Raw genomic sequence first — 288,358 nt, 5'->3', positions numbered from 1 at the left:
AATATCATCGCCAATTACCAATGTTAGCCAAGGGAGCAGGAGAGGGAAATGGCAGCACACAAACCTAGCATTTGTCGAGCCTCAAAAAACTTCCTCGGTGGCTTAAAGAAAAAAGAAATGCCGAAAAAGGGAGTGACATGCCCACTAGCCAGTTAATAAATCAATAAGTTTGCTTGAAAAGCTCAGTCCGTGTCTAATGCTGTTGACCCTTGTTACTCAAAATGCGGTCCCGAGACCATCATGATGAGGATCAGCTGGGACCCTGTTAGACATGCAAAACCTCGGGCTCCATGGGACATGTATCGGATCCAAATCAGCACGTGAACCAAGTTCCCCAGGTGATTCGACTTCACAAAGAATTTTGAAAAGTACTGCTAGAGGTAGACAAAAGATGGGGATAGCTGGGCTCTGCCATAGTCCAGATGAGGAACATAAGAAAAAACTCAAGCAAAGAGCAATGCTGCAGGGTAAGAGCAGAAATGCTGTCTGAGCCCGGAAAGGGGAGAGAGCCGGTGAGTGCAAAAGCCCAGAAGACTTCAGAGAGGAGGAGGTCTTTAGGAAGGGTCTTGAAGTTTAAAATGAGCAGGAAGGGCCCCTGCCCCTCTCCAATGGCTGCCCTTTCACTTCTGGGAGCTTCCTGCCACCTTTTCCCCTGCCTTAGCTCTGGACTTAGATCAGTTGTTTCTGGTGGGAGCCTTCTCTCCCCAAAAGGCTTGGGAGCTCCTCATGAAGCAACAGGAGAGGACAGGAAGCCTCCAGAAGGAACTTCAAGGCAGATGTGTGGTGTGCTTGGTTCACTGTTCCTGAACTTGGAGCTCTTCTTCTTTGGGTGAGAGCATGAAGGGGCATCTCTGCCTGGGCCATCCCCCCAGCAAGCAGGCCTCCTACAGCTATAGGTGTGGGGGCCACCTCTACCGCTAAGGTCAAAGTCCCCATTGGGATAGCAAGCCCCCTGAGCTGAGGCTTCCTGAGCACTCTTCAAGCCTAACCCAGCAGAAATCCCCACCCCTTTCTCACCTCTCTCCAAGGAAAACAACCTCCCTCCGTGTGCAGGGCATGTGACATTAACCGCAGGAAAGCCCTTCTGCTTTCTCTAGGGCAGACCTGGAGTTCATGAGGCTGTCTGAGGACTGGGGGGCTCCCAGAGTTACTCCTCACTGCCCTGCCTGCTCAAAGAAGGCCCGCATGGCAGGAGCAAATTGAATATGAAATCCTTCCCTCAGCGCTGCCAAGTGTAGGGGGCAGGGAGTGTTTGGAAGTAAAGCTGTAATATGCCTGCCATAAAAGTTTACCAGCTTTATATAGGTTCCCAATAATGAGGGGAGATATTTCAGCAGCCCAGCGCCGTGAGAGGAAAAGCCATTCCCAGCACCTCCTCTTTAAGACTAGAATCTGCCTCCCCCACATGCTTCATAACTGGGAGTTTTTCCTCTTTAGAGGGCATTGCGTTCAGTTCTGCCCCTTTCGTTCCTCATCAGGGTTTGTAACGATTGCTCAAGTCTTCCGAACAAAGAGCCTATAAAGTATAACTTTGCACTGGAGATCCGTGGTGAATTTTTATGGCCCCAAACCTTGGAAGAGCCAAGAGTTACAGCAACAGATAGGTAAAGGAGTGAGGAATTCTGGGTGTTCTAGGAGTTCAGAGCTGGGGGTGGGGGTGTGAAGAGGAAGTGTGCCCTTAATGTGTAGACCTGGGGAAATAAGTTGAGGCTGGATCAAAGGTTGTTGGCCTAGACAGGGACTTTAAGAAATGGTGTCCCCATGAGGCGGTCAGAAACTTGCATATGTAGAAGCATCTCCAGAGCACCTGGGAAGGGGGAGCAAGAGGGGGGCCAGAGAGAATGACTGGCCACGTAGAAGCAGAGGAAATGTCTTCAAGAGATACTGGTGAGGGGGCCAAGGTAAGGGGACAGAACAAGGGAGGCCAGGACTAAGGCAGGGGAACCCGCTGTGTGGCCAGGAGAGCAGCCTGCTCTTCCAAGCTGCTCTCTCACTGCCCAGAGACAGGGACTCTCCTCCCTACGCAGGGAGCTGACTGCAGCCGGTGCTGAGATGCCCTTGTGAGTCAGTACAGATCTGTGGGGCCCAGAGGTCTTCACTATCCAGTGCGCATCATGTCAAAGCTCATTAGCAGAAACATGCCTGACTTCAAACTCGTGATCATTTAGACACAGACAAGACACGAGTTGACATATGAGCTCTCCAGGAAAATAGAGTTTGTTACACAAATCAGGAGTGTGAAAGAATTATGAGCCAGAGGGATAATTAAACTACTTGAGGAAAACCAACTGATTTCAAGAACTTGCAACGACATTAGCTCCTCTCTGTGTGTATCCAAACCATGTCACTTGCAAAGGGCTCCCATCTCACCTCACTGTGGCCCTAGAAGACCCTCTGCCTCATAACACCTCGTTAATCACTAATCGGTGTTGCACATGCTTAAAATAGCAATAGTAACTCTCCCTTCAAGGTCAACTCAAATCACCACCCCACCCCACCCCCTGTGGGAGGCCTTCTAGGACTCCTCAGTCACAGGCTTTTCCTGAAGCATCTGGTGTCTGCACCACCTATGTGCCTTCTACAGGGTCCCTGGAACAGTGAGTTCTCCATTCCCACGCCCACGTCTCATAGCCCTGACTGAACTAAAGGTACTTGGAGTCCAAAAGTGAGTCTGATTTATGGTAATTTGACCCATTAGGTCACCAAGCACTCTGTGTTGGCTAATTGAAAGAGAAGTGCATTTTTCCAGCAAAGTATTTATATATGGATACTATGAAATGCAGTTATTAGGAAGTGATTAAAAAGGATGAGTTGGAGCTCTATGTATTGATTGACCTAAAAAGATATCCATTTCACTTTTAGTGGAAAAAATTGATGATGGAGTTATGCACATTGTGTGATCCCATTTTTTAAGAAAAAAAATATTGGTTGGGATATTTTAGAAGCATTTAAATGTTTGAGTGAGCACAGAGGAGAGGGAGGAAGGCTATACACAAACCATGAATGCTTGTCTTCTAGGGTTGGGGGCTGGGGTAGGGATGGAGGAAGGAGTGAGTTTTCTCTACCAGGGTCTGGTGTTGTTTGGCTTGCTGAAATGGGCATGCATTACTTTTTACTTTGAGGGGATGTCCGTAGGCATTACAAATGGTGCAAAGTCCAGCTGCAGACTTTGCACAGGCCCAGATACCATCGCCTATTCCCCCTGAGACTAAAGGCGGAGCCAGGGATGGGGAGGGCCCTGGCAGATCAGCTGTTCCTCCTGCCACCCACGTAGCATCCACACAGTCTCCCTGGGGAGCTTTATAGGGGATCTTCATAAACTCCACATCCCCCTGCATTCCTACCTCTGAGGTCCCAGTCCCATCACCTGCTTCTCCTTGAAGTAACCATGAGTGGATCTGCTTTTTGCACACCAGACAGCCCAGTCTGAAATCAGGAGATAGAATAGAGAGCTGGGTATTGTCTGTTTTTCCTCCCAGGTCCACTCTCCAACCCTCCAGATGGCTTTGTGCCCCCAGGAAGCTTGCACCCATGACCCACGTCAATAAAACTCCCGTACAGGTTGGGTTCAGCCAACAGGAGGATCCAACAGGAGACCACAGGGTGGCAGAACAGAGCAGTCAGGGTCTTCATTCCCCCAACTCTCCCACAGCCCAGCCCCAGGCTGGCAATAGCTGTGTTCCTCTCATGAACCCCAGAGCTGCTGTGGGGCAGCCCTTTCAGCTGCTATCACTCTCTTGGGGTGTGGTGAGTGCTTCAGGTCTCAGGTAGGGGGCGAGTGTGGTAACAGTTTCTTGTTGTTACTAATCCCGAGGTGCTGCACATTCCTTGCTGGTTCCCGCAGACTTGCCTGCTCCCTTATGAATTGCCTGTCCCTTATAAACTCCCTTCAATCTGCCTGAATCTTGAGTTGCTTCTGTGCTCTCTGCCACAGCAAAGGGCTCTGGGGCTCCAACAGAGATCAAGGGCTGTCTTCACATGCTGCTTGTGCTGTGAGAAGCCTCCCCACGGCAGAGACGTGTGCACCCTGGAAACACTGGTGTGCGGCAGACTGTGCGGCCTGAACCCAGGGAGAGTTCTTTCTACTAGTAATGCCTCTTGTTTCTCTCACCCACTGGCCGTGGAGAGGTGGTGAACCAGCCCAGCTTACCTCCTCGTAGTCCATCTGAACGGAGTCACCTAGGCGAGCTAAAAGAGGTGGAAATCTCCATGCCCCTCACCAGGGAGAAATGATCAGCGGGGTGCTGTGGCACCGGCCACCGTAGCCAAATCTCCCCCACAGCAAAGTTATGCTCCTGTGCCTCTCACCCAGCGGGTGTCAATCAGGCGAGGGAGGAATGGGGAGAGAACAGATGCAAACAAGCCAACTAAAAATACACCCATTGCAGGCTTCGTTAAAATGTGCGCGAACATTCTCAGTCCCTGGGGCAATGATGGGACCTCAGGATCTCAAGGGGCAGAAGAGGTATGACAACCAAAATAAAACCCAATATAAAAACAAAAGCAGGAATGACAAAAATATATATCCCATACCAAAAAAGAAACTGTTCATGTTCCAATCCTGGGGGATACTAACACCTAATTATTAATCAAACTGAGCAAGAATGAGCTGTGGCCTTAGAATCAGCTTCATTCCACCATCCAGAGGCCATCATTCGATCTCTATGTGCTATTAAGCCCATGAACTCCAGGGGATGTGAAAGGGGACCCACCTCAGGCCTGCTCCTAGATAAAGCAGGAGGCTCCCACCAAGTGGGGCCTGAAGGCCAGGCACAGAGGTTCTCAGATAGGCAAACAACCTCTCCTCCACTGCCCACCACCTCCTGGCAGCAAGAGAGTGAAGGATGTTCTAGACCCAGGTTTACAACAACCCAGAGGACAAAAGACTGGTTTTCACATTCATATAGACCCATGTTTTATTTTATGTTATGGAAGTCCAGCTTAAACTGGCTCAAGCAGAAAAGGGAACTGATTGGTTCATATCACTGAAAAGTGCATGGATAGTTCAGGCATGGCTGGATCAAGGTGCTGCTCAATGGATATCACCAGGAATCTCTAGCTCTCTGACTCTCAGATCTGCTTTCCTTGGTGGGACGTGATTATCACTCCTAAAGGGTGGCCCCCAGAAGCTCCACGCTGATATCTGTTATTAAACAACTCCAGAGGGAAGTGTGTGTTGCTTCCCAAAGAATTCCCACAGAAGTCTTAGATTTGAGTTTCAATGGTGCAACTTGTGTCACCTGCCAATCTATAATCTCTGTGGCTAGGAGGATGGAATGTTCTGAACGGCCAGATTCTGGGTCATGTGCTCAGCCCTGGGTCTTGGATGTGGAGTAGTCTGGCATATAACAGGCACTCAAAAAATATGTGTTTAATGCATTCATGAATAAATGCATGAATGACCCAGAAGTTGGAAAGGTCACAGCACATTGGGAGACAGTGAGTTGGCCACTGTAGCTGGAAGGATGTGATGGGAAAACCAACAATGAGCAGACAGTCTCTGATCTGGTTGCCATGGGCAAGGTACTTGCAAACTGGACCAGAGGAAACCTACAGGGCATGTGGAGAAGGCCGGATGCATATCTACTGTCTGGAGCTTTCATCCTAGTAAGAGTCACACTACCAGCACCCACCGGTTATAATACAAGGAAAAGGCGATGGGCCCTGCAGGAGCAGAGAGGATGTCTTCCCTCCAATGACTTGCAGGGGAAGTGGGACACCTGAGACCTTTTAGTGCAGGAGTTTGAATTCCATTTGGAGTTGGTGAGAGGGAATAGTTTGGACAGGTGGAAACAAGGATGAGCGCTTTAGGCAGAAACTCTGCTCCGGGTGATGGGGGTGCCAGTGAGCTGGTCCATGGAGACAGGCCTGTGAGGGGAGGGCCTAGGACGTGGGGCTATAAATGGTCTCAGGAGAACCTGAGGGAAGGCTGGGGCTCCTGGGCCAAGGAGTTAGAGCTTTCCTCTGCCGGCTGAGCGGCATGGCAGATGCGTCTGAGCCAGCTCCTCTCAGTCACTGTCCTGGAAACCGCGTCTACCTTTTCTTGGGGCCTATCAATTCCAACTCATGGTTTTAAGAAATGGACGGGATCTGTCCTCCCGACAGGCTGCCTCCCAGCCTGCTGCTGTAGGAGGGGGTGATTCCTCCCCGAGGGGAAGCACCCCAGGCCGCAGATGGCCCTCCCTGACTTTCAGCCGTGGGCAGCAGCAGTGGCATAGCTCATCTTAAAGAGGCAGGGTTCTCAGCATGCGTGATAAACTCAGCTCTAAACTGATTATTGAAATCCACAAGCTGTTAATCCAGGGGCTGCCAGCAAAGCCTCATTCCCTCCGCAGTTTAATCTTCACCTACAGTGACGGGATTCATATGTTCTCTCAGCGGCTCTCCGCCTCCCCCGCCAGGCCTCCTTCCCGAGGCCTCTCCCCAGCCACTCCACGCAGGGGACCCATTCACGTCACCTCTCTCTCTCCCCTCCCTCTCCCTCTCTCTCCCGTACTTTCTCTATCTCTAATTAAGGCATACCTGAAAGTTATTGGTCAAAGCAAAAAAAGAAATCACTTGACAGGAAGAAGAAGTGAGAATAGGGCTGGAGAACCTAACAATGAGCTTATCCCATGCAGTGGAGTGGGGCAGAGGAAAGGAAGCTGATCCCCAGGGGTAGAGCTCCTTCTGGGAGTGGGCCGAGGATGGGCCCCCTGCTTATCTGTCTTTGTCGCATTTTATCCATTTGCTCCCCTCAGCCCTGTGCTCTCTTTACTCAGATGGTCCCCAGGATGAGTTCCTAGCCAGGTTCCAAACATGTCACTGGTGGTATCTGCTGACATCAATCAGTTGATCAGTGGCCTGTGGGTATTGCAGACTAAGACATCCAGAGCTCTGTGCTTGACCGTGGGTGGGAGATGGGAGGCGCAACACAAAAGAGGTGTTCCTTTCCCTGAGCTCTTCTAACTCATTAGACAGACAGAAGTAATCCTCCCTACCCTCCAGATGACAATTAAATTACAACCAAAGGCATGTGCCAGCTGTCTCGAGAAAGGTTCCCAGAAACCAACATGTGACACCTCTGCTTAAATCTCATCTGCCAGATATGAATGCATCTGCCTTGAGCTGGATCAGCTGTGCTGGAGCAGGGGGGTAGGACGAGTGGTCCAAGAGGCTTTATAAAACACTGGGCAAATGCATTGGGTGCTTGGGCATGCGGGCATGCATGTGCATGGGTGCATGCATGGGTGCATGGGTGTGCATGGGTTCATGTGTGTGCATGGGTGCATGGGTGTGCATGGGGTGCATGTGTGCATGTGCATGCCTTTGTGTGTGTGTGCATCTTCAGACTGACCTTTGCTAAAACTTCAAGCTGCAGGTTTGTCTCTGCCTCCATTTTAAATGTCTTTCTCCCTTTTCTTCAGCACCCCCTCCCTCCCTGTCTGGCTTCCTCTACTCCCCATTGACAATAAACAAAAGGACCAGTGTCCCCCTTCAGCCCCAGAGATAACCAATTGATTGTGATTAAAGGGGTGACTCTTTACCAGGAGCATCTGCCTCTGCGTTAGGAAAGGGGGCAATGCTTAACCCTAGGACTGGATTGCTAAGGAGGAGCACCAATGGGGAGACAGGTTCTCTAACAACTTTAAGAGTCTCCTTTAAGTCATGCACAATGCTGAGCAAAGCATGTCCACTGTCTCATTCAGCCCTCATAACAAGTCTGTAAAAGACACATTCTCAGCCTCATTTCTCAGAAAGGGAAACTGAGGCACGGAGACAGGAACAGGGCTTGCCCAAGGTAAGCCAGTGGTGGAGCAGAGCCTGCCCTTTTTCAATACCCTATGCCTCAGTGGGGAGAAAATGGCAGAGTGGGGACAGGGACAGGTGGGGAGACGCTCCTCAGAGCCCCTCCAGTCACAAACACACAGGACTCCTCTGACAGGCTGACCCCACATCCATCAGCCAGAGGCACTCCTAGAGCTCTCCCCACAATCCCCCCCTTCCCCTTTCCCTCCCCCATTGCCCCCACCCCCCCACCCTCCCTCCCTCTCTCTTGCCCTTTGGAAAACAGTTAACAAGGTGGGATTATTTGCCTTTGCACTCACACCTCCCGAAAGCCAGAGCTGGTTCGGGGCCATCCCTGAGCAGTTTTTTAAGGAAGCAACTTCAGCTGGATCGAGTGTCCTTCCCCATCTCAGATTTTAGCAACAGAGACATTTCTCTGGGGAACATGATAATGAAAAATGGCCTCCAATTATTCAAAGCCTGTTTCCATTAATAACTTGGGAGCAAAGATGCTGTGGCTCCTAACTTGCTTGCCACAGCACCCCTCCTCCACCCCCCTCACTCCTGGGGTGTTTCTTAACCTCCCCCCCAACAAACTGTAACTCTCCATACACTGATATACCCAGAAACTCGCTCATCTGGAAATGGAGTTAAGATAACCAGCAGCATTTGTAGAACCCACGCCATGTGCCCAACACTGGGCTAAGCACGCTGTGTGCATTCCCTCAGGTAATACCCTCAGGATAAGGTATTACCCACCTTTTACAGATGAGGAAGCAGAGGCTCAGAAAATGAAATTATCCTAAGGTCATATAACTAGAAAGTGATAGAGCAAGGATTCAACCCCAGGAGATGGGCTCTCCACCTGCACACCACTGCTGATGTTCACTTACCCAGAGGGGACGGGCCATTTCCTGGGCTGCATTTCCGACTGCCCCCCTTCAGTCCCCCACTCTCAACTCAGAGGCAGGAGAGCTCTGGCAGCTCATTCCAGGGCTTTAGGATTTGCACAGAATCATTTCTCCTCCTGGGATGTTTCTGGACTCCCCCAGGGTACAGCATTGGCTTCTTGCAATACCTGTTTGGTGGACTGAAACCTGGGCAACTTTTTTGAGCCCTCTGGCATCAGGAGGGGCAGGCTTTGCCTTATCTCAAGTCCAGATCCTTGGAGGAAACTCATACAAAGTTTTATGTGTAGGTGAAAGCAGCCTCAGCACCCACAATCCCCTCCCTCATATTCCTGGCACAGCAACCACACCCCCTCACAACTAAGAGGAGAGACAGGAGAAGCAAGCTTGCCTACAGGATTCTAGCTCCTGACCTAAGATGCTTGTGCCGAGGCCTGTTCTGGTTCTTTGCCTTCTCCCTGTGAGCACCTGGTCCCCAAGTCAGCCAAGAGCCCAACAGGAGATCAAAACGTAGACACCCACTAATTGGGGAAGAAAGTAGGCAAGTTGACTCTGTCCACCCCAATCAGGCAGGGCTTTAATCAGCTCCATGGCAAGCCAGCCAGTGGACTCTGGCACCCATGCTCCCTCCTTCCTTAGGAAGAGAACCCCAAGATTTATTCTGAACCACTGTCTCTAAGAAGAAAGACTACGTCTCCTGGCCTCCCTAGGCAGTGGGTTCTGACCACATGAAATGTAGCAAAAATGTGGAGGGAAACTTCCAGTAAGTCTTCCTGTTTCTTCCCTTCTCCCCATGTGGTGCCCAGCACTCAGATGTGGTGGCAGAAGGGGACCAGAGTCACTGCCAAACTGGCAGGAAGAGAGCCCCTGACCTCATTCACCTCTTGCCCCCCTACCACCTGCTGGCCCTGCCCACTGGCCAGACCCCCCTGGACGACAAGGACTTGAGCCAAGGTCCTTAGCGGTCAGCTTCTGGGACTCAGGTAGGGAACCTCCAGCGAAGGCAGGCATGAGTCCAGGAGACCCCACAGCCGCTTCCTTAAACACTCATTCGAATTGGGAATGAAAGGTGAGGTGTCTACAGATGTCTACACCGGAGGAAGGGAACTCCAGGCGCAGGAAACAGGGAGCGCAAAGGCCCCGCAGTATGAGAGCTCCCGGTGCGTTTGGGGAATAGCAGCAGCTCGGGGAGGCCAGCACCCAGAATGCAGGGGCAGGGAACCGAGAGGCAAAGGTGATGGGGTAAGTTGGGAATGAAGGAATGACTTGGTAGCTGCCATGATGAAGAGTTTGGGCTTAACTGAGGGGCACTGGGGAGCCACTGAAAGTTCTCGAGCAGGAGATGTCATAGAGCTTTTTTTAAGATAAGGAAGGCAACAGCAGCCAGGAGATGGATCGGGAGGGGGGAGATTAGGAACAGGATGCCAAGCCAAGAGGCCACTGCCAGTTGGGCATGTACTATATTATGAACCTGGAAAGCAATGCTACGGATGGAGTGGGTCTGTGTTTGGGACTCTGGGAAGACAGCAGAGTGCAGGGCGCCCTGTCGAATGCAGACTCATCCTCTCCAAGGTGAGGGAACTCACTCTGTGGTGCCTTCCCAAGCCTCTCTCAGTTTATGTGGTACAGGCTCCAAGTCAAGAATCACTTGGCCTGCCCTGGCTGGTGTGGCTCAGTTGGTTGAGGGTTGTCCCATGCACTGAGAGGTCTCTGGTTCATTCCTGGTCCTGGCCATATGCCCTAGGTGGAAGATCGATCCCCGGGGTCCAGGGGGGGCAGTCGATTGATGTTTCTCTCTCACTGATGCTTCTCTCTCTCTCTCCCCCTTCTTCTCGTTAAAATCAATAAAAACATATTTTAAAAAAAGAATCACTTGGCCTTTTGTGCAGCCCCCTGAGGCAGGGGTGAAACGACCCATTGCAAAGGCTGGGGATAGGCCAGCTGGGCCATGGCAAAACACGGGGTGCCCCTGGCAGGAAGAGCTAAGGAAAGGCCAGAATCTCTATTGAGAACTCTACCAGCCTCTGCCCTCCTCCCCTTGAGCACCAGCAAGATGAGCCGTAATCAGGTAGGCACTGATGTTACTGTGGAAACCACCCACGCAGATCTGAAAACTCCTCACCTTGATGCTTTGAAAAACACCCTATCCTTCCCAACATCAATTTGGGCAGGGCAGAAATATGAGAAACCAAGCCATAGGCCAGATCAGACAACATAAAGAATGTTTTCCACTCATCAGAATGCCAGCTATATTATGGTTAGAATGGAAAAGTGACAAGCTCTGTACCAGAGGAGATGTTCTCACAACTTCATCTTTTATCCCTTCTCTTGAAACAGAATTCCACCCTAGGTGCCTAACGCCTGTGGCCAACCCTCCCTGGCCACGTGGTCAGGGAGGCAGGTCAAGACCCACATCTCAAAGCTTTTTTGAGAACATGGGAATTAAGAAAAAACAGAAGGATGGGGGACTGAGGAGCGGGGCCACTGTGTACGCTCCTGCAGGTCGCTCACCACACAACGGCTCCTCGTAGGTGGAGTATCTTTTTCTGATTTGCACAAAGACTCCATATGGAGCAGCTATGGCCCTGATAAGACAGACTCTTTAAGTGGCTTCAGACATCATCTCCCACTCTGATGCCCCAAAGTCAAATACCTCTGTTATTAGCTATCATAGCCCATGTAGGTCCCTGTCACAGTTACACATTGACATTTATTTATGTGAATATTTATCAATGTCTGTCTTCCCCCTGGATCATAAGCTCCATGAGAGCAGGGGGCAGGGGGTTGCTTTGATGCCTAGCAGTGCCTGGCATGTAGCAGATGGTCCATAGAGGTTTCATAAGTGAAAACTACTGTCCCAGCTGTGGGTCACCACCAAGCTCTCCAGGTGACTTTTGTGCCCCAATCCCTTCTCCAGCAGTGGGCTCCAGTTCCTTGGAAAACAGCTGTGGATTGGAAGGCGGTGAGAAGTTTGGCCATCAGTATGCTCTGGCACCTCCAGGTTTTGAAGAGAGTGTATTATGCAAAAACCCGCAAGCCACAGGCAAGGGCGGAACAGAATTAAGCTCCCTCACCTCTGGTGTCCCATCCCTCACGCCACCAGCAATGCAGTGAGCCGGCTAGGGAACCTCATGACAGAATGATGGAAAACCCCAATTTTCTAAAAGGCGTCCATGTCAGGCTTTTCGGAGATCCGCACACCCTCGCGTGTGCACAGATGTTATTTCGGGCTGCAGAGTTACTCGCAGAAGTCAGCAACCGGAAACAGCACCTTCTGGAACTCCAAGGGAAATGGGCCGCTTTGCAAAGAAACCCGATTTTTTTCCCCTCCCCCAAAAGCCGTCACCATTGAGGTTTTCACAGTCACGGGCTTGGCTTAGAGAGGAAGACGTCTGGGGAAAGTCTGCACCTCCTCCGCCTCCCTCGAGTCTTTCATTTGGGAAATAACCAACCATTTCTTCAAGTCACTCCCCCATGTCCCATTCTTCCTAAAATGTCCAAGCTATCCCTTAAAAACAGCTCACACCTCCATCCAGCCTTCTGTGTTTTTCGGCCGACGTTTGAGGTTAACAACTGCGCTCAGCAATTGCTGCTACATTGCAAACAACGTCCCAGTCGCAGTGGCTCCAGCAGGAGGCCTGGGTTTTCTCATTAGTTTGCAGGCTGCCCGGGCGGCTTTTGCTCCATGTGTTTCTTACCCTCTTGCTGGGGCCAAGGGTGAGTCAGGGGACAGCAAAAGGTACAGGGGGGAGTCAACTGCACCAGCTCATCCCAAGCCTCTGCTTGCGTCAGGTCCACTAGCATCCCGCTGGCCAAACCCAAGGTCAAAGGGCAAGAACACATAATCTGCCCTTGTGAACTGCAGACTGATACGGCCTGGGGCATGGACAGAGAGAGGGGTAAGCCCACCCCACATAATAAGAAAACTATCTGCTATTCGCCAAGTCCCACAGTTGCTGAGTCTCCACTACATGCAAGGTGCCAGGGGATACCAAGTTGAAGTGGATCCAGTCTCTGCCCTCCAGGAATTTACAACCCAATAAAGGAAACAAGTGAGTCCATAAAGAGGTGATATTTGGATGTGAAGCAAAGAGCTTGGGAACAGGGGAGGAAGTGATACATTCTGACTGTGAAAGTCAAGGAATACTTTGCAAGGGAGGGAACATCTTAGGTGCAGGAATGATTTAGATGGGTAAAAAAGGAAAGGACCCTTAGGTCTCTAGTCAAGAGCAAGATATCCAAGATCAGTGACGACGTCCAATGTCGTGTTCATTTATGTTATAAACTGCTTTCATAATACTGGACAGGGATACTGAGGACGCTGAGGGTGCTGGATTCCCAGCATGATAGTGCTGCAGGGGATTCCAGAGGTCCACCAATCAAAGCCTGTACCTGGACCCCCAAACTCTGCTGAGCCTGGAAATGTAAAGACAATGAGACATAGGTGTCTGCTTCAGATTGGTCAGTCCTTAAGACTGTCAGAATAGATGAGAAACTTGCACATGTCGACAGGTGCATGGCTTGTGATGGTGAGAAATCAGCAGGACCAGTTTTAGCACCAAAAGTGCATGATACAAGGAGAGCCCTAATGTGACAGCCTCAAGAACAACAGATACGCTGAGGGGCTTCGGGTCAGGGTCCACACTCTAGGCCTTTTCGTGGAAGAGGGTCTGAATTCTTTCTCACTGTGCAGGTGTCTGGAATAGAATTTCTCTTGAAGCCCCCGGGGCTCCAAAGGGTTTTGGTGAACCCTGACTATCTTCCCAGCACTTGGAAATTAGAAGTAAAATTGCCTCCTCAGATCCACCTGTTCTCAGTTACCTTGGGGAAACCAAGGTAGCACAGTAGACCCTTCTCTCACTGATAATCCTGCCTAACAAATGCACAGGGGCACCTAGAGATTAATGCAGCCAGGAATTCTCACAGTGGAGTCAAGGGGTGACCACCAGTGAGTCTGGTGACATATAAAATGTGTTTTCATGAGTCCAATTTTGGAGTAAGAATTCATAGGTTTTGCTATATTTATGTTCTCGATACAATTAGGACCACCCCCGAGAAGTCAGAAAATTAGACCCACTCACCCCTTCATTTCTCCAACAACCGCTCATCGACGCTGACTATTCAGAGCCCACAGACCTGGCACTAGGATCCAAGGACGAAAAGACGCCACCCGAGCCTTCAGCAAGGACCCTCCATGCACCATCTCGCTCTCCCAAGGAGGCTGTTATTAGGTCACAGAACTTGAAACCTTTTCATAATGTGGGTCCATATGGCCATCTAACATTATTCCTCATGATTCCCCAAATCCTCTGCCCTCCACACCACTCTCTCCCTCCCTCCCTCCCGTCTTCCCTGCCTTCAACGATTATTTAAGGAGCGCCCCTGGCCGTATCTTGTTTCACTTCTGGACTGAGCCAATCTTGAGACAATTCATCTCCATAGAAAAACAAAAGAAAAACTAAGGTCTCTGCTTCTCTCCTCTCCTCCCCTCTTCCCACCACACTGCCCTGCCCCAGTCAGGAAAAGCTTTGTTTCCTTCTTGAAGAAGCCATAATGAAGACTCCCCCTATGTGTATGGTTTATGGCAGAAGAACATTAGAGAATTGCCATGGTTACAGGCCCCATTCTGCCTCCTCTCGAGGGCCAGAGGGAGCTGGAGGAAAGCACCGAACAGCAGCTCCTGATGCCGCTCAGCCCAGAATCATCATAAAAAAAAATGTTTACATCACAGGAGAAATTGCTTCTCAAATAGCAAAGGGAAAACACCAGGTTTGATGAGACTGTTACACAGAATCTTGGCTGGGTTGTTTCTCCCACCCCCCTTCCCCCTGACCCATTATTATTTAAGGTCGTATTACATCAGGCAAAGGGAGCAGACGACAAAACACAGCTTGGTACTGGAGGCTCTGGCGGGAAGCCCGGGCTCAGGTGGCCCCGCGTGGAACCCTCGTCACCTCCAGCCGCAGGATTAGCATCTCCCTGCAGCCCTGCTTGAGGACCAGCCAACCCAAGTGGCCCCACTCCAGCTCCCCAAGGGCTCGCAGGCTGGAGGAGACGTCTCTGATTCTGGAACGGAACCCGGGCAGGCCAGAACCCGGCAACCAGGCCCGAATCCGGCTCTGTTCCTTATTCGCTGTGTGTCCCTGGGCAGATGCCTTTGCCTCTCTGAACTATTATTTCCCTTCCTTTAAAACAAGGGCACAGGTAACCATCCTGAGAGCGGAACAACAGAATGCTGTTGTTGAGGGCCAGGTCCTCTCTGGGCCTCGGTTTCCTCTGAAAAACAGGAAGGATGGAGGCACTTACTGCGTGGAGTTGTGAGAATAAACACAACGTCACTCGGAAGCGGGCGTGGTTATACCACTCCGGCCTCGCAATTACCTGATGAGGTAAATACTATAGCTATTCCCTTTATATGGGTGGAAAAGGAGCCTTGGGACGTTAAGTGCCCTCTTCAAGTTCCCAAAGTAGAAAGTGACAAAAGCAGAATTTAAAGTCAGAGCTGCCTGACTCTGGGATCTGAAGCCCTCTCTCTGTGCCCACCGGGCCCCTCCTCAGGGCAGAAAGTGAGGACTTTCATGAAAGCACAAAGCAAGTCTGTTGTACCCCAGAGCCCATGTTCTTAGCCATTAAGATAAGTCCCCTCGCCTCAAGGAAATCCAACCTGCTTAAAAGGTAGGGCGGCCACCAAAGCCAGCTAAGCAGAACTCTGAGAATGCCCCTCAGTGAGGGATGAAGGCAGGAGGCATAGACACTTACAGAAGGTGACATCCCTGAGGGTTTCCAGGAGGAGATAAGTTTAAAGGAGGTGAGCTGGCAGGATGCACCCGTCAGGGCACAGGGAGAACCAGCCCAAGCAAAGGCCTAGAGGTAGGGACACAGGGGAGGGGAGGGGGGAAGTCTACCCTGAGAAACCAGTTAGAGGAAGCCCCTCCAGGGGGCCTCGAGGACTGGCAGGAGGTCTCTGGGTTGGGTGTGTGATGGACTTAAGGTTCGAGAGCAGCTGTGGGCACTGGGCACTCGACTCCCTGCTTGTCCCACAGAGGGGCTCTGGGAAAGAGAACAACACAGCTCAGAGCAGGAGGGGATCCCTCGCACACACACACCCCCGCCGCCCCTAAGCTCCCTGCTCAGAAGGAAAAGCAATTTTCCATATTAATGTATCTGAGTCCCAAACCTGCTGACCTGTGAAAAGCCCTTCCTGGTGATTTATTTGTCTCCTCTTGCTAAGACAACTGCCTCATTATTTTAAGTCATGCACACAACAGAGACACTCACTCCCTTCTGCTTGCAGGCAGGCTTGCCATAGGGGTCAGAGAAAGCCTGGAAGGGGTAGCAAGGGTATCTGGCCCCAGGAAAGCATCACCAGGCAGGGTCACAATGAACTCCTAGAGGTCCCAGTTGGCAAGGGATTTGGCTGGGAGGAGCCAGACCAAGAGAAAGGCTGAGCTCATGCCAAAAGCCAATAAAACAACCTCTGGGAGCTTCAGTTCCACTACCTATGAAACCTATGTCAAGGCAGACATCCTAGAAGAGCTTTCATGGATTCCGCAGTGGACTCAGCTGTGATCAGGAAGAGTCTTGTGCTTCAAAAACTTCATTCTCAGATAGCAGTAGAAATAAAAATATCCCACCCAGCCCATTTCTTCCTGTGCTGGAAACGGATGGATGTTAGACAATGGATGCTAGAGACTGGTCAGTTCGAAACAACTCAGAAATGGAAACTTGGTTTATAGTGGAACAAACATTGACTCAGCACCTGGTGCGTGGCTGGCAGGCTTTCCAATGTGCATGGGAAAGGAAAGAATTAATTGCATAGGGCTAATGGCAGTGCCTTCCCAGCCACCCTCGGCCAGAGAGGCAGAGTAGTGGAAAGGGCAGGAGCTTCAGAGTCTGAAAGTATCTGGGCTCAAGCAAGCTCCCTGTGGCACTAGGCATGTTATCAACCTCTTGAGGTGTCTCCATTTCCTCATCTGTAAAATGGGGATATTAGGAGCCACAGCAGATACTCAATTCACATTGCATTTCCCCCTTTATATGTCTCATTTATTCCACTTTGTGAAATCTTTCAAAGCTCACCTCTCCATTGAAATGTGAGCTATCTACCCCTCTACCTCCTGTGGCCTCTTAGTATTGCTTACTGTCTACAAACCTTTAAGTATGTCATCAAATATTTAGAGGCAGTGCAGCAAACTTTTGTCGGAGTGGATGTGCTGTCCCTCAGTTACAAGAACAGTTCCTTGAGGACAGGGCCATCTTTATATTTATTGTGGATCCCCTCTGGGATCGGGCACAGGACTGGTGCAAGGTGGGAACTCAACAAGAGGTGTTTAACTATCTGATCATGGAGGCAGAAAGGAGCTGTGGGTCATAAAGCTCAGTCTGCTGGACTGCCCAGTTAAGAACTGGCAGTGTGTACGGAGGATGGCCGGCCCATTGCCTACACATACAGGGGATGATGGATGGATGGATGGGTGGGTGGATGGATGGATGGATGGATGGATGGATGGATGGATGGATGGAGGATGGATGGATGGAGGATGGATGGATGGAGGATGGATACACGGATGCATAGAGGCATGGGTAGCATGACCTTATCCTGGGGAGATTTTTCTGGGCTCTTGGTCCCTTCAATTTTACCCTAAATCTTGACCTTCTTTACTCCTCCACAGGCTATTCTAGCCATGCTGCACCTAGAGGCTTGTGGGGCAGGCTGATTAGTTTTCTCACTTGCTTATGTTATATAAATAAATAATATAAAAGCAACTCAGTGTCTTCTCCCAAACATTTCTGCCAGTGCTGTCAGCCTTCTAATTAATGCCATTGCCTGCCAGGCACTCAGCAGCCTGACCCCCTGAGCTCCTTCTGAGCCCCCAACAGGTCATGCCGGGCCTGGTGCAGCCTGCATGGAGGCCATCAGTGACCTCCTCTCCTATCACCCTGGAGACATAAACACTTCGCATCTCTGACTTTCCCAATCTCTGACCTAGATGCAGATTTAAGGGGCTTGTGTGATGAGGTAAGGCCCACCCAGGTCATCTCTCTATCTTACCCTCAGCTGATGTGGGACCTTCATAACATTTGGTAAATTACTTCACAGTTGTACCTAGATTAGTGTTTAACTCATTGGAAGAAGGTGCGTGTATATTAGGGGCCAGAATCTTGAGAGTAGCTTAGAATTCTCCCTACCCCAAAGTTCTTGGCTATTACAAATAAAGCTGCTATAAAACTGGAAAAAAACAAAGCATTTTATATACATTCAAATCAGGTCGACTTGTATGTCCTAAATCTCAATCATGGGCCCATTAAATGGTGACTGAGTCATTCTAGGCTCTTCATGCCTCTGAACCAAGAGGCAGAAAAGGGAATCAGAGCCCTGGCTGGGCTGACTGAGCCAGGAAGGTGATTGATCCAAAGGACAATCGGGCTGCTGCTCCCCAGTGAGGCAAAAGAAATTATGGCTGAAACTGCGGGGACTCACTGGGTAACTGGTATTTTTTTGTCCAATAATCTTGGCCAAGGCAAAAGGCAGCAATCTAATAGGTCCCACAAGAATGAATGCTTGGGACACCCGCCGGGTGAAGAACCCCACCCAGTAGGAGCACACCTACTGGGAATTTCTTTCCTTCCATTTCTGAAGGGAAAAATCCAGCCACAGCAATCGCACACGAAAGCTCTTTCTGTTGCGTTTTAAATCACAGAGACAATCTACTACTCAGACTTTTAAGATTGAATCATGGACTGTCCAGATTGGCAGTCACTTCAAAACTAATTCAGTTCCCAGGTATCCAGAGCAGGCAGACTCAGAGACAGAAAGCAGAACTCTGGTTGCCAAGGGTGGGGAGGGGGAATGGGTTCTGCAAGAAGAGAGAGCTGGAGATTGGTTGCACAATAGTGTGAATGTACTTAATGCCCCCAAACTTAAAAATGGTTAAAATGGTAAATTGTATGTTATGCGCTTTTTTAAAGTGTGGTAAAATTTTTAATTAATTAAAAAATTTTAAAAACAATTTACAATTAAAAAACCATTTAGTTAAACCATGACCACCACCAAAGTTTAACTCCGCTCTACAGCACCCTCTCTGAGAGGTCTGGTCCATCAACACTGCGGGCACCCTCTCCGTGGGCTCTGCACCGGGTACACTGGGAGGGGCCCTGGAGGAAGGGAAGCCTGGCAGGAAGGAGGGGAAACAAGATGTGGTTCTTGCCTCTGTAACTGTGTGCTGGGAAAACAGTAGAGGCTCACATTTAAACACGCACACACACACCCCCCACACACACAGACTCTGGGCCAGTCCTTGGCCCTACCCTGCTCTGGCCTTGCAGGAGCTTCCTATGTCCCCTGGCTTCTGTGGCCTGGCCCAAAGGGAAGCATTCATTGGAGACTGGAGGGTGGGAGAAAGGGAGAAGCCAGGGTACCCCCACCTTCCTTGTCTCTCTGAGAAAATGTCTATGGCAGCAGAGGCTTCCCTAACTAGCTCCCACTCCCATTGAAAATGCTGCCCCATGGCCCCAGTTTCCACCAGATGACACCCTTGCACCCCTTGCAGGGCTCTGGTGACACCACGTCTTCCCCTTGACTGTCCAGCCTAGGAAGGACAGCCACTTCCACTGTTGCTAACCTCTGGGTTGCCTTGCCATCCCCTCCAGCTTGAGGCTTTTCATCACATTGCATTGAATGTCCAGCATTGTAAAAATATCAGTGGTGCCTGTTTTTCTTGAAGGACCCTGTCTTTTGATACCAGCTCCCTGGTTATGTCAGAATCTCAGGCCTGGAAGCCAAAGCACCTTCGGTCCATTGCTCTCCATGCAGTTCATCAATGGGGCTGTGCTCCAGAGAAGGAACCCCTAGACCCCAAGCAGCTAAGGAAGGAGCTGGAACATCTTGCAATCCCAGGGACTGGAACTGCTAGTCAGGAGCTCCCCACCTGTGGCTCAGGCCCTCCCACCGCTGTGGAACCTACTCTCCTCTCCAGATGTGTTTGAGAACCCAGGGGCCAGGTGCACCCAGAGACCATGGGGAGCTGGACGAGCCTGCCAATGACCTGAGAGCAGCGGGTGCCCTTGGTGGGAGAGGAGGGAGTCAGCAGGTCTGGGCGGCTTTGAGGGGAGCCGACCAACTCCGCACTCCCCCATGGAGACACAAAAACTCTTGCCAGGTGTCCAGGGTTCTGCAGGAAAGCATCTGAGGGTCATCCCCTTCTAATCAGGGGTGATCTTGTTAAGACCTGCATTGTCCACGCCAGGAGCCAATAGCCGCATATGGCTTTTTCTCATTTAAATTTAAGTTAATTAAATTAAGTAAAGTTTAAAGTTCAGTTCTTGCATTGCACGAGCCATATTTGAAGTGCTCATGGCTCGTGGCTGCCGTATTAGCACAGATATAGAACATTTTTATCTATTGGGCAGCACTGTTGATAGACAAAGCCATCTTTGTCAACAGAAAGAGAAATGAAAACCGCATGATACCAATTAACCAATTACATTCAACAACTAAACATTGTCGGGGCCATGTGTAACCAAAGGATGATTGCCTTTTTATGCAGAAGTGGCTTTTAGCTGGACTAGCTGGGGGTTCGGGCGGAATGGAAGAGGCAGGGAGATTATTTCCTAATGCCTTTTCCAAAGATGCATAAATTGAGAGTTGATGGGATTAATGTGAGAACACAAGCCCACCGGAGCAAGGAGCTTTCAGAAATGAAAGAAAGACATTTACTTAAGTGGAAAAGAGAAAAACAACATGTTTACTCTTTACTTGGTTCTCTAAAAAAGAAAAGAAACAAAAGAGCAACAGCTAAAATGTGTTTAATCTTAGCGCCAGCTGACTCTGAAGGCAGCGCTGGCAGCGGCGAATGAGAGGATATTTAACCTGTCTGCTCTGACAAGAAAATTAAAGACAATTGAGCATGGCATTAAGCCTGGAGACACAGGCGTTCCTTTGCACGATGCCCTCTCTCACTGCAGCTCTTAGCTGGAAGGAAACAGCTCTATTTCCAGTTCATTCAAACACTAACTGGGGTGGGAGTGGAAAGAGGTGTCCAGCGTGCCAGAAAGATAAAAGGGAGTCATTTCCTAACCCTCTTAGAAAGTTGATCTTTTTATTACAGACCAAAAGGGTCAGAAGGCTACAGGGATAGTGTTCTGACCTGGAGAGAGAAGCCAGTATCTCAATGAACAGAATGGGAGGCATTAATTTTGATTTTTTTAAATGTTACATTAAAATATTATTTCTCTTGATTACTGAGGTTTTGGTGGCTCCCTGCTTAAATTTTACACCCGAGGTGAGTGCCTGACTGTCCTTACCCTAGTCCTGGCCCTGGTTGCACGACTGCCATAAGGATCCACGTTTTCTCCCTTCTTAGGCTCAGAGATGTGGAGTGACTTGCCCAGGGTCACACAGTAAATGAGGAGCCACGACTTTGGACTTTGGAATCCCAAAGCCAGGACTCTTTCCACTAGACCCCAGTTCCCCAAATTAACACTCCCTGGGATGCCTGTTTTCCCACTGCTCATGTGATTCCTTTGGGCAGGATGGCAGAGGCTGGCCCCTCCATCAGAGCCACCCTTATGCATCCAATGAACCGCTGCGATCCTCTGTCTGTCAACACCCCCAGTCCACACCAGACAGCCTTTCTTATGTGTCTTACAGGTGTCCAGCTGGGAACTGACAATTCACCTATTGAATTACAAAAAACAACTTCTCCGAACCAAGAAAAGGTAATTGCTAACATTAATTTAACATTTACCACATGCTGGACACTCTACCCACATCATCTCATTCCATCTTTATATCAGGTGGTGGGGGAGGTGACAGGTAGATACTGCTAGCCCTTCCATCTCACCATGAGAAACACCAGGTACAGAAAAACATGTGACTTGCCTCCAGGGGCTGAGCCCGCCACCTCTCCACCACACACAAGAGGAGAAAGGAAGATCCCAGACTCAGCAGAAGCCCACCACAACTGTATTAATTGCATATACCGTGCAAGGACATTTCCAATTTCTTCTTTCAGTCAAAGGCTGATTGCATACCTACTATGTGTGGGCACCCAATAAGATTTAAAGATTCTTAGGTCCCAGTTCCAGCCCTCCAGGCTTTTACTATTTACCTCTTCGGGCACACAGAGAGGGCTGGTCCTTCATGGATAATGCCCAGATCATTTTCCTTTCAAAAAAAAAGCACAGAAAAAAGAAGTAACACCTTTTTAGCAAGTAAGAAGATGCCAGAAGGTAATTGCTTTGCAAACTACTGTAAGTTATAAATGGATCAATGACTTTCTCCAAAGTTAGAATCAACTGTAATTAGCAATATGCAAATCCCACCCTGAACCCTTCATTGGCCACAATGAAGAAGGAGGCACCCTAAGCATCATTTATATCCCTTCGGAGAAGGCCCTGGTGGATGCCCACCAAATGGGGTTTGCAGGCTGTGAACCGAAGGAAGGTGGAGAGGAGAAGAGAAACCTTGTGTCTTGCTGAAGTCGGAGGGTGCTCCTCAGAGCTCTTTTAGCAGAAGTCCTGCCCCTGCCCCTGCCCCTGCCCCTGCCCCTGCCCCTGCCCCTGCCCCTGCCCCTGCCCCTGCCCCTGCCTGAGGGGGGTAGCGAAGGAAGACCTGAATAGGATGTGACTTCCTTCCACACCACACAGTGAGGTTGGGAGAAGGGTGGGAAAGCTGCCAGGATTAAATTTCTAAATGAGACTGCTCTGTTTGTCACCTGAAGGAAGAAGTTGGCCTGGGTGAGAGGAACGAGCACTGGACTAGGAGTCTGGAAGCCTGGTACTAGTCCCAGCTTTGCATTATTAGCCTTGAGGCCTTGAGCCAGGCACCTTGCCTCTTGGGTACTCAATTCTTCATTTGTACAAGGAGTGGATTGGATGAGGTGCTCCTTAGGGTTCCCTCCATTTATTTATTCATTCACTATAAGTACTTCCTCTACAGTGCCAGGCACTGTGCTAAGTACTAGAGACAGAAACCCAAATAAAACTTGTTCCCACCATCAGGAGCTCTCAGTTTGCCAAGAGCAAAGGTTGTATAACCAGATCATCTTAAGGATGTACCCTAAGGACCTCAGTACATATGTGAACAGGTTCATCCCAAGGGAATCAGGAAGGCTTCTTGGAGGAGGTGACATTTCAGCTGGACCTCAGAGAATGATTCTATACTTCATTTCCAAGCAATTCACTCGTAACTCCATCTGAGGTCACAAAAGGTTTAAGGCAGTGCTTTGAGCTTTTATGAGCATGTGAATCTTTGGGGAGCATTTTAAAATGTCCATTCCTAGAGCCCATCTCACTTAGATACCGATCAATGTGACTGAGACTGGTACTGAGAGTCTTCATTTTAACAAGCTCACTAGTGATTCTGGAGTAGTTGTTCTGTGGACCACATTCTAAGAAAAAATTGGTTCAGTCCTTCTTGATTCTATCTGTATTATTACAAAAATAAAAACCCAAAGGCTATTTTCAGACACTTGAGAAGATACTTGACATTTGAAAATAATTCTCTAAATTTGCACAAAGGTGACCCCTCCCCCCCTCCCCCCAAACATACACCAAGAAGCAAACCAACAGGTGCTGCCACTCCAGTGGTGCCACCAAGAGGCTATAAAGAGCTTCTTCAGAAATGACGCCAACTCCATCCATTCCCCTCGAAGGACCTGTGGCTTTGTCTATTCTTCAACAGCACCCAGGAAGCAACCTGGGAAGATGCCCCCAGGCTGTTCCTTCAGTCCCCAGCAGCCCACCTAATGCCTCATCTAGTCCAGCATGCCTGGGATAGCCCCATAAATGATGGTCCCCATCCATCATGCCTCCGGTAATTACGCCCTACGTAGTCTCACCCCATTGACTCTGGGCTGGGCTGGTGACTTGTAACCATAGAATGTGGCAGAGGCAATGCTGTGCCTTAAGAAGTCCTGGCAGCTTCCACTTTTGTGCTTGTGGAAGCCTGGAGTCCCCCTCCTGACAGACCACATGGAGAAGCCCCACGGAGAGGGAGAGGCCCTGAGATGACATGAAGAGAGAGAGGGGCCCAGCTGACCTAGCTGATCCCAGACACCTCCAACCTGCCAGCCAAATGCAGCCACACAGGTGACCACCAGCAAGGTTAGCAAAAGAACCACCCTGCAGAGTTCAGCCCTGATTGTAGAATTGTGAGCAAATTGGACAGGTGTTGTGTTAAACCACTGAGTTTAGGAATGGTTGTACGATACAGCGATCGATGCCTGATACCGTATCACTCCGTTTCATTTTGCACCACCTGTCACCAATAAACAAAAAGTCTCTGTCCATCTCCTCTAGAAGGCAAGCTCCCTGAGGGCAAGGGCTGTTCACTCACTGCGGTATCCCCACCTAGAGCCTTGCCTGGCACCGGCAACAATGACCCTAATATCGAATGAATTCCCCACCACACATGTGAACCCCAGGCTGGACCAGGAGGAAAATGTAAGACGACACTCTAAGGCCCGGTAGCCTCTCTGCCAGAGCCAGAGTCAGGAAGATACTTTGATTTTCCATTAACAAACTTCACACTCATCAAAGCAAACTTTAAAGGATAAATAAAAGCAGCTATTGAGGGATTTTATGCTTGTTCCGAGATGCCATGAACAGCTGGCTTACAAGCAGCAGGCACTGCTGTTCCCTGGGGTCATGGACGCAGCAGCCGAGATCAAATGGCACTAATGCCAATCTTTGCGCTGTCCCAGGGCCAACAGCTGGCCTTCTGCGCTCCCACTCCCCTTACCCTGCCTGCACGGAGCACGCCCACCCTGAGTGACGGCACTTCCCAGACAGAGCCTCGGCTGCCCCCTCCTGCAGAGCACAGACAGCTCCTGATGTCCAAGGACGCGCAAGGGTCTCCTCTGGGATGGGCAAGCTGGCTACATATGGGACACAGGGAAACAGTGTGAAAAGATGCTCCCTGGCTGCTTTTTTTTGGGTTCTTTTGCACAACTGCCCCCCAGACACCAAGCACTTTACTCCCATTTGCATGCTCGTCGGGCCACTCTGTCCTTCCCCTGCAGCTGCGTTTGCAAAGGCCAGCTGGACCTTTCTCTATACGTGGCAACTGGCTGCAAGGAAGTCTGCACAAGCGCTATCCGCCAGGATCCCAGAGTCCCTAGATGAGCTGGCACTGGAATTTCTGAGAAGACCTAGTCAATTCCCTTATCTTTAACCTCTCCCTCCAAGTTTCCTTGTTTTCACGTTACTGGGGATTCTCTCAGCACTTTTGTGAGAATTAAATTAGGCAATGTATTTAAGGCAGTGGTTCTCACACATTGTTATGCATAAGAATCGTTCAGAGGCCTTGTTAAAACACAGGTTGCTGAGCCTCACCCCAGAGTTTCAGTAGGTCAGGCACGAGGCCCAAGAATTTGCACTTCTCACAAGTTCCTCATTGATCCTGATGCTGCTGGTCCAGGGACCACACTTTGGGAACAACCAACTTAACATAGTAGAAATGTAAATGTGAGCATCTATATTCACACACAGAGTCCAGGTTTTTCTGGAATTGTCTCCATTTTTAGTCAATGGAAATCTATAAATCATTTTCAACTGCCCTTACTACAGCCCTCACTCAAGAAGCTGTCAAGAAAAGCACTGAGCGGCAGAGCGGCTGTAGAGGAGGCAGAGAGGGAAGGACAAACATGTCACAGGCTCAGAACTTGGTGTTCCTCATCGGTCCAGAAAGAAATCAGGGAGTGTCTGAGGCGAAGAGAAAGGAATCTTGCATCTTCTAAACCCACTGGCAGGGGAGCATTCATTACTTTATTACTCATCAATCAAGGAGGACTTTTAGGTGGAGGTGGGCTTTTAGGGCTGTGGGAGCTTTGGTGTACTAAGATCAAGGGAACACCTTCCTCAAGCTCTAAGATCCATAGACCTGCTGTATCAGCATCACAGAAACCCAGGCTCCCAGACTTCACTCCAGATGTGCAGAATGAGTATCTATGAAGGGCAGGGCTAGTACCTCTCATTTAAACATCATCCCAGGTCAGACTTCCACACACTTGAAGAATTCTTTCCTAGGGTGTCTCATGTCCCACCCAGTATGCAAGGGGCTGGGAGAGGGGGAAATGGGCAGAACCTCAGTGCCAGGCCAACTGAAAAAGCCAAAGTCCTAAACCTGCAAAGCCCAGAATGCAAACGACCCCCTAGAGGATCACAAATTCCAAGAGGCCCAGCCTGAATTGTGAACTGTCAACCCCATCCACCTTCCTTCTCCCAACACATACCTGTTTATAATGAAACTATAAGTCAAACCCGGGAAATGCTCTCATTTTGCCCAGCCATGAAGGAAGCGCTGTCTGTTCATGCTCTCCAAGCTCATCACAGGGATCTGTCACGTCTCCCTTTAATCTCACCTCCACAGCAAAATCATGGCTGAATTCTCCAATCTCATCCTCCCCCTCTCTCTCTTCTAAACGCCTACTGAACCTGAACTGGGTTTCTGGCATTTAATTATACACAGCCTTGTGTCTGTTCCTGGCATACATAGCTTGAGAGGGTGCAAAGGGTGTGGGTTTTATAGCCAAAGATTTAGGTTCAAGGCCAGCCCTGCCACTCCCTGTATCACTTTGATTCTGAGCTTCAAAATCAAATGTATCTATGCTTAGAATTTAGGAAATTCAGTGAAAGTGGGAAAGAGCTAAGGCTGTAAGATAATGGTTGTAAGAGTGCCCAGGGCTGTGCAGACACCCAACAGCTGCTCTCTGAGCTCACAGTGAGGAACGCCAGTCTTCTCCCTTCCTCCCAGAGCCGTGGTACCCAGCCTTGGCTGCATATTAGTCTGGCAAATAGCTCTACAGGCCCAGAGCTCCCAAGGTAGGGCTTGAACCGCATCTATCCCTTTAAAGCTCCTGCAGCCAGTTCCCTAGAGCAAACAGCGCAGTGCTGAGTTCAACAGATGTTCCAGAAGGACTTAATGAATTGATTGAGATGCAGGGTTCTGTGATCAATATAATTGACAAGAGGAGATTATTCCTTGCAGGCATCATCATTGTTAGGCTCCATTTTCATAGCGGAAATAAACCCCGCAGAATATTAGATAACTACAGATGAGCATTAACTGAGCTGCCAAACACTTGGTCCTAAGGCCAAGGATCCCAACAATGTTTTTATTAATTATTCACATTGGACATCAGTGTATCTTCACATACTGAGGCTCCTTATTAGGAAAATAACTATCTTCTCTAAGACACACTTTGTTGCAGCGGTAAAAAATAAAGGGTCACAGAAAAACTTTGGGAGGGAGAGCTGAAAAGCCCAGTGGTGTATAAATAGATAGCTGGATGGTTACTAAATTTGACCTCAGAGTCATATAATTAGAGAACAGGGTGGGGGAAACCTCATTAACTACAAAAATCATTAGTAGAGAAAGAAAGGAAAGGGGGGCCTGAAGGTAGAGGTATTAAGCTGCCCAGGGAAGGCGGCTCTGAAGGAGGCCGGGATTGCAGCTGGAGCGAACTCTGTGGGTCAGAGCGGGAGTCTGAGAGACACAAGGGAGAACCGTAGAGCTGGTCAGCCCTGCATCCACCTGGGGGTTTCCATCGACTAAGACAAGAGGTTGGAAATGCCCAGGGCATGGAATTCAGTGAGGCCTCCGTCTTCCAATGCCCAGGCCCAGGGTAGTGTGGCAGCACCCCTGCCGGCTCAGAGGTCTGCAGAGGTGGCCCTGACTCTCTCCACTACATACATGGACGTGAGGGGTGCTCTGCGACCTGGAGAGTAGTCAAGGTGGGACTCAGAATGAAGCCAAGGACGCAGACAAGCCGTCCCCCGCCAGCTAGCTGTACCTGACGCCTGCTCCCCAATTCCCTCTTGGACTCTCCAAGCCCGATCCTGCCTTTGGCCCAAGCAGAGGGAGCCCTGCCCCCTGCCCCACGACCTAAGGAGGAATTTGTCCCCTGGGGTTTGACTCATTCAGCCACTCTCTGCCCGACGCCTCTTTAAGGCAGCAGCTCCGGGCAGGATTGCACTGGGGGGCACAAGGTGGAGCCCTGCCCTCCAGCCGCACCACAGATGGCCAGGCTTTAGCGCCTGAGCTGGAGGGCGGGTGTTCGGATATGGAGAGGGTGGTGCGCTGCAGAGAAGGCGGGGGGCAGGGAGAAGGGGCAGTGCCCTGTGGACATGGCCGTGGCCAGCAGAGAGACAATCCAGTCGGCCGCAGACACCTGTACCACTGGCCGGGCTGCTGAGAGCTCTCACAGGATACGCCCTGGGGATGCCCAGGGACACGGGAGGGGCTTTTTGCAAAGACGGGGTCCTGCATTAGCAGGAGAGGGGGCAGCTGGGAAAGCACAGGAGATGACTGATGACATGACCTGAGGAAACTTACAGTAAATGCAAGAGGGAGAACTGTCTGATCCCAGGCTGACCTTTTCATTTTTCTTTGACTGACCCTGATTTCTTTCAAACCAAAAGGCCAAGTTAAATGTTAAAAACAACAATAACAACAGTAATAATAAATAGATAAATAAATAAAATTTAAGGGTAAAATGAGAGTAAATAGTTATAGTTACCCAACATCACTCTGCCCCTAAAGTATCCTCAGTATTGATGAAAAATTTTGGTTTACGTCTTTCCAAGTCTTCGAATCGGCCCTAAGCATCCTGGGAAAAATCTCCCGGCTCCATGAGCAGAACACACCTTGCGTCCCTTAAGCCCATGGGGTTAACACACCCACCTACGTGTGAGCCCCTATGTGCCCATATGACAGAGAGCGCAGCGTTGACAAGCCAGGGTCGAGGGCTCAGCCTTCTCCTCAGCAGATGCCACGTGAAAAAATGCTAGCCTGGCAGTGCCCTGTGGCTTCCAGTCAGGCAGGGAAGGCTAATTAGCCAGTGAGGTCCAAGGGGGAAATGCTGACAAACCCAATAGGCAGCAAGTGCCTGGGCCCCAGGGGGGCTGGAACGGCACAAAAACATGTGGGGGCAGCGGAAGGGCAAACAGGTGTTTTCCAAAGAGCCCTTTACCTGCTGAGCTCTCCAGCCCTGATTCCAGAGATTATTTTCGAGCAACATTAGTGTGGCCTTGCCCAGTGCCAGGCACTGCGAGCCCTTGCTCAGACGCTCTACCTGTGAAACGGAAGAGGAGCGGCGGTGGTAACAGACAGCGGGGGCTGGAAGTCACAGGCTCGGCAGGGTGCGCATAATACACCGTCATCCTGGAATGTCAGTCCTCTAGCCAGAGATGGGGGCGGAGAGCATCGCTGGATATCAAAACAAACATGGGTACATTGTGGCATATAATGCATGCTCTGCAGAAATGTTTAAAATAGAGCCGAAAGCTTTGGGGCTAGCACTGCCCTCCCAGAGCTCCCAGGGCACATGGTCAGTGGCATCTGGAATTAGGATGCATTGGTTGAAAAGCAGAATATGTATTTTATATACCCCAATACCAACTGTAAGGGTTAGATTTCAGTGTCTCTTTCTCAAATTAAAATAATAATAATAATAATAATAGTGGCTTAATGACTAACTAAAGCTTATCCAGCTTATGACTAAGCTAAACTAAGTGTGTCTGATCCACCACCTCACTCAAGAAGACAGCTGGGAGGACCTAAATCCCTGTTCAGACTATAAGAGCACTTAAGCTCCTCATATTTCCCCCGGTTTCCCACAGAGTGCTGAGGATACCCCGACAGGCAGAGAGAGATGGCTGTCCAGAAAAAGATACTGGACAGGCCCAGAGAGGAACAGACCAGGCCACCCTTAATGTCCACACAGCCACCAACAGAGAATAAGAAAATCCTGAAACAAACAAAAATTGTCCCTTTTCTTAGAGATCGGATGTGATGGACATTGGATTCTACAGAGAAGAAAATATTTCTTTCATCTCGTATAAGGGACCTTTCTTTTGATGTGTCGTGACTCGGGACATCACAGAAGCCGGCCAGGTGTGAAAAACTGGTTTTGATTTAATAAATGTATTTGCATAATTTCTGGACCTTGGTGGAAACATTCAATTATAGTGATTTCCAAATATTTCTAAAGATTAAAATTCATAAAGCTCGGGTGAGTTTTTAACTTCATTGGCATATCTTTATTTCACTTTTTTCCTTGCATAGCTTCCAAATTGAAAGATATAATGTAGGCAGTGAAAGTTAGGTATGGAAAAGCAGAATATATATTTTAATACCCCTAATACCAACTGTAAGGGTTAGATTTCAATATTTTTATCAAATTAAAGGCTGCCCTGTGTTGGGGCAAGAACCAGGGCGCAGATTGCTTTCTGGAGGCCTCAAAGCCTTCCTGCCCAGACAGCCCTGCCTAGCGGGGCACAGACTAGTCTAGTAGAGGTTATAGTCTAGCAGAGGAACAGACTTAGGAATTCACCCATTCAACAGTTAGTTACCATGCAGGCATGCAATAGTGAACATAACAGTAGGACAGCTTCTCTCAAGGAGTGACAGAATTGAGGCAAATTCAGCCGCTTGTGTGAATAATTGATATATCTCTAGTAAGGGCAGGAGCCCAAAGGTGCTATTATTCTTAATCCACTACCAGCCAATACGTGAAGATGGTTTAACAGCCATCATAAGAGGATTTAAAATAGATCAAATAGGAAACACAATGTGAGGATGACAGGGGCTTGGGGTCAGAGACCTGAGTTTGAGGATGTGACACTTAGGACAATGCCTGGGACCTATCAGCACTCCATAAATATTAGCTTTTCTAATGGGTAGTGACTCAAATAAGGAGATCTAGAACTGATTGCTCACCGAATGGTATTTCATAAGTGTTCAGTATACCTATGACAGTTCCCAGTTCTGCCTCTCCTCTTTCTGTCCCCAGCTGGGTGACAGAGGGGGCTGGGAACACCCTGAATATTAGTGAATGTGTGTGTCCAATCTATGGGCTTCACTACAAACCAAAGAAACAAGTGATTTTGAACTTCCTCTGGGTTTTGTATCAGTTGTCCCTGAGAAGAGCTGGTGTTGCATCTCAGTTACCCAGGCACAAGGCCAAGCAGAGGAGTTTTGTCAGCATTTTGTTGTTTCTCAGCCTCAACAATCCAGATCATGGCCTTGATTCCCCCTTGGATGGGGCAGTGGAAGCAGCCCTCCTTACATGATAAAAATAAACAAATAAGTGAAGCAGGGGGAGGGTTGCAGCAAATTGCGCCCACAGGTTAAAAAAAAAAATCAGATCTGCGCTCTATTTCCAAATAGAAATGGGACTGGCTCCACCGAGGGTAGTGGTAAGTAAAAAGCCAACCCTGAGAGCACACCTGGGTGGGGGGGTTCAGTGGCTCGCAATCCTGCTAACTGCCCTCCCTCTGACCCCCACGCTGGCCTTCGGCTGGGAGGAGAGGGACCCATTCTCACAGAGCAGAGTAGGAAGCCAGTTGAGGATCTGCAGAGCAGATGTCTGATTTCCTCCCTGGCTCCTTAATGCTGCTTTCAGCTGAATTAGCCAACTGTGCTCCTTTCACACCTGCATGGGATTCTGCAGGGCTGAGCAAACACCCACTCGGCCCCCCAAGGGGTGGCCCGCACCTCCAGGCTTTGTCCGAGCCACTGGAGCCTGCCTCCCGATTAGGCCTCTCCTAGGAGTTTGGGCTGCAGCAGGCACCTTGACTAACCACAGGGGCAGGGTCTGAAGGGACTCAGGGTCCCAAGAAAGGCCCTTGCTAAGCTCCTTTGCAGGGGAGGGAGCAGGATCTGAAAGACCAGGTGCCCTCTACAGCTTCTGTGTGTGGATTCCTTTACCCCTGATAGGAACCCTAAAAGGAAAGGAGTTGCTTCTTTTTTTTTTACCTTGAGGGAACTGAGGTGAAAAGGAATTAAATAATATGCTTAAAGTTGCTCAGCTAAAGAGTAGTTTAATGGTGTTAACATCCCAGCATGCCAGCTCTAGAATCGGGTTCTCATCCGTCACACCGGGATGCCTGATGGATGAGCTCACCAGGGAGTAGGAACAGAGTAACATGTTTTAGGTTTGAAGACAAAAATATGAAAGTCGTTCAGTCCATCAAGTCCAGGAAGCCAGTGTAGCCACCCAGCTGCCCAAGAGAGATCAACAGAGGAAGGAAACTTGGCTTCTGTTCTGACATTGGTCAAGCATTTACCCATCCCCCAACCCTATGTTATTATTTTCACTTTACAGGTGATGCAAACTGACCCCCAGAGAGGAACATGCTTGAGGTCATATAGATAATACAAAGTGGAGCTGGGATTTGAGTGTAGCTATCTCCAGAGCAAGTGGGCTGATCCCTGAGCCAGGTGAAAAGGCAGCTTTTATTCAGGCATAGGGGCCAATCAGGAATGGGAGCACCTCTCCCGTCATCCCTGCTCCAAGCTACAGAAACCCCTGGGCCAGAGCTAGACTCAGCCCCTGTTCCCATTAGACCCACCTTTGGTCCCCTTGGCTACTCCTGGAAATAAATTAGAATTGTGGACTTTAGCCCCTGCCTCCTGCCCAGGCAGCCCTCTCAGCCAGGGAACCAAGGTTCCCAGCAGCATGTCTTTGGGCAGGAATCCTTCTCCAAGCTCCCAGAAGAGTGCGCAGATGCCCGGAGAAATCTGATCCTCCAAGCCTGGAACTGCACCGGAGCCTGCTGGGAGCCCTGTCCAGCCTGCTCAGTCCCCACACCCACCTGTCCCATTTCCCCAGGGTACTGAAAAGTACAGCCGGACAGCCTCAGGAAGAGCTCTGTGTGGCTTCAACATTTTGTTAAAAAGGCTACTTTGGACTCTGAGAAGGCCTCCTGAAGCTCTGAGTTTGGCTCTTTAGGTGTCCTCTCTTCCATTTCTGAGATTAATCATTGTGTCCTCTCTCTGTTTTTCTTAGTTAGTTTGGCTAGAGGTGTATTAATTTTATTAACCTTTCAAAGAACCAGCTTTTGGCTTCATTGATTTTTACTATTAATTTCCTGTTTTCAATTTCATTGATTTTTGCTCTAATTCTTATTCTTCTGCTTACTTTGGATTTAATTTATTTGTTCTTCTTTTCCTAGCTCCCTAAGGTGAAAACTTAGATGATTGATTTCAGATTTTCTCTTCGAACATATGAATTCATTACTATAAATTTTCCTCTAAGTACTGCTTTTGCTGCATCTCATACATTTTAATAAGTTGTGTTTTCATTTTCATTTAGTTCAAAATATTTTTTATTTTCTCCTAAAATTTCTTCTTTGACCCATGTGTTTAGAAGTGTTATTTAATCTCTATGTATTTTGGGATTTTTTCCAGTTATCTTTGTTATTGATTTCTAGTTTAATGCCATTGTGGTGTGACAGCAGACACTGTGTGGTTTCTATTCTTTTAAATTTGTTAAGGTGTTTTTATGGCCCAAACTGTGGTCTGTCTTGGTGAATGTTCCAGGTGAGCTTGAGAAGAATGTGTATTCTGCTATTGTTGGATGAAGCTGTCTATAGATTTCAATTATATCTCATTTATTGAAGTTGTTGAATTCAACGAGGTCCTTACTGATTTTCTGTTGGTTAGATCTTTCTATTTCTGATTGAAGGGTGTTGAAGCCTCCAACAATGATAGTGCATTCATCTATTTCTTTTTGCAATTCTAATAGTTTTGCCTCATGGAGTTTTATGTTCTATTATTAAACTATAGAGCAATTGTTAAGGATTGTTATGTCTTCTTGGAGAATTGGCTTCTTTATCACTATGTAATGCCTTCCTTTATCCCTAATGTTTCCTTAGTTTGAAAGCTGTTCTGAGATTAGTATAACTACTACTGCTTTCTTTTGATTAGTGTTAGCACAGTATATTTTCCTCCATCCATTTATTTTTAATCTAGATGTGCCTTTATATTAAAAGTGGGTTTCTTGTAGACAACATAAATTTGGATTTTGTTTTATGGTCCACTCTGACAATCTCTGTCTTTTCATTGGTGTATCTAGACCATTGGCATTCAAAGTGATTATTGATATAGTTGGATTAATATCTATCACATTTGTTACTATTTTCTATTTGTTGTCCTTATTCTTTGTTCCTATTTTTGTCTTCCACTTTTTTTCTGTCTTTTGTGGTTTTAGTTGAGCATTTATGATTCCATGTTTTCTTCTTTCTTAGCGTATCAGTTTTACTCACTAGTATGTTTGAAAAGTTGCCCTGGTCATTCCTTTTCAGCTTTTTTCCCCTGCCTATCCAGGCTGTTTCTCTGTTCTTCTTTCACCAAGTCCACTCCATACAAGCCACTAACCACTTATTCAGTTAAACAACTTTATTTTGCACTTAGTTCTAGGTACATGGCGATCCCTGCCTTCAGGAGTTAATGGTCAGAATTACCATTTACTGAGCATCTATTATGTGCCAGTCACTGCCCTGGGTGTTCTTACCTACTTCAATATAGGGACATTATTATTCCAGTTCCCGAGCTTTGCTGCAAAAATATTCTTCATTCTACATTGTTATCATCATTTTTTCAAAAAGAAATCAGAACAATCCAGGGTCTGAGTTGAGATCCAAACCCTGATATCTCCTCTTCTCAACAGAGTAGAATCCTCACTTTCTGCCCTCTGATTTCCTCTCAAGATTATGTTTTTGTCCAGGGAAGGGGGACTCGCTTGACTTCAGCACCAGCAAGTGTATATTGTGACTTTTAAAAGTTAAATTACATTTCTTTATTTTAAAAATATGGAGCAGAGGCATTTGGGGACAAGCAATTGAAAAGAATGAAGTCACTCCTTCTGTGCACTGTGATCTAATCTTAGCTGTATTATTAGCGTATAATCTTAGCTGTATTATTAATATTGTAGTAAAATGATAGGGAATACCAATATTTAAAAATCAGATATTATATTTTTAAAAGCCCAGATTTCTGGTCCCTCTTGAAAAGTCGAAGACAGGCCCCCCTAGGCCCTCCTTCCTTAGTGTCCCCAGGAGGCTGGAACCCATAGCAGCTGCTCTGTCAGTTGAGGTAGGCAGTCTTCTGTTTGCCACAGTCCCCACCATTCCCTACTGCTTTCTCTTTGTGTGCATTGTTTGCCTGGCCCTGTGGGCACCTGCAACATCTAGTCTAGAGACACATACTTAGCTTCTTTCTGAGCCAAATCTTTACCCTCCTTCAGCCCCTTATTCTATAAGAAGAAGAAAACAATTGTCCTGTGGGGTTCTGTGAGTCCTTAGAATGGTGCCACAAGAAGCCAGGACAGTTTTGCCCTCCAGACTCAGTTTCTTCCCCAATAGGAAAAGAGCACTGGGTTGGGAGTCTAGCACCTGGGGTGCTTAAATTCATTCTCCTCCATGTCACCTGTCTGTGCTTCAGTTCCCCCTGTGACTTGGGAGGACTGGAGAAGAGGGACACAGAGGCTCTGTTTGGCTCTAACTTGTCCTAACTGCAGAGTCAGTAACTGTCTGGTTCAGTTGGGAACAGAGCTGCATGATGACCCCAGGGGCCTCGGTCACTGTGCAGAGCTAGTCATGCCCTGGGTTTCCTATTAGAGGTATGCTGAGCTGGAACTCCCAGCCACCAGAGCCCCAGCTTTAAGAGGAAGAAAGCCAGAAACCTTTGTTTCTTGCTGTGATGGTTCATTTGCAACCCAAAGATGCATGGTGGTGGGTGTAAGAGAAAGTGGAGCTCCTGACTGGGGCCAGGAAAGCAGTACAAACTTAAGTAGAGAAAAAAACATTAAGAGCAGGAGAGATGGGGTGGGAGGGATAAGAGGATTTGAAGAAAGAGGCCCTGGTTAAAGGGCTGCACAGTTCTGGACTTAAAAAAAGAAAATTAAATCTAGGGGCGTGAAAACACTTAAAAGGGTCATCAATTCATGTTGCGGCTTACGCTGGTGCCACCCCAGCTCCTTGAGGCATTTACAAGCTTGGCTCCTCTGTCCCCTCCCTGCCTAGGATGTGCTCTGTCTGCTCCCTCTCCCTCTCCCTCTCCCTCTCCTCCTTCTCTCCCCTCCAAGCCCTGGCTGCTTCCAAATGAGCCCTGGGTTCTGTAAGCCATTTTCTTAGAGTGCATCTAACGTAAAGTGTTCCACTAGAATAATTTTGTTTTCATTTCACCAAGCAAGAGAAAGACTTGAGATGCTTTTACAAAGCAGCCAAACCCAGGCAATTTTAATAGGCTAGAGGGTGGGGTAATAAGAGTACTTTAACACAGATTTAAAATAAAGTAAACACTCCAGAGAGAGAAAATGACAAAGGGGGGGGGGGGGGGGGAGAGCACTCAGCCACAGAGGAGTGGGTTTTGGATCATCCCTCACAAACTCCAATACCTCACTTGAAATCCAAGACAGGCTCTAGGAAATGAGTGTCCACGTCCAGAATGTCAACAATCTCCATCAGGAGGCCTTGACATGACACTGTCCCCACAGCTGGAACTTAGGCCATGGCCCCCAGGAGGAGCCCTCAGCCATGTGCTAGCTGGTCTATGAGTGACATTTAAGGAGACATATGTAAATTTTTTCCAGAACAGTATGAAGTCCTTGGCCTTCCAGGAAACCACCCAAGGGGTCCCGCTCACCCCGAGGCTGTATGCCACAAGGTCCCCTGGTGAGGAGACACCAGGGAGCTCTAAACCCAGCCAACTCATGCGTGGAGAGTGGTCCTCCTTTAAACCCGAGTTCTGGAACTTTTCAGGTTTGGGAGGAAGGGAGTCATGAAAAACAACTTCTCCTTCATCACTGCAGCAACTGTCTCCTAACTGGCTTGCTGCCTGCCTGCTGGACCCCGGTCCACAGTGCATTCTCCTCACTGCAGCCAGAGGCATGCCCGAGAAACTGGAATCTGATGGTCAAGGGAGGGCCTTAGCTGCTGAAAACCCTGGAGTGACTTCCCATGTTTTATTTTTTATTTTTTCCATGTTTTAGAATAAGAATGAAATCCTTAACAAGGCCAAAGAGGGTGACTGTATGTTCTGCTATCCAAAACAAGACAGTGTTGGGAGTAAAAGGGGCCATTACTCTTAATTTGCCAGGAAAACAGAAGCAAACCAGGACCATCCCCAGCAAAGTGAGGTGTCTGGTCACCATTATTTAGGCCCTGCATGTTCTGGCTCCCATTCTCTCTCTCTAGTTCAGTCTGAGATGTTTTGCTCTGCATTCCAGCCTTGCTGGCCTTCTTTCACTCTCCAGAATTCCTCATGCCCCTTCCTACCACAGGGCCTTGGCATGTGCTGCATCCTCTCCCTGGAATCCTTTGGCATCCCCTTTAACCAAGTAATTCTAACTCATCACACATATCTCAGCTTAAGTGACACTTTGAAGAGAGGCGTTTCCTCCCCACCCACAGCCAGCTCTGGCCAGATCTCATTGTTACGTGCTCCCAAAGAAACATGTTCCTTTCCTTTAGATAATTTCTCTCCCTTTGTGGTTATTTGCTCATTTCTTTAATAATCTGATTGCTGTCTATTTCCCACATCAGACTCCATGAGGGTGGGAACTGGATGTGTTCACTCACATTGTGCACTTAGCACCCAGCACAGTGCCTAGAACACAGTAGGTGCTCATTAGCTCCATGACAAATCGATAATGATTGGCTGAAGTCCTTTCTAGAACATGCAGAAAAACTCTTTGTGCCCAGCTCTCAAGTTCTAGACCAACTCTACCCTGGTCTTCATGCCCATCACCCTACCTGCCCTGATCACTCACCCCTCCTTGTGCACCCATCCCACCTGGTCTCACACAGAGCCTGGGCCACCAAGCACAGCATTGGCCTGCACCCTGCTCTGAAACATTCTTAAGTGGTTTCATGGGTAACTATCGTGTCTCCCAACTAAGTTCAAGAGCAAGAGTCTCTCAGGTGGAGGGGAACTCCAAGTTCTCAGCCAACTTCTCAACATGAGTAGTTCTTAAATCTTTTTTTTTTTTTTCCTGCCCTAACCCACCCGAGGCATGCAGCATCCTCTCATCAGGCTTTAGCGCAGTGATTAAGAGGATAGGCGAAGGGAACGGCATTGTGAGGGCTCACTGGCAAGAAGAAATAGGATATACAAGGAACAGGAAAAGATCTGGGACAACTAGATGGTTAGAGACAAGAAAAAGAGTATTTGAAGGGGACTTGGTAATGGAGACCAGGCTGCTCTATGCAGAACCTGAGAAACCAAGCCAAGGCCTGTGGACTTCATCCTAAAGCAGGGGAAAGTGTTCAATAGATATTTATTAAGCAACTTCTATGTGTCAAGATTGGACTAGACATTGGGTGTACAGAGGAAAGCAAATCAGATCCTTATCCTAATGTACTTTATAATTTACTGCCAGAAACAGACATGTTTCCAAAAATAACTGAACAAATCAATGTATAATCATAAAGGGAGATAAGCGATCCAGAACAGCCCTGCCAGGACCTTTCTGTGATGATGGATATATGTGGATATGGCATAATTTTTCTATCTCCAATTCAAATTTAAATAGCCATAGGTAGCTAGTAGCTACTGTATGGGGCAGCAGAGAAAATAATAAACTCAATTCTGAGAGTTCATAACAATGAGACTGGTCTCAACCAGGGGATCAGGGTAGGTATTCCTGGGGAGGTGACATGAGTTAGGATCGCAATTATGAGGTGGCAGATACTGTTAACTGGCTTGTCTCAAAACTCCCTAATATGCGGGGGGGGGCATTAAAACCAAAACACACGAGATTTGGCTCTAGCCCTGGCTCAGTGACTTAAAAGCCAGACAATGTATTATTCAAGTCTCTGGTTTGCTCTCAGCCTCAGTTTCCTCATCTGTGAAATGGAATAATTGTTGTACCTAACTCACAGAACTGTTATTCGGATCAAACAAAAGTATGTATGTAAAAAACATTGGAAACTGTAAATACTATATGAATGTAAGTAAGGTATGATTTTAATATCTCTTTTGCTCATTACAAAAGAAATACATGCCCATTGTAGGAAAATTGGAAAACAGAAAGATTGGAAATAGGGGGAAAAAATTTAAATAACATTTTAGCTGTCTCTTCATTTTCTCTTTGCACATGTGTGCATAGATGTCATTTTTATACAAGATCCGGGAGCACACTTGCGTGCTGTTTTGTAGATTTCTTTTTCCCTTAGAGATTTATCATGAAACGTCCCCCAAGTCATTAGATCATTTTCTACAATATGGTTTTCAGTGGCGGCGAAGTGTTCCATAAGATGTTGTCATTTTACCTTCAGAGCCCATTACCTCCTTCATTATCGGGTAAAGAGTGAACCTGGGGAAGTCCCCAACTGCCTCCCGAACCGCAGGGCTGACAGCTGACGCACATTCAAACTCCACAGCGCAAGGCTCCTCGAGCCCGCTGCCTCAGTGTCCCCAAACAAACCTAATTATGATCGAGGAAATCTCCCGGGGGCCTCAGCTGATCCCACCCGTATCTGTGCCATCGCTTCCTGGCCCCTGGAGCCACGCCAGGCCCAGATGGCAGCTCTGCCAGGTTCACCAGTAATCACACTTGGCACGCGGCACCAGGGCTGTGCGGATTCCCCAGGGGGTAACCATCAGGCTCCCCTCCCAGCCCACCCCTGCACCCGCTATTTGTGGGATAGCTTCCTTTCTTTGTCACCCGTGAGCCTCGCCGGGCTTTAGTATTTTCAAAGTTCAAGTGGCCCCGGACCCTCTGCGAGGCACTCCTGCTGAATTGGTTTTCAGACTGTGCCACTTTAAAACATGATTCAAGAAAAATCACCGGAGCCTCCACTCCATCTGTCTCTAGAAATGGGCCTTGTGCTCAGATCATTTGCCAGCAACACTCCATCTCCACAATTACCTCGGCTATTTTATCTTTATCTGTCTGGAACACTGAAGGGGAGCAGCAGATAACACCATTATTTAAGTGACTTGTTCAGCTTAAATACTTTTGCACCTCAGAGCATGAAATACCCCACGGCTGCCCTGGCCTTTCCCCGGGGGCCCAGGCCCTGCGCTGTCTTTAGGTCTTAAGTGTGATAAAGAGAGGCCACCAAGGGAATGGTTTCCTTATAACAGGGCTGCATCCTTAGGAAGGCGGGACGGGCGGCCCATGGCCTAGGAGGGTATTTGAGCCATCCTGAAGCAGTGTGGCTCCTATGCGGCTGGAATCCTCTGCAGCAGACAAGCTACAGCAATGCCTGAAAGCCTTGGGAAAGAGCAAGGGTCACGCCGCTAGGATGTGACCCTACGTGGTCCCTACACGTGGGATTTTTTATGCACTTACTAGACAGACGCCAAGATGAAGAGAGATGCCACCACACGCCTCCTGCCTCCGGGGAGATAAAATAGCAAAAGATAATGAAAACCAGGCAGAACATGCCAGGCTAATAACAACAGCTGGCAACGACTGAGCTTTTATTACGTGCCGGGCTTTCCGCTAAGTGCCATCCCATTTTCTTATTTACTGCTCGCAACTGTATCCTGTGAGGTGTACTCAGACTAGGACACTGAACAAACAGTAACATTAAGCAACTTGCCCAGCGTCACATAAGCAGAAGTTACAACCAGAGCTGTCTGCTTTGCAACTGCTTCCAAAGGGAGCAGCTGGGAGAAGGAAAGACGGAGCCCAGCCCACTTCCCAACAAAGCCGATCCACTGGCCACGCCAAGTGTTAGGACTGGACCCGCGTAAAAGAACGCAGGGCGGCCCCGGTGGGGGGCGAACACAGCTCTCCACTGGCCCCGGTACCTCTCGAGGGACACATCCCTCCATTTCACGCCCGAGGTGTGGTCCTTTCAGGCCTCCTTCCTTTCTTTCTACTCCTTCCTCCCTTCAAAATGAGGTCCCATTCTTTCCAGTCAAGGGCTGGGCCAATACCAGCAGAAACACCAGCCACACAGGCCAGGGAGGGTCCTGGGTGACAAGCCAGGTCATTGCTCAGAGGAGCCCGAGACAGATATGACCTGAGAAGTCCTACGACTTCTAGGTAAGGATGGAGCAAGAAGAGCCTGTGACGGTGCCTGACAAGCCGACAGTCAGGTCTTAAACCCAAGGTGAGGGAGTCAGGGCCGGGACAGGAAACTGGAGTGAGGTCTGGCTTAGGTTGCGAGCCCCAGAAGCCACCTGAGACAAGGCCGGGTGTGAATGGTTTATTTGGGAGGTGACTGAGAAGTAGTAACAGGGAAATGGGGAACTGAGACAAGGAGAGGAAGGAAGTGAACACAGGGTGTGTTAATAAGAGTACTATTTGGGGTGATTGGAGCTCAGTTGCACCAGGGGACTCTGGGAGATGATGTGTTCATGCCTCAGAGTTGTTACCCCCGAGGGACTAGGGAGCTGGGGTATTTATCCACCGATGCCTTCCCATGAATAGTGGAGGGGTGCTCCTGCCTAAGTCCCAGCATCTCAGCCCAGCCCACATACTCAGGCTAAGGGAGCTCCCCCTGCAGCCAGAGGAAGCCCACAAGCAGACAGTCTCAGGTGCTTGCGGAAAAAAGCCCTGACTGGGTGTGCCTGGGGAATCTGACAAGGTCAGAGCCAGAGCAAACACTACCTAGGAGGGAAAGAATGTAAGGACACGGTGGAAGTCCTCAAGCTACAAAGGGAACAGAAGCACTGTGAGCTCCCTGGTGCAACCTGGTTACTGACCACAGGACCCAGGGACAGGCAGGCCTGGGGGTTTCAAGGGTCAGGGCTAGGCTGATGGGGAAGCAGCTCCCACTGGTAAGCCACTGAGGCCCTCTGTCCCTTGTGCACCTGCTCCTCCATCCCTTCCCTGTCCTAGGGGTGAGCTGGCCAACCAACCTGGGAAATGGAAGGGTGCCCTGCAAGTCCTTGGTCCTCTTGTCACCTTCAAGCTTCTCTCCTTACCCCCACTCTGCTCTGCAGGGCCCCCATGAACTTGACCCTTGGGGCCAGGCAGGGTGATTTGATTGAGATGGTACCTCCTCTCTTTCAGCCCAAACCTGTGACAATGGCCCCAGAACGGTCACTCTGAAAATAATTGTGGCCAGGGTGAGAGGTGCAGAAGTCAGCGTGAGGATCTAAGGGAGGCACCTGTAGCCTCACATTTGGAAAAACCCAGACTTTTAAACAGAAGCTTCATTTCCATTCTCTCACTCCCGGTCTTCTTCGACCTCAGACTGAGGGGAGTAAACCCTCTGCTTTGTAGGCCAAATTCTTTAAAGAGCCACCCTGTGCTTTTTAAATTTATTTTTTCCTCTTGCTTGGGGCAGACATCAGGGGCCCAAGATGGGAATTTGGTACCTTGTTCAGATGGCTCTAAATGCCCAAAGTTACCACAGGGGATAGCGTGCTACCAATCATCTTTCCTGCTAATCCAGACGTCAAATAAGTCCATGGAAGGCTTTTTTTCCTCTAGAATTTCAGGCTCCCTGAGGACTAATTTCTCTGAAAGCTGCATTAAACTAATAGCACCATAAAAGGCCCATTGTGAGATATAATGGGTTTGCAGGACTTTCCTATAAAAATAATAAAAAGACTGCCAAAGGCAGTTTCCAAAGGTCAATTATCTTTGTGTTGCCTGAGTTGAGTGGAGGTCAGTCCCAGAATTCCATTTTATAGGCATATTAATCAAAGCGGGGGCTGCCCTACCCATCTGACCCCATCCGCTGTCAGAGAAGTCACAGGTTCCTCCTGAAGCTGATCTCCAGGAGGGGACTCAGGGCTCCTTTTATCCCAGGAAGAGACTGGCCCATTACCACAGTGAATGCAGAGCTGGAGGCTAAAGTTTCCAGGGCATAATGCAAAGGGGAAAAAGCTACACCCTGAGCACAGGAAGGAAGAGATGACTCTCAGCAAGTCAGGTAGGTATGTGCCTGGCCGGGTGCGGAGAGGCTGGGCCCCTGTCCCCAAGGAGCTCGGGAAGTAGCTATGACCAGGTTATATTTGACCGAACTTCAACTAGCTTAAGCAGTAATGAAGAGTTTACTCATAGATAGCAGACAGATTGGCAGTTACCAGCAGGAGAGGGAGATGGACAGAGGGCGAAATGGGCAAAGTGGGTCTATTATATGGTGATGGATGGAAACTAGACTTTTGGTGGTGAGCAAGCTATGGTGCATGCAGATATAGAACTGCAATGTCAGGCACCTGAATCTTCTAGGATGCTATTAACCAATGTCACCTCAATAAAAAATAATTAATTAAAAGAAAAGTTGTCCAGCGTAACTGGGAATTTTAAGGATGGCCGGATCTAAGGGCTCAGACAATGTCAACTCATTGATGAGAGAAGTTCTCACTTCCTCGCTTCCTCTCTTCCTCCCTCATGTCTTCCCTCCATCCCTCGCCCTCACGCCCTATGTCTGTGTCTGCACTGCTGCTTCCTGCTCTCGGACAAGCTCCACATGGCAGGCGAGGAGGCATCAGGCTGACCTTGATGGCCATTTCCCCCACTGAGCTACCTCAATGTAGAGAGACTTTTTCGTATATCAATTCCAGGCAAAACCTCTGGGAGTCTTGTTTGGATCAAGTGCCCACCCCTGGACCAATCATTGTATCCAAGGGGTTGCAAGAATATGAGTTGCTCAGCCTGGGTCACATGCTCATCCCTGTGGCTAGGAGGTCCGGAGAGAGAGGACACACAGCATATTTGACAATTAACCAGATCACATTGAGCAGGGAGACAGGAGGTTCTCCCAAGGACAAGGTGCCAGCAGACAAAACCCTGCCCACCCAAAGAAAGCTATCCAACTTCAGGATGCACTCTACTGGCTAAGTTAAGGTGTTTTCATTCCAAATATTCCATTAATTTATCCATATCTCCTTTCTTCCATCCATTCATCCAGCCAGCCGGCCAGCCAGCCATTTATCTAGCAAAAGTGATGGTTTAACAGAAACAAGTTTTTCTCAATCTTGTCCCCTCTCAAAATAAAATCTAAAGAACAATTGCTCTTTCAGGACCCTAAGATTCTGAAAGAATGAATTATTCTTGAGCCCTGGAGTCTGGAAGACTCAGTAAAGATGTATTAAAAAGTAAGTAAGGGTCTATACCAAAATGTTAACAATGGCTATCTCTACATGATATATATGGCCCTTTTTTTCTTTATTGCATATCATGGTTTCTAATCATTCTACAATGAAAAAGTAGTACATGTGTAATTTTTAAAAGGAAAAATAATGCTAAAAGCCTTTTAATCTCATTACTCTGACTCTATATGCACCAAGCAACCCTTTTGGGGACTTTAACTGGTTCCCCAAGTCCACTTTGCTACTAAAGAGAGGGCAGGCTGAGCATCGTAAGCATTCAGTAGCTGTGTCTTTCCATAAGAATAATACTCGGCCAGCTAGTTTCTTTTCTGAGTCCTGGACATGGAGCTCTCCTGCTCCCAAGGTGCTGGCCCAACAGCCAGCCTCCTCCGCAAAAGGATGAAAGCTCCTGCCTTCTCACAATAGCCCCGTGGCAGCCGCACAGAGCCCTTACTCATTAGCAGCCCAGAAAAAGCCAGGGCATGTCTATCATCTGCAGGAGGGGGTAGTGTCTTGATGCGATCAGTGACCCTTCACACTGGACATGAAAGGAGGTGCCCTTCCTGGGAACAGCAGCAGAAATGTTCCAGCTGGGGTCAGGAGCTCAATAAAGAGTCATTTCTGTGGCAATAAAAGTAGAAATTATCAGACCTTTAAAATAGCTTAACCTTAGACCTTAATATTTTGAGTAGGATCAAAGTGCATTGGTATATAGTACAGTACTTTCCACGGAGTCTTTTGTCACACAAGTATGGAAACAGACGTATATGGTGGTCAAAAGTATTTTAAACTTTTATGCCCTGACTCCTCCTGGAAGAGGTAGGATTGCTGATCCAGTGAGGAATACAACTTTTAAAGGATGTTGGTGCTTCTCAGAGTGAAACTGTCAAATGATTAAATACCCAGCTACATATGTGATAGTCACATGGACTCTGGATCCATTTACCAAGGACGCAGCTATTAACCAAAAATAAACTAACCTTTGCTATTTATTACACGTATTACTATTCCTCTTTTATGATTTCAAGGAGTCCCTTACAACAACCCTACAAGTTTTTAAAGGTGGGGAATTAATAAATCGAGCAATGGCAGGAGCCAGAGCTTACCCTCGTCCGTTTTGCGTCCACCCCACCCCCACGCCCGCGACCCCGCGCCCTCAGCGCCACCCCACCTGTGCACACAGCGGCACGTCCGCAGGCGCCACAGCCCGACGGGTTGTGCGACGCTCAGCGCCTCCTCCTCTGCACTGACTGCGTATTCACACGCAGGCAGTGGGACGGGATGGCAAGTGAGACAAAACTCCAACAGAAGGGAAAATGGAAGGGAGTCAGCTCCGAAAGAGTAAAGTCATTTAACTGAAACAGCCCCTTCCCACTGCGCAGAAAGGAGCCCGGGCGGGCCTGGCCGTTTCTGGCTTAAATACAACCCCTTCAGAGGAAATTTCCGGAACTGTCAGGCGGCCACAATTCCAAATGAACACTGAACACCAGCCGGGAAATAAACCCCGTGGTTATAAATCCCCGGAGGAAAGAGCCGAAGTGTCTCTGACTAGATAACGGGGCAACACACTGATATTCCAGAAAGACAAACACGACCAGAAGCTGTAAAGCAGAGGTGGCGACAACCGGCCAAGCCCTGCGCCTTAGCGCCTGGGAAGCCACAGGCCCCGGGCCTGCTCTCAGGTGCTGTCCCTGGGAGCCGCCTGGCCACACTGGGTTTATTTCTCCTAACGCTCACACTGGGGAAAACACAAATCTCTCTTTAGAGGTTTATAGAAAACAAGACCGGCTTCCTGGGAGCCCGGCTTTTCTGTTGCTCTCCTTACAGTAACAAGAGGATTTGGAAGCACGCTTGGGCTTATGCAGTAGAAACCCTGCTCAAAGCTACAGAACTTAAGAGGACGTGCCATGGCTCTTCGGGGGAGGAAGCAGAGCCTGTGTCGGGCTGCACCGAGCGACCTTCTTTGTCGTTGGAGACGCTGACAGATCTCCAGGCCTTCGACAAGGGCAGTCGAGGACAGGAAACTCGTATGAACTCATATCTCGGGTAGGCGTCTGAGCCAAACTACGACGGAAGGCATTAATTTCTCTCTCTGTTAAGCCACCAGGCACAAGTGGAAGAGTTCTCTCCTTCTCTGTTTTCAGTCTGGAATCTGCTAAGAACAAAAGCCAAGATTCCTGCTCGAAATTTTCAGGGAGCTGCTCAAAATTGTTCTTCTCCCTTCTCCTTAACCAAAACAACTAGGTATGAACAAAACTATCGCTTAACATGGTAATAAATACGGGGGGAAATGTAATTAATTGCCGCATTTCTTTCTCATCTCAAACATCGCTGATGCCAAAGAAGTCAACGTCGGTATCACAGTTGTGATAAGAAGCCCACCTGATGAGTGGGATGCTTTACCTGTCTTGATTTGGTACCACAATGTCCCAAATTAATTTCCAAATGGCTTTTCCAAGGCCCCTTCATAGATGAAAAAGTGACAGAGGCAAAATGCTTCCACAGGTCATCTTCACATCGGTAAACATGAACAGCCTTATAACAAGACACTTAACTTTTTGTAACAACATAAATATGGGTAACAGCAGTACGGCTCCCAAAAGCTGACCCCGAAATTCAGGGCAAAGCCAGAGCAATCTCTCATGGTCACAAACTAGACAGCTAGCACTCAAGCATTTAACCACCTAAACCAAAAACCACACTGCCATCAGTCGGCATAAAACCCTATAACAAAAAAGATTAAAATACCATCTTTAGCAGGCTATGTTCAGATGAGGTTGTTCAAATTTATACTACACCTGGCTTTCCTTTTATTATAAGCAAAGGCTGTTTGATCAGAAAATAAAATCCAGGCATGCACTTTGCTTCATGGTAAGCATGCTGCTCATTTAACTGGATCATTTCATCATCACTCCCAACCCTGTCTCTCCATGTCTAAAACAGAACACAAGTTACTGGTGGTCCCACTACCTTCTCTCAGGGCCCACCTTCTTCCCTACATCTGCCTACTTCTCACCATTCCTTATAGCTTACATGCTTGAGTCAGTTCACTGCCATTTTTGCTTCCTGTATTTTTTTTGAGAGCTTTAATGTGGTCTTTCCTGTATAGTCAGTTATAAGGCACAATTACTTCTTTACAAGTAGAATCACCATGCCTTCAAGTTTATTAATTTCTTCAGGAAAAATGGGGTTGCATAATATTTGAGTTGGGAGTACTTCGTCCAATGTAGTCAACTCCGGGCTCTCTCTAGGACACAAATCCTGTCTTTAAAAGCCTCGTTCATGATCTTCTCCCTCTGCTAAAATACTTCAGGCGGAAAGAAGGTCACCATATTTGAGGCAGCCTGTTGCATTTCCAGGTTGCAAACAGCTGTAGACTTAACATTTGCTGGAGACTGTCTCCTACAACATGAGTTGTTGATACTGGTTCCACTCTCAAGGGCTCCAGAGATTACATCAACTCCCCTTCTAACTAGGTAACCATTCAACCAACTGGAGAAAGGAATTTCATCAGACAGCTGCAAAAGCCAAAAATCACACCAGGTAGGCTCGTGGAACCGTGGGGAACCAGAGTATGGCTCGCCCAAGGGTGTCTGCAGTGACCTGGCACCACGTGACTGTGTTGTCATAAATAAATAAAGATCCAACGCTGCCAGATCTTTCAAATTTCTACTAGAAGAGTAAAATCTGGATTTGTATATAAAATGGCCCAGTTTTTGAAAGTTGACAAGCAAGTCAGAAAATAATTTTAAACACCATGTAGCCCAAATGAAACTCATCTGGAAGCCAGGTCCAAACCACAGAACACAAGTTGGAAACTACTTCTCTAAAGCCTTCTTCTTGGAACTAGAGGTATGTGATTTTGTTGACAATAACATATGTTGTTTGGGATCCCTTTTGATTTTTATTGTCCTACACATTAGCCTACAGAAAATGTCAAGTGTCTTCTTGCTGAGAACATATATTTGTATTTACCTGGAAGTTTTCTTTTTTAAGCCATTCAAACCAAAGTAATTCCTCATGCAAGTCATGTCAAGTCGCACATGAATACAAGTTAGATGGCTCTAAGTTACTTAGCTAATTAGCCAACATCATTAGTCATACAGCTATGTGTGGCCTTAGAAAATTCACTTAACCTCTCTGAGCCTCAATTTATCTGAAAAGTGGGATAAAAATACGTTCCTTGGTGGAACTTAATTACTACCATTCCTCTCCAGGTTGAGGTTGCACTAGAATTAGTGACTTGCTTCCAAAGAAGAGAGCATGGAAAGGAAAAAATTATAGTTTTATAGAGGAGAAGCCTGGCAAACACTAACCTAACCAAATGATAAAGGTGAACATCACCTGTGAGGCCATGTGGCAATTGTGTACCTCCTAATATGAAGAGATTGAAGGGGGAATCCCCTCCGTAGTATTCTTCCCCCCTGAAAATGACTCTAATCTAATCATGGGGAAAAATCAGACAGTTTCATACTGGAGGACAGCCACAGGATAGTGTTTCAAGGAGGAGGAAGTAGTCAGTTGGGTCAAATGTTGTTGAATGTGTAAGATTAGGACTGGAAAGATTCGGCAGACTTGAGTCTTTCCAGAGATGTGGCTAGAGACTGAAACTAGATTGGAGAAGATTGAAGAGCAAGTGGGACCAGGGATAGATAATGAGTTCAAGAAGATTTCTGGGGGAGAAAAGGGGGAAATACGGCTTTCCTCAATTAAGTAAAATAAGCCATGAGTGAAAAGTCAGAAGGGTGAGGAAGGGTGGTAAAAGTATGACAGCGGGAGCACACTCTCACTAGGAGCCTTGACCAAGGTTATAGCAGAGCGGGAGGGTCAAGGACGCTGAACGTGTTTTCAAGGAAGCAACAGTAATTGTGGCCATAAAATCTAAGCCGTCTCAGGAGAAAAAGGAAGGAGAGAGATGAAGCGTGGCAAGGTAGTAGAGTCTAAGCTTTGACGGGCTTGATGTTGTAAAACTGTTGAATTGGTCATTCTAGGGCTTCCCAGGTGGAAAAATAGAAAGAAGAAGATTTAAAAATCTAGGTTTCAAGACTGGTGGAATACTTGGATGACAACCTGAGGTGGGAGGGAAGAAAAGTGTTAGAAGCGAGGCACTCAAGGAACCGAGAGCCCAGGGCATTGATGGGTCATCTACCTAGTTGCTGAAGTCAACAGAAGCAATCAAAGGAGTAGGCATGAAAGGACACATGGTGACCCCACCACCACCACCACCACCACCGGCGCTAAGGACCTTGGGGCACTAAGAGAGGCCTAGGAGGTGGGTGTGTAAATTAACGAGGGCTTGGTGGCTGATACTGCAGGATGGCCCAACTTCAAACATACTAATATTTTGGAGAACAGGATAGGAATTAAAATAGAAATACAGAGGAAGGATGGCACCTACTCCCTAAAGAGCACCTAGTGTGTAACATTTAACAGAAAAGGGTCTTCACTCAAGAGGGCTACGAGGGAGTGAGCCAAGTCTCCATTAGAGGAGGAAGGCAGCTTCCCTTCAGAACAAAACGCTGATGATGTAGGAAGTTCGTGGATCACAGGTCAGAGCCCAGAGGGCACAATGAGGGACAGAAGGGGTAGGGCACTGGGTCAGCTTGAGGAAATGAGCATAAGAGAGCAGGAGCTTGTGTTCCCTCAGAGACTGAGCAAAATCTCAATGTCATGGTCAGGGGCATGATAGGATTAGGCAAAGAGGTGTATCAGTTCAAGTCTTGCCTCTGAAAATGAAGCTCCACCACCCAGGAAGCTGCTCTCTCCCTTGCTAGAGAGGCTACGTGGGTCTGAAGAGGGGTTTCTTTCAAGGAGGAACTACTGTACGTAAAAGCAGCCATTCCCAGCCTGGCTGCCACCTGGGAGCTTTAAAAATTCCCTTTGCTCACATCACACCTGGGCCAATGAAATCAGAGACTCTGGGGAGAAGACCCAGACATCAGTACTTTTGAAAGTTCCCCAAGTGATTCCCAGGTGCAACCGAGTTTGAGAACATGTTTCTCTCCCAGAGATTCTGGGGTACGGCCTGGGCATTAGGGTTTTTTAAAGTCTTTGTTGGTGGCTATTACTGTTATTGTCACAAGTATGAAGTTCCCTTGCATCACCACAATGGGAAGGAAGAAAAGGAATTGTCTTTGTTTAAACAGAAGAAAGCAATGTTATTTTGAAACTAGAGCAAAGAGTTCCTGGCATTGTCTCAAATTAAGTGTAAGAAAGGCTCATCACTTATGTGAAAGAGACAGAATTGGCACTATATACTTTAACAGCCGTTCAATCTTCTAATACCTATTTAAAGAACGTAATAGAAGGATCCACAGTCCAGGGAGGATTCTTCATCATGTCCATTCAGACAGCAGTTAAGCAGCTTTAATAATGTTTATTATCCATTCACCTGACCACTTAGAAAAATATTTTAAAACTTTCCTGGCTATTATTAGGAGCAAGGAGATGATTATCAGATAATAATAATGAAAGCTGAAATTTGGGGGGCACTTACTTCGTGCCAGGTACTGTGCAAATAATCACATGTGGTCTCCTGTAATCCTCATAACAATTCTATGAGATGGGTATGTTATTACGCCCTTTTTATAAATGAGAGACCGAAGGCTGGAGATGTTACTTAACTTTCCTGAGGTCAAACATCTATAATTGAAAGGATATAGATTTGAATTTAAATGTCTGTCTAGTCCCAAAACCTGTGAGCTCTTAACCACTAAGCCATCCGGTCTATTTGCAAGATTCCACTAGACACGAAAGGGCTGTGGGCAAGGGTGGAGAAATCAGCCTTAGAGAAAAAGCAGAGACACGCTCTCTGGCTTGATAGAATAAAAGAGAAAGTGGGGAGCTGGGGAAACGAATGTGAAGGACTGTGGATGTGAAGAGGGGAAGCATTCAAAACTTCTAAAATTCATAAGGACACCTTTACATTTCCTAAAGTGCTAAAGTACATAGTAAGTTATATACAGTAGAAACTCAAAGCACATTGACTAAATGTTCTTTTGATTGTGACTGTATTATTAAATGAGAAATCTTAATGAAAACAGTTGATTTGTCAAAGGGCTCAGGTTCTAGAAGCTTTTTTTTTTTTTTTCAGTTCCCAGACTTATTACAGCTACATTGTTTGTGCAAATATATTAGAAAATATAAATATTAGAAAGAAAAAGGTGGAAGGCAGGAAGGCAGGAAGGCAGGAAGGCAGGAAGGCAGGAAGGCAGGAAGGCAGGAAGGCAGGAAGGCAGGAAGGAAGGAAGGAAGGAAGGAAGGAAGGAAGGAAGGAAGGAAGGAAGGAAGGAAGGAAGGAAGGAGGAAGGGGGGGAACACTCTTTCTACCAGTAAAAGAGCCAGCTAATAAATGGAGAAGAAATGGTAGAATAAGAAAATCACTATTTGACAAAATATTATAATTGTTGATTCAGGAAAGAATCATCAATGGTACTAAAACTAGTGCGTGAAGTTTGAGGAAAGAATATTGACATAGTCTCAAATTATTTATCTACTAGATATTTATTAGTTACAATGGGTTGAAAGTAAATTTGCAATGGAGAAACATGAAAGACATCACCTTAATCAAACTATCAAACAATGTTTCTCTCTCGCATAGATGTTTCTCTCTCTCCCTCTCTTGCTAAAATCAATAAAAACATATTTAAAAAATGAAGTAAATAAAAAGAAAACCACACACCAAAGGACAAATTTTATAAAGCAAAAGACATTCAGGGGAACTAAGATAAGAATACTGCAGACTTATAATCAGAAATAATACAAATCAGAAAACAAAATAGCAAACAATGGAGAGGTTGGTAAAACAGGACGAATTTTCAGTTGTAAGGCGAATGAGGTCTAAGGATTTAATATGTACCATGGTGACTGTAGTTGGTGACACTGTATTGTATAATTGAAAGCTGTTGGGAATAGAACTTAAGTTCTACTCACCCACCTCAAAAAAAAGTTAAATAAGTGAGGTGCTAATTAACTCAGTGGGGGAATCCTTTCCCAATGTACACATATATCAAATCATTACATTGCATACCTATAAATACCTTACAATTTTATTTGTCAATTATACCTCAATAAAGCTTTAAAAACTCAATATAAAAGCAGACTGGAAAAGAACAGTGAATAGATGAGACAAATAGAAAACAAACAGCAGAGTGGTAGACCTAAACTAAATAATATTGATAACAACATTTAATGTAATTGATCTAATCCCTCCAATTGAAAGGGCAAGATTATGACACTGAACCTTAAAAAAGAAAAAAGCAATATCCAACTATATCTACAATGGATGAATTTTAATATAAAGATACCAATAGCTTAAAAGTTAAAGGATGTGAAAAGATATGATATGAAAACACTAATAACAATAAAGCTAGAGTGATTATATGAATATAAGACAAAGTAGACTTTCAGACAAGCAATATTACCAGGAATCAAGAGAGAGATTTCATAGCAATAAAAGGGTCAATTTATCAAGAAGACAAAATCCTTAATGTCTATGCACTAACTTCAAAGCTTTAAAATACAGGCAGCAAAAACTGATGACAGTAAAATGATAAATAGACAAAGCTACACTCATACTTGGAGACCTAACACTCCATGCTCAGTAATTAGTAGAACAAGTGGACAGAAAATCAGTAAAAATGTAGAAGACTTGAATAACACTAGCAACTAACTGACCTAATGGACATTTATACTACACTCCACCCAACAAAAGCAAAATACACCTTCTTTTCAAGTGAACATAGAACAAGCACCACCAAGACAGTCCACATTGTAGCATATAAAACAATAAAACAAGCCTCAATAAATTTGGAATAGTTCGATGTATACAGGGACGTGTTCTCTGATGACAACAAAATTAAATTAAAAATCAGTAACAAAAGATACTGGAAAAGCACCTAAATGTTTGAAAATTTAAAAACATGATTCTAAGCAGTGTATGGGCCAAAGAAACAGTCATAAAGGAAAAGTAGAAAGTAGTTAAACTGAACCATAATGAAAGCACCACATATTAAAATGTGTGGGATGCATTTAAAGTAGAGCTTAGAGGGAAACTTATAGCTTTAAAGGCTATATTAAAAATAAAGGAAAAGACTAAAATCAACTGACTACCTTAAGAAGCTATAAGTAGAAGAGAAAATAAAAGAAAATTTAATCCAAAGTAAGTAGCAGAAAAAAAATACTATTAAGGCAGAAATCAATGAAAAACAAAAACCTGGCAATAGAGAAAAATTAATGAAACAAAAATGTGCTTCTTTGGAAATATCAATAAGGTCTTATTGATAAACTCCTACCTAGACTTTCAAAAGAAAAAAGGAGAGACAATTCAAATTACTAATATCCAGGATGAAATAGGGAACATCTGTCCATATCCTAGCAATGTTAAGGGTACTTAAAGGATATTTTAAACAACTTTATGTCAATAAAATCAACACATATGAAATACACAAATTCCTTGATAGACCCAAATTTTCAAAAGCAATACAAGATGAAACAGAGAATCTGAATAATCCTATATCTATTTAAACCATCCCATAAAAAGAAAATGTAATTTCAGATGACTTTACTATTAAATGATATCAAACATTTAAAGAAGTAATTCCAATTATATGCAAAGTATTTCAGGAAATAGTGGAGGAGCATTACCAAATTCAGTTTTGAGGCCAGAAAAGTTGATATCAAAACCAGACCAAGACATTATAAGAAAAGTACAGACCAATAATCCTCATGAACATAGTTGTAAAAGTCCTTAACAAAATATTGACAAATCGAACTCAACCATATATAAAAATGATAATATGTTGTGACCAAGTGGGGTTTACCCAAGGACTACAAGATTGGTTCCATATTTAAAAATCAAAGTAATTCAACATGTCAATAAAATAAGAGAAAAAAACAACACATGATTATATCAATATGTGCAGAAAAAACATTGACAAAATTCCATATCTGTACCTGATTAAAATCTATAGCAAATAATGAATAAAAGCAAGTTTCCTCAACCTAACTAAAGGCACCTATGAAAATCCTGTAGCTAACTTCATACCTCATGACGGAAGACTCAAACTCCTCCTTCCCCCTCCACCCAAGACCAGGAAAAAGGTAGAGATGTAGCTCTCAGCACTTCAACCTAACATCATGCTAGAAGTCCTGGTGGTTAAGAACTAGAAGTATGGGGATTATGAACAAACACAGAAACAAATAATAGAAAACATACTGATTGGAAACAAAGGAAAAACTGCCTTTATTTGTGGAAAACATGATTACAGTCATAGAAAATCCTGAGTAATTCCAAAAACCTGCAAAACAAATGAATTTAGCAATGTCATAAGATACAAAATTGACATATAAAAATCAATTGTCTCTCTACATACTAATAACAAATGGAAAATGATATTTTAAGTACCATTTATAATAACATCAGAAAATGCAAAATACTTAGGCACAAATTTAACAAAATATGCGCAGTATCTGTACACTGAAAATTATAAGAGGTAGCTGAGAGAAATTTTAAAAGATCTAAGTAGGTGGAGACATATATACCATGTTCATGGATTAAAAGGCTCAGTATTTTTAAAATGACGAAGTACCCCAAATTGATTTATAGATTCAATGCAATTCTAACCAAATTCCCAGAAGGTTTTTCTGTAGATGTTGACAAGCTGACTCTAAGCTGTATACAGATATTCAGAGTACCTAAATAACAAAAATAATTTTAAAGAGGAGAAAAAAGTTGAGGGTTTTATGCCATCCAATATCAAGACTTACTATATAGCTATTGTTATCAAGATAGATAAATATAAAACTACATAGCAGCCTTGCCGGTGTGGCTCAGTAGTTGAACATTAACCCATGTACCTAGACATCGAATCCCTGTCAGGGCATATGCCTGGGTTGAGGGCTCGATCCCTGGTAGGGAACATGCAGGAGGTAGCCGATCAATGTTTCTCTATCATCAACATTTCTCTCTCTCCTTCTCCCTTCCTCTCATATATATATAATAAAACTACAGAATAGGATAGAGACTACTTGAATACATTCAATTGATTTTCTACAAATGTGCCAAGGTAATTCAAAAGGAAAACGGCTGTTTTCAGCAAATGAGGCTGAACTACTGGATATCCATATGGAACAAAAATGAACCTGTACACTAACTTCATACCACACATAAAATTAACTCTAAATGGGTCATATATCTAAACATAAAAACTAAAACTGTATTAAAACTTCTAGGAAAAAAACACAGATAAAAAAAGTAGTACTGTCTTGGAGTAGGCAAAAATTACTTAGGGCAAGGGAAATGTCTGCTCTTCAAAATACACTGCTAAGAAAATGAAAAAGTAAGCCACAGACTGAGTGAAAATATTTGTTTTATATATATAAATATGACAAAGGTTTTATATCTAGAATATACAAAGAACTTTTACAACCTAATAAGATTTTTTTTAATGGGCAAAAGATTTAAAGACACTTCACAAATAAGACATATAAATGTCCAAAGTACCTGAAAAAAAAGCTTAACATTGTTAGTTATCAGGAAACACAAATTTAAATCACAATGAGATATCACTATATATTCAATAAAATGGCTTTAAAAAATACTGACAATAGCTAATATTAACAAATATTGGAGTAAGTAGAGCTCATACACATTGTTGGTAGGAATGTAAAATGGTCCAATCAATTAGGAAAACACTTTGGCAGTTTTTTATCAAGTTAAATGTACACTTACCCTTTGATTCAGCAATTCCACAGCTCAGTATTTACTCAAGAGAAATGATAATACCTGTCCACATAAAGACTTGTACATGAACATTCATGCCAACTTGATTCTTAATAGCTAAACACTGGAAACTACCTGAATCCCCATCAGCAGGTAAGTCAATGAACAAATTATATTATGTCAATATAATGGATTATTATTCAGCAATAAAAATGAATGAATTACCGGTATATGAAACAACATAGGTATATTTCAAAAACCATTATAGTGTACATGAAAAAAAAAAAAAGCCAGGCACAAAATAGTACATAGTGTATGATTCCATTTATCTGAAGTTCTAAGAAAGATGAAATTAATATATAATGATGAAAAACAGATCTGTCATTGCTTAGGCTAGATGGGGGCTGCAGATATGGACTGCCAAGAGGCATGAGGGTGTTTGGGTGGGGGGTGAGGGAGTGATCATTGTGGCTGCTTGGGTATATGCATTTGTCAAAACTTACCAAAATGTACACTTAAAATACTTTTATTATATGTAAATTATGTCCCAATTATATCTTTGATTTTTAAAAACAAAATATATATATACTTATTTTAAATGTCCATAAAGATACACTCAAAATTATAAAACAGTAATATTTCATAGGCGATATTCAAAATATTTAACAATTGGGGATTATAAGCACCAATCAATTAGAACAAATGGTGGGCAGGAACAATTGGTGTAGCCAACCCACGTGAATGAGACAAGTGTTAGCCCAGAAAAACAACAGTTATCAACAGGTGGTGGGATTACTGATGTCCTCTCTCTTCTTTATGCTTATCTGTATTTTCTAATTATCTATCCATATTTTCAATCAGGTACTTTAAAATAAGGAGGTGAATCCATTTTTAATTATAAAAAAGAAAAATGGGGCCCTGTTGATATCACTTCTTATACTGTAATAAAATTTTAATGGCTCTCAAAACCCTAATGGAACTTTTAAATAATAGATATGAGAAATGGTATACCAAAACAGCATTGAATTAGAAGTTAAAAATGGATGATACCATAAAAATATTTTCCATCTACTATAAAGAAAATAGTGAGATGTATTTTTAAACTATTTTACCATTTTAATATTTTAAAATGCCCTCCCTCTGCTCCTATTCCACATAGATCTCCATATAATTGATTATGTTTAAGAGAAAGAATATCTTTCCTCCAATTGTTCAGACTCTGGAATACCATACTGCTCAAAAGCCATACTGCTCAAAATTCGTTATAGAGTATTTTCCAAAGGGTATCATAGGCTAGGTCAAACTTCAGAATCTAGCTGAGCAAACCAGGAAATCAAATGATAATTATCAACCCTGGATAAATTTTTTGTGTGAAAATTACAGCCCATGACAAGGAAAGTGGCTGCCATCTCCTCCTAGCATGACTACTTCTGTCCCCGTGGCTTACCACAGCAACAAACCTTTGCTCTGAACGGTTTCTTCAGAGGTAAGCACAGTAAAAGCCTGGCTATACAGCAGTCACTGAGAAGCTGTGATCAGCAAATAATGACCAGGCAGGCCCCTTTATCATGTCTCTCTCTATCAACAGAGAACCCATACCGGCTCCCCGGCAGCCCAGTAGAGAGTCAATGGCTGGTCTAGCAGCATGACTCCTTTCCGAAACTTTGAAAACCCCAGGGTAAAATGATGCTACTGTACAATCTCCTAATGTTGCTGTACGGTGCAGCTCAAATTTGTAATTTTAAAAGCACCTCATCCCACTGTGAGATCACGGTTATCCTTAATGATTTGCAAATCTCAGTGTTTTTAACAGCTCATTTTTGTACTGTGGCCATGGTGGTAACACCTGCACCTAAATCGTTATTGCTTATAATACCCTGGGCTCTCAGGATGTGCAGTAAACGAGAGGCAGCCGCATATCTTCCACCTTTTCTAGCCTTAATTTACTTCTGCATTTGAACATAAGTATATTGAGCCCATAGAGCTAACATGTCAGCTCCCAGAGCCCATGTGACCTTGGATTACGGGACCCGTCACTGGCAGAGGCTGACCACTCTGCTCCATGACATGGAGAGAAACAAGAAGATGGCAGCTCAAGGCCACTAGTGTCTTTCCCTCTGGAAGCTTTGACTTCTGAAGGGGAAGGATCTGTCCCCCGGTCACAATTACAAAAAATGTATACAGACGTTTTCATGACGCACCCAGTGTGGCATTCTTACAAGATAGTCAACTATAAGTTATATGATCAAGTCCTCCTTCATCCAGACGTGTTAGTGTCATCCACCTTCTAAATAAGCATTAGAGTCACCTCTATAGTTGATATAATAAAGCATTACATAAAAACTTTGCTTCTCTCCTTTGAAAACATTAGGTATCTCTTATGTAATAGTAACAATGCCAGATACGTATTCAACAGCTACTATGTGCCTGACATAAGCTCACATGCAACTCATCATTTTGAAGTCAGGATTTGAACCCAGCATCCATCCCCAGAGTCTTTGCCATACTGGGATAGATCAAGAACCATGGGCCCATTTCCCTAGAGAAGTGACCCTCTTATAAAGTCACCCAAGGGCTCAGAAGGAATGGCTATACTTCAAAAGTGCCTGAACAGACTGGAAAATCTCGGGTGTTGCACATTTATCAGAGCTGCCTTACCTTAACCTGCAAAAGCCTTTTGTCTAAACAGAATAAGGTTGGCTCTGAGGGAAAATAGCACCAGTGGTTTTCAAAACTGGAACTGGCCCCACTGTGACTCTTTAGGTTTAAAGTACTCTCAGCAAATTCTCTAGGGAACATACCCATTCTCCACAGCTGATGGTCGCACCTCACCACAGAGAGGTGAGCTACATGGAGGTTGATTTCCATCTGTAGTTCTCCCTCTGGGACCATTTGGGAGAAATAAAAGACCCATTTTCCCAAGCCCTTAACTACTTTCACTTCCAGTGGTCTACACTGTGGTCTCTTTGTCCATCTGAGGGCCACCCCTTTGCTGCCAGACCCTACTTTGCCCACAGACAGGGAGAAGCAGAAGGATCCCTTCAGAGCAGACCTTAGTCAATGACTAACAGCATGAGGGACATAAATACCCCTGTTCCCTCACCCCTGATGGGGACAACTGTGAGATTTGATTGCACTGTCTCCGGAGTCCCCTGTAAGATCCAGGTAGTCTCCAAACATGAGACTTGACTTGATATTGCACCCTAACTGGGTTCTCTTTCCTTTCCCAGTCCCACTTCTCCCCTCCTACTGGGCTTTCTGAGATCACATCATAATAAATCACGTTCATGGCCATCATTGCCTTGGGTCTGCTCCTGGTGGTGAACTGAGTGGGACAGCAGAACATGCAGAAGATCCCTCTGAAATCCCAACCCTGTATAAACTGAACAAGCATCTTGGGTCATTACTCTCCTGCTCCTCTCAGTGGAAACCTTGGTCCTTTAAAACAAATGAAATGACCCACTTGTACTGTCCTTGCTCATCCCTGAGCTGCTTACTCCTCAATAACTTAAAAGAATTACAGAATCCAAGTTATCGTGAGAGATGGCCAGTGTCCTCGCATAATGTTACTGAATGAGCACGCTTAACGAGGGAACGTTGAATGATGTCCATCTAATTGTGGCTTCAACAAAAAGAAAATGCAATGGATTCAACAGCTCAAAATGCTGACAGCAGCTTGGGAAGCCAGCCCCCCGCTCTGTGTAACTCCACCCTCTAAGAGTGAGGCCTGGGAGGAGAGCCCTTCCAACATTACCAGCCAATTCCCCATTTCACAGTCTTGGGTCCTCTGAGTCAAATCCTTAACTTAAACATTTCTCACAGTGGTTCTAAACCTTAATTACTTTATCAAAGTAAAGATCAAAATCTCTACAAAGGTTCTTTTTTATATATATATATGATGAAGTATTTATTAGTATGTCTCTTTGGAATAGATTTTCATTCCCCAGACCTAAAAAGAAATTCCACCTAGGAATCATTCTGAAAATAATTTTATGCTGAAAACAATTATTTTCAGAGTGATAATTAAAGTAGATTTAATAATTTTAATTATTAAATTAAAATTATTTAATTGTAAGTAGGAATAATTAAAATAGATTCTTATTAATAGGAATGCACTGCATTTTAAAAATATTTTTTACATATGAAACCTCTTCAAATGCACCAATGTCTATGATAGAGAAATAAAGATCCACAGCGTCGTCCATACAGAGTGTCTAGATGTGACGCATTTCAAATCAATCAACGTGGTAGTAACAAAAGATCTGCTTCATGCAATGGGACAGCCTAATTGAACAGATATAATTACAATCTGTTAATATCCATGTGGACCGAGTAGAATGTCATCACTCTTATAAATACACAACTATGAGAGTTCTGCATTTCTTTCCATCCTGTAATCTGAGCACTGATTTCCATAAATATCTAAGGAGTTGGAAAGAGATTCTCCAAAATGTTCCAGAGCAAATTTCATGAGTAGTTCAACTGGACCCAGCCAGCAGCTTCGAGTTAGGATTTCACTTGGGATGAGTTGTGGAGGGGAAATCCACCCCCTGTAAAGCGAGGGCCAGTTGGCTTGGCCAGTGAGTAGGTGAGATCCATGGGTGATCTGTTCTTGTTTCTGTAAGAGAGGAGGTGAAAGTTAACCTCCTGGACATATTTTTTCTATTTTAAGTTTGGTGTTCTTTAAGTTCAGAGGGTGAGTGAGCCACTGAAAACGGCTTTATTAAAGTTTTCAGTTTCAGACAAAGTGGTTTCTTAAAATCCAACTGGGTGTTTGCTGATAACACATAGAATTAGGGAAAGACACAGTGAAATGTGCCAGCCTGATGTTGATCTAAAGATGGATAGGAGACCTCGTTATAACTCAAGCACTACGGGCTTAAGGCTTCTGATTTGTAGTCATCCTGTTTTATAAAACCCTGGCTTAGTTCCAAAGATCAGTCAGAAGAATCTTTTTCTTGGCTCAGTTATAATGACTAATTCATCATTTATCAACTTTTATATTCCAAAGTACCAATACAAACATAAATGTTTCCACACCCACACACAAAGATATCTTCATCAAACTTGGACATTTATAAAAGCAAATTTTCCTGTAATTTTATACAAGCAGCAGTTATTAGTAAAAAGAGTTTAAGATACAAGAAAACCTGGGAAAGATAAATAAGACAGTACATTTGGCAATAAAGAGAGTTCTACCCTAAAATCTACAATGTATCTTCTATATAGAGCTCCTTTAAATAGACACACATACACATTCAGGTTTCCTACAGAGGTAACTTAAATTTACGCAAATTACCTATTGTGTAATTAAGGGTCTTATGGAAATCAACTTTGGAATCCTGTTTTAAAATAAAAATTAAGCAAACTACTAAGACCAAAACCAATTAGATTTAACAACTAGGAATGATTTGCCTTAAGGGAATGAATCTACATTTTGGGGGAAAATCTGACTGGTACTTCAGACCCTAGACCAGCCTGGGGGGTCCAGGGTAGGGGAGTCAGGGGCAGGTGGGTGAGGTACAGGCTGGGACAGAAGCATGATAAAAGGAGTGTTTGGGGGGGGGGGGGGGAAAGGCAAAAAGGTAAAAATGATATGAGTTATTTTATAAAGTGCATGTGTGGGGAGAACATCCACAGAGATTATTCTAAATTATTCCATTTGGAAAGAACCTGTAAAGGATTGGTTAATCAATCCATCTGTCTCTTAATAGAATTGATATTATCATTTTAAAAATCCTCCATAAGTAGAACAAAAGCTTTAGCCTTGAGTGGATCCAGCAAAGCAGATTCCTTCAAGTACCCTGGCAACTTGTCTTCCTCCCAACGCTGTTACACGTAGGCAGCGCTCCCCTCCCTTGCCCCCTCTTGCCTTAAATAACCCCATTTTCCTCTCTGAAGGAACTTATGCTGCTTAGGCTTCTGGCTTGGCCTAAGCTGACTAATGGGAATAATGCCTCCTTTATAGTCTCTTTTTCATGTATTTATAGACCATCATAATGACTCCCTTCAGCCTTTCTCTTTCCAATCTAAACCATCTCAGCACTTTTGTTTTTGCCTTGGCTTATTTTCCTTCAGTCCCTTTAATACTTTTTTGCACTTCTCCTCTGAACTCATCTCTCTACCTCCAGTTTATGGATCCCCGACTAAATGGAACCACCAGTGACATTCTAACCAGGTCAGAGCGGCTACAAGTAATGAGGGGACAGGTAAAGGCAAAGGTTCTTCGAGAGCAGCGCTATCTGGTGATGGAAAAGCTCTGCATCGAGGCGGTGTCCACTAGCCAAGGGCGGCTATTAAGCAGTGGAAACATAACTAATGCAACTAAGGAACTGGATTTTTAATTTGACTTCATTGTAATTAATCTAAATTTAAATAGCTACAGGTGGCACGTGGCTGGGGCCCTGCAGTTCTAGTGGATGGGAAGTTGGGAAGAGCTGAGCTCACAGAGGGGCGCCCTCTATTGGCTCAGCATGCTCCCTGTGTCCAAAATACTGTGGCAGAGGGGGATCATTGCCGTCAAAGGAGACTAGGCCAAACCCCAGCGCCAACGCAGAGAAGTTAATCAGCTCTAAAAAGATAATTAACAGTTCAGCCAAGCTAGCTGTTTGTAGCTGTGTGCATTATACTGCTGGTCTCCAAAATGTAGTCCATGACATCTAGAAGATGGGTGAGATGACCCACTGGGGAGTGAAAAGAAGATAATAGAGTTTCTATTTATATTGTATCCTTAAATATTCAAAATATCACTTTAATAATAATTACTCACAAAGTGACAATAATATTTGCATGTAGTTTATAAATTAAAATATATTGGAGGTAAAAAAAATCATTCTAAAATAAAAATGTATTTTAAAAACTATATGCATGCATATATATTGGGGGCTGCAAGTTCAAAAGTATTTTACTGATAAGGGTGTGCAACCCAAAAGTTTGGAGGCCACTGAGCTAGACACCTGCCTCATGTGGAAACTAGCCATGTTGATACTTCATAAGCATGACTTTTAGCTTCCTAAAAGAAAACCACAATATTTCTACTCCGACACTCATTTAATTCACAGCATTAATATCTGTGGTTCTCAAACCTCAGTATGCATGAAAATCACCCATGGGGTGATTAAATCACAGATTTCTGAGGCTCCTCCAGAGCCTGCTGAATCCAAATACCTGGAAATGGGGGCTGGGGACCTGCTGTTTAATAAGTCTCCCCAGAGATTCTGATAGTTCTAGACCCACACATTAAGACAGACTCACCTAAATTAGCTATAATTCTTAGCTTATTTTATTCTACCAAGAAACTGACACTGAAATGTAGAATAGGGAACATTCTGATTTATAAGAAGGGTTGATTTTTACTGGCGAATGAATTTGCATCCAGTTTCTTTAAATAGCTGTTTGCCACTAATGAATCCTAGGCAGGTGCACTCAAACCCGCTTTCGCCGTGTCCCTGAAATGCCCATGTGGAAGAAATACCAAGCTTGACTTTCAGCCCATAACGCGAGCCACACTAGAACGAACTGGGTCATTTGGACAGTCACACAGCCAAACCAAGGTCCAAACCTACTGATGTGGGCCTGCTGTCTCTCACCTTCAGGTCAGGCAAATAATAACAGATGAAGAGAACATTTACTCATTGACATGTGGGCATCCTGAAAAGCAAAATGTAAACCTGGCACCAGCATTATCATCTCCTAGAGGAAGGAGAGCTCCCATCAATACCCCAGTGCAGATACTTAAGTCAGTCACTAGACTCAGAGCTGGTTCAGAGACAGTTTATCTAAATCGTAGGTGAAAATTACTCACGAACTCCTCGTAAGTACAGTGGTACAGCTATATTATAGAAAGAACAGCTTTACCAAGCCCAGATCCCAGACCCACTGGCAAAATTACCTGTGGTTTAAATGTGAATATACTTCAGCCAGCACAAGACTGACTGTGAACCTCATTTGCAAACGTAATTATGGCGTGATTATCTCCAAACTGTGAGACAGTGTGGAGGAGGGAAAAAATCACACTATGTTTCCTCTGTTCCACATTAAGTGCACCAGTGAACAGATATTAATGGATCCCTGTTAGGGTCCTAAGGACAGGCCTCAGTATCGGCTGAGATACTGCTCTTGCTCTGATACATGCCCAGTGAGTAACCTGTAAAATGCCAATTGCTCACCCTGTGACCTAGTTTACCCCAGTGAAATCTGTCACTCTGCAACTGTATACCAAATACTTTCTCATCAGCAGGTAAGAGGCACAACAAAATTAGAACATGTGTCTGAGTCTTACTTCTGAAGGTGTTCTTTACGTTTCTGAGCGAGGTATTTCTTCTTTAAATTCATTAGTTCGTTGCTAAGTTTTCCCAGCTCAAACTTATATTCTTCACTCTGTGATTCATACATATTCAGTTCTGAAGACATAACCTGACATGGCAAGTAAAACAGCATTAACAGAAGATACGCAGTTAGACAGTATGTTTTTTCTGAAAAATCTCTTTAACCTGCTGCCCATTTCCCTCAGTGGGGCTAGAGATACAAAACCAAGCCCAGCTTAACAGTTAATCTGCATGCTTCTACCAGGCCAAGGCCTGCGTCTGGGTAAAAATCTGACTGAGGGCTGAAGACTCATAATCCGGGGACAAATTTATTTTTTATTATTATTATTTTTTTAATCCTCACTGGAGGATATTTTTCCCCATTGCTTTCCAGAAGTGGGAGAGAGAAACATCAATGTGAGAGAGACACATGGATTGGTTGCCTCCCGTGGCATACTCCCCTCCGGAGCCCAGTTGGGGATCGAGCCCTTGACCGGAATCAAACCTGAGACCCTTCAGTCCATGGGCCAACCCTCTAACCATTGAACCAAACCACCTAGGGGCCAAGGACAAATTTATTTTTTTTTTAATTTATCTTTATTGTTGAAAGTATTACAGATGTCCCCCTTTTTCCCCATTAACCCCTTCCACCCCGCACCCGCTCCCTGCCCCAGGCCTTCACCACACTGCTGTGTCCACGGGTTATGCATATATGCATATAAATTCTTTGGATTTAAATGAAACCTCATTCGCCTGCTTAAAAGGAGAACTCTCAGGGAAAATTCAACAGGCTCGCATATAAGTGGTGTAATGCGTTTCGAGGAATACTGTTAGGACAGACAGAAAAAAATCCCAGACAAACAGTATAAAATGGTCCTTTAAAGCCTTTTTTAGGAAACATTCAAGAACGGCAACACTAGGGAGTGTGATTCCTCTCAAAAGTATGGTGAAAAAAAAAAGATGTTTTGAAATCATCCTGCCACCACCCCACTGAGTAGGAATTCAATGTATGTGTTTTCTGCTGAATGCCTGTCACCTCTTTATTGTATTCACTGGGACTATGCACAGGCCCTTGCTTTATCCCAGCACTGGGACACTTTCCTCTAGGAATCGGGGAGCTATACATGTGCATGGAGAGTCGAAGCCACGTGAGGGGCTGTGAGAGAAGCCTGTCTGCTTCTTCCATTGTGGGGTTCAGCAGATGCTACTGATCTCAGCCTGGGCAAGAAGAGTGGAAATTTACTCATCGGAACGAAACGTGGAAAGCATGCCAAAGCTAGGGGTGCTCCCTGCAACAACCGAGGGGAGAAAAGACAGGCTATTGTTCCAAGGGGCACGCAATAGACCTGGATTTGTTTTTCCTCTTGCTCGCTATTCTAAAAATTGGTTCAAAGGAGGGCTCTTTGTCTTTTGAGTGTTCATCTGCTTCTGAACCCCTTCCTCTTAATTGCTGGGGAAATGATCCTGAATATGTTACCATGAGCTAAAGAGTATGGTTTTCATGTTGGAATAAAACCTGTCTTCATAGTTAATCTCTTGGGACCCAAGACCTTGTTTGCAAACAGTGAACATGGAATTTCCTAAGAAAGAGTCCAGATAATGAGAACAAACTGGCTGAGAGGTTCAGCACCATCCCCTCTGAGCCTCTTCCGCCAATGGTCACATCTCATTCAGAGCAAAAATCTGGATCTCCTGAAATAAAGGGTTAAAGTGGCAAAGGGCTCCTGTGAGCCACTGAATGCAACTGAGTGCTACGTGTGGCTGTCTGACAGCAGTGTAAAGACAGACATGTGCTTTTCTAATCTGTACCCATCCCTGAGAAAACAAGCTTGTACTTTGTTACGCCTCATGCCAAACTCAAATTATGTCTCAGGATGATGATGTGAGATGAATACTTAAGAGTGGTAAGCTGCAAATTAATGTTCTCACTAGACTGCTGTTTCACCTGCCTCTATTAACTAAATGGATGCACCTCTGCACTGTCCTCTTTGTGACGGGATTAGCACTACATTGGTAGGCTGGCATCTATTTTACCGCAGGCAGAAAGGCAATAATTGTTACCCTCGGCGCGCAGGTAAGTGCCAGAATTCAGCTGGCGTGTGCTGCATTCTGTGCACATGAGTGTATGAGACTTCCCTGACATGCCAAGAATATCGAAGTACTCACGCAGGAGGTAAAGCTCAAAATATAATGGGAATTCACAGGTTTTTTAGAAAACATTTAAAAGGGCCCGTGTGATAGTAAAATATTCCATCCCTCCAATTGAGCTTATGTCACTTAGAAGGGAATTTATGCTAAGAGGACCGCTCACGGTTTTATTTCCCTTTCGTGGTGATTTGTTGGATAGGTGGTCACGGTGCAAGGCCTGGGGCTGGAGCGTGGCTGGGGCCTTGCGTTATTTCAAGGGAAACAGAAGCGCAGAAACCTGCTTTGGCACAACGGTCTCCCTCAGCGGGCAATGGTGTTAGCGTGTTTCCTCGGCTCTTCCCCGCCACCCAGGTCCTCTAAACCATCGAGAACATCCATCCAGACCCCGCCCCCAAATTTCCATCCCACTGCCATCATCCTCTCCCCTGCTTTTCCCGCACTTGCTCGCCTCCCGCTCCGGAGATGGAGAATCGTGGGGTGTATTAGTCCAGGAGCAGAGAGGTGGCTCTGACTTGCTGCGCCGCTCCTGGGAGCGGGGGGATAAAAGGCTGACCCGGGGGGAGCATGGCATTGGGGAGCCCGGCTCCTCGAGCAGCGCAGCGGCCTTGCCCAGGTGTGCGCCCAGGGGTTTGGCCGGGAAAGGGCAGTGGCTGCTCACCTTCAGCTGCTTGCTCTTCTCACGCAGCGTTTTGCGGTAGATCTGCAGCTGCTCTGCAGCCTCGGGGCCCGGCTGCCGGGCCAGGATGTGCTTTAGTTCCACGTACAGTTTCTCCTTTTCCTGGTGGACAGACCGAAAGCGGACGTTAGCGGCGGAGATTAACAGCCCAGCAAGACAAGGGAAGCGCCTTTAGCAGCGTGGCCTCCATGGTTCGGGACCATCCTAAGCTACTTCACGGCTCCGTGCTGATTCCACTCACCCACAGGTTCACTCAATCATGCGTCAGACTGACCTGATCCAAGGGCTACGGTGTGCCCGGCATTTAGGTATAAATAATGTGGCAGGTAAGGATGAGAAACTCCCTTTCTACCTAAATTTACGGTCACAGGACTGAGAGACAAGGGCGGTGATTGGAGATCTCGACGAAGCGTGTATAAAGGCAAGGAGTGGCTAATTCTGGCTGCAAGAGTTGGGGGTGGATTTCACAGAAAAGGTGCCTAAATTGTCCCTTGGAGAATGAGGAGTTTCCCCAAGCAGAGAGAGAAAAGAAGAGCTTTGAGGGCCAAGGTTTAGTGACAGGGCAGCTCGTGGTGAGTCCAGGCAGCAGGCGCTCAGGGCAGGAGGAGGGAGGAGCGGCGTGAAGAGAGCTCGCTGGCTGCAGCTGGACTGCGTGTGTCACACAGGATGTAGTTTGGGACCCCATGGAGCCAACGCTGAGCCACGCCTGGGTTTGTCTTCAGAGGAGTACAGCGCTGCCTCGGTTTTCAAACATCTCTGTGGACGAACATTTCGGATTACGAACGCCATAAACCCGGGAGGAAATGCCTCGGTTTTCGAACACGCCTCGGAAGTCGAACATGCCCCACGGCTTCTGCTGAGGCCAAGATCCTGAGGCCCAGCTGTCGGCTGTGGATCCCTCAGTTTTCCAACGTTTCCAAAGTCGGACGGTCTCCCGGAGCAGATCACCGAGGGACGGCCGTAACTCCAGCAGCAAAGCAGAGAGAAGTGTGAGGGGACTGCCCAGGGCACCAGCACAAGCTCCACGAAGAAAAGCTGGGCCCAAGGCAACTGGTTGGGGTGGAAGGGAGGCAGATGTGAAGGCATTTCTGAGGCAGGATCAGCGGGGCTTGCTACATGGTGGGACAAGTGAAGTCGGGGGGAGCAAGAGCCAAGACGACTCTCACGTGGACATGTGGGGGCTGGAGCGCGATGGTAATGGGGACAGAGAGGCCAGGCGAGGGGACGGTACCGGGGGAAGGGGAAAGGGAAGGGAACTGCTACTGTATTCTCCCCTGATAATCGGCGGGTTTGGGGCATGTTGAGCTTGGGGCCCTCTAAGATATGTACAGGAGGAGTTGAAAATACCCCTGAGCTGAGAACTGAGGAGCAAGTTGGAGCGAGGGGTAGGGCCCCGCTAGAGCCCTGAGAGTGGGTTCATCAGCCAGGATGGCTTACAGGGTGAGCCGGGACATCCAGGTTTGGGGAAGAGCCAGCATATGTGGGGTGGGAAAGGAAGAAAGATCCAGAGAAAGAAAATAAAGCAGAGTAACTGAATGTCCCCCAAACCAAGAAAAGATAGACGTTTAAAAAGGGAAGAATGAGAAGTGGTCAGTGACATCAAATGGGGTACAGAGAAGAAAGAGACGAGGGACTGAAGTGGCCTTGGGGTGGGCAGTTCGGACAGCACCACCGACCTTTTTGAGAAAGTCGCAGTAGCATTTGGGGTGCAAAAGTCACGGAGGTTGAGGAGCAACTTAAAAGCAGAAAGTAAAGAAAATGAGTCCTTTAGGAAATATGACATGAGAAGAAGAGAGATGTGGAAATGGTTTGAGGGAATAGGTTAAAAAAATCCAGGAAAACTAGGATATGCAAATTTGGAGACTTAAAAGGAAGGACTTCCTAGGAACCCAAAGCAAATCACGGTTCAGTAACTTAATTTAACCGATAAACAATATAGAATTCCCATTTGTACCCTAAAGTTGAATTGCTTGTAATGTGTTTTCAGATCCTTGAACTAAAGATACTACATACAAGCAAAGATTTTTTTTCTAAGACATTTCAATTCTAGATTCTCTTTCCTTGAAACTGCACTAATTTGAACACTGATAAAGACTAGTGTCTAGTCTCTACTCATTTGTCTCTGTACATATTATTTTCTTAAGATAATTATGCTAAAAGAGCAAGATATAAATAAAAGCCTTCTCATTAAATGAACCATCCAGTCAAATGGAAATGATTTTTTTACCTAGAGTTAAGTATTCTTAGCATTGTCATCAAATAATCTGTTTTTGCCTAAGAACAGAAAAGTCATTTTAAAAAATAGTAAGAGAAAATTCATTAATAGTCATGGTTACCATTTGTCTTAGTTGTTTTTTTCTTTTATTTTCTCTGGCCAAATTATAGAAACTTTATTATAAATAACATGGCTTTATTGTCAAGAATGTATGTAACTTAAAAATTAGTTGGATGGAATAAGCTTCTGGAGAAATACACTTAGCAACACAATACCCACCATTTAAGAAATAATTCCAGCCCTGGTCACTGTGGCTCAGTTCATTAGAGCATCCACCGTCCCATGCACCGCAGGGTCGTGGGTTCAATTCCCAGTCAGGCCACATGCCCAGTTTGCAGGTTTGATCCCCAGTCGAGATGCATGTGGGAGGCAACCAACTGATGTTTTTCACATCAATGTTTCTCTCCTCCCCCCCCCCGCCCTTACTCTCCCTCTAGAATCAATGAAAATCATATCCTTGGGTGAGGGTTAATAATAATAATAATAATTCCAGAAATGACAAGGAAATCCAAAAGCCCACGCATGCAAAAGAGGAAAACATCAACAGATCGAATTACGAAGCGGCGCTTTTCCTTTGTTGTATGCCTTATAATAAATACAATCTTCCCGGTAAGTAGGTGTAGCAAGCAATGAGAAAGATATCAGAGGTGAGTTTACTTTCTGTAGCCACTTAATGCCTGCTCTGTTGGGAAAATAACACTTCTGGCAAGGCTTCAAGATTCAGTTTGGAAAGGGCGATAGGTGTGTGGAGAAGTCCATGAGGCTGTTTTGTCCATTTCTTCCGCTCACCTTTCTCTAGGCCAGAATACAGGCAGATGTGAAAAGCAAAGAACCCCACAATCGGCTTGGGAGAGGACAATGTCTTAAACGGGAAAGACAGTCTCACTCCAAAAACCTTCACATGTTTCACAGGCGTAATTCTTTTCAATGGTTCCAGGGAGGGAGGGAGGAAAGAGACACGGAAGAAAAGCTGGAAGCAGCAAATATTGTTACCTCACCCCCTAGGCGAGAGAATCCCAAGGTCAACAGGAATGAATGGTGCATTCAAAGTCCCGTGACAAGTCAAAGACCTCATCGTGAGATACTGGATGTCGCTTTTCCGTGCAACACCCCCTCTGGGGCTTGAAAGCATGTTATAACCCTAACACAACCTAGATCAAACTGAGCTCCATAAGTCCTAAAGGCTACAGGATCATATCACTAGAAGCACAGCGCCAGGTTCGAAGCCAGGTTAGAGGGCTTTAGCAGGAAGAGCATGACTCAGCTGCCACCTCCCCTGACCTACACCATCTGAGTGAGTCTTGCCCATGTCCTCTCACAGGACGTGCAATCTTCACACAGAGAGTAACGAGTGGTGCCACTTATCCTGTCGCTTTCTTATAGCTTCCTGGGGTTTTAGAGGCTGTGAGTTGAAATGGATTTATTCTAGCAGATAATTCAGCGACTGAACAGTGAGGACCCACAGGTGTGGAGAAGAGTGAAGACACTGAGTAAATTAGCACGAGACCTGCCTGAGTATCCAAAGTCAAAAAGTTCCGAGAGTTAAATAAGCCGGGGTGAGTGGCGTGCGAGTGGTGACAGCGGAGTGTGTGAAGAGCAGAGGGAGGGGAAGGGGGGCAGGGCTGAAATACACCGCCAGGCTCCCGCGGGCATCATGCTGGTCTACGCTTACAGTGGAAAGCCTGGCCTAACCGAAGGGAAGGCTGGTCAGCATTAACATTCTAGCTGTGTGTATCATACAGATTTGTATTTTGGGAGAACGTGCGAGTAATTTAGATAAATATGAAGTGTTTGATGGATTGAAGGTCTTAAGTACGATTGTTTTCCAATTTATTTCTCTCCTAACCCTCTTTAAGGGCCAACCAAGCTCTTCAAACATTGTGCAATGGTGTGTATAATAACCCCATTTAGAGACAAAGCATGCAATTCTATTATAAAGAGAATCTATCTTATGCAACAGAGACTCATTTGCTGCCCCATGTATATTGTCTCCATACGCCGGCAGTGGCAGAACCAGCTGCCTTGTGATACATATACTGTCCTCCTTCATTTGGCCACCTCCAGTTCTTTTGAAACCAAGTCAATTAATTTGTCGCTGGTTTAGAAGCACCATATGTCAGTGAAACATCATAAGAAAAATCATAACTAGTTTATTATTTCCCCACCAGTGAAAGATTGCATCTTCAGGTTGGCATTTCTTTATTCAGAGTTTGTTCATAACATACATCAATATGGTCTTGTAGCATGCCTCCCTCCTTAAGTTACTTTATGAACAGCTATACCAGAAAAAAGGCTAGACTACTAACACCAAGAGACTAGCTTTCTCTTTGGCTGAGTATGTCTTACGCACATTAACAGTGCGATGCCCATTCTTAAAATTATGTTCTCTTCTAGATATCCCAGTCTCTCAGTTGGACAGACTGTCAGACATGGTCACGGATTCTTCTGTTACAAGGGTCTCCACCAAGTTATACCGGATAACACTACGGTTTGTTGTCAATATTGGCTGAGTAGAGCAGTAAGAAATTAATTACAGTATTAGCTTCAAATAATGCTGTCATTACATGGTGATAGTCTCTGACCCCATACTGGAAACTCACAGAATCACTCAGGCTTCAGGTATTTCTATTTTATCTGACAATAAATTAAAGTCTACATTCTGAACAGTCTATGCAAATAAGAGTCAGGGCTATTCCGGGTACAATTCCGAGGAAGAAACTGAATTGCTCACAGAACTCCTTTGCCCACCGAGCTATAATTTTATAGTCACTGTCTGTTTGCAGTCCCTGCCTTTTGCTTTGCACCTTCAGCTGAAAACAGCAGGCAGTTCACATTCACTGTGCACTTAGCCCCTCTTCTTCCTCAGCTCGCCTACTCGAGGCAGTAACTAAGAGGAACTAATTAATTCTGCTTTAATCCGAATCTGTTCAGCAAATGCCAGTGCATTGATTCTGCTCACCTTGGAGTCATCGGTTCGCTTGGGTGAGCTGTGGGGATAATCGCCTCCCCGGGGACCTAGCTAACCCGTGTGAAACAGGCCGCTTTCCTCCCGAGCCAAAGACGCGCGCTTATCGACACCCACCGTGGTGAAAGCCGCCCACGCAGATGCTTGGCTATCAGGTACTCCCAGGAAAGAGACACAGTCTGTCTTCACTCTAGCTCAGCCAGTGGGTTCAAGATGAAGGTCGTTTTTTTAAAATCCCAGAACCAATGCATACACAGAAAATCTCTTTACCAAAATGTCAACAGATGCCGTTTATGTTGCTTCAGTATTTAATCTTTATGAATCCATTCTTTCTCTCCAATTGCACTATGAGCCTTTAGGTTCAGAACCACAGTGATTTTTCCATATATCTCTCATATCTACTGTTATGTTCTACTCATTCTAGGGGCTCAGTAATTCTGTTGCTTCCAATTATATTGTCAGCACACTGCCCATTTACTGTCTTTTAGTAGGTAAGATATGTTTATGTTGAGAACTTCTACTTGAGTTAGGCCATTGGGTAACATCTTCCAGTTAGCAGAATTTGTATAATTCACCGGTACTGTAAGTTTCAAAACTTTGAGCTAAATATTTTCATTTTCTATATTATATATAACTCAGAAAATCACTTGATGCACAATCTTGATCTCTTAGTTAAATATTAGTAGTGGTTTTCTAGTAGTGTGAGTGGTTTCAAATGCTTTTTTAATTCATAAATCTTGCAGATGTATTCAATTAATTGGCTCTGAAAACTGGCGTATGTGCATGTGCATGTTGATACATGGAAGTAAAAAAGTCCTATCATAACTCAAACTACAGTCCTAAACTAAATAATGTGTTGATTTTTTTCCCAACAGCCTCCTTAAACACAGAAATTATAATTGCACACATAACTCTTTTCCACACCTAAAAAAAAAAAAGCAATACATTTTTGCCTCTTTGTTTGGTTTCAGTCTTTTTTCCACACTCCCATCCCTTTCCGTAATTCTTTACAAAAGACTAAAGCCAGATTTCAAATCTTAAGCAAAATTGCTTTCCTCTCTATATAAAGGCAACTCCAGAACACTGCCTAATTTATCTAAAAATGCCTGTTTTCATTAGTAGGAAAATAAATTAGAAACTCTGTACACATATTACATGTCTATCTAACTTTAGAAAAGCAAAAAATAATGGCTCATACCTTGGGACTTTATTGTTTATTAGCTTTATAACAAAAATGTCAGCTAAACTGAACTCCGGACCTATTTTGTTTATGATGTCATGAAGTAGTAAAGCCCCCTGGAGAGGAGAGGAGATGCTGAATTTGGGGATGAAACAGAATTACACAGCTGAGTTCCTTATGAGCAGGGAACTACTTGGTTACACAGTGATTCTTGGCTTCGGATGTAGATGATTAAGTGTTTTATGAGGCATATGAGAAATTTACATGCACTAACCTTCACCATTTTTGCAACAATAGGAAAAATGCTGCTGGTGCATTCTGATAGACGCAGCACAAGCTTTCTTCAGAGATCATTTTGCAAGGGCTTTTATTTCCAAATGCAAATATATGTTTGTGAAGTCCTATACAAAGTATATAATCATCTAGATTAGCCTGAACTTCATTACCAAAACAGTTGACTTATTTCACCTTTGCATCTTACCTAGCAATTTAATATCTGTGAAGAGTGTGCATATTTTAAGTAGTGATAGTGTTGATTTTTTTAAAGCCTGTAATAAAACAGGTCTTAGAAAATTCAAGTCAACTAAGTTTCTATTTAGTACCAGCACTATGCATATTATTGTGCTATTTCACACAAAGGCCAAAAACTTGAAGGAGCTTACTATTGAGTTGAGAAAAAGCAAATAGCTAAGTCATAAAAGAAGACAAGACTAATGCCAGGCCCCCAAAGAGGTGCCAGAAATAGTGTGTGGTGTATGGGTATATTCATAGTTAGAGATGAAACCCATTTGGTGGAACATAGGAAGGGAAATAGTTTAGGTGGATCTTGGTGAGAATAATAGTAGAAATAATAGCACTTGTATTAATACATTAGAGAAGAGCCTCACGATCAAAAGGCAGATTTAATAGAGAAGGTCAATACACTTAACATGTGACCAATTTCCATAAGACGTAGTAAAGAAAAAAATTTGAATGAGATTTTTTTCCTTGGAAAACTGATCTAATACTCATAAAAAGAAGCTTATGTGTCTTATAATTTAAAATTTTACATTTTAATTTTAATGTACTACTTACTGGAAAAAAATAATCTATTAAAATTACTGGGTTTTTGACATAACAGCACTGTATACTACAATTTTACTTCCTTCATATATCTGACTTCTGTAGTACAACTTTTTCTTAAATTTTTATTATGTAACAACCATACAAAAGAATATATAGCATATATAACTATAAAGCATAATAATAAAATGAAATAGAACATCATCAAATACCTGGAATCTGTGCACTTCCTTCTCCATCCCATCCCTGTACCTACGCATCAACCAAGGTAAGCACCATTCTGAATCCCATTATCACTCCCCAGATTTTTTCATATAGTTTCAGCAAATATCTATTATTTAACTTTGTTTTGCTTTGAGCTTTATAAAAATATATCCAAATGTAGCTAGTTTTCTTTGGCTTGTTTTACTCAACATGGTGTTTCTAAGATTTATTGATGGTGTGTGTTTCTGTTCATGTCATTCATTCTATTGGGTGAGAATTCCACAATTTATTCATTTTCCTATTGGTGGGTATTTGGGTTGTTTCCAGGGTTTTGTGTTTATCAACAATATTACTATGAACATTCTTGCGCATGTTCCCTAGTTTACAAGTGTTCCTGGCAAAATAATACAATAATTAATAAATAATAATACAAGAATAAATTGTTTTGCATACTCACAACTGTAAACCTACTTTTTCCCACCCCTGTATATATAAAATTGTGCTTTGCTTTCTTTATAACTTCTTTTGAGAAGCAGACATTCTTAATTTTAATGTAGGAAGGTTTATCCATAATTTCTTTTATAATGAATGCTTTTTGTATCTTAGTTAAGTACTCAGACCAATTATTTTTAAAAGACTTCTTTTATCAGAAATATTCAAAGGCTTCATTAATTTTCCCAAATCCCCGCTTAATCCTTGAGAGTTAAAACATTTTGAGGTACCTACAATTATACTTGTCCAATTTTCTCTTTTTCCACTAGATGCTGATGCCATTGCCTTTGTATATGATGCCAGCAATTTTTTTTATCACTTGCATTGACTTTATGATGTCCAACATCTTTCGCAAAGTTTACAATTTTACTTTACAATTGCTTTGCATTGAATCTGCATTCCCTGTTGAGTATTAATACTATTGGACAATCCAACTGAGAAAGAGAGACCAATAATATCACAATGGGCAGGAGCTAGTCACATGATGCAGGGACGCATGTCTGAGTAGGCAACAGTGATATAAATGACAGGTTCATCAGCAAATATATTTATGTTGTGACAGTAGTCACTTTCCTGCACAATCTCACAATCTGGCAGAACTGGACAAAGAATATTGGAAAGAGCAGCAGAAGCAAAAACAGCAGCTCTCATTATAGAACAGGTATTGTGGATGTGCCAAGGATGGTACTAAGCTCAACACATGTCATTTCAATCACTCATCATGACAAATCTGAAAACTGATTGTTTACTCATCTATTTAAACACACAGTCATCTGACCATTCATTCACCCAACCATTCATCCATCCCTCCTGGTGCTGATGGGTGCACCAGGCACCGTGCTGCTCTGGCATCATCATCACTGTCGTTGTGGTTGTTCTCATCATCACCAGCTACCATTTACTAAGAAACTACTATGTGCCAGTTACCTTTCATAAATTATACCCAATTCTGACAATCCATAAATCAGTGGGTATCTTCATTTTACACATGGGGAAACAGGTTAAATGATTGACTAAGGGCATTAGCGCTAGAGCTATGAAGCAAATCTAATTCCAAAAGACCAAAATCTTTCTTTTATACTGTGTGTTGTAAAGGAATTTAGAGTCTAATGTGAGAGGCACACAAGTCAACCAACAATATGTTGTGATAAGATCAATTCTAAATAGGCACAAAGGATACCACAAGAATCAGAGAAGGAACAACCCTAAAAAGAAAGGCCCCTGAGAGTCCATCAATAATGGTTCTTCACTTGCCAAGCTCAAGGTGTTCATCAAGCTCAAGGCTGCCTAGCTGGGTCCATAGGTTTTTTTCCCCTGGCTCTCTCTCTCTCTCTCATCTTGCTTCTTGGTGATTTTTTTCAGGTGTGAGAGTGAACTAGCCTTCATGAATGTTGGGGTTCTAGAAATAGAAATAGCCTAGGGGCATGCTTCAGTAAAGTACATTACATATTCCTTGGCCCTAAAGGGGGCTCCTTCCTCAGGCCCCGTCTAATTTGTCTAACTTAGAGGACCTCAAGGCCTCCTATACTTCTCTCCTTAAAGCCTGAGGTCAAAAGTCAAGCCAGAAAGTGAACTCCCAGCTTCCTCTCACCAAGGGGTCACTGAGGCAGCAAACATAAGGGAAATTCTAGAGCCATAAATAATTAATTGGGCCCATAATATGAATGAACTTCTGAAGACTAATAGGATAAGGCTAAATGATTCCAATTATTCATAAAATAATAATTATAATAATTATAATAATAGCTAACATTTATTGAACACATATCACAAGTTCTGAAAACCACTTTACACATTATCCATGTAATCCTCATACATCGGTTCCATTTCACAGATCAGGAAACTGAGGCTCAGCAAGGCTAAGTAATCTGCCCAAGATCACACATCTACAAATTACACTCAGAATTCAAATTCAGGTCAGTGTGACCCCAAGCCTGGACCAGCACAACCTGAACTCCTTTTGGTCCATTGCCAAACAACCTCCCTCCACCACTCTTCATCACCAGCCAAACCAGAGTGAGTGACAACCCCAGGAGAGAACACAGCAGCTATGTAATTGTTACATTGACAATGATAGCTGCCTAAAGAAAGGACCTTACACAACCAAGTTATGAAATCATGCCATGGGGCCAATGAAAGGCAGCTCAGGGAAATCTGGCTAACTTGGAAAATTCTTTGGAATAGTACATAGTTTTGAGTAAGCCAAATTAAATTTTAAAACAAGTAATACTCTGATGGAATTACATACTCAAGTTGAAATAACTCCAATATTGTGATTAAATCCTAAAAAGCTTCCAAGCAGTAATAGGACCATGACATCACAAGGATGGGCCTGAGCCCTCCGCCCTCTCTCCATTGCCAGTCATGTTCCCCGTATGACCATCGCAATATGTCATTGTCACTCCCTGGCCACTTATTTATCCAGAATGCCCTTCTCCTACTACCACCCCCACCCCTTGTCAAACCTCATCCATCAAGACCCTACTCAAAGCCACTTCCATTGGGAGACCTTTCCCATTTCAATTTAACTGCATCTTTGGTGTTATCACGGTATTGTTGGGTATTTTAACCTTGGATTCATTCAGTCATATTCTTCAGTTCACAGTACATTATCATCACTGATCCATCTTTAATTTTATACATAGCACAAATAACACTACAAGAAGCATCTTCGGTATGACATATTTTTACACAACTGATTTATTTTCTCTGGATTAATTCCTAATGTGGAATTTCTGAGTCAGAGTTTGTTCATTATAAGGCTTGTGGTATGTGCTCAATAAATGTTAGCTATTATGATAATTATTATTTTATGAATAATTGGAATCATTTTGCCTTTTCCTATTAGTCCCCAAGGAATCATTCACATTATAGGCCCAAGTAATTATGTGTGGCTCTAGAATTTCCCTTATGTTTGCTGCCTCAGTGGTCCCTTGGCGAGAGGAAGCTGGGAGTTCACTGTCTGGCTTGACTCTTGACCCCAGGTTTTAAGGAGAAAAGTGTAAGAGGCCTTGAGGCCCTCTAAGTTAGACAAATTAGACAGGGGGTGAGGAAGGAGCCCCTTTTAGGACCAAGGAATATGTACTTGACTGAAGCATGCCCCTACCAAACTCTCTTTTTAGAGAAAATTTAAACTCTCAATTTAAACTTTGTTCACTGTATATAAAACTGCCTATTACCCCCACATTCTCACTAGTACTAGGTACCATTATTCTCATTTTCATGGCCAATCTGATAGGCAGTAAAGAATATTCTTTTAATTCTCATTCCTTTGATTCCTAAAGTCAGTCATATTTTAAATGTTTATTAGCCATGCATATTTCTTCCTTTGTGAATTGTTTGCTTGTATCTCTACCAATTTAACGGCTGAAGTAATAATCTTTTGCAATTGATTTACAAAAGTTCTTTAAATATTAAGGATATTAAGCAATTTTATGCAAAAGTAGGCAACTTCCAGGTGGCCACATCCTTCCCTTAGTTCTACTTCCCTTGGTAGATGCCAACAGTGGTGACCTACCCCCCTCCTGAAAGTCTCTCCTGCCTTGGCCCCTGTGAGACTACCCTCTGAGTTCCATTGTAAAACAGAACACCTTTCACTGAAGGACCCTGAAGACAGCTAAATGAGCTTTCCTCTCTCCTCTCCTAAAACCAAGGGAAGGGAGAGGAGCTACAGAATGCAGAGCATGTGCTTGCACACGCAATGTCACCCTCCACCTACCCTTACACAACCACCTTCTCCACTGTCTCCACTTGGGGGAAAAGCCAACAATGATAAAGCCACACCAAAGTTTCCAGAACCCTCAGTGTTGCCAAGGGGACTTCTGGTCAACCATCCTCTATGTACACGCCCCCAGGGGCCACAGGGCTGGGTCCCCCTCTTCACCTAGCTTGCTAGCTTCTCTCCACTCTACCTCTGTGCATCACCTCTCTCTTGTGACAAAGGGGCAAAAATAATATCCTAAATGCACAAGATTCTGAAAAACAAAGACAGGATCAGTGCCTGGACAAGGCAAGGATGAACATTTTTTATGTGGAGAATTTCATTGTAAAAAATAGAAAAGAAAACCTGTATTTAGAGAACCACAATTGGCTAAACCTTTTGAGTGTATGTTAAAATCAATGAGTTGTGAGCATGAAATGAGGTAGTGTAGGTGGCAGTGCTTTGCAAAATGTAACTTGCTAGATAAATGTTAGATACTTCCATCATCATCTATTTCACAAAGTTGTTGAAGACCAAATCAGACAATATATGTAAAATTGCTTTGTCAACTGGAAAGAACATTTATAAATTGTAATTATTACGTGATATTTTGCCTCTAGCTAAATTAAGAGTCAGACCATGCCAATATTGAAGAAAATTAAGATAACTGCTAATTTCTTTTAAATTTACATCCTGGAACTGTTTATAAACTGAGAATTCTAATTCATTTCTTTCTCACCTCTTTTCAGATGAACTGGTTGCAATAAACCTCAAAGTCTATTAACAACAGAGTCAATTTCCTGGTAACTATCAACTAGACTACTGGACTTTAGACTTAAGGCCTGAAAGTCATCTTTTGTGCCAGTCCCACAATAACTAGGCCAGTCCATTTTCTCTTGTGACTATTTCCATTTCCCTCAGCATCATAACATCACAATTCTACTGCAGTACCTTCCTGGACATTCACTCTATCTTTAGTCTCTCTGAATTCCAACCCAACCTCCCTCCAGGTGCTGAAAAAACCAACATCATTTCCATTATTCCAACTAATTTTTTTAAATAACTGATTTTATAAACAAAACGATGAGTCAAGAGATAAAAACAAATTGAATTATTATTGGAAAGAAAGAAGAAAACCATCACTTCTTTGAGAAGTTATGAGTACATACCTAGAAGCCCCAGAAAATCAACTGAGAAGCTATTTAATATGATAGGCTGGACACAAATAACTATGTAAAAATTAACAGCTTTCTAATATGCCAGCAGGAACCAACAGGAACACATAATGGGGGGAAAATTTCTTTGACCATAACTGCCAATCCCCACCAGAGGCACAATCGGGAAGACAGAGAGTAGAACCAAAAAATTACTTAAATCTCTGGCTTTTCTGTTATAGTAACTGTTTGCTGCTTTTGTGTGGCATGGGTTTTCTTTCCTGTTTTGTTTTCTTTTTGTGTTCTGTTCAAGGTTTAAAGAGTCTCATGGTCCAAGTCTCAGCCTGGACAGCTGTGGGGGAGACAGGGAAAAGGGGAGTGATATCAGGTGAGGAGGAGCAGGAGGAGGCCGTGGGGTGGGCAGTGGGCCCTGGCACAGTGGAGCAGCTGCATCGACCTGGGAGTTATCACTGACCCGGATGAAAGACTGAAAGCCACCTTTGGCTCTTTACCCTTGACCTTCATAGGTATTTAACTGTCAAGCCCAACAAGTTAGTCTTTCTAAAGGTCTCACAGATTTACTCCTTTCTCATCCCCACTACCTGTCCCTTACCAAATATCCTCAGTAACTTGGACCCAAATTATAACTGTCTCTCAACTGCTGCTTCATCCCCAGACCGTGACCCCACCCCTGTGTCCCTTTCAGTCATTCCTCCTCATCAGTTTTACTGTGTCATACCCCTGACTGGTTAAAATTCTGCGGAACATAGACCTGGAAGGTCAACCACCCTGGGCTATGTATAATACGGGATTCACCTCTCAGCACAGACTGCGTGGGTTTGAGCCCCAAGTCAGTCACTAGTTAGCTCTGTGAACTTGACCATATTACTTAACCACTCTGAGCCTCCGTTTCTTCATTTGTAAAACTGGCCTAATACATAAGTAATAAAAATTATTGTGAGGACTAAAAATAATGCATAAAAGGAAGGACCCACCACAGGATTGGACACCCAGTCACACCACAAGCAGTCAAAGGTCATGACTACTGCCACGGGAGTGTGGTCTTTATCACAATTACAGCCCATAACTGTCCACTGGAGCGAGTTTGAAGCCTATGCTGGTCTCATGGAAGACTATATAATTGGTCCCCATCTAACATATCCAAAAGCACACCTCAACATAAAGTAGCCACTCGGCCCCATCTCCACATCCCAAGTGCGCACCCCATCTCAGGACTTTTACTCATTTCCTTCAGCCCGAAATACCCTTTTCACTTGTTTCCACATATACCTCTTTCAAGAAAGCTTTCCATTACCCCGCCCACATGCCTCCACGGTGCCTTCCCTACACCAATACCACCACCTTCGTATGCAGCTGGCTCTGTCCTGGCAGTTTGACCGAGTTATCTCACTTGATCCTCACAAGGCGCCTCGGAACCAGGTAGTGCTACTCCTGCCACTGCTTGCAGCTGGAGTCGCTGGGGCTCTGAGAGGGTGAGTTGCTTGCCCAAGGTCACAAAGTTGCCCAAGGGCTCAAAACTAGATCTGAGCTCTCTACTGCTATCCCACCCTTCTTCAACACATATTTTTAGGCAATGGCTGAATAAGTCAACCCAATCACATCTTCTTTGTCCTCGAGAAACCAGTTCTCATTCACCTCCCCTGTTCCTACCCCTTTGGCTCTTCCAGCTGTTTTAAACAAATAGCATATTATATACTGCCCTAGACAGTGTCTCTACTGCATAAATGGGCACTCACTATTGTCAGTACCCAGTATAATGTGATTATGCATAATTGGGTATTGTTCATAAGTGGAACCATAAAGTAATGGTCTGGATTTTCACATGCTGCTCATAGAGACCAGTCTCATTTCTTCCCAGATACACATCAGGAATCTTCTCAAATAGAATATAAAACTATTACAGGTAAGGACCATATTGTTTATTCATTTGTGTCTCACAAACTTCTGCAGACATTAGAGATACCCCAAAATACCTTTTGGTTCATAATTGGCCTTCCAAGCAGGCTTTCTTAACTGGGGGGACAGCAGGTTCCCGGAGATATGCAGGACCAAAGGATATAAATGGGAATGGTCTATTACTTCAGAACAGGCAGCACACCGGGTCCCTTATACACACTGGGGAAAATGCTTCCAACTGTAAGAAGCCAAAAGCAAACTGGGTTTGATGGCATCAATATAATGCTTAATATGCTGCATATCTGGCATCTGTTCCAGAGGAGACTGCATGTCAGGAACTCAGAAAAGGTCTCCCGGGCATATAGGCAGCTCTCAGTCTGTCTCCTACAGATTAAATACACTCAGAGTAGGGAATATACATTTTTAAATGCATGATTCATGAGCCAGACTTGACACCCATCTATCAGTGCTGCTTTAAGGGTAATAAAATCAGTGGTGCCATTATAAGGAGAGGGAACTTGATGACCCACTGGAGAGTTCTTCCAATCTAAACGATTCTATAAATTCCCCTAAAATCATAAAAAAGCAGATTAAGGATTCCTGTAGGTGTTTGGACTATAAATACAAATTAATTTCTGCTCCAGCTGCAATTTTTCTCATCCTTGTAAGAAGCACCTCCATCTCTGAGATATTTCTGGGTGAAACTCCAACAGAGCAGCTAAAGATAGATAGGACTCCCTCTGGTTCTTGTTGGCAACTATTTTCTTCTAATTTCACAAATAAATCTGCATCTTGAAATGAACTGAATTGAATCCTGCTGCTGTCCAAAAACATTTATCACTGAAAATCTGTTTTGTTTGGGGAGTAAGATGTAATTGTGCACAGATTCAATAAGAACCTAAATGTTCCACTGAGAAATTCTTTATTGAAAATGTTTTGTTCGGACTCTAAGTAATCTATTTATTTCCATTCTCAGTTACTAGTCATATAATTCAATTTGTTTTTACTTTAAAAAATATGCTTAAACACTGCTCTTATTTTTAAAAATGGAATTGTTTGTGACATCAGAAACTCACAGTATTCTTCTCACTCGGTTTTGTGAAACTTAGTTCAAACTGATCCTTATAAAAGAAAGAAAGTTAATCCTTCTTAACATTCCCTCACCTATTAGAGCTCAATAGAAATCAAAGGAAAATAGTAAATAATGTTTTTAAAGATTAATTTATCAACTAATACATGTTTGGTCCACCTATTGGCTCTGATTCAATATGAAGTCAGAGACCAAAATAGAAATGAACAAATGGATTGTGGATCATGTCTCCAAATGCATGGGGATAAATGCCTATCCCTAAGGAACTGTGCTCAATTATGACATCACAGATGTTTCTCCTATAAAAAGAACTATGTCCTGCAGCAAACTATAATTTCCCAAATAAGGGGAATAAAAGATTAAAGAAAAGAAACACATGTCAGCAATAAAATCCAAGGATGGGGACCAGATGCCAGGAATATTAAAATACCATATACGACAAAGGATTATAAAAAAGAAACCTTATACCACTTGAATGCTTAAATGCAAAGTATTTCCATTCAAACTCACCAAAGAAAGGAGATTGTTGCAATACTACCACATGTATCCATGACCTTGGGCAGTCCTCTCCCACATTTACTCTGGGCTTAGCCACATGACCTGCTTTGGCCAATGGATATTAGCAAGCATGACACAAATGGAGGCTCAACAAGTGCTTGCATGGGGCTTGTCCTTTCTTCCTGCTCTGAGACATCCTGACACTGTCATAAGAATAAACTGGGCGAGCCTAGTGGAGACATATATGTAGTTCAGTCACTCCCCTTGCCCCAGCCAGCTGCCAGCACCAACCACTGTACATATGAAAGATGCCACCTAGATCAACCAGCTCCTAGCAACCTACCAGCTGCCTACAGAAACATGAGTGAGTCCAGGCATGCCCAACAGAAGAACTGGCTGGCTGGCTGAACCCAGCCTAAATTGCCAACTAATAGAACCCATGATCTAATAAATGATTATAGTTTTAAGCCACCAAGTTTTGGACTGGCTTGTTATACAGCAAAAACTAACTGATACTGAGGTCACCACAGAACTTATTTCATGAGGACCCCAATGAATAGACCAGTTACGATAGAGGGAAAGAGAGAGGCTGCCTTAAGGATGAGTGGGTCTAGTAATTATTCCCAAAAGTGAATTTACATATGAAATGCTGAGTTGTTACACTAAGCCATTTATAAGCTACTATTTTGGAGATCTTTCTAAAATCTACATCCAAAGTACAACACCATGAAAACAGCAGCTAACACTTATTAAGTGCAAGCATTGGGCTATGTGCTTGATAAATCTATACAAAAACCTCATATGAAAGGCATTACAATGATCTATATTTTACAAATCAGGAACTAAGGCTTCAGAAAGTTAAGTAACTTGCTCAGAGTCACACAGTGTTATGAGTGAGCTGGAACTCAAATCTCATTTGCTCAAGAGTCAAAGTTCTTTAATCACTATGCTTTTTTCTACCTGATACCACCACCACCACCACTCATGAAAAGCTTCTCTAGTCCATTGGGCTGGGGAAGTCTGAAGCAAGAGACCTACTCTCTCTTTCTTGAATCTTAGATGGCCAGGCAGAGTAGGCCCAATGGCGCTTACCCACCTAACTGAAGATATAGAGGCAATGGGATAGACAGTGGACGGGCTCTTGCCCTGGCCTGCTGACCTCTGACACAGAGACCGGAGCAGGAGAGCTTCAGCGCACAGGCCGGGGCTACGCCACCAGAAACATGTGACCCAAGTCTCCTGTGATCCTGTGCTCATCAGATTAGCAATGCCTTCCTTTCAGTCTTGGGAGGGGTGGAGGTAAAGAGGAAAAAGGAGTCTTGGATGGGGCTGAAAAAATGGGTGGAAAGTTGGGCAGAGGTGCCTTTCTTCTCATAGAGATAGAAGGTGTTTCCATGAGGAAAGGGAAGAGATTCGGCATCTACTGCACACTTAATGTCTGTCTGTTCTTTGTTAATGAAACCTCTGGAATCAGACCTGTTATTTCCTGGGCTTCTGACAGTTTAAAATGCCTCAACCCTAACTCTTAACATTTGAGTTGAAAACAAGAGTGAGGGGAAGGAAGTCGATCAGGACAGCCCCTTTTGAAACTACTTGATTCAAGATCCGTAACAGGCACAAAACCCTTCCTAACCAAACCCAAAATCAAGCCCACCAGTTAAGGGTGTATCTCCCTGGGTTGGTGGAAATTCAAGGGTTTAAGGTATGGTTGAAGGTATAAACTGGTTTTTAACCTCTATCTGCCTAATCGAGCCTACCAGAGCCAATCTGTTAAGAAATTCTTAATGCTTGTAGGGCCCTAACGCTATGGGAAGTTATTCCTGGCACATTTATAGAGAACTAGTGAGAGGGAATATGAGAAGGCATGAGATAATTGAGCACATTAAGTATACCTAGGCAAGTGTGAAGGGACACAGGTTGGGAAATTTATTTGCCTTAAATGAAGCTGAACATGATTTTAAGCCCAAAACATCTGCATGTTAAAAGCCTGCTACCATAAAAGAGACTTAGCGGGTCCTAGACAACCCTGCACAATCGCCCTTTTTCTTAGAGCTGCCAGCAATGGCAGAGGCATTTTTTTTGAGGGCCCATAAATCTCTTCAACCTTTCGTTTCCTGATGTTTTAAATGGGGTTGTTGCAAAGGTTAAGAGATAAAGTAGTAATTCCTTAATTTTAGATTTCTTGGACCTGAATAACTCTCCCCAAAATCTTGGAGGCACCAGCATAATCTTGCTAATTTCTTCTTTTGCTAAGTTTTAACATGAACAAGAAAAGGACCGATAGATAATATTAATGTAGTGCGATGTAGTGCTCTGTGCCAGGGACTATTCTAAATGTCTTTCATATATTAATAGAATCTCCCCCAACAATCCTATGAGACAGGCATAATCACTCCCATTTAACAAGTGAGGAAACAGTTACCATAGACGGTAACCCGCCCAGGGTTTTGGAGCTGGTGGCAGAGCCAAGATTCAAACCCTAGTAATCTAGTTCCAGGATCCACAGGAAGCTCTCAACAAATAGGAAAACACCTAGCGCTCTTGCCAATTGTTTCATAAAGGAAAGGAATGTACACAAAAAAATAAGAGAATGCCACTTCCAAAAATAAATAATATTTTACTTCTCCAAAAGAAAAAAGGAACAGAAAAAAGAGCAGTACCCAAAACTGAAAAGTAAAAATTGGCCCAGCCAGCATGGCTCAGCGGTTGAGCATTGACCTAGGATCCAGGAGATTGCGGTTCGATTCCTGGTCAGGGCACATGCCAGGTTGTGGGCTCGATCCCCGGTAGGGGGCGTGCAGGAGGCAGCCGATCAATGACTCTCTCATCATTGATGTTTCTGTCTTTCTCTCTCTTCCTTTCTCTCTCTGAAATCAATAAAGATATATTTTTAAAAAAGAAAAAGTAAAAATTGGTTTTATGCTACACAGTCATTGTGTTCCTTTTTACTACAAACCAATGACTATGTTTGGGAACATATAGATTCTCCCAGCCCCCAGATCAGCCTTTGGGAACCACTGAGATACAATGTATGGAAAGCCCATCGGACGTTAATGGTTGCTATCAGGCTAACCGAGAATGAGCCAGGTGCCCCAGAGCCCACCTCTCAGAGCGCTCACTAAGGCTGTGTTAGCCGCACCAAGTGGCTAGAGGTATACAGTGCCCCACAGGCCAGCCACACGCACATCTTGGTTGAGGCCAGCACTAGCTTTCTGTTTACTGAAGAACCCATCTCCAATTGCTCCTTCCACCCTCCCTGACAGGTGAAGAGCATGGGTTAGAGAGCAGGCATCCTCCAGAAAGTCCCAGGAAGACATGACAGCAGAGAAGCAGCCTGCAAGGAGCAGCATGCTGGGGGGAAAGAAGCCTTCTCAACCATTTCCCACACTTCAGACGACAACAGAAGACTCTGCAGAAAGTATTCCCCCTCTCATCTCACTCTTCTTCCCCTTAATTTTAGAATAGAACAAAAACCTCCAGGTGGGCTTCTAGTCAACAGCTTCAGCTTACACTGTGCCTTTTGATCCACCAGTCTCTCTCTACTGAGGGAGCATCTTCAATAATTTCTGCTCAGCTTTGGGAAGATGATCACTTAGTTATCTGCTAACGGAGTGGCCAAGAATTACATTTATTGTAGGTTACACCTCCAGAAGCTGGGACATGATATTAGAATTCTGCCTTCCATGTCTTAAAACAGTTCTTTAATAATTGTACACTTTTTGAATAATTTTTTGGTGGGGCTGAGTTTAGTGGCTTTGTTGGGAGGCACCATAGAATAGTGATGAGTGGCTCTGTTCCAGATTCCAATGACTAAAGTTTGTAAGAGAGGGGCCAGTAAATCTATTCTTCAATGGGCCAGAGAGTTACTATTGCGGACTTCGTGGGCCATATAGTCTCTGTCACAACTACTCACCTCTGTTATTGCAGCATGAAAGGAGCCATAGACAATACATGAATGGATGATTGTGGCTGTGTGCCAATAAAACTTGATTTGTGGAGACTGAAATTTGAATTTCATATCATTTTTACATGTCACGAGATATTACTCCTCTTTTGACTTTTCTTCTAACCACTTATACATATAAATACCATCCTTGGTGTGAGCCAAATACAAATAGGCAGTGGCCCAGAGTATTCCAAGTCCTGGTTTATAACTGCAGCTCTGGCATTTCTTAGCTGTAAACCCTTGGGCAAACTTTGTTTTGAAGCCTCAATTCCCTTGTCTGTAAAATGGACACAATAATAGCATCTACCTCATCTGACTTTCCTGGGAAAAACAGTAAAAGCAAAGTGCTCTAGCACAGGGTGGCTGGGCGTGTCCTCAGCTACAATAAATGTGCACTGTTACTGTACTTTCCTCCTCTCATTGAAACACTCTGCAGTGTCTGCCAAGTCTATCCAGGCTACCATTAAAGAGGATCAAGGATTTTCACGTCTCTCTCAACAAAGAAACATTCTAGACTTTTCATACTAACATCAGAAGCCTCAGAGAGTTTGTGGGGCCCTAAAACATGCTTTGAATCCTGGATGCTCTTATTTGTGAGTTTCCTCCTGGAACTCAGTAGCTGCAGTTCAAGAGCTGAGGACAAGAATGTGAGGTTATCATGTTCCAAACCAGAAATAATGATCTTTTTAATTTTTTTTCCAGAAATCATGATACTTTTTAGCACTGGCCAATTCTCATGACCACTGGCATTCTGCTAAGTGTCTTACACAGATCTTTCCCTTCATCTTCACAACAACTGGAGGATGCTGATGAGATGATGAGCTCCAGGTTTCAGAAAAGGAAACCAAAGTGTAGGAAGGTTAGGTAACTAGGCAATCCCACAGGCCAGGTAACCAGAAGTCATGAGGTTCCTTCCTTAACCATAGCTCTTGCTTTGCAGCAAAGAAGAGAGTGAACATCTTTTAGGGGCCCCACACTTCTCTAACTGAACCCACATCCTGCACCCCTGGGGATCTTGTTAAAATGCAGGTTCTAGTTATTAGGCCTGGGATGGTCCTAAGGTCTGCATTTTTGAAGAGCCCTCAGGTGATGCCAATGCCACTGGTCCCAGGACCACACTTTGAGTAGCAAGACTCTAGATGAAGTCAGAAATGTGAATTTTCCCCATTAATGACTAAAGTGGTCCACACAAAATGAATCATTGGCCATGAGTTTCCCATAGTGAAGAGTCTTTGGAGCCAGACTGTAGAAGTTACAATCATGACTCCACCAGGTGCCAGATGTGTGGCCTTGGGGGCAAGTCTCTCAACCTTTCTGTGCCTCATGTTTCCTGCTAGTAAAGGAGAAAGGTAATAATTCTGATCTCATAGGGCTGTGACAATGATTAAGATGAGAGATGATAGATGATAGATAGATAGATAGATAGATAGATAGATAGATAGATAGATAGATAGATAGATAGATGATAGATAGATAGATAGATGATAGATAGATAGATGATAGATAGATAGATGATAGATAGATGATAGATAGATGGAATGTAGAGCAATGTCTAATACATTATAAACTATCAATAAATAAAAAATAATCAGAAGATCAGGAAAAATGAAGATCCTTACCAAAGAAGTATCTAAAAATGGTTGGTTCCCCCTGCGCAGCTAATAGCTGGTACAAATCCATTCAAATCCGCCTATCAGTCAAGTCATTTTACAGTCAAGTAAACCAGACTTGCATCTAGTCAGTCGTAAAATTAAATTAGAGAGAAAGTTCACCTTGAAAGGGCAGGACCCAGAAGCCAACAAAGAAGCAGCCCTTTCCATCTCATTGATTATTTATTTATCTGAGGGACATGCCCATTCCCCAGACCTCTGGGCACAAGAAACAAGCGAGAATGCACGTGATGATTTCCTAAAGTGACACAAATCTGATCTCCCCCAAAGCAGTTTCTTACTTAGGTGATGTCAGTGTGTCACTCATCACTACGCAGTGTGCTCCCAGGCATCCTAGCCCTCTAAAGTAATTAACCCTCTAGTAATATGTCACTACTGTCCATGTTAAGGGAAATGCCTCACTGGTCTCATCTGTAAAATGAACATTCTGGGCAAGACGCTTCAGTGCTAACATTCAAGGTCAAGTTCACTCCCTTTCCCCCGAATTGTACCACCTTCTCAGGTGAACCATGGGTCATTCCACACACATACCCCCATCTGATGAGCTATTGTTCACTGAGTGCTCACCAACAAGCACAGTGTCAGGTACACAGAAGTACTCAATCAAGGATGGCTGTGACCAGAACAAAATCAGGGCACCATCTTTTAAATGAACCACAGTATGGCCTGACCGTATCATACAGTTACTGGATCTCAACTGGAATGGCAGTAGGTGGGTGGGATGGGCAAGGCCAAATGGGAACTTGGTTGAGAAAGTGGCCACTGCCTTTCCTAAAGTTGGATTGGCAATTTACCACTCAGGTGAGAAGCTAGGTGAGAAAGGGACTGGAAGAAGGGGGTCTACTGGTTGGAGGTCTTCAGGGCCTATCAGAAACCTCATCTCTTGAAATTTCAGCTACACCTGAAGTTCCTGGCACCCCGCGATGGCTACCAGTTCCTGGAACACTCTGGCAGCTTCCATCCCCGGGGCATGCAGAGTCAGCTTTTCTGCTGCAGGCCAGGGCTTCCTCAGAGGTGGGAGTGGAAACAAGTAAAGTTCCCTCAGCTTTCAGAAGCAGCCCAATGGCCCCAGTACAACTTTCAACAAGTAGGGAATGGGAGTCAGTGAAGTATCGCCGCCTCCCTGCCTTTGACAGGTCAATTCTGCAATGTTTCAATGTGGTTCCTCAGAGGAACTCCAGTGACACTGGGATTCATATGTTCACAGCTGTGACCAGCTCTCTCTCTCTCTTTCTCTCCTGCCTTTTCCTCCCCTTCCTCACTCTCCTGCTCCCTTACCCCAACTTCCTGAGATTACCTCCCAAACTACCGGGACCCAAGACCTTGACTCAGTCTCTGATTTGGGAAACCCAAACTGAGACCCCTGACTACCCAACATCTTGTCCAGAGTCCCATGGCATTCCGTACGGAATCACAGACCTTGTCATCACACTGCACTGTGGTTGCAGAGCTAGGAGGTCCACCAAGGCCAAGATCAAGTCAGTCTCACTCACTCTGGAGCCCCAGGCACCCTGGCATGTAGAAAGCACTCTGTAAGTGTTAGTGGAGCGGGTGCCAGCAATTCATCTGCTGCCTGGGCATCGGAGGGTCAGGAGGCAACCCTTGGTCTTTTCAACAATTCAGAGAAATCCTTTTCTGTTTTCGAAAAGCTTGTAAATGAATTAAGATAGTCATTAGCAGCAGGGGAAAAGACATCTAAGGAAGGTGCATCTTCCATTAAGCTCACCCGCCGCTGCTGCACCAAGCATACCCCAGGCTTGTCTGCTCTTTGCTTGCCTCCCAGGAGGAACCCAGCTCCACCACCTCCACCTGTCCACCCCTGCTCACCACCTGCAGCCTCTTCCTTCCCCTCCTCCCCCATCTCCTCTTTCCCTTTTTATTTTTGTGCTCTGTACTCTGTCAAGGAATCACGACAAAGCACTAGATCAAAGAAGAGCAATCCAAACAGGAAAGCCGATTGTGCTGCTGCTGCTCCTTTAAATCTCTTTCTCCCCCAGGGCTGAAGCTAGAGGTTGCAAACTGGCCTCCTGTGGGCCAAGGGTGGTTGGCAGATATGTTTCTGGGAAGCCCAGGCAATGTTCTTAAAGTTACAGATATTTAAAACTCAGTATACTGTGCAGAAAACTCCACACTCCCAGCTATTCTTGAAAAATTAAAGATTTGGCAACATGAGCCCATACTTAGCTGGGGTGGGGTTAGCTGCTTCCTAGAGATGGACCCACAGTCCCGTGTGCTGCAGTCCCCACCACTCCCTTTTGCCTCTGACTCCGAGACCCTTGTCAGTTGCCATTTATGATCGTGATGGGCCAGGTTTACTTTGCTCTTTCTTGCTGCCTGGTCCTGAGGGTGCGTGTATTTGAGCTTGCTATCCCATATTTAAACACTTGGAAAAAACAAGTCCCAGCTGCTGTGATTGTTCCATGTGTTTTTAAGTGCCTCTGGCAAGAAGTTAGAGCTTCCTACTCTAAGGCTATCACGCCTTATGCCATTATTCGGAACCCGATCTTAATGATGATGATGGTGATGATGATGATGATGTAATGATACCGGGGTAATAGATAGTAGTTACTATTGGCACATATGTCTGCCTAATTCTACAGGTGTCTTTTCTTTCCAAGAAGTCATTAATACTGAGGGATTCAGAAGAATTGAGGAATAAATGGTGCAAACACAGGAAGGAGAAGCCAGCAGGAGGCACATCCCAGGTATGCTTGCATTGCCCTTGCTTCCTTCACAGGGAGAGGAGGCTTGTGGGCAAAAGAAAAGAAATTCTTCCCGTCCACACCTTAGATGCTAATTCTGGCAAGAATGCAGATTTCTTCATCTTACCTCTGAAGCTGTAAAGTCAAGCTCAAGAACCATTTCAGTTATCCCCGAGCAAGGGGAGAACCTGGGGAGCACCACGTGAATCAGCCAACCTCGGCATACAAAAAGGACACTGACAGTCTGAATCAAGTTTATAGAGCTAGAAGTTAATAACAAAAAATGCAAAGGCAACAGGAAGAATCATGTCCATGAGCTCTCAGAGCTCAAAGACAGAACGTAAATAACCTGAGACATGTCACTTACTGAAGGACCAACATTCTTCCAACAGTTAATCAGTCACTAAACTAATATTTACCTGTGTGCAAGGAACTAGGGCTGAAGTGATCATCCAGGCAGACACAGGAACTGCCTTTGTGAGTGGTCTATCAGGGAGGAGTAATTAAACACACAATTATAATTATTTCATTCATTACAAGTGTGGCAAGTGGTATAAAAGAGAAGTCAAGGTATGGGAACATTTACCAAAAGACCTAACCTAGGAAGAGGGCCCCTCACCTCCCACCCCCACCGAGGGAAAAACATTTAAGCTAAGAACGAAAGGGTGAGTCTAAGTTGCCCAGGCACAGAACCTGTCCATCTTTATTGAGCACTTACTATGTGCCTGGTACTGTACAAGGCATTGGGGTTAGAGAGAGAAATTAGCAACAGCTTTTCCTCAAAGAACTCACAGTCTACTGGGGGTAAATAGGCTTCCATTATATCTGCTGCTGGGAAATGATGGGATCTCTTCATCACTATACAACCAATTAAATAGTCATTTTAAAAATGTTCTGATACTCAGAAGAATGCAACCAAAAATCTTCCTAATTTCAAAATGTTCTGATGTGAGTGCAGAGAATTTCTCTAATAATTAAAAAAAAAAAAAATAGATGAAAATGAGAAACTATCAAACCCTGTGGAGCACCTGAGGTTTCACCAAGATAACAAGGCTTATTGTCTGGGGATATACAAGCTGCCCAACCATCCAAGAGAAAGGTTAAATGAGGACTTGAATAAAAGGAGTGAGGCAGGACATAAACCTTTGGAGGCCTGTAAAATCCTGCTCGGTGATTAATAATATTAACAATCATCATCGTAATAATGTTAAGGATAACTAAACACTCTGGCAAATCTCTATGTGTACTTAATTAACATATTTAATTCTGTGGGTAGGTAGGATTATTTCCCCCATTTTATGGATGAGCAAATGAGAGATTTCTGTTTATGGCAGTATGGCAGACTGAAGAGCCTGAGAACTAAAGTCTACAAAGCATTAGACATGCTAAACAGAACAACACATCTGTTGTTTAACCACGAAACGGACTTTGCAAGTAAGCCTCCAGTGTCAAAATCAACGAGTGAACTATGTATTAGAGCAGCGAACAGATACTGCAGCTATCCCTTGGGGGCTGATTGGGACAAGTGGCTGGGTTCACTGAACAAAGAGCTTGGATTTTAAAGGCCACAAGAGGATGAAAGACGAGGTGCTGGGCCTGCATGGAGCAGAGAATTGATACTGAGACTCTTCTATGTAAAGTTAGGGACTTAAGAGAGTTACAATCTCAGTGAAAAGGAGACAACAGACAGAAATCCACCCAGTGGGGCAGAAAGACCACAAGGAAACCCAACTATCTCTCCTGGGCTCTGGGTAGGGGGAAAAAATTGGCTGCCCAGAGAATTTGTATCCATGGATCTTCCATCACAAAGGTTTGGGATTCTAATATTCATTTACTGAGTGGTCCAGGAAGCCCCAAAGTGAAAATTTAACCTAAAAAAAATTATCCTAAGCAAGAGATATCTCCAAGGCCCCTAGCAGAAATGAATTAAAATGCATACCTTTAACCTGGGCCATTCCAAGTCCCATAAATAAAGTCTTCCTGAAAATGAGTTCACAATCCAAGTCATAACATAACAGGAAAAAGATCCACCATAAATAAAAATCAGCAGCCGCAATAAACAATAGAAAAGACCTCCAAGACCTTCAAGTAATAGAACAATCACATAAAAACTATAAAATATTTAAATTAATTGAAGGCATAAAGGAAGGAATGAAACATAAGATCAACACACTATCAACAAAGATATGTGAAAAAAGAATCTCTAGAAAATAAAAATGAAATTACTGAAAATACGATCTTGGTGGATTGGCTATCAGCCGATAAGGACACCTAAAGAAAGATTTAGTGAACATGGTGATAAAGCTGAGAAAAATGTTACACAAGAGATAAAGAGAAAACAAATATCAAAGAGGTCAGTATATAAGGAAGAAAGAATAAAAAAATCCAACATACACCTAATAAGAGTGGGCTCTGGAGCTGACTTCCGAGGTTGGGGCCCCACTCTGCCACCTACCAGCTGCATGGCCTGGGGCATGTGACACGTGGCTGGAACAGTGGAATCACAGCCCAAACCTGGATCGTGGGAGCCTAGGGCCCACGTGCTCACTGGTTATTCTTATGACAGGATTTCTACGTCGTGTGCTCAGACGGGGGTGTCTTCCTCCCGTGATGAAACTGAGTACTATTATCCCAGTTTAACAGACGCAGTAACTGAGGTTCAGAGAACTTAGGGAATTCTCCCCAAGTCATGAAATATAAAGAACTGGAGCTGATTCAAGACCAGGTGCAACTCTGAAGTTGGCCTCTTAACTTCCACGCTCATCTATAAGGAAGAGGGGCAGCCCCGTGGGCTCGGCATAGGGAGACTGGAAAGCTGTCTGCTGGACCCCCAGCGTCCACGCAAATGTCTTTTTTAAGGTAGAATGTAAAGAGCAGGGGCAAATGCCTCTCACTCATATACAGAATTTCCTGCTCTTACTTACAGTCACCCAGCGGTTAAGATTATGTGCTTTGGAATTAGAAATAATAAGGATAATTGCTAATAGTTATTAGACACTTACTACGTGCCAAGCATAATGCTAAATAAGTTCTTTCAGTCTTCACCACATCCCTTTTCACATAATTATCCCATAACACAGACTAAGACCCTCGGGTGTAGAGAAGTTAACCTCACACAGCTACAAATCAGCGGAGGCTGGATTTCAACCAGAGCTTATGTCCTTTCCACACTGAACTCCTGGGACTTCCTCACCCATTGACTGCGGATGACAGTACCCTCCCTCCTGAACTACGAAGAGGAACTGAGACAAGGTAGGTAAAGCCACCACTTGCAGCACAGTATCTGACATGACAATGCTAATGGTGATGATGGTGACGACAACAGGGACTTGCAGACACACAGACCTAAAAGGATGGTACCATTCCTGATTGCTCCAAAATAACAAACTGCATAAAATCCTCAAAAAGAACTCTTTCTTTCCATTTCACTCTGACAGATCTTCAAGAGGACATACTGTGCTTTACGTGAAAGCTAATTTTCAAAATCAAAATCATGGCATTTCACATTATGTGAAGATATGAAGAAAAGTATTTAAAAGAATCTAACAAAGAAAACTATAGAGAAGTTGGGTGGGGTGGTGGAGGGAGCTCACATTACCCAATGCAGTAGCTCTAGCCTTGAGCTCATTTTCCAGAATTCTTGAAATATCAGTAACGGCAGATTAAAAGACCAATTAATCAGGTTGTTTGTTCTCTGTGTGTGAGTCGCTGTTGCCATCTACAGTTAAAAATGAGGCATGCAACACTGCCAAATAATTCTAAAAAAACACAGTCCCGGAGGTGGCGGCGCTAAGAAAATATGCTTGTTTGATGAGTACAGAAAATGCTACCTGAAGGAGCAGCTCTTTTTCAACCACCTCCTCTGTCTTGCTGATGAGACGCTTCTGCAGGGTATGAATTTTCTGTATCAGCTCATAGGTACTGGGGTCACTGGCCTGTTCAAGGGGAACAAAATAAAGAATCTGAGACACCATCGGTTGAGGTCCCTATGCAAAAGAACTGTTTTGTTGAAATCTACTGCACACATGCAAACCCAGGACAGAGAGATTTAGAACCAAAAAGAAAAAAAAAAAGTTAGCTACTATGCATGATACCTGATTCTTTGTCACCAACCAGACACCATACTAAGTGCTTTCCATACGTTGTCTGATTTTAGCCACACAACAGCCCTACGAAACAGCTTGGGTCTTCCCCCAGCATTAAATTATTTACCCACACAGGTAAGGGTCGGAGCTGGATTCAGGCCCAGCTATGTTAGGCTCTAATTACTATACTCTGAGGCTTCCCCTACCATCATCTCTGTTTCCATAGGAATGAGACAGGGTTCCCTAATTCATTCGGCCTCAGGATTCTCCTTTGGTACTGTCAGCAAGAAGATTCCTTACAGCCTACAATGGGGAAGATTTCGAGGATGTGGACTTCTGCTAATAATTGCCAACAGAGCACGACCATGGCATTTAGCTCTCAAACAGTGTTATCAATTCGCAAAGGTCTGATACACCTTCAATAGCTATCTGTGTACAATTCAAACAAGATCTGCACTTATAAATTGATATTCTGTCCTCTAGACTTTGAGCCAAAGTTTCACTTTCAACTGTATTGACATTTTGAATTAATCTAGCAGTTAAATATTTTCAACTGCCTCCCAGCATCTCTATTTTCTAATTTTTTAAATAGAAATTGACATGGAATTGGAAACTTTAAAGCTCTGCTTGAAAACTCAGGGAATAAACTAATGTGACAATAAATGGATTTAAAATCTTCAGCTCCACTTCCCCACACATCTATATTACGGTTAGTTTAGTAAACTGCACCACTCTTGGCATTTGGAGAGGAATAAATGAGGGTCCACAAGAGAGGGGAGAAAGATACTCCATTAACTCTGACTTTGCTTATGAAATACTAAGCAGTGCCGAGTGATATCCATACGCTGGGACTAGATTTGGCACACAGGTTCACTTGGCAGGACTGGCTGTTGTTAAAATCCAGGCCTCATGTTTATATAACAATTTATAATGCATTATCCTTAATGCCTTCTTCATCAAGAAGAAAAGTAAAAATGAAAAACAAAAAACGACTTGGCGGTTTTCTCCCCAGCCCTGCTTTTCCTTAAAACACATATTCTCAACATCCTAATCGTTCCATTAGCCGAAGCCCCTACTGGCGCCCACATTGCTGGGGACAACGAGAGGAGAGGGCCACCTTTCTCCTGACTAAGCAGAGATTGTTTTCAACTGCTGTCTGCAGTGCTGGCGGTAACGTCTACCAGGAAATCATAAAATAAAATAGGAGGTTTGCAGGCATACCTCGGAGAAATTGCGGGTTTGTTTCCAGACCACTGTAATAAAGTGAGTATTGCAATGAAGAAAGTCGTAATCTTTTTGCCGGTGGAGGTCTTGCCTTCAGTTTGTTTAAAAAAAAAAAAAAAAAGCAATACCCGTGAAGCACCATGAACGAGGTATGCCTCTATTACCCATCACCTACCCATGGACTTTGGCTGTGTTCCCAAGGTTCTGAGAGAAAGAGTTTGGCAAACACAAGGCTAGTCCTTCAAAAAGAGGGCTCGTTCACAAGAGCTGTATTTCCTACATGAAATAAAAAGATGCAAAGACCAGTTGAAAGATAGTTGAAGACGCTGGTGGCCAGTGTAAGTAAAGGCAATTAACTATCCCAGACTAACAGGCAGCCACAGGAGAGCTGTTTGGGCAAAAACTACCGAAAAGAGAAAAACGAATGTCGGTTGGTGAAGCCAGTCCACAGTTTCCACTAGGTCTTCTTTACGCAGAAAGGGTTTTGTCCCGGACTTTTAAACAAATCCCAAGTGAACCATCTGGTTCTGTGAACTTTTGTTCTTGTTCTGGGAACTCAAATTACATCTGATCCAGCCTTACATTTTAGGGGACAATTTGCATAGCATTAAATCAAACCACCCTTCTCGTTGCGCTTTAGTGGTGAAGCCATGTGGGGGTGGATGAAGAGATCTGGGGGTGAGAGGCAGGCCCTGCCAGAGGTTACCTCAAGCTTCCTCCATCTGTGCACGTTCATGGGGTTCTCCAGCTCCTCCTCCAGGGCTCGGCACCGTGTCCTCTCCTTCATGAACTCTCTTTGCATGTGAAAAAGCTCCTGCCTGGACAAGACACACTTCTTTTCGCAAAGGAACTCTCCACCCATTTGAATATCATAACTTTATGTGGTTTTACATACATGCTACATCTTATATAGAAAGCTGGAATTAAGGAGGCTTTTGCAAACACTGAGACCAGACTCCTAATCTGATCCAGACACAGATGATACAATTCTTGAAGAGCTCAAACTTCAGCCTTAGCTTAAAAAAATAAAATAAAATAAAAAGTGCCAGAACTTCAGAATCCTGATTCTGGAAAGAACAGGGAGGAAGTGAATTACAAGAATTTCGATATACTTTTTAGTTTCTAAATGTCTCTACAGCAGCAACAAGAGCACAGCCTACATCCCACCACAAGGTATTGGACCCGACTGCAAGATATCGAGGCTCAGGTGACAGATAACCTGACGCCGATCAGGGCAGGGCATGGCCATCCCGACTGCCCACTGGAGTCACCTGGGCAGCTTTGAAAACATGCCTTTGCCTGCCCATTATCCCCAGAGAGATTCTGCTTTACTCCATCTGGCACGTGGCTTAGATTTTGTAGCTTTTAAAGTCCTCGTGGTAATTTCTAACGTGCAGCCAGGGTTGAGAAACACCGAGTTAAGAGAGATATGTTATCTGGTGTTCCACAACTGCACAGATGGCTGAACAACTAGTTCGGGCTCAAGCGTACTTCTAAAATCTGCGGGAATCTCTAGTTAGTACGAAATGTGCTACAGTCGTCCCCAATACCCCATGAGCTTGCTGCCACCCTAGGGAACAGGACGCTTTGTTGGGGGGCAGAGCAGCAAGCACTGGCACTGATGCGGGCAGCGAGGATGGACAATAAGGAATTATCGGTCCTCGCCTGCTGCGTGTGTGCAGATTACCAATACTAAGCCATCTCTTTTACTTAATTGCTTCATTTAAACCAATAATACAACTTCCCCTCATTAGCAAGGCAAACCATTAGAATTAACTGCATAATGTTCACTCAGCAGGGAGCTCAGAACAAGCTGCTTAGAATTAAAAGCATATTTTTAACACTTCTATTTTCTAGATTACCATCACAAGAGAAGGGCAAGAGTATTAGCTACTGGGCTTTGTGGGGGGCACATTCTGTTTGTTTCCATGTTTAATTTTAACTGCAAGTCTAACGCTCAGAGAAGTTAAGTGATTTTCCCAAGGTCGCACAGCTCGTAGGTAGCAAGGCTGAGATTGGAATTCATGCCTGCTTGGCTCCAATATCTTTATTAAGCTGTCTTCCCATTGAAAAGAAAAATAAAATCTATTATCAACAAACCAGCAAATGGGTAGAATTTGGTCCTTTGTGTGCGTAATAAAAATAACTCATGGCTGGCAAGTTTAGTAATGGTCTCAGAGATCATTCAATAGCTACTTAGAATGAATCCATTTGTCTCCAAAATGCCAATGATGGTATGTATCTCTGGGTAGTAAACTTATGAGTAATTTTTCTAATTCCTTCTTTATATTGTTTCTGCATTTCTCACATTTTCTACAATGAATTGGTATTACTTTTATCATCTGAAATACTAGCAACTCTTAGGAAAAAAAGTACTGATATATCCATGGTAGTGGCAACTTCCTTTGCTATTCCTGAACACATTCACTGCATCTAAATATCAAAACTATTTTCTAATTCAATTAATTTAAGAAGGCAATCCAAACCGTGTCCTTGTCCCAAGGTTGTCAGGGATACTGTTCATCTACAAGTCTGTGGGGACTAAAGATAGTTACCGAGAAAACACTGAACCTCTTATTTGGTTCCTGCAATTGCCTATATAAAACATGGTGATGTTTTCCCAACGGGAAAGTACATCTTATATAATGTAAGATTTAAAGCAAGAAGAAGGCTCACTAAGCTAAAGTGAAAGCTGCAGAGGATAAATCAAGAGTGAGATATAAAATTTGGCCGCCTTCTAAGGAAACAGTTTTCAAATAGTGATAAAATTAAATTTTCCCCCTTTTGATTCTGTATATAATTCCAAGAAAAAATGTGCAAATGTTGCCAGGATTAAATTTAAATATTGATGTTCCATCTCTTGGGTATTGCCTTATTAAAGAAAGTCTAAAGGGCTCATTGGGAAAAAAAATTTTCTGAATTGTAACTAATTCATATTTGTGATTTGACTTGAAATTTCTTTCTTTTAAATCCAGAATAAAGTTTTTAAAAAATCTTTTTGCACTCGCTTATATTCCCCTGAAACGGAACTAATTCATTTTTTTGTGACACAGAAGAGGCACAATGTAGATTCTGAATTATTGAAAAGTTGTTCTTATTTGCTAATAATTTCAACATATAAGAAATTATTTTATACAACTTGATAAAGACCTCAATGACCAAAAAAGGCACACAAGGTAATTTGGGGAACTCCCCACCCATCACTGCGCCCCTGTGCCCCTAGTTCGGAGGGGTTTCCGACTACCTGAGTTCCTCGACATTAGCCACACTCCTGGCAAGAATCCCCTTTTCCCGGCGAAGCTTCTTGATCTCTAGCTTGAGGATCCTCATGTCCTCCAGCCTCTGGTTGTACTGGCTCTCGCCTTTGTTCAGCACCGACTGTTGGATCTTGATCTTCTCATAGAGCAAAGCCAACTCATCGTTGCGCCGAACCAGCTGTGACCCGAGAATATCTCTCTCGCCGATGACCTAGAAAGGTAGGGAAGGACATGGCCACCAGGGGCCAAAGGGTCTCACTTTTCATTACAGCAGCAGCATTCATTCAGTCAGTGAACATTCAGCCAATGCCCGCATGTGCCAGGCAGCCAGGGGGTGGGGCACTGGAAACGGCCTGCTAGACCATCAACACTGGACCCCTCCCATGAGGGTTTGCAGTCTTGTTAAAAAGAGAAAGATACAACAAATAATCCACGGTGATAACAATCCAATGATCCTTGGCCCGCAGGTGTTTGGTTGGTTTTTTCCAATCCATTATTTTATAAATGCCTAAATTTGAGTGGCTTATAGTGGGCTAGCTCTTGCCAGTACCCACCACTCCTGTCTTACACTAGACACTTTTTTTTTTAACCTGCCAGATCTCTGAAAGCATATGTTTGTAACCCCAAATTATGTAATTATTAATTGCAATTATATGCCAGCAATTATATTATACTTGAATGTAAGCTCCCTGAGAACAGGGATCTTATGTTCTCATTGTTCAAAGTATCCCCAGTGCCTAGAGGAGTGACTGACACATAGTAAGTACTCGTAGATATGACTTGAATAAATAAATAAATATTGCATAATTAATCAACAGAAGATGAGCCTCTGCTACTGTTCTTCCAATAAACTGAATGGAAGAGCCTGGGGAAGAGCGAGGGTCTGTGAAGAGCTGGCCAAACAGCTGCGTCTGCTGATGAGGCCCGTGGGCTGCTGAGAGCTGCCCCTACCTGGTCTAACTCCTTCTTCTGCCTCAGCCTCTCTCCATCGGCCTCGGCAATAATGCGCAGGAGTTTCCTCTCTTCCGCTTCCTGCTTTTCAATGAAGTGTTTCGTCTCCAGGGCTTGTTGCCTCAGCTTCTGCAGCTCCGCCTGACAAAAAGGAAGATACGGACAAATGTCACTGTGTAAACGCACAGCAGGGCTGCGGGGCCTGGAATTAGATGTGCAGTGAGCTTCTCACACTTCCCTCTGATGGTTTGTTTAACATGGTTTGGTCACTCTCACAAGCAAAACAATCTCTCTCTCTCTCTCTCTCTCTCTCTCTCTCTCACACACACACACACACACACACACACAGTCTGTAGAGATAAAGCCATGCACATTACAGTGATCATGTTTATTCTATGAGTTGTGCCCTTGGGGGATTTCCATCTTTTTTCTGTACGTGTGTGGCAGGGGCTTCATTGGCATTCAGCAGCTCTTCGCTTACCAGCCAAACACGAGGAGAATTCACAGAGCATAGTGCAGGAGATGTGGAGGTGAGCATGGGGGGGGGCAGTTCTTTGTATGTACCACCTCCTGTAATGGTCCTAATACCACCAGCACATCAACTACAGAGATAAAGCCCATTTTAAGCAAAAATTAAATTAATGAATCTAACAGCCAATTGTCTGTACTATAAAACATCTTGATGAAACAGAAGAGATGTCATGATATGAAAAGATATATAGATCCTACTCCTGAGATGCTACCCATCTAGACGAGAAGACAAGATATACAAGTATTATGTAAATATTAACAAGTCCGGGCAATACTATTTCCATATTTTTATTGTCACAAAGACAGTGAGTTGATGTTACAGGAGGTCAGAGAACCGGGGTTGTCAGGGAAACTTCCTGAGAGAGGCCAGGTCGTGAAGCCCTTTAGGTTACACAGAAGTTGTAAGAATGATGGAGAAAGGGTGTTGTGGTCAGTTAAGTTTCAGAAGGAAAATAACTCTCATCAAAGAACACATTCACTTCATTTCCACGAGTATATTTGTGACCTGCAATATCCTAGGCATTATATTAGGTATTTTGCATAGCTACTTATCCCCATTTTACAAATGCAATTACAGAGACAACGCAAAGCAAATTAACTCACCCAAGGTCACACAGCTAGTGAGTAGCAGAGTTGAGACTCCAACCTAGATCTTTGGACTCCAAAGCTACCATCACACAATAGTTTCAAGTCAAATACAGAAGATAAGTAAGACATGAGGGATTCCTCATCCATTGGAGATGATAAATATAACCAACCGCACTACAGTGTGGAAATGCTGTGTCCAGTGTGAAAAAGAACATGGGAGAACAAAGGAACAAGTTCCTATTTCTGCCTGATGTTTAGATGGAAGAGCCAGTCAGGGCCTTTGCAGGTGACAGATATTCCCAAAGTGGACAGGTATGTTTTACGGGGAGAGTAGTCAACAGTCAGGCTTGTGTAAACAAAAGCACATGCAAACTATAAAGTACCCAGTGTATTCACCAGTCAGCAAAGCATCCCATGTGCCTGGATCAGAGTGTTAGGTAGAGAAGAGCAGGAGGCAAGGCTGGAAAAATAACTGAGCCAGCCTGGAAAGGGCCTTGTAGGCCACATGCTGTAGAGTGTGGGCAATGGGGAGCCACAGAGGTACCCATATTAAAGGAGAGAAGAATATATCTTCGAGAGCGTCCATGCCAAATTGGAAAGACAGGTGGTATTGCAGACCACGTGAGCACAAGAAGAAACAAAGGGGAGAACAGCTCTGCTTTCGCCCATGCTGGGAGTCACAAGGGAGATGACAAGACAATAGTAAGGTTCCAACTTTTCAGCGGCTCTCAGATCAGCAAATGACAGTGAAAAAGTAGTATTTTTTTCTTTCAAGGAAGTATTGGGACCCCTACCCTCACCTACCCAGAAATGTCACTGGAATGCTAGAAAACCCCGTATTTGCAAGTGCCTGTGACCCACCCCAGCTCTCGTTGAGGTCTGCCTCTAACCCATGAAGACCAAGAGTCATTAATTCCATACCTCAAACTTATCCAAGCAGTAGAAGATACTATGCACCTAGTAATGTGTAATGTCACAAACTAAATGCAGTCAGCTACTATAAAACCAAGGGCTTATCTTATGACACTTTGTTTGTTCACTCATGAAATACGTTTTGGTCCAGGGATAAGCAAAAGGAAATACTTACTGAGAAAAGACCTGGTCTAGTATTTTACCACTTTGGGGGATTGCCTGTTAGGAAAGCATTTGAAGAACCAGCCTTTCTATTTCTGCAATCATTTAAGGTGACAGCGAAGACAGCAATAAAATACCTGCTTGGCTCATGCTTTCTTTAATAAAACTTTTATTTTCCCAGATGTGCAACATTCACTTCCCTGTTCTTAAGAGCCAAGAGCTGATCAGAATCCATCAGCAGAACAAAATGAAACCCTAGTTATATTTAAATGCAATCAGCGGTGTGTAAAAGTATCTGTCTGGAATGTAAAACCATCCGTGCATTTGGCACTGCTGGGTGTGTGGGTTTTTTTTCATAATATATCAAAATTCTGAATGGTCTCCTTATGTCACAAATTTATGGGCTGTAAACTAGATGTGGTATTAGACGTTGGCAGCAAATGTTAACATCAACACAATACCTTTGGTCTAATGCATTTAGCAGCTATAAATCTGCACTGTATCACCCAGAAAAGTTGGTAACAACTGCTTTGCACCCAAATGCCCATCAAGCAATGTTCTAGGTGGAGCCCAAGGTATCAGCATTTCTCAAAGTGTTTCTGGTGGTATGGAGTTGTAATACAGTGGCTGGACATACTTTTTAGTCACTGCCTCCATAATTATACCATTTTGTGGTAGGTATCTATGGAATATTTACCATCTCATTTGGTTGCAGGCATAAATCCTACCTCCAGAACCACAACTGTGGAAGTTTCACCCGCTCATACGTGATCCCAACATTCACTAGGTTTTACAGAAACCATCCGTTTACATCTAACAAAACAAACAGGGCCCCATGAAGCCTTCTAGCCATGAGAACAATTAAGCTTTCTCTCTCTCTCTTTCTGACAGTCCCTGTCTATGTCATTCGAGCGTCCACTAAGTAAAAGGATGTGGTGCCCTGGAGCCAGTCACTAATGTGATGCTGAGCCCTGGACATAGAAAATTTGCTGCTGAATTATTTGCCAAGAATCAAAGTGCTGTCAGATTGATGTGGGATAACTGGGAGGTGACGAGACAGAATCAGGGGCTTGTTAGGACTGGAGAGCAAACACTCCAAATGAGATGGCTCCTTCAGCACTGATGAAACAAGACTGGGACGGAATGAGCAGGTGAACACAGAGGCAGCCGCGCCTACAGAGAACGATTGGCATTCTGTCATAACCACCATGTGCCAACAATGGCTAGAGTCCTGAGGAGCCAGGAGAGCCTGGTGGCAACAGAAACTAAAAAAGAAACATGAAAGGAACATAACTGTTTTTCTTTTGACGGGGATAAATGAGAATGGGGATGACCTGTTACAGACAATTGTTTGTCTGTTGGCTTGGAAAAGTAGTAAATTGGGTTATCCCATCAACGGGCATCTCCTGGTCTACCAAACAGGAGAGAGGGCCGCCTTTCCAGGAGGGTTATGTACCCACATGGCTTTGTAGAACCAACAATAATAAGCTCAATGTCTTTTGGAGCAAAGTTACTAGAAAATCTGCCCTTTCCCCCAGGGTTTTGGTTTGAGAACTTCAGATGCATGAGATTCAGAGACCTGTGTGGAGTGTGATTCAAATTTGAGGCTAAAAAAGTCAAGAGGCTCAAACTTTATATTTGAGCTGTCATATTTTTCTACAGAATGTCAAACGGGCTTAATGATAGGCCAGAATTATCCAGTTGAGGCACCACTGCAAATCACCCTTGGATAACCTCAAATAATAAATCGAGCTGGCACCCTTTTTCTGTTGCTCCTTTTTGCCTTAATGGGAAATGTTGGGGAAAAGGTATCATAGTTTCACAGTAAGTCCAAAGCAATCATCTTACTATACCTGATGACCCAAAGCTATCCAGACCTAGGATTCTCCATTTAGAGCAGACTCTCCGGAGCAGGAGCCTTTTAATTATCTTTCATCTACACCAGCTCTGCTGGACCAGGACCGAAAAACAGGGCCCTGTTGACCTTTATTTTATTTCACTGTGATGCTTCTTTGGAGCGATATGTGCAGATGCCAAGTGATGGAATGCGTGAGGGAAGCAAATGTTAACCATAATCAAATTCTAGAGAATTAGGAATAACTGTTCTTTTGCATAGAACAACTGCTTATTCTAAAGCAGGATCTGAAGAAGGTAGTTAGTTCCACCTTGGACATCATTATGGGGTAAAAATTAATCTTTTGAATAGAGCATTACTCGGGAAAGTAAGAGGTGAGGATCAGTGCCATCCTGAAGAAGGAAAGAGGTGGTGTACCAGATCAAGTTATACTGAAGCCTTGCTAATATGCGTCCATGAGGCCCATGGGTAAAGCAATGTTTATAATAAGGCTCTTCTAAATAACTCAGTGATAAATAAACCCATTTCTACTACAGGCTCCAGGGTGGAATAAGCTACCTTCTGTAAAACTATACCTTTGAACAAGGACTATAAGGGCAAAGATGCAGGATATTTTCAAATTTTAGAAAATGTATTCATGTTTCTTTATGTGTAAATCAACTTTCATGCAGAATTTTCTATTCTTTTTCTATCATAAGTTGGAGTTGCGAAATAAAAGTCTCAGATGAGTAAATATAGCAATTGCCATATTTTTTTTGTAATGGTACCTTTGTTAGATTTTAATCTGTCTCAAACCAAGTGTGCCTTAATTGGATTTAGTGTAGTAGTTCTATTTCCATGAAGACCTATCATTAGTTGACAAAACCCATTCTGAGAGTGCATATTTCAATCGATGGCATCTTGGAATCAAGGACATATGGCATTAAATCTGTCCAACACAAGATACATATTTTCAAGATGGTTCCAAGGTACTCAGTCCCTTGTTTGTTATAGATAGATCCTGCAAGTGGCTCATAAGCATCCATGAGTATTCTGCATGTATATTTTCAAAATAAAAATGGCATCACCCTCTTAAAAGTTCCTTTTTTAATTCCTTGGTCAAATGGATTAGGAGGGAAATCTATTGGATTGGGTAAGAAAAGGAAAATATGTTAGTTTAGTGAACGTGTATAGTAAAACATATTTGGTTCGAGGATTTGAAATGGCGTAATTATTTGGTATGTATTCTTGAAAATAGTCTTTATATTAGCAGACACAGAATGTCCTAAATTAGTAGATTTAAAATGCTAAGTCTTAGTATATATATGAAGTCAGAGGTGATTCCCTGGAGGAGTCGCTGTGAAGTTCTGAGACCCACAGAGGTAAGGTGAACTATGAGCCTGGTTGAGGGCCAGTCAAGTGAGAACAAAGCTTGCTGCGCAATAGCTAATGCTAGTGCAGGCAGAAAAGGCGTGCGCATGTGAGGCAAACAACTATTAGGAGCAGAGGGCCAAGGGTCTTGCCGGCATTGCCTTATAGAGGCCCGGGGAGGAGTGTGGGAGGGTTGGGAGTGGACACAAGGGCTGGACCTGGATTGTGAATGTAAAGGGACTGTAGAAAGCCTGCAGGCTCCAGGACTCCTTGGGCACTGCTGACCTGCCAGGTTCTCTCCCGCTGCAGCGGTGATAGCCAGCCCAGCTGAAAGAGGTGCTGGTGCATCCCCCCGGCCTCCCCCGTCTACCTGAGAGCGCCCCCTGTAAGGCAGCCTGACCTACAGGTGGTAGAGCCCGGCCTCCTGGCACCTTAGCCGTCCTCCCTGCCCCTCAGCCTTCAGCGAGCGTAGAGCCTGCCTCCGTAGGCTGAATAGATGGACCAATGGTCCACCACGCTTGTTGTAAGACCTGTACCTTCAGCGTTTCCTTCTCTTTCTCTATCCGCTGCTGTTCCAGATGGAGCTTCACCAGCGCTGACTCTTTGGCAGAGATTTCTTCCTTCAGCTGATCTACCTGATGGGTCATGATCTTTAACTTTCTCTTCATTTCCGTTATTTCATCCTAACATAATGAAAGGAGAAATGTTTGAAAGTGAGTTAAAAAGACACCACCGTCCCTATGGAAGTTCAATACACATTCGAGAACTTTTAAGGGAGGCCCTCTCAAAACAGTGGTCTCCTGACGAGTTAAGATGGGGCTGTTCCTTTGTATGTCCTCCCATCAACCTCAGAGTATACTTTATAGCATGAACTCTCAAAATATCCTCACTAGATATATACAAAGTATGCGTAATGCATATGCCACACACACACACACACACACACACTTGTTCCTCATTTTACAAGAGAGGAATTGGAGCCACAGCAAACATTATAACTAAAAGATTACAAAGCAAAGCTCTGCAATTAAATGACAAGAGTATGCTTCTCCCCTCCGAGTCGCAGCAGCTATTAGCAGTTTTAACAATTAGAAACAGGAGCATGGCAATTCTGCACAATAATTAAAAGCAGGACCGAGATCCTCACATCCTGTCAAGTTGCATCATTTCCATTTCAAACGATCTGAGAGCTCTGCATAAAATTCATCTTCTTTTTCAGATGAATTCCACAAGATTATTTTCTTGATCTATACTAAATTCTGCCATCGGGATAACAGAAATTGCTTTAAACCCAGGATGGGGAGGAATCAAGATGTAAGGACAGAGGTATATTCTTTACCTGGGCTTCAACCAGATTTTTGCTGTACAGATTCCTGTCTGACCTCACGGCTTCGTACAGGTTCTGCTGCTGTTTTAATTTAGTCTCTGATTCAGCGATTTTCTTTTTGTAGTCAAAAATCTGCATTTCACGAACTTTTATGTCTTCCATGTTCATGAGGACCTGGAGGAGAAAATACACAAAGGCGGTTGGACAGCCGATCTGTGGTTATCGTTTCGGGACACACGGAGATTTTTATCTTAGAGTAGCTAGTAGAAATGCCAGCAATCAGCAAATCTGCCTATGCCTATAATCACTGAGGTACAACACAGAAATTCAGCCCAGCTGATTAGGGGCAAACATTTTATCTACTCCGGAGTTCTGCTCAAGCATAAAGGCTTAGCACAGTTATTCTGTGATCACAAGACGGGAGAGAAATAAAGAAATTCTTTCAATTCTGAAAACCTCTCCTGACCACTCCAACTACCAAATAGAAAGGGGAGAAAAAAGACACAGATTTAAATAGATCTTAACACAAAGCACTAAGAAAGACAAGAGATAGCTTAGCTGTTTGGCCACACTGCCCATCTTTGTCGTTAAACACAAGAAAGAAAGTGGCCTTTGAGCATTGATAGCAATCATAACACTGTCTTGCCAATGTCAATCTCACTCTATCAGGGAAACTCGAAGGACTTCATAAAAATGCATTCTGTTGTGCACAAAACACTTCTAGGAAAGATAAGATTCAAGAATGCTGCCTCCTTTTTGCAAGTGTGGAAAACCAAGGCTCGAAATTCCACAGAGAGCCAGTACCTCTCAAGAAGCAATCCATACAATAGGAGCTACAGAATCATGACTCTCGGCTGCAGTGTCCTCATGAACATTTTTCTACTTAAGGGATTTTTGAAGAAGTTTGCTCATAAAAAATAAATTTCTGAGGACACTGCAGCCGAGAGTCATGATTCTGTTGTAATGTTCTTTCTTCAGAGTCAATGATGGCTGCTGTTTAAAATAGTTATCCTTTAATATCTTTAAATAAACACCTTTCAAAGTTTTCTTGGACTTATATAATTAAGGAGAGATGGGATTAAATTTTAGCAAGTGCCTTTTCAGCATATATTATTTTATAGCATTTTATTGGGTCTATTGATTTTAATTTTATCTCTTTATACGTAGTTCTGTGTGCCATAACTTAAAATAAATGCATAAACGTGAAATATATATTTATTTTCTTTTTCTTATTTACTTGGACCTTCCTTCTTTCTCGAACCCACATCAGCCCTTCATTGATACATAAAGTCGCCCGGTTAACAATCTAGTATGTGTTCTTCCATATTTTTCTTTGAATTCTGCATATTCTGTTCAAATCTAGTAACATCATCATCATCATAATAGCCAATATTTCTCAGGTACTTTCTATGTACCAGGTATTTTATATGTATTAACTCATTTAATCTTCACAAAAAAATCCTATAAAACAGACATGATCATCACACCAATTTTCAAAGAAGGAAATCAAAGTCAAAAGAAGTGACATCATTCACAGCTATTCAATGAGTACATATACCAAATACAGGAATTTGTCTATTTTCCTCTGTTTTGCTTTTGGGTTTTTGTTTTGTTTTCATTTTTTTTAAGCAAAATGGGATCTTCTTACAGTACATACTTTTGTGCACCTTGCTTTTTACCACCCAATAATACTTTGTGGAAATCATGTGGACTAGCTCTAATTCGTTCTCTTTGAAGGTGGTGTAATGCCCTACAGTGTGGATGTACCAACATATACTCAGCTCTTCCCTCTGATGGGCATTAACTTGGCTCTACTCTTTCATCCTCTGAACCAGGAGGCAATGAACATTTTTGTACATATGTCCTTTTACTTCTTTCGCTTGTGCTTTTAGTTCTGCTGGGATGGATTCCCAGGAGTGGCATAACTGGCTCAAAAGATATATATCTTTTTAAACTTTAATAGATATTGCTAGATTGCTTTCCAAAATGGCTGTAACACTTTACATTTCCATACTGCCAGCAATAGTTTTCTTATTAGAAGACTCTCCTTGTGGTTTCAGGATAAACTCTCTTTGGTTACTGGGTGATTCTTTTAACGTACTGTTGAATTTGGTTTGCTAGAGTTTCATTTGGGATTCTGCATACCTACTCATAAATGACCCAAGTCCATCGCTTTCTTTTTGGTTCTATTTTAAAATCGAGGTTTCTGCTGGTTTCAAAAAATGAATTGAGTCCTTTTCTGTTCACTTATTCACTCACTCACCCATTTATTCACCCCTCAGTGAACATGTATTGGGGACTTGTCTATGGCAGGCACTGTAAAAGTACTAGTGATGTAAAGAATAATAATGCCGGCCCTCAAGTTCACCTCTAGTGACTGACTCAACCATAAAATGGATAACCAAGGAATGGATATAGCCAGTAAACTGAGATATGCACAGAGTGTTATGAGAGATTCGAACACTGGAAGGTTAATGGATCTCAGGATGGCCCTACCCATCTTATCTAAACAGTTGATACTTTCCATCCACATAATTTGTGGGAACTGCCTCTGCCCTCCTATTCTTCAACCATTCCAACCTTGGACCCCAAACTCTCCCCAGGCCTGGGATCTTTATGCATTATTACTGCAGAAGGCATGGGTAATATCAGTACGGCAATGCCAACCAATATTACCCCAAAGGATATAAAGTGCATGAATAGCAATTTTACTAAATTTACCCAAAAAAAATCTATTTCTAGCCTAAGAATTATCCGATCCTTAAAAGTTGGAAGAAATTCAACTCTATAATCATTAGGCTCTCAGTGACAATGTTGGAGCTAATTTTCTCTCAGCTTTTTCGGTGGCATCCATAGTTATTAATCTTGCTACCTTTTCCACTTCTTGAGTTAAACCTTGATATACATACACATTTTTGAGATAATTCTCTATTTCAACCATTTTTTTAAATTTATTCGACAAGACTTGTACAAATATTTTTATGTTTTTACTGTTTTATTATTTGCCGTCACCACTTTGTGTGGAAAGAAAATGGCCCGAGGTAAGAATATATACAGACCCAGCAGTGGGTAGCTTGGAAGGGTGTTTGGGGCCTGAAAGGAAGAAAATTAGAAAATCTGAGACAAGGAGGTCTGGGGAAGAGGCAAGTGGCTAGGTATGAAATGAAGAGAAATCCCCTTCCTTCTACACCATTTCTTTGATCTATATCTTTAGATTCCTTAAAAATGAGTAGCAGGTGGCACCACCACAAGTAACAAAAATGGAATAAATGTGAAACCTGAATAAGGTATCCATGACTGGCCCTGCTATTTGCTTGGTTATTTTTAAAGAAAGACACTATCTCATCCTAAAATTTAACCTTTCTATGAACATGATCACCCTCTTGGGGTCAGTGAAATGAATAACTGAAGATACTTTGAACAGCATGATCAGCATTCAGAATGTCAAGCAGCACATCAGAGAAAAGGAAAAAAAAAATTCCTTCTTCAAATCACTCCGAGAGTTGTTATAACAAGCATACTCCTTTGCACAGACAGAATGATGCTCCAGAGAAAGGATGCAGCCAAGGTCATTTCTTTTGGGCCATCAACTAGCAGGGTCCAGCTCTCTGCAAGAACAGTGCACAGAATCACGGTCTTGCTTCTGCATTCTTGAAGCCCATTGTCATACCAAGAAGAGCAAAGGCATTTCAGTTCAATGGCAACGAAAACAAAGTATTGAAATTAAGGGAGAAGACAATTCACAAAGCTGTTTAGTGCTGTGCTGGGAACCAATTTTTTTTTTTATAGAAATCATTCAAAGCAATGTCACACGGAAGTTCCAGGCTTGAAAACTCATAAAACGTGTGGGGTGTTAAGTAGCAGCAAAACCTTTCGTCAGCAAAACGGCCCCACCCCCACACCCATTAAAAATGGTTTATCAGAGAATGGGGGATGCCAGCTGTGGGGCTGGAGCTTAATTAGCTGATTACACTTTAGATACCTCAAACCAACTCGTGAGATAAATCACACCCAAATACAGAAAGTTTTATCACGGCCAGAGAGTTGGAGCTCCCAGCTTCGGAGGAGCCCAGAAACCGCTTACGGTGCACTATCAGGGTGCAGCCCCAGTTTATAACCTACTCCTGCCTTTTCTTTTCCTTTTAAAACAACCTGCCAATAGAAATAAGACTGAGATAAAAATCAATAACGCATGCTGGAAAGCTGCAGCGTAGTCAAAACATCATAGAGACGGAGACGGGGTAAGGAAGTAGGTCACTGAATTTGGAACCCTTCAACTTGCATTTGATGAAATATCAGTGCAATAAGCTCCTCAAATAAGCTTTTCTGACTCAGTGTCAATGGTTTGAATGCTGACGATGCCTTTACCCTCATAAAGACGCTGAAAAATTCACTCTTTGAAAAAAAGAACCTATGTGCCCAGGCATGTGAAATTTTAAGCCTTATTTTTCTTGCTTTCTTATCTTACCCTCTATCTTAAATGTACAGCAGCATAGCTATGTTGTTGTTGTTTTATTGATCTCAGAGAGAGAAAGGGAAAGGGAGAGAGAGATAGAAACATCCATGAGAGAAAAACATCGTTCGGGTGCCTCCTGCACACCCCCTACTGGGGATCAAGCCCAAAACCTGGGCGTGTGCCCTGACTGGGAATCGAACCATCAACTTCTTGGTGAGGGGACAACACTCAAACAACTGAGCCACACCAGCCGGGCTTTGTTTCTGTTTTTTTAATAACATATTACATTAGATGATATAATGAGGGATATAATGATATCTACCTCAGAGGGCCATTATGAGGATTTGAGTGAGAAAATGCATATTTGTGCAACCAGACAGGTACCTAGAATATCATAATTTAATCATTTAATAAATGCTAATAGATTATCATGGTGGGTTAACATTATGTCCTATTGTATTATCATTATACTTAACAAATCAGTTTGATTTTTCTATGGATCAAATTCTGTTCTGCAGGAAAATAGTGATCCATAATACACATTTTTCATTACAACACAAAAAGCTTATAATTTGTGTATGTGCCATTGAAGCTCCTCTCCAGGGTTCTAGCCTATTAAAGATGCTCTGTATAAAACTTCGGGTAAATATCAAAGAAATAGGAGCTGCGTTTCGTTATGAAGTACCTACCCAGTGAACAATATTTCTTTGATCTTTTGCTTTCCTCACTTGCTGCTAAGCCCTTGAGAGCACATTACTATTCATTCCTTAGAACCTCTGTCTAGAAGAGCTTTGCTTGACACTCTTACAGGCAAATAAGCAGCGAGCTAAGAAACTTGTAAGCAGGGATTCATCGTGAAAGACTGCTTTTTTGGCATATAAAATGTCTGGGAGGCAAAGGCCAGAAGGTTAACATGTAGAATGCAAAAGGAGGGCTCCTAAAGTAAGCCAAGGGCATGGTGTCCAAAATGCTCCTCGGATTTAATAATTAACTGGAAATGGTTTTACCAAGAATTTGTAACAGTTCAAAAAAGAGTAAATATGGTGGACCACGACTTCAAATGCCGTACCCGGTGCCTCCCAATTCATCGGAATAGTAAAATCTAGAGTGTAGCAGAGGAGGCACCATGAGGATAAAAAGTGCTGAGACACGGTAGTGGTTTCTTTTATGGTCCCGCAAATGAAACAATGCGTAAGATAAAGTCCTTGCTCCCAAGAGCTCACTGTAAAGTAGGAAAAACAAATATGTAAATAAATAAGTATACTAGAAGATGCTAAGTGCCATTCTGGAGGCATAAACAAAGCCATAAAGTAGAAAGTGACTAGCTCTGCCTAGGGAGTCAGAGCAGGCTTGACCCCGGAGATGAACATTTGAGCTGGGTATTGAAGGATGAATAGGAGTTTTCCATGCAGAGAAGGGGAAGGATTTTCTAGGGAGAACAAAGAGCTTGGACTCTGTCTTTTAAGTCAGAGCATACCAATTTTTATGTCATGCACAGGTGAAAAGTATATACAAAAATACTGTTTCACTCTACCCACCGGATGGCCAGATGAGGTGGGACCTGGGTAGCTATCATCCCCGGGTTAGTCCCTTCCAGTCCTGAACAGTCTCACCCTCCTATTCCCACATGCCATAGACATGTTATTTTCTATGTGTGCTCTGATGCAAAAACTGTTAGGAAGCACTGCCCCAGGCGGCTGAGAGGTAACAAAGTTGGTAAGGCCAGGAGTAATAACAGACCACATTGGAATTTTTAACAGCTCTGATAGTGTGATGGCAGTCAGGAACTGACAGAGAATGATCATCAGGAAGGGGAAGTAGGAGGCTGCAACAGATCATATGTTCAGGTACATTCAGTGTCACACCACCTCAGCCCCTCTTTTAGGAGGGTCGTATTCCTGCCCAGGGCGTAGGATCAGGCTTGCTTTGGCCAATGGAATCTGAGTGGGCAGGCCCTGTGCCCTTCCTTTGCCAGCAGAAGCTCTGAGAGCGCCATGAGGGTCCACTGTTCCACTGTTTTCCCTCTGAAGAGACCAGCGTAGCCCAACCAAGTCAGCCTGGAGTACAGAGAACATGAAGCAGGGCTGCCGCTGACCCTAAAGGCCATCAGTGTGAGCAAACACAGATCTTTGTTGCTATAAACTGCTGAGATTTGAAGGTTATTTGTTACAGCTTTAGCTGATACAGAGGCTAATGGGCTGGCCCAAGCCAGAGAATAGGAACGCCTAAACTGATGACTCGTCCTCAGAGTCAGTAAATCAACCAAGGGAGCTTCTAAGATGATTAAGACAGAAGAGAAATATATTGAATTCCAATGGCTCCCAATCAGGGGTATGAGATTCACTTGGGGTTGGACGGATCCTACACACTTGTGCTTCTCTAAACTTACATTCTGCAAATATCTGCTCAGCATTCATTTGGCCTAAATGGAAAGAAGCTATAAAGCTTGTTTCCTACTTTCTTTATGTTTATAATTCAAATGTTGGCTGTCCCCCTTGTCATCTTTGAGATTCCACTAGAAAACAAAGCAAAAACAAACAAAAACTTAAACATGCAAGAGCATCAGTAAATACTGCAGAATCTACTGCAGATTTCATTGCGATGGAAGACAGGGCTGTGCAATCATAGCAGACAACACTTTGTTTGGGGGGTATAATCTCATTAAATGAGTCTTTTCTCCTGAACTCTCTTCTCAGCCTCATAGCCAAAAAGAAATTTCTTCATTCCCCACCCCATTCCCCCTCCTGAAACCACTGCTCATTGCCATTTGTGAATGCCCCAGAACAATAGTAGTTTAACCAGTCATGCTAAAGGCAGGCAATGTGCTAAGACGACTGGTTGAAGTAACATCCAAATCCTTGAAGTCATGCTTAAAGGTACTGCCTAAGTCTTCTCCCTCGTAAGTAGTTTACGAGAAGTAGAGCCTGAAACTCAGCTACACAATGGGAGGGTTTCCATCACTGGTGAAGTTTTAGGTTCACAATAATTTTAAAATGAAAATGCTCTTTGAATGTGTCACACACTTAGCTCATGCCAGTTTTCACTCATCTCTTAATTTAAGGTCATTTAATTAGATGCTTTTCTCAGTAGGGCAGCAGGGAAGATGGAAAGCCCAGAAATTAGGAAAGGAGCCCGGAAAGGGGCAACTGAGATCACCCATTTCACTGTTTGACCCCAGATCAGCTCTTACACAGTCAGCACCATTCCTCTTGAATCATGATGCAAACCACAAGCTGAAATCTGAATAAATCGTCTTTGCAACAGTGTGACCATCAGAAATGTGACAATTAGAAAGAATGTGCGGGTGCTCTCTCCACCCATCGAGGAGGGGCTCACCTTTTGGGTGAGGTCACTGGCTTCATTGATGTACCGATCTCTCTCCTTTTCCAGTTGAAAGATGATCTTTCTCTGCTTCTGAGCCTCATCTTTGTAGTTCTGGATTTCTTCCTCCAGGTTCCTCTTGGATTGTTCATGGAGCTTCACCAGGTCTACCTGTTTCTGGGTCGCGTGGATTGCCTTGAGCATGTTCTAAAAATAAGAACAACAGAACATCCCCATTTACTCACAATGTTTGGGGGTTTGGGGTTAGATATGCCCCTGCCTCAACCCTAAAATAATTAGATACATTGTTTTTGAGAAGAGTAAAGACAATCACATTCTCTATAGCTTATTAAGAGCTATAGAGAATATCACTGTATATAAAATATAAATGGACTAAATATTGTATGTGTTAAAAATAAATTTAAAAATCTAAATCTAATAATATTGTTTACATGTACAAATTTATAGAATAAGGAACAGTTTCCAGGATTATGAAAAAGAAAAAAAAAAAAGATGCAATGATTTTCCTAAGGAGTGCTCTCCAAGTAAAGATAGCTAATCTACTATTTCCTGAGATTCCCTAAATAGTCTAAGGAGAAGGGTAATCTGTTTTGCTAACATTTGTTCAGTTCTGGGAAACCTAAAGAAATAATGAAAAGTCAGAATAAACAAATATAAACTGTATCTACTTCAGTGAGATGAAGCTGTCTTGGCCAAAAGCCATCAGGCTGTCTGTTAGGAAGCAGCCTCCCCACTCTACACCTGGCCAATCACTTTTCCTCCCTGAAGGAAATCCTTGAGCAGGAAAGTTTATCCTATATCCTTGGAAGTATAGTAGTCAATCTCCTAAGAGTGACTGTCAATGGAAGGAATCCTCTGGAAGTGGCAAGAGGAGGAAAGGGGGGGTGGAGGGGATATCTTGCCTTGACTGAAGGCTCTCCAGGCCTCAAGCTCCCCCAACCTCTCCCTCAGCTTTGAGCCATATTGAGCTCAAAGGCTAGAAAAAATAAGAGCCGAAAACAAAACCCAAAACCTACAACAATCCTGAAAAGATGGAGGCAAATAAGAGAGTTTTTATATCACCAACCAGCTGTCCCTAGACCCAACACCTCTAAGTTAAAATTTTATTAGCAGTCAGCTGTATTTTCTAGATTAGCAAAAGCTGCAGATTATAGATATTAAATTCAGATATTTTTAATAACTTGGGCAGTTTCAGATGCCAAATAACACACCACCAATAAAAACAGAATCCACAAAACTCTCTGAAATCCCCTGCTAGTTTACATGATAATTCTCCAAAGTTCCTTTGTGCTCACAGGTGATAAAGCCGGTTCAATTCACAGCCAGTGAATGCTGGGCTGCAGACAGCTGCTTAGAGGAAAACTGAGCACTATTATTTATTCTAATCTACTTTTGTTTGCCTCAGGGTTTCCTTTCCCCATACAACCTGTTATAGGCAGATATTATAGCACTAAAGAAAGACACTTATTTACCAGTGTTATCGTAACAACTCACCTTATTTAACATGTCCCTTTCTCTCAGAAGCTCATCCATTGCTTTCTTATCAAATTCGGCTTGTTTCTTTGATGCCTCCACCTCTAAATCACCAGGGAAAAGAATAATGATAAATATGGAGTCACCCTAAAAAAAATCTGCCCAGGCCAAAGAGATACAAAAGCTGCTGTATATGTTTATGTGTAGCTATAACACTACTGTTTGTTAACTGTTACACAATCATCATTATAACTGAGATAGGTCTTCCTGTCACTAAACAGATGGAAACTGAGGCATCGAGAGATTAAGCCACATGCCAAGGGTCTGCGGCCAAGAGGTGACAGGGCTGAGATTGGGAGCACAGATTCTGACCCCAAAAAGTTCTTACTCTTTTTAAATCTTTCTTACTATATAAGTTATTATAAACACAGAGAGAAATTAGAAATAAAAATAAGCAAAAAGTAAAAATTCAAATCAATCGCAATCTATTTAGGATTTTGACATGTCTCTTTCCAGATTTTTTCCTATGCAAATTATGTGTTTATAATTATAAATATATATGCATTCATATAGATGTGCCAAAGTAAATCATACTACACATATTGTTTTGTAACTTGCTTTTACAATTAACAAACATAAAATAAATGCCTCTCTATTTATAAATGTGCATCTACATCAGAATTTTTCGTTGCTGTGTATTTCGCTATATGAAAATGTGTCATTTATTTAGCCAATCCCTTTTCTTAATATTTAAGTTGCTTCCATTTTATTTACTTATTTGTAATTATAAGCAATGACCCTGTAAAAGTTCTTGTTCATTTGTTACTCTGAAAGCAGAGGTCCTGAACCAAAGTGTTTTTTAAAAAAGACATTTCTCTCCTACTGCCAAATTTCTATCCAGAAAATTAATAGGAATTTTATTTTGCACCCAAACCACAGCTGGGTATTATTGTTCTCTTTGACCTTTGACAATGCAATCGATTATTTAAACCAGTATTTAACTTACATTTCGTTGATTAGTAGTGAAGTTGGCTGCTTTTCATGTTTAATGGCCATTTATTCGTATTTCTGTTTTTCAAATTGCCCACACGTCCCCTTTGCCCATTTTCCTTATGAATAGTTTGCCCTTTTCGTGGGTTTTTAAGAACTCGCTATGTATGATAAGGACATTAACTCTGACTGACATTATTTTGGTCAATCTGCCTTCATATATAGTCTTTGGTATATAAAAAAAATAGTTATTATTTCACTAAATCTCTCAATCTTGGCTTTATGGTTTCCCCATTTGGTGTTAACTTTTTTCCCCAAAAAGTAACTGTCACGCTTCCATTTTTTAAGTAACTGACCCATAGTGTACACTTGTATGAAACAACACCTTTATCTTAAATGAAAATCTTGGGTCTTTCTGTGGCCTTTTCAATCTTTTCCATTGACCTGTTTGCTTAGACGTCTTCACTGTACTATTTGATTACTGAGCTTTATACGACACTTCAACACCTGGTAAGGCAAATGCTCCCTCCTCACCCTTCTTTCCAAGAATTGTGTGGCCCTCGCCACATGTTTATGCTTCTGGAGGACGCAAGAACCAGTTTTCAAGTCCTAGCAATATAACTCACTGAAATATTTATGGAACATATTAAATATACAGATTAATTTAGACAGATTTATATCATTATTACATTAAGTCTTCTCATCCAGGAACTTGGTATATCTCTCCATTTTTCAAGTCTTCCTTTACACCCCTCAATAGCATTCTGTAGCACTTTTTATATATAGGCCTGGCAGATACCTTGATAACTTTATTCATAGATGTTTTATTACTTTAGTTGCTATTGTGAGAGAGGGTTTTTCCATCATATATTCTAACTGACTCTTTGTACGAAAGAAAGCTATGGATGTCTATATATTTATTTTATAACCTGCCACCCTATTGAACTCCTGTTAGTGCTGGCAGTTTTTCAGCTCATTTCTTGGGTTTTCTGGTAGAAAAGAACAAATGGAGGACTTGTCCTCCTAACCATAATGTCCAATGCCACTCTTTGGTCAGGCAGATCGAAAGGAAGAGGTCCCTGAGAAGAAATGATGGTTAATGATATCTATAAAACAACAAGGAGAGAGAGTGCAACGGCCTCTGTAAACATGACTTCAGGATGAAGAATTGGGTTCAACACTAAATATGTAACTTTTTTTCAAAGCTTAGAACTACTGCAGAGAAAAACACAGAAATTTAAATATGGGAGTGTTTTGAAAGTCTTAAAGCCCATTACGAAACAAGCTCTAGGGGTTCCTACCTGTCACTGTAGACATTAGATTGTAAACCCGTGCTAGGCGGTGAGCATGCAGAGGGCAGGGACCTCCCTGCACCCAATGCCTAGCATAGTGGCTGCACATAGTAGGCACTCAACTGATTGAAAGAGTAAGTGGATAGAGAAACTGTCAAGATAAAATACTTTTTCCTGACATCTTAGAAGGAAAAACAGTTGCACTTCTCAAAGGTTTACATGACAAACGTTTCTAATCATCTCATCTGGAGATTTTGATTTTACCTAAGTGTGTGTTTTTATGCTTTTATGTATGTTACCTCATTCAGTGACTTACAACTCACAGCACCCCATCCAGGGGGGCGGGGGGCCGGGGTGAATGTAGTGTTCCTGTCCCACATATTCTGGTATAATCAGAATTTAGACCCGATCCTCTGCCTCCAAGTCCAGAGCTTTCTCTGACACACCAAATTTGACTAGTATACGCTATTTTCTATTATATTCTTTTTAGAATGAGATGGTATTATGGCGTATTCATTTAGTAAGCATGTACTATGTGCTAGGCACTTGTCCCCACATGTTTTATGTGTATTAGTTTATTTCATCCCCCAACAGTTAAATATGACAGAAGTGGGATCTGAACCCGGGCAGACATGACTCCAGAGTTTGTGTCCTTCATGATTTTTCTGTCCTATACAGCCTTCCATGGCACTTAAATTTTTCCTTCACAGGCCAACAGGAGAGCTAGTAGAAGAAGTGTTTGTCATGTGGTAAAGTACTAACAGAGAAAAGAAATTAAAAGCCATTTATTTTTGTCCCATTGATCCTTGGTACGGTATTGCCTCACATATTGCTAATGGGGGACATTTGCTTTAATTTATCCCCTGTCTTTTGTGGAAAAAGAGACTAATGCTAAAGGTCATGTAGAACCCAGACTTACCAGTTTAGATGTTATTTACTCCACTGACAAATACTCTGGGCTGGATTTACAGTGTGCCAATAGAGTCTGTTGAAGAATTTTTTAAGGTATTTAAAATGATATCCCCTCCACATTGCCCATCCACCAGCTTGAACGTTGTTTTACTGATTTCATTTGGCATGGTTTGTGTTTGTACACACAGAACCTGAGTTGCCAAATGACATTAGTCACCAATGAAATGCTTACAAATGAATTTTTTTTTTAAATCACAACACGATATTTTGCTTACCTCTCTCTAATCCCAAGATCTGATTTTTTAGAGTGTCCTTGTGCTGTTCCACTTCTGCCTTTTGGTCTTCGATCTGGTGCAGTTTCTTATGGATTTGCTCTCTGATTTTGTTGAGCTTCCCGATGTCAATGCGCATCTGATGAACTTCTTCCTCTTTGGCCTGTAATCAGTGAGAAAGAATTCACCAGGGGCACTCAGTGAATAAAGGGTCGCTGACTGGATGACGGTAAACTCAGAACCAATAAGAGGAAATTCTTCCTTCGTTAGTGTGAAGTTGTTTTACCAGGTTAAATCAAAACACACACTCTTCGGTTTTGAGGAATATTGAAAATCTCTATTCTCTGAATAAAATATGTGGCTATATAGGCTAAAAATAATGAAAAGAATGATTAAACCTGATGTCTCAAGGCGCCACTAAATGCTGAACTATGTGTATAATAAATGCGTGAATTTTGTGTACTGATGCTATATTCAATTAGCAGTTTTCACAGACTCACAAAGTGGTCTCTCTTGGAAGGTTATTAACATGCCATAAAGTATTTGAATACATGTTTGTACCCACATGGCCACTGTGGTGCAATTATATATATGAGGGTGGGGGGTCCTCCTTCCCCAGAGGATGTTAGCCTTTGGGTGTATATACAGGCACGTCGAAAGGACATTAATAGGTAAGTCTACATAGTACCAAAGGTATCAAAATAATACTTCTAGCAAATGAAAGCACCAGATTTTTGTCTCTAAGGGTTCAAGTTTTATGAATTTTTAAAAATTCAAATTAAATCCATTTTTCAAAACTGTGCCATACTTAAAAATTACTGGAAAAGCAACCAATGACACTTATGCAGATAAAGATTAAAAATTACCTGCAGCCCTTGACAATGAAGAAACTGAACTTAGCTGGGCATGTTACCCTCAGATTATTGGTAGAAGCAGAATCCCTCCGGTTCGGGATCTTATAACAAAAATCTGTCATCTTTCAAGGTGCCCCATTCGGGTTATCAAAAGAGAGAATTAATGGCGTAAGTACTTTTACTTTCACTTCACCTTAGGGGCTAATATATTATTTTGCCTTAAGTAGTCATTTCATTTCTGCTTCAACTTACAGCATTCTCATAGAGAACGGCTTTGAGTCAAACCCATCTGGACTGCTTTAAATGTTCCTCAGCCTCAACTCCTACAGTGTCCAAATTAATTGACCTAAATTCAACTTTCAGTCACAACAAAAGATATTTTAATTCAATAATTATTCATCCAGGCCCCATGGTTAGACTTCAGAAAAATCCTGGAGACCTCTGAGACTGCTTGCAAAACAAGATACAAGATGTGCAATATGTGTGTGTGTGTGTGTGTGTGTGTGTACGCGCACGAACATGTGCGTGTGTTCATACACTTTTATTAGATTATCAAAAGGGCCTGTGATGCAAAAACTGTATAATTCACTACTCGAACCTAAGTATTATTCTTGATTGGTCACTCATTTTATACCCAGTATTTAATATAATCAGAGTAGGGTTTACAGATTTTTCAGAATTAATGATAAACATAAAGCATATAGGCATAAAATAGGTACCCAAGTATAAAACTGTTGTCCAAACTTAACTTGCAAGCACTCTTTGAGGAGAAGGGGAGAGAGAATAGGAGGCCTGTCTTAAAAGTTATGTTGGACAGAGTGAAAATCATGCTTCTACAATCCTACAAGTCAATACCCAATAGAACCAGTCGATCCCCCCACATTGCCCATTCCACCTTCTCCATACAAGTAATAAAATGTAACCTGACTTCTTTGCTATTCACTTGTGTAAACAGTTTCTAGCTCTGGGCAACCAGTGACTTGCAAGGCTGCGTTACAGAGATGAACATCTGAGCTCGCTTTGGAAAGCATTTGCATAATCATATGATCAATAATCAGGTTTGCAACTTTATCTATAAGAATGGAAGTTATCACATTGTCTGCTTCCAGGCATAAAGCAATCACAGTAGGCTTGTGCCTGTCTTATGTGTCAAGGCTAATTCAGATTATAAGTCCAAGGGCTCTGATCACACAGCAAACCTATATTAATAGGAAATGAGGGAGGGAGTGCTGGGCAACAGATATGTCACTTGACAGTTACTTTGAGCTCCAGTGCCTTCTGCTGGTTTTCCTGGGATAGCTGCTCGCAAACCAAACTGTGCTGTTCGTTCTCTTGCTGAAGTTTAGAATTTCTCATCTGAAACTGCTCCAGTTCCTTTGCAGCTCTCTCATTCAATATCTGAAAGAGGTAGAACGAGCTGGTTAATGCTTTTTAATCTGATTACAGTGTCTGTGGATCCACACAGGAAGCCCCGCAGACCTCCTGGGATGATCACAGCGGCCCCACTTTTTTTGTCTTTGTAGAAATGGTTCTTCATCCCCAGTGAAAGCACTAATGCACAAATATGATGAATGTTAAGTGGCTGAGGAAAATGACGCCGTATAATGAATACACAGAGAGGATCGCTTTTTTTCTGAGAGCCTTGGGAAGTCTTGTTCACAGGTGGTGGATAAATATTTTAATACCTGTTTGCCATTTGGCAGGCTTCGCATACGCAACAATTGCTATAATCATTTCAAATGAGCTAGAGATTCAAATGAGTTTTATCTGCTGCGAGGCTCAGAAGCTACATCTTCAGAAGCAAATCCTGCATTAACGTGCCTACCACCTTTTCCGGAATGAACCATTCAGTAACCAACACAGAGACAGTTCCCCTTTAATCCAACTTAAGTCAAAGCCGTGGAACAGCAGTGGAATCATTACTATCTGCCTGAATTCAGCGTCAGCCAGCCTTTCTTCCTACCTTCCTTGACTGTAGGTTTTAAAGAAATAGAGGATTCGATTTTAGGGGGCCATTTCTATTGGGAGAAAATTGGGGATGTGGAAGGGTATCAGATGGGCTGAAAGAAAAAAAAGCAGACAGACACAAATACAACTGACCGTTGAACAACCTAAGGGTTAGGGGTGCCCTCCCCACACAGTCAAAACTCTGAGTATAAATTTTGACTCCCCAAAACTTAACTACAGTTGTCCCTCAATATCCACAGGGGATTGGTTTTAGGAACCCCTAGGATGCCAACATCCATGGATGCTCAAGTTCCATATATAAAATGACACCGAGCAGTGCATACAACCAGCCCTTCCCAACTGTGGATTCCCAACTGCAGATTCCTAACTCTGGATCAAAAACGCTATTTGTGATCCATGGTTTGTTGAATCTGCATATGTGAAACCAGCAGATAAGGAGGGCCAGCTGTATATTTATTGAAAAAAATCTGCATCTAAGTGGACCCATGCACTTCAAGCCCATGTGGTTCATGAGCCAGTATAACTTTCATGTAAGTAAGAGTTAAACATGAAAAGAATCCATCCAATTTCCCATCACAGGGACTAAATAAAATATAGCTGGCTACCCTAAAAATGAAATTGTTTTACATGAGCCCTGGATATTGCTAAACAAAGCACTATAGTTTTATGATGTCCCAAATTCTCTCAGATTTCATGCTCAAACAAGTCTCATATTTTTCTCGAGGATACTAGACACTGTGTATTATCTATTTTATTTCTGGCTGTATATAAAATAAATAAAGCAACTGACAAAGAAATGTGTTCTAATATCTATTTTTTAAATAGAAAAATGCTATATGGCTTGACAATTCTTTGGAAACTTCCTCAGCGAAAACATTTTCAAGAAATGACTTTTTTTCAATTACATGAATTGCTTCTTTAAGAAATGAGAAATGGCAGACTAGAATTATTACTAAGTTACCTTAAACCGCTATTACAGGGGAAATGTTAAAAAAAAAAAAAAAAGTACCTTATTTAAAGTGCATAAAGACTGAGTAGGGTTCCCTAACCTTGAAACTTAAAAATAAACCTGTTAAAAATAAATCCTGTTATATTCGCACAATGGAATACTATACAGCTATGAGAGTGAATCTCTGTGAGCTCTGTCCAATAGGACTTTCTGCCATGACGTAGATATTCTCTATCGTGCTATACAATATGGTATCTACTAGTCACATCTGGTTATTGAGTACCTTAAATGGTGCTAGTGCAACCCCAGGATCTGAATTTTTAATTTTACTTCATTTTAAATAACGAACTTAAGTAGCCACATGTGGCTAGTGGCTATGGCATTGGACAGTGCAGTTCTACGACTACGTGGCAACGACATGAATGAATCTCACAGACAGAATATGAAGCCGAGGAAGATAAATGGGAAAGAGTACATCCTGCACGATTCCACTTCTGTAAAGCACAAAGACAAGCAAAACCAACCTTTGCTTAGAATCCAGAATAGAGGTGACCTCTGGGGGAGAACATGCCTGGGAGGGGGCACAAGTGGGCATGTAGGGTGCTGTTTCTTGGGCTGAGAGCTAGTGACCAAGTGGAGAAAATTCATCAAGCTGAACGCTTGTGACTTATATAGACACTTTCCTATGTGTATTATACATTAATGAAAGGTTGCCCTGGTCGCTATGGCTCAGTTCGTCGAGTGTCATCCCGTGCACCAAAAGGTTGTGGGTTTGATTCCCAGTTAAGGCACGTCCCCAGGTTGCAGTTCGATCCCAGCTCGGGTTGCAAACGGGAAGCAACCGATTGATGTTTCTCTCTCACATCGATGTTTCTCTCTCTCTCTCTCCCTAAAAGAAAAAAAAAAAAATCAATAAAAATATCTTTTAAACAATTAAAGATTAAAAATAAATTAACCTGTTGAAGCTTAAAAAAAAAAAAAAAAAAAGGGCACCTATCTGCCTATAAGAGCTACTCAAAGTGCTAAGTGTCTTGTTACCAACAGCTACAGTGAAGGGAATTTGCTGCTTTCCAAAGAAAATGCAAAATGCCCCAATGGACAACGAACCACGAGCAAAGGCGCTGTCCCTGTTTTCGCGAGGACCCCTGGGGCAGCTCGCACCCACGCACCTTCTGCTCCTTCAGCTGCTGCTCCAGCCTCTGAAGCTCCTCCTTGCTTTTCTGCACGTACTGCTGCAGGGCCTTGATTTCCGTCTGCCTGGTGTCCATGTCCACCTGAATCTGCTTGAGCTCCTTCTCTATTTTTTCCTTCTTCCGAGACTCCCTCAGAGCTTCATTCTGGCGTTGCTGGATTTCTTGTTGGAACTACGGGCACAGAAAGGGCAGGGAGGAAAGAGCTGAACCTCTCCCCCAGGACAGGGCTCAGCCCGCCGAGCTTCTCCCTCTCTCAGGTCCTTCATTTTCAGGGTAGTCGCTTTGTAGCAGCATTTCCCCTGCAGGACAGTCATCTTCGAACCCCAATGTAAAAGCTTTTCAAGAATATTCTGTTTTGTTTTTCAGAGCCTTGACACTAAACGTCCACCTTGATGGTGGAAACAAATCCACAAAGAAGGTATAAAATCCAATTAAATAGGGAGCCCGGAATCTAGCGAAGTTAAACATGGAAGGAATTCATCCAATTCTCCATCAGTGGGAACTAAATAAATTTAGCCAACTACCCTAAATATGAAATCATTTTTTATGCAAGTCCTAGATATTGCTAAAGAAAGAACTATAGTTTTATCATGATGCCCAAATTCTAAGAAAGGCCTTTCTCTTATCTCATGTTTTTCTCCTAGAGACGGATTTGTGCATGACCTATTTGACTTCTGGCTTAATATAAAAGTATTCAGAAGAGTCCAGCTAGATGGCGTCTTACCATGGAAAAAAGTCAAGGGAACTACTTTCACCATCCCCCGATGCAGGGCACCCTAGCCTTCACAGGGGCACCTCCTTGGGCCAGAGCTGTAAGCAGTGCCCTGCCTTCGTGACTTCTCAGACAGAGAATGCTGAGAAGAGTGGCTCCAGTAGAATTGCTCTTGCAAGAACCAACCAGAGAAACAAGCAAAACAGTGGATGCCTCCTTTGGGCAGCGGGGATAAATTTGAGAGAAGGAGACTGGGGAAGGACAGAACATCCTTCTGGGAGGCAATGCTCCCTCCTCGGCAGAGCTGACCTGACTGATGGCGTGCTCTGCCTCATCTCTGTTTCGCTCGGTTTCCTGCTGCTGTTCAGTGGTCTGAGCTAAGGACTCCCGTAATTTCACCACTTCTGACAAGAGCTGGTCTCGCTCCTTTGTCACTTCTTCTTTGAACTTCAGTAAATCCCGGATACTAAAAATGAAGAACACAGGAGTCATAGCCATCTGCTCATGAGGCCTTCTTATCACCCTCCGAGCTCACTTTCATGGGGAAGACTCCAGATCAAGGATGAACACTATTCAGATGTAAAAGATCTTTATGCCCAAGTGGGAGCTGTTTATGAGCTGCTAACTGAAAAAGAAGTGCCAATAATAGCATACATAAGGGTGTCCCTTACTGATAGCTCAATTTTGAAAATGAAGTGTATTTTAATAAACACTGCCTTTATAATTATTTAAAGTGCGTGTATACATTTTTTGGGATACTCTATATTTAAGAAATCACAGTGTCATGTGTCTGGAGGGAGGGGATTATAGAGATTTTTTATGTAAGTCCAGAAAAATATATACCAACTGGTAACTTATCTCTGAAAAGTGGAATTTAGGGTGGAAGAGTTGAGGGGATGATCTATACTTCTTAGTATTATTTTGAATTTGGTATAATAAGACTATAATTGCTATTGTCAAGTCTTGTCATTAACCCTAAGGAGATGTGAATTTAGGAAACTATTTAATATATCCCCTGGAAGGCTATGGTCATAGCTATAAAGTCTAAAATGAAGCGTAACATATGCAAATAATACACACTGCCATTTCTCTATCCACTCACCCAGAGAGTATAGTTTCTCCCAAAGAAATGCAACCCATATCAAATGTTTCCAACAACAAAATTTGGAAAATCATTCATGATGCCAGTATTTAGAGAGTATGTGATAATATTTGTTGATTTGGATTGTAAACCAGTTACTTCCACATTTCAAAAACCATTACATATAATTTGTCATGACTTTCTGCAGAATTAGCATTTTGCAAGTAGAAAAACTGTCTGATATGACTTGTGCAGCAAAATTAGACTCAAGCAAAGCAGCTACTTTAGAGCTGAGAAAGCAGAGGCCCTGCAGCTGACAGTCATCAAAGGCCTGTTCGAAACACAATAATTTGATGATGTTTATTTACCAATAGTTTTCATATAACATAAAGGAGCCTTCAAAACCGCACTGAAACTCTCCTCCAAAAACAAAACCTCAAATCCTAAGGTTACTATGAAGAGAGAAGCTATACCTGAGAGCACTATTGAAGGTAAAATTCTGGGCTAGACAGTTCCTTCAGTTTTCCTCCTCAACCATGTGCCAGTTCTCACTAAAATGCCTCCTCACTTAATCAGTTCCCTTGCATTGCTCTTCGGTAGCTGCTCTGGTTATGCTCGACTTCTTTAATAATAGAGTCCATTGCGATGGACACCACACCTGCTGTTTGTTTTTCTATCCCTTACCCTTAGGACTATCATCTAACACTGGATAAATTCATCTAGAAAGCACAGGAAGTCTAGATGGCAGTTAGATTTGATTAAAGATGCCTAAGAAAGTATATGCTCATTCCCAATTAACACAAGGTTTTGCATGGCCTGCAAAGTGCTAGACCCCTGCCCAGAAGGTAAAGGCGCCTTTCTTCAGGGATTCACAGCCTAATGGGTACAGAAGCACCTCAACAAATAGTGTCCATACGATGTGATCAGTGCCATGCTTGAGGTAGATCATGGGTCCTATGGAAACAGAGAACACAGTGACTCTTCTGCTCGGTCACTGGGTCTGGGGGTGGGGAGGAAGTTGGAACAGAGATGCCGATGGCAATGAAGTTACGATAGTGTTTGAGGCTGAGAAACAAGCTGGCAGCGTAGGTAACCGCTGCACCCGCCGCCTCCCGCAGCCGCATCAAAATTACAACTGAAATACAGAACCACCGTCACTCAGATCTCCTGAAATCCGGCTGAACAGAAGCCCCACAACCAGGGAACTGAAGAAGCACCGAGACCGGGAGGAGGGGTGGAGAGGCGGGCGGATCAGGACTGAATCGCAAAGACTCCGCCCGGGCCCACACCCGGTGCCACGGGTTAAACCAGGAGGGACGTCTCGTGGTGGGGGTTTTCCAGAGGAGTGAGGGGTCCCAGCCCCACATTGGGCCCCCAGCCCAGGGCTCCAGGGCCGAGAAGAGGAGTCCCCACCCCTTCGGGCTGTGAAAACCAGCGGAGACTGTCACTGAGGGTCCAGGAGGCTGCGGGAGCCCCAGCAGCTCCTCTAAAGGGCCCGCACACAGACTCACTCGGACGCTCCCTCTGAGCCCAGCGCCGGGCAGCAGCCTGAAAGGACCTGGGACACTTGGGGAGGAACTAACCTGCCTGAAATTTGGGTGAGAGGCAGAGGGGCGGCTTCCTCCCAGGCAGAAGAGCTGGCAGAGGCCATGGCTCCTTTGGCGAATCCTCCCACACACAGCCGGCAGGCGCCATATTTGAATCGCCAGCACCTGACTCACCCCTTTGGCCCCGCCCCGTGATTCCCGGAGGCCCCGCCCCTCCCCACCTGCAGCTCATCCAGGCCAGTTCCAGTGGCTTTTCCATGCAAGTGGCCTCTCGAGCCTCATGCTTAGGACTTTCCTAAAATCTCTCAAGCAAGCAGTAGCATGCCCCATAGGGCTTGATAAGCGGCCCCAGGCCTGGCACTAGCAGCAGCCTGCATTGGCTCATAGCTGGGCCTCTCCTGGACATCGCCAAGCCCAGCACAAGTAGCAGCCAACTACGGTTTGCTGTGTAGCTCATGCTGGGTGGCCCTGGGCAAGGCACAGGCAGAGGCTGACTTTGCACCTCCCAGGAGGCCCCAGAGACAGTGCACCTGGTGGTCAGACTCACCCACGCTGGATTACAACCCTATCACATCCACGAGTGACACACTCAAAGAGCACACTTGGTGAACACCAAAGCTCTACTGAAGTAAATCCTGCTCCCTAGGGGTGTCTCCAACACATCAGCTCTTTGGCTGTAGTTGCAGCTGGTCCTCACAGCTAATTGGCCTGGGGGTCAATTCCTCCCAGTGATGCCAACAGCAACCAAGGCTCAACTACAACAGGACAGTGCACACAGCCCACACAGGGGAGCACCTAGAAGGCCCAGCGCAGGTGACTGGGGAGGCTGAGCCACTGGGCCCTATAGGACACCTACACAAAGCCACTCTACCAATTCCAGGAGACATAGCAGCTCTACCTAATACATAGAAACAAACACCTGGGAGCAGCCAAAATGTGGAGGCAAAGAAACATGTCACAAAGGAAAGAACAGAAGAAATCTCCAGAAAAGGAACTAAATGAGATAGAACCAAGCAAACTAATAGATACAGAGTTCAGAATTTTGGTTATAAGGATGCTCAAGGATATTAGTAAGACTATTACAAAAACAAGTGAGACCATCAATGACCTAATAAAATACCTATCAGAAATGAAGGCTACACAAAGTGAAATGAAGAATAATTTACAGGGAATCAACAGTAGAGTAGAGGACGCAGAGAATGAAATCAGCAATTTGGAACATGAAGAAACAAAAAACACCGAACCAGAAGAGCAAAAAGAAAAAAGAATCCAGAAATATGAAGATAGTATAAGGAGCCTCTGGGACAACTTCAAGAGGTCCCACATTCGTATTATTGGGGTACCAGAAGGAGAGGAAAGAGAGCAAGAAATTGAAAACCTATTTGAAAAAATAATTACAGAAAACTTTCCCTACCTGGGGAAAGAAATAGACTTACAAGTCCAGGAAGCACAGAGAGTCCCAAACAAGAGGAACACAAAGAGGCCCACAGCAAGACACATCATAATTAAAATGCCAAAGGTTAAAGACAAAGAGAGAATCTTAAAAGCACCAAGAGTAAAGCAGTTAGTTACCTACAAGGGAGCACCCATATGACTATCAGCTGATTTCTCAACAGAAACTTTGCAGGCCAGAAGGGAGTGGCAAGAAATATTCAAAGTGATGAAAAACATGGAACTACAACCAAGATTACTCTACCCAGCAAAGCTATCACTTAGAATTGAAGGTCAAATAAAGAGCTTCACAGATAAGAAAAAGCTAAAGGAGTTCATCACCACCAGACCAGCACTACGTGAAATGTTGAAAGGTCTTCTTTAAGAAGAAGCTAATGAACAAAAGAATCTGACAAACTAAATGGATCCAGAGACATTGACACATACAACAGACAATCATATTTCAGAGGGAAGAGGGAAGGGGGTTGGAGGGTGGGAGGAGATTAACCAAAGAAGTTATATGCTTATATGCATAACCCATGGACACAGACAATGACAGGGTGAAGGCCTGGGGAGGGGATAGGAGCGAGGTGGAGGGGGTCAGTTGGGGGGAAAATGGGACACCTGTAGTGTTTTCAACAATAAACTTAAAAAAAAAAAAAAGATAGTGTTTGAGATGGGTCTTGAAGGATGCCTAGTTGTTTATTATGTGGAGAAGGGGAAAAAAGCATTCCTGGCATAGAAAACATGTCCAAAGACATGGAGACATAAGTAAGCATGGTGTTGCTGGGCATGAGTCAAACAAACCTGACTGGGACAGATCTATGAACAGTCCTTAGAGACATGTCCAAGACTTTAGGCTTTATCCTTTGGGAATGGGTAAATATCAAAGGTGTTTATACTGAAGATGGAAGCATGCAGGTACATGTTTCAGCATCATAAATCTGGTATGTGGTGATGGTATAGAGGGGAGGTATAGATGGTCTCCTTGAAGGCAGGGAGACCAGTTAGGAGTCTACTGCCAAATCCAGCAGAGGATGGAAGGTCCAAACCAAAGCAACAGCACTAGTGATAGGGAGGCGGGAAAGCCTAAATCAATAAGATGAAGTCTTAAGGAATAAAGGAGTAGCAAGGGAGAAGAGCAACCCTGTTTTCTGGCCAAGAACCTGAGAAGCTGGAAGGACGCTGATGCCACATAACTGTGGCAACTGTATGGGAGGAGCTTCCAGTTCCATTCCACACACGTTTGAGAGAAATAAACCTAAAAATCTTTACTCATTTTGAAACTGTATTACTGTTTCTTATAGACCCAGAAGTTTAATATAACCATAAATTAGGAGGAGTTCTTACGTGTGGAGAAAAGGAGTATTAAAAAGAAAAAATAGCAATAGACAAAAAACAATCTCCAGGAAACCAACAAAACAAAACAAAAAAATAGTCTTGTATCACTTTCAAGGTGACACTGGCCAACCCCAGGCTGTCTGTTGAAGGAGTCGCCTGCGAAAGCAAGTCCAGCTTACATCAAGAAGGCGATGACCTACTTGCTATCCTGGTCCATTGTCAGTCCAGACCCCTGCTCGACTAGTTTGGTTAGGTTCACTATTTCCTCTTTCAGGGCAAGAATCGTCTCCTTCGCCTTCTGCTCTTTATCATAGGCTGAGTCCACCATCTTCCAGGCCTTTTCGATCTCCTAGATGGGCCACAGGACATCAGTGAGAAAAACCAAACTGGCTTCCAGATGCAAGATAAACTGAGTCAACAGAATAATAAAACAACCGCAATGCAGTAGTCATTTATGGGGAAAGAAGATCACATAGTACACATTATGCTTTAAATTTATATTGACTTACTCAGTTGTTCAACATGAGCTAGTCAATACTGAACACCAGTTTTCAGGGGGGGATTGGGAAAGGATACTTTTTTCTTGTGTGAGTGTGGCTACAAAGCTCACATACTGCAAGGGCTGCTATAACTAGGAGGATATTTCTAATAAAAATATTAAGATAGGTTTACAAAATTAAAAATAAAAGCATATGTGTTTCCCAAGTCCAGATATTTTTTTAATAAGCTTTATCACATAAGGAATGATCTTAGATCCAAGCCTTAAATTTTAAGCTCTCGATAGGTTCTAAGTAAAACATATATTTTGTCCTTAGGTCCCAAGTGAACTCCTAATGGCCATGTGAGCTTTAGAAAAATTCATAGCAAGGTAGTCTTTGCTGTTACCTAATCTGTACACAGCAGCCTTGGTAATTACCATTTCCAGAAACTCAAGCCCAGGCCTTCTCATCAAATGCTTACAGGGGAAGAACAAAACCCATAGCAGAGAATAGGAACCAGGCCTCATGTAGCTTTGGCTTCCTTTCTGCTATGAAATACACGGTTGAATATTAACATAAATACTTAAAAGTGAATTACAGCCATTCAAATAAACGAACAAAGCCCGGTAAATATTGCAGCAGACTTGAGTTTTTACCCTGCCACTTAATTTTCTTGCAAAATTTCATCCAGTGGCATGTGAGTCCTTTATACAGGTAAGAACCTATTGGCTTAAGGTAAAAATATTCCACTTTCATGTTGACAAGGAATTAAATGAGTGGTAGAGAGTATTTCATTTAATTAAACAAATTCATGCTATTACAATAGAGAGAGATGACAAAATGTCAGTTTATTGGGACATGTTTTTCTGTAACAACCATATATACTATTTTTTAGCAAAACAAATGAAAGATATTTAAATGCAAATACGACTATGTGAAGATTTGTCCAAATCAACTTCACCAATTAGATTTTAACCAGTTCATGCCTTCCATTTCCAGTTTTAACATTTACCATAAAAAGTGGCATTTTTCATCATAAAAGGAATTAGAGCCTTTTCATGTTGATTTTTCAGCAAAGAGAAGAAAATGACAATTGGGAGAAAATACTTCAAAAAAAAAGTTGTTTCTAAGAAAACATGTCATATTTCACAGTGGCCTTGGAAATTTATTTGAATTGGCTGATATTTAATTGCATGATATCAAGGGTATTTTTTAAAAGTTTGTGAATTTTTTCTCATCACTAAGGTTTTAACTATAAATTAAGATGTCTTAACCTCTTATCACCCTGAAATCAACATTAAACATTTATGTTTTACCTTCAAAATAATGCAACACACTTGAGGATGGAAAAATAAAGTGTGAGACAAAGCCAGACGGAATCCCTGTTCTCCCATTATGAGGAACTGGGAGAATCAAGGCAGAAGGAAAGAGATGTTAAGAAAAAATATAAAAATTACTATTTGGGTATTCTCAAGGTATTATCTCCTAAAACAGTAAAAAAATAAAAAAATTAAAAGTAGGAATATAAAAATATCTTTAACAAGCTATCAGCTTGAGATATTTAATTACTATTCATCTTGTATCAAACAAGACATACTAAGATTCCTAATATTGCTCTTACTTATCTCTAATTCTTTTTGCTAGCCCATTATTTCTTAGCAACCAAGCCAGTGAAGTTGTACATTATATTCTGAATAGTCAAATTCACCCAATCTAATTATTTTCTTTGAAAATGAACATTATTCCCCAGGCTTAATGAATACATAAATCATGTACATTTTAACTTAGTAGCTCATTTACTGCCAGCCCAGAGCTGTGAGTATGGTGACAAGGTGCTGTTTTAAACACAGGGCGCATCTACGGCAGCTCTCCATTGACTCCATTTCCAGAATATCACTGACCTTTTTCAAGGACGCGATGGTGGTCTGATCATCTTGAGAGAGCTTCAGGGCGGTGGCGACCTTCGCGGAATTAACCACAATCTCCGCATTGAGCTCTCTGCATTTGGCCATCAGGCGCTTTTCATTTTCATAAGACTTTTTCATGACAGCGTGAAGCTTCTCATATTCAATCCTAAATTTCTCCAGACTTTTGTCCCCTGAAAGTTCACTGAGAACCTCCTGAAAATCTCTTTCGATTTCTTCAAATGCAGTTTCTTCCAGCACTACTTTTTCACTCTTTTCCTGTACAGAAGAGCAGGGATGGGAATGAGCATTGCGACATCTACACCATGACCATTCAGAAATTACTGTTAATGTCCATGAATAAAAGACCTTCAGACAAGCTAATTAAAAACCGCTGATAATCAGAACTTTTTAGGCTCTATGCTGGGAAGGGAACAACTGTATGATGTTCATTCCCTGATGCTACAATATATACAGGGGTGGGCAAAAGTAGGTTTACATTTGTATGTACACAAAGCACACAGCTTATTCTTGTATATTCTTTATTAACTATTGTATTATTTATTTGTATAACCCTGTAAACCTACTTTTGCCCAACCCCCTGTATATAATATTTCTTACCACATGTTGTTGTTGTTACAGATTAGATTAAATAGGATAATTCATGTTCAACATTTAGCCAAGTGCCTGGCACACAGTAGGCATCCAATAAAATTTTATAGCTGTTACAATTATTCCAGATCCTGATCTCTTTTCATTTCATCCCACTTCTTACTGCCCCCAGGATTGGACTGCAGAGGGAATCCATAGCATGTTGAGGTCAGACATAGGGAGACTGGGGTATAAATAGCATGAAATCACACATACTCACAGTGAAACCCATTGGAAATATGGAATAGTCTCCTAAAAGATATTCCATCACTTGTATCCCTAAAGGAAACTAGGCTAGGTCATCTCCACAGGTATACTAAAATGCCCCCTGCGCAATGCTCATGGGTCTTTTCTGCATTTGCTTTCCATGATTATCGGGACAAGTTATTTAACACTATAGGCCCAGACAAGCAAATGTAATTCAAGCAAGTCTGGCTATGACTTAGATGGGAACCCAGAAGTTAGTTATACTATAAGAATTTTTACTTCCCTAGTGTATGGGTTGAATCGTGTCTCTCCACAAAGTTATATTGAAGCTCTAACCCCAGTACTTATGATGTGACCTTATTTGGAAATAGAGTCATTGCATATATAATTAGTTAAGTTGAGGTCATACTGGAGGAGAGTGTGCCTTAGTCCAGGTATCCTTATAATAGGAGCAGGGTGGATTACAACTTTGTGTGGCGATAACTTATTGTGGTAATCATTTCCCAATATAGACGTATATCAAATCATTATATTGTAAAACTAATACAATGTTACACGTCAATTACATCTCAATAAAAAGCAGGGAGTCGAGGGTTGGACACAGACACACACAGGAAAATGCCATGTGAAGACAAAGGCAGAGATTAGACTGATACAGCTCCAAGCCAAGGAAAGCTAAGGATTGCTGGCTACCCCAGAAGCTAGGAAGGGGCGAGAAAGGATTTTACTGAGTCTAGAAGAAATATGGCCCTGCCAACACCTTGATCTCAGACTTCTAGACTCCAGAACTTGAGACAATAAATTTCTGCTGTTTTAAGATGCCCAGTTTGTGATACTATGTTATGGCTGCCCTAGCAAACTAATACACCTACTTCTTGTTAGATACAGCACAATAATAAAAAAGAATGGGTATGGTTAATACACTTATTCACTTATTCAGCAAGTATTTATTGAACATCTGCTATATGTAAGTTGGAATGCTAGAGCCTACACGAGATACCAAGACAAAGAATAAACAATGCTCCCACAGGAAATTTATACAGCAATCATTGGTGGGGTATGTTTTCCCAAAATGGAAGTACAGAGTTTGATACCTGCCATAAAACAGATTCAAAATTCTACAAGGATGGAATTACTTCCAACAGCAAGAATTAAAGTAAATTTCATAAAGAAAATGGCATTTGAGCAGGCCCAGAAGGGACAGTGGAATCTTCACAGGTGATATGGAGACAGAGGGTATTCCTGGCAGGTGGCAAAGCATGAGCAAAGGCTCAGGACCAAGCAAGGGTCCAAAATTTGAGACTGGTTAAGAAGCTCAAGTTGGCTCAGGTATAAGAAGAGAGAAGGGCCTTTGCATCAAAGCTTTATTGCTAATCAAAGAAACCAACAGAGACACTCTTTAATCCCAATAATAAAGTAAAATTCAAATTCACCCTAAAGATTTGGGGCAAGTAGTCTAGTTTCCCTTCTGCTTTGACAAGCCTATCTTGCCCAACATGGAGAAAATCTACATATTTTTGGTTTTCAAAAACATTTGTGCTAATGATTAAATTTCTAAAGATGGCATGCAAGCAAAACGGAGCCCACATCTTAAAATAGATGAGTCACAAGCATATCTATAACATTTCGTGTAACAATGTTAGTACTAATGTTAAATTCAACAGGAGTTTTCTAGAAGCAGATTCTCACAAAGATCACAATACAGCAATTCCACAAAGGAGGAAAAATCATATTTAGGAAATATGGAGCTGCTGCTGCTCTGTGCTTTCCCCTTGTTGATGCTAAACATGAGTATACACAAAAATATATCATGGCAATGTTCTCAGTTCCATCCCTGTAAATGGTATTAATGTCAACACTTGATCACCAGCCTAATGATTTGTTGGCAGGCCAGGTTTTCCCTGTATACCTGGCCCTTCGCACAGGAGTGGGAAAATATCAAAGAAAAAAGTTTTAAAGAAACTTTTACGAACAAAGGAGATTTGTTCATATTGCTATTTTAAAATATACTCTTAAAAGCAAAGCAAAAATTATCTCTTAGCTATGACCAACAACCAGTAGGTATCAACACTTATGGGATATAAAGCTATCTGTTTTAGAAGCATGGTTTCAACATGAACTGATCAGAGAGGAACTGTGATGCTCCTTCATTCAACACCTATCTATTGAGTTTTTACTATCTGCCAGGCATCATTCTAGGTGCTGGGAATACCAATTAGTGGTGAGAAGGAAAAGGGAAAAAGAAAAGAGAGCAGCAGTAAAAAATGAAGCCAGAGTGGAAATTAAGACTCATGAAAGCAGAGGTGAGAAAAAGTTGGCTGAGATCAAGTGAGAAGGAAAATAGAAAGAAGAAATAATGGGAGATCGTAATGAGGGAGGGAGACTGGGAAATAATTATTTCATAGCATGGGTATCTGGGGCTAATGTACAGAAAATGAAGAATGAAATAAACCAAGATGACGAGTAGGGGAGGGGAGGAGGAAATACTCAAAGGCAATGACAGGGGAAATGGGAGAATTAGAAGGAACAGGAGGGAAAGACGGGGAGAAGAGAGATATGAGCAAGTGGGGATAGTGGGGATAAGTGATGTGGCCCCAGCAGCATGGATGCAAGAGACAAGAGCGTGACGGAGCCCAGGCAGTGAGGAAGAGAGAGGGTATGAAAGGGGTTGTAGGATTAGGAGAGAGAGCTGTTGCCCACGGGAGGTGGAGTCTAGAAGGGGAGACTAGATGTGGAGGAGACAGGATGATGAGGGGCTGTGAATGGTCAGAGGAGACAAGAGAACCACCTGGAACAGGGGTGGGGGTCTAATGGGTGTGACAGGAGCTGGGACCAGGGCTGGCCTCATGGGTCTGTGACCTATGCAGTTGCGTAGGGCCCCTGGCTCAGACAGGCCCTATCCCCCAGTCAGTTTACTACTCTGTTGTCTCGTTTTGAAATTCTTAATAATTTTTAACAAGGGGCTCTGAATTTTCGTCTTTTATTGAGCCCCTCAAATTCTGTAGCTGATCCTGAATGGGACTGACCATGGGATGGGTGAAATGGGGGAGCGCTTTGACAGGGCCATGAAGGATTTCGGTAGGGCCTTGATGGATGGGGACCGTGAATGGCAAGTGATGGCAGGGACCTGCTGTGCTCAGAGTTATAAATGAGGGTGCTAATGGACAGACAAGGGTCTTTAAAGGGTTGCAGGGAGGAGCCCTCATCAGTGATGCTGAAGATGGGGTATACCGCAACGTGGGGAAGCGAATAAAGGCTACCAGATCATCCCGCAATGGTCAGTGATAACGCAGGGCAGTGGTGACCAGCCGAAGAACTCAGTGAAGATGTGTCACAGAGCTGATCAGTTGATAGGGAATCATGGTGTGACAGGTGCACAAGGGTCAGTGAATAGGGGTGACAGTAGATATCTCCGAAGCCTTCTTGTGGGTCCCATCAGTCAGTGTGAGACATCACTATGTCTGTGTGTATCTCTTTTGTGGCTCAAAGTGTAGGTGTGGGTGCCTGTCATGAATTTCCCACCGTGCTTAGCACAGCGCCAATTTAATAGTGTGTGGGGGGGGGGGGAGTATCCCCCCAGTGGAAGGAGGGACAGGAGGTAATGGGGCCAGAGCCAACTGGGACCGGGGAATGAGGTGAGGCTGTGGGTAGAGTTCGGATATTAGTGGGGAAACTTTTGGAATTAGTGGGTGTGACAGCGGGTAAGTCGACAGCAGGAGAGGAACAGCGGGGAGGAGTTGAGAGGCGACAGGGAGAGGGGGCCGGCTCCTGACCTCGGCCATCCTGCCGCGCTCCGGGGGTGCCTCGGAGGCCGCGGTGGAAGTCGCAGGCACTGGGGGGGACTCCGAGGAAGGGGCTGTGCGCGGGGCCGAGCGTCCAAAGCCCCCGCGTTACTTCTACTTCTGGAGGCGGGCCGGTGGCGAGTGGGCGCTGGGCGCGTCCTCCCGTCGCCCGGCAACCACCTCGCCCTCTAGGGGCGCTGGCGGAGGTTCGAGGGGGAGGAGCCCCTGAGGCGCGCAGCCCGGCGTGGTTCCCCCAAGGAATATGCAAATATAATGAGCGGGGCGGGGCCAATGAAATTAGGGGGCGGGGCCTCTGGGAGGCTGGGGGAGTCCCTAGGTGAGCTCAGGGGTTGAAACGCCGAAGAGACGGGAGAGCGAAGGGCTGGAGGCGAGCGAGGGAGAGGACGGTGGGGGCGGGGAGCCGGCGAAGGGAAGCGGGGAGACTAGCCCCCCCCAAGGACTTGGGGGTCAGACTGCGGCGATGCGGGAAGGACCGCCAAGTCCTCTGGATTCGAGTCAGTTACAGCCCATAGGGGGCAGGGACTGTGCGCAAGACACAGGCGGGGAAAACGAAGGTGGAGAAGGCGAGGGCCCTGCCTTCGAAGGGTTTGGTCACTGGTGGTGAGAAAAATGGGGCGCAGACCTCAAGACACCCTGGGAAAGCGAATTTGGAGCCTCGTCGTGGAAATCTGCCTTGCCCCCGGGGCTCCTCTCCCAAGCCCTTTCTCCCCCCCCCCTTCACCTTGGCCCCCACGCCTGTAGGCTTCATAGTTTTACTTTTCCACGGTCAGCTCTCTAATCCGTCTGGTGTTCATCTCTGTATGTGTGTGAGATAGGATTCGAGCTGACTTTTCTCAATGAAGTGAGCCAAGTTTTCAACATCTTGGTTCCAAAATACACCTGGGCCTGTTCTGAGATCTCTGGTTTGTCCCTGGGTCAGTCAGTACCATGGGCTTTGTAGCCAATCCTCATGGTTAAAGGGCAAGGCCCCCACCCATAGTTCTTCCGTCAAAATTCATGAACCTTTATCATCCCATATAATTTTTAGGATGTTTTTCAAGTTCCTCATGTTAAATTTTTATTGGAACATCATTGAATTTATGAATTAATTTGGGGAACATTAACATCTGTACAGTGATCTTGTTCATGAACTGAGACTGTATATCTGGCGGACAAACAGAGCAGACTACGACTGGACACAGTGTGCGTGGAGGTAGTGGGAGAGCTGGCAGACGAAGCTGAAGAAGCAGGTTGAACCAAGCTGTGACCCAAGCTAATAGAAACGAGGTGGAGCTGGGCAGGCATCACAGCTCAGGTTTCTTGGTATGTTTACAGGAAACCTGACTGCACACTGGGACCACCAGCTGTGGGACCACCACAATCTAGAGAGACTCCATAACATCCCTGAAGGTACGTAACATCAGAGGTGGCCTAGCGATCCCTATCTGGTACTCTTGTGGGGGGGTTCTGTGTGTTCTCATTTCCCAGGAATTTCCTAAAGGACCATTGTGCAAGCAGGTGGCCTGCCAAGGCAACAGTAATTCAGTCCAGAAAACACTCTTTTTAAGTACCTGCTGCATAGCAGGCAGAGGCTGCCACAAAAACCACAGAGGTGACTAAGGTAAAGTCACTGCCCTTTCTGTTGGAGGAAAGGAAGAAAGGAAAATCTACAATTCTAACACAATGTGATGGTATCATTTAGACCATGCCATGTCAACAGACAGCACTGTGGGTGCTCAGGGAATCTAGACACTGACACTTGAGAGCATTACTTATGAGGTGAGGAAAGAAAGACCCGGACATGGGTAATCAGGGACCCACAGGAGGTTGAAAGGAACGTGACACGTTCGACTCACAGGAAAGAGATGCAGGTGGACATGAACACGGATGAGTATGTGGGTGGTGGACAAATTCATATATGCCGATGAAAGAAAATGCTTTGCTTCTAGTTTTTCAGATTACAGAAAAATACTCCCCAACCTGCTCCCCTTTGTTGTTTTAATACAAAGGAGCACTAGGTGGCATCATACTACCAAAAGTCCTCACCACTTAGCACCTCCAGGAGTAACAGTCCCAACCAAGATGGGGCAGCCCCTAACTTAGACAAATAGAAGTGCTTCTACCATTCTCATTTCTCCTTACACCCACTTAGTTTATTTATTGAGCACCTACTATATTCCCAGCTCTATGCTGCACACTGTGCGGGATAGGAAGGAGTTGAAAGGACCTCCTCCCTAAAACAAAAGAAACGGAACATGCATGCCACCTCTCCCCCACACAAAAATTGTAAAACAGTCCAAGGCAGGATGTAATAAGCACTGAAATGAAGATGTGAAGACATACTACTCAGTGTAATCTGACCCTTTTGATCTTCCGGGCCTTCCTACCACTCCTTGTCACACTGGATTCCTCCATTCCTCATCTGTCATGTTCTTTCCCACCACTTGGGATTCACTGACACTGAGCTCTCTGTCTAGAATACTCAGCCCTCCCTCTTCACCCGGCTGATGCCCATCCATCCTTCCTACAAATCTCACTTCCTCAGGGAGACCTTTCCAGACCAGCCCCTCAACACCAGACTACCTTTCCAAATACCATGTGTTCCACTTCTTGGACCATCCCACAATGGTAATTAATTATGTATTCACAGAAATGGTTGTTCAATATGTGTCTTCTCTACCAGGCTGTCAAACAACAAGAGGATGCAGGTCATGCATGTCTTGTTCAGCCCTTTCTCCACTGATGTTATAGGCTGAATTGTGTTCCCCTAAAATTCATATGTTGAAGCCCTAACCCCCAGTACCTCAGAATGTGACTGTCATTGGAGATAGGGCCCTTAAGTGGTGATTAAGTTAAAATGAGGCCATTTGAGTGGGTCCTAATCCAACCCGATTGATGTCCTTATAAAAAGAGGAAATTTGGACACACAGAGAGACACCAGGGAAGCACACACACAGAGGAAAGACACAACAGAAAGAGGCCATCTGCAAGGCAGGCAGAGAGGCCATAAAAGAAACCAAAAATCTTGTTCTTTGATTTTTAGCCTCCAGAACTGTGAGCAAATAAATTTCTGTTGTTTAAGCCACCCAATCTATAGTTCTTTATAATGGCAGTCCCAACAAACTAATATAAATGACCATCACTCCTCTCAGTATGTAACTATTAAGTGAATGGCTATTGAATGAGTTCTAAAATAAGGAAGACCAGTGAAGGATGGCATTGTTAGGGTAAGGTACATGGACTTAACCTTAAATGATACATATGAATTATAGACGTGGAAGGAAATAGAAGAAATTCCAAGTATGGGAAATAGCACTGGGCAGATACCACGGCAAGAACACCAAATGCTAAGAGGGTGTAGGTGAATAGCAGAGCTTTGGAAGGATAGCAGAGAAGCAGCTGTGAACTCAGACCAGGGACAGCCACAAACACACCCATTTTCCCTGCCAGATAACTTGAATATGTGATCATGAGCTGCAATACCTCTGCAAAGCTCCTTGTTTAAACCTGGACATAAGTGCCTCCTATAGCACCCTGCTAGGGCATCTAAGCTGTGTGCTGTGACTCTGTAATAAGAACAGTGCTATGTACACAGTGCTCACCTCTTCAGCAGCACCCAGGGAGGCTATAATGTGAAACTCCTGAAAAGCAGACAGAAACACTGATGTGCAGCCCTCCATGGAAATCCCCAGCCTGCAATGCAAAGCAACTGGGCCTTCAAAAGAAGCTACTCCTCTAACAGATCACCGAGGCCCTGGAAGCAATTGTGGGAGGTTCTACACAGCCCACAACCCCCTCGTGAAACTAGTAAGGATAATGTTAGTAGTGAGACTAGGAACTCCCACCCAGAAATATGTTTCTCCCTGAAGCCAAAATGTTCTAGATGGCCCTCCCTGCTCCCCAGGGTCATAGCTGGATGGGTCAGGAGCAGAGACCTAACCCACATAAGGCCAATTCCATTATTTTTCCTGGGGACTTATAGTTGAGACCAAGCCTTGCAAGCCACTCTGTGGAGGGCCTGGAGCTGAGTATATGTGAAACCCAGGACAGGCTGAGAAAGGTGGGCTGCAGAGAGGGAAGAACAAAGCCAATGAACAAAGAGAGGGAACCCACAGGCCCAAGAGAGGAAAGGGGAGGGGGGCTCCCTTGGTTGTTGGTGCCCCTTCAGCTTCTGGTGCCTGGAGGCCCAGCAACAGCTGCTCTCTTGGGCTCTGCTAAATAATTTTCACCTTCCTACCAAAGTCAGCTTATCTGTTTCGTCTAGATGAAGTGAGTTTCCATTGCTTATACTTGCCCCCACTCCAAAAAAAGCTCCAAAGCCCTGACCAATACAGGTCTTATTTGTACAGTCATTCTTGCGATATCTCTGGATTTCATATCCATGAAATCTAACACCTGCATCTGCCGCATGGTAAAAATTGCTCTGGTCATCATATCTAACACTTCTCCAGGCTGCTGGGAAGATTAAAAGCCCACGTGTTGCAGAAAACTGTTATCATTTATCAGCTGACCCCATGCTCACCTTAGATGACAGAGCAGAGTCCCAGCTGGCTACAGCGTCCCAAAACTGTTCAGACCATATTTTATTTCTTTAATCTGCTCCGTTTCCAGCCTGCTGCAGAGGTAACTTAACAGAACATTTGAGAAACACTTGACATCTGTTCCCAAAGGGTCTTCATACAAACTCCCCTCTTGATACCAGAGGAGACAACAAAGCTCGGGCAGATTTATTAGGAAGACTGAAAGGTCAGGCATGAGGAGGAAGCAGCAGGCAGTGTGCCACCGCAGGAAATCATTCTTACCAGGAGAAGGAGACAGGGAGACGACACTGTCACGACCACCCAGTCATCTTGCCTGCCTGGAATTTTATTGGTTTAACAGCAACTGCACTTCTCCCCGTGAGATCACTTTGGGGTATGACCAATTAGGCCAGCTCTTTGACTTGTGCTTCTTGCCCAAGAGGCCACGGTAACAGTTTGATGTCACCTAGAACTAGTGGTGACTTACACAAAACAAATGGCTAACCAGATTGGTTAAAAAACTGATTGGCTCCACATAACCTGTTCCACTACAAATAAATAAACACATAAGTATTGAATAAGTGAGTGAATAACTATGTAAGCAAATAAATAGATAAATTTATTTAAAACCAAAGCACGAATCCCTTTGAAAACACCATATTTTCAAATATGTCTAGACTTTACATATGCAAGTCCCTTTTCTGAAATATCCTGTCTCCTTCTTTGTCCAATGAGTTTTTCAACATTCAGCTCAGTGTCACTTCCTCCAGGAAGTATCCCCTGGTTAGGAACTCCTGTGTCGCTAGAAAACCTGAGTGTCCCTCTGTCAATTCACTGTATTTTAATCATGTGTTTATTTCTATGTCTTTCTCATAAGACTGGAAAGACCAGTGTTTTCTTTAATATAGTTATGGTGCTGATACATAAGAGGCACTTAAAATAGAAAGTTTGATGAAGAAAAGAAGGAAGGAAGAAAAAGAGGAAGGAAGGAAGGAAGGAAGGAAGGAAGGAAGGAAGGAAGGAAGGAAGGAAGGAAGGAAGGAAGGAAGGAAGGAAGGAGACTAGCTTTTACACTTAGACACACAGTAATTACTCCTAGGAGTCACTAGTGATCAAAGAAAGTTAAAAGCTATTGGAACACAAATATTTAAGATTCTAAGTTAGCTGAATAGAATCACTTCCAAGTACACACCAGGTCCCCAAACATAAGTATTAAAAATTACAGTTAAATGCATTTATCTCATTTCTTTACCCATCCCGATGCAAATGGCAAACAACAAGTATTTATTTATTTTAACCCACATGCACACTAGGTACTCAAGTGGATGCCCCGCTTCTCATTGCAGCAAAGATAGACATCTATAAAATGAAACTCTTTGCTTTGTTAAAAGAATATACTCTCTTTCCTAACCTGTAGGTAGGTTGCTTTCTTTCCAATATCTGCTGTCAGATCTACTGAATAATTTCATCAGCAGAAAATGCCTGCTGAGCATCTACTGTGCACAGGTGTTCTCCGAGGCAATTCAAGGGAGGCAAAAAGCCTGGACCAACCCCAACCCCCACCCCCAACCGAAGGAACTTGAAACCCAATTTAAGCCAAGCAGGATAATTCAAATCTCCAGGATGGCAGAGACCAGCCTAAAATGCCATTATATTTTAGAATCTAACACCATAGTCTGAAAACTTTTTCTGTAAAGGACCAAATTAAGAGATATTTTGGGCTTCACAGGGCACATGGTCTCTGTAGCAGCTACTCAGCTCTGCCATCATAGCACAAAAGCAGCCAAGGATAATATTTAAATGAATGGGGATAATTGTGATCCAATAAAACTTTACAGAAACAGGTGTTGCTCTGGAGTTGGCCTGCTGGCCAGAGTTTGCCAATTCCTAAGTTAGCACAATGTCTGCCATATAGTAGGTGCTCAAATATTTATTGAATGGATAGATGGATGGATGGGTGGGTGAATGAAGGTTTTCCTAAGGTTATAGCATGGTGATTTGTTTTAAAGCCCCTGCATATCATCTTTAGACATTAACTATTGGGAGAGTAATAAATACCTACTGACCAAAAATAAGCTTCATAGAAATTACCTGACAGTCTTTCCCACTCCAAGTGCTTTATCGATGAAAATTTAACATGTATCAACCACTAACAGCTTTCATAACAGAGCTGTGAGCAAGAAGGGTGGTATAAAGAAGCATTTTTTTCAAACTGTAGATCATGACCCATTAGTAAATTGTAACCAGTAATTTTTTTTTTTTTCAAAAAAGGGTAAAAGATGGAAATAGAAAAAAGAGGAGGGCCCAGTCGGGCATGGCTCAACGGTTGAGCATCGACCTAGGATCCAGGAGATTGAGGTTCGATTTTGGTCAGGGCACATGCCCAGGTTGTGGGCTAGGCACCCGATCAGCGATGACTCTCTCATCATTGATGTTTCTCTCTCTCTCTCCTGCTCCCTTCCTCTCTCTGAAATCAATAAAGATATATTTTTTTAAAAAAAAGAGGGAACATACCAGGCTATATCACAAATAGTAAGCATAAGGACTGTTTTTAAGAAAACTTTCTTATATAATGCACTTGTGTGTAAGTATATTGGGTTCTGAAGTAAAATGTATTTTCAAACCAGTTTGAAAAATACTCTAACTATTGTAATCTCATTTGGGGGGAAATTCAGTGTAGTTGTACATTTGAAGGGGATTTACTATGAACATGACACAGAGTCATAGTTAAGGGCAAGATTCTGGAGCCAAGTTTATAGTTCAAACCCTAACTCTGCCACTTATTAGGTGTGTGACCTTGGGTAAGTTACTGAGCCTCTCTAGGCCTCATTTCTTTATCTGTTAAATGGGAATGCTAATGATACCTACTGTTTGGGGTTATTATGGTAATTACATGAGTTGTTATTTGTAAAGTGCTTAGAGTAATACCTATCACCTAGTATAAGCAAAAGTGTTACCTTTAGTACAGGACCTGACTTCTCTGGGCTTCATTTATGTTGGTAAATAATCTCTAAAGGCCCTGCTGGCTCCAATAGTCGTAGAAGAGGTGGAGGAGTTCCCGGACAGACTTTGAGGAAAGAAATAGCCAAAGGCAATTCATTCATCCTGTTCAACTGACACCTTTGAGGTCTCAGCCAAGCAGTCTGTTCCAATGAAACATCCTGTAAGCTAACTTGTTATTATCTCTCAAAATCGCCTACAAAGGTGAATTCAGGATGGTGAAAAATTGGCCAAATCAAGGAAAATGATCTTTTTTCCACCCATCAGACCCTTCATAACTAGCATTGGCTTCCTGTCTCTCCCATTGTCACATATTTTATTCCATGTACTGGGATAACCACAGCTGGGGGTGAACAGGAAACCTGTCCCCATGTTTGTTCTTTGGTTTTTTATTGCCAATGTTCCTTACTGAAGTACAGTGTGTAGCTGCCCACAGTTGGGCCAGTGTTTTTACTGTGGAATCTGAAGCCATATCTAGCACCTACGATCATGGAAAACACACATGAAAAACAAGCCAACAGAAAAATAGGTGAAGTTATGACTACTGACAAATAGAAAAGTAAAAATGGCCAGTAATAGTGTTCCATTCAGCCTCCCTTATAATGAAAGAAATGCCAATCAAGACATTGAGAGATCTTTTCACCCATAAAAGAAGCAAACTAATTAAGGCTAGGAAATAGCCAATGCTCAAAAAGATGTAGGGAAATAGGCATTCTCATATTTAATTGGTGAGTCTAAACTGGTGAAACACCTTTGGAGGACAATTTTGCAATATACTATATCAAAAGAGTAAGTGTACATAACCTTTCACCAGCCCCCAAACTATCAAAGCATTAGCCAAAGCAGCTACCTATCTACAGACTTAAAAATAAAGCCCTATTTGTTTAAGTCTCTTGTAGTCCTAGGCACATAAAGTTGTAGTCAGGTGTTCTATTACTTGCAACCAAACACATTCCTAATTGACAAGTTTAAAATGAAAAGGTAAAAGAAGACATCCTTACCGTGCACTGACTTTAATGTGAAGGTTTCTATTATTTCCCCATCAAACATGATATTGGCTTTGGGACTGAACTTCACCTCTCATTTTTATCATGATGCAAAAGTGTTTATATTTGGATGCCAAATTTTATCTAGTGGCTCTTCAGCGTCTATAGCAATCTTTCTATTTTTCTTTTTTGATCTGCTCTTGTTGTAATATTCTTTTGATGTGCTGCTGGGATTCTGTGTTAATAGTTTATTTATGGTTTCTAAAATGGTACTTATCAATGAGATTAGTGTACTACTTTTATTTTCCTCATTTTTAATGAGTTATTCTTATTCGGTTTTTGACAGATACGTTATCATTCCCTTAATAAAAAGAGAATTCCAATCATTGACATTTTTACATCTAAATGACTAGATTTTTATTTCTATATATTGTATTTGCGTGTTTTTTTCAAATTTACTTATTCTTTCTTCATAGTGCCAGGTTCCAGCGTTCTGACTAATTATTTCCAACATAACTATTTTATCATCTCTTCCAAATTGTTCTATTGTCTCAAGTTCTTCAGGGGCTAATCCTCCTGTTTATTGATCCATCCCTCCCTCGTGTGGTTCATTTCCTACTTTGGTTTGTAATTTCTTATTGTAAACTCATCATCAATGGGAGCTCCTCATTCTGTGAGAGATCAGAATACACAACTGGCTTTGCATTTGCTTCTAACAGGACCAAGAGGATTCATCACTTTGGAACCAGCTTTTACATTCTGTGCTGACTTCAGGATTCCCTCAGCACAAGGGTGGTGTCAACTGGGACCTCACACCAATGAATGGCATAGGCAAGCTAGTGGTTTCAGTTTCAATTGCAGACATTTTAAAAAATTCATCCAGAGCCCCAGACAAACCACAAACTTCCTCGTTGTGGCCCTGGCCCACTGGGAGGATTTTTGTTTTGTTTTTTTCCATCCCACAGTCACTAAGAGCCTTTCCAGTGTCCCAGCTCTAAGTAGGGAGTCTCAAGTCCAGATCTCTACCTTTCTAGAACACAAGGCCTGAGTGGGTGCTCACCCCCCAGTCCTTAGCCATTTGGGCTTATATTCCTGGCAAATAACGCTATGTGCCTTAGAGCTCCCTCCTCTTATCTCATACCCAGAGATCTCCCCTTCCTTTCTTTCAACTGTAGACTTTTTTTTTTCCCCAATATTTCTGCGTTTGAAGGAGAGCTTACCTGACTTCTTGGCCTCTCATGTTCTCAGAAGTTGAGTCCTTTGTATTTTCCTGTCTTTTAAAAAACCCTTTCTAGAGTAATCACAAAGTGCTATGGAAACTACATGGGGGTTGGGGGTCTCTAACCCAGACGTGGGTGTTCAAGGAAGACTTCCTGAAAGAGAAATCGCCTGAGACCTGAAGACTGAGCACATACTGGAGGGGGGGGGGGGGAACCGACATTGAGGAGACAGGGTGGAGGAAGAGATGGGATGAAAGTTGCTGGGAGAAGATAGAGCACATGTGCATACCCAAGGTGGGTGGGGATAAACCAAGTATCACATTCTGAGAAGCACAGGTTCCAGGAACTGCAAGGAGTTGGGTGTGGAACATGAACTGAGATATGAGGCTGGTGAGGGTAAACAGAGGCCAGTTCATGCACGGCCCAGGTGCCAGGTTAGGACAGTGGACCTTATGCTGAGAGCAGAGGGAAGCCAACGAAGGTGATCATCAGGTCACAAAGTGAAATCATCAGGTTTAAAAGAAAAACAAATCTAATAAACGTTCCTTATACAAACAACTATGCACAGTCGGTTAGAAATCGCTCTCGACAATCCCAGAGGGCCCTCAAGCACTGACCTTGGCATTCCAGCACACATAACCCTGAACTCTTACCCCAAGGTTTACAGGGCAGTGTAGTGATGCTCTCAGTTCAGTGTCCCCATCTCCTAGGAATTTCCCCTGCCCTCTTTGGGGATGAGTATCCCACTCATCCAACTTGCAGACTTTTTGTAAACACTGGGTTCTTTCAAGAATATTTCATCAGTTTACCCCTCCCCGCCACCACGGGCTCCCAGAACTGCCACAACTGTGCCTGATTTAAGGAAGGAGCTGTAAGCAACAGCAGCAGCTTGAAAACAAGAGTAACCTGGGCGAAGGGCCAGGGGGTCTATTTTTAGAACGTTCAGTCCTGGCCTGTTTATGTTTCGATTCTGCCTCCCGTCTTCCCGGCGAGGGTTCAAGTTACTTGAGGAAGGTAGTCCAAGCCCCAAGAGCAGCAGCAATGCTGATGATCGCTACTCCTCTCCCCAGCGGGTGGTTGACTACCCAGAGCAACTTTGTGTAGGACTAATTCAGGCCCTTCCCGGGCACTTCTCCTGGCTGTGGCATCTGGGCAGGTCACAAAGACAACAGGTTATGTATTTCGTAACCCGTTCAGTACAACCAGGGCGCTGCTGCCCTCCCGGCCTCAAGTCCCTCACCTCCAAAACAGAGATCTAACTAACTTCACGACTGTAAACAGGCTTTGGAAACGAAAGCGCCCTCTGCAGATGAACGCATCCAAGCCCTCGCTCTCCTTTGGGCCTGGCTGCTCGAGGGAGACAGGCGAGGATGCTTCCCTTTATCATTACATTTGCTGAAAAAGAGAAAAAGGGCCGGCGTTGTGTCTCGATTTTTATTTCCCTCCTGGGGACAAACGAGGTGGCCCCAGGAATGCTCGGCCCCGTACGGCCCCCCGCGGAAAATGCGAGGTAGCGGGCGGGGACTCAACCCCCTCGGGTCTGCCGGCCCGGACCGACTTTTAAGGGCGTCCTCCCCGACTCGCTCTCCACTCGCCCCCGTTTCCTCTAGCGGCCAGATCCCATCTCCCCGGGTCATCCTCCAGTTCTGCTGCCCCCTCTGGAGTTCCTGGGGGGCCAACGGGCAGCACCCCGCGGCGGGCCCTGGGCCCGCCCCCCCTAACTCGCACGCTCCTCCTTAAGGAGCTCCCGCGGCCGGGCGTAGAGGCGGGTGTTTTGTTCTTATAAGGAGGAAAAGTTTCTGTGACATGCAGGAAATGAGTAACTCTGGAGCCCAGTAGAGCGCGGCTGATGGGGGCCCGCGGGCGGGAGCCGGCCGGGGTGTCTCCGCCCCCGGCCCTCTAATTGCCCAGCCGAACAGCGGCGTCCGGGCCCTGGGGACCCGCGAGCGCAGCCTGGGCCCGCGCGGAGCTCCCGGGACGGCGAGCGGGACGGAGGCTAAACGTAAGCTCGGGCCAGCAGCCGCGAGGCTCTGCGCCCTCCTCGTGGGTTGGGGGGTAGAAGGAGGCGATGGCCACGGGGGCGAGGCGGGGCTGCCCCCGGGATGGCGGCGTGGGGCAGGGGCGCGGGGCTGCAGACTCTGGGGACCCTCGGCGGCGCCCGTGCCGGGGCGGGCGCACGGCCGTCTGGAGAGCGCGCTCCCTCCCCGCGCTCCGCGCTCCGCACCCGCGCCGACTGCGGGCAGCTCGGCTCCTCCGGGCGCGCGGCGCGGGACCGCGTCTTTGTTCCTGCTGCCCCGAGGACCCGTTACTTTGCACCGTCTGGGCAGAGCTCTGGGGCTGGAAGACCGGCCCAGCTCCGTAGCCGGCTCTCCCGCCGCTTTCTCTCCCCTCCTGGAAGGAGGGAGCGGGAGTGAAGCCTGCTTCTGCTCGGTTTAAGGTAGTGAAGCCATGAGGTTGCTTGGGGCCGGATAAAGCCCCTGCCACTTCCTCTTTCGGGACAGTGAGTGGAGGAGACCCCACACTGTGCGGAACTTTTCTTTTTGGGTTGCAAATAGTCTCTGTCACCTGGCGCCTACTCCATCCCCAACCCTCTCCCAGTGTCTCCCCTTTCTGACTGCCGGCTGGAGGGACTCAGAAGCCCTAGGACCGGGCTTCTCATTCGAAATGCGTCGTCTCTTGAAAATAAAAAATAAAAAAATGCTGCTGCCCAGGAAGGGAAGATATTTTACTGATCCTCTCAGTGATAGCACCTTGCTTTTTTTCCCCCCTCTGCCTGGTGTGAGAAGGACCCCCGTCCCTTTCAAAACTACCAGAGCACCACGTACTGGCAGAGCCTGGCCCCTGGCCTTTTGGATTTAAATCAGTTTCGGAATTATATTCGATTTTCTTGTTTCTCTTTTGGATTTGACCAAGGGCCCTTCCCTTTTATAAACCAGTTCTACCTTGGAGAGGCTGCCAGGTAACGCTAATCGGTGCTCTGTGCAAGTCACCGGTCCAGGTTAGACCGGTAAATAGCATGGCACACACAGGTAGAACTGCTGCCGTTCACCTCTTTACTGATAACGTAATAGTCTGCGCTTTTTCGGCCTCCTTCCAGCCTACGTGCCTAAGTGGCTCTCATTGTTTGCTAATTCCCTGTGTCTGCTCCAGGCCATTCTGCCTTCATGGTTTCCACTTGTGGGTATCCATGAAGTGGTTATACTGACTCTGCTCTCCCTGGGTGGATGGAAAGGCTTTTGCTCAAGTGCCATCCTCCAGCTCCGGAATTGTCAACAATGCAGCAGTTTCAAGCTCAGGCTTTCAGGGGGCTAGGATCTGAACTTTTAACCTGATGCCATCATCCCAGAACTTTTCACCTTACCAGGAATAGGCTCTTGGCTTCTGCAGCCCCCATGAAGAAAACAAAAAGGAGGGTGTGTGAGTGAACTTTCATCTAAGGGTAAGTTCAGGGAGGAGCTCCTAGATAGAGGCTTCTGGCAAAATTGCCCTCCTGAGAAGGTACTGTCTGGGAAGAACCTGGTTTTGTGTTTTTCCCTCTTGAACAACCTGGGCTCTGTAAAGAGAAAGAATGTGGGGGAGTCTGTCTGATGGAGGGGGTACACATTTTGGTTGGAGGCGGTGATAAGCATCCCTGGCTCAGAGCCCAGGAAGAACAGAGTTGCACAACAATACTTCAGGAACCCCTTTCTTAATGTCTCATTTTTCGAGGGACACCACTGCCAAATGGGGACATGTCCAGAAGGGAGGGGTGGAATGGTGTGGAGGTTCTGGACAGTGCTTGTGAGGGAGAAGGGAATGAACTGGCAGTGTTTCCCCTAAGGATAAGAGGCCTGGCGGCCCAGGGCTGTGGCCTTTAGGAATCTGAAGCATTGTCACTTGAGAAAAGGCTTGTTCTGCCTGGCCTCAGAGACTCACTGGTTAGCAGAAGCAGGGAAATGGATCGTACTCAGAAGTTAGAAGGAACCTGCCAACAACTAGAGCTCCTCAGGAGGTAATGCACTGCCCATCACTCAGCAGACAGGAGGCCATCAACAGTAACCAAAGAGAGGGTCCTTCCAGAGGCTAAGACTCTGTGACTCCATGTTTGGGGCCGGGAGTCCCCTCAGTGGGGATGAAGTAGTAGGGCAGCCTGTGGGGCTTTGGGGGCAAGGTTTTAACCCAGGAGTGTCCTAGGTAGCGGCAAGTGCTCCAGATGTGCTGGGGAGCTGAGGAGCAGGACCTTATGTGTGGCTGAGACCAGTCCATCTTGGACTCCGCTCTAGTCCAGTCTTGCAGGAAGGACAGCATAGCCATGAGAATGCCAAGAGCTAATAAGAATAACCTCCAGGGCTGCTGCTAGCCTTTTCCATCCTTTGCTTGAATTAGAATAAGGTGCTCCCTCTGGGCAAGAAGATGGCACCTTGGTGCCATTTCGAAAAAGGAGTCTCATCTGGGTGGGCACAACCATGGCACTTAGCTGGGCAAACGGCATGTAAACTGGTCCCATCCTCACCACCCTCCGGCCGGGTGTTCTTGAGCAGTATGTCACCTGCGCAGCCATACACAGCTGCCTGGATAACCAACAGTTATTGAAGACTTAACATTTTCTAGGTGTTCACAATTTTTCTTCAAAAACCACATTGCCTGTATTGACTCATTTAATCTTCACAGTAGCCCTATGACATAGATATTGTTATCTCCGTTTTATAGATGAGGAGACTAAGGCATAGCAAAGTAAAGCGTTCCGGAGCCTGGAAGCTGAGTCCCAACCACTGAAGCTGAAAAACCTAGTTTGCTTGGGGGGAAAGAGGGAAGAGCAGTTGCCTTTTTCTTTCTTTGTCAAGGGAAGAAATACCCACTCTCAGCTCAGATGGAGGAAAAAGTGGAAAATTCATCTGGCAGAAGGCAAGGAAAGAAAGGCAGGCCCAGCCTTGATGGCTAATGGGAGGCCTGGCCAAAGCATCAGATGACTTTCCTTCTTGATAGTTGGGCGGTGTGGGGTGGCAAATCCAGTTTGGGGCCTGGCATGAGTGTGATGAGTAAGTGCCACCTGGGTGTGGCACGGAGGGAAAAGGCCACAGCTATGCAGGGGCCCTGGCCTAGATGGAACAAAGTGGGGAGTGTCCAAACATGTTGTCCTGACACTTCCTACCCCCCCAGTCCCCAACCCTGTCCAGGTCCTGTTGACCTGCAAACACTCTTCCCAAGCTCATTCAGGAAACCTTTCCCCAAACTTGCACTTCACAGCTCCATCTTTATGATCACTTATTTTCCACGCTATACATTTTAGCACTTAGTAGCTGGAGCAGAGCATTTTTCTACCTACATACAGACAGACAGTATTTAAACAAATCAGACTTCTCAGCCAATGAGGAATTTTTGATGCCCTAATTTCTCCTGGGAAGAGCTGGCTGGTACCCAGCAGATTTCCCATAAGGGTAATGTTTACCTGGATCATGTCACCTGTCCCAGGTCTGGCTCTTAGTTGTGTCACTTGGAAACCCTGTCCACAATTTACAGAGTGGTTTGGACTTGGGCTATTGAGTCACCTTGAGAAAGCTCCCAGAAGTGGGTGTACAAATCAGAATGCTAGTTTATGAATTTGCAAGGAGACCTTGTGATGCAGAATGGATGCTGTCTGTTCTGCATCCTGGGCAAGCCACATGGGAAACCAAAGATTAGAAGGGAGCTCATACTTAGCAAAGCTGGAGTCGAGGCTGGAGGTGGTGGGGAGTGATATCTAATAACATGGGGCTCTGTTTGCCTCTGTAGACCTCTCACCAATGGAGAAATACTTGCCAGGTAGACCAGTACTCTGGTCATCCTGGCTGTGTATATCTCCTTGGTCAGTTCAAAGTCAGTGTTTACCTGGTAGGATTCCCCCCTTTTCTCTTTCATAATTTAGCAATTTTTATTTTATTTATTTTGTTTAGTGCATTACAAGCTTTAGCTCCCAGCCACATCAAGTTGCATTTGCATGAGTTCAACTAGTAGACAGTTTTAGGTTTGGAGTTTCAGGCCACTGGGTACATGCTATATGCAAATCAAGAAGACAGTCAGATGGCCTGGATGGGTCAATAGGAAGCCAGCCACAGAAAAAAGGAACTTGGTCCCTAATCCGCACGGCTGCCCAGGGATGTAGAAGGGTCAGGACTGGCCACTTACTGTCGCCCCTGTGTGAGCTTAGGGTTCAGGCAGTCCTAAAGGTCCCTCAGCCATCTGGCCATCCTAGCTGGTCTCTTTGAATTTAAAAGGCTCTCCCTTATCTCTGTCCAGGCCCCCTCGTGGCCCATCATTAGTAAGCTGCCCTCTCTAGATGCCCCAGAGCCATGGAGTTGTGACCCAGGTGGGCTTTGGAGAAGGGCAAACTTGGGTTGCATCCTGGCTCCACTGCTCAGTAGTTGTATCTTCTCTGTATTGGGGTAAGTGCCTTGACCTCCCAGGCCTTGGTTTCATCATCAGTAAAATGGGCATAGCCCCTCATAGGGCATGCATAGAAAGAGCTAAGCACAGAGTCTGGCACAGACCAGCACTCTGGCTGGTATAAGCTCTTAAAGATGGTAGAGGTCAATCGAGAATCTACATTCTCTGCCAAATTGGGACCCTAGCTTCCCCATTAGTGCCACTGCTCCTTCCTCTAAGGTCTGAGCAAAGGTCAAGGTCACAGGGACTCAGACTGTCCCAGAAGATGAGAAGGAGGTCATCAGTGCCCTTGTGTGTGTGTGTAGTTTGTTCAGACCTGAGGGCAAAGCTGCTGGTTCTGACCTTTCAGCGGACTCTGGGAGAGGGAAGGTCAGGTTTGAGGAGTGGCCTGTCACAGGCATCCAGAGGGGAGAGAAGGGCAAGAGAGTTTTCTGGGAGAGAAAGAAGGTCATTTGGGAGTGCCCAAGAGGTCTGTAGGATCCTCCTCAGCAGTTTGGGACCTGTGATGTTTTCCCATGGAAAGCACATCCCCCTCCATTCAGTTGGCCCACCCTGTGACATCAGCCGAATGGAAGCACCTTGCAGGTGACATCACTGTTGCCCAAGGCAACACCTCCACGTTAAGGTAGACTGGGAGGAACAAAAACCACCCCAACTGTAAGGCACATTTTGAAGGGAAGGAGCACAGAAGGTGGAACATCCACAGGTGTGTTTCTCAGAGGTTGGGCAAGAAGAGGGAGGTGCTGTAGGTCCCAAGTCTGGGTTGTGAGTCAGTTGGGGGCTGGCCTTGGGTTTGGCCCAAGGGAATAGAGTGCAGTGCTGACAGCTGCAGTCTTGTTTTTTTCTCTGAGCCAGGACAGGGAGCAAAGAGCATGACTCCTTTCAGAGGCTTCTGGCAGCTTCCATTGGCTCTGGGCCTCCCTTCTACACAGAGATGGGGAGGTCAGAACTGTGGCTTCCCTTTTCTTCACCCTCACCCCAAAAGAAAGTGAGAGGCAAGGATGCTCACGTCCTTACTACAGAGAAATGGGGCCTGACTAGGAGAAAACCGTCATTCACTGATTGGGCGAGTATGTGTTGTAAACCTGCAATAGGCAAAGGGCTATGCTAGGGATTCAGTGGCCATGTGGAGATGTGATCAAATGCACACAGAGAGGAGGAATGTCTGGAATCCACTGCCCAGAAGTTGGAAATAGAAGCAAGATGTCACCGGTCACCTCTCACCCAGCACTAACATGACCCTTGGAATTCCTGAAGGTTCACTTATTCAGTTAAACCCGCGGAATCCCTCCCTCCCCAGTAGTTCATGCAGGAATGCGGAGGTGTCTGAGATACACCTGAGACTTGGGAGTGGTGTAAAAGAAGACAGCCATAGGTGTCTTCTGTGTCCTGCCAAAGGGAAACCCTGGGGACAGATAGCACTGTTTGTAAGGCTGAACTCACATGGTGATTCTGATGTTCTTAACTTGGCAATTTATGGTTTCCACCGTGTCTCATAAGGTGATGCCTCCTGTTCTCCTTAAGATAGAAATTTCTAAGCAAGGACTGTTAAATGCCAACACAACAAATGAAAATTTCAGGAAAGAACTCCTTGCCTGCAGGTTTTAAAGAAAGGTAAAAACCTAGATGACATGGTAGCTCTCCCTTTAAAGAGGTTTCAGAACAAGAATCTCTTGTCCTTCAACTTGAAAGTATTCAATTAAAGTTTTTGCTTTGTACAACTGGCCATAATTTCAGATGCTCTAACATAGCTTCCCTGACTTCCAGAACATCAGTGGCTAAAGAAATTACCCTAATTTTGTATATTAAATATAGCCTTTTCAGGGTTATAAATGAAAATTAGAGTATCATTAGCAGAGAATATTAATTGCAAATTGTGCTTAGGAATCTGGTCCTCACATCAGTTGTCATGACCTTTTGTTCATAGAATTAGAAAAGCCTTTCTTAAAAAAACAATGGCTTCATCCATTGAGCACCTACTCTGTCTGAACAAAGCCCACCTTAGGGGCTTTGCATACATTTATTTCTCTTCCTCACAACAGCCTTTTGAGGTAGGTATTATTCCAGTTTTATAGGTGAAGAAACAGGCTCAGAGAGGCCCAGCTACTTGCCCAGAGGCACAGAGCTGAAAACATCAGAGGCTGGATTCAGACCCATATCTGTGCCTCCCGGAGCCTTTGACTCTTTCTGCCACCTCAGGCCTCTGCTGTACACCCTGGCCCAGTAAACGTAAAGGAAACATAAAAATCCCACTAAGTGTCAAAGGTGAGAAGACAACAGATAGTCCACCAACTCCAGGTTCCCTCTTGCTGTGACGTGCTCTGTGATATTAGCTGATGGAGCTCAGTTTCCCTGTCTATTTAATGGGGACAGTAGCAGCCAATATCAGATAATATTCAGAGCACTTTGAGATCCTCAGATGGCAGTCCCTAGAGAAAATACAAAGCCCACAATTTTTAAATGATTCACTTCCAGGTGGACAACACAGTGAGACACTCACTGCCTGGGAGGAAGGCTCCCTTTGAAGCCATCCTGGGTTCTTTCTTACCTCTTGGTCATCCCTGCAGTGCATACAGGAGAGTCTCCTATCAGCCTGGATCAAACCAAAGGGAGGGCGTTGTCATAATTCTGGCCCTACTTGTTGGTGCAAAGCCACGTGCTCATAACAAACTATTCTCCTGGGAGCCTGTTTCAATAGCCTTCTTAGTAAAACAGGGGACCCGCCTGAAGCTCATGAAAGGGTCCTTTGTTTGCTGAGACTTTGTCTTGGAGTCACTGAGGAGACAGGACCACAGTGTGCCTGGGCTGGAGGGGGTGAATCACGAGCAGGGGATGCCTGACACCCGTGTGCTGCTCCAGAATTCCCCGGGGGCATCTATGCCACTTCCCTGATGGCCCACCCCAAACACACTGCCCGGTGTCAGAAGAGTCCTCGCTCCCTTTTCCTAATCCACTGCAGAGAGGGTTTCCCCATGCTTTTGGCTGAAAAGCCATTTCATGTCCCAGGTCACACTCCCAGTGTCTCTTCATTAAGTCTGACTCCCTGCTTCATGCCTAAATTTCACCTAAATTGTCACCTGCCTTTCCCTTAGCAGTACAGGGGAGGAAAGCCCATAGGTGCCTGTCTGCTGTTTCACAGAAACCAGGTCACTGAGCAGCAGCATGGGAAGACTGAAGACTTGAAAGTTAGACAGTCCTGGGTTCAGATTCTGGCTCTGAGATGTTGAATGAATGGCCTCACCTCTCTGTGCCTCGGTTTCCTTACCTGTAAAATGGGGACATTGTCTCCTACAGAGCTTTATTGTGACAAAAAGGATTTTGCACAGTGTGTAAACCTCAATAAATATGGTATATTGGTTGCTATATACTAAACCCCTCCATCGGTGATAGGGCCGTGCGACTTTTGGGGTTTTCTCCGGAAGGGAAGAATTGCTCTTTACTGTGCTGAGATGGCTTCTCTGCTCCTTCTCTTACCTAAATTGCATCAAACTCTGTACTCCTCCATTTACCTTCCATTTCAAGGAGATGGGTGTCAGGGGGAGAGGCAGCTGGGGGATCAGATAAACTACTTTCAGGTTCAACCCTGGGTCATTTTCTTGGTGAATGGTGGTGATGAGTCAGTCTGCAGTTAGATGAAGGCCATCCAGGCTGTGGTGTGTCTCCAGGGCTGCATCTGGAAGGGTTGTTGCTTTCATTTCCCAAGGTTCTTACTGCTGTTGGCACTTGGCTTTTCTGACCACAGGCTGCCTCCCAGGAGAAACATCTTAGGAGTTACTTCATCCAGGACTTCCCACTCTACTCCCATCTCAGATTCTTACTCCTGGGAGTAAAGGCAGTAGGTCTCTTTCCCAGTCCTAACTCCATTTATTCATTCATTCATCAGGCATGCATGGGAGCACCTATACCTTTAATGCCGGGCACGAGAGACCAACACTGGTTTGGCCTAGGAGCTCAGAGGAGAGGGAGAGCCTCAGTTGAGGCTGCTATGAGCTTCCCAGGTCCCAAGCTTCTTGCTCTTGCTCTGTGGCAGCCCCTGGGGTCTTTAAAAGAGAACAAGGATCTGGTGGAGACAACTTAGCCATATCCCCAGATTCTGGAGTTGCTGCAGGGATGTTAGTGACCCTCCTCTTCCCAGAAGAGTACCTAAAATGCACCCAGTAGGATCTAACAAATTAAAAGGAGACCTGGCCTATCACCAGTACCATAGCCAATAGCATGTCCTTTACAGGGCACTACCATGTGACTTCAGGTGGGAACCAGGATTCAAACACAGGCCTTCTGAGCCCAGAGTTGGCCCCTTGGCAACTATAGGGAAGCCTCTACAAAGTGCTAAGCTCTTCCGAGCTAAAGAGCTTTGGGCTGCTTCTTTCTGGGTGGCCTTGGGGCAGGAGTATGTACTGGTAAATTTGGCAGTGTCGGTGGCTGCTTGCTGCCTGCCCCACCGTGTACCTGTCATTGGTTCAGGGACACTACTATGGGTCACGTGCCACCTCCGGCAGAAGCCAGGGCAGAGCATGGGCATCACTCGTCAGCACTTCGTCCCTGTGGCTGGAACACAAGATGGCTGTAGCTCAGGGTTGTTCTGTGTAATTCTTAGGGAAGGCGAGTCTCTGTGGTCATAGATTATTCTGGGGGTAATTTGGCTGCCTGTACCTGGCCTTCCGGTCGAGGCCCTTGCCTCCCTTGGAGGACAAGAACTGGGTTACTGTGACTGGTGCGGCCCTGCTGTGGGAGGGCAGGCAGATACCCGGCTCTGTTGCTCAGCCTCAGGTCCTTGCAGCAGAGAACACAAGCCAGGAGGCCAACCACAAGCTCTTAAGTTTTTTACAACGGGCTTGGCCTCCCCCTTGCCTTTGTGTCTCTTACTGTTCCCTTTTATTAAGATGAAAGGGGCTTTTAGATCTTTGCAAGCACAGAGCATGAGTGTGTGTGTGTGTGTGTGTGTGTGTGTGTGTACTTGTGTGTGTATGCATGTGTGTGTGCCCCTGTGCTGGAGGCCCACAGCACTTCCCTTCCTCCCCACCCTTCTCCCCCTCTCCCCAGCCCAGCTGGGGCCCAGGCCTTGTGTCAGGTACCACCCAAGCCACAGGGGAGCAGAGTGGGAAAACAGCCCAGGATTTCTCTGTGTGGGGGCCAGAATCCCTCTAAGCCAGGACGTGAGTAAGAGGTGGTGGGGTGGAGAGGGTTGGGGGGGGGGGGCTGGCTTTTCTGTGGCCATGGAAAAACCCTTGAGGCCCATCCTCCCCCCACCCTCACCCCGTGCTGAGAGGCCAGGTTGTCTTTCTGAGCTGGTCTTTCTTTTGTCCCGTCAATAAGGAAGGTGGCTTGCTGGGTACCAGCAGCCTGTTTAATTCCATCCATCCCCAGCTCTTCTGTGAGAGGGGGCAGCAGGTGTCCAGGGGAGGGCTTTCTGTCCCCTATGTTGTCCTTTGTATTACTCTATTTCCTGCTCCACCCCCTAAGGTCTCCTCCCCATCAAGCCAATGTATTTGCTGTTGTCCAGGACCTGTATCTGTCACTGCAGCCTGCGGTCCCTGCCCCACAGCGAAAGTGAGGCTGGTCCTGAGCATTTGCTGCTCTGCTTGAGGTGGGAGGTGGGGGGGGAGGGGGGGTTGCAGAGAACACAGGGTAGAGGGAGGGACAGGGTTCAAGTTTGGGGCTCCCTAGCATGCCTGCCCGAGTGGCTGTTACTGTTCCCTCCTCCAGTGTGCAGGTGCTCTTGTGGGTGAGATGGGGTCCACAGACAGAGGGAAATTGTGAGAAATACAAGTTGAAGCCAGGCCAGTGTCTGAGGGCTGCTTCCCCACAGGAAATGGTTAGCCCCGTGTTCTATTGTTAGCACGCCCCTGTGATTTCAGGTCTAGAGTTCTCAGGTGGGAATCCAGGGGTCAAGGGAGGCCCTTGGGTGCATACTCACTGTGGGAAACGTTCCTTCCTAGAAAGGAGCCCTAAAACAGGCTTTCCTTTGAAAGGGGCTGTGTCCAGCATGCAGGGTGTGAGCATACTGGGGAGTTCCCAGGATCTGGTGGGTCCCTAGGATCGCGCATGTCCTTCATGCTGTGAGCAGGCAGCCCTGTGTTTGGTCTCTGCCAAGCACTCTGGGGAACAGCCAGACAAACAAACCCTGCCTGGCCTGCCGAGGAAGGCAGCAGTGGTATGAGACCAGAACTCAGCAGCTCACTGTGATGAAAGGGCAGGATGGGGCCACTGGAGAGGAGACAGAGACTGGTCTGGAGCCTCAGGCCTGGCGTGGCCTCCAGCTCCTCTGCTCTCTTCCTACTTGTGTGGCCCGGAGCGATTGCTCAACCGCTCAGCACCTTGGGCTCCTGCCTGGGAAACGCGGCTGTGGCTCAGGTGAGAGAGCTAACTAAGGGTGAGACCCCGCAGCACAAGTGGCCAGGCACTGCCTGCACTCAGAGGGGCTTCACAAATGCTCCATTTCCCTCCCCCACTTCTGTCCCTTTCAAGAAAGAAGGATTTGTCTCAGGACGGGGTAGGGGGTTGCAGGGGGAAGATCAGGAAGGCTCCTGGAAACTGTTTCTGAGACAGGCTTGCTGTGAGGACATTGGGCAGGGTTTTGACTGCAGAGATATGAGGTGTGGACGTGGTGCAGGGAGTGGTGGGGAAGTTTTTGAGGACCACCGTGCAATCTACTACAGTGACTGTTGGATTCGAGGTGCCCTAAGGAGAAAGGGGGATGTGGGCCCAACTCCGGGGAGCCCCTTCCTTGTCTCTTGGTCTGCAGGCCTCCGTAGCCTCTTCCCCTTCACAACCCAGCCTCATCAGTCAGTCTCTGTGATTTTCCGTGACGTCCTGCGGGTCAGGGAGTCAGCCTGGTTGGACAGGAGGACGCCATGTCCTTCCTGGGAGATTGATGGCTTCCCTGCCTTCTGCCTCCTCTGGGACAGGAAGGACGTGGGCTCTCCCACCCACGCCGGGGAAATCCAGGCTGCTGTCCTTCCTGTGCCTGGACTGGCCAGCCACATGACCCCAGTCCAGAGGATGGGATTGGCATCCTGGTGACTTTTTGGAAAGTCCTTGCTTTTCTGAGTGGGCTTTGAGGAAATGTAATGCTTTGGCAGGCATGACCAGGCACCCCCTGAGAGTCTGGCCAGTGTGGCCCTGTGTGGCGACAGCAGAGCTCACCTCGGTGAGAAGGTTGCTCCCCTTACAGTGTATACCTTCCCACGGCCTCATTGGTAGGTCCACCTCAACTGGGCATAGGGACACGGATCTCTCCTCTCTGCTCTCTTATCCTGCTCCCCCACCCTCACCCGGGACCAGTCTTGACCCCTGGGTCCTCCTGAGCCCGGGTTTCTGCTCAGTCTGTCTGGAGTCTCCCCTGGGTTAGGCAGGGGCAGTGGGGCTCTGGTTCTTGGGTTCTGGGGACCACTGACCTTAGCCTGTAATATCAAGTATTCCCTAATGCAAGGTGTCTTTCTCTTTCCTTCTAGTTTCTGAGAAGACTGTGGGAAGGCAGTTCTGTAAGCCCTGAGCACAGGCCTAGCACATAGTCAGCCCTCATAAATGCTGGTTATGATTGTTCTGAGGTTGGCTGCTGAGGCCAACTGGGAGGCACTGGAAGGAGCCCAGTGGCCAGGAGGGTGGCAGGTCTGAGGAAGCTGAGCCTGGCTGGAGGCCAAGACTAAGGTCCTGCCTAGTGGGAGAGGTGGAAGGTGACTACAGGGATGGGGGTGGGGGAATTGCACAGGTGCTAAGAAGGGAAGGTGCTGGGGGCCCAGAGCTGCACCCTTTCTAGCTACTTTCTCAATTACTCTGTGTTGGGCCTCTTCCTTCCTATTTCCCCACTTCCTTTTTTTGCCTTCCTCTCCGTCTCCTACTAGGGCCTGAGGCCTGTCAGGACCCCACCCCCACCCCCAGTGCTGCTCAGCCCCTCTCTGCCCCCCCCAAGGCCCCTCCTTCATCCCTATTTGGGGTACATATGAAAGGAGACCTCAGCCAGACAAGCCCCGGTGGTGTCTCTATGGCCTTGTCCTTGCTGGGGCATGGGGCAGCTCTGCAAGGCCTTTCTCCTCTCCCGCAGGGACCCCCGCTCTAGAAGGGGGGAGCCAGTCATGTTGAGCAGCAGTATGTTTGGAGCTACTCTTGTCAAACCATCTGTGCAGAGTGTGTCTGTCCGCTGGCCCTGAGTTAGGTGAAGAGGAAGGAGTTTGTGGAGACATATCACTCCCACAGCCAACCATCTCCTCCCAAATTTGTGATAAGTCAAGTCCCACTGACATATTGGGCGCCTGCAGTGTGTCCATCCCTGAACCTGGTGAGCTGGGGGAGGCTAGGGCACATCAGCTTCTGGGCCTTGCTGGAACTGTAGGCAGGAAGGCAGGGACCCACTGGTGGGTGAACTGATACAAGTAAAGAGCAGGAAGGTGACGTGACCTGCTGCAGTTCAGAAAAGGGCAAGTTAGACCTGCAGTAAGGGGCAGGCTCTCCAAACGATGGCACCCTGGACTCCGCAGAGAAGATGATCTTACCTGAGCTGGGGCATGGGCTCTGCTAGAGAGAAGCTGGGAATCAGGGTGAGACAGGTAGGCCAGACCACAGGAGGAGCCTCACCAGGGCTTCAGACAGACAAACTCCAAACCCAGACTCAGGGTCAAACTCGTGCTCTGCATTCAACCTATCCTTTCTCGTGGTCCTGTTTCTCCAAGTCCTGGGAAGTTTGGGAGACAGCCTGCCTGGATGATCTGGGTGGTTTGTCACTGACAGTGGTATCAAGGAGGTGCCATCAGGCAGAGGGAGGTAGCAGGGCCCACTCATCCCCTAGGGGGATGGAGGGAGAGCAGAGGGAAGGGAACAAACTACAGACAGGGAATCTTAGAAGCCACCCAGTAGACCTCCCTGACTCTCGGTCTTATATCAACATCATTAGATAGGGATGTTGCAACTACCTGATATTCTGAAAATTAAGTGACAAAACACATGCAAAGTACTCAGCTTCCTAAATGCAGGCTGTTGATGAAAGTATCATCACTTCCAGTACTTCTGTCTGTGTGAGAATCCCTATGAGGTTCACAGGTGATATCCAGCCTGCCTGGATCACCTCTACCTCCACCCACCCCCACCGGCCCAGTCAAATACATCTCCTCTTTAGGCCTTGGTTTTCTCATCTGTGAAATGGGGCTTAGATTAGTAAAACTAAATTCTGACACTGAAATTTGTAGCTTTATTGCCTCCTTAGCTGGGACTGCAAAACTCCAGCACAAGGCCAGGTGCACAGTAGGGGTTCAGCCCAAAGTTATCAATAGTTTGGGTCATCCTTGGCCCCTTTGTTCTCAGAGGGCCCAGAACCTAAGTAAGCAGTGACAAAGGACCCTAGTCGCCCCTTGGGGTGAAAAGTGCCCTCCCGTGCCATCAACCCGCCTCCTTTATTCCATTTTGTAAGAAAGCACATCAGCTATTCCTTTGGACTCAGAGGGTAACGACAGGGCCAGGGCCGCTTTTGCCGTTGTAATTAGTAGAGCTAATTGCATCTGACAGGCTGGGTGTGGGGCAGAGCTTGGAGAGCTCCAAAATCTGGGCTTCAGCGACACTCCAGAGCCCCACCCTCCTCCTCCCTGGAGGCCTTGCCTACTTGGGAAGGGGTGAACTCAGACTTGGGTGGACTTTAGAACCATCTGGAGGGCTTGCGAACACACAGGTGCTGGGCCCCAGCCCTGTAATACCTGGTCAGCGGGTCTGGGATTGCACTGGAAATTTTGCACTTCTAACAAGTTCCCAGGTGAAGCTGGGGCTGCTGTGCTGGGAACCACATTTTGAGAGTCACTGTCCCAGGGGGAGTGCTGGGCAGCTGAGAAAGGGGTCCTGGACAACCCTGCTGTTGAAGCTACAGCCAGCCCTGGGTGGGGGTAGGCAGGATTATTGGGGTAGAAGACATATTGATGAACGCATTGTGGGGTTGGACACAGGCTTCCACTGCTCTGGGTTTGTCGTAGGAATTCTGTCTGGAAGGAGGCAGGGAGGTAGATGTGGAGCCGAGGGGTTTCACACCCACATCTCCCCAGCAGATGGGCACAGGGAAGATCTACAGACAAGAAAGGATCCCTGATGGACAGGAATAGAGCTCTCTCCCTCTGCCTGTTGCTCACACACCATTTATGCCCCACTGCTCATTCTGTCCTGTGACATAGTTGGTGGCTGGCTGCTTCCCCGTGTGGGCTGTAGTGTTTTTACTGCCAAGGGTCATGCCACACTCATCTTTGTGGGCCCTGCAGCACCCAGCATGTTCCTTGCACACAGTAGGTGCTCTGTAAACATAGCACCATGGAAAGAACTTAGGCTTTGCAGGTGGGGGCAGACAGAACAGGCTGGATCTCGGCCAGCTGTGCCTTTTCTAACTGTGCTGCTGGAAAAGTACCTCGTCTCAGGCTCTGCTTAACTCATCTGTGAATAGGGGTAACCCACGTCTTAGAAAAGTTACCCGGGGCCACTGTGTATAGTGCCCAGCACATCCTAGTGAGGGCTTGGTGAACAGAAGGGTGTCACTGACAGCTCTCAGTGGCATTGACTGGATTAATCTGTGGTGGGGGTGCTGTAGGGCTCTGGGGGACCCAGGAGTGGGGGGACCCAGGGAAGGGAGGGGCCACCTTGGATTTCTCCCCCAGGGCCTGGCCAGGCTCAGAGTAACAGTCTGAGTAAATTATTGGTTCTGGCCGACCACCTGCAAACCTCTGCCCCAGGCCCTGCTGCCTGTGACCCTGGCCCTTTGCCAAGCTAAGTTTAGCTGTGACCTGCATGAGCTGCCATGCTCTGTAGGCAGGGGCCAGGGTGGAGAGGAACTCAGCAGGCTTCCTGCCGGCTTCCTGGCAAGCAGATAGACCCAGCCCTCGGAATGACCCAGGTTTATTTTCAAAGCCAAATCCACCAACTGCACATCTCAGATCACATGTGTGGGGCAGCTTTGTAGAGGTTAGAGCTTTGGGCCAAGGCAGAGGTGGACATCCTTGATTTGGGCCGCCTTTGGAGAGAAGAGAGAAAGAGAGAGAGAGAGAGAGAGTGTGTGTGTGTGTGTGTGTGTGTGTGTGTGTGTGTGTGTGTGTGTGTGTGTGTGTGGTTTCGTGAGAGGCTCCCAGCTACCTGTCCTGTCCCTGTGCTCTCCAAAAGCCTAACTTCCCAGATTGTCTCCCCTCATATTTTTGACCCCGTGGCCCCCAGGGCAGTGTTCCCTGTGACTTGGTTTGGGGAAGGGAAGTAGTGGAGGCTTCAAATTCAGCCCCATCTGGTAGGCACTGAGCAGCCACTGCCTGGCCCATTCCCCATCCCTTAGGGTGCCGTGGGCAGAGCCAGCCTGTGCAGAGGTTAACAAGGAACAGAATGACCCCTGGGATCCCATCTGATCCCTGGGAGGGCGCTGATGTTTTAAGTAAGGAGTGAGTCAGTGGGAACTCCACCACCCTGAGGATCCAAGGCTCAAAAGGCTTCTCCCCTTTGCTGGGGGGCAGGGCGGACGGAATGGTGTGCCAAGGGACAGCAAAACTAAGGCAGCATTTATGCTTTCAAAGCACTTCTGAGCGTTTGTTCCTCCACACCCCTGGGGCTGGGCAGGGCTGATGTGCTTAACAAGTGAGAAAAATAGGCCTATGGAGGCCGAGATGGGGAGGAGCTGGTGTTGTCAGGTGCCTACCCTTTGCCAGGCACTGTGCTAAATACTTGAGATGGATTATCTCGCTTATTAACCCAATCTCCCTATGAAGGAGGGACTGCTGTTAGCTCCATCTCACAAGTAAAGTAGTGGAGCCCCAGAGGAGCCAAGTGACTACCCAAGACCAGTCAGCAAGGAGCAGAGTCAAGGTTCAAGCCCAGGCCTGCCGGCTTCTGTAGCCTGGATCCTTCCATTGTTTCTCGTGTGCTCCTGTCCAGCTCTTGTTTATAACCCTGCTCTCACCAGTGATATTGTGAGCTGCCTGCATCCTGCCAGAGTTCCTGGTAGGAACATCTGTATGGCCCACTCCGTCGTGAACCCCTGCAAGAAGTTTCCTCTGCTGTTCCCATCCCATCACAGCTACCCTTTTATAAGAAAACTTGCTCAAGGGCAAGCATTTTGCACAGTACTTTATATGAATTCTCTCAATCAAGCTTTATAATAGAGATATGATCCTGTTTTATAGATGAAGAGACTGAGGTTCTGAGAAGTTGAGTGATTTGTCCAGGATCACATATCTAGTAGGTGCCCTGCTGGGTGCTAACCCAGTCTGTCTCCTCCAGAGTCCATCCTGCTGCCCCCTAATACAAGGAGTCAGTTGCTGCAGTTGGTGTGGAGTTTTGAACGTTGCTGCCCCAGGACAAGGGGGCGCTTATAGCCTTTTATCTTCCTGCAGGCACAGGGAGCCCTGTGGAAGCCATTGGGCAGAAAGGATTTCCTAGTCATGGGGCTTGGCAATGGCACCCCTCCCCATTTGGTGGCATCCTACCCTGAGTTGGCATGGAAACTGACCTCCTGGGTTGGGAGTTGCCAAGGGCTATTACTATGACTTGTCAGGGCCTGCTGTGTCCGAAGGTGGCTGCCTATAGTGAGGAGGCCCTGAAGGGCCCCAAGCCCCCAAATTACCTCCTAACTGGCTGCTGCCTGGTATTCTCATATTAATACTCCTTTATCTTAAAACTCCGATCCACATTAATCAGCCAGCCTCATGGCTTTGCCTTGGACCACCTGGCAAAACTTTCCATTGATGTTTCTCTAATGTAGAAACCAGGGCTGACCTGTTTCTGCAATTATCTGACAAGCTGCTCTTTGTCTGGGACAAGAAAAGCTGACTAGCTGCCCCCCTACTTTTTTATCACCCCAGCCCCCTTCCAGTCTGACTTCCTCCACTTTCTCCTGTCCTATACACCCTCCTCAAGTGGAAACAACCATTTGGTTCCTGCTGACACATCCAGCTGTGACAGGGTGGAGTCACATCTGGGCAGCAACTCAGGTCATTTATATCCTGGCACTGCCAGGTAGAAACTGCAGAGGCATCTTTACCTGGTGACAAATACCTGCTGCTTGACACCATTAGGGTAAGAACCAAAACAGGTGGTTTCCAGAGTGCAGACTCAAGATCTGGGAATGGGCTCTGGCTACACGAAGAAGCTCCTATCAGCATGTGCCCGCATGCATGGGTGTGGGGGGGGGGAGCTCTGTATTCTCTTTGGTGTTCAACAAGGATCTCATTTGGCCATTTGCTCTCCTAGCCAAGGTCTCAGGCAGGAAGGAGGCAGGGGAAGTGCAGAGAAGGCCCATTGTTACTTCCCAAGTTTTCTGCCAGGGAGAAAAGAAGGTATGATGTAAGGCTTACACTGTAAGACAGTGCTCCTCAGACTTTAATGCAGATGGTATTAAAATACAGTTTGTGGTTCAACAGGCCTGGGGTGGGGCTGAGATTCTGTATTTGTCACAAACTCCCAGGAGATATTGCAGCTGCAGAGTGTGAATGGCAATGATAGTAAAGGGATGACCCTTTGCCAAAAGTCCCCTGAGACCTAAAAATTTATTTATCCTGGAGGAAGGGGCTGTCTCCTTTCACAAGAAGTTCGATTTCAAGTTCAGATGACTCCTGGTAGGAAAACCAGTGACTGATACTTGTCTCCCAAGACTGTCCCGGGAAAGACCCAGGAGATCAGTGTCTGAATGTGGGGTGGGATCTTCCAGATCAGAAGGAGAGGGTTACAGTAGCATAAGATAAGGGCTCAAAACTGCCTCACAAGCCTAGCTGTGCAATGGAAACTGCTGTGCGCTGTTCACTGCTCTGTGTGTGCAGTTTGCATATGCCATCACATCCATCGGTACAGTGCCTCTGGGTACTGTGGCTTCCCTGGTGTACAGTAAGGAAACTGGAGCTTGAAATCCTACCTCTGTCCCCCATTGGCCCAAATGGAGTCATGCTCATTCCTGAACTAATCACGTGTATGGGGGTGAGTCCTAGTCTTGGGCCTGGGTTCTGTGCTCTCCTGGAGCTGGGGGTGGGTTTATCCCCACCCAAGCCGTAAGGACTGGGAGTAGTAAAGAGTTGGTTCCCAGGGAAAGTGGGGTGCTACTATCAGAAAGGAATGTCTGGGCAGACAGCAGAGGTCCATCACAGTGGGTGGTTCAGCCAGGATTGTGGGTGTGGGACGTTGGGGTTGTTCCCCAGGCTAGACTGAAACAGCGGGGAGATGGTGGGTGGAGTGCGGGGAGAACTGTAAGGCATTTCCAGCTCAGCAGGGCAGGGGTTGTGGGAGAGTCCAGGGAAGAAGTGATGTTGAGGGACGCTTGGTGTGACTGTCGGTCTCTCCATTCCCAGGAAAGCTACAGCCATGGCCCTGGGGCTCTTCCGCGTGTGTCTAGTGGTGGTGACGGCCATCATCAACCACCCGCTGCTGTTCCCGCGGGAGAACGCCACGGTCCCCGAGAACGAGGAGGAGATCATCCGCAAGATGCAGGTGCACGAGGAGAAGCTGCAGCTGGAGCAGCTGCGCCTGGAGCAGGAGGTGGCGCAGCTGGCGGCCAGGAAGGAGGCGCTGGAGCAGGTGGCCGAGGAGGGCCAGCAGCAGAATGAGAGCCGCACGGCCTGGGACCTCTGGAGCACCCTGTGCATGATCCTGTTCCTGGTGATCGAGGTGTGGCGGCAGGACCACCAGGATGCGCCCTCTCCCGAGTGCCTGGGCGCTGACGAGGACGAGCTGCCCGCCCTGCACAGCGCCCCCCTCCAAGGCCTCGTCCTGCCCAACAAGGCCACATTGGACCACTTTTACGAGCGCTGCATCCGGGGGGCCACAGCGGATGCGGCCCGCACCCGGGAGTTTGTGGAAGGCTTTGTGGATGACTTGCTGGAAGCCCTGAGGAGCCTGTGCAACCGGGACAGGGACATGGAGGTGGAGGATTTCATTGGCGTGGACAGCATGTATGAAAACTGGCAGGTGGACAAGCCCCTGCTGTGCCACCTCTTTGTGCCCTTCATGCCCCCTGAGCCCTACCACTTCCACCCAGAGCTCTGGTGCTCCAGCCGCTCGGTGCCCTTAAATCGCCAGGGCTACGGCCAGATCAAGGTGGTCCGGGCTGACGAGGATACGTTGGGCTGTATCTGTGGCAAGACCAAGCTTGGGGAAGACCTGCTGTGTCTCCTCCATGGCAAGAACAACTTGGTGCAGCCCAGCAACGAGGTGGAAGACCCACTGTGTGCCAGAGGTTCCCCATACCTGGACACGATGCAGGTCATGAAGTGGTTCCAGGTGGCCCTCACCAGAGCCTGGCACCGCATTGCCCACAAGTATGAATTCGACCTGGCCTTTGGCCAGTTGGATGCCCCGGGGTCCCTCAAGATCAAGTTCCGCTCGGGGAAGTTCATGCCCTTCAGCCTGATCCCTGTGATCCAGTGTGATGACTCGGACCTGTACTTTGTCTCCCATCTTCCCAGGGAGCCCTGCGGGGGGACCCCGGCGTCCAGCACTGACTGGCTCCTGTCCTTCGCTGTCTATGAGCGACACTTCCTCAGGATGACATCGAAGGCACTGCCTGAGGGTGCCTGCCACCTCAGCTGCTTGCAGATTGCCTCCTTCCTGCTCTCCAAGCAGAACCGCCTGACCGGCCCCAGTGGGCTGGGCAACTACCACCTGAAGACGGCCCTGCTGCACCTCCTGCTCTCCCGGCGGGCCACCGACTGGAAGGCCGGGCAGCTCCCCGCCCGCCTGCAGGAGCTGCTCTGCTTCCTGGAGAGGAGCCTGCTGGAGAAGAAGCTCCATCACTTCTTCATCGGCAACCGCAAGGTGCCTGAGACCATGGCACTCCCCGAGGCCGTGCGCAGGGCCGAGCCCCTCAACCTCTTCCGGCCCTTCGTCCTGCAGCGGAGCCTCTATCGGAAGACAGTGGACTCCTTCTATGAGATGCTCAAGAACGCCCCAGCGCTCATCAGCGAGTACTCCCTCCACATCCCCTCAGACCACGCCAGCCTGCCCCAAAAAGCTGTCGCCATGTAGAGCAGCTGGAACCTCGGGGGCCAAGGTGCAAGGCATCCCACACGTCCACACCCCTGGGGGCATCTGCAGGCCCTGTCCTGAGAAGACGGCGGGCTTCGTTGGGAGCCTGCCAGAAGCCAGGCCCTATACTGTGGAGGAAGCACAATTCCAAGCTGGAAGCTACTTTGCTTTCGTGCCAATAGGGCCTGCTGGCGAAGCTGTTATCCGGGTTTGGGGACTGAGCCCTTGCAGCTTACTTTTGGATCATCACGAATGGGCAAGATGGTGACAGAACTCGATGGACATGGCATTGGAGACAATGCAACATCACTTTGGGTGTGATTCTGTTTACATCCCAGGTCCAGCCGTTACTTGAATGGCAGCAGAGGATTGAAGGAATGCTGACAGGGGTGCGTGTTAAGACCGTGCACCCCTATTTACAGTAACCCTTGGCCCCAGGCATCTGCAACCAAAGCACTAATAGGGACAGATGTGGAAATTCACAACTTTCCATCCATAGCCTGCACAATAGGGGTCCCACCATGGCTGCCATTTTTTATACTATTTGGAGAAAAGATCTAGTTAGAGACACAAAGCCCCAAGTGGCTAATGTCTCTGTTGCACAGAAATGGGTACTTGGTGGCAGAGAGAAGTTTTAAGTTGGCTACTTTTCAGCTACACATCCCATTCAGGGTACACCCCATTCAGGGTGCACCTTTCTTCCTGCCCCTTTCCCCAGCTTGCTGTGTCCCATGGGTACCATATACCATGCTGGGTACTAATTCAGTGGTCCCTCACCCCTCTTATTTATCTCCACAGCTTGTGGGGGAGGGCAGGCGCTGAAGGTAGAAACTGGTAGAGAGATGCACAGGGTGACTGGGGTGAAAGGCAGCCTGGCACCCGAGGTGCTGGGGTCTGGCCTGCAGTCTGACCTCTGATGCCCAGTCTAGAGGAAGTTTCAGAGCTGAGAGGTGAGGAATGCCGTAGCCCTGTGTCCTCCTCAGGGTCCCAGTCCTAGAGCAGAGTGTACCTTACTAGCCGCACAGACGACTGACACCCTAAGAGTTTGACAGAGGCTCAGCTGACTGGGAACACACAGAGACAGCACTGCGGGCACAGCCCCAGGCCTCTGAGAGGCCACCTCGGCACTGGTGGGGCCTGCGGTCACTTGGCGGGCACCAGAGCCTGCGGTTGGAGCTGGCCTCTGTCTCCAGGCCTGGTTCAGGAGGGTTGGGAAACCGTTCCTCCTCCACTTGTGGCTTCACTGGTCCTTTGGGGTTTTCTGTATTGGCATTGCTTCCGTAACCCCTGCAAGGACCAAGGAGGAGGCAAGAATGAGTGCGCCTTCACCAGCAGCTGGGTTCTCTCTCCAGGGCGAAAGCTGGCCGTGCCTCCCAGACAGCATACCCAGTTCCACGGGGTGTCAGGCTCACCACAAACTGAAGAAAGGATATTGTCCCAACCCAGAAGCGCTCTCACCTGGCCTCAGAGTGCTCAAGATGGACAGTTTGCCTGACAGGGTTGAGGGAGGGAGGCTCAGCCACAGTGGAGCACTGAAGCCTATAGGAAGCCTTCCATGTGAGCTGGAGTTAGAGCAGGGCTTGAGCCTGCCCCTCCCCAGGCCCACAATGGCCAGGACCAATCCTGCCCATGTGGTCTCCAGCAGTAGCCCCAAGCCCCTCATTCTGCTGGGATTCATTTCCAGAATCGGGGTGAATTTCCTTATTTATTATCCCCTGTGCCTTTCTTTCCCCTTCTTCATCTTTATCTTGTTGTGCTTGGAAGAGGCCCCAGCAACCAAGAACCACCCTCCAGAGGCCAAGACCAAGCCCGACACTCCTTCGGCTTCCCCTTTGCTTCCAGGAGAAAATTCAGTGAAAAAATACTTTGTTTATACAGAGAAGACAGAACTCAGCAGGGAAATGGGGATCTTTTATGCACCAAAGCAGCTTCTGAAGCAGAAAGCAGCAAGGCTCTTGATGTTTCATGCTGCCTTATTTATATTAAAGGAAGAATTAAATTCTTGCAAGTAGAAACCGGTCACGGTGTTTGTCACTTCTGGAAATCTGTGAGGTTCCTGGGCAGAGTTGGGAAGGGGGGTGGATTTGGTGGATTTCCTATTGACAAGCAGACGCTTTCACTCTTTTTTAATTCTTATGCTTTCAGGAAACTTTTAAAAAAATAGCAAAATAGAACATTTCTATCCCATCTTTGAGGCAGCCTAGAGGGTAGAGTCTAGCCCAAGACCTTATTTGAAGAGCTTGATGGGTACAGAGAAAGGTGAGAGCTGCAAGTAATAGGGAGCTTTTGGTTTTCAAGGAGAGAGATTGTCTTAAACGGAAGAGTTTTAGCCCTTTAGGACCCCTAGGCCTTTCCACTGAGGACAACTCCACCATCTTTCTCTGAGGAACCTTTTTCCTTCCCCAGGATTCATGGCTTTACCCAGGATCTGCTCACTCACTGTGCAGAATGCTCCAGGGCTGCTTTGCTGAGCCTCTTGACAAGGCTGAAGTGAGTAGGGTCAGCCCTAGGCCCAGAGGTTAGTTAGGTTGGGGAGGGCCCTACATCCTCAAAAGCCTCGCTGAAGCACAGACCAGGTTGAGAACCTGGGACCAGCACTTTGGTTCATAATCAGGGTCACCAAAAACACCTGGAGAGCTTGGTCAAATGCCCAACCCCACCTTGAACCTGCACGGTACCCAAGTAAGACATCATCTCATAGCTCCCTCTAGTGACTGATGACACCCCAGTTGAGGATGGCTTTTTATATCCTTTCCAAATGGAAAGTTAAAGAAAACCCCTGAGGACTGCTTTCCCTACAGAGCTGTTAGAAGACAGACGTGGGAGACGCTGACGAGCCTGCTTGGCGTCTACCACCCAAGTGGCATCAGCTTCCCATGGGTGCCCCACACTCACACCTGTGACGGGAGCAGAGCGAGGGCGGGGGAGGGAAAAGCTGGTGAGCACTTCTTTCTAGCAGGTTATTAATGGTCTACGAGCCTTTATTGGGAGCCTTACATACATGAGGTATTGTGAAAGAAAAATAAACAGGACCAAGCCTGTGCCCTGGGAAGGCCAGTAAGGTGGCCTCCCAGATCCTCACCTGTGAAAAGCCATAAGAAAGATGGAAGTGTGCTACTGGTGAAGTCAAAGGGGAAGCCCAGTTAGGACCTGCCTCTCCAGGGGTTACCCCGTCGTAACCACATGGCTATCACCCTGGTACGAGTTTCTGGGCCATGCTGCAGATTTCAGTGGAGTCTCTAGGAGTCGGGCTCAGAAATATGCATTTTGCCAAGTTCCCCAGGTGACTGAAAGTTAAAGAACCACTGATAATGTGGAGGTGATTAGGGCAGGCCTCAAGGTGGGGTGCTACCTGATCTAGCTTCTCCCAGGAAAAGCATTCCAGCCAGAACCATGGAATGAGGGTGGGAAAGCCTAACAGATTTAGGCAGCATTTAAGTAGCACCTACTGTGTACCAGGCACACTGCTATGTACCTTTATATAAAGTTATTTAGTTCCTATGTCAACCCTGTGATGTAGGTACTGTTATTTTCTAGATTAGAAAACTGAGGCACAGAAGGGTTAAGTGACTTGTCCAAAGTCACATGGTGGTAAACAAACAGGATTCAAACTGAGGCACTGCTGGAATATGTGCTGATACATACTGAGAAATCATATAGCAAATGAGTTTGAAAATGTTGAGTAGGGCCAACCACAGAAAGCCTTGAATGCTAAGCTAAGGTAAATTTGAACTTGTAATAAGTTATTTCATAATAAAATTTGGACTTCATGCAGTTGTGAGCTATTGGTGATCTCCAAATGAGACAGCAACTTGATTCACCTGAAACTCTGAAGTCTCAAACTATGGGATCAGCACAGTTAAGCGCGGTGGGGGTTCATGGCCAGCTCCCAGAGTGGGGTTGGTGGCAGCTGTGGCAGCAGTCAGTGAACGTCCCAGAAGTCACTCTGAAGGCTGCGGTTCAGAACATTCTCATGCTCCGTCCCGTCTCCACCTCATGGGATAGAGCTGGAAGGTTGTTTGGTTTGGCCAGCAGACCACGAGCAGAGAGAGCCAAGAACCACACAGCGAAGGAAATGGGTGCCTTCAACTCCTTCAGCTCACCTCCTCCCTGCCCAGTTCACCCTCCTCTGCCTTGGCCCACTCTACCACCCTGGAGGGGCATCTTTTTAGAGTTAACTTTTCTCATTGCCATCCAAAGATAGCTTGTTTTTCTAACTTTAAGGAAATAAAAACAATACAGTCATGATAAAAAAATTTCAACCACTGACACAGAAAAATTAAGTAATGTATAAAAGCCCCTGCTTCTGACTTCTCAGTCCATTCCCCAGCAGTAACCAGGATGAGCTGGGTTTCTTGTATATACTTCCAAAATTTTTCTATGTACATATCACGTGTGTGGATACATGGCTCTTGTTACATAAATTGCATCATACCACCTAACTTTTCTTGGATAGCTTTTCTCAACATTGGACACTACCATGTTCTTTAAAACAGCTGCTTACTATCTCCCTGTATGTATGTGCCTAAAGCTGGCTTTAGTGAGCCTTCCTCTCCTGGTAAGAACGATCTTTATTCTCTACTCAACTACATACCGTCTATGGATTCACCGCCAAGCACCTGTCCATAAAAATACTCTATTGCCTGAGATTTCTTCAATCAACATGACGCCAAAGTGAGCACAAGGCATTTTTAACCAAATACAGCTTGTGTTCCACCCTGGGTCATGCCCTATGTGGGGAACAGATGTGTAAGACAAGGGCTGTGTCCCCAAGCAACTGGGTCTGTTGGGAAGACTAGGCCAAAATAAGTCAGAACAAAGAAGGGTGGTGGTCACTGAAGGTGAAATGATGTGGCTCTGAGCCCTGCGTGGCACAGGGGAATGAATGGAAGCCAGGTCAGCTCTGGGTTTGAGTTGTAACAGTTTTAGCTCCCTTATACATGGGAAAATGTGAAGAACCTCCACAAAGAAAACCCAACACAATTGCCATTCTGTCCCCAAACACTTGTGTTCCATTCATCTGAGCCCAGGGCTGGCTTGTTGCCTCCTGCATAATGCGGGGCCCCTGCTTTACAGGTGCAACATTCAAAACACACACAGAGTGGCTACTGTGTGCCAGGCACTGTGCCAGATGCTAGGAAAACAAAGTTCAAGACAGACACTATCCCTGCCTTGAGGGAACTCCTAGTCACAAAGGGTGAATTACTACTTATTTTAGGACGGAATTTTTCAAATACTTCCTGCCCTTATCACTCATAGCATTCTTCATTATGCATCCTGGTAGCTTCCCCCTATCGTAGAAGTACACACAAACACACACAAACACACACATCCTTTGGGTATTTTTCTAAACTTTTGAGCATAACCCAAATATTCCACGGCTTTGGAAGCATAAATCCAGATTTCACAAAGGCTACTCCTGCTAACACATCCACCCTCACTTCCCAGCCACCCAGTCCTGTGCTGCACAGTCAGAGCCTGCCTCGGTGGCTTTGTCCTGACAAAGCTACAAATGGCTGGTTCCAGCTGGCTCCCAGCCAGGGAGCTAGCTGACTGTTGTTCTTCAGCCATGCCCCAGGGGTAGGCTGTCTGCCACTGACCAAGTGGGTCTGCAAGGGGATTCTTGGTCCCAGTGGATCCTGAGGAGGAAATGACAGGCAGGGCAAAGCATCCCGCCGTTCTTGTCTGGAGCATGTGTGTAATCGTTCTTTCCATGAGCAGCACAGTCCTGGGGCACTTGTGTGTTTCATGCAGCAGCCAAGAAAAAGAGAGAAAGACGAAGCGGAAGGTGGAAGGCAGTGTAGGTGACCCTGGCAAAATGCCAAGCGCACAACTGGCAGAAAGCCACTCAAATCGCAAACTGGGCTGTGGGCTGCGGGCTGCAGGCCTGCAGCCTTTCCCACAAGCGCTTTCCTCCATGCTTTATTTCCTGGCTCTTCAAGCCTTCTAAATTAGTATGTGGAGCCCCAAATGAGACCGTCTTTGGTTCTGGCCATCAGAGACGTGCCATTATCTGTTGTGCTGACAGCACTTTTGGTCCCATGCTGAACACTCGCCAGCACACAGGATATATACCTGCAAGGACTGATCAGTCCTCGTGTTCCAGGGGAGGCCACAGGAGCCGAGCAAAGATCCCAGGGAAATGTGACTCACAGACTCACAGACCTCACTCTGCATTGGCTTGGGCGCCATGGCAACAGGGCATCCCATCCTGAGAAGGCGGCACAGCAGATGGCCCCTGTCATGTGGCGCCTGCTATGGCAGACCAGGCCACCTCACTAAGCAGGCTTGCTTCCGTCCAACTGGCACGGAGTCACACTGGTAACTATTTACATGAGTCAAGATCCACCCAGAGGCAGCAGATGGCTGGGCCAGGCTGAGAAATGAGGCTGGTTTGGGCTGAAGCAGAGGCAGGAGCAGCAGACTCTCCTCTATGGACATGGACAATTCACATCACTCCCATTGCTGCCTGGTCTCTCAGCCTGGCTGGAGGCTGGGGAAAGATTAGATGTGAACAAAGCTAAAAGGATCACAGGCTGATCCCTAGACCCTGAGACAAACTGGGCTTGGACAGGCCCACCCCACTCCTAAGGCTCCTTCCGGCACATCAGGCCATTCTTCTGGCTCTTTGTCACCTTCAGTGGTCCGAGCCAGCAGAGGGGCGATATCAGGCTGAGACAAGCATTCCCACGGCAAGACAAACGGCTCCAAAACACTAGGTCTAACACTGCAACCAAAATGAGTGGAGGGATCAGGGGCTCCTGTCATCTTTATCATGCAAATATCCCAGGGCTTGGTACACAACAGGCAACCAGAGGCATTTGTTGTGATGCACTCACAGTGTGTGTGAGCAAATCCAACAGAGTGACCTTTGCCTGTCACTGGGTTTGGGGTGTATTTTTTTAAGGCAGGATGTCAGCTATAGAACATTTTGTGAGCCATCCTGAGCCCAGACAGCACCGGTAAAATTCTGACGTCATTAGTCCAGGATGATAACGGGTATTTCATTTCCTGCTTTGGAATTCTTTCCGTCATGAGACCTTCGGTGTCTCCCAGGCCCACAGCCAAAGTCTGAATGACAATGATACTCATGCACAAACACGTGGGCTGCAGCCTTCGTTTGCCAAGTGGAGAGTATTTGGATTTGGAGTGTTTTCTTCTTCCTTTTCCTAACTTTCCTCCCACCAGTGAGGTTGTGGAGGATGCCAGTCTATAGTGACAAATGTCAATGATTGGTAGGCCTTCAACCTCAACATCAGCATCAATAGTTTGGCAGTCAAACTGGGCCAAAGGCCAAGGAGCCAGGATGCACACAGCTCCTGGGCACTAGATTTAGTCCTGGGCACTAGATTTCTAGACAATCCTTAGAAGCTATGGGCTTGAGGAGTCATACAGTGATTATCAGAAAGAATAGCTTTTCTGTCTCCATGTTTATTGGGAACCTCAAAGAAAATGAACAGAGATTGATTGACCCACCCAAACAATTCCTGATACAGAGTCACGACATGCTTGGGAATTCTGGGTGGTGAAGGGGTGGACTGTGGGGCTCAGGAACTAAGCCCAAAGTCAAAGGCATTGGGGTTGTTCTGAAAATAGAGATTCAAGAAGCCCAGGAAAATGTTCTTATCTATGAGAAGAGCACACACCGTGGGGTCCTGCTTCATGGCCTCTATCCAGAGCCGAAGTGCTGGGGTGTGGTTCACACAGCTGCAGGACAGGAAAGAAGTGTTAGCTCACCAGAAGAGGAAGGCATCAGGAAAATGGCACGTGTCACTTTTTAGATTTATGAGATACAAAAAAAGTGGGTTTCTTTGGGCAATAGAGTCATCTTAGTTACCATTATGATCAACTGAGCACAATGACTTACTGAAGGAACATCTTGCTTTTGGAATACCTGTGTGAGCTTCTGAATTGTGTAGGTTGCTATTGATTTTAACAATACAGTTAAAATACTCGTAGGCTGATTGCTCAGGGGAAATTAGGTGCCTATGCCTCACTTTCAACAGAAAGGCAACCCTCTGAAAGAGACAGTCTTCTGTCCTTCTCAGATTTTACTTCAGTGAGTTTGGAAAAAAATAAAAACAAGTCATTTCCAAAACACTTTAAAAAAAAAAAAAATGAATAAAACAATCATCAAACTTTAAAATAATGGAGCTGGCTGGGCTCCATTATTTCAAAGATCAGAAGTTTAGATCTAGAATATGTCACATGGCTTGTCCAAGACAGTACAGCTGGTTAGTGGGAAATCTGGGAGTAGAGGTGAAGGTTCCCAATCTTTGCTAATACTCTGTCCCCAGAGGAGACAAGTTTTCATGATGTTTCTGTTGAGACAGAGTTTAAGATATCTAAATGTGTTATATCCAATCTTCCCTCAGAGACAGCCAAAGTGGGAGTTGCAGAGGACTCCTGGGTGGTATCAAGCCTGTGCATTATGAGGGTACACATGCAGCCTGACAGGGCAGGCCTGGATTCCCAAATGCCAGAATCATCCAGCACCCACCATGGGATGGCTGGGATTAGAGCAGGTGGGGACACTCCCTCCTCAGAGGTGTGACAACAAAGCACATGTTCTGCCCAGGGCCCCTGCAAGCTGCCCCCCCCCACCCCCACCGTCTCCCAGGCAATTTCTTCTACTTTAAACATCCCTACACTTCCATGGTGGCCACTTCATTTGTTTGTTTTAACATCAAGCATCTATTACTTTTAAAATCATTTATTTAAAAAAATGTTCCTATCTGGGGAAGCTTCCTCGGGGAACTAAGATGTGAGTAAAGTAACGGTGTCCACTGGGGGACTCAGCAGGTCCAGGTGCAGGGCCACCGAGGGAGCTGCAGATGAGTCACAGAAACCCCGTGACAAAGATTCACCAACTGCTCTCACCACTGGCCTAAGTTTGGATGGGGTGGTGAGGACAGGGCTGGAAGTACTACGTACAGGAGGCTTTTGGACACAGGGTCTTATTAGCAGAAATATGGGGAATGTTTGGGTCCACAGGTAGTGGCAGAAGAGCACAGATGCATTTGAACAAGGAAACCTGATTTCATTTCACATGCATCATGAAACACGTTCAGAGGAGAAACGGCACACAGACCATTTCAACCAGTTACCCAGTCCGACCCCAGGGAGTCATGACCACGTGGTCAGATGTCTTACTCAGCTATTCCATATACATCCAGCCGCTCAAACCAGGGCCAAAAGAGGTAATCAATCATGGAGATACAGTCTCCACCAAAGAAGATGGTGTTCTGATAGCTAAGAATCTAAAAGTTTAAACAGAACAAAAGCAAGTTAATTTACCTGCTGGCATCGTTATAGACACTAAATGCAGATACCAAATTAGCTCCCACAGAACTTAAGCTCTGATTCACCTTCTGGTGTGTTAGGTAAGTGGGTCCTCCCTTTTCCTGGGGTTCCCTCCACTCCCTTTAGGGTATACCCCTGGCCACACTCAGTCCCCTCCCTCCTTAGAACCAGGGAGGGATGGTATGACTCATCTGATGGGAGAATTTGGAAGGACAACCCAGGCAGAGGGAACCCAGCACCCCCCCCCCCCACTAGCCTGGAGCAGGCTCCACAGAGTGCTAAGCTCTCCATGGAGAAGCTCAGCCCCTGGAGAGGGGAGGCCCTGTCTCAGGCCTACGCAGCCCATTATTGGGACAAAGGAGGGCCACACTGGGAACCCCACTTGTTGCAGTTGTGACCCCCATTCTCCAGGATCCACTTTATCTGTAACAAAGGGGATACTGTAGTCTCCACGTGCCTTCCACTTTTGCCTTATTTCTCAATCATTAAAAATGAAGGCAGGAAAGAGCGGTGCTAGTTAATGGACTCCCTCTAATCCCGCCATTGTCTTTCTATTGTATTTTCTTTTTTATTTCAGCTCTTTGAACTTCACACTTGTTGGCCACTCAACATTATCAACTTTTTACATTAAAATAAAAATTCTCATTCCCAAATGGGACAAATCAACCCAGACAGAAAACAGATAAATTCTTAACAGATAGCCAAAGACAAAAAAAAAAAAAAAAAGTAAATTTTTAAAAAGCACCTGAAAATTTAAAAAGTAAAAGTGCTTAGCAGAGATTTTTGTTGGGCCAGGTCTTCCCAAAGAGAAAGGTATGGTGTCAATTACCTAGTTAATCAGATGACTCTCTTTGACCCATGTAACTCATAATTAACTACTTTCCTATAGCTATAGATCTAGATTCCTATACCCTTTATCTTCCCATATTCCTATCTTTATCAATCACTCTTGATTTTTATACTCCAGACAGACCAGCTGTTGACTCCCTGATGCAGTCTAGGGTTATAGCTAAGAAGGTGAGTTCTGGAGCCAGCACATCTGGTCCTGTGCAGGGTTCTACCTCCAATTCGACATGGAACCCAGGGCAACTTACGTACCTCTTCTTCCAAGCCTCAATTTTCTCATCTTTAAAATGGTGGCAATGTTACTGCTCACCATGCATGAATAAATATGAGGTCTTGTGATGACAAAGCACAGAGACCTCGGAAGATTACATCTACAGAAAGCAAATCCACCCCTGACAGAAAGGATCAGTGGGACCCTACCACCCTTCTTAGAGCAGGAGGCAAATCTTGTGGCCCTAAAGTCTCAGTCTCCATTATCTCCTGACAGGCGTCCTGAAGGTCTGAAAAAATTCAAGGTGGCATCACTTTGTTCAAAGAAACTACTGACAGGATGGTACTAAAAGAGCAGAATCTGGCCAATAAAAACTAAAAACAGGCTATTTTCAGTCATGTATAAATAGGACCTGACATACAGAGTAAAGGAACAAATTGTTCAGTTTTTATGGGTTCCAGGAAGGTACAAGCCTTCTTTATGTTCAGGAATAAAAATAATAATTACCAAAACTGTTACCAGTGACTTGGAAATGCATACCTCCAGCTTATTATATTACTAGCTTTCGTGGCACAAGTCAGAACCATATCTAAATGGATCAACTCTGGAATTTCTGTATAACTCTTGTGCTCTACAGAGCAGAGGTGCTTTGGGGAAAGTCCTTGTTCCAAAGAAATCATATGCAGACATTTAATGGAGCCCATGATGGGCCGTTTGGTCAAGTAATAAGATATTTTGAAAATGAATAATTGCTTAGTGATTGATATTTATTTAGTATATGTTTCTAAAGCTTTTCACTTGCTCAAAGCAGTATGCCTTTAAATATATATGATCTTGTAAATATGATCAATCTGTATGTAAACACTCATAAAGTAATTCAAGCCCTAACAAGGCATGTTGTATAATAAAAAGTCAAGGTGAGCATATGGATGAAATGGCAGCTTCTACCCCATCCCCGAATACATATACACATTCCTTCGCACTTTTCTTAAATCCAAGCGTGACTTGAGACCACTCGCATCAAGATCCTTGGAGCTCTTGATTCAGCTGCCTCAGACAGACATTTCTCCACCAGATTTCTCACAGGGCAAGTCTAAAAATCCCAACAGAATATCTGTCTTCCTATGAACTAGCACAAAGCGCCAGCTCCTTCACAGTCACATCCCAGTGATATAAGAGGACATACTGGCCAGGCCTCCTCAGAAGTTTATTGAAGTCTAAGGACCCTCAGTAGGAGAGCTCCCTTCTATGCAAACCTGATAACTTCCAAACATGTGAAATAAATATTCCCCTTGGAATCACAGAACATCAGCACTGGAAGGGCCACTGGAACTCATCTAGTGTGACATACTCCCCCATCCGTTTTACCATTTTTTTATACCATGCTCATTACACAAAAGATCAGAGGTGCAGTGCAAAAGAAGTGTACAATAAAATATTAAATATGAAAAATCATAAAATGCTAAGATCTAGGAAAATAAAAGTTAGGACAGAAGGTCAGAACAAGGAAGGAAAATGATATCATGATACCAAGCCAGGAGTCCTGCAGAGTTCCTTAAAGCTTTGAGTTTCCTGGTAGCAGAGGTGGAGAGGAAAACATACCAGAGAGCTGATTCTTGTCTTTCATATGGAAGCAGAGACTCTATCGGCATAGGAAACTCAGTCCCAGGGAGGTAAAGGGACCCTCTGGTTAGTGCCAGAGCTAAGACAAAAACACCATTCTCCTAATTCCCAGACTAGTGTCCATCCCTGTGTCATTCCACTTCCAATGTGTGTATGTATGAGGACTCTAATCACAGAAGCTTCTTCGAGTCTCTTGTGAATTCTCTGCATGCTCTTTAAATTAAAGTAACAGTGCCCAGCTAGGAGTGGTTCAGTGGTTGAGCATCGACTTAGGATCCAGGAGATCAGGGTTTGATTCCTGGTCAGGGCACATGCCTGGGTTGTGGGCTTTATCCCCAGTCAGGGGTGTGCAGGAGGCGGCCGATCAGTGACTCTCTCTCATCATTGATGTTCTGTCTCTCTCCCCCTCTCCCTTCCTCTCCCTGAAATCAATAAAGATATATTTAAAAATAAATGAATAAATAAGTAATAGCAAAAAGCTTAGAATCAGCAGATCCTGAAAGCCTCTTCTCTACAGCCAAGGATTGGCCCAGCTCTGCTTCCCAGGGAGAACTCTCTCCTCAGTCCTACTCTTGCTCCCCTCTCTCAATCGGGGGCCCTGCCAGAGCACCTGACAGGGAGGCGAGACACCCACATTCTCATGGTTGAAGAGCTTACCAGAATTCTCTCCCATTGATAAGAAAGTCATCAGGCAACTTGACTCAAAAAGTTCTGTGTTCTCAGTTTAAACTAGTCCCCTGCTTACAGTCAGTGAGCTCCTCTGACAATTTTTAGGATAGTGAGAGGTAAAATAAACTGGCAGTCTTAAATCCCAATGTCTTATCTTTCCTAAGTGTTTTGTCATCAGAAACGGAATAGGAAGCTGCTGCTGCTATACCTGGCCCCACTTAGCAGTGGTTATGTTAATACCCATCGTCATTTTTAAAAACTCTATGAGTTCTTTCTGTCACCTGCCTGCCACATGTAATGACGTTGGCCATTCTTCATATTGAATAGCTCCTCTCACGATGGAATCCCTCACTTTCAGAGCTATTGTCCTTGGCATCACCAAGGAAGGCAAAACAGCCTGCTTGGAGAAAACATTTTCTTCCAAGGCCCCAGACATCCATCCTTCATGAGGCCACACATGGGGAGGAGACTGAGGCTCTGGCTTCTAGCCCCTGGGTTTCCCAAAAGTATTAATACATCTTCAATTCAGGCTTAAGAATTGAGATATTGGGAGGGGGGGAGGGAGACACCATTTGATGTTCTGGAATAATAGAAAATCTATTTTTTAATTTTTCTGTTCTCCAGTTCATTGAAAACAACTACAGAGGGGTCCCCTGCTTTTGGATTTGGTAAGGGATGAAGGGTGAGCATGCAAACGGAGAGCAAGGGGCCGTTAGGTTTGACGAGGGTACACTCTCTCACTCCCTGAGGGGGAAAAGCCTGGAAGGAAGGTCCCCTCATCTTCTGCGAAGGCCTCTCGGTTTCCCCCAGGGGACGGAAAGGAGCTTCGCGCCGGAGCCGAGTGGAAAGATGCGGCGCCGCGGGGCTCCCCCTTGTGGCTGTCCGTGGCGAGGCGCGCGGGGGGGCACCCCAGGAGCTTCACCAGGCAGGGAGGAATCTGCGAAGGATTTTGTGGACAAGCAAGATCATGAAGCCCAGACTTCCTCAAGCCAGGCATTCTAAAAAGCCTCAGTCTGCAGCCCTGGGCTCTCGGGTGCAGCTCCAGAACTGCCTGCCCTGCACCACCATCATTTACACCATTGCCAAGGAACCCCGGCCTCTAGGGAAGGCAGACAGGTTGGTGGCTCAGAGTGGGTGCTGCTGTCCTCGCCGCAGGAGGGATAAAGTGGTTTTCCTTGATGGAAATAGTTCTTAAGAAGCAGAACCTCCTTGGCCCTGGCCAGGTCGCTCAGTTGGTTAGAGCGTCGTCCTGATACACCAAGGTTGCAGGTTCGATCCCCCATCTGGGCACATACAAAAGTCAACCAATGACTGCATGGATGGGAGGTGCAACAAATTGATCCTCTCTCTTTCTCTCTCAAATCAATAAATAAATTTTTTTTAAAAAGAAGCAGAACCTCCTCCTCCCTCCCCCCAAAAGACACAAAGCCATCTGCTAATAAATCAGAATTCAGGCCCTTATCCAAAAGCAACAGTAAAGTACTCAACTCCAGAGCAGAAGTCTGTTGAGTTCATAAAAAATAAGGGGAGATTCTCAAGATTTCTAATTTCAGGTCCTTAATATAATGACATACAGCTGATTCCCTGTAAAACAAATCAAGGGTATAGAACAAACCAAGTACAGATAAAATCATTTCTCCTCTAGAAAGAAGCCTTAGTAGTGTCTGGTAGAACATGCTCCATCCTGCTGCTTGTCATTTAGGACCTTTAGTCCCCTGTGAAGATTCAGAATGCATCTTGCCAACATTTGAGGATTAAAGGACCACCCTGAAAATTCTACCCTGGAATCCTTTTAATGGGCTTAATTTGTCAAAATATATTTGTAAGATAGTTGGAGGGGCAGCTAGTAGGGCAATGCTTGACAAGTCAAATATCTTTAAAGTGATGGATGGTGGGTGAAAAGACAAATGAGTATTTATTGAATCTCTGAAGGGGGGGAGGACCTCCTGTGTATAAAAAGAGTGGAAGAAATCACAACAGGAAAGACTTATGGCACAGTGTTTTTTTAATGTTATATTTCTATATGTACAAAAAAGATAAGCCGAATTAAATGTTGTAACAAAAGAAAACAAAAATGCGTCTTAAAAACAAGCAAATATCTTTTATATACAGGAAACTCTCTAAAAGGAACGTTTACAAATCAGCAAGGAAAATCAGTAAGACCTGGACAGACAGATGGCTAACAGACCATTTTCACAAGAAGAACACTAAGAGATGGCATACTTTGGGGGAAACATCCCACTTCGCTAGCAATCAAAGAAACACCCATTATATCAACAATGAGAAACTACTCTTTCTCTCCAAAACAGGCAAATATCTTTTTTAATGACATTTCCCAATAGTGAAAAGGGGATAGAGCAAAGGGCATTTTCATATACTGCTAGTGGGGGGGAAACAGCACAAGTCTTTGGGGAAGGAAGTGGCTCCAGCCTGTAAAGTGTCCATGCCCTCTGACCTGGTGATTCCACTCCTGGACAGCCAACCTAAGCATATATTCTAAAATAGAAAAAACGCTTTTTATGCAGCAAAGCTGCTGTTCCTACAGCATCATTCATGATGGTAAAAGGTGCTGGATAAAAATTTGATGGTTTATACATATGGCAAATTATGCAGAATGAAGTTATTTTTTTCCATTAAAAAATTTACACACATGCTCTTCCCGTCAGTGGTCTGAGGTGACCTCTGAAAGTGGTTCACTATGCACTTGACCCAGAAAACCCCACAAAATCATGCAAATCGAGAGGTTCAAATCTTCCTGTTCACTTTAAGAACACTCGGGAAACTGCCCAGGCCATCAAGGGTATGTATATCCAAAAAGCCACCAAGTATCCTTTTCATTAAACACCACTAGACGCTGCATGACAGAAAAGACTATGCCAGAGAGTATATCATAATAGGAGGTAATGGCATCAAATTAAAATGCCTACTCTACACACTCCAGTAAGCCTCACACCAGTCCAGTGTCCACTGTGCACGAAGTGGGGCAGGGCTCAGAAAGACTCACCTTCAACTACCCACATCAGCACTGTGAGTGCGAAAGAGGCCACCCCAAGCTTAGGATCCCTAATTCTAAAACCAGAGTTCGATCTTCTGTACCACATGATCTCCAAAGTCCTATGAGCTGCAGTAAATGTCACACCTTTTAGAGAAAACAAATGACTAGTTATTGGAATGTGGCACCTGTAGCTGACCTGTCCTATGTGACTAGAAAAAAAGCGACTCCAATAAACCCTATTTGTGGCCGGCCCCACTGTTTGTCCTGGGCACACCTACCAACCCCACCATTATAACTACAGAATGGTATATGTTGCTTCTGTAAAGTGACACTCTCTTGTGCAAGAGCTTTCATACTTCTGTTTGAAAGCAGCAGCCCCCCTCCCTCCCCAAATGCTCTTATTCAATGTTTTGTTAAACACAGTGTTAAAAGCAGGGCTGTTCTGGGTGAGGCAGAATCTAGAACCACCCACCAGGCCTCCCCTAGGTGGGGGTTCTGCTGCAGAACCCAGAGGCTCTGAGAACACACCTTTCAAAACACTCCCTTGTTCCATAATTGTGGAAACCAAGGTACCAAGAGATCCAGAAGCTTGCCCAAGGTCCTGGAGTCTGGTAAAGCCAAGCCTAGGATCCAAGACTCTACCGTGTCACACTGCCTGCTCATAATCAAGACCACAATCTGTGGTCTCAGGGCCAAAGCTTGACATTTCTTAAATATGACTATTCATCATCCATAAATACTGCAACTGTACAAATCTAAGACAGGCAGCTGAAAGTGTAAATAAATGTAATCTGCTTCTGCTTGATAAAGGTAAAATGGAAGAGTATTAATAATCAGCCTTCCTTTAAGGAATAAAAATAACATTTCCTGGCTGCCGACAGAGTTACAAACCACTCATAAAGGGAACACAGTTTCTGGAACAAAGATAAAGGCAAAAATCCACCTTCCAGATTATTCTACAGGGAAGGGGTAGCCCTATTACTATCTGGTTAATGAAGGATCTGCTGGCAGAGACTGCTCCTTGCCCACTCATAGCCACATTCCCCTTCTCTTAATTACAGAACCCTGATTTTATTCAGGGTGTCCTGCTAAAATACTAAATTTCCCAGCCTCCCCTGCAAATAGTTATGACCCTACAATTAAGTTCTGGCTGATGAGATTTAAGTAGTCATTGGGTAGGGCTTCTGGGAAAGCCCTTTAAAGGAACATGGCCATTTTTTTTTTTTTCCCTTTCTGTCCTCCTTTCTGCAACCTGGAACTTGGATGTGATGGCTGCAGTTCCAACAGCTAGCTGGTCATTTTGAGGATGAAAGCCTTGCACAAAGGATGACAGAGCAGAAAAAGAAAGAGTCTCAGTCCCTGGTAATTTCATGAAGAAGCCATCGAAATAGACCTGAAGTGCCCTTACCTCTGGCTTTTGTAGGAGAATAAACCCTTATAAGATAAATTTACAGTAGTTAGGTCCCTTTTACTAGCAGCCAAACACAATCCCTAACCAACACAGACCTTGACCTCATTGGCAGAAGCTACAGAAGCCATGCGGAGGCAGTTAAGGAACATCCTGACGCTGGGAAAGGAGGAAATTCATCACGTGCCCTTCCTGACTTCCCTGCCAGATTTCCAAGAATAATTCCAGAATGGAGTAGTAGAGAGCAAGCACCTACAAGTTAAAATCAGATAACTAGTAGCTGAACTAATCAAAGTCGGGCAGAAAGAATAAGTCTATGAAAGCAGAGGGCGTCAGGGTGACCAGGTTAGCGACCCCTATCTCTTCTTACATTGGATCTAAGCAGAGAGGGGCCCCTTTTGTACCTCTTCAAGGTTGCAGAATTCCTCACGAAGGGCTAGCTTCAGATCATAGCATTCTTTCCCGCATCTCAATGCTACCAGACACTCCTTGGTCAAATGTGGGACCTAATCAGAGGACACAGGTTTCTTAGTGAAGTCTGAGCGAACTCCTCACTACTGCTCTGCCTGAAAATGCAGCCAAAGCTTTGTCCCTCCAGCTTAACAGGCCCACACCCACATCCAGGCTCCCCAACTCACTCTGAGGGGTATCTTTGAGGTTTCAGGAACCCACTTGTCATAGCACCCTGGTAAAACATGGTGCTTTAAAAAAAGAGTTCTGGAGTGCTTCTTACTTGATCAGCTACTTCCCTGCTGTACAATCTTAGGTAGACACTTAACCTCTCTAAGCCTTAACCTCTCTCATCTGAAAAATGGATACAGTAATAGTACCTGCCTTAAAGGGCAGTTGTAAGGGTCACATGAGTTAACCTTTATAAGGTAGTTATAATAGTGCTTGGCACATAATAAGTGCTCAGTATATGTCCGTTGTTTTTATTTCATTTCAAAGAGAACCATCTTAAAGTTTCTCCATCATTTTTTCTCCCACTACCAGCAGGTGCTGCCCCCTTTTGTCTCTTCACATTTCCTGGACAGTTAGCACTCTTGCTCCCCAAAAAAGAGCAGTCCCCTTCCATGCATTGACATCTTTATACCCCAATATTGTTTTAACCTGAAACCTTAGCAATCTTCCCTTTAAAGCATCACCAGTTTTCAGCTCGTTCAATGTGCCTATCTTAAGTCACACAGTCATAACCGGGCCACCATCACACCTCTGGAGACTGCTGGTTCAAATGGCAAAGCACCTGTCAGTAATATCAGAGGTGATGGATCTACCATAATTGCATGCCAATTAGTATCCTGAGGTGCAAGTAGTATCAAAACAGAACAACTTCACCAAGGATTTGGCTTTAAAAATGAACTGAAGTTTGGGAAAGACATATAAAGTAAGACAGAGTGTAAGTGGCTTTTTAAAAAATTGAGCATACCTTATAGAATAGCTCCAATAACATCTTTTGGCGAGCTCGTTCATAGGGGTCATATGGATACAGCTTCCTTCCAGGATAAGCGTCATCCAGGTACTCACAAGCGATCACAGATTCGTAGATCAGCTGACATTTGCTATTTTCCAGGACAGGAATTTGGCCAAAAGGGTGCTTTGTATAGTACCAGTCAGGCTTATTTCTCAGGTTAATGTTGATAACTTCATGTCTTAAAAAGCAAAGGGAATGGGGGGCGGGAGGGTGGAGGAGATCAGTGGGGCAAAAAAGGGGACATCTGTTATACTTTCAACAATATTTTTTTTAAAAAAGCAAAGGGAAAGCAGGACAACAAAAATGAGAGGCTTACACAGGCAGACACTCATCTTGAAAGCAGAAGTAATCAACTTATAAAATTTAAATTTGCAAAACATTTTAAAAATTTAGATCTTTTACAAAGAAATATATATAGCAACAGCATTGTCTTCATTCCTACAGATGTGTTAATGTTTTCTAGGCCTTGTCTCATCTGCTCGTGCAATTTCCAACTCCAGGAGGTTGAATTTCCTACCCAGTAGTATCACTGCTAGGAAGGAGCAGAGCCCAGGAGTCTGACTCAGAGCTCGCACACGTAACCACCACACTACAGAGTTTCATACATTTTAAAGCTTGAAAATACAAATCTGCTATTAACGGGTCACAACAGAATATCGTAAATGTCAGCAGCTACGAGCACAAATTCTGGCGTCAGACAGCGTGGGCTCTGGACAGTCTAGCTTGTGACCTTGGCTAAATTCCTTAACTTCTCTGTGCTTAGTGTCATTAATCGTAAAATGGAGGTAGTAAACGTACCCATGTCTTGGCATCATTGTGGGGATCAAATAATATATATAAAGTGCTTAGTACCTAGTGGTGCAATAACTTTTTTTTAAAAGTTTTTAATCCTCACCTGAGGATATGCTTATTGATTTTAGAGAGAGAGGAGGGGAGAGAGAGAAAGAAAGGTCAGTGTGAGCGAGAAACACCAATTGGTTGCCTCTCATACATGCCCTGGCCAGGGATCAAACCCGCGACCTGTTTTGGTATACAGGGTGATGTTCCAACCAGCTGAGCCACGCTAGCCAGGGCACAATAACATTTTAAATTCTTATTATTATTACTATCAGAGGTTCGAACATATAAAGTTACTAGGGCACTCACATATGTTTAAAAAGATTAAAGGAAACAAATGAGACTACCCTTTGCTCAGTCAAGGAGATTGTCTTAAACCCTGAAGCAATGGTTCTCAACTGGAAGAACCCAGGGGTATATGGCAATGTCTGGAGACATTTTTTGGTTGTCACAACTCAGTGAGAGAGGATTCAACTACCATCAAACGGGCAGAGGACAGGGATGCTGCTAAACAGGACAGCCCTTCCCCTCCCCCACACACACCCCCCAAAGAATTATGAGGTCCAAAATGTGAGTAGTGCCAAGGTTGAGAAACCCTGCCCTAAAGAAATATTTAGGCCTGGCCAGGTAGCTCAGTTGGTTAGAGCATCGTCACAATACCCGGACGTCGCAGGATGGATCCCAGTCAGGGCACATGCAAGAAGCAACCAACGGCTCAGCTGGTGTGGCTCAGCTGGCTGAGCGTCATCCCAGGCAGGTCCCGTGCACGGAGAGGTCACTGGTTGATTCCTGGTCAGGGTACATGCCCGGGTTTTGGGCTCAATCCCCAGGAGGGGGCGTGCAGGAGAAAGCTGATCAGTGATTCTCTCATCATTGATGTTTCTCTCTCTCTATCCCTCTCCCTTCCTCTCTCTCTAAAATCAATAGATATATTTTTTTTAAAAAGTAACCAATAAATGCACAAGTGAAACAACAAATCAATGGCTCTCCCTCTCTCTCCCTCTCTCTCAAGTCAACAAATAAAAATTTTAAAAATAAATATTTACATTAGTTCATAAACTGCCAACTTGTCACTCTGAGTAGAACATCAGGCTATTGCTATTTTAAATAGGTAGCCTAGAGCCAACTAGAATTGAGCAAGACAGAAGAATCTGGAAATATATGCCACGTACTATACTCAACAAAGTAGAATTACATAATTTTATTTAATGTCTCTATATTAAATGTCTCTGCATTTCTCTGACATGAATCTGAAACTCTGAAGTCGTCCCCTAATGACAGATTCTCCAAGACAGGAGTCAAAAGCCTAGAGTAACACATTCTCAACACTTTAGTTTAGAGGCCAGTGGCACCACGCAGTCCCCATTCCAGCAACCGGGCTCTGCCTTCCAAATCCAGACCTGCAGGACTTGTCTTGCAAAATTCCTCCTGGGAAGGTATGCACCCATTTCCTCAGGTATGTCTGAACCTTCAAGACACCTCTTGATAGCAGTCCCTTCTATTTCATTGTTTGGAACTATTTGTTCATTCATTCAAAAAATATTTTTTAGCACCTACTATGTACCAGGCTCTCTTCAAGCCTATGGACAAAAAAGACAAAGTCCCTACCCTCAACAACGTACATTTGGAGGGAAGGAGTGGAGGAAAGAGGGACTGAAAAATATGTTGGGATGTAGTGCACAGAGTTGGGGGGGCGGGGCTGCAGTCAGCACGGGCCTCTGCAGCCTCTGCTGTGCCCTTCCTAAACCACCGTTACTGGAGGGAACCAGCTCACCAGAGCCATCGAGCAGTTTACTCCAAGTTGTCCTACGTTTCCTGCAGACACGGCCGCTCACTAAAGAACCTGCCCTTTGCTAACCATTTATTGACTGTGCCTCAGAAGAAAAGCACAGGGAGCCCCAGATTTTAAACATCCCCCTGTGCCTGTAGGGCGCCCACCTTCCGTTTCTCACCTGATGCCTTTGGCCAGAAGGACCAAGCGAGTCCTGTGCGCGAAGGGACAGAACCTCATGCTGTAGACACGGATCAGGCCCTCTGGGACCGGCCCTGGGGGGACACTTCCTGGGGGCAGGGACCAAGAGGTGGATTAGCACAGGGGAGAGAGGGGCTCACTCTCCTCCCTGAGACCTCAAGAAGGCTGTGCGTGCAGTCTCCAGACAGGACACGTTTGCAGGTGGCTTTTGCGCAGAGGAAGCCTTCAGGTCCCTCCCCACCGCGCTGGCCTGGGGACTGAGGCCCAGCGTCTCCATCCCGCCTCAGGCATCAAGGACTCACCTTTCCCCAAGGTCTTGCTCTCATTCTCAGTCATGTTTTCCAGGTATCTGCTCAGCGACCTACACTCCACGCAGCAGCGGCCCGGGGTATCGCAGATGCGGTGGCCCCGGGGCTCGCAGCCGCAGCCGCAGGCTCCGGTGCGCCGCCCCACCTGCCCAGATTCAGTGTTTAAGGGACAGGGCTCTGGTGGGACAGCGGGCAAGGGATCTGGGACACAAGCTAGGTAGGGTAACCTAACCTGGAGAGACATCGCCCCAGACTTGGGAGCCGTTGTAGGAGTAGGCGAAACAAAACAAAACACCTGAAAAGTACCCCACTTTGAACACGTGGGTACAGCCTTCGTGGGGCCTCTGTGAAGAATGGGCATTTAAACTCCAGCATGTATCTCAAGGGAGTTTAACAAAAACCGACCAGGGTAATGCTAACCTTTTCTCTCCCATTTTAAGCCCTCCCTCCTGCATCTCTAAGACAATTGGCCATATTCTCTGTATAATGAGAACTTAAAAAAAAATAAAGCCAAACTTTTTCATGATATAGCCGATAAGAAGAAAAACTTGTTAGTGTTGAGATCTGGCTTGACCCTGAGAGTCTCCTTACATTTTGTGCCTGAGACACCTCAACAGCTTCAGCCCTGTTTGTGAGATTGCAACCAAGCTATGAAAAAAACCGGCAATGAATTCAAAACAAGATACCCAGAGGCAAAGAAAAATTTACAAGCCTTCCCCATCCCCCAGCAAAAATTTCAGAGAAGACCCTTCATAATGCTAAGGACACACTGTCAACAGCCCAGCAATGCAGGGGCCACTTGGGTAGCTCTTCCATCTACATTAGGTGAGGAGCTGTCCTTTGCTCTGACCCTAAGAAGCTGAGATCCTGAAATTTATAAGATGGAAAGATAACTTCTTTGATTTTACAGGATTGAGCTGAAATACGAATTACTTATAAATGCATTTTATAGGGTTGAAAAGTAAAGATGGAAAGAAAAGTATTATATGCTTCACTCATTCTGACTAAATGATTTCTATGGATTACTTTATTTGATTCCAACAACTACTCAGTTAGGCAACTATTATTATTCCTATTTTACAAAACAGAAAATATCCTCAGGAAAATAAAATTATTTGCCCAAAGTGACCAGCTAGCAAGGTTGAAGAACTTTACAAGTCCAAAGCCTGACTCAATGTCTTGGCCTTTAAAGCTGCTTAACAGTGTGGAAAGGAAATGATTTAAATCCTGGAAAAGATATAGCACATAATTGCTGCTCAACAAATGTTAACTGAATCTGAATATCTTTTATTAAAATGATACAACCTAGTGATGTAGCTGATGAATGGACACCTTTTGTCTTCTGAAATTACAAATCTATCCAGAAGTTCTTGGTTACGTGTTAATATTTTTTTCCTACTGAACAGGAATCTTTGAAAGTCTTTGGAACAGTGACTCGACTACATTTTTTTGCTAAGACATTCAGTGGGTTTACAAGATTGGGGAATGGCAAAAATGTCCTAAGACATTTTCTCTGAGAAGAAATTGCATATATGTCAGCAAGAAATCTGGTGTTGGAAAAGACACTGGTTCTTTCTTTGCCCTGCTGACAACTTTGCACTTTGGAAAATAAATAGGATGACTATATCCTGGAACTAACTTTAATCAAGAAGGACACACTGAATGGTGAGGAGTTTACATTAGGGTTCACTCTTGGCGAATTTCATGTAATTTTCATGTCACAAATTATGATTCTTCTCTTGATTTTTTCAACCATTTAAAAATATAAAAAACCATTCTTAGCTCTTACACTTTACAAAAACCAGCAGTGGGCTGGATTTGGCTCTCTGGCCTGACTTTGCCCACCCTGGAGTATAATGACAATGAATGAATGAACTATTAATGGCTGAACTGGAAATCTATGCTAGAGGGAACATATTTCCAAGATTTCTTCCCCTCATTCCCACTTTTTAAAGGAAACCACTCTGAGAGCTGGTAAATGCTGCTTATTAAAAGTATATTTGTGTGCCCGGCCAGGCGTGGCTCAGTGGTTGAGCATAGACCTAGGGTCCAGGAGATCACGGTTCAATTCCCAGTCAGGGCACATGCCCAGGTTGCAGGCTGCATCTCTAATAGGGGGCATGCAGGAGGCAGCTGATCAATGATGACTCTCATCACTGATGTTTCTGTTTCTCTCCCTCTCCCTTCCTCTCTCTGAAATCAATAAAGATATATTTAAAAATAAATAAAGTATATCTGTGTATGAGAAGTCACATTCTAAAATGCAAGTCTATTTGGTGTAGTTAGTGGGTAATAGACAAAGGAATGCAAACAGTTCTTCCTCTGAAGGGAAACAATATAATGCCAAGGTTCTCACTTGGCACTAAACTCAAACCCTGGCTTTGGCACTTAGTCAAACTATCTCTCACCTCTTTGACCTTCATCTTCCTCACCTGTAAAATGAAAATACAAATAGTACCTTATTGATGAGTTTTGAATATTGAATGAAATCATACAGGTGATCCTCAGTATAGTAAGAACTCAAAATTAATGACTAATACGAATAAATAAGAACACATTTTTAATAGCATAGTGCATTCCAATTTTGCATCCGTAAAGATGAAATGCACTGCAATTCAGCTTTGCCAAGCATACTTAGAATTAGAATTCAACTCAGAATATTCATTTCACCAGTTACCAATTAAATGCCAGTTGAATGGGTTGAATGCTGCAGGTTACATTTCAGTAATGTGGTTTTTAATCTTACCACTGAACACTATGGTTTCCCTGGAAAGAGTTTAAGTATGACCTTTAAGCTTATCCCTACTTCCTTTTAAAGACCCAATAGGTACCTCTTTGAAATCCTCTTTGCAAATGTTCCTTCATTGTTATTATATCATGTTTACACCTCTATTATACTGACTCACTCAAGCAAGAAACAAATGGTAACCAGGCCATATTAAACCTACTCCAAATTGGTTTCCAGCTACCTGAAATATAATGAGATCTATTTGAAAACGTGGGGATCTTCAGTCATGGGTAATAAGAACTTAAGCCTTCTTGGAAAAGAACATCACCACAGAAATAATTTCTTCACTCTATTTAACTAAGTCTGTTTTGAGAAGTGGAGTTTGCATTCTTCAGTTTTTCAAAAAATTTTTCTCATACCTATCTCTGATAGTGGCAAAAACTGGAGGACATTCCTCTTAGTATTTCAGGAACCTAATTTACATGAAAGATTACTGGGTGTTCAGATATTGCTCAATAGTTCAAAGAATGAGGTAAGGAAAAAAGGTCTATTTTCAAATGGACCTAGAATCAGGACTTGTTTATAGGAAGTTAGGGCCCTAGGGAATCCTGTGTTCTAATGTCCTTGGAACTTTTTTTTTTTTTCCAGTTTTGAGATACAATTGACATACAGCTCTGTATGTTTTCAATGTGCCCTGCATAATGACTTGGCACACATATACTGTGAAATGATTGCCACAATAATGGTTACCACTTCCTCAGATAGTTACAAAAGGTAATTTTTCCACATGGTGAGAACTTTTAGGATCTACTCTCTTAGCCACTTTCAAATACACCATACAGCAGTGTCAACTATAATCATCTTGTTGTGCATTACATCCCCAGGACTTATTTTAGAACTGGAAGTGTGTACATCTTGACCACCTTCATCCAACTCCCTCCCCACCCCACACCCACAAATCTGGGACATATAAAATAAAGAGTATTGTCAACTAAAGTAGTCAGAGGAAGAACTTCATCTTCCCAGAGATGAGGAGTCAAAAGGAGACTTTTTGATTTCTGAGTCAAGTCTGGGGCCCAGTGCTGGGAGCTCCGCAGACAGCAGTAGCCTGAGCTCCAGGGCAGCCCCACTCCCTCCTGTTCTCGCCTTCCCCTGGGTCAGCAAGAAAGCCTTCAGTCCAGTGAGGTCCGTTAGGAAAAACCGCCTTTTGGACCACAGCCTGGGCATCTCCAGGAGCAAAACCCAAGGAGACGATCGGATGAGCCTGCTGTACAACATGAACAACTGCTACTCCAAGGCTCAAAGAGCTGGTGCCCAGCATCCACCAGAACAAGGTGAGCAAGATGGAAATCCTGCAGCACGTCATCGACTACATCTGGGACGTGCAGATCGCCCTGGACTTGCACCCCACTATTGTCAGCCTACACCACCAGCGACCCGGGGCAGAGCCAGGCATCCTGGACACTGTTCACCACCCTAAACACAGACATCAGCATCATGTCTTTGCAGTCTTCTGAATTCCCTTCCTGAGTTCATGTCAAATGACAGCAAAACACCCTGTGGCTGAATAAATGGTGTTCATGACTTTTTTTCTTTTTCCTTTGCACAACAACAAATCCACAGGAACTTATTTTTCAGCCATTTCACCAGGAGGACAAGTTGAAAGGACCTTTTTTAAAAATGGAAGCAAAACTAAGGAGGCTCAGATCATCTTCCCCAGGGTGTTTCTGACCCAGACTGTGATATTAGTTATTTATGGAAAACACTTTTAATGCCCTTTCTGCGGTTGGAAGGTTTTCTTTATATATACTATTCCCACCATGGGGAGTGAAAATCTTAAAACACAAGGAATTGCCCAGTTTAAGCAGACTTGCATTTTTTTCAAAGGTGGAGCATGAATACCAGAAGGATTCAGTATTCAGTTACTTAAATGAAGTCTTTTGGTCAGAAGTTACTTTGATGCAAGCCTCCTGAATGCTGTATATATATTTACATATAAATATGTATATATATTGAGTGAAACCTTGTGAACTCTATTTATTAGTTTTCTTGCATAGTGGCAGATATGTATATTTCTGCATACAAAGTATAATGATGTACTTATTCATGCTAAACTTTTTGTAAAAGTTTAGTTGTAAACTTAACCCTTTTATACAAAATAAATCAAGTGTGTTTATTGAAAAAAAAGGGGGGGGAGACTTTCTTTTTTAAGTACTCGATTCTGCTTTCCTAGTTCTATTTCTCTTTACAGCTTACAAAGAAAAAAAAATTTAAAAACATTTCGGTATAGTTACATTTGTAAAATCAAACAAAACACACTGAGTTTGGAAAAGGGCATCAACACTTCCTGTTAAACCCCAGGTATAATAGCAGTGTGGCCAAAAGGTACATACTATCCTTTCCTGGCTCAACCTCTCCAAATGCTAGGAGCTGAAGAATAAAAAGAGCCTGGGGTAGAGGCCTAAGTAAACTCTAATCTCAAGGGTGGTCTAAATGACTGGAAGAGTTCAGGCTGCATTTGAATCTCTTCAGCACTTACTAGCTGGTCGACCTTGGGCAAATCACGGCAACTTTCTATGCCCTGGGGCTCCCACCTGTAATCCAGAGCTAGTGGTACCCATACAGCAGGTGGTTTGGGGAGGATTCATTCAGGTATGGGGGGGGGGATGCTAAATACTTAGCATTCATCTATTACCTAGTAGGCACTGAACATTAGCTATTATTTCTATTATTATTAGGATGCAGCAGGGAAGACCCTTAGTCTTCACAGAGACATCCCCTGGGCCCAAACTCCCCGGCCTGCGGTTCCCTGGAACAGCAGCTAAACTAGTGGCGCCCAACTCAGGGCTGAGAATTAGTGATCGTGGGTCGTCTTTACCTGTCTCCGGGCAAATCAGAAAAATAAACATTTTAATAAAGCTTACCCGCCCCCACCCCCCCCAGTTAATGGCATTAGCTTTAAAGGCCTGTTCTTTATTCTTGGATTATACAGCTCTTGTACTTTTTTTCTTAATGTTAAATTCTCTGATGAAACTGCTCCAGATGAGTACTTGGGCTTTCTTTTAAAAGTACCGGGCAACAGAAAAAGTTGGCAATCCCATTCTGGGCCCCCGAAGTCCGTGGGAAAATCCCCAAATTCAGAATTGACCTTAAGCCCCTCTTCCCGTCCAAGGCAACGCTGGCCCGACCGACCCACGCGGTGCAGGCGACCGGAGAGGCGCCGCCAGGAACCTGCCAGCGCGTGGAAAAAGGAACCGGATGTAGGACGACGGTGAACCCGCCCCGAGAGTGCGATCCTACCCGCCTACTGGCCGCGGCACCCAGAGCTCCAGCCAACCCTAAGAGCCTTTGGAAGCGCTCAAGACAATCAGTGCGGAGCGAGCCAATGGGAGGCCGCGTTACAGGGTCCTGGGAACCGAAGTCGCGATTCCCCGCACCGGGTAGGGGCTCTCCGCGGCACCTCCGTGCCCGGGGCTGCACCCGACTGAAGGGCCCCCGCGGCGGAGCTGGGCCTAGGGGGTGGGGCGAGCCGACGGCGGCCTCGGTGGCGGCGGAAGGCCCTTTGTGAAGTCAGCCATTGTCAGCTGCCTGCATCGCCTTGGGGGCGGGGCGGGTGGGGGAGGGGAGGGGGCTCTCTGCAAACGTGGCCCACCCAGGACCCACTTACGGACTCGGACATGCAGCAGTGCGCCGTAGGTGATTGACAGGTGCCCTCACATGTAAGAATAAGCACGAGAAACCAGACTGTATTGGGGCCGGCGGGCCAACGGCCCCTTAATAATGATGGAGCAGGGTGTGGGTGTGTTCTCCAGGTACTTGAGCCAGCGTTTGGCGGCTCCCCTAACTTCAGGGCCTTAGCTGAACCGTCGGCAGAGGGAAGCGATGCCCCCTTGTCCTTGCCTCCTCTCAGGGTGACGTGAGGATCGACATCAGTGAGAGGACGGCCCGCTGTTTCTGAGGCTGCGCGCTGAGCCTCGCGCGCCGCGCCGCGGGGCGGGGCGGGGCCTCGGCGTTACTCACGCACTTGCGACGCCCGCCGTGCGCCCAGCGCCGGGTCTGGTGAGAGGGATTTGAAGCGGGGAGAGACTGGGTGTTGGAGACCCGGGAGGCGGCCACCTACTCACCTGGCTTGGAGGGGATGTGGGTCTGATCTCCATGCGTGACGGTGGGAATGAGAGAGGGAGCGGAATTCTGCTGATGACGCAAAGGGTGAGGAATGGAAAGTGCTCAGTTCAGAACCTCAGAGAAACTTGAAAGGGCATCTCTCGGAACGACAACGGGGTATCCAAGTGGAAATGCCCTACGGGCAGTTAGAAATCTAGACAAAAGCCTAGATCTCACTAGAGAGGACGATTTAGAGGTTTTCAGCACAGACCGATAGAAATCTTAGTCTTTTGAGCATCCTGAGCAGGACAGGTGTTTACATTTCTGCTGGAGGGCCTTAAGGAAAGCCCACCGCTGGGCCATGATGTCACCTCAGAAGGTGATCCAGAGAGAAATGAGAGCACTTGGTACAATAAATGCATGTTATTATTTGTATTAGTAAAGGAACGAGTCAGACATCTCTTCATTGTTGGCTCCTGCCCCCATCAGAGCCCATAGTCACAGGCCTCCCTGCTGTCCTGCAAGTAGAGATTTAGGAAACCTCGATAGGCCTTCACATCAATCGAGAGGGCTGATACTGCAGGGTCTTCCCTCATGGCTGCCATCCAGAGCTTAATTTTTGGAGTGTGGTCTACACACCTGCGGGAGATGGAAGGCATGAAGGTGTGAGCTGGACTAACGAAGGCATTGCAAAGTCTGTATGTCACTGTCACTCTGCAGTTTCACTTTGTTCTCCTTTAACCTTTTAAAGTAGTTCTATAAAAGTATTTCTTTAAAATGAACATAATCGTAGAATAAGGCATGCCTCTTTGTTGAGCTTCTCAGATACTACATTTACAAACTGAAGGTTTGTGGCAACCCTGCATTGAGCAAGTCTATTGGTACGGTTTTCCCAAGAGCATTTGTTGCACTTCGTGTCTCCATGCCACACTTTGGTAATTCTCAGAATTCAGACTTTTGCCTTTTTTTTTTAACCCTCACCCAAGGATATTTTTTCCATTGCTTTTCAGAGAGAGTGGAAGGGAGAGAGCAAAACATCGATATGAGAGAGACACATCGATTGGTTGCCTCCTGAACAGGCTCTGACCTGGGGCCAGGGATTGAGTCTGTAACCAAGGTATGTGCCCTTGGCCAGAATCTTAAACCGTGGGCAGACACTCTAACCACTAAGCCAAACGGGCTAGGGCCATTATTTTTATATTTGTTGTGGAGATCTGTGATCACTGATCATTGATATTACTAGGGTAAGACTCTCCACCAGCAAAAAGATTACTGAAGGCTCAGATGATGGTTAGTTAGCGTTTCTTGGGATTTTTTTGCAGTAAAGCACTTTTTAATTAAGGTGCTTACATTTTTTTAGACAATGCTATTGAACACTTAACAGACTACAGGCTAGTGCAAACATAATTTTTATATGCACTGAGAAACCAAAAGATTTATGTGACTCACTTTATTGCAACATTTGTTTTAGTGCAGTGGTCTGAAAACCAACCTGCAATATCTCCGAGGTATAGCTGTAGTTGTTTTGGAAGATATTGTAAAAGTCTTTGCTTTATGGAACAGGAATCTTAAAGTGAAGTGACAAGTGACTTGCTCAGTTAACATAAGAACTGTTCCAAACTGAGAGACTGATAACTTTAAAATGAGAACATGAAAGGCAACCCATCTATGGCCAGATTGTAACTGAAAGGTGAGGGGATTAAGCAGTACAAATTGCCAGTTTTTAAAACAGTCACAGAGATATAAAGTACAGCATAAGGAATAGAGTCAGTAATGTAATTATGTATCATGTCAGATGGACACTAGACTTATCGGGATGATCACTTTATAAATTATATAAATGTACAATCACTATGTTGTACACCTGAAACTAATATAATATTGTATGTCAACTGTAATTGACAATTTTTTTAAAAAAAGAATGAGATCAAACTGGTGGTTGCCAGGGGGGAAGTATGGGGGAGTGATAAAGGTGAAAGGGAATATAGTCAATAATACTGTGATAAGTTTGCTTGGTACAGATGATTACTAGACTTACTGTATTAATCACATTGTAAGGTATAGTAATGTCAAATCATGTTGTATACCTGAAACTAATATAATAGTGTATACCAACTATACTTAAAATTTTTAAATGTTTTAATAAATAAAAATTTTTAAGAAAAACTTTTTTAAAAGAATAGCTCTAAGCTCTAAGGGGGAGTAAGCCCAACTGGCTACCAACCTTCAAAATATGGAGCTTGGAACCTAGTATGGGAATCTTACTGGTAAATGAGAGGTAGCATTGGTCATACAATCCTGCATGACAGCCCTATAAAAATGTACATCCTTATGGATTTGAAAAAATTTTCAACTATCGTTGGCATTCAATATTATATTATTTTCAGATGTACAGCATAGTTGTTAGACATTTATATAAGATACAAAGTGATCCCTCAATAAGTCTAGTACCCATCTGACACCATAGGTAGTTATTACATTACTGACTTTATTCCCTATGCTGTACTTTACATCCCTATGACTATTTTGTAACTGCCAATTGTACTTCCTAATCCCTTCACCTTTTTCATCCAGCCCCTCCCCCAAACTATCCTTATGGATTTTTACCCAGGAGGGAAGGAGTAAATTACTTTTAAAACATTTTGCTGTATGTCACAGAACTCCTGCCTCCTCCCCGAGATGGGCAGCAGTGGTGACTATAGGTATATGACATGCCCAAGTCTTTCCTCCTGTCTGCTTTTTCCCATTCATAACAGTTACATAAAATATTCTAATTTTTGTTCAGAAAAAAAGGTCAACATATACTATTCCAATTATCATTACCCTAAATTATGCACAAAATATTCAAATGTCTTACTCATTTAACTCCAGTGCTTCCAGCCGTTGAAACCAGGGCCAGATGAGGTAATCAATCATAGAAAGGGAATTGCCACCGAAGAAGGTTGTCTTCTTATTGGTCAAAACCTGAACATTAAACAGCATAAGAGTACTTATTTGTGCATCTAGAAAGACTCATCATCAGAGATGATGGAGGTGAGTTAAGTAGAGTGGTGAGGGCAACAGCTTTTGCCCTGACATATCCAAGTTCACTTTTTGTCTGTTGGATCAGTTTAAGCTTTAGAATCTGTTAGTTTGAGATGAAACAAAACAATCAACAAAATAAACTGGAAAGTGGAGAAAAAAATAAGCAACAGAGTGCAAGATCTTCATAATACAACAAAGGACTGGTATTCAGAATATAGAAAGAACTCCTAGGAATCAAGAAAAAGGGCAAATAACCCATTAGAAAATTGGGCAAGACTTCACAAACAAGGATGTCCACCGTGATTCAGGTAATTTCTTTTAGTACATTTGCTAACTGGTTAAAAAAAAAAGATGTCCAAATGGCCAATAAGCATTTGAAAAGGTGCTCAACTGTATTAGTTACCAGGGAAATGCAAATTAGAACCAAAATATAATGCCACTACACATCTGTCAGAATGGCTGAAATGAACAAGACAGAGTTAGCCATGGTATGGGGCCACTGCTGATAGGATGGAAATGGGCACCCCGTTTTAACAGTGACCACTGAAGCGGAGTGCATGCCTGCTTTATAACCCAGTCATTCTACTTGGAATTGTGAACATATATTCACCCAAAGATATGTGTAAAAATGTTCACTGCAGCATTATTTGTCACGGCCCCAAAGTGGGAGTGTTTACTGTCTATAGGAGTAAAAAGAATTATGGTACAGACATACGCCGGGACACTGTGCAGATAACAGGACTGAACTACACACAACACAGATGGTCTCCACAAACCTCATGCCGTGTGAAAGAAGCCAGACCCAAGAGAGTGCATGTTATGTGATTCCATTTGTATAACAAAAAGTAGCCAAAACTAACATTCTGTTTTTTTATATAAGTGCTGGCTCTATGGCTCTGTTCACTTTGTAAAAATGCTGTACTTTTATGCTTTGGGTACTTCTTTCCATATAATCCTTCAGTAAAATAATTTACTTAAAATATACTGGGGATAACTGGATTAACTATTAAATAAAATTATTTGAAAACAAAGCACAAACAGTATGTATTTGAAATTTAAGAAGGTAAATTGATATTCTGGTTTTGTCAAAGGGGGAAATCTCAGAATATTATTTGATTAATCAACACCAAACCAACTTACCCTTATAAACCTTCTATAGTTTTTTTCAGGGTCCATATAACAGTCCTCATTGTAAACTAATTGTTTAAATCTGCCTGAGTATTTGGAATGTCTCAAGGGCCAGAGGAAGACTTGATCGAAAGGCCCAAATCAGCAGTTCTCCCCCAAAGGAGGGAAAACACATCTGGGCTTTGCCAGTTGTCTGTCTGATTCATGGCAAACTCTTAGTGGTGGGAAATGCTTGTTACATAATACTAAGTAAAAGAACACAGAATGGTATCTATGCTCTGATTACAGTTATGTTAATTTTTTTAATTATATGGACAAGGACTGGAAACAGCATGGAAAAAAAGGTGACAGGTTATAGAAATGCTAGTGAATTTCCTTTTTATTTTACACCAATGCAACAAAAAATTTTGAAAGCAAGCCCATGACAAAATATTTTTAGGTGTTTTGGTTTATATATTAAACCCACAGCTTATGTCAGATTGTTATAACGGATTGTTATAAACTAAAATTTCTTAGTCAGTGTTATTACTAATTGCTATAAAGTGATTTGGGAAATGGGAATATGAAGAAAAAAGTGTAGAAAAAAGGGTAGATGTAGTGTATCATTTACTCTGATAAAAGCCAAGAGGCACGATTGGTTACCTCCTCAAACTTGCTGAATTCTTTACGAAATTCTTCTTTCAGGCCAGAGCGGTCTTCTTCAGTTTTACTTCTAATAAAGCTTCCCACCAAAGATGGTATCTAGACAGAGAATAATTTCTTAGTTTATCAGCAGGAGACTAAGCATACCAGCCTCACATAAAAGCCAGATAGAACCCTTATTGTCCCAGTGTCAGAGTGTTCTAGAAGCTTCAAGGGTGCACCCATTCCTGTGTTCACAGAGGTCATATAGTGATCTTATAAACAGTTTTGTCACCTAAGATGCTGTATTAAAAAGGATTTTATAAGTTGCAAATAACAGAACCCACTTTGGCAAGTTTGAGCCAAAAATACCTTTAACAGACCCTGAATGTCTCGTTGAATTGTTGGAGGCTGAACAGATAGGCTCAGAACTAAGCTGGGGCATTCAAAAATCATGCGCAAACTGGCCTGACGAAAAGCACCCACTGTGATCAATGAGCTGAAACTAGAGGATACGGTTTGTGCCACCGCCGAAAATGACTCAGTTAACTAATGCCACTAGCACCAAAGCCATTTCTACTCTGGAATTTAATCTTGCAACCACCACGGCCCCTGAAAGCCAGAAGCTCTGCCACCAGCCACTATCACCAGCAGAACCCGCGCCCCACACCAAGCCTATTTCCTCACACTGATCATTTCTGAACTATACCATGTGTGTATGACAGAAAGAGCCTCAGTCCCAGGCCTCGGCCCCAGCTGCAAAGGGAGGTGGGAAAGAGAATTTTTCTGATTTCTACCTTGGGGAGGACATGAGAAGACTGTTCAAAGGGGACCGACCACCTGAAGACCTGACAGGTGTGTAGTGTCACAGCTTTAAGGCTTGCGGTAGAGGTGTTTGTGTGTTTTAATACTTTGGTATCACCTCATTGCAAGGCAGAAGTCTACTCATCCAGTTTAAGTAGACAGGCACTCGTGAAAATAAAGTGACATCGATGGGATGGGAGAATCCCCTGAAATCCCATCAGTGTCAGTACCGCTTGCCCTCCCTGCAGCTGAAGGTTGACAGGCAGCCCTTCCATCCACATTTCCTGCCCGGTTTTTCATCTTGCTTCTCAAATGTCTGTTCCATCTTATTTCCCACATACAGTTCCCTTTGCAGTATTTTTTATGTGGCTTTAGTGTGTCAAGTCTCCAATTTTTTTTTACATATATATATATGTCTCTGTCTCTGTCTCTCTCTATATATATATCAAATGAAGCCTCCCCACTTTTACTGTCTTAGTCTGTCTCACTTTCCAGTTTCTGGGAGAGAAGATGTTTGGGCTGGGGGTGCAGGTGGGCGTATTTCTGGTTTGCTGGGCTGTGGCCAGGAGGGTGGGGTCATATGGTACCTAAGACCACCTCTTTCCTGAATGTGAACAGGAAAGCAATAGTATCTCCAGCTTTTAGCTCATTTACTTTCTAAACAGTACAATGATTCTCTTATTACCTTTTTTCTAAAGTCTCCGCCATCTTTCTTGTAAATGGCCTATTCCCTGTCCGTCATCTTTGACAGCAGCCATCTCACCTATTCTTCCCCCTCATCCTGCTAAGCCAGACAGTTTCCTCTTCCTTCCCCATTGGCTTCCCTTTGCACTGTCTCCTTAAACAATAAGTCTTCTCTTATAAGTCCCATCTTCGCCGTATTTCTTTAACCATTTATTTCTCTAAAGACGAGATATTTCTGTGTATGCTGATACGTGCTGACAAGGTAACAGGGTTATAGAGATATAACCTGACGTTGCTATTCTTATTGCCTGCTACTGGTCATTTCTTTGTGAATACTAACTGCTTGAAGTAATCTGCAATAACGATGCTAATTACGATACAAACAGTTCTTTTACAGGACTGCCATTTACTCAGTCAGCTGAGAGCTACTGACATCGCTGCTAGACACTGGCTAGAACAGCAAGAACTAACATTGAGATTTACCATGTCGGACTTTGCTCTTAGTGTTTTAGATTAATTGATTTTTATATAAGGAGGGAACATTTATAGTCCTTTTACAAATGACCTGAGACACAGAGGTAAAGCAATGAGTAACTAAGCAAGTTACACAACTCGGAAGAGGCAGAGCTGGTCACAAACCTAGACAGTGAGTCATCAGTGATGGGAACACTGCCCTCACCCTCAAGCAGCTCACGCCCTGGGACAATACACAGGTTTAAGGCAGGCAGTCACCGATAGGGAAATGTTAGTACTTGTGGGATCACAGAGCTGGGCACTCACGCGGTCTGGACAGGCTTCTGGAAGGCAGCAGTATCTGAGCAGATTACACGAAAGAGGATTTTGAGATAACCAGGCAAAAAGAGGGAAGAGTCTTCCAGCAAGAGTTGAGAAGGTGGCGGGTTTGGGAAAATGGAAACCATTCAGCATGGCTGGAGTATAGTGTGTCAGGAGAAAGGTGAAGAGCGATAGCTTTGGAGAGGTAAACAGGGACAGATCAAGGAAGGGCTTGTAGGACACATCGGGGCAGGCAAGTATAATCCTGTCTTTTTTTTCTTTCCCAAATTACTGAACCATAAATGATCCCTGATGTAGCTTCAAAAACAAAGATTTTTCAAATAGGAGCTGAAATTTCTTCTACACACACCTTAGAAAACAGCTCAAAGACCATCTTTTGGCGTGCCTTCTCATAGGGATCATCTGGCAACAGCTTCTTCCCTGGATATGCTTCATCCAGGTACTCACAAGTGATGGCAGATTCGCAGATCAGTTGACCTTGACCATTTTCCAGAACTGGCACCAGACCAGCGGGATTCTTCTTAAAGAACCACTCAGGCTTATTCTTCAGGTTGATGTTGATGATTTCATGCCTGAAAGACACACGGAAGACAATGAAGAGAATGAAACATTTGTTGTACTTCTGAATGAGTCCTCACTGGTCTTACCATCCACTTAGCTGATCAGACCCCAGGTTTATGATTCCTACCCACCTCCCTGGCCCCTCTTCAAGTCAAATAGATCAGCAAGACCCGTCAGCTAGAGTTTATTCATTTCTCTGCTTTATTACTGCTACCTCGTCCAAAACATCATCTGCCACCTGAACCTCTACAACAGTTCCCCACCAGCCTCTAAGCTCCCACTGCGGCCTCCCTACCGTCCCTTCTGCATACATGGCCAGGTGGAGCTTTGACAAAAGTAAATTAGATCTGGCCACTCTCCTGCTTGCAACCCTTCAGTTGCTCCTCTTTGCAAAGAGGATGACTCTAAATCACTTTCTATGACATGCAGGGCACATTTGATCTGGTCCCTGCTTACCTGTCACATCTGTTTCCTACGACTTTCCCTCTGGTCATTACGATCTAGCCACACTGGCCTTTTTTATATGCCTTGAATTTGCCAAACAGGTACCCACCTTAGAGCACTTGCACTTACAGGTCCTCTGGCTCCTCTGCCTGTCTTCCCGGGTCAAACACCACATGCGCAGAGAGGCCCTCCCTGACCACCCATTCTGAAGTTTCTGAGAGCCTCCATTACGTGATCCTCTTGTTTTACTTTTTTCATTGAACTGATATATATCTGAATTTACTTTGATCATTTATTTACCCATTTATTATATCAACTCCCTAGACTATAAGATCTATGCAAGCAGAGATCTTCCGTGACTTGTTCATATTAATAAGCACATACGCCAGCACCTTTCGTTTCCTATTTCCCCATCCACCACAATAGCTAGAACAGCATTTAGTTTGAGGATATGAATATGTAATCACCCATGGGAACAAAGGAGTAGCCAGATGAAACGTGTGTGTGTGTGTGTGTGTGTGTGTGTGTGAGTGAAAGGTTCACATACTGAGAATACTGGGCACACAGACATAGGCCACTGCAAGAAAAAGAAGGTCAATACTTCTGAAAGTGTATGTTATAAAAACAAAAGGTAGATCCTGGGCTTATGTGACAAAGAAGGTTCTAAGAACACACGGATTTGGTGGTAACCTGGCATTGTGAGTCAACAAGACACAAGTTGGAACATGCACCTTTTAAAGAAAACCATGCTTTGTTAGGTATATACCAGGTGGTGAAAATCTAGCACTTCTCTGATGAAAGTCTCCTGGGACTCAAAACTGATCCATGAATGCAGCAGGCCTCTGTTGTTTGTACTACCTAGCAGCTGTCACCACTCTTTACCCCCCATACACACACTATTATGGTAAAATCATTTCAATTCTCCTTTGGAGAACTCCCAGGGAGGAAGGTAGAGTTGCCTTCAACCTAGAGTTGCAGAGGGGCACGTAACCCAGGGCTTCGTGCCCCAAAGTCAGCGGCATCTTGCTGCTGGACTTCTCAATTTTCTGAGCACAAGCTTTGTCATTTCCCTCAGCCCAATTTGAATTGGAGTTCTCTCGCAATAAATGAATTCTGACTAATACAGCAAATATAGTATTTAGATAAAATACAGTGTTTTGGACAAATGTTACTAAATGTTGAGCGTTTTGCTATGTGTTCAGAATTAAATTTCATCCAAATAAGATGCCAGCCTTAGTGAAGTGAGGGCTAATCCATAAATTTGGGTGGTTTTTAAAAAATATTGCCTTTAGGGAAAGGCATTGCCTGCCCAATTCTCCCCCTAGAAGCCTAAAATTCATTAATAAACCCTAAACACATAGATGGAAAATTTCTTAAGAATGGGGGCTACATTTTAAACTTCCACATCACAGATACCTAATGGATCATTTCCAAGGATCATTGGAAAGGGGGCAGTTCTATTGGAGACTTCGTTCCAGAGATAAGCCGAGTGACAGTGCATAATTCCTGGGGCTAACCAGGTTCGAAACCACACGCCAGTTTCAATGAGGCTTCACAAAAGGCTGCGCTTTTAGGCAGAGACACGGGCTCCGTCAACAACCCAACCCCTAGGGCTGTGGACAGCAGAGCGAACTGAGCGCACCGCCGGGGAGTCGAGGCCTGAACTCTGCACTGGGGTAAATAACCGGCTGTTGAGCAGGGAACCGCACACTCAGAGTAACATCCGCCAATGTCACATGCACCGGCCATGCATGGAGAAGTCTGGTGAAAGCGGAAGGGCAACTGAGCAGGAATCGGGGCTCCATCGGGGCTAAGAGGGCGGCTGCGGCCACTCCCTCCCCCGGAGCCCAACTCTCAGCAGTAACACGGTTACTCCAAGCGGGCGACCTGGCTGCTGGCGCCTGCGCGCCTCCTGCCTCCGCACGGAGGGCCCATAACTTGCGACGCCAGGGCAGAGCATGTTGATTCAGTTTGCCTAAAGGAAGCTCCAGGGGCCTCCCCGAGATTCATCCCCCCCCCCCCCGCAGCTCCCGGCGGCCGGAGGAGCCGCCCCGCGGGCTCTCACCGGATCCCCTTGGCCTTGAGCACGAGGAGCGTCCTCTGCGCGAACGGGCAGAACCGCATGCTGTAGACGCGGATCAGGCCCTCCGGGACCCGCCCCGGGGGCGCGCTGCCTGCGGGCGAGAGGCGGGGGCCGTCACCGCCCCGACTGCAGCGCGGGCCCCAGCCCCCGCAGCCCCCGCAGCCCCCCGCAGCCCCCCGCCCGGCCGCCGAGGGGCCCGCGCGCTGCCGCCCCGACCCCGACCCCGACCCCGACCCCGACCCCGACCCCGTCCCCTGCAGGAGGGGCCCCCGGGAGAGGCTGGGCCCCGCGTCAGCCGCCCCGGAACCCGCGGCCGGGGTCGCCGGGATCACCCCGCGTCTCGCGCGCGGCGCGGGCCTCACCCTTCTCCAGGCTCCTGGCTGAGTCCCCGGACATGGCGGCGCACGCGGGACGTCGCGGCCGCTCGCCGCCTCCTTTTATCCCTTCCTCTCGCCCGGGCCAGCTGCGGGGGGGGGGGGGGGGGCTGCCGGCTCCGCCCGCGCAGCCCGGCGCCGAGAGCAAACCAACCGAAGCTCGGGGAGCGGGGGAAAGGGGGGGGGCGGCTCCCCTTCCCACCCGCCGCCGCGCGGGGCTCCCCTTCCCACCCTGCGCAGGAGGCGTCGCGCCGCCGCCCACACTCCCACCCGCTGCGCCCCGACCCGGGGCCGACCTGCCCGGGTTCGTGGGGATCGTGCTTAAGACCCTGCAGCTGGCAGTTGTGCCTAACTGCGCGGCGACGGCCCCTGGACGGGCGCACGGCGAGACACACGCGCGCACCCGCACACACGCCCTAAGCGTCGCTGCCTGGCCCTGAACGACGGTGCCCGCACCTCACCTCTCCCCTCGTGCTCCCTGCCCTGGCGGCCTGTCCTCACGCGCAGGGACCTGGTCATAGCTCCCCCTCTGCTCCACGGCCTCCCCAGCTTCAGGGCCTGCACCCTGGGCCCCCTCCTCTGCTCCAGGGCCTCCCAGCTTCAGGGCCTGCACCCTGCCCCCCCCCTCCGCTCCACGGCCTCCCCAGCTTCAGGGCCTGCACCCTGCCCCCCCCTCCGCTCCACGGCCTCCCCAGCTTCAGGGCCTGCACCCTGCCCCCCCCCTCCGCTCCACGGCCTCCCCAGCTTCAGGGCCTGCACCCTGCCCCCCCCTCCGCTCCACGGCCTCCCCAGCTTCAGGGCCTGCACCCTGCCCCCCCCCCTCCGCTCCACGGCCTCCCCAGCTTCAGGGCCTGCACCCTGCCCCCCCCCTCCGCTCCACGGCCTCTCCAGCTTCAGGGCCTGCACCCTGGGCCCCCTCCTCCGCTCCACGGCCTCCCCAGCTTCAGGGCCTGCACCCTGCCCCCCCCCTCCGCTCCACGGCCTCCCCAGCTTCAGGGCCTGCACCCTGGGCACCCCCTCTGCTCCACGGCCTCTCCAGCTTCAGGGCCTGCACCCTGGGCCCCCTCCTCCGCTCCACGGCCTCCCCAGCTTCAGGGCCTGCACCCTGCCCCCCCCTCCGCTCCACGGCCTCCCCAGCTTCAGGGCCTGCACCCTGCCCCCCCCCTCCGCTCCACGGCCTCTCCAGCTTCAGGGCCTGCACCCTGGGCCCCCTCCTCCGCTCCACGGCCTCCCCAGCTTCAGGGCCTGCACCCTGCCCCCCCCCTCCGCTCCACGGCCTCCCCAGCTTCAGGGCCTGCACCCTGCCCCCCCTCCTCCGCTCCACGGCCTCCCCAGCTTCAGGGCCTGCACCCTGCCCCCCCTCCTCCGCTCCACGGCCTCCCCAGCTTCAGGGCCTGCACCCTGCCCCCCCCCCTCCGCTCCACAGCCTCCCCAGCTTCAGGGCCTGCACCCTGCCCCCCCCCCTCCGCTCCACGGCCTCCCCAGCTTCAGGGCCTGCACCCTGGGCACCCCCTCTGCTCCACGGCCTCCCCAGCTTCAGGGCCTGCAGCCTGGGCCCAGCGCTCGCTCCCGGACCCAGAACACGCTCTCTAAAGGTCCCCGTCCACGGCGCAGGGGCTGCCCAGCCACCCCGACAGCCCTTCCCTTTCCCTGGCAGCACTAGCTTCCCATGGCTACTGGAACGGCCACTGCCCCTCCTGTACTCTTAGGACACATCCTTTTCGTTAGAATCCCAAAGAAGCAAACCCAAATCTGAACATTACTAATCTCAGATGGTTTTGTGTCCAAAAATCTATTAAAAAACATATGGATGCTGAAGCTCTAGTAGGGCTCAGAGTCATACGGGTGGGTTGAGTAAACGCAGTCCCATTGGTCTGTGAAAAATCTCTGACCAGAGCATCTGCTCAAACAGCCCTTCCCAGCTCAGGGACTAGGAAAACGGGATTCCAGGGCACATAGGGCAGATACAGGAAAAGGGAGACAGTGTTTTGCTCATCTGCCTAGATCTGAGAGCTGGTGACTCCTGTGCCATTTATTTCCAAGGTGGGAAGGGGGGGGGTGTCTGTTTTTGTTTTGAGTAGATCTATTAGGGGAGAGACAGAGAGTAGGTGATAAGCCACCTATCTCAGAACCTTCCTGCCTGGTTTCGCTCCTTACTCCAGCCCTGTGTTTATTAGTTTGCTAGGGCCAGGGCAACAAGGTACTGTAAGCTGAGTGGCTTAAACAGGGGAAACCTATCACGGTGTAGGCAGGGCGGGTTCCATCTGAGGGCTGTGAGAGGAGCTCTGTTCCATGTCCCTCCCCTAGCTTCTGGTGGTTTGCTGGCAATCTTTGACATCCTCCTTCTGTGCATGTCTGGATCCAAATTTCCCCTCTTTATAAGGGCACCAGTAATACTGGATTAAAGGTCCATCCTACTCCAGTACGACCTCGTCTTGATTGAACTAATTACAACTGCAATGAACCTATTTCCAAATGAGGTCACATTCTGAGGTCCTGGGGATTAGAGCTTCAACATATGAATTTTTTATGGAAACCATATGAATTATAACTCCTAATTAACTCTGTGACTGCGGGCAAGTTCTCTCTGTATTGCAGTTCCCTCACCTGTAAAATAAGGTGGCAAAACCCTAATAGCCCCCTTAGAGAAGTTTAAGAATGATTAAATTAGTAAATATATAGAAAACACTTAGAGCAGTTCTTGGCACATAATAAGTGTTAAATAAATGTTATTATTGCCGATACTCAGTGAAAACAAGTTTACCACATCTTTGCTAAAGCATGGATCTTGCTTAACTCTTTTTCAGAAAAGCAACTTTTTAGAAGGTCTTTTTGCACATCAGTGTATCATGCAAATTAACCCTGTAAATTTAAACTTGGCTGGGCAACACCTCTGATCGGTCAAACTAAAAATTTCAGGACAAAGTAGTATTTGAGAACTTTTACTTGGAATGGCCTATCCTCTAATTAGTATGAATAGTGTGATGTTATGTTGTAATGATTTGAAAGGTCCAATTCATCAATAAAGTAAAAAGTTAATTCCTCAAAGAAATAAATCGAAAAGAAAATATACATCCCAGGAAACAACTGTACTGTTAGCACTGCTCTGCATTACTGTGGATCATCCATCCCCAAGCCCTTGGTGGTTATGTGCATGACATGTAAACATCTGGATACACATTGCTGTTAGCCACAGGGAAAAACACAGTATTTCACATTTTTGCAGCTGTAATTGTCAATAATTAACCTGAATGGGCTAAAGTCAACTGATTCTGCTGGTTAAAGATCAGGAGTTGGAGGTCCTAGTGATAAATAGTTTTCTACCTTCTAAGCACCATCTGTCTTTCCTGATGTTATACACCCACTCGATACAACATTCTTTGACTTTTCAGGAATGTTACTTGAATAATTTTATACTTTCTGATATATAATAAATTGATATTTATAAAGTATTTTTACAGAGCAGGTTAGAAATATTGAAAGTCACATGAAGTGTTTCACTGTTATTTTAATTAATCAATTTAAGAAATTAATTTAATTATATTCAAAATTTCACTTTTAAAAATTAAAAAATTGTGAATATGAATGTTTCTTTTAAAATTAATATTCTATGACAGTCCATAGCAGGGAGAAATCGCCTTCATAAAAGCGATTCCATGGAAAGATACTGGCTGAATGACTGAGTGAAAATATTAGTACGGCCCAGAGTTAGGTCAAATGAAAACAAACAAAAAAACAAAAAAACCACACATTATAATCCTCATGATAAGCCATACAGGAATAAAAGGTCTGTATATATACACACACACACATATGCGAATATGAAAGGCGTATTGAGATAGAATGGATAAATAAATTGCGGTGAATTCATATAAGGAACTATCTAGCAATGAAAACTAAGAAACTACAGCTACAGCTGTCAAACTAAATGCACCTCCATGTATGACTGAGTCATAAAAACAAGTCACAAAACAGCATACATGGTATGACTACATATATTAACTTTAAAAACATGCAAAATAAAAGACCATATTGGTTATGGCACATGCATATGTGGTAGAGTTGAAAAGCAAGAAGCATAAACAGAATTCAAAAAAGTTGTTACCTCCAGGGTAAAAAAGAGAAAGGGAGGGGGCACGGCGTGGGCGCGTGTGTGCTTCCCTGGTATTGATCATGTTCTGTTTCTTAAGCTGAAAGGTGGCCTCTGGACAGTGGAATTCAGGTAGGAAAGAATGATTTGAGAAGAAATGAGGTAGAGACTGTTGTCATTGGAAAACCTTCCCGTAGAATGTAAGCTTTTACTATATGCTATAGTGGAAAAAACATAAAATTGAAGAAAATGATTTTAAAAAGAACAACAATAACAACGCATCTTAACTACTGTTAAATGGGATGAAGCAGATCTATATATACTGATGCAGAAACACGTTCAGGATGTATTCTTAAATGAAAATGTGATAAAACAGCTTAGAGGGGATCATTTCCCTGGTGAATGCATGCTGCCTGCCAGGTATCTGATAAGCATTCTACGTGAAAAAACCCTAATCCTCACAACAACCCTAAGAATTAAATGAGAAGCCCTGTTAATGCTACCATCTCATGGATGAGAAACTGGAGGGTGGAAATTACATTCCCGAGAGGAGCGTACTTTTGAATGGTGGAGCTGGTTTTTCAACTCTGGGCTGGCATCAGAGTCTGGTCTCTAACTGCCACTCTATTTCATCGATTCTAAGCTGTACACTACTTTTGAACACCTCTAGCTGGTCTGTATCTTAAAATCACTGTAGGCTGCGTGTAGTCCTGACAAAGATGTCATTGCATGTGCTTGAATTTGTACGGTGGATGTCAATGGCTTGGAAGAAGATCCCGGAGATGATACGAGAGCATTCTTGCTGCATTATTAAATGAAGTGCTTTTGTTGCCATAGAAGACAATGCTGGGGGGGGGGGGAGGATGTCAGGGAAATAAATAACTATGACTCTGATTTGAATAGTTATTCAAAAGAGCTGGATTCTAAAAGTGAAGAAACTGTAGAAATACCTTAGCTTATGTCACTTAGATTTTCTTTTTTTATACTTGCACAAGAATAATATAGGGTAAAAATCTCTTTCTAAATAAGAGTTATTTTGTGATAAAAATTTAAGTTTAGACAAGTTCTCTCAGTAAGTATAAAATAAATATCCTGGGTGATGAGAAAGGACTCTGTTGTCATTTCATTGGTAGATCGTTCCCCCTTATCATTTTATCTTAGATTTGAAGAAATACAGTAGTACGTCTTGTCTCCCTCATAATCACCTCTGAAGTACTTACTTACTTTTTTAAAGGAAAAAACATGCATTTAATGATCAAGTACAGAAATACAAACTCACACACAGATATCTGAAACATTATTTACCCTTACCATGTATGATGCATTGTGAAATTTTCTGTTTCATGTTCTTTCACAAAAAAAAAAAAAAAAAAAAGAGGCTGATCATGACTTAGTAAACAGATCATACTACTAATATGTTCCTATCACTGCTCTAGAACACAAACTTGTGTTACTGATACTAATTAATAATTTAAGGGAACTTGATAATCTTGCTTCTTAGAATTAGCCCACTATAGTAGTCTATGTACTCAGAGAAAAGAATTTGCCAGTTGTGACCAATTAGCCAGCCTGAGCATGATGTATGCTGTCAGTGTGCATGGAAAACACCTTCCTTCCCAGGCTCATTAGCTGAAGGAAATAACTTGCAAGTATGTAACAGGACCCTGTGTCTGTATCACACATTTCATATAAAGTCCTTTTCATACCCGTTATTTTATTTGATCCTCATAACAACCCTGCGAAGGTAGGCAGGGAAAATACTAGATTCACTTTGCGGATGGTGAAGTTAAGTTTTAGAAAGCTTCGGTGACTTCCCCAGTTATCGCCTACCCAGTAAGAAGCAGAAACAGAATAAGACCAGGAACTTTTAGGTTGAGGGTTCCTTTCTCTAAACCACATAGCCCAAGAGTATAATCTGAAGTCAGATATTTTCACCACTTCATCTTCATTTTCTTGTGGACTCAAATTGTTGTCATAGTGTGGTGGGCAGTTAGACAGACATGAGCAGAGCAAGGACAATAGGCTAGGTACAGGGTGGAGAGTCCCAATGCCTAGAAATGGGCAAAACTGGGAAAACAAGGACCCCCTCCCCTACGGATGACCTTTCCTCCTCTAGCATATTGCTGGTCATGTGGTTTATACCCCCTGACCTTTCATATCGATGGTCATGTGGCTGAGAACCTCCCCTGACCTTTCCACCTCTGGCATGTCTCTGGTCAGGTGGTAGACCCCCTTAAAGGGGGAACAAATAAGGGAGCTGGAGAATAGCCTTTAAGCATTAAGCCCCCAGGACAATGAGGTTCTGACCCGCATCAAATACACCTAGGCCTCAATTGTGTTTCAGCTCCAGACCCAGAAAAGCAAGAGAATAATTTGTCAGACATGGGACATAGTGCTACTCACAGATGCGGCAAGGTGTGCCTCCTCCATGCACCTCACACCTGCCCACCTCTCTGTCTCCTGGGTACAGTGCTCAACATTCCCCCAGCATGACTGCAACCCTAGAGTTCTATGGTTGTGCCTAATCTTTCCCACCCCAGGGAAACGCTTCTCCACTTTTGCCCCAGGTCCCTGAAACAAAAGACTACCTAGTGTCTGAAGGATGTGAGGTTTGTGTTACACCTCTATCCAACCCAAAATGCCAATAGTGCTGAACCTGGCAAACCCTGCGTTAGCTCCCCTTGTTAGGACCATGAAACTGACTCCTAACAGGTCTTCTTATTTCTATTCTCCCTACTCTCCTACCCAAATGATAATCCTCCTGTAGCCAGAATAATCTTTTATAAGCAAATCTGATCACCATTCTCCTGTTTAAAACCATGCAATGTTTTCCCCTGGCTCTCAGGTTAGGATAAAGACCAAAATTTTCAACTTGACCTTTATCTGGCCCTTGGCTCCTTCTCCAGCTATATCTTCAGTATTTTATATTCATTCCCCTCTGCTCCAATCAAACTGCCCTTCCCAGTTTATCCAGTCTGTTGCCCTGCCTTAATACCTTTCCAAAAACTGTCCTCTGCCCATTCCCCTCCTCCCCTAGCAATCACTCCTCGCCCTGTGACTCAGCGAAAACAGCACATGAGCACAGAAACCGTCTCTGACATGGCCCATCCAACTAGGCGAGGACCCCAACACAAGGTCCCATAGATCATGTTCCTTTTCTCCTTAATTCAATCTGTAATTTTATATTTGTGTAATGAAGTGAATGTCTATGCCCACCACGCACACACACCACCAGCCTCTAAGCTCCAAGAAGGAAGGAATTTTACCTGTTTTGCTCATTATTTTGTTCCAAGAAACTAGAGCAATGGAAAGGAGATGCTCAGTAAATATTTGGGAATGACATGATGGCGAGAGGGTGGCAAGGCAGAAAGGAGGGACTTAGAGAAGGGGAGGGCTGGGGGCCGGAGGGGAGGGGAGGGGAGGGGAGGGGAAGGGAGGGGAAGGGAGGGGAGGGGAGGGGAGGGGAGGGGAGGGGAGGGGAGGGGAGGGGAGGGGAGGGGAGGGGAGGGGAGGGGAAGGGAGGGGAGGGGAGGGGAGGGGAGGGGAGGGGAGGGGAGGGGAGCGGAAGGACCTGGAGAGCCGGCTCCCAGGGGTCTGAAAGGGAAGGGAAGAAGCAGTGGCAAGCTGCTGGCCTTTGGGTCAGGTCATTTTCAGACACTGCCTATTTTAAGTAGCGGAGGGTACGTCTGAAAGTGTGATACAGCAATGAAAGTCCTGGAGCTCTAGGTTTAGAGGAGGCCTCGCTTTTTCTTCTCCTCACTTCCCTTATCTGTAAAATGGGGACGATGGGGGATTTGAAGATGAAATGAAATAACGCCCACAAGGAGCTTGGAGCAACGTCCGGCTCGCCCAGCACTCAATATTAATTTCTGCTATTGACATTAATATTGCAAATATTTGCCACCGCCTGGGTGTGGCCGCTCCACCCCTCCCTCCGAGGGTCCCGCCCCGCGCTTCTCTCGCCGTTCGCCCATTGGCTGATACACTGCTGCGCTTCCACCAATCCGCTCGGCTCTAGATGGAGCAGGTCGAAGGGGAAGAGCCAATGGGCGCAGGGGTTACGGTCTCCAGGATACGGTGCAAACAGTGGAGGCTGCGCCGGCGGGGTCGCCAGGGGCTTCGGAGTGACCGTTGCAAACCGGAGCCGGGGTCCCGCTTTGAGAAACACGGCCCATGGCGCAAGGCCAGGAGCGAGAGGAGGGCCACCTGGGAGTCGTCAACCCGGCGTCCCTGTCCGTGAGGTGCGGCGTCGCCGCCCGGCGCCTGACTTCGGTCTCGCGGAAACGCTTCCCCCGCCTCGCGTCCTTCCCCGGCGCTCCCCTTCCTCCGGCTCGTTAGACGCGCCCTCCCGGAAGTTTGCCCCCTTCCCAGCCGACCCGCTCGCCGGCCTCTCGGTCCCTCAGCCGGTGCCCGCGCCTCCGGCGGCCCGGGCCTCCCGCGCCCCCTTCCTTCCCGCACCCCTCGCGTCGCTCTCCTCCGCTCTTGGTTTCTGCCTTTTTCCCGGCTCAGCGTTGCTTCCCTTTTCTCCTGACTTTTCATAAATATGCCCCCCCATCCCAGTGACAGCCCCCATTTCATTCTAGTAGCCTTTGGTGATTTCCCCCCAAATTTAGGGCCGTCCTCCTAACTCCTAACCGCTAACATCAGATTTATTTGCATTTATAGTAAGTAGCCTTATGAAAGCATAAAGCGCCTCGCAGATAAACGGGCCGTTTCTTTCCACATTCTAGAGCAGCGATTTCCAACCTTTATCACCTCATGACACACAAACTACTAAAATTCTGCGGCACACCAAAGAAATACATTGTTTGCCCATCTGACACACACACACACAAATAGGTTTAATTTTGATTCATTGACACCCGACGGCTAATGTTATGTTGGTGGTTGTCACTTTTTTTTTTTTTTTGACAACCTAAGGAAAAGAGGTCAGTGCCCCTGACTAAATGATCAGGCATTGCACGGTGTTTGTTTTGTTCGGTTTGGTTTTTGAATTTGTTGGGGTGACCCTGGTTAACAAACTTAGGCAGGTCTCAGGTGCACAGTCCCACAGCACAGGGTCTGTACACCCTACTGTGTGCCCACCAAGGCGCCCCTGCTTCCCTGTGGCACCCCGGCTGGGAACCGCTGTGCTGGAGTGTCACTGGCCATGGGTCCCACACAGCGTCCCTGGCCCTGGCTCTTCTCTCCCATCTCTTGAGGTTTCTTACCAACCTGCCCTCCTCCTACCTGCTCCACCGTCTACCTTTAACCATATCCTTAATATGTAAATAAAACTGGGACCTCCCCTCGTCTCAGACTCTCCTCCTAGCACTTACCCACCGCACATTCCCGACTTACAAGTACATTCCCTTTGTGTTCCAGCCTCCCCTTCATGTTGGCTTAACTCCTTTATTTTCCATAGTCGCCTGTATTTTTAGATCTATAATATGGCTACCCACACTTCATCTTTGTAAGGAAGTTTTCCTCCTCTGCTTGAAATAAGAAAACAGGCCGCCCTGTTCAAAGTCGTTTTTTAAAGTTTATTTTTAAAATCAAAGCTAATTATAAAAGAAAAGCCCAGGATACCCCGTTTTCTATTAGGTTCAAGCTTTTTTAAAATTTTTTTTATCGTTCTCTCTCTGCTGTTTTCGCTTTATCTTTTTCGAGCGTGCAAGACCCCAGAAACCCTTCTGAGACTCTCTCAGGTTTCATCAGAGGATTTGCTTCACTGGAAAATCCTCTGAAGAAGGTTCTCGAGACCTACGGAACTTTAGACCTACATTTAAATTTCTGTAGTACTTGGACTCAGACTGACTTCACAGCCAGCATAAGTGTTCTTTTATCTTAGAGACTGTTTTGGGCAGAAAGGGGGTAAAAATAAAATAGACACGTTTCAAAGATTTTGATGACCTTTTGTTTGCTTTATCAAAAAAAGAAAGTGTTTAGAATGTATTATACTGATGGTGATATATCTCTTCCCTAAAGATGGGTGCAAGGATTTCCTAAGCAGGATGTTCATTTTGTCAACGACAGCACCATTTGCTACTCTAGTGGCAATTTCGTAATATTTATTAATATCGAAACCAAGAAAAAAACTGTACTCCAGTGTATGAATGGAATTGTGGGTGTCGTGGCAACTAACATTCCTTATGAAGTTGTGGCTTTTTCTGACCGGAAGCTAAAACCTGTCATCTACATATACAACTTTCCTGGGTTGACCAGAAGGATCAAATTAAAAGGTAATCCTGTAAAACCTTTCCTTTGCCATAGCTGAAGGATTTTATTAGAAGATGTAACCAAACCTAGTTCTTATAAACAAAGAATTTTTTGGAAGTTTTTTTGTTGTTGTAATACACATTTTTAAGGAAGGAATCAGGCTGATCACAAAGGATTTAATTAATTGGGCTAGAGCCTTGCTACTCAAAGTGTGGTCTGCTTACTTTCAACACTGTCATCACCTAGGTACTTGTCATAAATGCAGAAACTCTGCTCCCGTCCCAGACTTACTGAATTAGAATCTGCATTTTAGAAACATTTCCCAGGTGACGCATAGACACATTATGAATGTGTCTCAGAAGCACTGAGCTAGAAGACTCATTTACAGCACTAAATACAGTTTGAAAAAACCTTTTCAGAACAATTTTTTTTCTTGATCGTTTATTGAAAATCCAGGTGAATGGTGTTGTATAACTTCTAAAGATAAGGCCTCTATCCCACAGAAAAATTCTTTTTATTTTTGCGTTGAATGCTTTAAAAATAAGCTGTTTTCTTTGTTGATCAGACTATGCTAAATAAATACAATGAATGACAAAGTTTAGCATTATATTATGGTCAGTTAAAGTGAGAAGGGTAAAAAAGCAGGAAACAGACATTAAAAATACAGTATATGAAGTAGCAATAGAGACACGAATGTAAAAAAGGCGCAGGAAAAGGCAAAGCTTGCATCTATGGAACCACACTGAAGAACAGCGGGTAAAGAAGGAAAACCAGAGCCTCTTATACAGAGAGGCAGAAGCAGACACTTCCCTTTTTTAGCATCCTCATGATGTACATTTTAACACATTGCTGCTAAGACTTAAAGTCATGTTTCATTTCTTCAATTATAGGTACAAATGAGAATAGAACTTTTTATAGTAGTTTCAAGAACTGGATGATATTAAGCTAAGGTCCAGATATGGCCTAAGGTATGGAGATACAAAATTAAGCTAGAATTATTATACCTCCCTATGGTATGTAAAGTTGTTTGAATAACTTTTCTAATTACAATGTTTCATATATTTATGGAATATTTTCTTTTTCTTGGGTCATTTCAAATCACACTGGGACATACATGGTGTAGTATGCTCAGTTGTGCATTAAAGTTTAGAGACGGTGAACTAATAGTCTTAATTCACTCTAGTATTTTTAAAAAGTGGATCTTAACTTTTAACTTTCAGTTCATTATGTTAGAAATCAACCAGATCTCTTATTCCAAGAGCTAAATGTTTTTGAATTATGTGAAATTTATTAGAAAAGGATAATAAACTATAGACTAGATTAACTATAGTTAATCTCAGAATATGATAATCAAGTTTTTGTAATGGTTTTTATGTTTTAGGCAATGTTCTTCTGGACTATACTTTACTTTCGTTCAGTTATTGTGGCACCTACCTGGCTAGTTACTCCTCTCTCCCAGAATTTGAATTGGCTCTCTGGTAAGTTCCAGCATCCTGCAGAATTCCTTTTCTTTTGGGTTACATTTGACTTGTTAAAGGAATTTAGAGAATTCTTTTACATTAGGTTATTTATAAAAATCCTTCTGGATTTTATCAAAGGACAGATGCATGAAAAATCTAAATCAAGGAAAAAACAAAAGAAGTAAAAGTCCTAATCATAATGTTTAATATTAGTTACTCCTTTTAGGCATAAAATTTGATAGGGCAAAAGCTATATGAGTGCTAAATTAATTATCATATTTCTCTTTTTATTAATGTGTTATAATATTTCCTTTGTCAGGTAAAGAATACATTTATAAATACATAAATTTTCATCTTTTCTAAAAATAAAGAGCACCTTTGAGCTGTTTGCATGTTTCCCACTTATGTTGAAATTAAGATGGTCTCTATATTAGACCTTAGTTTGAAGTAGACGTTTTTAGAGACTTTAGAACAATTATACATTCAGAGAGTGAAACATTATGCCATATTTGCCAGCTGTACAGGAAATACCTGGAGATAAGACATATCTGTGGTCTTTGCTGGGTCTTTCCATGTGGCCAAGTTCAAAGTTGCATGCACTCTTCCATCCTTAATATAAACTCCTTCAGGGGAATCCTATTAAGGGGAAGTGCAGAATGTTTCAGGAATGATTGAGGATGTTCCTTACATACTAGTATTTCTTATATTAATTTGTAATAATCTAGGTTCAGCGAGACACATTTAATTTATGTAGTTTCTTTTTTTTAAAAAAAAAGCTTAATTGAGGTATAATTGACATATAATAAATTGTTTATATATACATATATATACAATTTGATAAGTTTTGATTTATGAACAAACCCATGAAACCATCACAATAATCAATATAATAAATATATCCATCACCCCCAAAAGTTTCCTTGTGCCCATCAGATCTTTTTTATTGGCCCTTGCCACACATACTCTCTTACCCCATCACTGCCCTGCCCTCCCATCCCCAGTTCACCACTGATATGCTTTCTGTCACTCTGGATTAGTTTGTGTTTTCTAGAATTTCACATACAGAAAGTCATACATTATATACCCCTTTTTTGTCTGGCATCTTCCATGCAACATCATTATTTTGATTTATATTATTTTGAAATTCTCTTATGCTACATGTATCAGTAGTTCATTCCTTTCTATTCCATGGTATGGGTATACCACAGTTTGTTTATCCACTCACCTGTTGATGATGTATTAGTTTGCTAGGGCTGCCATTAGCCAAGTACCACAAACTGAGTGACTTAAACAGCAGAAATTTATTGTATTATGGTTCTGGAGGTTAGAAGTCTGAGATCAAGGTGTCAGCTGCGTTGGTTCCTCCTGAGGGCTATGAGGAAAGTTGAGAATATTAAAAATGTCCACTTTAGAGAATAGGAGAGAGCACTGACCAGAGAAACAGTAGGATCGGAGGTTGTACTGAGGCTCCAGCGAGTGCAGTAACCAGGAATTTATAATATCACTGACACACGTAGTCCTATGATCTTTGTTCCTATGTCTCCAGTAGCCCAGGCTTTCCATTGTACCCATCCAGGCTTGACAGTTTCTGCCAGGCATCTGAAGCAGAAAGTCAAAAGATTCTAGGAACTGGCAATACTAGCAATAGAATGGTTGATATGATGGACAGGACATTTGTGATGAGAATGGAAGGAGGTGAAAGCAGGAGGAAGCCAAAAGACCAGCGAGCTTAATACATATTAGTTTCCGTTTCCCAGTCACAACTCTGAGTGGAAGGAAGTGTCGCTGCCTGTATGAGGGGATAGCTTACATTATTTTTTTTTTTATTTCATCTAGCAAAGGACCTTGCTCAAGGTAGGCATTCATGATATTATCTCAAGTGAATAAATAAAATCCATTTTAAAAGTACTAATACTATGATTGAAAAAACTTAGAAATGATCAGTTGGCATCAATGTACACAGTACACCCAGAATCATATGTAGTATTAGAGGTTTAGACACCTACATTTATTTTTCATTAAATGTGGGGATATACTCCATTTTCTAGATTTGGATGAGTTAAATACAAATTAAATAAGGAATAGAAAATAGCCTTGGTAGTATATGAGTAAAATTTTTAAAAAATAGTTATTTTGCTTTAACAGGTACCATATAATGATAAGCATAATTACTTATAAATGTGATATTGATGTCATAGATTATATAAATTGTATAATAAATTAAATAATTAGATAAATGTTCTCAAGAAATGAAATTCAAATGAATTATTTTTTTTACCAAATGCAATTTTTCTCTAAGGAACTGGGAATCAGGTGTCATTTTGTGCAAGAAGTCACAGCCTGGTGTGGATGTGAGCCATATGACTTTTAACCCCATGAACTGGCGCCAGCTGTGCTTGTCAAGTCCAAGTTCAGTGACTGTGTGGACCATCGAAAGAAGTAACCAGGAGCATTATCTCAAAGTAAAGTGAGAGACTTTAGTACAACACAATATAGTAGTGGTCTTTGTTTGCATTCATGTAATGTGATTGGATTAATGTGGTCAATTAAATGTCTTTATATATACATCTTAAGTTTTAACACTTTTCTACAAATATAATGACATTGAAGTAATTGTCTGCATTTCAAAACAGATTCTTTATGACTTGATTTCCCAATGAGTTTATTTTAAATATCAAGTCCCCTAGAGCTTTTTCCAACATGGTTTAATTTTCCAAAATTTTATTTGCTCTTACTGTTTCAAAACGTCTATTATGTAAAAAGAACAGTTATGAGTTTTTGCTCCTATTACTTTGATGCCCAACTGAAATCTCAAAAATAAGAAACTTTTAGATATGGAAATTTTATATATAGATTGTACCTTCAGCCACATTATCTATAAACAAAAGGGTAGTTGCATATAGTGGGTCGTGGGAATGACCTATTTAAATAGAACTAGATCAAAAAGAAATTCTGGCCCTGGCCAGGTGGCTCCATTGGTTGGAGCATTGTCCCATATACCAAAAGGTTGCAGGTTCGATTCCCAATCAGGAAACATACCTAGCTTGCGGGCTCAATGCGCAGATGGAACATGTACAGGAGGCAACCAGTCAGTGTTTCTCTCTCACATGAGTGTTTCTTCCTCCCCTTACCTCTCTCTCTCTCTTCCCCTTTCTCTCTCTCTAAAATGAATTTTTAAAAAATATCCTTGGGTGAGAATTAAAAAAAAGAGAGAGATTATATGACCAATGTCCTGGTGATAGTTGGTGATAATGGTCTCTTTGTTGAAAAGAATTCAAAGATTCAAGACGCCCCTGAGCTGACCATACTTCCCCAAGTCAAAGACTAAGGAGATGTTGGCCTTGTACACCATTGATATCACAGTTTTTGAAAACTGCCTTCTTAAGAGAAATGTAAATGTGGTAAATAAAGTTTTCTAAATGGAGAACCCTGAGAGAGGCCCTTCTTTCTGCTCAGTACTATTTATGTCGCAATTTCATTTTTACAAGAACCCACTGAATAGCCAAATCTGTCTCTAGGCAGAGTTGACAACAATATACCTTTTCATAAAGTGGATGATGTCTGTAGCAGATCCTTGCCAGGGCAGGCAAGTAATTTATCACTCCATCTATCTTTTTGCTTCCCTGGAATATCCTCTTCTAGTTCTGAATGCTGAGTTGGGATTTTTCTATAAACAAAGTGGGAGGCAAAGTGAGTGGATTTTCCAGTTCGGAAAGCAAGCAGGATTTAAAAATACTTAAGCCTTACATTGGAGTAGTGGGTACTGTTTTGAAAAATCATTTTACAAAATTTTTCATCATTCATAATACATAACCAAGAAATTTTGAATTTAATGCATAAAGCCATGAATTCTCCAAATTCATCTTGATAGCCATGCTATGATTAAAAATAGATATGTGGTAAATTTAAAAATGGATTCCTGATACCAGAGGTTGCAGAGGTAGCTGAATACAACCTACATATACATTTATTTTGACACACAGTGTTTTTAATTTGAGGTGGTAGCCAACATCTAAAATTTGAGAGCTTTCTTTCATAAGTATCCAAATTATGATATTTCCTTTAAATGTTGGAACCAGAATTCTCACACATCAACAGCGTCAACAAAGCCTCTTGGCTGGAACTGCCACCTTTAGGAGGGAAAACAATTTCCCATTTGCCACAGTCACCACCTTGCCACACCTCACCCTGTCAACATTCAAACTTACAATCCTGCTTTAGATGTTAACTTTGAAAATTCCTCTGTATCTAATTTATAGCTGTGCATTACTTATCCCTTATAATACACATTTTAAAATCTATTTGGCCTTTATCTGTTCTATTTTGTTTGTTTTCTATTAAAACACCTCCCCACCTTACTTACCACCAATAAGCAGCAGTTACATTAATGACTGGTTCCTGTTAATGTGATTATTCTGATGTTTCTTTTTTCTATAGGTCAGTAAAATTACCTATGGAAGACGGGTCATATTTTAATGAAAAAGATGTAGTTTTCCCTGAGTCATTGCCTAAGGATCCTATCTATGGACCTGTCCTCCCACTGTCAGCCATTGCCGGGCTAGTAGGCGAAGAGGCCGAAACTTTCAGGGTAATTTCCTGGCACGTCTTCCTGTTTGTCTTCACATAGTCATCCCGTGAGGCATGCAGGTTAGAGAGACTCCTCCTGTTTTTTAGTACAGATTCATCTGGAGACCATGAGAGATGAAGAAGCTGAAATTATGAGTTTGGGTGACTGGGAAGATAATGACACTGCTAACTGAACCGGAGAGCCCAGATGTGATTTCAGTTTTGTACATACTAAATCTGGGGTGCTGGGAACACATCCAGGTAGAGATGTCAGGTGGAAGTTGGCCAAGGGACTTTCTGTTAGGGAGAAGTCCAGGCTGCAGACACAGGGTATCAGAGTCATCCCCATAGAGAGGAGAGTGGAAGCACTGAGGGGAGGGGTGTGATGAAAAGGAGAGAAAGGATGTCAGGGAAGAGAGCTAGAGCAGAAACTACCAAGAGGTGGAAGGAGGAAGGCAAGTCTGAGAAGGAACAGTCACAGAATAGGAGCAAATCCAAGAAAGAGCAAGACTGTGGAAAACAGTGGAAGAAAGTTTCAAAAGGGAGTTTGTCAGCAGTTGCACACTCATCCATTCATTCAACAAATTTATCAAGCTCCTCCTATGTAGCAGGAACTGTTTTAGGCAATGGGGTCACATGGTGACCAATCAGGCATAATAATCCCTGCCTCTTGGAGCTTACATTTTATCAGGAAGACAGAGTAACAACACCAAAAGTAAAGAGATAGTTAAATCATTGCAAAATGCGATAATTATTTTACCAGGATAAATGGGGGATGGAGGTGAAGACAAGATTAACATATGCTGGTCAAAAAAGGCCCTTGGGGAAATGACACTTAAGCTGAGACTTTAAGGCCTAGGAGCCATTACTCCTGCTACAAGCAAGGCAAAGGGAGTTTAGGCAGAGGGAACTGCCCGTACAAAGGTCCTAGGGGAAGAAAGGAATTCAGTATGTTTGGGGAGCTGAGAAAAGACCGTACAGCTGGAGCAGAGTAAATGAGGGGGTAGTGAGGTACAGATGATGTTCCAGAGGGAGGCAGAGAGCAGAGAGTAGCATATGCAGGGCCTTTGAGATGAAGGTAGGAGCTTGATTCCAAGCCTCTCCAACCTGCATTATGCTAACACTTGTGTTAAAGCTTCAGACCAAGGATAAAAGAGAGAGAGGTTCTCAAATGTTTTTGACCACTGCAGAGAATTAAGCTATAGATATTAAAAATAATACAGTTTGGTAGTTTATTTAAAAATCTCTGGCAAGCAAGAGAAAAGGTTGTGTGCTCTTTGTGATTCTTCTGAAGAATGACAATTATTTACTTTTTTAAATTATAGAAAGTGACTAATTCCTTTTAGCACAGATCTTAGCCTTGGAAACACAACCACACTCAGCCACAGTGGGGCAGCAAAGTAAACACAAATAAATCAGCCATCAGGGTGACAGAAAGCTATGTGGTCCACAAAGCCTAAAATACTCACTACTTAGTCCTTTACAAAAAAAATTTGCCTTAGATCCTTGGCCCATTTTATTTTCAGTCTCCACAGCCACCTTTTTTCTAGATAGATCCCATAGGTTTTGTGCATTTTTCTTTGAGTTTTCTGTGGAATCAGTCACATAATATGTTTCATGAACCAAATTGGAGAGGTCACCAGAATCAGACAGAGAGTCCTCTTCTCATTCCCCATGGAAGCTAACTAAGCAGAGGATCTAGGCAGAGTTATCCACAGCCGCTCCAGGAAAATCACATCCATGCCCCCTGCAGAATCAGGAGGGAGAGTTGTGGACAGAAGTCTTCCTCAAAAATGGTGATTGTAGCTAGATGATGACTTTCTTAGATTCAGGATACAAAGTTCACCAAGAAACAGTGTAGAAGTTACTTAAAACTAATAAAAATATGTGACACTAGAACTCTGAATGTGTTGGCAAGAATGCCTTATTTTTTCCTAGTGCATTAAAATGTAAAGTAGTAGAGTAAGAAAGGAGTTCAGTTAGTTCTTGGCAAATGGTGGGGCCAGTGAATGCATATATGTACATACTCATTTGTTTCCTCTTTGCAATTGTTTTGATGGGTATTTCTCTGGCTGTTAGGCTGTAATTGTTGTCTTGACACAAGGTTTCTAATCTTTCCCTGAAGCCCAAAGATGATGTATATCCTTTGCTTCACCCGACTATGCACTGCTGGACTCCAACAAGTGACCTATATGTTGGCTGTGAAGAGGGTCATCTTTTATCAATTAATGGAGAAAGCTTGGAGGCCACTGTGCTTGATAAGACAGAAGACAGTCTGCCAGAGGGTGAGCAGCTGCTTTGCTCCATTCCCAGGAGCGTAACCATTGGTGATGATTTTGCACTTGAAGATGAATGTTGTTGTTTCTTAATAAGATTTACTGGGGTGACAGTGGTTAATATGAACATATAGGTTTCAGGTGTGGGTTTCTGTGTTACGAGATCTGTATATTGCACTGTGTCCACCACCCAAAGTCATATCTTCTCCTGTCACCATATAGCAGGGCCCCCTTCATCCCCCCACCCCCTTCCCTCTGGCACCCACCACTGCTGTTTGTGTCCATGAGATTCAGTTTTATATCCCACACATGAGTGAAATCATTTGGTTCTTGGATTTTTCTGACTTATTTCACTTAGCATAATATTCTCAAGGTCCATCCGTGTTGTTGCAAATGTCAGTACTTCATCCTTTCTAATGGCTGAGTAGCATTCCATGGTGTACATGTCCCACAAGAGATGAGTGTTTGCTCTCCTGTTTCTCTCTGTCTTAGAGACGTCTTGATTCCTTCTTTATCCCACACAGAGTTACCAAGCCCTCTTCCTCCTAGCTAACCAGCGTTTCTTAAATGTTACAGGCTCTAGGCAGTCCGCTATGCTATCACTCTCTAATGCAGGTTTCATGTAATCCTCAAAACAGCTTTACAAGGAGATAAATTTTTACCTACATGGTATCAATGAGGAAACGGAGGCATTGAGAGGCTAACAAACATGCCTGAATTCACATAACCTGTAAACTGTGGCGCTGAAACCTGAACCCAGGCTATAAGACTTCAGAGTCCAAGTTATTAGCTATCACTGTGTCCTTTACCACAACATGCCTGTTCTCTTTAGCAAGCTAATGTTTTCTGATCTCTACCCTCTCAACCCTTTTCTCCATAATGGTCTTCTAACTGCCACCTTGAAAATTACCTTTATGTTAAGTGGTTAGAATTTCTAAGAGAACCTGATCTATTCTCTTTAGATCTGATGTCCATTCTTGGTCCTAGTAGCTCAGCCCAGAGTTGGGTCTGGGTCACAGAAGAGGCTAGATGTAGACCAGGGGTGGGGAACATCCGGCCCAGGGGCTATATAAGGCCGGCAAAATCATTTAGTCTGGCCCTGCTAAGGCAACTGCAGGCGGGACTCAAAATTCAATAACTCTAGGAGCTTTTTTCATAGGAACAATTTTGTATGCCCATGAATGATGTTATAAATATCCAAATGGCCCTTGGCAGAAAAAAGGTTCCCCACCCCTGGTGTAGACCCTTTGAGAAGGGAACCTTGCCAGGGCAAGCTCTTCAAACCTGTCCATTGCACTCTTTATTCCAGTTGCTCTTATTATTTCACACCTTGATTTTTGCAGCAACCTTAAGACTGACTTCATTGACCTTAATCAACAATTGACTCAAACCAGGCAGCTCATCCCTGCCATACTGCTCTTCTTGAAGACCATATTTTAACATGTAACTCAAGGATTGCTCCACCTTGCCTTCAAGCCCTCTCTCATCTCATCCTACCTGTTCCATTAGTATTAGTTCCTACTACCCCCCAGTACAGGTCTTCTGTCTAGCCAGTCAGTTCTTCCCATCGTTTCACAGAAATGCCTCCTAGCTCATTCCTTTGCCACTTTGCCCTCTGAACCCTCCAGTTCCCAACTTAAGCATCAGCACTGCAGCAAGTTTTCCCCAACTGCAGTGTCCCTCAACTATGCCCTCTCCCATTCCCTGACTCACACAATACTGATAAAACTGAAACCATTATATTTTACTTTCCTAGCCCAACCCCTCTTTCTTCTGTTTACTCTCACCTGTACCCTTCAGGCATGGTTCACTCTCTAATCTCACATCCACAGTGCCATCCCACAGCTCTCTAAAAAGTAAACCTCTTCTTTCTAATGCCACCTACTCCCACTGAGACTGTTGGAAGTTCTCATCATTCCTGTGCTCTCCCCAAATTCTGCTTTCTGCTATTTGCAGTTACCTTTGTCTAGGGTGTCGTGTCTTCCTGGTTTACCTGGTGAAATTGCCTTCTGTGGAGCCTTCCTGTCCTCACACCAACCTTCAAGCACAATTAGGTGCCCCTGTCTGGGGTCCCTTCAGGCTCACTGTTTTCTTAGAGCCTCATCTTATGCTATTACAGTGCCCCATGTGCATGTCTGTCTTTCCCACTAGCCATCAACTCTTTGAAGTCAGGAACTGTGTTTTACTCACCGTTTGGCTCCAAAATTTAATCCCAGAGATTTCTACAGAGTAAATTAGCACTTGTATGTGTGTGTAAAATGAATTATAGAACAATGTTTCTCATTTCTGATCTCCTTTCACACTTGTAGTACGTTATACCCAATATAGAACTTAATCAGGGTAGTCATGCATTGTATACTATTTCTTCCTGTATACTATTTCTAATAATTTTCATGGTATAATATAATGCTTTCAAAATAGATATTTATCTATAATGTGTAAGATACTATGCAAGGTGCTTCAGAGTTGACAGAGATGGCAAATATGTAACCTCATCATCTCTACTTTTAAGTGATTTCTATTTTAGTAAAGAGAATAAGACAAGTAGTCAGCTAATTACAGTCAGGTAGATTAGGGTGATTTCACCAAGAGGGGACTTCACAAAGTGCTGTGGGAATTCAGAGGAGGGAAACAGACCAAGTTATTTTGAAAGTGGCCATTTGAAATGGCCCTTGAAGGATGGGTTCACAGGCAGAGACCTTTTGGCAATGGTATCTGTGTAGACAAAAAACCTGGGGTAGGTGGGGACACAAGAAGTAGTCCAGTTTGTCCGGAGCGGCAAGTTTTACACAGGGGTGGTGGGGAACGAAGGGTCATTTATACCATATCTGACCTTGAACGTAAGGCTAAGATGTTTATACTTAATTCAGCTGACAGTGGGTAAACATCAAAAATTCCTGAATGGGATGTACCCCAACTGGAATTGTGCTTGAGATTAATTTAGTCATCATTCAGGAAAGGAAGGATCCTAGAAGCAGGTGACTATAAGTAGCAGGCACCTAGATTAGGGGAGGAGTCATAAGAAGCTGGACTCTAGTGGCAGCTGGGTTGGGAAAGAAGAGACTGCTGGGAGGTGAATAGTTCTTGAAGGAAAGGGCACTATCCCTAGCATATGGCACAATGCCAAGCACCTAATATGCAGTAAACAAATAATTTGATGGATGCCATCTGAAGTTTTGATCTTGTGATTCTTGTGGTTTATGTACATAACAAGTAATATGCTTTTGTTATTTCCCCACAAGGACAATATATTTTTTATTGAAGTATAATTAACATATACTATTATATTAGTTTCAAGTATACAACATTCAAGGACAATATTTTATTAATAACAAATGCTCTTATAGAACATTTTACTTTCTTTTATCCACTGTGCTTTATTTACTGAGATATAAAATTACATACCATAAAGTTTACAACTCTTTAAGTATACAGTTTGATGATAATAATATAGTTTTTATGGCCTCTTAAAATCTCTGACAATACATATATATATATATATATATATATATATATATATACACACACACATACACATATACATATATATATGCTAAATAATTATACAGTGTTAGTGTTAGTTACATGGGTCTGATGATACTGACCTTAAAAAAACTTGTGTGATTTACATCAGTAATCATTGCTAAGCAGCTTTTATTATTCATTGTTTGGGAGACATCATAGCACATATTCTAATATGAAGTTGATTTTGGGGGGGGGGAAAGGATTACAAAGAAATGAATAGTCCTAGGAAATCAAATGAGACGAATTACTTTGTATTGCACTTTTAATTATGTCACCTGTTTTTTTGTTTTTCTTTCCCAGAAGTTGGAAGAGATCTTATCAGTCCAGTCTCCATGGCATATCAGAAGGGAGGTGTACTTGCTTCTGGAATTGTAATGTATTTTTTCAAAATTAATTGCTTTCAAGAAAATATACAATTTCCATTTGTTGTCATTTACTATTATGAGCCATAATTTGGGACAGTCTCTGTCAGATTATTAATTAAAATTGTTTCCTTTTTGGATGCAATCATAAAACTTTTTGCTATGAAGAATTTTAAATATACATTAAAGTAACAATCAGTATAATGAACTACCATATATCTACCTCATTGCAAATAGGCAAAAATAAAATTTTAAAAATCCATGCTCCCCCAAACACCTAATATCTGTCACACAATTCCATTCCTGTTTGTGTTCTTAATGTATTAAATTTTCAGACACAAATGGAACGTTTTGTCAAAGCTTCAGCTTAGCCTCCTGTGTGTGCCCATTTAGCTTACCTGTATCATATTGTTAGTGTCCACATTAGAATTAATATTAATAGCCATCATTCACTTGGTGTTTATTTTGTGCCAGGCACTGTGCGTGCTAAGTGCTTTGCTTGTGTTATCTTATTTTCCCTCAAAACTACCCTAGCAAGTAGAAACTATTGATGGAGGAATCACATCTTCTGGGGTTCACTCACCCGCAGTACATATGAAAAAGGGTCAGGCCATGTTACTTTTCCATGCTGTGGTAATCAGTGCTAAGGTCTGGAGCTGACCTACACTAAAATCTCAGGTCTATTGGTAGCTGTCCTGAGATTACTGTTGGCGTTGTCTCTTCCATTGCCACAAATCATATCTCCAGCCCCAAGGGCAGCTAGTCAGTGTTGTCAAGGTGAGAGATGTAGCTCCACCAATGAGAAACAATTTGGAGCTCGTAAACCTACACTCAACTTGCAATGGACTACCCCCACCTCCTACATTTAGTCTGCATGTGTGGCCTTGGTGTTTTCTTAAAACTAATTTAAAGAAAGGATTGGAGTATCAGCTCTGGTGAGGGATGGAGAATGATGAAATACCTGGCATGTTTCCCCCCATGTCTGAATCCAGCCTTCTCACAAATGTTTACTCTTAGTTGTAATGGGGTCTAATCTAAAAATTATGGACAAGTTTGCCCAAAGCCTCTTCACTATTGTAGAAGTAACTCAAATTCTTCTTGAGAACAGTGAAATTTACCTAAATCTGTTCATAACCAACCAACCAACTCATTTTTATTGAATACTTGAAGACTATAAAGGAAACAAATAGCACACTCCCTACCTTTGGGTTATTTTGGGAGATAAGAAATTGCATGTAACGATTAAAGAACATTAAGACTAGTATCCTTTGAAGCAAGGAGATTGCTATATGTACAAACCACACAATAAACTCTGCCTTATTTTCCGCACCTCCTGTATAATAAAGAAGATGATAAGAAGGTAGATGCTAGAAAAGTTCAAAGAAAGAGGTCAGTAAAATTTTAGGTAATTGAAAATATATGTCACAAAAGAGATCAGTTTGAAACTTGACCAGGAAACATGGTTAAAAGTTACCTAAATAAAGGTAAGAAGACAGGGCATTCTAGATAGTGTAAACATAGACAATTCCAAAAATAAACAGTGGGTGGTAATAAGTCTTAGCTTGTCTGCTAAGGAAAGTATACTATGCATTGCCTGAGACTGATTGTCTGTATTTATCTCATTGTTTTTGGTCTCTAGGATGGCTTTGTGTATTCTTTTATTATTAAAGATTCAAAGTACAGTATAGAGGATTTTCTCCAGATTAAAGAGCCTGTAGAACAGTTGGTCTTTTCTCCCAGTTACAAAATGTTGCTGATTCAAACAGAAAAGGTATGCTGGTGATTTCTTAGTATGCAATTTTCAGATATTATTATCATCATTTCATGACAGGAATGAAGGGCAGAGTATGCTGCATAATGATATGTTCTGAGTCAGGACTCTTAAGTTGCAAATGAAAACATAATAATTTAAAGGTTTTACTAACAGAGAGAGTGTTATTTGTTTTTGTGCATGTAACTGAAAGGGCAAGGAATTCATCTGAATCCAGGAGCTCCCATAAAGCCACTGGCCTTGTTTCTCTGCCATCTCTTGGCTCTGTTTCCTCTCTGTTGTCTGCCTTTCTATGCAAAGTTACCCATCTGGTGTCAAAAGAACCTCTTATAATACTATTTTATATTTCTATCTTTCGTTGACCTGGATGGAAAGATACTAAATGGAAAAAATGTAGACTCATTGTACTAATTTGGGTCACCTCTCTCACCCTGTGTCAATTATTATGTCCAGATGGATTCTAAGCTCTGATTCACCATGCCTCCCCTTGGACCCTGGGTAGAATTAACCCACCCAAACATGGACTGAGATTGGGGTCATGAGTGGTTGTTTAAGGAAAGTATGGGTTCTGTAAGAGAAGAAGGGAGGGGAATGAATGCAGGATAAAACCAAACATCCAGCCTGGCTGACATTGCTCAGTGGTTGAGCATCAACCTATGATCCAGGAGATCATGGTTCGATTCCCAGTCAGGGCACATGCCCAGGTTGTGGGTTTGATCCCCAGTAGGGGGCATGCAGGAGGCAGCTGATCAGTGACTCTCTCATCATTGATGTTTCTCTCTCTCTCTGTCTCCCTCTCCCTTCCTCTCTCTGAAATCAATAAAGACATATTTTTTAAAAAACACCGAAAACAAACATCCACCTCAATTATAGTGTTTGAAAGACTCCTAATTAATGGAATGACCTTAGGAGGTCAAGATTAGCAACAGTTTGTATTCTTAGGCAACAATTTTAGATGAATTACAAACGAAGTTAAATGATTTTCTGCCTAAAAGAAATTTAAATTTATATATGGAAAGCCTTCAGTTTCTGATAATTACCAGAAGTTAAAACAACTGTACTATGTTTTAATAAATGACAAACTTAAAATATTTATAACAGGAAACAATAAAAAATAAAAAAAACGTAACATAACAGAAGGGACAAAGACCCAAATAGAACTTCTAAAAAAGAAAAATATACTGATTGGACGCAGCCAAAGAGAGAATTAATAAACTGGAAAATAGATTAGAAGTTATCCATCGTGTAGCCCAGAGCCACAGAAGTGTAGGAAATACAAAAGGGAGGGTATGAGACATTAATGATACAGTGAAAAGACCTAACATACGTCTGATTGAAATACCAGAGAGGAGAGAGAGTGGGGCAGAGGCAGTACTAAAAGAGATATTTTTCAGAACTGATTAAAGACATGAATGTACAGATTCAAGAGACCCAGTGAATCCCAAGCAGGAGACATAAAAAGATATCACCTTAAATTTAACAAAGTGAAATTGTTGAAAACCAAGGACAAAGATAAAATCTTAAAAGAAGTCAGAGAGAAACAGAGATTATTTCAAAGAAATTTTAATTAGACTAACTGCTGACTTCTACATGGCAATAATATAAGTAAGAAATAGTGAATATATCTTCCAAGTAGTGCAGGGATCAGCAGACTATGGCCAAACCCCCAGTAGAATGTAAGCTCCATGAAGGCAGGGACTTTTTGTCTATTTTGACCTCTCATGTAGCCCCAGCATCCAGAGCAGTGTCTGGCACAGTGTATTCATTTAATATTTGTTGAAATATTAATGAAAAGTAAAGTCAGTAAATATCTACCAAATTTTAGACTCTACAAAGTTATTTTTTATATAAACAAGAACAAAAACAGTAATGTTTCACTCAAACTTGAAAACTTGTGATTAGTAGACAACAGACTTCTTATTGTTAGATAAGTGACCATACCATATTCCAGTTACTTGGCAGAGATGTAGAACTTTCAGGATAGATTTCTTTTTTTTTCTTTTCTTTTTTTTGTTTTTGAGAGGTGAATTTGGGAACTGAGAGTGATAAACAAGTCATAAAAAGACAGCTTTGGCCACATCTTCACAATTTCCACAAAGGCTTATTAAAAGTTTTCATTAGTGTCCACCATGATCTAGTATGTGATAGGATTTAGTTCCTCTTAACTTCTCCAGTTCTCTACATTTTTCAAATTTTATGCATTATTTTTAAAGTCAGAAAAAAGGTTTTTTGTTACATTATATAACTTAAAAAATGAATGCCTAGAATTGGAGAAAAGAATAAAGTCCCATTTATTGATTATGATGAATGAATCAATAAACAAACACATTATGCATCTACATTTTAAGCTTCTCAAGACCTTAAGGAGTTGATCTCCAATATTCCATCACCTAGTCCCATACAATGCCTTGCTCACAGGAGGCATTTAATAAGTATTTGTTGAACTGCTCACACAATTCCATTAATTTTCCTTTTTTTCTTTTGGTATATTTAAAGGGATCTGTTTATATTTACACTTTTGGTGAGGAGCCAACCTTAGATAAAATCCTAGAGGCTTGTGATGGGAAATTTCAGTCAACTGACTTGATCACACCTGGAAATGAATACTGCATGGTAAGGAGTATTTTATTGTGTCACAGTGATTTAAAGATGAGATTTTGGAAGTTCATGTGCAACCTGATGTAAATAGGAGGTAGAGGTTATTCTTGAAGATGTGGTAGAAATGCCAACCACTTTCATCATCAAATGTACTCCCAAGTTGGAATGACATTATCATGTTGGGACTCCATCATATTAAGTCTCTGCGAATGACCAAAGCAATCAAAATTTTAGGAGCCATTCTGTTTGTATTCACCAGAAAACTTTCCAAGCCAGGCTTTTAAACACATTCATTGCTAATGAGTCATCAACACTCGTAAACTGTTAGTATTTATGCTCTTTCAGAGTGATGCAGTCCCATCTGAGGATGAAAATGAAATAGCTGCCATGCACAAAACATGAATTTGATCTACTTAGGAAAATATCCCGCCCTCTACATTTAGAAAAGAAACTTTTTTTCTGGGTATTTAACTATTTACCTATTGTTTATCTCAAGAAACGTATTTTACTTTTCATATGATTTATCAGCAAATCCATTAATATTTTGGGAGTTGTAACAAATAAAAATATAGATTATGGAATAGTTAACACTTAAATTTTTATTCAATCTTGAGATTTTGAGTATATGATTTTTCCTCCAGATGTTCTCTGCTAAGCATTATGTATATTCCTATGGTTGTTTAAAATCAGTTAAAAATTCCATACAAGATTTTCACATTTAGGATTTAGATACTTGATCCACAGTTTCTTGTTACTCCATAATAGTCAAAAAACAGAAATTGTACCACATTGTAGTTGTTTTAAGCTGCTTTCAGTCTTGATCTGTGAAAGAGTAAAAATTATTTGTAAAAATGAACAATATGAACTTCAGGATTCCAGTCCAGCATGTAAGGAGCCTCATAACAAGAAAGAAAGCTGAATGAATTTAAAATCAGCAATTCTTCTTAGATCCATCAGATTGAGGTGATAGAGACGACTGATGCCTCCAAAATTATAGAGACAGACAGGCAGATGCAGAGAATGACAGCTTATGGAGCAGATGCCCAAAAGTAGAAACCACACTGGAGCCAGTACCAGAAGGGATTGCAATGGAAAAATATGCACATCTCAGACCTTATTTAAGAAATCTCATGGAAAATCCAAAGACAGCAGTACTAAACAAAAACAAGATACCAGAGGAAGCAACCAAGATGTCCTTCAACAGGAGAATGGATAAACAAATTGTGGTACATTCATACAATAGAATATTATTCATCACTCCAAAGAAATGAGCTGTTAAGCTATGAAAAGATATAGAGGAAACTTAAATACATATTGTGAAGTGAAAGAAGCCACTTTGACAAGGCTGTATCATTCCCTCTGTATGACATTCTGGAAACAGCAAACCTATGGAGATAAAAGATCAGTGGTTTCCAGGGGTCCAGTGAGAGGGAGGAAGAGAAGAAGAAAGAGGTGGAACAGAGAATTTTTAGGGCAGTGAAATGATTCTGTATGATGCTGTGATGGTGGATACATGTCATTATAGATTTGTCAAAACCCACAGAATATATAACACAAATAGTGAACCATAATGTAAACTATAGGCTTTAGTCAATGATAATGTATCGATATTGGCTCATCAGTTGTAACAAATGTATCATGTTAATACAAGATGTCAATAATAGGGGAATTGTATGCATAGGAGAGGAGGAAGTCTCTGTGCTTTCTGCTCAAATTTTCTGTTACCCAAAAATTGCTCTTAAAAACAAAGTCTATTAATTAAGTAAATAACAATGTATAATTTGCTATTTCTAGGCTTATTCACTAGGCAGTAATCCCACTGAATTTTCAAATAATGTTATCTCAGTTATATTACACAGGAAAAAAAATCTTTATTTTACTTCTCTAATTCTAATTAGTTATTATGTTACTTAAGACATTAAAAATAGTAGTTAATGTTTGTTAAAATCAGAAGTACTGATGTTGAGATTGTGAAGTAATTATAATCCACATAAGTAAAATAAAATTTTATACAAAATAATCAGAGTGATAGACATACTAGAAAAAGATTTAGAACATGCTTCCAAAGCAGAGTCTTGTTTTCCACTTAGAGTTTTATTTTTCTTTCTTTTACAGACACTCACATATTCAGGGGAAATTTGTATTTGGTGTGTGGAGGATGGTGCTTGTGTCAGCAGGATTTATCTAAATACCCCAGTAAGTATGCCTTATAAATGGACTTTTAAAAAAAAATTTGAATTCTTATCCAATCTACTTTTGCACATTCACCTGTCAATAGTCTGTGGCGATGCCTTATTGCATTTTTACCTTATATATTTAGAGTAATTCTTGTGTATAAAGTATATTTTACAGCCAAGAGGATGAAACTTAAGGTACTACATTGGTGTATAGGAAAGGACAAGTTTTCCTGTGGTTGCAGGTATACCTGAAATTCTGGTGTTTTATCTCATTCATGCTATAACTTCACTGTGGATCGACAGGGCCTCTGCTCTGTACTGTCTCTCAGGGACACAGGCTGATGGAGGCTCCACCAACTAATAGCTCCTCAGTGCCATGGTATAGGAAGAGAGCACTAGAGGGTCTTGAATTCGCAGTTAAGTGTTTTTACTCAGAATTAAAATATCCCCTTGACCATAAATACTTAAATGGCCCCATCTAACCTCAAGGGGATTAGTTAGAAATGAAAGAAAATTGCCATTGTAAGCATCTTGAGCCAAAAATTAAAAAGTAGGGGTCTTGGTTCAATCGACTACAGAGTATAGAACTTGGGGTTAAGCCTTGGAAAATTCACTTTTAAAACTAAACTAAAAACCTCAATTTCGAAACCGTGTAATTTAATGAGGTAGGACCTGACTTCTCATCTGAGCTTTGTCACCACCTATGAGATCCTGGGGCAAATTGCTGCCCTTTTCTTGGCCTCTATTTTCTGTTCTGCAAAATGATTATCTCCTAAGATCTTTTCTATTTCTAACATTCTATAATTTTATTCAAAACAACCTACAAATTTTAATTTATAGAGAAATGAATCTGATTTCTTAAGTGTCATGAAAGCAAATTTATTCTCTCAGACATTATGTTCTGTAAATGATGGTGAGAAAAGCAGGAAGCTGTGATGCATTCTTTGGTGACTGAATACATAGTACAGTGATAATGGTTATTTTCTGAAGTCTTCCTCAGTCATACCAACACCCCAGGATCTACCATTATCCCATGGAAAAATGATGATTTCAGAAATCTCTAGCCCGGCCGGTGTGGCTCAGTTGGGTGAGCATCGTCCCAGGCGCCAAGAGGTCCCCCATTTGATGCCTGGTCAGGGCACATGCCCAGGTTGCGGGCGTGATGCCTAGTAGGGGGCTTGCAGGAGGAAGCCGATCTACATTTCTCTCTCATCGATGTTTGTCCCTCGCTCTTTAAAAAATTAAAACATATTTTTAAAAAATCTCTAACATTCTATAAAGATGTCCAAAAGGTACTAGAAATTTATTTTAAATTTCTTATTTTACTTTTCATGATTATTGGTGTAATTTTATAATCATTTAGGGATGAAATGGCTTAAAGTTCAAGAAATTTCTTCATATTTTTATCATTCTAATTTTAGGGTAAAGGAATAAAGTGTACAGATTCCTGTAACTTATTGTGCACTAGGTGAGCTTGGAAATGTTGAGTAGGTAATTTGTCACAACATGGGCCACGCTTCTCAGATTCTACAGGCTTTTCCAATAAACTAGAATTCTGGTGTGTAGGAGATCTGGCTTCGTCTTTCTGTTTTTTGTGTTTGTTTTTTGACACAGTGAAGTTAAGCAGCTGGGGGTTTATTTTAAACAGGCGACAGTTCTGGCTTGTTCCCCCTCCTCCCTGTCTGCGGCAGTGGGGACTGTGGGAGGCTCTGTCCACTTCATTGATGTCCTGGATGCCGAGTCCCCTCAGGCAGTTCACAAGGCCTTTCTCTCCGAATACCCGGTTCAGCACCTCCTGTAAGTACTGCCTGCTTCTCGCAGCAGCTCTGTCAGACCTGTCTGTTGAGAATTCCAGGGAAGCTGTAATTCCTTTACATTTTAAGTTTTAAGTGTCAATTAAAACTTGTTTTGGAAATTAATATATTGACTCAGTTCAGTGTTTAAAAAGTACAGAGGAGAGTGTAATGAAAGGTGTCCTACCCTTGTCCCTGAACCCCAGTTCTCCTGTCTGGAGACAGCCTGTTACCAATTTCTCGTGCCTCCTTTCCAGAGATATTTTACCCATAAACAAGCAAAAAGATGCGTACTTTGTTGTATTTACACAAATAATTATCAAGCACTTAGAGTGTGCCAGGCACTTCTGTTGTATTAACTTTATGAGATGGACACTCGTATTGTCTCCACTGCAGATAAGAAAGAAAACAAATAGTTTAAATAACTTGCTTAGTATTTCACAGGCATAAAGGGCAAAGGTTGGGATTGGAACCCAGGCAGTGAGGCTCCAGAGTCACTGTCTTTGCTCTAAAAGGGAGCAAACCATATACAATGTTCTGCATCTCCTTTTTCCCCACTTAATAGTGTATCTTAGAGAATGTTTTCTATCCACTCATAAAGACTGTCCTCCTTTTTTACAGCTATATAGTATTTCATTGTATGAATATACAATCACTTTTAAAAGATAGTATATTGATGGGCATTTAGATGATTTTAAATCTTTGGAAGCAAGACTTTTGAGACAGCATAGAGACATTGGGTTTGGACTCATGTTATTATTATTATTCTTTCTTATGTTAATTTATCATAATAGTAGTGTTGAGAACTGACATTTGTGCATGTCACACATTGTAGCTTATTGAATACGATCCTCGCCCCACCAGTCAGGAAGGTATTGTGCTTGTGCCTGTTCCACAAATGAGGGAACTCGGGTTCAGAGAGGTTAAGAGAAGTGCTTGCGGAGAGATTACCCAGCTGGCAGCTGGAGGAGCTGGCTTTCCACCGCTGTCGGCTGTTCCTGCAGGCTGCGCTGCCTCCAGCTCAGTGGGGAAGGGCTGCTAACCATCCTCCAGTTACACCCTGCTCTTCTGTACCATATTTTTTGTTGCACCTTTCTCAGATCCTTCTCTCTTATCCTAATTTGCATTTCTCCACTTTTTCTAATTTGATGAAGGTGTAAAAACATTTCACTACATTCTTCCTCCTGCCAGGTACTGGTCCTGAAAGGTACTGAAATGTACTCGTCACTCATATTGGAATTGCTTATTTCCACTTGAAAGCTCTATTGTCGCATTTCATTCACATATGATGTAATAGTTGCCCATCTTCAGTGAATCCTCTTGACTTTGTTAAAATTTGGAAATAGCATTACCCTAGAATGTAATGATTACACTTATGTATATTCACTTGGCTTTTATAAGTCAGATAGTATTGAAAATCACAGACCATAAGAATGACTGGTTTTGAATGGATCTCTGTTCTGTTGTTCAATAAATGTCTACCATCTTATGAGTGAAACAAGTGAAATCGCATTTCTTCTTTTCTAGTTATGACCAGCGAGGAATGTATCTATTAGCTGGAACATCAGAAGGATACATCTTTGTTATCAATGCCAAACCCTCAAGCTTATTTCACATCCTTGGATTCGTAGGTACTACGTAAAATGCTTATTAATTTAAAATATTGGTCACTTTATTCCAAAGAATTTAAGGTGGTACAAATGGGGCTATCGTGAGATAATTATTTGTGGTATATTTTCCAACAGAGAAACATTTAAATAACTGTTAAAAGTTACTTAGGAGAATTCCTACATCATATTTAGAGGTTTTTGATACATCTGCTTGGTACATAGTTGATACTAAATAAATTTTCTTGAATCAATCAATGAATTAAATAATGAAATGGCTAAATATTTCTAATATTACAAAGAGAAGTTTGGGTTTTTTATCCTTGAAATACTTTTTTAAAAATTTGATCTCTATTTAATAAAGATATTTAAAGAAAGTTTTATGACATGAATCTTTAATGTTTCCTCTTTAAACAAAATGATGTCCAGCTTTTCTCAGTAATGTTTGTTTAAATGCCCAGGTAAACCACATTTGTAGTAGCAAAATGGCACTTATATGATAAATAATAAGAACTAATATATTTCTCTCTGGCTTTAGGTACTAAATATATATATCTATTTCCCCCAAGTATGTTTTTCAAATCTATTTATTGATTTTTTAAAATTATTGAGTACCTAACTAGGTGTAAAATGCTGGCAATTTAGTGGAGGAGGAATGGCAGAGTGTTGTGTAGGCTCAGAGGAAGAAGCAGTTAATCCTGCAGGTGTAAGGAAATGAGTGAGGTAAAGGGGACACTACAGGGGGCCGTGCAGAGGATGGGGAGGAGTTTTCCAAGGGTTTAAAGTAGTGGAAGATGAGCCATATTAGTTTTTCATCTCGAGGTGAAAGTTGGAGCAAAAGCCCTTGGAGAGGTAAGAAGTCTGATGTAATAAATAGGTAAACAGAAGAGTTTACTAGATGATGACTATGGCGATGAAGTCTGAAAAAAGACAAAGGGTCCTGAGTGCCATTCCAAGGAGTCTGGACTTTGTTCTGTGGTTAAAGCGATATCATCAGAGGTTTTCAAGATGGGACTAGAATGACTTGACCTGGTATTTTAGAGGATGACTGTGGCACAAATGTGAAGATGAAACAGAAAGGCCAGAGGATGGAATAAAAGATATGAGTTAGGCAATTATTCTAGTTGCCAGGCTTAAAGTGATATTAATCATGACAATAGCCAACATTTATTGAGGGATTTCAGTGTTCTAAGCACTTGGCATGTGTTAATTCATTTAATTCTTACAGACAATTTTACACGGTAGGGACTATTATTATACTTATTTCCAGGTGAGGCAGCTGAGGCAGAGCGAGGGTAAGTACTGTTGTCCCAGGTCATGCAAGCAGATTGTGGTGGAGCCAGGACTCACTCTGGAAGCCTGGCTGCAGGGCTCCTGCTCTTGTCCACCATGCACACACCATGCTGCAGAGAAAAGAGGGAAACAACTATGAGTGATGGAATTGTTAGGACATACTATTTGATCATATGTTAAAGGGAAAGAGCAGCAATGACTCTAAACTTTCTAGCCTAGGTGGTGAAAGTTTGTGATGTTATTAATTGAAATAAAAACTCAAGAAAAAAGGAAATTATGGAGGTTGAGAAATAGGGTGAGCTGGGGAGCTTTGTAGATTTGAAACCAATAAACTCTTCATTTGGGCATCTTTAACATAAGTTTGGAGATGGAGATTTGTAGTTCCCAGGTAAATGATAGAATTCTGACCTTGAAATCGCAGAAGCTGCTGAGATGGCTTAAGAAGGTAGAGTAGAAGCAAACCTGGTTGCTTACTGTGGCCCAACAGGTAATCTTAATATGTAAATTAGACGACATAGAGTGTAGTGGGACCTGTGGCTGACCTCACAGTAGATGCAAGTTCTGCCTAAATATTCCATTTTTTAACATATCTGGTCGTCAGCATGTGGGATGGGAAAACTATTTCCATTGAAGTTGTGGACAGAGAAAGACAAGGCAGTGAAAAAAACTGAGGACAGGCCAGATTAATGAGAAAACTGGGAGCTACCCACTCTAGACAGAGCTTGAAGGAAGAAGGCTGAGTGGGGTGGGCATGGAGGACTCCCTGAGGCCTCCCTGCCTGGGAAAGAAGCTGAACCCATCAAGATGGGTTGAATCAGCCAACACAGACATCTTATCAGGAGACTCCTTTATCTGTTCATCAAAAATGTCCCCATCACTTGTGTTGAAAGGTCACTTTCAATATCTTGTAAATAAGTTTGAATTTAAAGATTTAGTGAAGGCAGTTCTATAATGTGGTATCTTACTTGGGAAGATGAAAGATTCTTTGAACTTATCAATGACCCCTGATGGTGTTGATTTTTGTTTTCTTTCAGAGGTGGGCAAAGACATTTTACAAATATCCACAGTGTCTCTTTTGGAAACAGACATAGTGGAAGTGATGGTGCTTTCCCCACTTCCAGAAACAGGGAGAAGCAGGCTGGAAATATTTACTCTGCCTAAAATACTACCACAAGGTAAAGAAAAAACAAGCAACCAGTTCTGTCCTGGACCTAGTGGGGGGGGGTTTTCTCTTAATATGTGAAGATGTAAAATGGCCATCTTTTTGTGTATCTTACAAAGTGAACTAATGAGGCTGCTAAACAATGTGAAAGCGGACTTTCTTCTAGGCTTTGTCATTCATGTGAGTCTGTCCAATTACCAGAAAAAAGAAACAGATCAACTTGCACTTTTGTCAAATAGGTTTGTCATTTTGTGATATCTCCTTTTTGTAGTTTTAAATATACATAGTCAAATTCATATAGGTTACAGTGTAGTTACTTTCACTGATAAAATTCTAAGGAAAGCTTTCTGGCTAGAGGTCTGATAAAATAGACGCTGTTTTAGGTAACAAATATCTAGGTAGCTATTTTGCAAGTATATAATTGTAGAGTATAAAAGAGCCAAAAACTTCAAAGTACTTTTATATTTAAATTAACCATGTTTTAATTAAAGACTGTCATGAGTTACTTGAAATTATATCTCTATTTAATTGATGAAATTAACCAAGGCCCTATAAAAGATAATTTATTCACTATCAATTACTTAATACTCAAGTATTTCTAATGGAGCCAAATTGTTTTTAAATCCTTTTATCACCTACTAGCCTCTGCATTATTAATTGAGCATTTAAAATTCTTATTTCACTTTTCATAGTTTTTCATAACAATTAAAAATTAAAATCAACCTGGCCTAGGATCCAGGAGATCTTGGTTCGATTCCTAGTCAGGGCACGTGCCCGGATTGCGGGCTCAATCCTCAGTCGGGGGTGTGCAGGAGGCAGCCAATCAATGACAACACTCTCATCATTGATGTTTCTCTCTCTCTCTGCCTCTCCCTTCCTCTCTCTGAAATCAATAAAGATTTTTTTTAAATAAATAAAAATAATAAAATAAAATCAATATATGGTGCAAGTGATCACTGTTCTTCCCTATATGTTACAGTTTCTGCAACCTTTGCTAATGAAAGAGGGAGGATGAGAGACGAATTCATTCATAAGTTCCTGTATGAGACAGAGCACTCTCTGTCCTCTGCAGTGTTGGACTTCCAAAGTCACCAGATATATGGCTTCTGTAGTGAAGTGCCGTACATCTGCAGCTATCCTCTTCCTGAAAAAGTACGCCAAAACCTAAGCTTGCCATCATTTATCTTAGCAATCAAGGTCGACATATTGTGTTACTTAAACTTGATCCGTGCTTTAACATTATAGTCCAGTTAACAAATGGCTTTATTATAGTAACATAATTTCCTTGAATTAGGTATATATTAGCATGACTTGTTAATCCATCAAAATAGGTTGGAGCAACCTCACACTTGTGCTACATATATCATACTTGTCAGATAAATATGCAGATGATACAGCATTAGTTTAGTGCCTTGAAAAAATAATCTAACAGAAAATCTATCCCACAGGTGTCCAGGACTGCAGGGTTGATGATTTTCAGCAGAAATTTGCACCTAAAGCCTAAGCAAAATTGCACAAAATAGTTAAACTATGTTTCTGGCTTCCTTTCATCGCACTCTCTTAAACTTCTCCCATATTACACTGGCCCACTACATACACTGGCCCAGATTATCTACCACCCTTCCTCCCTAAACCCTTCAATCAAAGCCCTTCTCTCCCAGGGTGGCCAATGTCAGCAAGGTGTGAGACAAAGAAATTCAGAGAAGGAAGACATGGCTAGTGATAAGGAAGATTCAAGAAAAGCTTCATGGGGGAAGTAATATTTTAACTGAACTTTGAATAATAGGTTAGATTAAGACAGGGAGAAATATCGTGGACTTGGAGGTGGGAGTACACGAAACACATAGGGGGTATATTGAGTAATTAATTTTGACTTGAGCACGGACTGATATTAAAATGATTGGTGAGAAAGATTGTCAGTGTCGTCTGGGATCTTTATGAGTAACTCATAAAGACTTTTCTTAGTTGGCAAGATGAACTTTTATTTGCAAACAAAGATGAAAAATGTGATACAAATACAGGTGCCTGCTTTATCATGTGTCAGTTTATTTCCAATGACAGAGTTTGCAGCTTTGAATCTGACTGTATATGCACAACTGCAAACCCTAAGATGCCGCTCCCCTGGTCTTTTCTATAACGCAGTCATTTTCTTTGATCGGCAGGAACATAGCGGTGTTTACATTCTTAAGCCGTACCAAAAAGTGCAGAGCAAACAGTATGGAGCTGGAATGATCTCTCTGTCTGTGCATGGATTGTGGCTCTTAACAAGAGCTAAATGTGGAACTCTGTGTATCCGAGACATTCACACTTTGGTAAACTTTTTCTTAAATTATGGGATGTATACCTTGATCTAGTATAAGGAGGAAAAGCCCTTAGGAAAGGAGTTGGAATTCTTTCTTAGTTGAGTCATAACTTATTTACCACTGGTGGTGGTATTGACTTTAACATTAGGTGTATTTAAGTGCTGAGGTTTGAGTTTCTGAGGGAGGACACACCAACCAGGGACTGAGATCTGTAAAGAAAAGGCCTGGGGCAAGACTGCCATTGGTGAGCTTCAGCCCAGCTCATCCACCACTTAGTTGTGTATCTTGGAAACTCACTGAGCTTCAGCCGCTCTTCTGTAATATTAGGGAAGCCTTGCTTGCTCTCACCCTGTGGGATTCTGGTGAGAGGGTGTATGCATAACTGCTTTGGAAACAGCGAATTGCTGTGCAAACCTAGGGATTATTGTTGCTATCTGCCTGGCCTGAAGGGCCTCTGGGCTGGTTGCTGCTGCCCCCACATGACTCTTTATATGATGCTGGAACCGAGTTATATTGGTCATCAGTATATGTAATGCAGTCAGTGATCCTTACCCAGGGTTCTACCCCACACATCTGAAGCATCGCAGTGACCCATGTGACACACCTGTATCCAGATCAACTGGGCCCTGGTTGTGCCCATCCAGTTCTCTTTGCTCACATGTGCAAGAAAGTGTATTTGGAACACAGTTGGGCAAAAGTGATGTTATTATACAGGAAAACCTTAAATCCCTTAGAGGTTATTTTTAAGTGAACAATTTGCCAACTCTGTTATACTATCTCTATTCAAATGATTTGTAATGTACATGACAACTGATAGTGGCATGATATAGCAAGACGTCAAAGATTTGTTGGGGTTATTTTATGCAAAGCACCTACTATATGAGGTTATCCATGGCAACACTGTTTGTAAATCAACCTAATGTCCATCAACAGAAGGCTGGATAAATAAACAATGGTGTTTAAACAACACATAAGTAAAATGTGGGGTATCACACAGCTGTAATACAGAATGAGAAGCTCTTTATGCAACAATATGGAAAGAACCCCAAGAACATTGTTAGGGAGGAAAAGCAAGGTGCATAATATAGGTATTATACTACAATTTATGTTAAAAATTGTATAAAAATTTACATGCATAAAAAAGTCTGAATTATTGAAGGTACTGCCTTTGGGAGGTGGTTGGAGAATGGTGACATGAAGACTTCACTGCATGTACTTTTGTAGTTTTTTAATTTTGAACCATTTAAATGTATTACCTATTCAAAAAGTTTTTTAAAAAATTAAGCTATCAAGGTTGAGAAAACCAGTGTGATACAGAAATCCCAGTTTTTAGTCCAGGAGCTTAAACCGCTGCCTTATATACCAAATTAGTGATGTGTTTTGTCTGGGTTCTGACTAAGCTGGTTTAATTAACATCTTCCATGTGGGGCATGGTATCCTCCTTTCTTCACAGTGCCCATCACCCTTTCTCATCACACTCAGTCTCTTTGCACGTAAATGGAACCTGCCTAATTCTTGAAGGCATCTGAATTTGCCCCTCTGCTTGTTCAAGGGCCCTCCCTTAACTTCATAGCAAGTTCATTCGCTTCTCTGTGTCTGATTTTATTACAAATTGATTGTAATAATCCCTCCCTTCCATCCTACCACAAATGAGAGAATGAGTCCATGCTGGTGAACATGTTTTGAACTACTGATTTTTCAGTGCTCTGTGTTACCCAGAGGCTACATCCATACCAACTAAAATGCTGTTAACAAATAGAAAAAAACTTATCGACAAGCAAAGTGCATGTAACCCCCTTAGAAAAACCATGTGATAGAATTGTTTGTAATTTTTGCACTTCGTTCCTAAAACTATTGAGGAATCTTTTGTTCGGTGTCGGAGTCATTCTCACCAGGGGCACGGAATTCAGTCGGTGAGAATGTCAATGGATGGACAAAACATTCTGGTGAATGGAAGAGATGATGGCACCCTTGTGTGCCTAAGATGGAGGTACGTAAACAGTGTGCAATCTCACATTGTATGATGTTTTAAAATAAAGATTTTGTTGTTATTTAGGTATGACAAGGCCAACATAACAGGAGACAACTGTCAATGAAAAAATTGTTATACTCACAGATCCCAAGAGGAAGGGGTATGCCATGCTATTGGGGAGTCCACATTGGGAAGCACCAGGGTGGGTAAGGAGGCAGAGGAAGCCAGGAAGCCATGGGCAGCCTTTATTATGGTTTCCATGGGGAGAAGCAGATAGATTTAGGATTGACTAGTTTGGATAATTTCAGTGGGCTCTGGGGCATAGGGGCTGCCCTAAGTTGTCTGCTACTTGGCCCTGAGATGATTAGGGCCGGGAAACAGTGGCCCTGTGTATAGAAGCCCAGTGGAGGAGACTGTTGGAGTGTGGGTTCCAGATTAGTTGGTTGGATTTGAAAGGTGGGCTCCTGCGTGAGTTGTTTACTATCTCCAGGAATTGGCTAGCCCTGGGAGGTTAGTCCCTCCAGGGTCAGCATGGCCCCAGATGTCAAAGCATCAAAATACAAGAAAAGACATGGTTAATATGTATGAGATGATCAGTCCTCTCTTTCATAACACCTGTTGGGAGAGTGCAAGAAATAAGGACAATCCTGAAGAGTAGATAACTTTAAAAACTCCTGTTGATCCCTGAAAGTCCTTACATGGGTATGTATGTATGTGTACACACAGAGACACTGACTTTCCTAATTAGACTTTGCTTAGACAATATTAATTTATTTAGACTTTGATTAGACAAAAATTAGAATTCTAAATAAACAAATACTACTGAAGCATACAGATGATGACCAGGGGGCTGAGAGCATGAAGGTGACAGCCTGGATTTTAAATGTTACCTTGTTTGATCTGCCAGTGGACATCACTAGTCAATGCACAGTTCATTTCCACATAAATAATATCTCGCAGTGCCTCATGTGATCAAAACTAATAAAACTTGGCCTTTCTCAGTGACATTTGAAAAATTAAGTTAAATATTGTGGAGATTTTATATCATAACAATTTTGGTAGCCACTTAGTTGAAAGACTCCTTTGAAGACTGCACCCTCATGCCCATTTTATACATGGACTCTTAATTAACTTGTATTTCATATATAAGTCCTAACATGTCTTCATAGTCAGTGAGCAAATAGCATCTCAGGTAACAGCAAACGAGTGCTAGAGCCCTGTTTACAGAATTAAAGACATTTCCACCATAGTTAATCATGTGAACTTTTGACTCAAAGTTGAGTTTGAAACCCTAGTCCAGGACTTACTAGCTTGTGACCTCAAATGCATGACAACCCTTCCACATCATCTGTAGCGATGTTATTCAAGGCAGGGTCTGCAGCACCTGTGAGCTTGTTAGAAATGCATATTCTTGGGCTCCACCCAGACTTTCTGAATTAGAATCTCTGTGGATGAGGTTCAGGAATTTGTTTTAATAAACCCTTCAGGTGATACTGATGTTTCCAAAGTTTTGAGATGCTCTGGTGTATTGAGTGGAAGTCATATTTCCCTCAGTGGAAATGGAGACTATGAAGAGTAGTGGCTCTTCTATGCTGTGACCAGGGCAGGTACAGAGGACAAGTAGGGATGGCATGAGAAGGGGTCACCCAAATAAGTCAAGGGGCTTGTCGTGTCCTAGAGCCCAAGAATGGGCTCTCCTCTAAGAAATAGGGTCCTAATATCTAGAACGCACTTAAGAGAATTGTCCACATATTTCTTTGAGTGGAAATGGTTATGTATCTGGAAATAATACTTCTAAATGTGACTTTTTAAAATTGTGATTCTATAGCCTTTGTGTGTGTGTTTTTTATTAATATAGGCAGTTTGGAGGAAATGTAGCCAATGAAATTCTGGAATATTGGCAGCAGCTTTTAACTTCTCTGAGCATCACCATACAGGAGGAGAATAGTTATTTAAATCTAAGACAAAGATATTCCTTGGATTTGGGATCGGAGCCTGAATACACAGTTGAGTTCCAATATAGTTTTTTTCTCCTTCTGTCAACATAAGAAATGTCCAAACCTATAAGATTTTTTTAAGAGTTTATTTGAGCCAAATTGACAATTGCCAGGAAGCCAGATTGCAAATGCTCCACATATTGACAGTCGCACAGTTTCTTTTATGCATCAGGTATTAGGGAGGGAACTAAGGAAGATTACATGAAAGCAAGAAAAGGCAAGGTGAGGGTTGGATTACAGGGTAGTTAAACAAGACTCTGTCCTCTGTTGAGGATGGTTACGTGTATTTCAAAGGTATGTTAACCTAGATGCACAAAAATAATGGACAGGGCTTGCTTAAGGCAAAGATAAACCTTTTACTAAAAAAGTGATATGCCTGGGGTGTGGTAACTACCCACCATGACCTGCCTATTTAAGAATTTAGGATCAGATCACTTTGTGAGGTTGCTTTCCATAGAATCCCTTTTTCTTCCACACTTCCCTCCTTTCTTTTTAAATCAGCTATCAGTTTGCAGTTACAGTTTTCTTCAGTCAGATATTTTGTAATTTTCCTTTTTATCCAGGTATACCATGACTCTCAAAGAGCGTGTGAGCTATGTCTAAGAGAAAATATTCAGCATTTCTCAAAGTAATGGCAAATATTATACCTCAGATATTATTTAAACCATAGTATAAGATCAGGCTTGCCTGGGGAAAAAAACCTTACTACCAATCCTGGTGCTTGGTCAAAGTGGTTTCACTTCTATACTTTTATGTCACATAGATTATTTAGGAAGTATCTGGCCAGAGAACAGCATTCATTCATTCAATCATTTAACAAATATTTATTGAGCACCTACAGAATGCTAGGCTGTGGGGAGTATAAGCATGAACAAGATAGGAAAAACTTCTGCTTTCATGAAGCTTACATTCTAATTGAGAGTTGGGAGTGCTCTGAGAAAGAGCTAAATAAGCAAATAAGAAAAGTAGATAGTAACAAGATCTACTTAGTGAATAAAAATGGCCTGGTGTGATAGTGTTTGGCTAGAATAGCCTCTCCAAGAAGAAGACATTTAAACTGAGACCTGAATTAAAAAGAGGTGCCAACATGCAACATGGATGGGGCAGAAGTACTCAGGGCAGAGGGAATGGAGAGTTTGACACGTCTGAGGACCTAAAGAAGGCTGGTGCAGTTAAAGGGAACAAGAGAGAGAGATGAGGTCCCGAAGGTGGAGAAAAGCCAGGTAACAAAGGGCTTTGTAAACCAGGTAGAGTTTAGATTTAATTTTACATTTAATAAGAACCTGTTAAAGTGTTCTGAGGAGAGGATTTACAAGATCTTATTTCATTTTTGAAATAATTACTTCCCACTGTGTGGAGAATGTTTCCTGTAGGGAACAAGAGTGGAAGCAGGGAGATTAGTTAGGAGGCTATGCCTGAGATCCAGGTAACAAGGATGGACACAGAGGAGTGTTGTGGAGAGAAGTGGTAGATTCCAGATAGGTTTCCCTTGAGTTCTGGGAATAGGCCAGGACTGGAGAGTTGATTTGAGAGTCAGGGGCATGTGGATGGAATTGAAAGCCATAAAACCAGGAGAAGTCATCATGGAAGAGTGAATGGTAAGAAACAGGACCAGGACAGAGTGTCTTCTAGATATCCAGGAGAAGGATTTAGGGAGGCAGAAGATACTGAGAGGGGGCAGCCTGTGAGGTTACAGGAGGGTCAGGGGAGTGTGACATCCCAGACTCTTTCAGGACATTTTACTGCAAAGAGAGACTAGAAGGAGGTGGTGGCTGAAGGGGGATGTGGTGGTCAATGGAGAGAGGCTTTCCTAGGACAGGAGGTACCAGTGCACATATGGGAAAGATTCAGTAGAAGAGGGAAATGGATGATGCAGAAGGGCAATGGGATTTTTTTTAAAGTGTAAAGGCCTCGAGAAGGAGGAAACAATTAAGATCCTACATACAAATGGTGGGGCAGGCATTGATAGGCAGGAACATTTGGTCTGCAGTAACAGGAAAAAGGCAGGGAGTGTTTTGGTGAACATGTGACCTATCTGGACCTTTTTGCTTTCTCAGTGAAAAGTGCAGCTGATGTGAGGACAGACTGGTAGGAATTCAGTTAATAAAACATTGCATCTTGGGCAGGGAAAATGTTTGGTATTATTTTTTCAAAATGCAACAAGTGCAAAGGGATTCTAAACAATTATATGAAGTAGAGTGTGAGGAGAACTTGATGAATTTTAAATTTAAGAAATGTCTGTCTTTTTCTAAGGTAAACGAGGATGTGAATTTACACATTGAATCATCACAAGAGGAATTAGTCCTAGTTGATAATACGAAGGAAATTCCCTGGATACAAAAAAAAAACCAAGAGGTATTTATAAAACATGGGAGAGGTTTGAAATAATGCTTTGTAGCTGTGCCAAACAGCTTAGCTTCCTATGAAAATCTGCTGGAAAGTTAGAAAGTAGAACAAGATACTGCTTGGCAGAGCATTCCATTGTACAAGTGTAACTTTCCTGAAAGCAGACAGCCTACATACAGCCCAATTGTTTAGATTATATATGAGCTTTAAGAACTGTACTTAAGCTAATATGAGCACAACAAAGCTGCCCAGGTAAGCCAAAGCAAAGAATGAAGTGATACCTCATGTTGGAGGGAGTTTTAGCGGAGCTGCACAGTTGATGTAAGAAAGGGGTGGGCCAGAAACAGGAAAAGGGACATCCTGGCTTCAGATGTGCAGGAAGGTGACAAAGGTAGTTATAGCTCGTGTCTGGATTTAGCCTGCTTGTCAAGTCTCACTCAAGTTCCAAATAAAACAGCAGACTGATTTTCCTTTGTTAACTATTCTTTAATTTACTACTTTATTATTTTCTTTCCATTGGCCTTATAATTGACTGAAACTACTATGTTGCTTCAGTCAACATAATAGCAGTTGGCTTAACCAAGGTATTGCAGAAGTGTTATTTCATGTACACTTTATGTTATTGGTCTTTGAAATAATTTTGTTTCCAGAGAAGTGCTATCTTTTGTGCATCTGTCTATGTACCTATGTCCATATCTGTGCGTATGGATACAGTCATGTCTATATCTATCCTACACCCCTCTATCATCTCTCTTGCCTGTCCCAGTGATACACTTGTCCCATTTCAGGCCATCAAAAAGGAGGTTAAACAGTATTCCAACAAAAGGAGAGAGATAAAAAGAGGAATCAAAGAGCTTGCTAAGACGGTAAGTGCTGTGATTTCATATAGCAATACACTTGGCCCTCAGTCCACAATCACTGTTTGAATTTTATTTTGTTCAGCACAGCATGAGAAGCTACACCCATTTTCCTTTCTACCTATATGTAAGCTCATTTTTCTGGGGTACTTCCACTGGGTAGAAATTTTACCTTACCACACTATGTATAAACAGTGGTTTTCTTCTCTCTGTCTTCTCCAAATATGGTATCTTATTTTTTAGTAATTATTTTAATCAAAGTTAAGTGTTTACAAGTTTATAAATTAACTAATGAGTTACATAATTAAAAATAATGTTTTAAAGCACCACCTGTCCTACTTTTTTTCACTATGATTCCTGTACTCTGGAGGTAACTGTTTTTAATTCTTTCAGCTTTTCTTTTTGGCTATTTATCTTGAGCTTTCTTGTTTTCTTGATGCTGCTATCTCTTAATATTTCTATTCTGACACTCATTATGGGCTTACTGGTATGGAAGATGAGTATTTAGGTTCTTTTATACCTTCCACCCCCACCACTACAGCATATATATAAATCCATACTTAGTATGCAAACTATTATAGTTATGTAAATGTTCTCCAAAGCTGAGTCATGTAGTATATTATAATTACATTTCCCTTTTTGCAACTTTATTTTTCCTGGAATTAATAATTGCCTTTGTTTTGGATTGCCTATTCAAACTCTCTGGAAATGCTAATAAAAAAAATAATAATAATAATAATAAAATTAAATTAAATTAAAATGGGCCTCTTCTCAACCCAAATGCCTGAGGAAATCAAGCTGTCAGAGCTGCGTGTGTGTGGCCTCCCTTCTAAAGCTTTCCATCTTTCCGCTGCAGTCTAAGCACCTTGCTCTCTCTACCAGGCAAACAGTTGCTGTCCTAGGGACTTCTCTTGTGCATCCCCCTGGAAAGCCCTCTCACCTGCCTCCTGATTTGGAGCCCCAGTTTTTGGGGTCCCATGCATTTTTCTTTGTTTTCTTGGTGTGCACCTTCCAGTAGCTAACTGCAGAACTGCTACATTGTCCCATGCTTGGGAATATCGTTTATCATGTGACTATTCTCCTGGCATACTGTTCAAATGTAATACAATGTAAATGGCACCCACCCCCTAGAGTTGTATAATACTTTGGCTCTTGAGAAAGGGTACACAGGAGCTACATTTTTTTGAGTCTTGTTTTTTCTTAAAATGTCTTTATTCCACTCTCAGGCTCATTTGATAGTTTGCCTAAGTGTACAGTGATTTCCCCTCAGAATTTTGAAGGCTTGCCGAATTGCTTTCTAGCTTTCAGTGTTTGCTTTAGAGAATCCAATACCTTTCTGATTCCCAGTTCTTTATAGGTAACCAGATTTTCCTCTCTGCAAACTTAGAGGATCCTTTCTTTATCCCTGCTCACAATTATGCACCTTGAAATTGATGGATATTCTTGGCTTGCTGGTACAGATGTGCTCTCCACCCTTTCCCACCCTGTTCTGAGTCCCAAGAGGCTGCCTTTGTGGTGGCATCAATAGGTTCTCTTGCCTCTGGCTTCTGTTTGGGTTTAGCCACTGAGTGGTATCAACAGGAGGCCAGCCCGGCCGGGCGTGGCTCAGTGGTTGAGCTTCAACCTGGGATCCAAGCGATCGGGGTTTGATTCCCGGGCAGGGCACATGCCCAGGTTGTGGGCTCTATCAATGACTCTCTCATCATTGATGCTTCTATCTCTCTCTCTCCCTTTCCTTTCTCTGAAATCAATAAAGATCTATTTTAAAAAAACAACAGGAGGCCAGAGGACAGGAGATGGCTAGGGTCAGGGTTTTTATTCCTCTAGGGTGCTTTCTGTGGTGTTACGAGTTGGCAGTGACTGCTAGCCATCTCTGATAGCTACCAATCTCTTCATGTCTCAGTAACTACTCTCCACCCTTGCCCTTCAGACCTGGAAGTGGTGTCAGCTTCCTGAGGAGGCTAGCCTGAGATGCTTTATCATGCCTTGCTGATTTCCCTGCCAAATCTTTTTTTTTTTTTTTTTAAAGTCTCTCTTCCCAATTACCCCACTTGAGTGTACCATGTGTTTCATACCAGGACCCTAGTTTGTGTGTTTGGAGTTGTGTGTGTGTGTTTTCTCTTTCATATGCTGGGCATTGGTGAGCATTTTCAATAAGATACCTTTGCCTTTCAGGTCTGGGTGTTCTGAAATTTTTCTTTGGTAATTTCTTCCCCTTTGTTTCATTTTCCTGATTATTGATAAGTTTGCACATCTTTGTTTTAACTCTAAAAATGATATGTATTTCCTCTTCTGTGAATTCCCTGTTCATGTCCTTTGCCTATTTTTTCCATTGGATTGTTGGTCTTTTTCTTTTTGATTGTAAGTGTTCTTTATTTTTATTATTAACATATTTATTTATGATAGTTAGGGTTAGCTAAGCTGAGATAGTAACTAAACTCCAAAAAACGTAATGGCATAGAGATGAGAAGTTTCTTTCTTTCTGAAAAAACAGTCCTGGGTAGATATTCAAGTCAGCAGATGCTCAGTTCCATGCAGGCATTCGGAGACCTAGGCTGGTGGAGACTGCTAGCTTCCCCACAAGGCTTCTAAGGATGTCTTGCTTGATCTCATCCCAGGCAACTGGAAGAGGAAAAGACCATGGGGCAAAACTAGAGGTGGCACTTGTTATTTTATTGAACCACATGAAATTTTATATGGTTCAGCCTAATATACTACAAATATTTTGTATTCTCTCAACTTTTATAATGTGCCTTTTTAAATGCAGAATTTAAAAATGATGACCCAAGCGTATTGATCATTTTATTTATAGCTTTTGTTTTTGTGTCTGATTTTAAAAGGGCTTCCAAAGTCTCATATAGTTTCTTCTGATACCCTTTATTTCACCTGTAATTTATTTTCATGAATAGTATGAGGTGTGGCTCTAACTTTATTTTTTTCAAATAGCACATTTTGTCAGTGCTTTTTATTGAATATGCCATCCTTTCTCCACTGATTTGCAACTCCTCCTCTATTAATCCCTGTAGTCCCATGTATATGAGATTGTTTCTGGACTCTCCATTCTGAAATTGAGTATTGATCTTTTCCTGAACTAATTCCAAACTATTCTGATTGTTATAACTTTATAAAATATTTTTATATCTTGAAAGTAATTCTTCCTCTGCTCTTCTTTTACAAAAAAAAAAAAAAAAGTTGGCTTATTTATATATACTTTTTTTTCTTTTTGCAACTTACTTGCTCTTTATGTAGAGAGACATGTCCTTGGAGTTCCCTCCTATGCAAACTTTTTCATTTGAATTTTAAAGTCAGCGTGCCAAGTTCCATGAAAAACTCTGATTTGATTTTTGATTGAGAATATATTATTTATACTGTGATTTGTGGAGGAATTTATTTGTTACCTGAAATTATATATATATTATATACATTTATAATATAAATATTATATACAATATTCATTATATAAATGTACATGAGCATATATCTATTCAATTTTTTAAAAATATTCTTTAGTAAAGTTTTATAGTCTAAAGGTGACTATAATTTTCTTATTAAGGTTATTTTAGGTATCCTGTGGTTTGTTTTGCTTTTGTGAACGGAATAGTTTTCTATTACATTCTCTAGTTGGCTACTACTGCTATATATGAATGTTACTGATTTTATATCTGATCACCTTGCTGAATTCTCTTTTTAGTTCTGCTATTTTATCAGTTGATTTTCTTGGATCCTCTAGGTACACTATCATATCTTTGGTACACTATCATATCTTCTGAAAATCAAGTTTCTCTTCCTTATCAATCTTTATACTTCATTTCTTTTTCTTGTCATATGGCAAAGGCTTCTAATATAATAGTGGTCATGACAGTAAACATGCTTGTCTTCTTCCTAACCTTAACAGGAATGCTACTGACTTTTAAGTGTGATGCTTGCTGTAGCTTCTTCCCTTGTTACCTAAGAGTTTTTATGGTGAATTTTATTGTGAAATTGATCAAATGCCTTGTATTTCTCGATAGACATTGGTCATTTGCTAATGTTTTATTTAGGATTTTTTAATTTCTATTCATAAGTAATATTGATCTAATTTTCTTATAGTTCCTTTGTCTCTCACCGATGTTTCTCTCTTTCTCCTTCTCCCTCCCTCTCTCTTTAAAATCAATCAAAACATATTTTTTTTAAAAGTCAAGACAATAATAATATAATAAATCCCATTGCCAATATTATTTCATATGTACCTCTACCTATCATCCCCTTCCCTGATTAATTCCCAGCTATATCATTTCATCTTTAATTATTTAAATATAAATCTCCAAAAGATAAAAACTCTTAAAACACATAGCCACAATACCATTAGCACACCTAAATATCAACAATCTCTTAATATAATTCAATGAAGTTATGAATTTGCACATTTTGTTGTTGTTGTTAATAGATGAATGAGCTTTTAAGGATTAAACTTTAAAACTTAAATAATCACAATAAGCACATAACCTAATTCTTTACTCAATAGTTACATTTAAATAAACAAAACATCTATTTATTTATTGCTATCTAAGAATTGGAAAACTGAGTCTTTAAAATTTAATTCACTTGTCACCATCCTTTCCTATTTTATCTTTTAAAATATATTTTTATTGATTTCAGAGAGAGGAAGGGAGAGGAAGAGAGAGAGAGAAACGTCAATGAGAGTCATTGATCAGCTGCCTCCTGCACGCCCCCTGCTGGGGACCTAGCCTGCAACCCAGGCGTGTGCCATCCCACCGGACCACCCTTTCCTATTTTAAAATTCAGGTTCTGAATATGATGGAAGAAAATGAAGCAGTAGATAATATTGCACAATTAGAGCAGAAGGAATTTGGCCTGGATCTGGAGGAACTGGAATGGCTTCAGAGGGAAAGTGAGGAAGAGGTGGCAAAGGTATGGAAAAGTCTGACTTAAGTACTATTGTGAAGGAAGTAGAGAGAAAATGGGAAGGAAAACTTTTCTAGAATTATGAAAATACAACAAAAATTTTTCCAGCACAATGTGAATAAAGTGAACATAGTGTGTACTAGGGGAATGAGTCAGAAAATTATTGAATTTGTTAGGGGAAGGAAGAGCATCCCAACCAGCCAGACATCTGATGTCTGACTTTCCTCCCTGACATTCATCTTCCACCGTGCATTTGAACGTTTTTAGAAATCCCCTCAGCCACCTCATGTCAACTTTAGACTCTCTGGAATAACCCCTTAATTAGAGTTGAAATCTTTCTCCCTATACTCACTGATTCTTCTGTTCTTTGAGCACCATCTAATCTATGGCCACTCTGAAAATGGTAGAGAAGATTAGCAGTTACCATGTGTCTTCTGTTGCCTCAGCTAACTATCCCAGCTCCTGTGACCATCAAATAATGTAGTTTGAATAGTTTCATCATCATCACACAGTTTTTCTCTGATTTTGTTATATTTAAGTCTGACACCAGCAAAAGAATTCCAATTATTATCTGTACAGTTTAGAGAAAAGCATAAACTGAAACCTCTCTATTACAAGATACTATACTTCTGTTAATTCAGCCTTTGCACTTTTTGTGCTAGTCACATCACATTGTTTACTCATATTGATTTTATTTTAGGTAAAGGCCCTAATTGTGTTTTATACAGGATGTTCTTAAGCTACCTCTTTTTCAACACACACAGCACATTTGACTTTTCGATTGTGCATGTGTAACAAGAGAATGAAATATACCTGGATTCGCAAACATTTAAGTGAATTATATAGTTGGTTAAACAACTACACAAAAAGAGACTATTTGGCTGGTGTGTTTAGGAGAGAGATTTCCCATCATATGCGTCAGGACTGTCCTGTTGAATGTGTTTATTAATGACTGGGGTGAATATGCAGAAATGACGCAGAATTGTCAAGTTGGGGGATATGATGCTGAGAATAAGAGAAAATATATTGGATAACAGAACCAGGATCAAAAGGACCTCAACAGACTGGCTCTAGGAGATAACATTTACCCGAATGGCCCTGGCTGGTTTGGCCCACAGACTGAAAGACCCTGGGTGCAATTCTGGCCAAGGGCATGTACCTCAGGTGCAGGCTCGATCCCCGGCCATAGTCCGGGCTCCTGTGGGAGGTGACCAATTGACGTGTCTGAAAGGCAGTGGAAAAAATATCCTCGGGTAAGGGTTAAAAAAAAAAAAAAGTTTTACCTAAATAATCATTCATCTCTCTATCAATACATTCCACAACATTTATTGAATATGTGTTACCTGCCAGGCACTATTGTAGGTGCTGGGAATATAGAAAATAAAACAGATAGGTCCCGCCTCTATAGGGCTAATCTAGTGGAGAAGATAGACCATAAATAAACAAGTCTTTCTGTATTGTATGATGAAAACAAACTGGATACTGTGATAGATGTGGGAGATCTACTTCTGTAATCAAAGATCACTTTAAAGGAGTAGCATTTCAGTTGGGAACTAAAAGAAGAGAGGCAGCTGGCTATGCAAAGTACTGAGAGAGAGAATGTCGTGCAATGGGAACAGCAAGAGCAAAGGTCCTCCTGAGGCAGAAGTGGCTTTAAAGTATTACAGGAAGAGAAAGACTGTAGTACAGTGGACAGGAGAGAGCCTCATTGAATGATGTAGGAGAGGTAGGCAGAGGCCAGCTCTCAAGTCCTTGTATTTCATGGTAAAGAAGTTGTCTTTTTAAATTAAAAGTGCAATAGGATGCTATTAGAAATGATCTCAGTTTTATTATAACAAATCACCAATTTGGGGGCTTTTTGAATGTTATTTGGTTGTTGCAACAATCCCCAAAGGTAGGTTTTTGTTTTTCCCACTTGCAGAAACTGAGGCTTCAGAGCTAGAGTCACTTGGCTAAGATCCCACAACTCGGATTTGAGTCAGGAAGTGCCAGTCTGCCCACCAGGCTTCGGACTCTCCCTCCTTGGCCCTGGCTTCACTCAGGCCTGGAATGCCCTCCTTAATCTGACACAGGTTCTTCCCGTGCATTCAGCTGGACCACTCTGCAATGAGTCCGGGTTAGGTGCCTGTTCCCACCCTCACTCTAGCATCGTTCTGTCTCCAAACTGATGCCTAACTACCCAGTACATCTTGGTTTAGAGCAGCACTGTGTTGGTGAAAACAGATCTAACTCGACCACTAAATGTGCAGCCATGACTGGTTAGTGAATTTACAAATGAGATTTTTTTTTAAAGAGGCCACATTTTCATTTTTATTTTTCCCTTCACCCATATTCTTCAAGATGAGAAAAGATGTGGAGATGCGTAACCTAGCCAAGAGGTATTTGGCTGAACTTATTAAAGAGGAATGCTGGAATTCAATGGCTGTGAAAGGTCGTGCTCTTAAGGTAACAGATGTAACTCCACATGTAAGGTACCATGCCTTAGCTTAGCCAGTGAGAATTTTCATTGGAAGTCTCATGGCAGAAATTCTTTAAAAATAATTTTAAGAAAATCTGTACATAAAAAGGCATTCAAGCACACCTCGCCCCTTCTTGTGCGGAGTTCTCCCCGGATGGGTCGCTTTGTCTTCTCATCCTTCCCTCTTCCCTTGTACTTCCAAGCTCGCATCTCTTAAGATTAGTCTTAGCACCTCTTTCCTCTGTGACACTACCTGCATCCAGGTCTTAATATCTGTCTGTTTCAAAATGCCGCTCACCATCCACACAGCTTCAAAACTAAACTTAATATTCTTCACGTTTCTACCTGTGCCTGCCTTCACATTTTCTAAAGGGCTGTTTATCATTGAGATTCCTCCCAACACTATTTCCCTTTTTGTCTAGGGTGACTCAAAGTCCCAGTTTATATCTGTGCTCATAGAGTAACTACTCACAGCACCCTCTTCACTTTTAAATATGCCCCCTACCCCATTTGGTTAATAAAGTATATGGTCAGACTACATTTATGTGATTGTATATTGCTCAAAAACAGAGTTTTTCAAGAGTGGCATGTTTTGGGCTGGATAATTCTTTGTTGTGGAGGCTGTCCTATGGATTGTAGGATGTTTTGCAACATCCCTGCCTCTATCTAATAAAACTCAGTATCATCCAATACCCCATTAGTAAAAGTAAAAAATGTCTCCAGACCTTGCCAAATGTCCCTAAGGGCCTGGGCGGGGGGGCTAGCAAAATCACTCCTAGATTAGAACCACTGCTCTAGAAGTAAATCCTTCACAAAAACACAGTAGTTTTATACAAAGTTTATGCCAATACTAATGGAATACATTGTTTTATTTTAAAGAAAGTTTTCATTTTCAATTCCACTCATGCATGATAACCTATGAATTAATTTTCATCAAGGAAAACATCCCCCACTCCATTCCAGATACACACACTTATACTAAAAATGAATTTATTTTGTGTTTTTTCCAACAAGTGCTTTCACATCCCCTATGTCGTTGAGAACTTCCCAATGAAAGAACGCACGGAAGAAGAGCTGAAAGAAGTGAATAGAGTTTTGCAGCAGAAGAAGATTGAAACAGAGTGTCTTAAAGTACAATTTTAAATATATGTGTGTTTATATAAGTGATGTGTTTTATTTCAAGGTCTCCTTTATACAGATTTGAGTTGGGATGAATTTAGGATGAGGTTAGATACTGTTTGTGTTTATATTTTCATTCCTTGTTAATATGTTTCCTAGTGAACATAGGAACCAAATCCAGAGAATGAAGAAACCTATGTCCTATACAACACTGGCTAGCCTTTCAACGTGAGGATGTACTTTTGAAAATGAGACAGGGTTTTGTTCTTGTCCTACTCCACCCATGCTCGTTTTATCTTCTCATATCTCTAGGGATTGTGTTTTAATATAATTGACCAAAGATGAAGTAGTGCTTGTTTTGATGGACTTATGCTTTTTCCTAAAGAAATTCCAGCTTTTTGAAAAGCAGCAGTCTCTATCAAACCACTGAAAAAACACTACCCCATTGGTATGCTTTTGTTTTGGCCAGGACCTTGCATCCGTTCTTTTTCAGAAAAGTAAAACAAAGGTATATTTAATTCTTCTTAAGCTGCACCCACCAGTCCTATGTGAACAAGTTCCTTTGTAAAACATGAAGAGGTGTATTTTTCTAATGCTTAAGTTCCAACAAAGACTCAGAATTTTTATAAACGGCTGTCATCCTGACAGCAAAATATGAGTATTATACACTAGCAAGGACAATTTTTACGCTTTTGGTTCACCCACAGTTTATCAGTTTCCGAAGCTTTCGTCTCTTCCGCAGCAGTTTTAAGATCTACCCGTCCCTTGGAATTCAGTTGTTGACAATTGAACATCTTAAAGTGACTGTTGAAATAATGAGGTTGTCACAGAGTTGCCCTTTAGTGGATTCTTCTTCTTGCCTGACTCCGCGTCGTCTTCTGCATTTAGCTACGGAAGGAGATTATCGAGGCGCAGTCGACGGTGACGATGGCGAAGGCGCACCGCGAGGAGGAGGAAGAGGAGGAAGAGGAGGAGGCGGCGGCCCCGCGCGACGCCAGCCTGCCCAACTACCTGCTGGGCAGCCTCTGCACCGACTTTGGGGTGCACGCCTCCTTGTTGTCAAGCCAGTTGGAACTTCATTCCAGAGAGGAGAAAATCAACCAAATTGTATTACTAAAAGTGGGTGGCTTTTTTTCTTTATTCCTAAAAATCTCTCAAAATCCCCATAAGGTGTCTTAGAAAGTCTCAAATTGAAATCGCATGCCAACCAAGTGGCGTCTTTATAGCACACAGAGAAACCTCCAGATGGTCTTTAGATACCCATGTTCTTTAAGCAAAGCTGTGACCAGGAGTGGCTTTCATCCATCTGGAGTGAGTTCTGTGAGAACAGTTTTCCAAAAACACCCTGCACTGGCTGACACCACAGACGACCGGTCTTCCTCTTAGATCTCCAGTAAGCTCAAAGATTTTTTTAAATCCTTGAATGCCATCTTCTAGGAAACCCAGATGTCAGTTAGGACCTTCTTGTATGATTGAGACATGATTGCTTGTCTATGCCCCTAACCTGGGGAAATACAGTTTCCTCTCTAAGATTTGTGTAACTTCTGGGGCTCAGGGATGAGGTGCAGCATCCCTCAGGCTCTAAGCTCCCACTCCTTACTTTCCACCAAACAAAAGTCAGTCTCAGAACACATCTGTTTGCCTACTGGAGGTGTTGAGACTTCAGTGACTGAGGTTACACCAATGCAAATGGTCTGAAATTTAATGTTGGCCATTCCTGACCCTGGAAGTCCTTTAGCCATGTCTGCAATTTGAGTTTGAGCATCCTGCCATGTTACTCTGCTCTCTCTATTTCTCTTCTCCTTCAACCCCTGAAATTCCTGTTTTTTTATACTAAGAACTGTTTAGTTATCTCTTGGTGCTCAGCTTCTGCTGACCTAAGCCATCAAGGACTCACTTTTCTGCTGCTTTATTAAGCCATTTTCCTACAAAAAAGGTCCTTTTGGCCCAAGATAAATTCTGGTGCCAGCCCTAAGATCATATGTGCAGCCTGCTTTAATGGTTTCATCTTCAGTAGGAAAGATATGTAGACTAAGCTGTGATGGTAAAATAAAGGCTACTTTGAACTGACCCATTCTCCCCAGCAGAGATGGGGCCAATCCATTTGGACCCACCTGCCGCCGATGTAACTGGCTGATCCGGCTCTCCGGCTTGCATCCCCATCTTACCTGGGAATAACCTGACTGTATATAGGCACAGTATCGTGTGTGGTGGTGCTTGTCTGGTAGGTTCTCCAAACAACCTCTATAGGCCATCTCTTCCTCACCACATCTCCCCCAAACACAGTTCCAAAGAAAAGACATTTCCTGATCTAAGCATGACAAATTGCTTTTTAATTATTTTATGATAACTTTTTAGAATGTACACAAAGAGCTTCCAACTATTTATCACCCACTTCAGCATTTACCAACATACCTGCATATTGAGTTATAACTAACATTTTGGGAGGTAGGTGGCGGTATAACAGTTGTTGCCTTAATCCTATGTATGGTGGGATGCCACTGTAGGTTACTGAACCAAGAAATGACTTCATATAAACAGTATTTTTAGAAAGGTTAATTTACTGAAACTTATAAAATGATTTTGTGGGGAAAGTAAAACTGTGGGATTATGTTACCAGTAAAGATACAATGTGATGTGTTTTCAGTAACATATCTATATTTCAGGATATCATTTACAAGGTGAAAACTGTTTTCAATAATGAGTTTGATGCCGCATATAAACAAAAAGAGTTTGAAATTGCACGTGTGAAGGAAAGAAATGTAAGAATTCAAGAAATTATTTTAGATCTAGAATTGGAAGAATCAGTCTGGCTGCCAGAATTTGATGACAGTGAGAAACCAGAGAGAACCCTTGTTGTGGAACATGGTGAGGTACGGGCAAGCTGCATTATCCCTTCCCTTGTTGCTCATGACATTTTCCCAAGCTCTTACTTATTCATCTTATTTACACTACTGGAAGCAACTGTATTAGGTAGCATTCTCAGTTACAAGTAACAGAAAAAGTTGACATAGTCTCAGCAATAATGAGGGTTTCTTTTATGAGTCCCAAGGAGTTCAGGGAAGATTTGGACACCAAGTCTAGCAGGAAGCAGGAACCTCAGACTGGAGTCTTGTGGGGAGTCTGGAAGTCTTCATCTCTTAGCTCACTTCTCTCTGCATTGCAGTTTCCTCTAGCAGTTTCTATTTTATATCTCCTACACTCAAGAGAACAGCTGGTCTGAACCAGAATTTCTTAGTCCTAATTCCAGATTTACCTGGGAAGGGACTCCTTGGCGCAGTTTGGATCCAGTGCCTGAACACAGGGAGGTTAGGTCACATCGTGGGAGGGAGGCTGACAGAGCTCCAGTAGTTAGGTAGGTCATTAGGGTAGCGTGGGTCTCAGAAAAAGGGGTCTTGCTGGACAGCCTTCTTAAAAGGTGTTTGACACAGAGGCGGTTAACAAGTAAATGCTTAAAGAAAATAATTAAAATATAACCATATTTCATTTCTAAAAAAGTAAAAATTGCTAGAGAATACTCAAAGAAAACCCCTTGCTCACATGAAACCAGCTAGATTACTTTGGGGCAAAAGGTAACAGTGTTGCTTAGAAGTAACAGCAAACACTTATACAGCCCTGGTTAAAAGCTAGGCACTGTTCTAAGTGCCCTAGGTAGATTGAGACTAACTTATCATCACAAGACTTTATAAAATAGGTACTAACTAATATTACCTCCGTTTTACAGAAGAGGAGACTGAGGCACAGAGGTTAAGTAGCTTGACCACAGTTACGAAGGTAGTAAGTAACAGAGTTGGGGTTTGAATACAATCATCGTACTTCAGAGTACTTCCTCTGAACCTCTACAGTATATTTTACTTGTTTAAAGGAAGTCAGTTCTTCCAGAACCAGACTCTTGCCATGTGACCTAAGACGCAAGGACCCCACTCTGCTGTTCTCACCAAGGTCCTGCTCTGGGCAGTCACTTTGTCTCTGCATAACTAACCCCATCCACTTGATTTCTCTCAGATGCCAATCCTTCTACATTTAGGAAAGCGACCCTATAAACCAAACATATTGTCCCTCACCTGCTCAACCCCTGCTGTGGCTGTCATTTCACTCTGGATAACACCCACAAGCCCCTTTCTGACTGGCCCCCTGGGCCCCCCTTCACTCCAGCTGCTCCCACTGCCTTGCTCTGTTCTGGTCACGCATGCATTCTCACAGTTCCTTGAATGTCCCAAGCTTTGACCTCCATCCTGTAGGATTTGGCTTAGATGACATTTCTTTGGACCCCTTCTCTTCCCATCTAAATCTGGCCCTCTGTTATAATTTCTTTAGTGACAGAGAGGGATTTAGAGAGCTAATAGAGAAATAACTACTTTTTCAACCTTCTCATTTTAGACCTTATCTTCATTCCAAATATAGGAAATTGGTTGTAAAATCTGGATATGCCCTTTATCCCCTTGATAGTTTCTAACTTCCTCTCAGTGTGTGGAAGAAAAGCTTGGTTGAATTTTGTAAGAATAACAGCAGGAAACTGTATTTTTTCCTTTCAGATTACAGCTCCAATACATGTTCCTCCATGGAAAAAAGCCAAAACAGAATTGATTGCAGCCCCAAAAATGGAGCAATGGCTTCAGGCACAGGTATGCAGTTTTGCTCAGCACATAAGATCCTCTTTCCTTTAGGGATACCTGTCCCTAATTTGATTTAATAGTCTTGTACTTGAACTCTATAGAGTTCACATCAGTGCATTTGTATGGTCAGAGGTCACTGGAATCTCAGTGGCCTCCTTCCCATCTCCCGTCCATGCCACTGCTCACCCTCCCCATCCTAAATCCAGTCATCCTAAAATAGAGGGGGGGGCCTGCCCATGGTGCCATCAGAGTGTCCAATCTCTGGGTCAGCTACCCTTGCTAACCCTGACTCTTTCCCAGGCTATGAACACCAGAAACCGAGCCTTGATGGACATGATGGGGGGAGTCCTGGAAGTCAGGAAGGAAGACATTTTGAGAATGGTGAGCTTCCCAGACATCTTTATGAAAGGTGGAATGGGGTGAAGAGAGCTGCTTAAATTTGAACATTTTTATCTATATGAATCTGAGTTTTTAAATTCTACAGCAACAAATATACAACATCCAGCACCTTATAAACATACCACATCAGGCAAATAAGAAATTGAAAACCTCAGACTTGCCTTTCCATCTGACAAAAAGCAAACAAAGACAAGCAACCATAGTGGTTTTGGTGTCCACCAAAAACAGAGATAACGCTGCACCTGTTACTCTCCCGAGAAACATTCCCCTTAATACCTGACATAGATGTCCCTGGTGCTCAGGTATAGTTCTAGCTATGAAGATATCAACACACACCTCCAAACCTGTCACCTAAGAGTCTGGGTACATCCCAAACTGCCCAACCTCACTTAAGTTACAGAAAAAACAGTTGTAACATTTTTTTCTTATATTTTGGTCAAAGTGTCAAGGTCTTTGTCTGGCCAATGTGAAGAACCATACCATGTTAAAGGGCTCTCATTTTTAACTGTAATGATAACCCTGAACTTTTATTGTACTGCTGCATGTAGGTTTGAGCTACAGTATATTCTTTCTTTTATATCTTTAGGTGATCCCTCAGCCTGCTTTCATGGCAAAACCTGATGCTGTATGGACTGAAGAGGAAAGAAAACAATTCAAAGACTATGAGAAAAAAGTCAAGGAGTTAAATGAAGAAAAAGATAAGTATAGAAAGGTCAGAAGTGCAAAGAATTAATATACCCCACCATATCCAGGGTTTCGTTTCAATATATTTTCAAATTAAGTGTTCTTGATTTTCTCATTAAGTGTCTTTAGTAGTTTAAGGATAGTGTTTCAACTGATATTTTCAAGAGAATTTGGGAAAGTAGGTGGAAATAAAGTTAAAGAGTTAGAACAATAAAAAACAAAAAGAATGCATTTCAGTGGGATTTTTTTTTTAAGTTCTTATTGATTTCAACATTTCCCACATCATTACAATTAATTTGGTTCTCCATTCATTCTTCAAATGTTCATTCTTAAAATGAACACCTATGATAGTACGTTCAAGGCACTACCCTATGTCATGTACATCTGTTGGAGTTCTGTAATACTCTTGCTGGATTTATTCTCAATCTCAAGGAAAGGACTTAAGGGAAGAATGACACAATCAGTTTCAGATTTTTGCAATGCAGTTCTACTTTTATCTCTTTCCATCACAAAGAAACATTCCCATGTTAAAATTGCTTACAATAATAATGGAGATATAAAAGCTGACGGTGAGGACAGTTGGTTAGACTGTCATCCCAGTAGGCCAAGGTTGTAAGTTTGATACCCCATCAGAGCACATATAAGAGTCAACAAATGAGGAGACTGAAGATGGCAGTGGACTGAGTGGAAGCTACACTGACACTTTCCCAAGACCAAACTGGAATTACAACTAAAATACAGAAAAACCATCCTGAATAATCAACTGCAAGTAAAGAAGAGCTGGAGAGCACCCTCATAACCAAGGAGTAAAAGTGGAGACCATATAGAGACTGGTAGGAAGTGCAGAGGCGTGAGAGGGCTGGCTGGGTTCTCACAGGCAGCATCTGAAGGTCAGGAGGGATATCTCAGCTGTGGGGGGTTCCCACTGAGGATTCTGGGGCCTAAACCCCAGGCTGGGCTTCCCAGCCAAGAGCACCAGAACTGAGAAAGGTGCCCACATAACATCTGGCTGTGAAAAGCAGCCGGGATTCTGTCTGCCAAGGAGAGATGGCTGGAAATGCAGGCACTCTCTTAAAGATCCAATGCACAAAGCTTCGTGTGCAGCCACTCACTTTAGGCTCCAGCAGAGGGAAGGCAGAGTGGACTGGAACTGTGTGAGAAGAGTCTAGGGTTGTGGGCTCTGGAGATAGAGCTCAGAGGGCACCCCTCTGGATTCCTGTGCCAAGTCATTCTCCCATACTGCAGAGGACATCTTTCTCAGGCAGACATTTACCTTCCAAGAAGCTTTTGCCTGAGGGGGAAGCAATTGCCCCACCCTGCTAGAAAACCTCTCACCCTACCCTGTGGAGTTTCTCTAGCCTGAGGCTCATTAAGAGAATCAGATTAATCAGCCTGCAGGTAGAGGCAGACCTCAGAGTATTTTGAGTCTTTGCCTGATCTGCTTCTGGACCTGGGCCTTGGGAAAGCAGACTGTAGTGTGCATCTTGGTCCTGTCCAAACACAACCAGCCCAAACAGACGGGACCTCAAGCAGTGGGTTGTTGATAGCTCCAAAGAGGTTACTCAAGGCCAGTCACAAACAGCATCTGACGTTGGCCTGCACCAGAGAGCATCCAAAAAGACTAAAGGTACTAGCAGGCCTACCTAATACATAGAAACAAACCCTAATAGGCAGCCAAAATGGGGAGACAAAAAAGCCCCAAATGAAAGAACAAGAGAAGTTTCCAGAAAAAGAGCTAAATGAAATGGAGATTTGCAATCAGATATAGAGTTTAGAATACTGATTGTAAGGATGCTCAACAGCATGAAAAAAGATATGGAAACTATGAAAAATGACCAGTCAGAAATGAAGAATGACATAGCAGAAATAAAGAACACATTGGCAGGAATAAACAGCAGATTAGAGGAAGCTGAGGATCAGGTCAGCAAATTAGAAGACAGGGTAGAAAAAATTACTCAATCAGAGCTCCAAAAAGAAAAAAACAACTAAAAAACAGGACAATTTAAGGGAGCTGTGGGACAACATAAAATGTAACAATATTCATATCATAAGAGTGCCAGAAGAGGTCAAAAGTAAGCCAGGGTTAGAGAACCTATTTGAAGAAATAATAGAAAACTTCCCTAACCTGGTGAAGGAAAAAGTCACACAAGTTCAGGAGGCACAGAGAGTCCCAAGCAAGAAGAACCCAAAGAGCCCCACACCCAGACACATCATAATTAAAATGCCAAAAATTCAAGACAAAGAATATTAAAGGCAGCAAGTTAAAAGCAATCTGTTACCTACAAAGGAGCTCCCATAAGGTTGTCAGCTAACTTCTCATCAGAAACTCTACAGGCCAGAAGGGAATGGCATGAAGTATTCAAGGTAATGCAAAAGAAGGATCTGAAACCAAAACTACTCTATGCAGCAAGGCTATCATTCAAAAATAGATGGTGAAATAAAGAGCTTCCCAGACAAAAATGGCTAAAGGAGTTTATCAGCACCAAATCAGCACTGGAGGAAGTATTAAAGGGACTGATGTAATTAGAAGTAGAAATAGAAGCATTGCAAGAAATATTAAAGGGACTGCTGTAATAAGAAAAATAGAGAAACATAGGCATAAAGAATTTAAATGGCAATAAATAAGGATCTATCAATAATAACCTTAAGGACTTTAAGGGAGAGATCAACAGCAATACAGTCATAGTTGTGGACTTTAACACCCACTGACGTCACTGGACAGATCTTCCAGACAAGAAGTCAACACAGAAACAGTGACTCTAAATGGCACACTAGATCACATGGATTTAATTGATATTTACAAAACATTGCACCCCAAAGCTGCAGAATATACATTCCTCTCAAGTGCACATGGGTCATGCTCAAAGATAGACACATGTTAGGACACAAAACAAGTCTCTACAAATTCAAGAAGATTGAAATCATATACAAGCATCTCAGATCACAATGGCATGAAATTAGAAATCAACTACAGTAAAAGCACTCAAAAACGTTCAAACACATGGAGGCTAAATAGCATGTTATTAAACAATGAATGGGTTACCAATACAACCAAGAAAGAAATAAAAAACTTCCTGGAAACAAATGAAAATGAACACACAACAACCCAAAATATATGGGACACTTCAAAAGCAGTCCTAAGAGGGAAGTTCATAGCACTACAGGCCTACCTCAAAAAGCAAGAAAAATTTTTAGTAAACTATCTAATCCTACAACTTAATGAATTAGAAAGCTCCCCTGTGAAGCCATCCAGACCAGGGCTTTTGTTTGCTGGGAGTTTTCTTTTTACTACTGCTTCAATTTCATCAGTTGTTATTAGCCTATTCAGGTTTTCTGATTCTCTCTGATTAAGTTTTACATGAACTCACTCATATGTGGAATCTAATAAACAAAATAGACTGAGGAACAAAACAGATCCAGAGACATAGAAGCATGAAACAGACTGATGAATCTCAGTGGGAAGGCAAGGGTGGGGGAGTAGGTGGGAAGAGATTAATAAAAGAACTTATATGCATATATCCATAACCCATGGACACAGACAGTAGTGTGGTGAAGGCCTGGGGGGGGGGGGGAGGTTCAGATGTGGGGTGGAGGGGATCAATGGGGGAAAAAGGAGATATCTGTAATACTTTCAACAATAAAGATTTTTTTAAAAAGCTGATGGTATACAACCAAATAAATAATATTTATTCCTCTGTGAAGAAAGTAAAATCATAACGTCATTTGAGGCAGGACAGTTTGCCAGCTTTATAGTGGCTGGGTCTCATGAACAATTCCCTTGAACCTGTTGTTAACCTGTCCTGTTTTCCTGTTTTTATTCACTGTAGTCCTCTAACAGTGCCCTTGCATTTTATCCTAAGATAGTATTCACCTGAAAGCCAAAATGAGCAGTTTTGAATGCAGTAAAGATTTCAAGGAGTTAGGGAATATAAATAAGGGGTGGCATTTACTCCGTGGTCTTGCACTGTAAGATAGTGCACTGCCCACATCCTGACCTCCCTGCTCCCTGATCTTACTCCACCTGGTAAAACCCAGCCTTGATTAAGCCCAGTACTTGGCCACCTCTGCACCTGCACCTGCATCTGCAGTGGGTAAAGAAAAAAATACTGGTTTCACTCTAATGGCCTTAATCTTTATTAGGTCTTTGAGAGCTTCTTAACAATGCTACTACATTTCCCAATTGTGAGCCTGGAAATTTCTGTCCTATATATAGAGTCAGAATTTTCTGGAAAGACGTACTGCGATTTGTTTTACTAGGCCTACTACCAATTACATCATTAGTAATGAGCGGTGAATTTTTAACTTTTTTTTTCAGTGTAATCTTTTTTAAGCAAAAATCTCAGACTCATGATATATTTTTAAAAATGCAGGTGCAACATCTCTGATTGAAGAAGGTCAGAGGGCCCAGAACACCTCACAAGACTTCCCCACCACCTGCCCCTGCCTTATGGCAAAATGTGACTGCTGCCTAGGCACATTTGATGTTCCTAAACCTTAACTTTGCTGTTGACTTCTTTTCAGTCCTTAGAAGCAGAACTGAAGAAAATTCAAAATTCAATTCAAGAAAGCACACAGAATTTTGATGAATATTTGAAAAGACTCTTTGAAAGAAGGGTGAAGGCAGAAATGGTTGTCAGCCAGGTAAATAAAAGTTTACCTATATAACTTTCTGTTTTAAGAAGTTTCCAGGTCCTGGCCTGGCCGGGCCTGACTCAGTGGTTGAGCGTCGACCTAGGATCCAGGCAATCTGGGTTTGATTCCCCGTCAGGGCACATGCCCGGTTTTGGGCTCAATCAATGACTCTCTCATCATTGATGTTTCTGTCTCTCTTTCTCCCTCTCCTTTCCTCTCTCTGAAATCAATAAAAGATATATATATATATAAAAAAGAAGTTTCCAGGTCCTCTCAGTGTTCTTGGGATACTGACCAGCACCCTTTCTGGCACCAAGATCCTGTGAGTTCTGGCCCTGACTCCCCATCACTTGCCACACACCCGCCTCTGGTGCCTTGAACACACTAGTTTGTTCTTCCTCCTAACTCTGCTAGTAATATTCTCTGCCAACTTCTTTGCATCCTGGCCTGTATCTATTTATCTGTCGGGTCTCAGCTTAAAAGCCAGTTCCTCAAACTAGGTTAGATCTTCCTACTTTATACTTTGTTCTTTTGCTTCCTATCACTTACTACAATTGAATTTTAATTTATGTGAGGTTACTTTTTGATGCTGCCAAGACTTTAAGCTCCATGAGGGTAGAGTCTGTCTTGTTCATCCCTGTACCTCCAGCAACTAGCAAAGGGCTGGGCTCGCCTGTATGTTAAATGAATGAATGATCCACATGCCCAAAAGATCATATGGAAAATCTGGCTTAATTTGATTCAGCAGTAAGAATATAAATGAAATGTGCAATGACTAGAAACAAGAAGACCAAGGAGTGAAGCCTTTAAATTCTGAGGGAAAATTATTCCTAACATTGGATTTTATACCTTGCCAAACTATCAACTGAGTAAGAGAAGAATATTTTGAGAAATGCAAGGTCTTAAAAATTTACACACACTAATGGCCTTAATCTTTATTAAGTCCTGAGAGCTAATTCTCAGGGAGCTGTTGGAAGATGTGCCTCACCAAAGTAAGGGGACCAATCAAAAAAGATGAGGGTAGTTAAAGGAACCTTCAGGAGGATGTCTGTATCCTCAGCATCCCTACAGGAATGGTATACTGAAAGGGTTTCATTTAAGAGAGTTTAATGCAGGGACTCTTTACTAAGGTATAGGCAGGGTTAAGGGAAACAGCACGGAATGGTGAAACACACGGAGACTAGAAACAATGGGAAACCAATATCCTCTCTAGAGCTAAAGAGGCAAGGGGAGGGAGTTGTTACCAGGACCCAGCAAGACCTGTAGCCATGGGAGATGGGTCACTCCTCAGCACACATGACCATAGATAAAACATAATGACTGGCCTGGCCGGAAGGGAGTGTATGTATATGATAGGGGGGGGTAGATTGGAAATGAATATCCCAGCATTAGTCATAAGAGTAGCAGTCATAATGGCCAAAAAGTAAAAATAATCCAAATGTTCAACAATTATGAATGGGTAAATAAAATATGGTTTATCCACATAATAGAATATTATTCAGCAATAAAAAGTAATACATGCTACAACATGGATGAACCTTAAAAATGTGCTAAGTGAAAGAAGCCAGACACCCAAGGCCACATATTGAATAATTCCACTTATATGAAATGTCTGAAATAGGCAAATCCATAGAGACAGAAAGTTAATTAGTGGTTGCCTCCAGGTCCATCCATACTGTCCCAAAGGGTATGAGATCCTTCTTCTTTACAGCTACATAATATTCCATGGCCTAAGTGTCCCACAGCTTTTTTATCCACTCATCTACTAATGGGCACTTGGGCTGTTTCCAGATCTTAGCTATTGTAAATTGCGCTGCTATGAGCATAGGGGTTAAAATGTCACAAATTTTTAATGGACAAGTTATATTATAGTGCTTAGAGATACATACTTTGGTAATAAAACTGTAAGGAAACTCAAGAAACTGATTACTGTAAGTCAGGACAGTGGTTACTATTGGGGTTGAGATTATGATGGGGACACATGGAAGGGGCTTTGGGCAGTGGCACAGTTCTGTTTCTTGAACTAGATGGTGACTACAAGGGTGTTTGCCTTTATTATAATTCATTAAACTCCACATTTGTTTTACTTTTTTTCTATATACATGTTTTATCTTACGATGAAAAGCGTAAAACAACTGAGTAGTTACTGTAACAGTTTATATTCCCATTTTGTTATAAAGAGGATTTCTCTTACTTGTATGTCGTAAATTTGCTTGATGAGTGCCAAGTCTCTGGCCCTCAATAGAAAAATTCTTTCTTGGGTAGGAGTATTGATCATTTCCCCCACCCCCTTTTAAATATTTCTACAGGAGGAATTGAAAATAAATAACCTTGTTTTTTCTTTGCTGTTGGATGAAGAAATAAGCTGTAGAGAAACATTCCTAAACAACTATCTTACAAGAAAGCAGGAGGAGAAAGTAAGTATAGTATCTGATACCTGAGTACAGCACTTTTTGATAGATGTGCTCCTTGTTAACAAGAGCACACATGCCTAGGCCCTTCCTCCCTCCCATATTCCTACTCAGCTGTGTGCATTCCATGGCTCCCTGTCTGGGACTTTGCTCCAGGTTGAGGTGAAAGCACCCACTCCAATTTGTTAGTGAAGTTATGTGATTCTACACTTGTAATCATTTAGTCAAAAGAAACATACACCTTTCATATGACATATGGTTTATAAAATGAGGCCATATAGCTTCATGGTTGAAAAGACCTGCTTTTAACCAATGCCTGACAGTGGGACTTGGGCAAGACATATAGCCTTTTAAGCTATTTGCAAGGGAATATTGTTCTCTCTGGACCATTTGACACCCTAAGTTTTACTAATCACATAAGCAGTGGGTTAGCTTATAGAATAAAAAGCTGTCTTTTTCTGAAAAACTCTAATAAGTAGGAGCATGAATAGATATGTTTGATTAAAGAGACAATGGAAGAAAAATGCTTGTCACATAATTTTCATAATGCATCAGCTTTTATTGGTAATATTAATAAAAGGCAGTTATGAATGAATGATTTAAAGTATCATATATGACATATGTACTTACTTTTTGCTAAGAGTTTGTTAAGCAGCATATGCCAAGTACCTTCTAAATACAACCCTACTCATAACCCTGCAGGGTATTGGCGTTCCTCACAGATGTGGAGACCATCTCAGAGAGACTGGTAACATGCCTAAGTCACCCACTAGTATGTAATATAGCAGGAACTGTAACTGTGAAAATTAACAAAGACCATCCACATGAGAATAAGCAGACTCTTTGTTCAGAGCTTCGTATAGTAAGGGAATCAGCAACCATTATTTGTGTTCAGCAGACACTCAAAGGCAGGCAGGGGGATGGGAAAGCTTTATAATGAAAAACAAGAGAGGGCTTCAGGTGAGGTGCCCTCTGATCTGAAGTTGTTGGCATGAGAAAGCTGGGGGCAAATTAATTAGAAGTTCGGCAACCTATGTGATTGGTTGGGGGAGTATATTGGCTTTCCCTGGTTGGTCCTCAGTTGGAAATGGTGGCAAAAATTTAAAAAGCTGAAAGTTATTTTCCAAGTCTTGACAGTGTGGGGCCAATTGCTGCAGAGGTTGTGGGTCAGAGTTTTACTTTCACATGTGGTCCGGCCATTGTCCTTTTATATATTCAGCCTCTCAGAACCCAGGTCCAGGCAACTCACAAGCCTGTGAGATTTCGTCATCTGTACTGCCCAGCCAAGAATGTATCCTGCTCTGTAGTCACTGCCACACTCACAGAGCTAGCTATACTCAGAAACAGGTGCATGTTTGTTCTTTCAGAGTCTCCCATTGGTTTACTTTCTTCCAGAAATATTACCTGCAGTGGTTACTCTACTGACGCATTTATCTTGTACTAGGAAATTCTTTGTTCTTTTTAGTACCTCCAATATTTTTGTTTATTCTGAAAAATATTCGTTTACAGCTGGCTATTCCTAATGTTTTTGTAGAGCCAGACTTCAGAGGCCATCCAGAAATCTAAAGAAGACCTTGATGTATACAAGGAAAACTATGACAACTTACTGGCAGAAGACAAGGTGAGGGCCATGGTCTTACCCACTCACCAATGCAGTAGAGTTGCTGCTGCCTGGATTTGAGGGAAGATTAAAAGGAATATTATTTGATTTCCTCGTAAATTTTTCTCCTACTATAGATCTCACTTATGAGTTAACTTCATTCTGTGCCATTATGTATTTCTGAAAGTTACTGTGTAAAGTAAATTTTTGTAAATTTCTCTGGTTTAAGTTTTCTCTTGCACAGAAATGAGAGAGATCATCTAGACTTTAGGGCTTTTCAAACTTCAGGTTGCAGGCCCCATGAGTTGGTTATGATATCAATTTGGTAGACCATGATCAGCAGTTTTATAATGGAAATTAGTAGAATAGAAAAGTACATAAAGAAAGATGGAATGGAACAGAACAGAATCGAACAGAATAAGAATAGATTAGAGTACCTGGCGTGTTTTACAGATAAATATTATTTTATAAAACTTCAGTTCTGAATGATTTCTAAGCCCTCTTATATGAAATAGTATTTTTAATTCACTGATGTGCTTTCTACTCAAAATAAATCTTTGTGAAATCCTTGCACAGTGAGTGGTCACTCCCTAACAAGTTTACTTTATAAACCAAATTTTCATAGATTTTTAAAATCAAAGTGATACAGCCCTATATTTTAAAGGATATTGTCAACAAATAAAATGTTTCTGAAACAATTGCAATCCTGGCAATGATCTGTTTGTGCTTAGGTTCTGGATCGCAGCTTTAAAAAGGAATTTTCTGAAATTCCCAGTCATCAGGTGGATATACTCTACAAACTTTTTAAACGCCGACCAAGGTTTGTTCTCCTTTGCTATAATGTCTGAGGAAAAGTCTGTAAATAAATAGGAATGTTATTAGATTTCAACTTTTTCTCCCAATTAGATGGAAATATTCAGTCTAACATCTTTTACATGAAAATGTTCAAGTGTCTTGATCATAACTCAGGGTTTTTTTAGATAATTCTTATATCTTAAGGTAGGCAATGAAGAAGAATTTCTTTTCATTATTTAAAAATAGTTAAGTAGGTAAGCATAGTGAAATTACAGGTTCTATTTTATACAAGAAAGTAGTTCCTCTTAAGTCATAGACAATATACAGATTTATAAACACTTTTTCCTAAGATGTGTTCCAGCAAATATGAGTCTCTTGTGGTATGAATTGGAAGTACATAAGGCTTCCAGGACAAAATAAATTCGGGGAAACACTGGGTTAAAAAATAAAAGTTAAACAATTTTCTTTACAAGAACTTCTCAGAACCTATTTTTGGCTTTTGGATGTCTAAGTACAAGAAGTAGAGTAAGAGGTGTTTTCCAAACTTATTTGACCACAAATTTCTTTCTTTTCAGACCATCTCATGTGATTGTGTTCAACACAAAGTTCAAAAAATGCCAGTACAAGTGCTTGAAAATAACCATTATCAAAAGAGTTCTAAAATATTTGATTTTTATACTGAGAATAGCATTAGAATAGCATTCCTGAATATTTCCAAATTTTTATAAATTCATATTTCCATAATTTTCTAATGTAATCTAGAAATCAGGAGTTTGTCACAAAGATATAGGCTCATTCATGTCTGAGATACAAACTCATTCTCTCATCTTTGACAGGTTACATGCAACCTAAAGAACTCAGCTTAGCACATGCCTCATATCTTGATTTCCCTATTTTTAAAGTAATGAGTTGTAATAAAGAAAGAAAGTAGAGACACCTCTCATATATTGGGAGGCAGCAGTGGGAAAAGCATAAGTTTTTTGTTTTTGTTTTTTATATCTTTATTGATTTCAGAGAGAGGAAGAAAGAGAGAGAGAAACATCAATGATGAGAGAGTCATTAATCGGCTGCCTCCTGCATGCCCCCTACTGGGGGCCGAGCCCTCAACTGGGGCATGTGCCCTGACCGGGAATCAAACCGCAGTCTCCTGCGTCATAGGTCCATGCCTACCCGCTGAGCCCACGCCCGGCCGGGCAACATAAGTTTTATTGCTAAACAGAATTAGCCTTAAATCCTAACTTCACCATCAGACTGTTACCTTGGACCAGTAACTTCTCTCAGAGCCTCACCTTCCTTATCTAGAGAATGAGAGTAACAATAGTAACGTCATGGTGTATTGGAAAGCATTTGATAGGGAATTTCCTTCCCAGCCACAGCCCAGGGAAACAAACCAATCTATTCATGTAGGTAAAAAGAAGCACTTCTCAAATCGTGTATGAATCTGAAAAAGGATACCCGCAGAGGATATGGGACAGAACAAGGGAACATCCACTCCTCTCTTGGCATTTACCTGCCAGTTTACAAGACACAGAATAGTGTGTTTTTTCAATTCTCATATTTCCTTATTTCTGGTGATGGCCTTTTCTTTACTGCTTAAAGAAGACCCTTTAAAGTTGCTTTAATGGTGATGAACTCCTGTGGATTTGGCTTGTCCAGGAAACTTGTTCTCTCTCCTTCAAGAAGGGAGACATTTTCTAATCCAGGTAAATTTGCCAGTGCTGACAACAGTTAGGGAGCACTTACAGTTTAGCCAAGGTCATGCCTGGGGATCCAGAGAATATGGAAACAGGTTAAAGTGAGCGCTTTTCTCTTTGGAATAATCCACTCACCCACCTTCAAGTGCCAAAGGAAAGTGTCATGCAGTGTCATACCAGTGCTAGTGGTCATATTATTTAACATTGATTTTGTTGTTGTTGTATGTGTGAGAATGTGAAAGGTTGATGGGCTTTTGTTGATGACACCAGGACTCACAAAACAAAAATACAGTCGGATGCGACCAGTCTTGTGCCTTTTGGAGAGCGACCAGGATCTGGGAAGTTAAATAAAGATGCCTTTGCCCAGATAATGAAAGCCATGGATGACTTGGACGGTATTAATAACATTCCAGAAGGCCTAGATCCCTTGGTCTGGAGTCATTTCTGTATGACCAGACGAATGAAAGTGGAAAACGAGCAAAAAGTATATAACAATATTTTATTTCATTTCATTTTGTTTAGTGTACTAATGTAAAATACATAGTTTATGGTGGTCGGTACTTCCAGAAAACCCAATTATTTAGGTTTTCCTGCTAGGGTAGTAGTTAATAATATTAATAAGGATAATGATGAAGTAAAACATTAACCTTAGTGTTTCTGAGGGCTCAGTGTAGGTCTGTACCTGTGTAGACCCCCACTGTCCAAAATGGCGGTCACTCCTACATGTGGCTGTTGTTTACTTGGAATAAATATGGCTAGTCCTAATTGAGACATGCTGTAGGCGGAAAATACACACAGATTTAGAAGACTTAAAATAATTTTAAAAATAACAGAAAATGTCTCAATATTTTTACATTTATTACAGGTTGAAATGATAATGTTTTGGATATATTGTGTTTAATAAAATATATTAGTAAAATTAATTTTACCTGTTTAATTGCATTTTTTATAATGTGGCTACTACAGAATTTAAAATTACATATGTGGCATGCATTTATGGCTCATATTATATTTCAGATACCACTGCCATGGACATAGCTTCTCTTCTCTCTGCCTTGATCTTGAGTAGTCCGTTCTCTTTTTGCAGAGATATTTATATTTATATATAAATATAGATATATATATTTATATACCTCTAATATAATAGATTAGAATTATATTTCACCAGAAATAACTTTATAGTTTAGGTAGAATATTTTTTTAAATATAGCAACGGGTAACAAGTTGAGAGTGTGTTTTAATTGGAAAGAGAATCCTTCCTCTTGTTGCTTCTTGACCACCTCCTACCTTCCCTCCCCCAAATTCCCTAAATTCAGTGCCACAGACATCAGGTTGGCATAGTTTTTAAAAAGTATCTATGATTTTATAATTTTATCTAAGGTGATGAGAACAAATTTTAAAATAAGACATAAGAGAATTCTAGTTGCTTGCATATTTGATTTTCAGCAAGAAGCATATTTGAGACTTTTCTAATTATTCATGGGATGTACCATGTAAGTTTTAGAAATCTTGTATTATTACATAATGGCAGGGATTTAAATTTTTATTAGTCTCTTAGAAAGATGGGGTTGTTAAGGTTTTGTAACAAAGTTAAGAGATGTATGTTTCCTGAAGTTCTTTAAGGTGTGTTTGCTTTCATTATAAAGTTCCATGTGTTCTGAGATGTTTGTGGCTTGGTTCCGTCAGGTGAAGCAGAAAGCAGCCGGCTTAGTGGAGATGATGGCTTTCCTCCGGAGGAGAGTTGATGAAGACGAGAAGATGCAGCAGGAAATTGAAAAAGTGTCCCATGAACTCATTCTGTAAACTGAACCTTCTCTTCATGTTCATTTAGTTAAAGTCTAAGCTAGGGCTAAGTTAGTTTGTGTTATCCTGGGGCAAGAATGCCTACCTCTGTCTTACGGCTGGTAGAGACTTATCTGTCTCCTTGGGCTTTAGGATTTCTCTGTGAAAAAGTGCATTTTGTTACAAAGCACCTTATTTCAGAATAGAACTTGCCTACATGTTCCATTTCTATTATAACAAATAGGTAGCTTTTGTAAAAATCTTAGTATTTTTTCATCTGCTCCTTCCACATAAAAATACAAATAATTTGTTTCTGCTAATGAGTAATTTTGGGCTCAAGCCACACAAACAACTGTGTGTAAAATTGAGCAGATATTCATGAATTTTCCATTTACACACCTAACCAGCGAATATCTTTTTCTTTAGGGGAGCTTGCTGTATTTTGCTGAGTGATGGGGATACTGTTTTGTTCCTGCTTTACTTTTGGCTATATTTACAGCCATACTGATAAATACTTCCCTGATGTCCCCAAATTTAACATTATACATCATTTATAGATGTAGGTTGTAAGGAGAAATAAGAATTACCTAGAAATAGATTTGATAAGTAGCATATAGATTAAACATTGTTAATATAATATCAGAAGTCAATATATCGTCAGAACTTCAATAGATTTGTTATTTGGCAGCATCTCTATTTTCTTTCACTTATGATCACAGTTATATTAATCTTTTATAATCATAAAGTGAAACTTTATGAATGTATTTCTGTCCCTACCATTCTTTGAGCAGCCCAAGTGTGATTCCATATCCGTTAGAAGAGGTATCATGGAGACCTCTAAGAAAACTCATCATTAGGAAAATATTTTCCACATTAATTTCCAGCATGTTTTCCTTCAGCTGAAGGAAATTTAAGTTTGGATATTCTCAGGTAATAGGTGAAATCTGAAGTATAAGTATAGTACAACTACCTCCTTTGAAGTCTTTTTCACTTTAGATTACAGGAAGAGAAAGCAAAATTCCAGTTGAATTTGACAATCCAAATTCTCCTTAAACAAGGACAAGTAGAACTAGAGAATTTCCAGTTATTGCTGGAGTATTCTGATGCAATTCTCATCAACAAGAGCATAATTGAAGACCTGAATGCTGTGATTCGGGTAATTATCATTTTTAAAGAGAAAAAACCATATTACCTGCTGTATCAAACATTTTTTTTATTCTCCCATTTTCATGACAAATATGTTCATTTTCTTCTGGCTTACAGGGTTTCTGACATGACGCCTACTTCATTGTTTAAAAATCTTTGTTTCCCGTCATGTAATGTTCTGCCTTTGAGACTGTCTATCTTGTTTTCAACAGTTTATCTATAGCATCAGGAAGCAGGGCAGAGAGCCCGGCTGCAAATATATGAAGATTGGAAGATTGGTGATTGGTCTCCCTAATCATTGGCATATAAATTGGCTATGCCATTTAAATTTATCTTATAATTCCTTCTGTTTAGTAACTATCATGCTTTATAGTGATCAGATTTTGCCCAAGAAGTGATTTTTTCATATATGCTATATTTTTAAGCAGATAAAATTATCTCTGTGGTCCAGGTGTTTTCTAATCATAGAATTCAGCTTCAAATACTCTCTATTCTTTGTGCAGAATCATATTATATGAATATCAGAATGTACCTTTCTTTTTAAGACTCAAGGACAAAAGAAAGTTGCTAGCATGATGGAAAGCAAAGATATCCACAAAGGAATATTTCACATTGAGTGGGAGCATAAGAAAATGGAGATGGAAATGGAAGATCTAAATCAGAAGGCTTGGGATATTCAGATGCTTTTTTTTTCAAGAGAACGTCAGAAGGTAGGTTCTCCCTGTCCCACTATATAATTTTAATTTCATTCATTAATGCATTTATTCATTCAACCAGTATTTAATAAGAAGCCTTTGTGATATCAAGCATATTCTAAGCCAGGAGTATTTCATAGTGTGCCTATAAACTCTGTCTTTTTCTTCCAGTAACTCATATTTGCTGCCTTGGGTTCTTTGTGATCCATTCAGTTGTACAGTTCTATCATTGTCAAATCCAGTGGTCACTTTCCCAGTCATCGCCACCCTTCAACTCTCTATAGCATCTGACCATTTTGATGGTTCATTCCTTTAGCATTTACCACCCGTTTTCTCCTTTTGCTCCCAACATGCCAAACCACTCTGCCTCTTTTACTGATTTCTCTTTTGCTTCTAACTCTTAAATATACTTTTTAAAAAATATATCTTTATTGATTTCAGAGAGAGGAAGAGAGGGGAAGAGAGAGAAACATCAATGATAAAAGAGTCATTGATCAATATACCTATTTTTTAAGACTCTGCCCTTAGCTCTGCTTGTTTCTTTCCATGCCCTCTCCTTTGATGTTCTCTATTTATTTAACTTCAATGATTACTTTTAAAAGACTAATCCAAGTTCTCTGGATTCCAATTCCAATCCAAGCTCTCTGGCACTGGCCTCCCTCACGCTCTATTTCTGTATGTCACACCTCCCAATAGCAACTCCTCTTAATTTGCTTCTGTTCTTTTCCACCACTCAGGCTTAAAGTTGTCGTCATCCTTGATTTCTCTCTTTGCCTTGCCTTCCATGTCTTGCCTGGTTTATCTATGTATTCCCTCATTCTCTATTCCCACTGCCTTCACCCTAGCTCAGAACTTCCTTTTCAATGATATAGACTGTTTTATAATAATCTCCTAACTGGCCTTTTGACCTTGGCTCTTTCTCTTTTCTAATCTATACACTGCTGTCAGATTAATATTCATATTCAGCTTTAATAGCATTACTACTCTGCTCAAACATTTTAAACTGCCACTTCTTACCTGGAGAATGAATTATGAAATCCTTAGGTGGGTGTTCAGTGTCATTCAACCTAATTTTTCAAATGCATTCCCAGCTCCTCTCATACATCAGTATTGTCAAACCAAGCTGACTACAGTTATCTAGGATTCTGGGTGCCTTTGTTCATTACCAGTTCTTCTCCCTAAAATATCTTTCCTCATTTTTTTTTTCACATCCCAAATCTATTTTGCAAGGTCTAGCTTAAATGCCACCTCTTTCATAAAGCCTTTTGATTTCCCCAAGTCCAGAGAAACCACACCCCAACTCAACTTTTGAATTTGCAGCCACTGTACATATTTTCTGGCAACTGATTAATTCTACATGTTCTCTTTTTCTTGATGGTAGGTCATGTTATTTATCTTTGTATTTCCCTCAGTGTTTTAACTGGAACACTGTTAATGTGGGACTCAAATGAGACAATAAATATTTAATGTCTTAAATAAATGAATGAGAAAATCAACTCTAGGCATTTGTAATTATTAGCATATAAGTGAGCATTTCAGTGGCTAAATACAAGTAAATATTGTAGCACAAAAGTCAAGTGAATCTTAACTTAGATGTATAGTTTTTATGAAAATAATAACTTTCAAAACTAAGATAATCTTCGCCCTGGCCAGTGTAGCTCAGTTGGTTGGGCATTGTTCCGTGCACCAAAAGATGGCTGGTATCATTCACAGTCAGGTCACATGCTGGGGTTGCAACTTGATCCCCAGTAGGAGGCGTGCTGGAGGCAGCCAATGGATGTATCACTCTCACATCGATGTTTCTCTCTCTCTCCCTTTCTCTCTCTCTAAAAATAAATTTTTAAATCTTTAAAAAAAACACAAAACTAAGATAATCTTCATAAAGTTATCTATTGAAAGAAATAGAAAAAAATGTTTTTACATATATCATGAGGTGTGTTTTTTTTCTTTTCTCAAAGTTCCTAAATGAACCAAACTATGAGAGTCTGGTTGCCATTCAGATTGGAATAATGGAGCAAACCATTGCTGTTTTAGATAAGGTAGGTCTCAAAGATATTGATCATTATAATGCCAATAGTCGCGATCATTTGAACAAAGTAATAGTGTTCCAAATCACGAATTCAAACAGAACCCAACAAAACTGAAGTCCTTTACTGATATTCAGGATGTAATCATAGGTCCATGAATAGTATCTTTGCAACCATAACAAGTCTGGTAGACTTAAGCACTTCTTTTAATATTAGAATTAACCCCCTGGGAGATACCTGAGTGTATAATGAATTTCCTATTTCACATTAAGTTATGATTTGTGTAATAGAAATGTTGATAGTCTTTCTTTGGCATTGTAAGGGCTTTGTTTTTTCATAACTGTTCAACAAATGCTTAGTTTTGATTATAAAAACTGAAAATGCATATAGAAAATGAAAACAAAGTAATCTCAAGTCTATGTGTTTTAAACTCTAGTTTTTAAAAAATATACAAGATTTTATCTAAAATGTATTATACCATTCCATATTTCAACAAATAATTTAGGTACCTACTATGTGCAGGCATTATGCTAGGCACTAGAGATATGGTGATGATAGCTCAATGATGATAATAAACTTAAATTTTAATAATAATGTCTTTATAAAATATATTTTTCAAAATTATTTTTGTGGGGTGTCATGGGAACAAAAATTTCAGACCCACAAAAAGAATGTGGAAAACTGTAAGAAACTACTAAAAAAACTGGGAAAGTACAGCAATCAAAAAGATGTAGCAAATTATACTCTAAGCTGCAATTTACGAGAAGAATTGGTGGCTGTCTCAGAGAGAAAAGACATCTGTAATGCCATGGGTAAGTTTTTTTTTTCTTTACTCAACTGTAGGATTCTTTTTTATTTGTTTTTCATCACCTTTTATCCCCTCCATCCACCCACCTCAACCCCTGCAGTCACCATACTGTTGTCCATGAGTTCTCCCTCTCTCTTTTTTGTTCAATCCCTCCACCACCACCCCCAACCCTTTTCTTTAAAAGTAATCAGTATAACTGAAATCTGTACAGTTCTTATAAAGCTACCAGCATTCCTTCTACATGTTAATTGATTCTGGATACTATTTATATATTTGAAAGTATAGAAAATAATTCAACTGATTCTTTTCTTCTTCACTTTTTGGGGTAGGGTCTATATTGACTTGTGAAAAAATTGCCAAAGAACGATATGAAAACATGATGGAACAACAAAAGTTAACAAACATTTCAAAACAACAAGCCGAACAGATTTCAGTACTACAAGCTGAAGTTCAAAGATTAAGGATGAAAACATTTCCTGCCCTTGTTCCAATGTGAAAACACTGGTGGAAAGCACGAGGCCAAATCAATCATTTAAAAAATAATTTGATTAAAATGATTTTTTGTTCTTTTATACCTGGAAATTTAAGTAGAGTCTCGTCTCAGTTGCATATTTTTAATAGAAAATTATTTAATTTTAGCCTTAATAATTATAAAAATGTTTATCCTGCATAAATAAATGTATAAAATATCATGAGTTGTTGTTTTCAAAAATGAACAAGATTTTAACTCAGTATTCAAGATCTATTTTATTTAGTCTTAATTTGATAAAAAATTATTTTCACAGTTATAATACAAAAAGTCTTAAAGACAAAAAGAAATTATTCTTGGCCACAAGTGACATCTCTAATTTTATAAATTACCTGAAGTTACCCAGCTGGCATGGCTCAGTAGTTGAGTGTTGGTCCACGAACCAGGAGGTCATAGTTCGATTCCTGACCAGGGCACATGCCTAGGTTTCGCGATTGATCCCCAGCTGGGGGCATGCAGGAGGCAGCTGATCAGTGACTCTCATCATTGATGTTTCTATCTCTCTCTCCCTCTCCCTTCCTCTCTCTGAAATCAGTAAAAACATATTTTAAAAAAAAACAAACTAGAATTTAAAAAATAAACAAATTACCTGAAGTTATGAGACTATGGATTATTTTTATTCTTTTCCATATTTCCTAAGTTTTCTTCAATAAGTATTTCTTCTATAATCAGAAAAAAAATTGCCAGAACATTTAAGATTATTCCTTATTCCGCCCTAGCTGATTTGTCTCAGTGGTTAGAGCGTCAGCCTATGGAGCCAAGGGTCTTGTGTTTGATTCCCGGTCAAGGGCACGTATGTACCTCGGTTGCAGGCTTGATCCCTGGCCCTGTGGGACATGTTCGGGAGGCAACCCAATCAATGTGTGTCTCTCACGTCGATGTTTCTCTCTCTCTCCCCCCTCCTCCCTCTCTTCCACCCTCTAAAAGTCAATGGAAAAATATCCTCTGGTGAGGATTAAAAAAAAAAAAGTTGATTTCTTGTTCTAGCAATGAGAACATGGTGAACTGTTTACTTTTACCAGGCCCTAAATCATTTGTCAATTATAACATATATTCTTCTACATAAACAGCTTTGAGGCATGTATAGAGTGGAGGTTAGCAGGAATCTCTTGCCCCCAGACTATATTCTAATAGCAGCACTTTTCAACGGAGGTATCCTCTAGTTTGGGGAGTTGGCTGTGGATGGGCACATGGGTCATGCGCCCCAATCTATTTTTGATACTGTCCACGGTACTGATTCTCCTCAGCGTCTGCTGAAGTAACAGCAATTATATTCGTATTTTATAGCCCTTTAAAATATTACCTATAGTATTTAAAAATAATATAATTAACTGGGTCAAACATAATATGGCTTTAAGCATAGGACTTAAGAGTAGGGCTCTGATGCTTGTTGCCTGGTTTCAAATCCTGGCTCTACCACTTCAGTTTTAAGTAACTACTTGATCTTAAATTTCCTCATCTTGAAAATTGGGATGTTGATCAATGTAATACTAAAATGAGTTAACATACTTTTGAAACTTACACAAAGCAAGTGCTAAGTGGTAGCTTTCCTTTTTCTGAATAAATGTTATTCAGTGATTTTTTAAAATCATTTTATATTTTTCAATTATAGCTGACATACAGTATTGTTAGTTTCAGGTGTACACCCCAGTGACTAGACATTATATAACTTACTAAGCGATCATCCCCCAAAATCTCATGCCCATCTGACACTATGCATAGTTATTAGAATATTATGGACTATATTCCTTATGCTGTACTTTACACCCCCATGACTATACTAATTTGTACTTCTAAATACCTTCACCCTTTTTACCCACCCACCCCCAAACCCCTTCCCATCTGGGAACTGTCAAAATGTTCTGTCTATGAGTTTGTTTCTGTTCTGCTTGTTCATTTATTTTCACTTTTAGGTTCAATTGTTGATAGGTATGTATTTATTGCCATTTTATTGTTCATAGTTTTTATCTTTTGTTTTTCTTCTTAAAAAAGACCCTTTAAGATTTCATGTGATACTAGTTTGGTGGTGATAAACTCCTTTACCTTGTTTTATTGCACTTCATTCTATTGTGCTTCAGATACTGTTATTTACAAATTGAAGGTTTGTGGCAACACTGCTTCGACCAAGTCTATTGGTGCCATGTTTCCAACAGTATATGCTCACTTCATGTCTCTGTGTCACATTTCGGTACTTCTAACATTTCAAACTTTTTCATTATTATATATTTATGATCTGTGATCTTTGATGTTATATTGTAATTATTTTGGGGTGCCACAAACCATGCCCATATGACAGTGAACTAATGGATAAATGTGTGTTCTAACTGCTCCTTCCTTGGGCCTCCCTATTCACCTGAGACACAGTGATATTTAAATTAGGCCAACTA

The 288,358-nt window shown here is 43.4% G+C and overlaps 4 protein-coding genes and 1 pseudogene across 5 annotated transcripts; 3 read left to right on the top strand and 2 right to left on the bottom strand.

The window, feature by feature from the left end:
* Positions 1 to 59,689: 59,689 nt before the first annotated feature.
* Positions 59,690 to 142,656, bottom strand: CFAP58 (cilia and flagella associated protein 58; the record flags this gene model as incomplete). The annotated part of the gene is made up of 18 exons (XM_081157907.1): positions 59,690 to 59,801; positions 63,465 to 63,598; positions 66,296 to 66,415; positions 94,999 to 95,103; positions 97,184 to 97,295; positions 99,722 to 99,945; positions 100,686 to 100,826; positions 106,620 to 106,766; positions 107,423 to 107,584; positions 115,203 to 115,394; positions 116,703 to 116,785; positions 120,151 to 120,310; positions 122,262 to 122,399; positions 125,088 to 125,282; positions 126,133 to 126,289; positions 131,424 to 131,572; positions 133,604 to 133,885; positions 142,573 to 142,656. 18 exons carry the CDS (start codon positions 142,654 to 142,656, stop codon positions 59,690 to 59,692), a joined length of 2,697 nt encoding a protein of 898 aa, XP_081014033.1.
* Positions 142,657 to 149,778: 7,122 nt separating this feature from the next.
* ITPRIP (inositol 1,4,5-trisphosphate receptor interacting protein) lies at positions 149,779 to 172,343 on the top strand. Its single transcript, XM_081157691.1, has 2 exons — positions 149,779 to 149,974; positions 168,654 to 172,343. The coding sequence occupies exon 2, from the start codon at positions 168,667 to 168,669 to the stop codon at positions 170,323 to 170,325; it is 1,659 nt and encodes a 552-aa protein (XP_081013817.1). The 5' UTR covers positions 149,779 to 149,974; positions 168,654 to 168,666; the 3' UTR covers positions 170,326 to 172,343.
* Positions 172,344 to 177,793: 5,450 nt separating this feature from the next.
* Positions 177,794 to 209,529, bottom strand: LOC308566893 (uncharacterized protein). Its single transcript, XM_081157906.1, has 14 exons — positions 209,307 to 209,529; positions 208,927 to 209,035; positions 206,206 to 206,428; positions 203,595 to 203,693; positions 201,658 to 201,764; positions 199,291 to 199,439; positions 197,845 to 197,927; positions 194,377 to 194,400; positions 191,963 to 192,113; positions 191,641 to 191,749; positions 188,807 to 189,029; positions 187,785 to 187,886; positions 179,479 to 179,585; positions 177,794 to 178,032 (listed from the first exon to the last, which is right to left on the bottom strand). The coding sequence occupies exons 1-14, from the start codon at positions 209,338 to 209,340 to the stop codon at positions 177,873 to 177,875; spliced, it is 1,680 nt and encodes a 559-aa protein (XP_081014032.1). The 5' UTR covers positions 209,341 to 209,529; the 3' UTR covers positions 177,794 to 177,872.
* On the top strand, positions 195,439 to 196,263 carry LOC308567232 (DNA-binding protein inhibitor ID-2 pseudogene; annotated as a pseudogene). Its single transcript has 2 exons — positions 195,439 to 195,470; positions 195,723 to 196,263. The product of its transcript is annotated as a DNA-binding protein inhibitor ID-2 pseudogene (transcript).
* Positions 209,530 to 217,438: 7,909 nt separating the features above from the next.
* CFAP43 (cilia and flagella associated protein 43) lies at positions 217,439 to 286,573 on the top strand. Its single transcript, XM_081158160.1, has 38 exons — positions 217,439 to 217,649; positions 219,376 to 219,629; positions 220,988 to 221,084; positions 223,366 to 223,533; positions 225,504 to 225,654; positions 227,758 to 227,917; positions 231,734 to 231,804; positions 233,435 to 233,566; positions 236,063 to 236,179; positions 238,280 to 238,360; positions 239,990 to 240,138; positions 241,662 to 241,765; positions 244,069 to 244,209; positions 245,176 to 245,348; positions 246,359 to 246,508; positions 248,359 to 248,489; positions 250,330 to 250,477; positions 252,722 to 252,823; positions 253,603 to 253,680; positions 258,457 to 258,582; positions 260,917 to 261,021; positions 262,049 to 262,165; positions 263,042 to 263,272; positions 264,820 to 265,026; positions 266,689 to 266,778; positions 267,070 to 267,150; positions 267,755 to 267,880; positions 272,374 to 272,493; positions 274,794 to 274,901; positions 276,430 to 276,516; positions 277,227 to 277,315; positions 279,255 to 279,468; positions 280,671 to 280,783; positions 281,763 to 281,922; positions 282,458 to 282,622; positions 284,566 to 284,646; positions 285,293 to 285,446; positions 285,772 to 286,573. Exons 1-38 carry the CDS (start codon positions 217,582 to 217,584, stop codon positions 285,936 to 285,938), a joined length of 5,016 nt encoding a protein of 1,671 aa, XP_081014286.1. The 5' UTR covers positions 217,439 to 217,581; the 3' UTR covers positions 285,939 to 286,573.
* The last annotated feature ends 1,785 nt before the right edge of the window (positions 286,574 to 288,358 follow it).

This window comes from Miniopterus schreibersii (assembly GCF_964146895.1).
Source record: "Miniopterus schreibersii genome assembly, chromosome: 14".
Classification (NCBI taxonomy): Eukaryota; Metazoa; Chordata; class Mammalia; order Chiroptera; family Miniopteridae; genus Miniopterus; species Miniopterus schreibersii.
This window is presented reverse-complemented; position numbering and strand designations above follow the sequence as displayed.

Coding starts and splice junctions, on each gene's coding strand:
- CFAP43 (XM_081158160.1), top strand. CDS start 217,582: ATGGCGCAAGGCCAGGAGCGAGAGGAGGGCCACCTGGGAGTCGTCAAC. Junction 238,361..239,989: donor GGATTTATCTAAATACCCCA/GTAAGTATGCCT, acceptor TATTTTAAACAG/GCGACAGTTCTGGCTTGTTC. Junction 258,583..260,916: donor GTGAGGAAGAGGTGGCAAAG/GTATGGAAAAGT, acceptor ATATTCTTCAAG/ATGAGAAAAGATGTGGAGAT.
- ITPRIP (XM_081157691.1), top strand. CDS start 168,667: ATGGCCCTGGGGCTCTTCCGCGTGTGTCTAGTGGTGGTGACGGCCATC.
- LOC308566893 (XM_081157906.1), bottom strand. CDS start 209,340: ATGTCCGGGGACTCAGCCAGGAGCCTGGAGAAGG. Junction 194,401..197,844: donor GACGGGAAGAGGGGCTTAAG/GTCAATTCTGAA, acceptor TTCATTTTACAG/GTGAGGAAGATGAAGGTCAA. Junction 191,750..191,962: donor GAGCAAGACCTTGGGGAAAG/GTGAGTCCTTGA, acceptor CCCTGCCCCCAG/GAAGTGTCCCCCCAGGGCCG.